This window comes from Trachypithecus francoisi, unplaced genomic scaffold, assembly GCF_009764315.1.
Source record: "Trachypithecus francoisi isolate TF-2019V2 unplaced genomic scaffold, Tfra_2.0 Lachesis_group3, whole genome shotgun sequence".
NCBI lineage: Eukaryota > Metazoa > Chordata > Mammalia > Primates > Cercopithecidae > Trachypithecus > Trachypithecus francoisi.
Genome location: NW_022681468.1, coordinates 34,447,603 through 34,735,960, shown reverse-complemented (window position 1 = coordinate 34,735,960; position 288,358 = coordinate 34,447,603). Strand labels below are relative to the sequence as shown.

Below are 288,358 nucleotides of genomic sequence, written 5' to 3'. Positions count from 1 at the left end.
GCCTGTGCTTTTGGGCTTTGTTGCAAAGACTGCAAGTTCATGCCATCAGGGGAACTCTGTAGACAAGAGGTCAATGAGTGTGACCTCCCAGAATGGTGCAATGGAACATCCCATCAGTGCCCAGAAGATAGATATGTGCAGGATGGGTTCCCCTGTAGTGACAGTGCCTACTGCTATCAAAAGAGATGTAATAACCATGACCAGCATTGCAGGGAGATTTTTGGTAAAGATGCAAAAAGTGCATCTCAGAATTGCTATAAAGAAATCAACTCTCAGGGAAACCGTTTTGGTCACTGTGGTATAAATGGCACAACATACCTAAAATGTCATATCTCTGATGTCTTTTGTGGGAGAGTTCAATGTGAGAATGTGAGAGACATTCCTCTTCTCCAAGATCATTTTACTTTGCAGCACACTCGTATCAATGGCGTCACCTGCTGGGGTATTGACTATCATTTAAGGATGAACATACCTGACATTGGTGACGTGAAAGATGGTACTGTGTGTGGCCCAGGAAAGATCTGCATCCACAAGAAGTGTGTCAGTCTGTCTGTCTTGTCACACGTCTGCCTTCCTGAGACCTGCAACATGAAGGGGATCTGCAATAACCAACATCACTGCCACTGTGGCTATGGGTGGTCCCCTCCCTACTGCCTGCACAGAGGCTATGGGGGTAGTGTTGACAGTGGTCCAGCATCTGCAAAGAAAAGAGGTTTCTTGCCACTGATTGTGATTCCTTCTTTGTCTGTTTTGATTTTCCTGTTTACTGTTGGGCTTCTTACGTATCTACGACAATGTTCTGGTCCCAAAGAAACTAAGGCTCATTCATCAGGTTAAGAAAATGTCTCTAATTTAATATTCCATGCATTATTACACTTTAGTCTCTTGGCAGTGGAAATGGTAGTACATCCCTGAAACTGAGCATATTTCTGACCGTTTCCAGAAAGCTGCAAAGATCTTCCCTTACGTCAGAACCACAAGCATTGTCATTAATTGCAGGTTATTCTTAACTTGTTTCTATTGTTCATTGTTTTAAACAGCAAATAAAGCTACATCCCTCCCTCCCTTTAGTCCTTCTTGTGTTTCTCATGCTTAGAGATGACTTATGGGAAAGGCATGAGATGTGTCTGCATCAGAGTGTCCAGGGGTGAGGTTTACCTCTCTATTGACATTATCAGTGTGGGAAAATTACTTACCTTTTCTGACATTTTGCTTCAAAATCTAAAAGGGGGTAGGGGTGATAATAATATTTGTCCCCCCCAACTTCTTTTATTTGGTAACCAAAAGAGAGAAATAAGTGAATTTTTGTTAAGTATAAACAAATTGTTATCTGATGAAATTTCCTGATTTTGCTCCCTGTGTGCTTCCTAGATCTTTGTCTTAATTTGGCAGTTTGGATATCCTTTTGGAGGATTTGTTTTGCCTACCAAAATATAATCTCCATGAGGGTGGGGTAGTTTTTATCTGTTTTGCTCACCATTGTGTCCTCAATAGCTTGAACAGTGCGCAGTGCTTACTACACAGTAAATACTTAAATGAAGCAATGAATTTCAATGAAGTATTAAATACATGAATTAATTATGAAAAGTAAAAATAATATTTTGCTAACTTGAGGATATCATTCTGATCCTCTCTTTTAACTACTGGAACTCTTGCTCAAAAATAAACTTTGAATATTTAAAATGTGTTTATTTAAAATGCTGCTGTTTGAACGTGGCACACTTTGCTGGTCTTTTGTCCCCAGTGTATCTTCCCCTCAGTCTATTCTCCGTGTTTTTGAAAATCCTGTCTCTTGAAAACACAGAGTGAATCAGATACCCTTTGTATTGATCAGTTAACTTCTGAATGGCACTCTGTAAATTCAGTCAAACAACTTTTTGGATATTATTTTTCATTACACTTGCCAACTTTGTGTCTTCTACCTGTTTTATGTTTACAATATATTTGGCTGTGTCATTCTCTGCATATCTGTACATGAAATTCCCATTCCCAAAATGCTGTTTACCATGCTGCCCCTACTCTCTTGCCCTGGAAAACTCCTATTTTCTCTCAATAGAGGTTAAATGTTATATCTTCGTGGAAGCATTCCTTATGAAATGGTAAGTGTTCCACTTGTGTGCCCCATTACTTTGTAGTCACCCCTTTATGGTTTGATGACCTCCAGGAATAGAGATGGAGAGGGTCCAACAATGGGCTAGCAAAAAGAAGCAGAGGACAGCTACTGGAGCCACACAAGGAGGGAGGAGTGAACCAAGAATGCAATCTGGTTCAATCAGAGAAAGCTCCACATGTTCTAAGTGTACACATCCATAGAGAGACAAAAGATAGCTGCTCCAGTTTATTGATTCTTTTTTGAAATGGTTTATTCCCACAGAAATACAAACTACTATCAGAGAACACTAGAAACATCTTTATGCAAATAAACTAGAAAATATAGAAGAAATGGATAAATTCCTGGCCATACACAACCTCCCCATTCTAAACAAGGAAGAAGTCAAATCCTTGAATAGACCAACAACAAGTTCTGTAATTGAAGCAGTAATTAATAGCCTACCAACCAAAAAAAGTCCAGGACCAGATGGATTCACAGCCTAATTCTACCAGAGGTACAAGGAGGAGCAGGCACTATTCCTTCTGAAACTATTCCAAACAATAGAAAAAGGGATTCCTCCCTAACTCATTTTGTGCAGCCAGCATCATCCTGATACCAAAACCTGGCTGAGACACAACAAAAAAGAAAATTTCAGGCCAATATCCCTGATGAACATCGATGCAAAAATCCTCAATAAAATACTGGCAAATTGAATCCAGCAGCACATCAAAAAGCTTATCCACCACAATCAAGTCGGCTTCATCCCTGGGATGCAAGCCTGGTTCAACATATGCAAATCAATAAACATAATCCATCACATAAACAGAACCAATGACAAAAATCACATGATTATCTCAATAAATGCAGTAAAGGCCTTTGACAAAATTCAACACCCCTTCATGCTAAAAACTCTCAATAAATTTGGTATCGATGGAATGTATCTCAAATTAATAAGAAGTATTTATGGCAAACCCATAGCCAATATCATACTGAATGGGCAAAAGCTGGAAGCATTCTCTTTGAAAACTGGCACAAGAGAGGGATGCCCTCTCTCACCACTCCTATTCAACATAGTATAGGAAGTTCTGGCCAAGGCAATCAGGCAAGAGAAAAAAATAAAGGGTATTCAAATAGGAAGACAGTAAGTCAAATTGTCTCTGTTTGCAGATGACATGACTGTATATTAAGAAACCCCATCGTCTCAGCCAAAAATCTCCTTAAGCTGATAAGCAACTTCAGCAAAGTCTCAGGATACAAAATCAATGTGCAAAATCACAAGCATTCCTGCACACCAATAACAGACAGAGAGCCAAGTCATGAGTGAACTGCTATTCACAATTGCTACTAAGATAATAAAATACCTAGCAATACAACTTACAAGGGATGTGAAGGACCTCCTCAAAGGGAACTACAAACCACTGCTCAAGGAAATAAGAGAGGACACAAACAAATGGAAAAATATTCCATGCTCACGGATAGGAAGAATCAATATTGTGAAGATGGCCATACTGCCCAAAGTAATTTATAGATTCAATGCCATCCCCATCAAGCTACCATTGATTTTCTTCACAGAAGTAGAAAAAACTACTTTAACCTTCATATGGAACCAAAAAAGAGCCTGCATAGCCAAGACAATCCTGAGCAAAAAGAACAAAGCTGGAGGTATCACGTTACCTCACTTCAAAGAATACTACAAGGCTAAAGTAACCAAAACAGCATGGTACTGGTACCAAAACAGATACATAGACAAATGGAACAGAAGAGAGGCCTCAGAAATAACACCACATATCTACAACCATCTGATCTTCGACAAATCTGACAAAAACAAGCAATGGGGAAATGACTCCTCATTTAATAAATGGTGTTGGGAAAACTGGCCAGCCATCTGCAGAAAACTGACACTAGACCCCTTCCTTATACCTTATACAAAAATCAACTCAAGATGGATTAAAGACTTAAACGTAAGACCTAAAACCATAAACATTCTAGAAAAAAATCTAGGCCATATCATTTAGGACATAGGCAAGGGCAAACACTTCATGTCTAAAACAACAATAGCAATGGCAACAAAAGCCAAAATTGACAAACGGGATCTAGGTAAACTAAAGAGCTTCTGCACAGCAAAAGAAACTATCATCTGAGTGAACAGGCAACCTACAGAATGGGTGAAAATTTTTGCAATCTATCCATCTGACAAAGGGCTAATATCCAGAATCTACAAATAACTTAAACAAATTTACACAAAAAAACCATCAAAAAGTGGGCAAAGTGTATGAACAGACAGTTCTCAAAAGAAGACATTTATGCAGCCAACAAATGTGAAAAAATTCTCATCATCACTGGTCATTAGAGAAATGCCAATCAAAACCGCAATGAGATACCATCTCACACCAGTTAGAATGGTGATCATTAAAAAGTCAGGAAACAACAGATGCTGGAGAGGATGTGGAGAAATAGGAACGCTTTTACACTGTTGGTGGGAGTGTAAATTAGTTCAACCATTGTGGAAGACAGTGTGGCAATTCCTCAAGGATCTAGAGCTAGAAATACTATTTAACCCAGTGATCCCATTACTGGGTATATACCCAAAGGATTATAAATCATTCTACTGTAAAGGCACATGCATACATATATTTTTTGTGGCACTATGCACAAAAGCAAAGACTTGGAACCTATCCAAATGTCCACCAATGATAGACTGCATAAAGAAAATGTGGCACATATACACCATGGAATACTATGCAGCCATAAAAAAAGATGAGTGCATGTCCTTTGCAGGGAAATGGATGAAGCTGGAAACCATCATTCTCAGCAAACTAACACAGGAACAGAAAACAAAATACTGCATGTTCTCACTCATAAGTGGAAGCTGAACAATGAGAACACATGAACACAGGGAGGGGAACACCACATACTGGAGTCTGTCAGGTGGTGGAGGGCTAGGGGAAGGATTGCATTGTGAGAAATACCTAATGTAGGTGACGGGTTGATGGGTGCAGTAAACAACCATGGCACATGTGTACCGATGTAAGAAGACTGCACGTTCTGAACATGTACCCCAGAACTTAAAGTATAGATAAAATAAACCATTGAAGTTGGTTATAGTTATATTTATCAGCCTATTGTTCTTTTATATTTGCTGTGTTTTGTATTTCTGCTTGAGATTACATTGAAATAATCCACTTTTTCTGGGTTTATATTGGTTTCAGCTTTTATGCTTAATTCTGGAATTTATTTTTCTATAAGAAATGAGATAGGTATCTAATCGTATACTTTTCCAAATGGGTAGCCAGTTGTCTTGATACACTTTATAGAATAAATGCTTTATCAGTGCTTTGCTGGTAAATTGGAATCCTGTATTGTATTTTAAAGTTAATTTGTTAGAGTCACCTTATTTTATTTGTAAATTTTTACAAGAAGCAGTGCATTTTGCAATATTCTTATTTTAAGAAAAGATGTATAATTATTTTATATTCGTTGAGTTAATTACAGCTCTATCAGTCAATTATATCAGGATTGGTGGGTAGAATTAACCTGTTTATAACAAGCATAGAGTCTTACCTCCTGTTTTAATTTGGATTGCCCAAAAAGCAGACCCAGAGACAAGGATTTAGGTAGAGTTAGTTTTTAGGGGGAAGCACATAACAGGGTAGACTAATGAACAAGTTTTCTCTGTGTACAACTGGAGCCATCCCTGTGCGCTTTCTGAGAAGTCATGTGAAACACACCTTTGATTAATACTCCATGGTTCAGGAGAAAGCTGTAAGGAAAAGAATATCTGAGATATAAGCATGTGAAGTGGTAAACTCTCAGAGCATGGAGATTGTCTACTGTGGCTGCAAGTGAACTCAAGTGGGACGAGAAGATGTAGGGTGGGCTTTTAGCATCTACTGTACCCAGGTTCCTTAGAAAACATATGCTGAGGCAAGGATTAAATCTAAATGTTTTACCTGGAAAATACAGTCCTAGGGAAATGAGAGTAAAAGTAAACATATTTGGGGCTGGAAAGTCTGGTACAGCAGATGCTGGTGGTACCTGCCTGTATCCTCTTAGGCTGAACCTTGAGGTTGTCTGTAGCATTGATGACAAGTCCTATACACACTAATGGCTTTCTACTTTACGGGGGTGTGCTCAGTGCACTCATGGAGCAAACTGGAAACAAGAAGGAGTTAAATCATCTGAAAGCAACTCTGGACCAATGAGAGATGTTGTGTGAATGAGCATGGTAGTTTCCCCAGTCCTCATGGGACTTCTACGTGGCGTTGGGGTCCAAGACAGGGTGTACATTGTTAGTATAACAGGAACTGGTTCTACCTTCCCTAAAAAAAAAAAAACAACAACAACAAAACAAAAACAAACAAACCCAAACAAACAAAAAAAAAAACCCAAAACCTTTTCTTTTCTTCACAAAGTCCTCTTTGTTCTTTGAGCACTTATTGAAAAAGCTGACTGCAGACTATCTCAGTCTATTCAGTTCTCCCTCTGATCCTCCACTATGGACTTTCTTTCAAACTGTGTCTTATTGTTATTAACCCTTACTGTTTTCTTAACAGTTTAGGCACAGAACTAACATTGCTTTGCACGAGTTTTCCAAACCCTGCCCACATGAACTAGCCATCTGATTGCTGGTATATCAGCATCTAGATTATACAAAATTATCTGAACTTATTTTCATTCCTGCTGATGCAAGTGCCTGGTGGGTCAAGTCCGGAGCACGGACGCATGACAAGGTATGGCTTCCATGAAAAGAAAACAACGTCACACTACCTCTCTTTTTGGTGAGTTGGACACCTGTGTAGAAGGTTGAAGAATGTTGTTTCTTTAGGTAAAGATATTAGAAGGGGATTTTTCCCTTTGTACTGAAAGCAGAGATGATGCAGGATCTTTCACAGGTAACTTTCTAAGGCAGTAGCACAATCAAATCCTGTGACTTGATGCTACAGATGGCACATAAGCCTCTCACGAAGGTCATAAATGGTCCTGACACTCTTATGGTACAAACACTTGCCACATCACCAGGTGTTATGGATGGCCCAGAAGTCAGCCCTGTGCAACTTGGATTTGCTCACTTGCTCTCCTCAGTAGACTGATAGGCACCAAAGATTACATGGTGATAGCATGGTGAGTATTCAAAAAATGTGGAATAACTTGGCCAGGTGACAAAATCAAGCCCTATAGCTGCCAAAACCAAACTAAAGATCTCCTATATCTGATATTGTGCAATCTGTTCTGCTCCTATGGACTGACAGGGACACATACAGATTCACCGATGCCAATATGACAGAAGACCAGGCACAACAAACCCCAATCTGTTGGGTCACAAATTTGACTCTGATATTATTTGTGAACCACACTGGTCTTTTTATCTTGCGTGGTGACAAGGTCTATGAAGGGTTCTCACCTACATGGTCAGAATGATGGGGACTTAGATACCTAATGCCTTTGTCACCAGGTACTCCTCCTTCAGTGCCAGCCAAATTATAAACTTGGGCTCCTTTGTTTATAAAGTAGTGTCACACAAGCATACTAAATGAGATGTTACAGAAAATCCCCTTATATGTCACAATTCTAAGTTCCTTTCCATGCTGAGATCCATTTTCCCAGGCTTTGGAACTTATGAGAGGGAAAGGGCAATTCTCAATGTTTCCATGGTAATAGAACAGGAGTCAGTATTACTATGCAAGCACTGAGAAGACTCTAATCAGAAGTTAACAGTTTAGCCTCTGTTGTACTTCAGAATCACCACGTCCTGGATAGAATGACAGCCCAAGAAGGAGGAGCTTGTGCAATCATTGGTGAGGAACACTCCTTATATGTAAACCACCAGGGACAAATAGAATCTAATCTGAACTTTTTGAAAGACAAGATAAACACTCTTCATCATATAAATGAAGCTAAACCATTCAATTGGCCTGACCCATTGTCAGGGATAGGAGACTGGTTGAATGGAGTATGGGTAAATGTGTTTAGATTGTGCTTTTCTGCTTATTAATTCTCCTTCTAATCTGTGTTCTTCTCTCCCATTGCAGATCCCTTGCCACTCAGCTGCTAACACAACTCTTCTCTCCACAAATACCAACTCAGCTTTTAATTTGAAACTGTTAGGAAAGTTTCAGACAGGGAAAATAAAGGAGTTAAAAGTGTGCCACTCTAAAATATGCCAAATTAGTGTGTTGATTACTTCAAGCTCAAAGCACTTTGGAAACTGTAGTTCCAGAAGTGACTATCTGACCTGCCTTTTCCTGCATATAGCAAGCCATAAAACTTCCATGGAGAAAGATGCCTTCCCTGTGCCAGGAGAAGAAAATAACCGTATCCCCAGGTTTGGAAATTTTTGCTGCAGTAGACGTGTACAAATAAACTATAGTAACTCTTATCTCCCACTAGCTTTATAACTCCTCCTTGACACTCCACCCAATAGATCTCCTAGTGACTTCCCTGGAATTCACTGTCTCTAGCTTAGATCTTTTTGTGTCATGGCCCCAGTCCCTGTTGGATGGGACAAAGGGGGACGAACGTGGGAATAAAGACAAACACAAAAGAGTATATTTGGATGATGGGGTCAAGGGGCTCCTTGCTTCTAGTGAACAAGGGCCCTGAGCTTCTAGCTTCCTTCATATTTATTGAGAAAAGGAGATAGGAAGAAAGAGGTGTTTGTCAGTAGGCTGCTTGACTCGGTGCAGGCCTGCACGACTGCATTCTCTGAACAGTAGTCTTCCGATGTTCCAGTAGATAACCTCAAGGAGAACGGTACCAGGGAGTGATTGCACTCAGCATACCTTCTGGCGACTGTGAGTTTGCCCACATCCTGCATTCATGATAAACAGTTTGTTGTTTGATCATATAGCCTCCAGTGGAATGCTGAGTAAGTTACAACCCACAGGTTTTTGGCTCTCTACACTTTTGTCATTTCTTCACAAATTTATTGTTCTTTTTCTAGTATAAAAACTTTCTGCTTTGACCATTATTTTGGGTCTTTTCACTCTTGAAAAGATATCCATGTATATGAATTCTCCAGGGGCACACAAACAGGTAGCCATAGTGGCAGAGATAGAGGTACATTGGGCTCAATAGCATGGACTCCCACTTGCCAAGGGAGTTAATCAAGACACTTCTGTCATGAATGTCCAACTTGCCAGTGACACAGATCAAGGCTGAGTTTCTGGGAAGGTGCTATTCTTCAAGGAAACCAAACAGTGAATTAGTGAGACATTGACTACTTTGTGCCCCTTTTATCCTGGGAGGGCCAGTGATTAGTTCACACAAGAAAATATACACATTCTAGTTATGATATTGTCTATAGAGCTTGAGCCAGCACCACTACTGTGGGCATATGGACTGTAAGATCTTTAAGCATGGAGTCTCATACAACTTGGCATACGAATAGAGGATTCATTCACTCTTTAGTGTATGAGGTGCTGGAATGGTACATAGCAATGAATTATATTGTTTGTATCATATATTCAATATTTAGTAGCATCTATTCTCCTAAAGTGCTTAGAATGGCCTGCAGAAGGCAGAGCCAGAGAGCCAGCTCAGAAACAATATTCTGAAAGAATTGAGTGCCAGCCTTCACAATGCATTGTGTATATTAAGTCAGAGATTCCTAGATGGTGTTGTATATGCAATAGAAAGAATATATGGGGCCCAGAGCCAAGGAAGAGAAGCCGGGTGGCCTCACTTATCATCACACTTGATGATCCACTGATCTGCTTCCCTCCCTGCAACTACCTGTTCTCTAGGCAGGTCTTGGTCCACAAAGAGAATGCATCTTTGCCAGAGGACCCAGCATAAGTTCCATAGACCTGCAAGCTGCCCTCAGGGCATCTGGGACATCTTCTGTTCAAGGACCCGCAGGTAAAAAGAAGAGTCATTCTGGCAGGAGTAACTGACCCTGAAGAGCAGGGGAAGGTAAGGCTGCTGAGCCCCAGTAGAGGCATGGAGGGTTATATGGAGAAACTAGGGGATTCACTTGGGAGCCACTTGGAACCACCCAATGCAATGGTAACTGCGAATGGATATGTGCAGCAGTGTTGACCTCCTGGGATGAAGGTGCAAAAGATTTAAAACAAACACTATAGCAAGTGCTCTGGGTCCTCCCTGACTCCTACTTTGTCCTTTTTATTTTTCCTTCTTCTCTTTATTTTTTTAAAGTTAAAACAAAATTAATGTTATAAAGATGGGGTCTTGCTATGTTGCCCAAGCTGGTCTCAAAGTCCTGGGCTCAAGTATTCCTCCCACCTTGGCCTCCCAAAGTGCAAGGATTATAGGCATGAACAACCATGCCCAGCGCCCTCCCTCAACCCCTTTTTAAAAAAACGATATACCTCTCACAGCCCATGGCTATCCAAAAACCCATAAGGTTTGTAAAGACGGTTCTCAGAATTATTTTTCTGTTGGTTATTAGACTCCAAAGAAGGTACAAGTAAATACGAATAGTCTCCATCTATGGGTTTTGGTTAAGGTGAACACTGATGCTAAAACTGAAAGGACAAGGACAGCTACTCAGAACGTTCCCATCTTGTAAAAACCTTGGCCCTGCTTCACTTGTGACATCACCTGGTTTTCAGGTACTCCCTCATGTAGTTCAACTGAATAAAGCCTTTAACCTCTATGTGAGTCACTTTAAAAAACTTACATAATATATATATTTAATAATTTTGTGTTGTTACTTGGAATAGTTTTGTACAAAACGCCAACACTGCCCAGTTTTGTGCCAAAGACAGCATTATCAAAGAACCCTAATTTCCCTGGGTGGAGAGGTAAGCCCTGCTGTTGGTATCTGATTCTTTTTTTCCCTCATTTTTATTTTTGTTCTTGATTTCCAACTTTTATTTTAAGGTCAGCGGTAGAGGTGCAGGATAGGCTATGCAGGTTCGTTACATAGGTAAACACTGCCAGGGCAGTTTGCTGCACAGATCGTCCCATCACCTGACTTTCTTTCATAGCATGGTGGTTGCATGCTTTGACTTTTTTCTAGGTACCCTTTTGTCAGACTGAAGTCAGCATTTTCCTCCCATCTTTCAGAGTTCTTTAGATGTGCAGAGAGTTTAGGTAACTTCCCTAAGGTGGGGCAAGACTCTTCTATTATCTCAAATTTCTTCTACTACAGAAACTCCTATTCAACCCAAACACCTGGTCAGATCTGTGTAGACATACGGTCTGGTGCAATGTCAATCAATCTGTTAAATTCTTAAGTGGCGTGATTTCATCAGGTATAAATTTGAACTGAAGTGCCTTTGGTTACTTGGGGCATGTCAAGCTTGTGCATTTTTGTGTCACCTTAGAAGAAAAGGGTAGCAGAATAGCTGACACTCCACAAATAACTTACTTTATTTGGTATGAAGAAACCAAGAAAAGAAATATTTTGAACAATCTCTAGTCTTGAGTCCTGTTTTCAACAACTTCAATGATCTTCCTTTCCCAAAGGCCTCCTCCCTTCTGTCTACCTCTATTTATGCCTCTGATTCTCACCTCCCTTCTATCCTGATCCCTATCTTCTTGAAGTCCCACGTGCTTCTTTTCTTCCACATCTCCACCTCCCTTGTACTATTTGACCTGGAACATCACCTCTTGTTGGATATGACAAGCCTTAAAAACAAAAGTTTTAAAAACACACACACACAGACACACAGACACATGCACACATACAGTGTCACTCTGTTACACAGGCTGGTGTGCAGTGGTACAGTCATGACTCACTGTAACCTCCAGCTCCTGGTCTCAAGTGATCCTCCTGCCTCAGCCTCCCAAGTAGCTGGGTCTATAGGGACACACTATTCCACCGGGCTGATTTTTAAACTCTTTTAGAGACGAGGTCTTGCTATCCTGCTCAGGTTGGCCTTGAATTCCTGGCTTCAAGTGATCTTCCTGCCTCAGCCTCCTGGTAGCTAGGACTACAAGCATGTGCCACCATGCCTCGCTAATTTCTTTATATTTTGTGTTGATAGATTCTCACTATGTTGCCCAGGCTGGTCTCAAACTGATACTCCCTCCTCATACTCTGGAATAGCTACGACTACAGGTGTGTGCCACCATGCCTGGATAATTTTTTTTTGTTTTTTAATATTTTATAGAGACACAGTCTCACAATGTTGCCCAGGTTGGTCTCAAACTCCTGGCCTCGAGGAATCCTCCCACCTCAGGCCCCCAAATCTCTGGGATTATAGGCGTGAGTTACTGTACCCCAACTTAGTGCACTATTTCTGGAGCGATTCTTCCGGTTTCCCTTTAGGTAAGATTTTGTGTCTGTACATTTATCAGACTGTCAGTTCCATCCTGTAATTTATAGATAGGCTGGGCTCAGGCAATTCCTGGAGATTTAAAATATGATATCCCATACCTTTAATTTCCAGATAAATTGAGAAGTGATATATCAGTGAATAATGACCCTTTCTGTAATAGTTTAACAGTAAAGACATAAAGTCAGAGACATTACATATGGGATTCCCCAGGCTTAGCATAACGCAAAAATACTGAGAATAATGAAAATGATAGCAGATAGCATGTACCAATTGCCCAGCACTTTGGGAGGCCGAGGTGGGTGAATCACTTGAGGCCAGGAGTTTGAGACCAGCCTAGCCAAGATGGTGAAACCCAGTCTCTACTAAAAATACAAAAATTAATCTGGTGTGGTAGCACGTGCCTGTAATCCCAGCTACTCAGGAAGTTGAGGTGGGACAATTGCTTGAACCCCGGGATGCAGTGGTTACAGTGAGCTGAGATTGCGCCACTGCACTCCAACCTGGCAGGCTACGCACCAGAGTGAGACCCTGCCTCAAAAAAAAAAAAAAAAATTAAGAGTGTGAGCAAATGTGTATTAGTGTACATGGGATTTGCCACAGGGGTATCTAGAAAACATTAGCCCCAAATCTTAAATGAGTACAGGTCCTCTTGTTAGTCAATCTAGGAGTTTCTGCCATCATCTATAGAAGTATTGAGAATATGACCAGACAGGAAATGTTAAGTAAATTTAAACACACAGACTCTTTTTAAATTGCCAAGTGATTTTATTTCAAGATGACATCATATTGCTAAGAGGTGATGTAACCATCAGAATGACTATTGATTACAACTCCCAGTAAGTGTTAATGTGATTTTCTCCATTGTGTGGGCTCCCATTAGTATTTACTCCTGAGGTTCAGTAGTTTTCAATACTTTCTCTTCCATAAATTCTATTGCTTGTGAAAAGCAATCAAAGAGAAGCGAAACCAGAAAAAGGATGTAAAGAGTAAATATTAAAAGTAGTGCTCGGTTTGTATTCACAAGTACACTGCTTGCAATACGATATTGTTTGTCAGGTGGAGGGCCTCTACCTATACTACCTCCTGTTCCTCTCAGTTCACATGTTGGTGGTTGCCACCCAAACACACAGTGACAATGTTTTTTGTTGTTACATACTCCTTTGTAATTGCATGTTTTAAGATCACATTCAAAATGCAGGTCTTGATAAAAAGTACAATTGTGTTCAAGACAGTAGCTCCCTGGGCCACAGGTTGCACCATCCACTACCAGCCCCATTTCTGGCAAGTCTGTCCCGTGGTGTGCTTCATAGCCAAAGCATTTTTCTTCTTTTATGTCGTGTACTAATATACTACGAAACGTAGTGTGCTCACCTCCACCAGGAATCTCGCTGACACCACTACAGTGCAACATTCCACAGAAAACATCACCTTCTTCACATGGAAAAGGTTTACTTCCCCCTCACCGTAGAATAACCCCACAATTTGCAAATCCGTCACCAATCCTATTCAATTGTTGATAGCATGCTGGGGAGCCATCTTTCACTTGGTAGCCAAAAAGGCTTGACACTGCATATCACGGTCACTGCAGTTTCCTCTTACACAAACAGATACTGCTGAACATGGGGTTCCATCCTGGACATAGACGTCATTTGGACACTCTTCCTTTTTCCCATCACAGTATTCCGGTAGATCACATATGCCACCCAAGTCTCTGCAAACCACTCCAGGGGCAGCATATTTACACTCATGGCAGCAAAGTCCTGTATTGCAAACACTGCCAAGTGAAAAGGTACAAGAGGTCTCACAACATCTATCATTGGCACAATCTTTAAGGGAGCCACAGTCACATTCTTCCCTCTGATTTTTGATCTTGTCTCCACAACGATCAGCTACATAAGGAAAATTAGTGTATGGAATATTTGGATCACTCAAACAAGGATCCCATTTATTCAACCTGTGTTGGATCTTCTCATAAGAACAATTGCTCATCATATCATTAAGATCAGGAACAGAAGCCATGAGACAATTGGTTCGTCGAAAACAATAACAACCAGCAGAATCATGTGTCAAGCCCAAGTTATGACCTAGTGCATGTGCTGTTAAACATGCCCCCCTAAATAAGTGATACCTCATTAAATACACAAACATTGCTCCCCAGTTGGGGTTGCATATTCCATCAAAGGTGGTATAACAGTCCCGGTTTTCAAGTCAATATGCTGTAAAAACAACTGAGGTATCATGTGGAATTTCTGAAAACCATTCATAATATTTCCACAAACCAAACTCTCCTACAGCAATTTCGGCAGGCATCTTATAAAACATTACTATATCATTAGCATTCCATATGCACAAAACACGTACATAGACATTTAAATAAACTGGTTTGAAAATGGTATGTATGATGCTGTTAATAATCACTACATTCTCTATTATGTGTGACACATTAGGGTTCCGCTTGAATAATGCATTAGTAACCGTGTAGTGAATTTTCAAGTTTTTTCTATGATGCCTCCACAAATAAACGTGGCCTGCTCTGGGAGTTTCAGACAGTGTTACCTTTTCAGATTCTTGATCTCTCTCTTCCCCTTCAGTCTTACATCTACTAGCCTCTCCCAGTCATTCTTCTGACACACACAGAGATACTACATGCTCAAATTTGGAAGAAGCCTCCAGGGGTTTGATTTCATAAGTCAAGTCATCCACCTGCAGCATGCCACGCAGCCCTCCATGGCAGGTGTCCAATGTGGCCACAGACCCAGGAACCCCTTCCAGGTAGCAGTCATAGTAACAGTCTCGTGGGACAAAAGGGTAGTTCTCCTGCGTGGCCCCCTGGTCATTATCAGTAAAAACAGGTAAATGTCTGGGCATCATGTTCTTCTTGAGATTCATGTGAATCACGTGTCTTCGGCCCTGGAAACGCATGCTGTAAGAGAGTTGGTCTGGCATCTCAACTCCACGCCTCCTGTGGGGCACTTTCCTGGGGATCACAATTTCTGAGGAAGTAAAGCGCCATCCTGGTGGGTCATGAAAACAATAGACCTGGGACAAGAGTGCCCAGAGGACAGGCAGCCAGAGAGCACCTGTCAAGGGGTCCTGGACCCAGGCAGGTCCCATGAATAAGGGAACCTTTGACCAAAGAAAATGCAATCAAATGAGAGGCACAAAGGGGATTCTTCAGTCTTCAACCTTCTCCTCAGGGGAGTTATAAGGAAAGCAGAGTGAGTCTGCAGGCTTGGCACCCCCTGATAAGTGAGTGGGAAGGGTTAGGCTATTACATAACAATGGTGTGCTCATCAGGGGAGGCTGTTTTCAATGAGCTGGAGAGGTAGGCCAGGGGGTCAAAGGAAGAGGAAAAAAATGGCAGGAATTGAGAATAGCAGTGTATAACTGAGCTGAAATGTCCCTTGTCCTCTGAGGAAGTCATAAGTGGGGTTTGATGAGTAAGTGGGTTTGATGCAAGTTTAGGACACTTAAGGACACTTTTCTCAAGCCTAAATGAGGGAAGGACTCAACATGTAATTAAAAGAGGGAAGCGTATCCAATGATAAGGAAAGTGGAAACTTCTCCTTAAAGGAATTTTGAGTGCTGCAATAAACATACGTGTATATGTGCCTCTACAGTATAATGATTTATAATCCTTTGGGTATATACCCAGTAATGGGATTGCTGGGTCGAATGGTATTTCTGGTTCTAGATCCTTGAGGAATTGCCACACTGTCTTCCACAATGGTTGAACTAACTTACACTCCCACCAACAATGTAAAAGAGTATCAATTTCTCTGCATCCTTTCCAGCATCTGTTGTTTCCAGACTTTTTAATGATCGCCATTCTAACCGGCGTGAGATGGCATCACATTGTGGTTTTGATTGGCATTTCTCTAATGACTAGTGATGATGAGCATTTTTTTCATGTTTGTTGTCCATATAAATGTCTTCTTTTGAGAATTGTCTGTTCATATCCTTTGCCCTATTTTTGATGGGGTTGTTTTTTCCTTGTAAATTTGTTTAAGTTCCTTGTAGATTCTGGATATTAGACCTTTGTCAGATAGATAGATTGCAAAAATTTTCTCTCACTCTGTAGGTTGCCTGTTTACTCTAATGATAGTTTCTTTTGCTGAGCAGAAGCTCTGTAGTTTAATTAGATCCCATTTGTCAATTTTGGCTTTTGTTGCCATTGCTTTTGTGATGAACAACTTCAGCAAAGTCTCAGGGTACAAAATCAATGTGCAAAAATCACAAGCATTCCAATACACCAATAATAGACAAGCATAGAGCCAAATCATGAGTGAATTCTCATTCACAATGGCTACAAAGAAAATAAAATACCTAGGAATACAACTTACAAGGGACCTGAAGTCCTCTTCGAGGAGAACTACAAACCACTGCTCAAGGAAAGAAGAGAGGACACAAACAAATGAAAAAAAACTTCCATGCTCATGGATAGGAAGAATCAATATTGTGAAAATGGCCATACTGCCCAAAGCAATTTAGACATTCAATGCTATTCCTATCAAACTACCATTGACTTTCTCCACTGAACTAGAGAAAGTTACTTTAAATTTCATATGGAACCAAAAAACCCATATAGTCACGACAATCCTAATCAAAAAGAACAAAGCAGCAGACATCACTCTACCTGCCTTCAAACTACAGTACAAGGCTACAGTGACGAAAGCAGCATGATACTGGCACCAAAACAGATATATAGACCAATGGAACAGAACAGAGGCCTCAGAAATAACACCACACATCTACAACCATCTGATCTTTGACAAACCTGACAAAAACAAGCAATGGGGAAAGGATTCCTTATTTAATAAATGGTGCTGGGAAAACTGGTTAGCCATGACAGTAGATTTCTCATCAGAAAACATGGAAGTGAGAAGGAAGTGGCACAACATTTTTCAAGTAATGAAAGGAAAGAGCTATCAACCATGAATTTTATATCATGTGAAACTGTCCTTCAGGAATGAACAGGAAATAAAGACATTCTGAAAGGAAGGAGAACTACAAGAGTTTGCAGCTAGCGGATCTACTGTTAAAGATTAGCCAAAGGACACTGTGGAAAGTAGTTTGGAGATTTCTCAAAGAATTAGAAAGAGAACTTCCATTCAACTGAGTAATCCCATTACTGGGTATATACCAAAGAAAAATAAATTGTTCCATCAAAAGACACATGTACCTGTATGTTCATTGCAACACTATTCACAATAGCAAAGACATAGAACCAATCTAGGTGCCCAACAATGGTGGATTAGATAAAGAAAATGTGGTACATTCACACCATGGAATACTATAGAGCCATACAAAGAATGAAATCATGCCTTTGCAGTAACATAGATGCAGCTTGACACGATTCATATCTGTGTCCCCACCCAAATCTCATGTTGAATTGTAATCCCCAGAGTTGGAGGTGGGTCATGGTGCGAGATGATTGAATCATGGGGATAGTCCTTCATGAATGGTTTAGCATCATCTTCTCAGGTAATGGTGAGTGAGTTCTCATGAGATCTGTTTGTTTAAAAGTGCATAGCACCTCCCCCTTCACTCTCTTTGTCCGTCCTTCTCCAGCCATATGAAGTGATGGCTTCCCCTTCACCTTCTGCCATGATTGTAAGTTTCCTGAGATCTCACCTGAAGCCAAGCAGATGCCAGCATCATGCTTCCTGTATTGCCTGCAGAACTGGGTCAATACCTTCTTTTCTTTATAAATTACCCAGTCTCAGGTATTTCTTTGTAGCAGTGTGCGAATGAACAAATACACAGCTAGAGGTAACAGAAAACCAAAAGCCAAATACAAATAAGAAATAGCTATAACAAATAGAAATAAATAATGAAATGGAAGACTTAAGCATTAACAATAATTACCTTAAATGTAAATGATCTTAATACACCAATCTAAAGACAGAGAGAAGCAGAGCGGATAAATAAACATGACACAACACTATGCTGTGTATAAAAAATTCACTTCAAATCTAATCAAATAGGCTGAATGTAAAAGAATTGAAAAAGATTTACCATGCAAACATTGATTTTAAAAAAGCAGGAGTGGCTACATACTTTCACACACAAATGAGTACAGATATAACTGAGGCAATCTGAGTAAGCCCAGTAAATTGTATTGATGTCAACAACCTAGTTATGTTACTGTACTATAGTTTAATAACTATATTTTTCTTCCATTGGGAGAAACTAGGTAAAAGCTATATGAGATCTCTCTATTATTTTTATAACTATGTATAATTATCTCAATGAAATTTTCAATTGAAAATTTGAATGAGTAGTTTAAAATCTTCCTAAAAGGAAAACAAGCTTTGGTGGTTTTATAAGCTAAACCTAACGGTCAAGAAATAAATAACTCCAATGTTGTATCATTGAACATTCTTCAATTCATTTTAAGAGATGGTATAATCATGATACTCAAATCTAAGAGGGCACAAGAAAGAAAATTATAGCTTGCTCTCAATCATGACCATGGATTTAAAAATCCTACACAAAATAATACAAAAAATTAGCCGGGCACGGTGGTGGGCGCCTGTAGTCCCAGCCTCTCGGCAGGCTGAGGCAGGAGAATGGCATGAACCTGGGAGGTGGAGCTTGCAGTGAGCCAACATTGTACCACTGCACTCCAGCCTGGGTGACAGAGTGAGACTCCATCTTAGAAAAGAAAATCCTGCACAAAATATTAAGTCAGATTTAGCAATGTATAAAAAAGATAGTATATTACAACCAAGTTGAATTTATTTTAGTAATACAACATTGTTTCAACATTTGAAAATCAGTCAATATAATTCAGTACACTAAAGGTTAAGGAAGAAAGACTATATAATCAGATCCAATAATGCAATTACTTGGCTAAAATCCAACATCTATTCATGACTAAAATAAAAAACAACCATTAGCAAACTAAAATGAACCTACAACAAACATCATACTTATCTGTGCAACAATGTAGCATTCTCTTTAAGATTTATTACAAGGCACAGATTATGTATTACCACTTTCATTAATCATTGTTCTGGAGTTCCAAGCCAGCACAGTAGGCAAGGAAAGAAATAAATATATAAGGATTGAAAAAGAAAGTAAAACTGTCATAATTTACAAAGGTTGTGATTTTTCTTTGTAGAAAATCCAAAATAATCCACATATAAATTACTTGATTAAGAGCAATTAGCATGTCTAGTACATAAAATACAGTTACATGAAATAATTATGTTTTATTATGACCACAAGAAACTAAAAATAATATTTACAGGATCCTCAATATGTAAGTACCTAGAAAAGCTAGCAAAAGGTACACAAGACCTTTACTAAGGAAATTATAACTCTTTCACAAATTAGTTACCAAAAGAAAAGATATACCATATTCATGGATTAGAAGACAGTATTAGAAAGATGTCAGTTCTGTCTCAAATTGATGTATTTATTTAATGCAATTCCAGTGAAAACTTTAAAAAGTATTTTGCTGATATTGAAATGGGAAAGTTCCCTTATGCCCCTGGAGGGCATGCGACGGGGGTGTGGCTTGCTTATTAGGTGCCTGGATGCTCAAACCTCTAGCAGGAGCATGCAGATGAGTAGGTTGTGGGGCTCTGAACCCAAGGCAGCGTCTAGGGGCGAATGTTTACAGCTGAAGCCCCAGTGGGCATGTGTTACAGTATGCTCTTTCAGTTTAGCTGTCCATAGGTGGCCTGTGTTAGCTCAATTAGACCCCTTCCCCTATCTGTCCCTTAAGGACAGAGGGCTTTCTGTATCCCAGGGTTTCCTGCCTTTGTGTACAGGAAGAATCGGATTACATATGGGCTTGAAGAATGAGTGCAAAGTTTTATTGAGTGGAAGTAGCTCCCAGCGGATGGGGGAGCCAGAAGGGAGATGGAATGGGAAGGTGGTTTTCCCCTAGTTAGGTGCTCAGCAGCCGGGCTCTCCTCCGACCGCCCCAGCCAAACTCCACATTGTTCTGCCAGTCGCCTGCTGGCATCTGTTGGTGTGCTCTTATGCCCATGCATTCCTCTTGATGTTCAGCTGCTTGTGTCTAGGTTCGCTGGTGTGTTCCTTTCACCATCCAACTGCTTGTGTCTCTGCCCACTAGGGTTTTGGGGTTTTTATGGGCACAGGATGGGGGTGTGGCAGGCCAGGTGGTCTTGGGAAATGCAACATTTGAATATGAAAACAGAAATGTCTGTCCTCACCTAGGTCTGGGGTGGAGCCCTACCCAGGGACCATGCCCTTCCCTTCCCAGCATTTCCCTGCCCCCCCATATCAATATTACGGGAAGAATATTGTGGAAGAATAAAGTGCCAAAAATAGCCAAAACACTCTTAAGAAAAAACTTCAAGATGGGAGGAATACCTATCAGATATGGAGAGTCTTTATATAACTCTAGTAATTAGGGAGCGTGTACTGTTAGTGGAGATGTAGACAAGTATTTCAGAAGAAAAGAATGGAAGCCGTTCCAAGATGCCGCCCAAAGGAAAAAGTGGTTCTGGAAAAGCGGGGAAAGGGGGAGCAGCCTCTGGGAGTGACAGTGCTGGCAAGAAGGCTCAAGGTCCCAAAGGTGGTGGCAATGCAGTAAAGGTCAGACACATTCTATGTGAAAAACATGGCAAAATCATGGAAGCCATGGAAAAGTTAAAGTCTGGGATGAGATTCAATGAAGTGGCCTCACAGTATAGTGAAGATAAAGCCAGGCAAGGGGGCGACTTGGGTTGGATGACCAGAGGGTCCATGGTGGGACCATTTCAAGAAGCAGCATTTGCCTTGCCTGTAAGTGGGATGGATAAGCCTGTGTTTACAGACCCACCGGTTAAGACAAAATTTGGATATCATATTATTATGGTTGAAGGAAGAAAATAAAATCATATGAAAGACTGAAAAAAAAAAAAAAAAAAAAAAGATGGAAGCCTTGGAAAAACTCATCCAAATATTGAAACTTGGTATATAATAGGGTTGACAGCAGATAAACAGAAAAAGGATATTTCTTCCATAAATGATGCTGTAATAATGGAAAAAATAACTCATATTATACACAAAAATTAACATCTATCAGATGGCTCAAGAATCTAAATGTCAAAGGCAACTATAAAAGTTCTCCAGGGCCATTATACACGCTGGTCCTTGTGTTCAGAATGTTCTATTATGCCCTCTGACTGTTTAACTGCAACTCACCCTTCAGATTTCAGCTTATATATGACTTCCTCAAACAAGGCTCCTTGGTTGTCCTGGTTTAATTAGATTCTTTTGTTATAAGTGCTCAGAGATCCTCTCCTTTTGTTTTTTCCAAACTCTTTCTTTGAGATATACTTTATATAAAATAAAGTGAACAAATCTTAAGTGTTTAGCTTGATGGAATTTTTTACATAGGTAAATACCTGTGTAACCACCACCCAGGTCAAGACACACAAGATGCTTAAGTTTAGGCACTTGATTTCTTTCTATTGTCAAATAAAAGAGGAGGCAGCGAGGATTAGATGTAAGTTTTGCTAACTGGTCCTGAGGGAAAAAAAAAAGCCTATTTACACTACTCAAAGCAACTTCTAATTTAAAAATTATGTCACCTTCACGCTCTCCATTCTCTCTGTGGGTCTATTTTTATAAGAATTCCATTCTTATTTCAATATTATAAACTTACTATATCCTCATATATGATTCTGAAGGTACCCTTTCTATGTATTTATTCAGTATTGTCATTTTTCTTTTGAGAAATTTTTCCTTTTTTTATAAATGTTTTTTCTTCCAGATGACTTTCAGAAATCACTTTATCAAGCAGCCATAAAATCATGAAACATTCTAGGAACATGTTGTACCTTTAGTTTGCTTAAGTTTTTTCATTCATGTCCTTAGTGGCAGAAACTGCTATGTGAATTCTGGTCACTAGAACGTGGATTAAAGTGATATATGGGATGTCCAGCCTTGCCCCTAAAATCAATGTCCTTTCACCTCAAAGTCCTTCCCCTCAAAATTCTCTATACTCAATTCCCCCTTTGACATGGCTGGTATAAATATGGCAACGACCTCACAGTAATTTTGGAAGCCATGTATTGAAGATAGGGGAGCCACAGTGTAGAGACAGGAGGCGGCCAAGGGTCCCCTGCAAAACCCGCCTTCAAGCCTAAAACAGCCTGAAGGCCGAAAAATGGGATTACTGACCTGGAGAATCTCCCATTGGCCTACACGCTGGGAGGAAGCGGTGGGGCTTCGGGAAGTTCCCGCTGTTTGCATGGGGAGGAGCCCGTCCCTCCCGTTCCTGTGTGGTAACCGGTAAGTCAGTCTGTGACATGGGGGCCTGTTAACAGGAGTCCCTCTCACTCAGGAGCTCCTCTCACTTTGCTGAAAGTCTTTTTCCTTTTCACCCAATACATTCCGTAACTTCTCACCCTTAAGTGTCTGCGTGCCTAATCTTTCCTGGTCGTGTCGCAAGAACCGAGTTTTTCCTACAACAAGAAGGAAGTAACCTGGGTCCCTGAATTTCATCTGACGAACAGCTGCCCTCTGATCTGAAATACTCGTTTTGTCTTTATGTGAGGAAGATACAAACTTTCATTGGGGTAAGCTGCCGAAATTTTGAGGCTGTGTATTATAACAGCTAGCCAGTTATGACTAATGAATTTTTTAGGAGGTTCTCTAGAACTTTTCATCATTGAAACTTTGTTTATATTTTATTTTAATGATATATTAGTTATAATTATGTATTATATTACTTTTAAAAACATATAATAATGTAGGAAAAATGAGAAATTAGGAAAAGTAAGTTAAAATCACGGTAACGTTGACATTCAGTAACAGTTTTTAACATATGATTTCTATCTTTTCAGTAGTTCATTAGATGGTCACTCAATTTCTGTGCTTTCCCATGTCGTAATTTAAAAATAAGTTTCCGTTTCTTAAGTTCCTACCTGCCTGTAGTTTCCAGATTTAGAAAATAAAAATATAGGATCCCTAGTTCAGTTTGAATTTCAACTAAATAATGAATTTTTTTAGTATAAGTATGTCCCATGCAATATTAAAATTTACATTTTTAATATTACATTAAAATTTGTTTACATTACTTACATTAAAAATTTGTTTGTTGTTTATCTCAAACACAAACTTAACTGGGTATCCTGAATTTTACTTGTTAACCCTAAAATGCAAGGAATTAACATGAAAATGTGCCCCCAGTTGTTTTTTTCTAAGTTTCATGTGTTAAGAAATAGTCCGGCATGGTCTTTCCCTGTTGTCATTTTTGCTGCCCTACTGCTGTCATCCTTGCTAATGGTTCTCATAAAAAAGCCTAGCTAAAGCTCTCTGTCTAGCTTGTTAGAGATTTATAAACAACAATAAAATAAGACTACAAGCTTGAGCTCATCTCAGAGTCTCTTATTGGGCACCACTCTTCCAAGTTCTTTACCTACCTTCAGTACAGTGAAGGTAGAGTAAAATCATTTGCATAATTGGGAAAACTCTGAGTATCTCTGTGCTCCTAAATTCAGATTCAACTTCCCTGACACCCTCATGAAAACTTTTGCATCCTAGGCATCATCCTAAGTAGTTTATGTGCATTGTGTTATTTAATTGACTGAAATGGCCAACCATCCTGTTTTGCCCAAGGTTGTCCCAGTTTTAGTATCACAAGTCTTGGTCCCATGAAAGACTTCCTTGGTCTCCCTAGGAAGAAAAGCCCTAGTTTTCAGTAATGGATGTGGAAAGCTTGGGGTGGAAGTACAAAATTCATACAGTGGTTCAAAGAACAAAGGCTAAAAACAACATTGCTTTTGTTATCAAATGATGCAACATAAATTATCTGTTTTTCATAGCCACTGTCTCTGATTTCCCCTTGCCCACTGATGCTGGCAATTGTAATTTGCATTTACAATAATTAATCATGCATTATTGCATCCTCGAGTAATGCAGGTTAAGTGTGCAGCCTTAGAACTTAAAAAAAAAAAGCACTGGAAAAAGCTAAGTTAAACAAGACTTCTCAATGTTTTTTTTTACCACCTTGTAACTTACTTGGACTCCAATTTCAATTTCACAAGTGCAAGTTACCTATATGCCTCAAAACCATTTTCTGTGAGAAAGAAAAGTTCAGCTTAGGATGGCATCCAAAGTGTTTTAGACTTTGTGTGTGTGTGTGAGCATTTAAACTGTGGATAGCCTATATGATGAATTTATAGATGCTTGATTGACAAAGAACTAATCTGTCAAAACGAGCCTGTAGAAACAAAGTGGATAGGCATTTTTTGAGAGATGGAAACTAATTCCTACAAGTCCAAAATTTCTGCTGTTGGCAGGAAGTAAAATCCTAAGCATTCCATGTTCACATGATTTTGTGAAAAAATATTTAGCTTTATGTCATCACATTGGACTGATATCCAGATTCAGCACAATATGGGCTTGCTAAGAGCAGAGTTGCAAATCAAAGTGAATTTTATGTTTCACTGCTCAGTACCAATATTACACAAAAGAAAAGAAGCATGTTCGAAATGCTACAAGCAGTTCAGGCAAGGATTATGGTAAAGGAAGCAGAAAGTAAAAATATAGGACAGAAAGAAATGTCATTGTTTTTTATTCAATATAGGCAATATCTGTTAATTAGTCCTATTGATTTACATGAGCACTTTAAAAAACCTTACATTTATATATCTTAGAATATACATCTATGGTCAACTTATAGTTGACAAGTGTGCCAAGACCATTCAATGAGAAAAGAATTGTCTTTTCAATAAATGGTGTTGGGACAGCTGGATAGCTGCATGCAAAAAATGAAGCTGGACCCTCATATGGTTTGAATATATGCCCCTGCCCAAATGTCATGTTGAATTGTAATCCCCAGTGTTGGAGGTGGGGCTAGTGGGAGACATTTGAATCATGGGGATGTATCCCTCATAAATGGCTGAGCCTGGGTATGGCACCTTGCCTTCACCCTCTCTCTTGCCCTGTTCTCACCATGAAATGTGACTGCTCCCCTTTTGCCTTACAGCATCATTAGAAGTTCCCTGAGGCCTTCTTAGATGCAGATGCCACTATTCTTCCTGTACAGCCTGCAGAACTGTGAGCCAATTAAATCTCTTTTCTTATAAATTACCCAGTCTCAGGTATTTCTTTATAGCAATGCAAAAAACAGCCTAATGCAGACCACTACCTCATGCCTTTTTTTATTTTATTTTTTTATTTTTATTTTTATTTTTTAATTAATTAATTAATTAATTTTTTATTATACTTTAAGTTCTAGGGTACATGTGCATAACGTGCAGGTTTGTTACATATGTGTACTTGTGCCATGTTGGTGTGCTGCACCCATCAACTCGTCAGCACCCATCAATTCATCATTTTTATCATGTATAACTCCCCAATGCAATCCCTCCCCCCTCCCCCCTCCCCATGATAGGCCCCAGTGTGTGATGTTCCCCTTCCCGAGTCCAAGTGATCTCATTGTTCAGTTCCCACCTATGAGTGAGAACATGCGGTGTTTGGTTTCTCTTCTTGTGATAGTTTGCTAAGAATGATGGTTTCCAGCTGCATCCATGTCCCTACAAAGGATGCAAACTCATCCTTTTTTGGCTGCATAATATTCCATGGTGTATATGTGCCACATTTTCTTAATCCAGTCTGTCACAGATGGGCATTTGGGTTGATTCCAAGTCTTTGCTATTGTGAATAGTGCCGCAATAAACATACGTGTGCATGTGTCTTTATAGCAGCATGATTTATAATTCTTTCAGTATATACCCAGTAGTGGGATGGCTGGGTCATATGGTACATCTAGTTCTAGATCCTTGAGGAATCGCCATACTGTTTTCCATAATGGTTGAACTAGTTTACAATCCCACCAACAGTGTAAAAGTGTTCCTATTTCTCCACATCCTCTCCAACACCTGTTGTTTCCTGACTTTTTAATGATTGCCGTTCTAACTGGTGTGAGATGGTATCTCATTGTGGTTTGATTTGCATTTCTCTCTGATGGCGAGTGATGATGAGCATTTTTTCATGTGTCTGTTGGCTGTATGGATGTCTTCTTTTGAGAAATGTCTGTTCATATCCTTTCCCACTTTTTGATGGGTTGTTTGTTTTTTTCTTGTATATTTGTTTGAGTTCTTTGTAGATTCTGGATATTAGCCCTTTGTCGGATGAGTAGATTGCAAAAATTTTCTCCCATTCTGTAGGTTGCCTGTTCACTCTGATGGTAGTTTCCTTTGCTGTGCAGAAGCTCTTTAGTCTAATCAGATCCCATTTGTCAATTTTGGCTTTTGCTGCCGTTGCTTTTGGTGTTTTAGACATGAAGTCCTTGCCCATGCCTATGTCCTGAATGGTACTACCTAGGTTTTCTTCTAGGGTTTTTATGGTATTAGGTCTAACATTTAAGTCTCTAATCCATCTTGAATTAATCTTCGTATAAGGAGTAAGGAAAGGATCCAGTTTCAGCTTTCTACTTATGGCTAGCCAATTTTCCCAGCACCATTTATTAATAGGGAATCCTTTCCCCATTTCTTGTTTTTGTCAGGTTTGTCAAAGATCAGATGGCTGTAGATGTGTGGTATTATTTCTGAGGACTCTGTTCTGTTCCATTGGTCTATATCTCTGTTTTGGTACCAGTACCATGCTGTTTTGTTACTGTAGCCTTGTAGTATAGTTTGAAGTCAGACAGTGTGATGCCTCCAGCTTTGTTCTTTTGGCTTAGGATTGTGTTGGCAATGCGGGCTCTTTTTTGGTTCCATATGAACTTTAAAACAGTTTTTTCCAATTCTGTGCAGAAACTCATTGGTAGCTTGATGGGGATGGCATTGAATCTATAAATGGTCAGTATGGCCATTTTCCCGATATTGATTCTTCCTATCCATGAGCATGGAATGTTCTTCCATTTGTTTGTGTCCTCTTTTATTTCACTGAGCAGTGGTTTGTAATTCTCCTTGAAGAGGTCCTTCACATCCCTTGTAAGTTGGATTCCTAGGTATTTTATTCTCTTTGAAGCAATTGTGAATGGAAGTTCATTCATGATTTGGCTCTCTGTTTGTCTGTTATGGTGTATAGGAAGCTTATGATTTTTGCACATTAATTTTGTATCCTGAGACTTTGCTGAAGTTGCTTATCAGCTTAAGGAGATTTTGGGCTGAGACAATGGGGTTTTTTAATATACAATCATGTCATCTGCAAACAGGGACAATTGACTTCTTCTTTTCCTAACTGAATACCCTTGATTTCTTTCTCTTGCCTGATTGCCCTAGCCAAACTTCCAACACTGTTGAATAGGAGTGGTGAGAGAGGGCATCCCTGTCTTGTGCCAGTTTTCAAAGGGAATTTTTCCAGTTTTTGCCCATTCAGTATGATATTAGCTGTGGGTTTATCATAAATAGCTCTTATTATTTTGAGGTACGTTCCATCAATACCGAATCTATTGAGCGTTTTTTGCATGAAGGCTGTTGAATTTTGTCAAAAGCCTTTTCTGCATCTATTGAGATAATCATGTGGTTCTTGTCTTTGGTTCTGTTTCTATGCTGGATTACGTTTATTGATTTGCGAATGTTGAACCAGCCTTGCATCCCAGGGATGAAGCCCACTTGATCATGGTGGATAAGCTTTTTGATGTGCTGCTGAATCCGGTTTGCCAGTATTTTATGAGGATTTTTGCGTCGATGTTCATCGGGGATATTGGTCTAAAATTCTCTTTTTTTGTTGTGTCTCTGCCAGGCTTTGGTATCAGGATGATGTTGGCCTCATAAAATGAGTTGGGGAGGATTCCTCTTTTCTATTGATTGGAATAGTTTCAGAAGGAATGGTACCAGCTCCTCCTTGTACCTCTGGTAGAATTCAGCTGTGAATCCATCTGGTCCTGGACTTTTTTGGTGGGTAGGCTATTAATTATTGCCTCAATTTCAGAGCCTGCTATTGATCTATTCAGGATTCAACTTCTTCCTGGTTTAGTCTTGGAAGAGTGTAAGTGTCCAGGAAATTATCCATTTCTTCTAGATTTTCTAGTTGATTTGTGTAGAGGTGTTTATAGTATTCTCTGATGGTCGTTTGTATTTCTGTGGGGTCGGTGGTGATATCCTCTTTATCATTTTTTATTGCATCTATTTGATTCCTCTCTCTTTTCTTCTTTATTAGTCTTGCTAGCAGTCTGTCAATTTTGTTGATCTTTTCAAAAAACCAACTCCTGGATTCATTGATTTTTTTTTTTGGAGGTTTTTTTTGTCTCTATCTCCTTCAGTTCTGCTCTGATCTTAGTTATTTCTTGCCTTCTGCTAGCTTTTGAATGTGTTTGCTCTTGCTTCTCTAGTTCTTTTAATTGTGATGTTAGAGTGTCAATTTTAGATCTTTCCTGCTTTCTCTTGTGGGCATTTAGTGCTATAAATTCCCTCTACACACTGCTTTAAATGTGTCCCAGAGATTCTGGTATGTTGTATCTTTGTTCTCATTGGTTTCAAAGAACATCTTTATTTCTGCTTTCATTTCGTTATGTACCCAGTAGTCATTCAGGAGCAGGTTGTTCGTTTCCATGTAGTTGAGCGGTTTTGATTGAGTTTCTTAGTCCTGAGTTCTAGTCTGATTGCACTGTGGTCTGAGAGACAGTTTGTTATAATTTCTGTTCTTTTACATTTGCTGAGGAGTGCTTTACTTCCAATTATGTGGTCAATTTTGGAATAAGTGGGATGTGGTGCTGAGAAGAATGTATATTCTGTTGATTTGGGGTGGAGAGTTCTATAGATGTCTATTCGGTCCGCTTTGTGCAGAGATGAGTTCAATTCCTGGATATCCTTGTTAACTTTCTGTCTCGTTGATCTATCTAATGTTGACAGTGGAGTGTTGAAGTCTCCCATTTTTATTGTATGGGAGTCTAAGTCTCTTTGTAAGTCTCTAAGGACTTGCTTTATGAATCTGGGTGCTCCTGTATTGGGTGCATATATATTTAGGAGAGTTAGCTCTTCCTGTTGAATTGATCCCTTTACCATTATGTAATGGCCTTCTTTGTCTCTTTTGATCTTTGATGGTTTAAAGTCTGTTTTATCAGAGACTAGGATTGCAACCCCTGCTTTTTTTTTGTTCTCCATTTGCTTGGTAGATCTTCCTCCATCCCTTTATTTTGAGCCTATGTATGTCTCTGCATGTGAGATGGGTCTCCTGAATACAGCAGACTGATGGGTCTTGACTCTTGATCCAGTTTGCCAGTCTGTGTCTTTTAATTGGAGCATTTAGTCCATTTACATTTAAGGCTAATATTGTTATGTGTGAACTTGATCCTGCCATTATGATATTAACTGGTTATTTTGCTCGTTAGTTGATGCAGTTTCTTCCTAGCATCGATGGTCTTTACATTTTGGCATGTTTTTGCAATGGCTGGTACCGGTTGTTCCTTTCCATGTTTAGGGCTTCCTTCAGGGTCTCTTGTAAGGCAGGCCTGGTGGTGACAAAATCTCTAAGCATTTGCTTATCTGTAAAGGATTTTATTTCTCCTTCACTGATGAAACTTAGTTTGGCTGGATATGAAATTCTGGGTTGAAAATTCTTTTCTTTAAGAATGTTGAATATTGGCCCCCACTCTCTTCTGGCTTGTAGAGTTTCTGCCGAGAGATCTGCTGTTAGTCTGATGGGCTTCCCTTTATGGGTAACCTGACCTTTCTCTCTGGCTGCCCTTAAGATTTTTTCCTTCATTCAACTTTGGTGAATCTGGCAATTATGTGTCTTGGAGTTGCTCTTCTGGAGGAGTATCTTTGTGGCATTCTCTGTATTTCCTGAATTTGAATGTTGGCCTGCCCTACTAGGTTGGGGAAGTTCTCCTGGATGATATCCTGAAGAGTGTTTTCAACTTGGTTCCATTTTCCCCCTCACTTTCAGGCACCCCAACCAGACGTAGATTTGGTCTTTTTACATAATCCCATACTTCTTGCAGGCTTTGTTCATTTCTTTTTCTTCTTTTTTCTTTTGGTTTCTCTTCTCGCTTCATTTCATTCATTTGATCCTCAATCGCTGATACTCTTTCTTCCAGTTGATCGAGTCGGTTACTGAAGCTTGTGCATTTGTCACGTATTTCTCGTGTCATGGTTTTCATCTCTGTCATTTCGTTTATGATCTTCTCTGCATTAATTAGTCTAGCTGTCAATTCTTCCACTCTTTTTTCAAGATTTTTAGTTTATTTGCGTTGGGTACGTAATTCCTCCTTTAGCTCTGAGAAGTTTGATGGACTGAAGCCTTCTTCTCTCATTTCGTCAAAGTCATTCTCTGACCAGCTTTGATCCGTTGCTGGCGACGGGCTGCTCTCCTTTGCAGGGGGAGATGCGCTCTTATTTTTTGAATTTCCAGCTTTTCTGCCCTGCTTCTTCCCCATCTTTGTGGTTTTATCTGTCTCTGGTCCTTGATGATGGTGACGTACTGATGGGGTTTTGGTATAGGTGTCCTTCCTGTTTGATAGTTTTCCTTCTGACAGTCAGAAGGACTGTCTGTTGGTCTGTTGGAGATTGCTTGAGGTCCACTCCAGACCCTGTTTGCCTGGGTATCAGCAGCAGAGGTTACAGAAGATAGAACAGCGAGTGTACCTGTCTGATTCTTACTTTGGAAGCTTCCTCTCAGGGGTGTACTCCACCCTGTGAGGTGTGGGGTGTCAGACTGCCCCTAGTGGGGGATGTCTCCCAGTTAGGCTACTCAGGGGTCAGGGACCCACTTGAGCAGGCAGTCTGTCCGTTCTCAGATCTCAACCTCCGTGTTGGGAGATCCACTGCTCTCTGCAAAGCTGTCAGACAGAGTCCTATGCATCTGCAGAGGTTCTGCTGCTTTTTTTTTGTTGTTATTTATCTGTGCCCTGTCCCCAGAGGTGGAGTCTACAGAGACAGGCAGATTTCCTTGAGCTGCTGTGAGCTCCACCCAGTTCGAGCTTCCCAGCGGGTTTGTTTACCTACTTAAGCCTCAGCAATGGCGGGCGCCCCTCCCCCAGCCTCGCTGCTGACTTGCGATTAGATCGCAGACTGCTGTGTTAGCAATGAGGGAGGCTCCGTGGGCGTGGGACCCTCCTGGCCAGGTGTGGGATATATTCTCCTGGTGTGCCTGTTTGCTTAAAGCGCAGTATTGGGATGGGAGTTAACCGATTTTCCAGATGTTGTGTGTCTCAGTTCCCCTGGCTAGGAAAAGGGATTCCCTTCCCCCTTGCGCTTCCCAGGTGAGGCGATGCCTCGCCCTGCTTCAGCTCTCGCTGGTCGGGCTGCAGCAGCTGACCAGCACCAATTGTCCGGCACTCCCCAGTGAGATGACCCCAGTACCTTAGTTGAAAATGCAGAAATCACCGGTCTTCTATGTCGCTCGCGCTGGGAGTTGGAGACTGGAGCTGTTCCTATTCGGCCATCTTGCTCCGCCCCTCCACCTTTTTTTTTTTAAACAGAGTCTCGCTCTGTCACCCAGGCCATAATGCAGTGGTGCCATGTCGGCTCACTGCAACCTCCACCTCCTGGGTTCAAGCAATTCTCCTGTCTCAGCCTCTCGAGTAGCTGGGATTACAGATATGCACCACCACGCCCAGCTAATTTTGTATTTATAGAGACTGGGTTTCACCATGTTGGCACACTGGTCTCGAACTCCTGACTTCAAGCGATATGCCCACCTCGGCCTCTCAAACTGCTGGGATTACATGCATGAGGTAACACACCTGGCCAGATTTGGCAAATAATTCTTAGATATAGACACCATAAGCATGAGAAAAAATAAATTAGAAACAAAAGAAAAAAATAAATTAGACTTTATCAAAATTAAGAACTTTTGTGCTTCAAAGTACATCATGAAGAAGGTGAAAAAGGCAATCCATGGAATGGCAGAAAATATTTGAACATTATATATCTGATAAGGGATTGTGTCTAGAATGTATAAAGAAGTTTTAAATTCAATAATAAAAAGACAACTAACTCAATTTAAAAATAGACAAAGGATCTTTCCAAAGAAGACATATAAATGGCCAGTAAAGCACATAAAGAGATACCCAAGGCCAGGCACAGTGGCTCATACCTGTAATCCCAGCCATTTATTATTTGTCACCTGACACAGGAGGATTGTTTGTTGCCAGAAGTTTGAGACCAGTCTGGGTAACATATCGAGACCATCTCTCCTATATATATATGCTGGGCTACATATATATATATACACACTATATATAATATATATGAATATATATTATATTAACATATATAAACATATATAATATATTATATATAGCCCAGCTTGGTGGGGTGTACCTTATTATATATACGAATATTACATAATATATTATATATACTATATTATGAATATATAATATATATTTATACATAATATATTTTATACATATATATATAGCCCAGCATGGTGGGGAGCACCTTAGTCTCACCTACTCAGGAGGCTGAGGTGGGAGGCTTAATTGAGCCCAGGAGTTCAATGCTGCAGTGAGCTATAATCACATTACTGCACTCCAGCTTGCGTGACAGAGGAGACCCTGTCTCTTAAAAAATAAATAAATAAAGATGCTTGACATTATTAGCTGCTGGTCATCATTCATCATCATGGAAATGCAAAGCAAAGCCACAGTAAGATACTGCTTCACACCCATAAGATGCCGAGAATAAAAAAGTCAGATAACAACAAGCATTGGCAATATGTGGAGAAACTGGAACACTCATATGCTGCTTGTGGGAACAAGCTTCAAATGGTCGAGCTTCTTTGGAAAAGTCTCACAGTACAACAATAGATTAAACATAAAGTTACTATAAGACCCAGCAATTCTACTCCTAGGCGTATATTCAAAAGAAATGAAAACACATGTCCACATAGAAACTCATACATGAATGTTTATATCAGCATTATTTATAATTGCCCAAAGTGGAAATAACCCAAATGTTAACAGACAAATGGATGAACAAAATATGGTGTATCCATATAGTGAAATAACGTTCATTCCATAAAATGGAGTGAAGTAGTGATACATGCTACTGTATGAGTGAAATTTTAAAGCATGCTAAGTGAAATAAGCCACACACAAAAGGACAAATATTGGATGATTCCACTTACATGAAATATCTAGAATTGACAAATTCATAGAGACACAAAGTAGATTAGCGGCTGCTTAGAGCTGTCATGGGAGGGGAGAGGGATGACAGCTAAAGAATATGGAATTTATTCCTAAGGTGGTGAAAATATTCTAAGATTGACTTTGAAAAAGGCTGTACATCTCCAAATATGCTAAAAATAATTGAACTGTAGACTTTAAGTGAGTAAACTGTGTAGTATGTGAATTATGTATCAATAAAACTGTTTTAAAAAGAATACACAATACTATAGTCTACTAAATTTAGATATCCAGTACAATGTTTTCAAAGGAGTTCAAATAGATTGCCTATATCAGAATGCAGAAAGCAACATTGTAAAAATATTGTTTTATTTTTCTTACATATGATTTATTTAATTAGTCCTATTATTACTGATTCTACCAATTAGTCCTATTGTTTTGTTTAAATAATAGCATTTATGTAATAAAAAAGTAATACACAATGATGCATAATTTCAGATACCATTGATTTTCATATTTTTGTTAAAGTAATACAACATAATTGTGCTAATTCTAATTATGTATAGTGTATATGTATAATAATACATTATTGTATAAAACATATATGTATTAATTTATTTTGTTCTGGTATGGCTGTGTCCCAGGTTGGCATTGTAAATAGTTGGCTACTCATTTAATGCCCACATAAATTCCATGATGTAGATAATACGATTATCCACTCCAAACTCCTCACACAAATTTATAGATGAAGGAACAGAGGCTCAGAGATATTAAGTAACTTGCTTTAAACAACAAGAAAATAAATGGAATTTTTTCTCCCTCCCATATAAGGTTTATCTACTCAATTATTTCCTCTTTTTAGGATGATTGAACATAAAACTGTCCATTCTTTAATATAGTTTTCAAAAACTAGTAGTCCATGGTAGTGTGAGTTTAAGTGTGTGCCTGCATACACCTGAGTGCCTGTTTGTGTGTGTTATTGGTCAGCAGCACATTTTAAAACTGGGAATTTTCATATATAAATCCAGATTTTGTTTTTCTCTTGAAAACTCAAATGGTATGGCAACACTGGGTCCACATTTCTCCACAGCAGCAGTTGCTAGCCTGTAGCTGTCTCTTTAGTCAGGACATTCATCTTCAGTTTGCCCAGTTTCCCATCTCCTGCAGCTTTGCTCAAGGACATTACACTTCCTTTAAAGAGGTAGCCTACCATAATGGCTAAAGACAGGGCTCTAGAGCCAGATGGATTCAGATCTAAGCTCTGCCACTTATTGGTTCTATAACAATAAACAAATTACTTAACCTTTCTGTGTATAGATTTCTTCATTTTTACAACTAAACTACAAATAATATATTCTTCGTGGGGTTTTTAAAGGATCTATTGTAATAATTCAAGTAAAACCCTTAGAACACTCCTTGCCATTTATACATGTTTCCTATTATTATAATTCCTACCTGTCACAGTGTAGTCACTTCACTTTGGATCCCTTGCTGTAAAGGAAACTCCGTCCCTCCACCCTCAAAGGGATCGCCTCAGCCAGACAATTAGATCAGATCATAAGAGTCCAGCAACTGTGCCTTTGGGGGTGTTCTGTCCTAAGTCATTCCACACATGGGCATCAGTCATCCAGCCCATGTTGAGCTGAACCATGGCCAGTGCAATTACTTTTTATAGTTTCTATTCATCAGGGAAGATCCTGCTTCATGTCCCTTCTGCAGTTTTTAGTTTCTCAGATTTAGTTACCCTGCATATAATTTTTTTTTTTTTTTCTTTTTTTCTTTTTTATTATACTTTAAGTTCTAGGGTACATGTGCATAACGTTTATATCATGTATAACTCCCCAATGCAATCCCTCCCTCCTCCCCCCTCCCCATGATAGGCCCCAGTGTGTGATGTTCCCCTTCCCGAGTCCAGTGATCTCATTGTTCAGTTCCCACCTATGAGTGAGAACATGCGGTGTTTGGTTTCTCTTCTTGTGATAGTTTGCTAAGATGATGGTTTCCAGCTGCATCCATGTCCCTACAAAGGACGCAAACTCATCCTTTTTGATGGCTGCATAGTATTCCATGGTGTATATGTGCCACATTTTCTTAATCCAGTCTGTCACAGATGGACATTTGGGTTGATTCCAAGTCTTTGCTATTGTGAATAGTGCCGCAATAAACATACGTGTGCATGTGTCTTTGTAGTAGAGTAATTTATAATCCTTTGGGTATATACCCAGTAGTGGGATGGCTGGGTCATATGGTACATCTAGTTCTAGATCCTTGAGGAATCGCCATACTGTTTTCCATAATGGTTGAACTAGTTTACAATCCCACCAACAGTGTAAAAGTGTTCCTATTTCTCCACATCCTCTCCAACACCTGTTGTTTCCTGACTTCTTAATGATTGCCATTCTAACTGGTGTGAGATGGTATCTCATTGTGGTTTTGATTTGCATTTCTCTGATGGCGAGTGATGATGAGCATTTTTCATGTGTCTGTTGGCTGTATGGATGTCTTCTTTTGAGAAATGTCTGTTCATATCCTTTGCCCACTTTTTGATGGGGTTGTTTTTTTTTCTTGTATATTTGTTTGAGTTCTTGTAGATTCTGGATATTAGCCCTTTGTCAGATGAGTAGGTTGCAAAAATTTTCTCCCATTCTGTAGGTTGCCTGTTCACTCTGATGGTAGTTTCTTTTGCTGTGCAAAAGCTCTTTAGTTAATGAGATCCCATTTGTCAATTTTGGCTTTTGCTGCCGTTGCTTTTGGTGTTTTAGACATGAAGTCCTTGCCCATGCCTATGTCCTGAATGGTACTACCTAGATTTTCTTCTAGGGTTTTTATGGTATTAGGTCTAACATTTAAGTCTCTAATCCATCTTGAATTAATTTTCGTATAAGGGGTAAGGAAAGGATCCAGTTTCAGCTTTCTACTTATGGCTAGCCAATTTTCCCAGCACCATTTATTAAATAGGGAATCCTTTCCCCATTTCTTGTTTTTGTCAGGTTTGTCAAAGATCAGATGGCTGTAGATGTGTGGTATTATTTCTGAGGACTCTGTTCTGTTCCATTGGTCTATTTCTCTGTTTTGGTACCAGTACCATGCTGTTTTGGTTACTGTAGCCTTGTAGTATAGTTTGAAGTCAGGTAGCGTGACGCCTCCAGCTTTGTCCTTTGACTTAGGATTGTCTTGGCAATGCAGGCTCTTTTTTGGTTCCATATGAACTTTAAAGCAGTTTTTTCCAATTCTGTGAAGAAACTCATTGGTAGCTTGATGGGGATGGCATTGAATCTATAAATAACCTTGGGCAGTATGGCCATTTTCACGATATTGATTCTTCCTATCCATGAGCATGGTATGTTCTTCCATTTGTTTGTGTCCTCTTTGATTTCACTGAGCAGTGGTTTGTAGTTCTCCTTGAAGAGGTCCTTTACATCCCTTGTAAGCTGGATTCCTAGGTATTTTATTCTCTTTGAAGCAATTGTGAATGGAAGTTCATTCCTGATTTGGCTCTCTGCTTGTCTGTTACTGGTGTATAAGAATGCTTGTGATTTTTGCACATTATTTTGTATCCTGAGACTTTGCTGAAGTTGCTTATCAGCTTAAGGAGATTTTGGGCTGAGACGATGGGTTTTCTAAATATACAATCATGTCATCTGCAAACAGGGACAATTTGACTTCTTCTTTTCCTAACTGGATACCCTTGATTTCTTTCTCTTGCCTGATTGCCCTAGCCAGAACTTCCAACACTATGTTGAATAGGAGTGGTGAGAGAGGGCATCCCTGTCTTGTGCCAGTTTTCAAAGGGAATTTTTCCAGTTTTTGCCCATTCAGTATGATATTAGCTGTGGGTTTGTCATAAATAGCTCTTATTATTTTGAGGTACGTTCCATCAATACCGAATTTATTGAGCGTTTTTAGCATAAGGGCTGTTGAATTTTGTCAAAAGCCTTTTCTGCATCTATTGAGATAATCATGTGGTTCTGTCTTTGGTTCTGTTTATATGCTGGATTACGTTTATTGATTTGCGAATGTTGAACCAGCCTTGCATCCCAGGGATGAAGCCCACTTGATCATGGTGGATAAGCTTTTTGATGTGCTGCTGAATCCGTTTGCCAGTATTTTATTGAGAATTTTTGCATCGATGTTCATCAGGGATATTGGTCTAAAATTCTCTTTTTTTGTTGTGTCTCTGCCAGGCTTTGGTATCAGGATGATGTTGGCCTCATAAAATGAGTTAGGGAGGATTCCCTCTTTTTCTATTGATTGGAATAGTTTCAGAAGGAATGGTACCAGCTCCTCCTTGTACCTCTGGTAGAATTCAGCTGTGAATCCATCTGGTCCTGGACTTTTTTTGTGGGTAGGCTATTAATTGTTGCCTCAATTTCAGAGCCTGCTATTGGTCTATTCAGGGATTCAACTTCTTCCTGGTTCAGTCTTGGGAGAGTGTAAGTGTCCAGGAAATTATCCATTTCTTCTAGATTTTCTAGTTGATTTGCGTAGAGGCATTTATAGTATTCTCTGATGGTTGTTTGTATTTCTGTGGGGTGGTGGTGATATCCCCTTTATCATTTTTTATTGCGTCTATTTGATTCCTCTCTCTTTTCTTCTTTATTAGTCTTGCTAGCGGTCTGTCAATTTTGTTGATCTTTTCAAAAAACAACTCCTGGATTCATTGATTTTTTGGAGGGTTTTTTGTGACTCTATCTCCTTCAGTTCTGCTCTGATCTTAGTTATTTCTTGCCTTCTGCTAGCTTTTGAATGTGTTTGCTCTTGCCTCTCTAGTTCTTTTAATTGTGATGTTAGAGTGTCAATTTTAGATCTTTCCTGCTTTCTCTTGTGGGCATTTAGTGCTATAATTTCCCTCTACACACTGCTTTAAATGTGTCCCAGAGATTCTGGTATGTTGTATCTTTGTTCTCATTGGTTTCAAAGAACATCTTTATTTCTGCTTTCATTTCGTTATGTACCCAGTAGTCATTCAGGAGCAGGTTGTTCAGTTTCCATGTAGTTGAGCGGTTTTGATTGAGTTTCTTAGTCCTGAGTTCTAGTTTGATTGCACTGTGGTCTGAGAGACAGTTTGTTATAATTTCTGTTCTTGTACATTTGCTGAGGAGTGCTTTACTTCCAATTATGTGGTCAATTTTGGAATAAGTGCGATGTGGTGCTGAGAAGAATGTATATTCTGTTGATTTGGGGTGGAGAGTTCTATAGATGTCTATTAGGTCCGCTTGGTGCAGAGATGAGTTCAATTCCTGGATATCCTTGTTAACTTTCTGTCTCGTTGATCTGTCTAATGTTGACAGTGGAGTGTTGAAATCTCCCATTATTATTGTATGGGAGTCTAAGTCTCTTTGTAGGTCTCTAAGGACTTGCTTTATGAATCTGGGTGCTCCTGTATTGGGTGCATATATATTTAGGAGAGTTAGCTCTTCCTGTTGAATTGATCCCTTTACCATTATGTAATGGCCTTCTTTGTCTCTTTTGATCTTTGATGGTTTAAAGTCTGTTTTATCAGAGACTAGGATTGCAACCCCTGCTTTTTTTTGTTCTCCATTTGCTTGGTAGATCTTCCTCCATCCCTTTATTTTGAGCCTATGTATGTCTCTGCATGTGAGATGGGTCTCCTGAATACAGCAGACTGATGGGTCTTGACTCTTTATCCAGTTTGCCAGTCTGTGTCTTTTAATTGGAGCATTTAGTCCATTGACATTTAAGGTTAATATTGTTATGTGTGAACTTGATCCTGTCATTATGATATTAACTGGTTATTTTGCTCGTTAGTTGATGCAGTTTCTTCCTAGCCTCGATGGTCTTTACATTTTGGCATGTTTTTGCAATGGCTGGTACCGGTTGTTCCTTTCCATGTTTAGGGCTTCCTTCAGGGTCTCTTGTAAGGCAGGCCTGGTGGTGACAAAATCTCTAAGCATTTGCTTATCTGTAAAGGATTTTATTTCTCCTTCACTGATGAAACTTAGTTTGGCTGGATATGAAATTCTGGGTTGAGAATTCTTTTCTTTAAGAACGTTGAATATTGGCCCCCACTCTCTCTGGCTTGTAGAGTTTCTGCCGAGAGATCTGCTGTTAGTCTGATGGGCTTCCCTTTGTGGGTAACCTGACCTTTCTCTCTGGCTGCCCTTAAGATTTTTTCCTTCATTTCAACTTTGGTGAATCTGGCAATTATGTGTCTTGGAGTTGCTCTTCTGGAGGAGTATCTTTGTGGCGTTCTCTGTATTTCCTGAATTTGAATGTTGGCCTGCCCTACTAGGTTGGGGAAGTTCTCCTGGATGATATCCTGAAGAGTGTTTTCCAACTTGGTTCCATTTTCCCCCTCACTTTCAGGCACCCCAATCAGACGTAGATTTGGTCTTTTTACATAATCCCATACTTCTTGCAGGCTTTGTTCATTTCTTTTTCTTCTTTTCTTTTGGTTTCTCTTCTCGCTTCATTTCATTCATTTGATCCTCAATCGCTGATACTCTTTCTTCCAGTTGATCGAGTCGGTTACTGAAGCTTGTGCATTTGTCACGTATTTCTCGTGTCATGGTTTTCATCTCTGTCATTTCGTTTATGATCTTCTCTGCATTAATTAGTCTAGCTGTCAATTCTTCCACTTTTTTTTCAAGATTTTTAGTTTCTTTGCGCTGGGTACGTAATTCCTCCTTTAGCTCTGAGAAGTTTGATGGACTGAAGCCTTCTTCTCTCATCTCGTCAAAGTCATTCTCTGACCAGCTTTGATCCGTTGCTGGCGATGGGCTGCGCTCCTTTGCAGGGGGAGATGCGCTCTTATGTTTTGAATTTCCAGCTTTTCTGCCCTGCTTTTTCCCCATCTTTGTGGTTTTATCTGTCTCTGGTCTTTGATGATGGTGACGTACTGATGGGGTTTTGGTATAGTGTCCTTCCTGTTTGATAGTTTTCCGTCTGACAGTCAGAAGGACTGTCTGTTGGTCTGTTGGAGATTGCTTGAGGTCCACTCCAGACCCTGTTTGCCTGGGTATCAGCAGCAGAGGTTGCCAAGATAGAATATTGCTGAACAGCGAGTGTACCTGTCTGATTCTTCCTTTGGAAGTTTCCTCTCAGGGATGACTCCACCCTGTGAGGTGTGGGGTGTCAGACTGCCCCTAGTGGGGGATGTCTCCCAGCTAGGCTACTCAGGGGTCAGGGACCCACCTGAGCAGGCAGTCTGTCCGTTCTCGGATCTCAACCTCCGCGTTGGGAGATCCACGCTCTCCCCAAAGCTGTCAGACAGAGTCGTTCGCCTCTGCACCGCCCCCGCTGCTTTCCCTATTGGACCTCAGCTGTGGGCTGTCCCCAGAGGTGGAGTCTACAGAGACAGGCAGGTTCCTTGAGCTGCTGTGAGCTCCACCCAGTTCGAGCTTCCCAGCGGCTTTGTTTACCTACTTAAGCCTCAGCAATGGCGGGCGCCCCTCCCCCAGCCTCGCTGCTGCCTTGCGGATAGATCGCCGCAGACGGCTGTGTTAGCAGTGAGGGAGGCTCCGTGGGCGTGGGACCCTCCCGGCCAGGTGTGGGATATATTCTCCTGGTGTGCCTGTTTCCTTAAAGCGCAGTATTGGGGTGGGAGTTACCCGATTTTCCAGGTGTTGTGTGTCTCAGTTCCCCTGGCTAGGAAAACGGATTTCCTTCCCCCTTGCGCTTCCAGGTGAGGCGATGCCTCGCCCTGCTTCAGCTCACGCTGGTCAGGCTGCAGCAGCTGACCAGCACCGATTGTCCGGCACTCCCTAGAGAGATGACCCCAGTACCTCTTTGAAAATGCAGAAATCACCGGTCTTCTGTGTTGCTGCGCTGGGAGTTGGAGACTGGAGCTGTTCCTATTCGCCATCTTCTCCCCACCCTGCATATAATTAATCAAAAAGGAACATCAATAGCTTCACCACAACAAGCAACATAAGGCAAGGCAGTCTCTAAATCTACATCTCTAAATCCACACAGGCAAACAACATTCTTTCCATCCTTATCTTGAACTCCACACCAAAGAAGTTACAGAGTCTCAGAGGCAGCTCTGATTCCAACACTTGAGAAGACCCATTACCAAACAGAATATTGACCATTCCATCTAAATCATTTGAATGAGGTTAAGGGTGTCCCATCCGTTCCCTTCACCCCATTTCCTCACCCTGCCTCCAGATGATAAAATACACTCTCTACCTCCTTTAGGGCTGAAAAAAAAAGCTGACAATTTTTTAAAGATTCCACAAGAATCTTAAAGCCGGCTTTAAATATTACCCTATATATATATCTATATAAAATATTCTTATATATAATATATAGATAATATAAATAGATTCTGTTATATTATATAGATATATAATATATATTTATATATCTAATATATATAGTACTCTAATATATTATATATAGATATATATTAGTTAAAGGCCTGGCTTTAATAATTACACCTATATATTAATATAATACGTGCAATTGTACGAATGGATTCTACTCTTCATGATAGCTTAAAATCTGCTCTTTTCACTACATCACTAATATATCTTAATGTCAATGCATTTACTTCTGCAGTGTTTTTTCAGTGTTTTTTTGTTATTCAGCGGTATGAATGTGATCAATTCCCTGTACCTGGACTTTGAATTGTTTCCTGATTCACTCACTAAGAGAACAATGATGTGATAAACATCCTTGTAAATTACATTTATTTACCCTGGACATTTTTCCTAGATGTTATTCTCCTAAGTTCTTCTCACTTTTGAAAATAGCTTATTTGTGGGAAAAAATTGTTTTTAATTTTATTTTAAGTTCTGGGGTACATCTGCAGGATGTGCAGGTTTGTTACATAGGTAAACATATGCCGTGGTGGTTTGCTGCGCCGATAAACTCATTGCCTACATATTAAGCCTGGCATGCATTAGCTATTTTTCCTGATGCTCTCCCCTACACTGCCCTCCCCCAACAGGCCCCAGTATTTGTTGTTCCCCTCCCTGTGTCCACGTGTTCTCATTGTTCAGCTCCCATCTATAAGTGAGAACATGCACTGTTTGGTTTTCTGTTCCTGCATTAGTTTGCTGAGGATAATGGCTTCCAACTTCATCTATGTCTCTGCAAAGGACATGATCTCATTCTTTTTTATGGGTGCATAGTATTCCATGGTGTATATATACCACATTATCTTTATCCAGTCTATTGCTGATGGGCCTTTGGGTTGATTCCATATCTTTGCTATTATGAATAGTGCTGCAGTGAACATACACATGCATATGTCTTTATAATAGAATGATTTATATTCCTTTGAGTATATACCCAGTAATGGGATTGCTAGGTCAAATGGAGAAAAAAATCTTAAAATATCCTAATTAAAATATTTCATCTATTTCTGTTAGACCCTAATTGACACAGAAGCTACTACTTATCAGTATCTACTACATGTCCTGTACTTTATATTTTTTACTTAAATCACCCAACAGCATTTTTGTGATTAGTATTTTTATTTTCATTTAAGAAATGAAGGTGAAAAAAGCAAAATAATATGCCCAAGGCTACATATAGTTAGTAGCAGGACTAAAATTTGAATTCTTACTGGCTTCACTTCAAACTTCAGGCACTTTCCTTAAACACCATATTCCTGAAGAGATTTTATGATTCAGTTTTTGTATACATCCAATAATGTTTTAGATGCTGTGAGAAAAATGACCATTTAAAACTGTCAGTGAATGAATTTACAAAATGAATAACCACTCACCAACAAAAAATTTATGGAAATCAAAATGTTTGGTTATCAGGTAACTGAAATCAAGAGGCATTTCTAATTTATACCATCTGCTTTGAGATGGATACATGCTCAAGCTAAACTCCATGCTCTTCCTCAGTGCCTGTTCAAAGCTCTTTGAGAGGTCTCTCTATTCATTAATCTAACTCTTTTCTGTTAGTTATTATAAAAAACGTAAGTACTAATTTCAGCCTGTTTTAGACTTAACAACACAGAACACATTTAAGAGTCTCTCAGGGCCAGGCGCGGTGGCTCACACCTGTAATCCCAGCACTTTGGGAGGTCAAGGCGGGCGGATCACAACGTCAGGAGTTCAAGACCAGCCTGGCCAACATAGTGAAACACTGTCTCTACTAAAATACAAAAAATTAGCCTGATGTGGCGGCATGCGCCTATAGTCCAAGCTACTGGGGAGGCTGAGGCAGGAGAATTGCTTGAACCCAGGAGGCAGAGGTTGCAGTGAGCCGAGATCACACCACTGCACTTCAGCCTGGGCAACACAGCAAGACTCTGTCTCAAAAAAAAAAAAAAACAAAAGTCTGTCATGTCACCTCTACTCAAGGCATTATGGAATATAGATTCTGGTTGGTTCTGCTTTGCCCACTCTCTAATGTAAATCTGTCCACAGATTTGTGGAAGATGGATTTGTGCTTCTTCTGGAAAGGTCAGTTTCCTCCAGTAGAAGCACAAATCCATCTTGTTAGCCCAACTGATCAACTCTTGAAATTGAATTTGTTTGTATTTGTAGTTTGCAGGTACTATAATATTGAGGCTGCCCCTCAGAAAAGTTGGGCTTTTCCTTCATTGACCACCAATGGCATGTGTCCACTAAGACAGGTTTACCTGCAAGAAAGAGTGTCTTAAGCCTTAAGAAATTCTCTCTCTTTTTTTTTTTCCTTAAGAAAGATTCCTGAAGTAGGCAGTTCCAGAGCTGAACGGCAACTCACAAATGTGATCAGGAGTCCAGACACTTTCCACCCTTCAACTCCAGCATTATTAGCAGGCTGACTTCTCATCCTCATGCTCATCATCTCATTCACGAGCAGGCCGCCACAGCTCTAAGCATCAGGGCTTCACGCTAACTACATTCAAAGATGAGAAAAAGGGAGCAAAGGAAAAATACCTTTTCTGTTCATCAGGAAGGAAAAACTTCCCAGATTTTCTCCTGTCCCCGTGGTGGGAACTGAATCACATGGCCATCTCTAACTGTAAGGCAGGGCAAAATGTGAATATCTGGCAAAGAGGCTTCAGAGTCCCATGACTGGCTTAGACCAATTATAATTTGTATTTATTCAGCCCTTTAATTCCTACCTTTTGGGTGCCTTTTTTGATCTTCACTGTTACTGCAGTCAAGGCAAAAGAAAGGGGAAATGGCTGTCAGGCAGCTAAGAGTCTCTGCTACTCATGTGATGTGGTATCTCATACCATCTTCTGAGCTCTGATAAGCAAGAATGGGCAATAAAGTTACCTACCTATATGCTGTAATTAGGGCTGGTCAAGAAGTGGATTATGCCTCTGTGTGGTTCCTGCATTATCCTTGGCCACAGAATGAAAAAAATAACAAAGACACCAAAAAAAGGTAAAAATGTGAAGACCAAAATCTTCTATAGGCTGACTCATTCTAAAGACCAATAAGAGTCTCAGCTGGGCCAAAAATATGGAGGCAACTGAAGTTGTGGTTATAAGTCAAGCGGAGAACACTAAATTTCTGATCGTATTTTAGTTGAAGACAGCTCCCCTTATCTTTTAAGACTAAGAATCAGCCAAGTCCCCTGATTAGAAAGACCAGCTTATTAGGGTAAAGATTAGGATGTGTGTGCCATCACGGGCACTTTTAAATGCTTTGAATGCCACGTGTGTGTGTGTATGTGTGTGTGCGTGTGTGTGTTCATCAGCATGTGTTATGCACTGAAACAAGTCTGACTGACAGCTACACACCAAGTATAATAATTTGCTCTAAAAACCAGTCTCCAAGTCTGAGTCTCCCTTATCTACTTTGGATGAGGTCTTACAAATTGAGAAGGGGAGCCAGGAACCTGCCAAGGTTGTAACATGATGACATTTACCCCAGAAAATGACCACATGGAGCATAATTCTGGGTTTTGCCAATCCCAGCCTCTCCCTGCACTATTTTCTTTGGTGCCTCTAAAGCCTAGCTAGAGGCCAGTCTGTGAAATTAAAAGGCAGTGTCAATGGGAAAGTGGTTACTATATAACGCAAAATTTAAAATTAGAGTACCAAATCGTAGCTACCAAATGACCTCAGATATATCCACATATATGTGTGTAATTATATAAAATTAGAAACCTTAATAATAGTTATCTCCAGGTGGTGGTATTTGGATGATTTTTCTTTATACTTTTCTGCATGTCTAATTTCCCAACAATAAATATGCACTGCTTTCATAATCAGGTAAAATCATTAGCTTTTTTTTTTTCCTTTTTTTAATGAGTGTCATGGAAGATGCTGTCACAACAGCTGGTCTATGCACCATCTTGGGAAGGAGCATACCTTTCAAAAGCTGTTTTCTTTTCATCAAGTAGTGCATTTCTCACTGGTAAAAGGGAGATTAATAAACAGATCAACACCAGAAGGTCTGTGATGATTTCCTAGGGGAAGGACTGCCCAGGGTGCTTGAGGCCCGGCTTGTTTGGCCTGCCGCGGCTCCTAGCCCTCCAGGGAATTTAATAGATTAATCATTGTGCTTCATTAGAGACTGCTATTTTTGGCTCTTTTGACTTCTAAACTGTGGGCAAACATGCAACAGGCTGAGTACCTTGCAGGTAGGTAACCAAGGCCCCATGAAGGGTAGCAGCCTTAAAAAGAAGACTACTTAAATCAAGAATGATGTCATATCTTAGGTAGAAAGTATTTAGAGAAGATGAAATCAAGCTACAGACCTCTGGGATTATAGGCTATCCAGCTTTACCAGCAGCCAGAGGTGCAGGTCTTTCCTCATCATCTCTCACCACTCTTTCTATCATTTACTAGGTTCTATTCAAGACAGCTTCTTCTTGCTCCTCAGAAACAATGGCTGCTCATCTGGCCCCAAAATCTGCACATGGTTCATTCTTTCATTTCATTTAAGTCATGGCTCAAATGTTACCTCCTTATAGAGACGTTCTGCCTTAGTCACTTTGGGCTGCTATAACAAAACTACTAGAGGCTGGGTGGCTTAGATAACAGATATTTCTTCCTCACAATTCTGAAGGCTGGGAAGTCTAAGATCAAGGTGCTGGCCTATTCAGGTTCTGGTGAGGGCCGCCTCCCTGGTTTTCTGTGGAATGCCTTCTTGCTGTATCCTCAAATGGAGAGAAGAGAGAGAAATTTCTCAGCCTCTTCATCCCCTTACAAGGGCACTAATGCCATCATGGAGGCTCTGCCTGCATGTTCTCCTTTAAATCTAATCACCCTCCAAAGGCCATACCTCCAAATACCATCACATTGCAAATTAAGGCTTCAACATATGAATTTGGGGGCCACACATTCAGTACATAGTCGCTTCTCTAAAATTCAATCTAAATTGCCACCAAAACATATCCCACCACAGTCACTCTCTAATACCCAGCTTGGGTTTTCTTCATATCACTTACTTTTATCTGAAGTTTTATAAAACATATACCCTACTTTACTTGTTTATTATCCCTCTCCTTCTCCATTATACTAGAAGCATGATACAGTGGGAATTTTCTCTTATTTATTTATTTATCTGAGCACCTAGAACACTGCCATAGACAGACATACTTTGTTTTATCACATTTCATTTTATTACACATTGTAGGTTTATGTTTTTTACAAATTAAAGGTTTCTGGTAACCATGCATTAAGCAAGTCTATTGGCATCATTGTTTTTTGACACTGGGTCTCGCTCTGTCACCCAGTTCTGGAGCACAGTGACACTATCACAGCTCACTGCAGCCTCAGCCTCCTGGGCTTAAGTGATCCTCCCACCCTAGCCTCCTAGCTGGGACTACAGGCGTGCACCACCACACCTGGCTAACTTTTTTATTTTTATTTTTTGTAGAGACAAGGTCTCACTGTGTTGCCTAAGCTAGTCTTGAGCTTCTGAGCTCAAGCAGTCCCCCTGACTCAGCCTCCCAAAATGCTGGGATTACAGGCGTGAGCCACTGTGCATGGCCCTTGCATCATTTTTTCAGTATCCTGTGCTCATGTTTGTGTCTTTGTGTCACATTTTGGTAATGCTTGCAATATTCCAAACTTTTTCATTATTATTTTATCTGTTATAGTGATTTGTGATCAGTGATCTTTGATATTACTATTGTAATTATTTTGGGGTGCCCCAAATTGCATCTATGTAAGGTGGCAAACCCAATTGATAAATTTTGTATGTGTTCTGACTGCTCCACTGAGCAGCCATTTTCCCATCTCTTTCCCTCTCTTTGGGCATCCCTATTTCCTGACACACAACAGTATTGAAATTAGGCCATATAGTAACTCTACAATGGCCTAAGTGTTCAAGTGAAATGATGAGCTGCACATCCCTCACTTTAAGTTAAAAGCTAGAAATGATTAAACTGAGTGAGGAAGGCATGTTAAAACCTGAGATAGGCCAAAAGCTAGGCCTCTTGTTTCAAAGAGTTAGCAAGTTGGAAATGCAAAGGAAAAGTTCTTAAAGGAAATTAAAAGTGCCACTCCAGTGAACACAATAAAACATCATGATGGCTGATATGGAAAAGGTTTTAGTGGTCCAGATAGAAGATCAAATCAACCACAAAATTTATTTAAGCCAAAGCTTGTTACAGAGCAAAGCCCTAATTCTCTTTAATTCTGGGAAGGCTGAGAGAGATGAGGAAGCTGCAGAAGAAAAGTTGAAAGCTAGCAGAGGTAGGTTCATGAGGCTTACGGGAAGAAACCATCTTCCTAACAAAAAAGTATAAGGTGAAGCAGCAAGTGCTGATGTAGAAGCTGCAGCAAGTTACCCCGAAGATCTAGCTAAAATTATTGGTGAAGGTAGCTACACTACACAACAGATTTTCAGTGTAGATGAAATAGCCTTGCCACCTAGGACTTTCATAGTAGAGAGGAGAAGTCAATGCCTGGCTTCAAAGCTTCAAAAGATAGGCTGACTCTCTTGTTAGGGGCTAATGCAGCTGGTGACTTGAGTTGAAGCCAATGCTCATTTACCAATCAAAAAATCTTAGTGCCCTTAAGAATTATGCTAAATCTACTCTGCCAGTGAAAGCCTGGATGACAGCACATCTGTTTATATTGTAGTTTACTGAAGATTATTATTATTTTTTTAGATGGAGTTTTGCTCTTGTTGCCCAGGCTGGAGGGCAGTAGTATGATCTGGGCTCACCACAGCTCCACCTCGTGGGTTCAAGTGATTCTCCTGCCTCAGCCTCTGGAGTAGCTGGGATTACAGGCTTGTGCCATCACACGTGGCTAATTTTGTATTTTTAGTAGAGACAGGGTTTCTCCATGTTGATCACGCTGGTCTTGAATTCCCAACCTCAGGTGATCCACCTGCCTCGGCATCCCAAAGTGCTGGGATTACAGGTGTAAGCCACCACACCTGGCCAGTTTACTGAAGATTTTAAGCCCACTATTGAGACCTACTGCTCAGGAAAAAAGATTTCTTTCAAAATATTACTACTCATTAACAATGCACCTGATCATCCAAGAGCTCCGATGGTGATGTGCAGGGAGATTAGTGCTGTTTTCATGCTTGTGAATGCAACTTCCATTTTCAGCCCATAAATCAAGGAGGAATTTCAAATTTCAAGTTTTATTCTTTGAGAAATAAATTGCATAAAGGTATAGTTGCCACAGATAGTGATTCCTCTGACAGATCTAGGCAACATCAATTGAAAGCCTTCCGGAAAAGATTCGCCATTCTAGGTGCCATTAAGAACATTCATGATTTATGGGAAGAGGTCAAAATATCAATATTAACAGGAGTTTGGAAGAAGTTGAGTCCAACCCTCATGGATGATTTTGAGGAGTTCAAGACTTCAGTGGAGAAAGTCACTGCACATATGGTGGAAATAGCAGGAGAACTAGAATTAGAAATGAAGCCTGAAGATGTGACTGAATTGTTGTAACCTCATGATCAAACTTGAATGGATGAAGAGTTGCTTTTTATGGAGGAACAAAGAAAATGGTTTCTTGAGATGGAATCAACTCCTAGTATAGATGCTATCAACACTGTTGAGATGACAACAATGGATGTAGAATAGTACATTAACTTAGTTGGTAAAGCAGTGGCACAGTTTGAGAGGACTGACTTCAATTTTGTAAAAAGTTTCCCTGTTGTTAAAATATCTCACTTTCTGTCTTCTCTCGGTATTTATAATGTTATATACACACACACACACATATATGTCCAACCCTCATACACGTATACATATATGTATGTACACACACATATATATACACATCTATAATATATACAATGCACACATATATATATACATATATAATACATATAATATAATTCAATACAGTTTTTTTTTTTTTTTTTTTTTTTTTTTTTTTTTTTTTTTGAGACGGAGTCTCGCTCTGTTGCCCGGCCTGGAGTGCAGTGGCCGGATCTCAGCTCACTGCAAGCTCCGCCTCCCGGGTTTACCGCCATTCTCCTGCTCAGCCTCCCGAGTAGCTGGGACTACAGGCGCCCGCCACCTCGCCCGGCTATTTTTTTCTATTTTTTTTTTAGTAGAGACGGGGTTTCACCGTGTTAGCCAGGATGGTCTCGATCTCCTGACCTCGTGATCCGCCCGTCTCGGCCTCCCAAAGTGCTGGGATTACAGGCTTGAGCCACCGCGCCCGGCCTCAATACAGTTTTGTTTTACAAAGCAAATGCTATCAAACAGCATTGCATACTACAGAGAAATCTTTCATGAGGAAAGTCAATTGATGTGGCAAACTTTATTGTTGTCTTATTTTCAGAAATTGCCACTGCTACCCCAGCCTTCAGCAGCCACCCCTGTGATCAGTCAGCAGCCGTAAACATTGAGTCAAGACCCTCCACCAGCAAAAAAGATTACACATTGCTGAAGGCTCAGGTGATTGTTAGCATTTTTTAGCAATGAAGTATTTTAAATTAAGATATGTACATTTTAAAAGACGTAATGGTACTGTGCACTTAATAGACTACAGTATAGTGTACACATACCTTTTACATGCACTGGGAAACAAAAAAAATTGGTGCAACTCTCTTTGTTCTGATCATTGTTGTGATCTTGAATTAAACCTATAATGTCTCAGGTTGCCTGCATAATTGGCTTTCGAAAAGAAAATTCTGTAATCAATGAACGAATGAACAAATCATCCTCCACCCCACCTCACTTATGAAGGGGATTTTGTAGCAGCTTTACCACCTCTCACCAAGGTAGGAGCTCTAAGTCTGGTGTTAGAGATACACTTACCTTTCATCTCCCTCTCTCATCACCATGATGTGTCATCACTACTGAACAACATGTCCCTGTCCTTAACCTCTCTTTCTTTTGTTTTTCTCTAGTTCATTTCTTTTATCCTCTCCTCTGGGGAATCCCTTTAGAGTCCCAGCCTTTTTCTGAGTGTTTCCTTTGTGTTCTTTATCATGACACAAGCCTATTCCTTCTGATCAGGACTTAGCCTCTGAACCTCAGAGACAATTACTAGTGTCCAAGGGCAGTGATGGGAGAAGACCTCAATGGCATCCTTGTGGCTGCAGGAACTTCTGTGGAGTTTTATGCATCCTGGGCACTTAACATGGCATTGTGACAATATTTTCTCCTCTTAAAAAATGGAACAGGCAGTTCTGCATTGAAACCTCTTACCAAGGGGAATGCTTTTTTTTTTTTTTTTTTTTTTTTGGAGCAAATAAAGACTATCAAAGACTGCAAGACTCCTCTGCAGAACGGAGTGTACAATGGAAGAAACAATCCTGAGCTGGAAGTCAGAGCCAGGGGTTCTAGTCCCAACACTCCACTAACCATGTGCTCTTAAGTAAATTGCTTAATAGTTTATGAGCCTTTGTTTCCTTATCTGTCGAATGAAAGAATATCTACCTTTGAGGGTTATTATTAGTTTCTAAGAAGATGATATCTGTGAATATAATTTAAAATTATAAAATGCTATATAAATGCCAAATAATTATTACATATTTTCTAAGTCAAATCATACAAGATCAGGAAGCAGTTTACCTCCATTTTAGACCAGTGAAGAGATTTGTCATTCTATTCTTGGTGATTACGTTTCCTATTTATCCAGGTTTCTGTCTCAGTTTGGCTATCATACCCTCTCCCCGCCCTCTCAGTGCACCATGACCCTGAGGACATTCAAAGGGATAGAAGATCTTTGTTCATCTTCTGTGGAAGAGAGCAGTTCTCTTGAAGAGGAGCCCCTGAATTTTATGCCTTTGAAGCCCCTCTTTCTGCTGTGTTCTTCTAACCCAAATGGGCCTCCCTAAATGAAATGTCTATGGGATACTTCAGAAAGGTGGAAAGGGCTGCCCCTGTAGCCTGTTTTTGCCAACAGTGGATAGACAAAAGATTGTCATGGAATAAGAAGAATGCCATGCCTGCAGTATTATGGCATCCTCTTTGTCTTCTCTCCCTAGATTCTGACATACATATTCTTTTCTAGTCATAGGTTAAACTTGACATTTAGTGACCTTCTTAAAAACATGTAAGCATCCTCATCTTTTTTTATGTATTCTTTTCTAGTCATAGGTTAAACTTGACATTTAGTGACCTTCTTAAAAACATGTAAGCATCCTCATCTTTTTTTATGTTAGCTCGTTTTATTTATTTATTATACTTTAAGTTCTGGGGTACATGTGCACAATGTGCAGGTTTGTTACATATGTATACGTGTGCCATGTTGGTGTGCTGCACCCATTAAGTCATCATTTACATTAGGTATATCTCCTACTGCTATCCCTCCCCCCTCCCCCAACCCCACGACAGGCCCCAGTGTGTAGTGTTCCCCACCCTGTGTCCAAGGGTTTTCATTGTTCAATTCCCACCCATGAGTGAGAACATGCAGTGTTTGGTTTTCTGTCCCTGCGATAGTTTACTCAGAATGATGGTTTCCAGCTTCTTCCATGTCCCTACAAAGGACATGAAATCATCCTTTTTTATGGCTGCATAGTATTCCATGGTGTATATGTGCCACATTTTCTTAATCCAGTCTATCACTGATGGACATTTGGGTTGGTTCCAAGTCTTTGCTATTGTGAATAGTGCCACAATAAACATACGTGTGCATGTGTCTTTATAGCAGCATGATTTATAATCCTTTGGGTATATATCCAGTAATGGGATGACTGAGTCAAATGTTATTTCTAGTTCTAGATCCTTGAGGAATCACCACACTGTCTTCCGCCATGGTTGAACTAGTTTACAGTCCCACCAACAGTGTAAAAATGTTCCTATTTCTCCACATCCTCTCCAACAGCTATTGTTTCCTGACTTTTTTTTTTTTCTTTTTTTTTGAGATGGAGTCTCGCTCTGTCGCCCATGCTGGAGTGCAGTGGCACGATCTTGGCTCACTGCAAGCTCCGCCTCCTGGGTTCATGCCATGATTCCTGAATTTTTAATGATCACCATTCTAACTGGTGTGAGATGGTATCTCATTGTGGTTTTGATTTGCATTTCTCTGATGGCCAGTGATGATGAACATTTTTTCATGTGTCTGTTGGCTGCATAAATGTCTTCTTTTGAGAAGTGTCTGTTCATATCCTTTGCCCAGTTTTTGATGGGGTTTGATTTTTTTCTTGTAAATTTGTTTAAGTTCTTTATAGATTCTGGATATTAGTCCTTTGTCAGAAGTGTAGATTGCAAAAATTTTCTCCCGTTCTGTAGGTTCCCTGTTCACTTGGATGGTAGTTTCTTTTGCTGTGCAGAAGCTCTTTAGTTTAATTAGATCCCATTTCTGAATTTTGGCTTTTGTTGCCATTGCTTTTGGTGTTTTAGACATGAAGTCCTTGCCCATGCCTATGTCCTGAATGGTAGTGCCTAGGATTTCCTCTAGTGTTTTTATGGTTTTAGGTCTGACATTTAAGTGTTTAATCCATCTTGAATTAATTTTTATATAAGGTGTAAGGAAGGGATCCAGTTTCAGCTTTCTACATATGGCTAACCAGTTTTCCCAGCAGGATTTATTAAATAGGGAATCCTTTCCCCATTTCTTGTTTTTGTGAGGTTTGTCAAAGATCAGATGGTTGTAGATGTGTGGTATTATTTCTGAGGGCTCTGTTCTGTTCCATTGGTCTATATCTCTGTTTTGGTACCAGTACCATGCTGTTTTGGTTACTGTAGCCTTGTAGTATGGTTTGAAGTCAGATAGCATAATGCCTTCAGCTTTGTTCTTTTGGCTTAGGATTGTCTTGGCAATGCAGGCTCTTTTTTGATTCCATATGAACTTTAAAATAGTTTTTTCCAATTCTGTGAAGAAAGTCATTGGTAGCTTGATGGGGATGGCATTGAATCTTTAAATTATCTTGGGCAGTATGGCCATTTTCATGATACTGATTCTTCATATCCATGAGCATGGAATGTTCTTCCATTTGTTTGTGTCCTCTTTTACTTCATTGAGCAGTGGCTTGTAATTCTCCTTGAAGAGGTCCTTCACATACCTTGTAAGTTGGATTCCTAGGTATTTTATTTTCTTTGAAGCTATTGTGAATGGGAGTTCACTCATGATTTGGCTCTCTGTTTGTCTGTTATTGGTGTATAGGAATGCTTGTGATTTTTGCACATTGATTTTTGTATCCTGAGACTTTGCTGAAGTTGCTTATCAGTTTAAGGAGCTTTTGGGCTGAGATGATGGGGTTTTCTAAATATACAATCATGTCATCTGCAATCAGGAACAATTTGATTTCCTCTTTTCCTAATTGAATACCCTTTATTTCTTTCTCCTGCCTGATTGCCCTGGCCAGAACTTCCAACACTACGTTGAATAGGAGTGGTGAGAGAGGGCATCCCTGTCTTATGCCAGTTTTCAAAGAGAATGCTTCCAGTTTTTGCCCATTCAATATGATATTGGCTGTGGATTTGTCATAAATAACTCTGATTATTTTGAGATACATTCCATCAATACCTAATTTATTGAGTTTTTAGCATGAAGGGCTGTTGAATTTTGTTGAAGGCCTTTTCTGCATTTATTGAGATAATCATGTGGCTTTTGTCTTTGGTTCTGTTTATATGATGGATTATGTTTTTTGATTTGCATATGTTGAACCAGCCTTACATTCCAGGGATGAAGCCCACTTGATCATGGTGGATAAGCTTTTTGAGGTGCTGCTGGATTCGGTTTGCCAGTATTTTATTGAGGATTTTTGCATTGATGTTCATCGGGGATATTGGTCTAAAATTCTCTTTTTTTTGTTGTATCTCTGCTAGGCTTTGGTATCAGGTTGATGCTGGCCTCATAAAATGAGTTAGGGAGGATTCCCTCTTTTTTTATTGATCGGAATAGTTTCAGAAGAAATCATACCAGCTCCTCTTTGTACCTCTGGTAGAATTCAGCTGTGAATCCGTCTTGTCTTGGACTTTTTTCGGTTGGTAGGCTGTTAATTATTGCTTCAATTTCAGAGCCTGTTATTGGTCTATTCAGGGATTCAGCTTCTTCCTGGATTAGTCTTCGGAGAGTGTATGTGCCCAGGAATTTATCCATTTCTTCTAGATTTTCTAGTTTATTTGTGTAGAGGTGTTTATAGTATTCTCTGATGGTAGTTTGTATCTCTGTGGGATCAGCGGTGATATCTCTTTATCATTTTTTATTGCATCTATTTGATTCTTCTCTCTTTTCTTCTTTATTAGTTTTGCTAGTGGTCTATCAATTTTGTTGATCTTTTCAAAAATCCAGTTCCTGGATTCATTGATTTTTTGAAGGGTTTTTTTTTTTTTTTTTTTTTTGTCTCTGTCTCCTCAGTTCTGCTCTGATCTTAGTTATTTCTTGCCTTCTGCTAGCTTTGGAATGTGTTTGCTCTTGCTTCTCTAGTTCTTTTAATTGTGTTGTTAGGGTGTCGATTTTAGATCTTTCCTGCTTTCTCTTGTGGGCATTAAGTGCTATAAATTTCCTTCTATACACTGCTTTAAATGTGTCCCAGAGATGCAGTTATGTTGTGTCTTTCTTCTCATTGGTTTCAAAGAACATCTTTATTTCTGCCTTCATTTTGTTGTGTACCCAGTAGTCATTCAGGAGCAGGTTGTTCAGTTTCCATGTAGTTGTGTGGTTTTCAATGAGTTTCTTAATCCTGAGTTCTAATTTGATTGCACTGTGATCTGAGAGACAGTTTGTTATAATTTCTGTTCTTTTACATTTGCTGAGGAGTGCTTTACTTCCAACTATGTGGTCAATTTTGGAAGAAGTGCTATATGGTGCTGAGAAGAATGTATATTCTGTTGATTTGGGGTGGAGAGTTCTGTAGATGTCTATTAAGTCTGCTTGGTGCAGAACTGAGTTCAATTCCTGATATCTTTGTTAACTTTCTGTCTCGTTGATCTGTCTAATGTTGACGGTGGGGTGTTAAAGTCTCCCATTATTGTGTGGGAGTCTAAGTCTCTTTTTAGGTCTCTCAGGACTTGCTTTATGAATCTGGGTGCTCCTGTATTGGGTGCATATATATTTAGGATAGTTAGCTCTTCTTGTTGAATTGATCCCTTTACCATTATGTAATGGCCTTCTTTGTCTCTTCTGATCTTTGTTGGTTTAAAGTCTGTTTTATCAGAGACTAGGATTGCAACCTCTGCTTTTTTTCTTGTTTTCCATTTGCTTGGTAGATCTTCCTCTATCCCTTTATTTTGAGCCTATGTGTGTCATTGCACATGAGATGGGTCTCCTGAATACAGCACACTGATGTGTCTTGACTCTTTATCCAGTTTGCCAGTCTGTGTCTTTTAATTGGGGCATTTAGCCCATATACATTTAAGGTTAATATTGTTATGTGTGAATTTGATCCTGTCATTATGATGTTAGCTGGTTATTTTGCTCATTAGTTGATGCAGTTTCTTCCTAGCATCAATGGTCTTTACAATTTGGCATGTTTTTGCAGTGACTGGTACCAGTTGTTCCTTCCCATGTTTAGTGCTTCCTTCAGGAGCTCTTGTAAGGCAGGCCTGGTGGTAACAAAATCTCTCAGCATTTGCTTGTCTGTATTTTATTTCTCCTTCACTTATGAAGCTTAGTTTGGCTGGATATGAAATACCGGGTTGAAAATTCTTTTCTCTAAGAATGTTGAATATTGGTCCCCACTCTCTTCTGGCTTGTAGAGTTTCTGCTGAGAGATCCACTGTTAATCTGATGGACTTCCCTTTGTGGGTAACCCGACCTTTCTCTCTGGCTGTCCTTAACATTTTTTCCTTCATTTCAACCTTGGTGAATCTGACAATTATGTGTCTTGGGGTTGCTCTTCTCAAGGAGTATCTTTGTGGCATTCTCTGTAATTCCTGAATTTGAATGTTAGCCTGTCTTGGTAGGCTGGGGAAGTTCTCCTGCATAACATCCTGAAGAGTGTTTTCCAACTTGGTTCCATTCTCCCTGTCACTTTCAGGTACACCAATCAGATATAGATTTGGTCTTTTCACATAGTACCATATTTCTTGGAGGCTTTGTTCATTTCTTTTTACTCTTTTTTTCTCTAAACTTCTCTTCTCGCTTCATTTCATTCACTTGATCTTCAATCACTGATACCTTTTCTTCCACTGATTGAATCGGCTACTGAAGCTTGTGTATGTGTCACATAGTTCTCGTGCCATGGTTTCAGCTCCATCAGGTCATTTAAGGTCTTCTCTACGCTGTTTTTTCTAGTTATCCATTCGTCAATCTTTTTTCAAGGTTTTTAGCTTCTTTGTGATGGGTTCAAACATCCTCCTTTAGCTCAGAGAAGTTTGTTATTACCTATCTTCTGAAGCCTTCTCTTCTCAACATGTCAAAGTCATCCTCTGTCCAGCTTTGTTCCATTGCTGATGAGGAGCTGCATTCCTTTGGAGGAGAAGAGGCACTCTGATTTTTAGAATTTTCAGCTTTTCTGCTCTGGTTTCTCCCCATCTTCGTGGTTTTATCTACCTTTGGTCTTTAACGATGGTGACAGATGGGGTTTTGGTGTGGATGTCCTTTCTGTTTGTTAGTTTTCCTTCTAACACTCAGGACCCTCAGCTGCAGGTCTGTTGGAGTTTGCTGGACATCCCCTCCAGACCCTGGTTGCCTGGGTATCACCAGTGGAGGCTGCAGAACTGCAAATATTGCAGAACCGCAAATGTTGCTGCCTGATCATTCCTCTGGAAGCTTCGTCTCAGAGGAGCACCCAGCCGTATGAGGGGTCAGTCAGCCCCTACAAGGAGGTGCCTCCCAGTTAGACTACTTGGGGGTCAGGGACCCACTTGAGGAGGCAGTCTGTCCGTTCTCAGATCTCAAACTCCATGCTGGGAGAACCACTACTCTCTTCAAAGCTCTCAGACAGGGACGTCTAAGTCTGCAGAAGTTTCTGCTGCCTTTTGTTCAGCTATGCCCTGTTCCCAGAGGTGAAGTCTACAGAGGCAGGCAGGCCTCCTTGAGCTGCGGTGGGTTCCACCCAGTTCGAGCTTCCTGGCTGCTTTGTTTACCTACTCAAGCCTCAGCAATGGCTGGTGCCTCTCCCCCAGCCTCGCTGCCACCTTGCAGTTTGATCTCAGACTGCTGTGCTAGCAGTGAGAAAGGCTCCGTAGGTGTGGGACCCTCTGAGCCAGGCACGGGATAGAATCTCCTGGTGTGCCATTTGCTAAAACCGTTAGAAAAGCACAGTATTAGGGTGGGAGTGATCCGATTTTCCAGGTGCCATCTGTCAGGGCTTCCCTTGGCTAGGAAAGGGAATTCCCTGGCCCTTTATGCTTCCCAGGTGAAGCAATGCCTTGCCCTGCTTCAGCTCACGGTCCGTGGGCTGCACCCACTGTCCAACAAACCCCAGTGAGATGAACCCAGTACCTCAGCTGGAAATGCAGAAATCACCCGTCTTCTGCATCGCTCACGCTGGGAGCTGTAGACTGGAGCTGTTCCTGTTCGGCCATCTTGGAACCTGCCCCTAGGCATCCTCATCTAACATCCAGCAACACATACTTTTACCTCTTATGTAATTCTGACACATGTTCAGAAAGATTTTGTTGCTAGACTGTGAGTCACTCCAGAGAAAGTATTTCCATGGTAGAGCAGATAGGCCTTGTATACTGATTGGATAAAGGATGAGGGAGAAGGAAGAATCCAGCATGACATCCAGGTGTCTGGCTTGAGAAACTAGAAAGGTGGCAGCACTGACTTGGGAAATATGAGAGGAAACATGTTTGGAGGGCATGGAGCCCTGATGAACTTGGGGAGCTGGCATAATATTCGAAGGAGAAATCTCAGAGGCAGCTGGAGATATGCATGGGAAGCTCAAGAGGGAAGACTGACTGGAGACACAGATTTGAGACCTATCAGCATCTAGGTGGTTGTTGAGGCCATGGGAACAGGCAAGAACACCCAGGGAGTGTGTAAAGTGAGGAGAAAAGAAGGCCAAGGGCAGGACTCTGGAGAAAATAGGTATTAAAAATATGGACAGAAAGAGGGGAGCCCACAAAGATATCTAAAAGAATTGGATAGAGAAGAAAAGTGGAGCTAAGAGTGTAGGTTATTGAAGGCAAAGACAGAGTCCTTTCCATGAAGAGCGTCATGACCAAGTCAGATGAGGAATAAGAAGTAGCTATAACCATGTAGCTGTAAAGTAGCTTAGTCCCTTTGATGAACTCAATTGGTTGAAGCAGGTGCCGAACTTCCAGTTAAGGGTTCAGGGGAAATCGAGACATGGATTCATGAAGAACAGCTCCTTTGAGAAAGTTGGTTTTGACAAAGCAGAGAGGAAGATGACAATGAAGCTACATACCAAATACAATAATCTGCTCCAAAAACCAGTCCTTAGGTCTCTGAGTACTGTCTACCCTCTTTGAAAGAGGTCTTTTGAATAATTGGGAGGGGTGGCCAAAAAACTAAGTTGCTGCATTATAGTATTTACTCCAGAAACCGATCACATGGGTCTGTTGCCTTCCTGATAACCATTTGCACCCCACTCTCTTCTTTGTTAACAGAGCCCTGCTTTTGTTCAGGACATGAATCCGCCCTGCCTCAGTAAACAGATCTGACAGACATAAACTAAAAATGACAATCCCATTCCCCTTTGCCAGATACAGGCCTATAATCCCTTATCTGAAACCCCTGGGGTCAGATATGTTTCAGAATAAACTTTTGGACATTTAGAGGAGTAATAAAGTGATACAGTGCCTATATAGTGTATGGCTTTTTTCTTTTTTTTTTTTTTTGGATGGGGCCCCACTTTGTTGCCCAGGCTGGAGTGCAGTGGTGCAATTATAGTTCACTGCAGTCTGGAACTCCTGGGCTCAAGCAATCCTCCTCAACTTCTGAGTAGCTGAGACTCCTGAGTAGCTGAGACTACAGGCATGTGTCACCACATCTGGCTAATTTTTTTTTATTTTTTTATTTTTTATATTGATGGGGTCTCATCTCACCGTGTTGCCCAGGTTTGTCTCAAACTCCTGTCATTAAGCAATCCTCCTGCTTTGGCCTCCCAAAGTGCTAGGGTTGCAGGCATGAGCCACCATGCCTGGCCCTGTACTATATGTCATTTAACACCACAGTAAGTGTTCGACAGCATCCTGTTTCAAACATATTAATAATTCGGTATTAAAACAGATTGTCACATTAATTATGATGAATAAGGACTGTAAATAGTGTCATCTCTGTTTGAGTCAGATTTGCCACTGTATTAGTCCATTTTCATGCTGCTGATAAAGACACACATAGGCTGATAAAGACATACCCGAGACTGGGCAATTTACAAAAGGAAGAGGTTTATTGTACTTATAGTTTCACGTGGCTGGGAAGGCCTCACAATCATGACAGAAGGCAAGGAGTATCAAGTCACATTTTACGTGGATGGCAGTAGGCAAAATGAAAGCTTGTGTAGGGAAACTCCCATTTTTAAAACCATCAGATCTCATGAGACTCACTCACTATCATGAGAACAGCACAGAAAACACCCACCCCCATGATTTGATCATCTCCCACTGGGTCCCTCCCACAACACGTGGGAATTATAGGAGCTAAAGATGAGATTTGGGTGGGGACACACAGTCAAACTATATCAACCACCAAATGCATTTTGGCACCAAACTTATAAAGGACTTTTCAGTTTTCAGACTTTTTTGGTTTCAGAATTGCCAATAAGAAATTATGAGTCTGTATTCATTTTTTCCAGCCTCTTCTGCAGGTAGAAGGGTCTTTGTGGGCCGGGCGCGGTGGCTCAAGCCTGTAATCCCAGCACTTTGGGTGGCCGAGACGGGTGGATCACGAGGTCAGGAGATCGAGACCATCCTGGCTAACACGGTGAAACCCCGTCTCTACTAAAAAAATACAAAAAATTAGCCGGGCGAGATGGCGGGCGCCTGTAGTCCCAGCTACTCGGGAGGCTGAGGCGAGAGAATGGCGTGAACCCGGGAGGCGGAGCTTGCAGTGAGCTGAGATCCGGCCACTGCACTCCAGCCTGGGCGACAGAGCGAGACTCCGTCTCAAAAAAAAAAAAAAAAAAAAAAAAAAAAAAAAAAAAAAAAAAAAGAAGGGTCTTTGTGACCCTGAGGTAGACAATGAGTTTTTTTTAAGTCTGCTGAGGGGGCTTATTACAAATAAGGTTTATTTATTGATAAAAGGGTATAGAACTTCCTTCCCGTTTCTTTTTGCCTCAAACTTGGAGATGATATCTGGAACTCTGGCTGCCATCTCATGATCCTGCAGTTACAAGCATAAGGGGACATCAACAAGCTAAGGAGGGTTGAGCAGGAAGTACAGAAAGATCCTGCGTCCTTGATGACAATACTGAGCTCAACTACCCTGAGACCACATTCCTCTGGACTTATTAGGATTTAAGTTGCTGTTGGTTGGGCACTTTATTACTTCAGAAGGAAGAAGAACTAAAAGAGTTGTGGGGTTGAGCAAGAACTTCTTTGAGGATAGAAGATACTTGCACAAATTTTAATGTATAAATCCTTTTGTTTTTTCTTTTGTTTCCTAGTTACTGTTAATGTTATTATTATTATTTGCAAATAGACTCTTTATCAAACTATCAGTGTACATTTGGGTTTATCTGTAATTTCTCTTTATGACAGAGTTGTAGTGAATTCTTGTACTTTTATGTTGCTCCAAGTCCATTTTGAATAGAAGTTGTACTATCTCATACTAGGAGCAGGGCTCAGTCTCCCTTTACACAGTTTCTAGTTCTACTGCTCCTCCCAGTTCCTCAAGGTGGTCAATCCATTTATCTACCTCAAACAACTGCCTACTGGTGGCGACTACCCTGAGGAACAACTAGAGACAGCCTACTTGCCTGTCCCCACTAACTCACCCTGAATGGACTGTGCAGATATGCAGCACTGACCACCTCTCAGTTACAAAGCGAGCCCATGGAACTTGTACCTGTTTGTTCTAAGCCCACCAACTAGAACTCTCCTGAAGAAACCTGCTTGGATAATGCCCTGACCCCAATAAGGGCTTTAGTGCCACAGATTCTCCCTCTCTCACCTTCTACCTGCTGGCTGGGCACCCTGCCACCTCCAGACTTGCTGCTGGCTCTCATGGGTACCCTTCTTCTATGGATCTGTGAGTAACAGAAGGCGTCTGTGATTTCCTGTGTTTTGCTCTGCAGCCTCTTCTGCATGTCACCTGGCACACACACCTGAGCCTAACTCTTCTCCTGGGTCTAGGCTCTCCTGAAGAGTGGCTATCGGGGTGTCCTTATGGTCAGTCTCAAGAGAAAGACCTCAAGGTTAATTTAGAGAGACATTGCAATTTTATTAAAATCAGAAACACGTCAAATATGTCTACTATTTCTTCTATTATTCAACATTGTCTTGTAAGTATTGGACAATCCCACAGAAAAACACAATGAAACAATCAGTATAAATATTAACATAGAGCAAATTTTTTATTTTCGGATTAGATGATTGTTTTCTTAGAAAAATTAAGAAATTCTACTTTAGACCTTAGTTTCCTCGTCCATAGAACTGATAGAATAGTATCTGCCTTATAGAGACACTATGAGGATTAAACGAGCTAATATACATAAAACACTTAAAACAGTGCCTGGCCCATTGTAAGTTCTCCATAAATGTTAAAAATTATTATTAAAAGAATTGAATAGAGAAACTGAATACAAAATAAAAATACAAAAATTAGTAGGTTTACTTTTAGTAAACAAACTTAAATGTCACAGGGAGGAAATCCCATTTTTAATAAAAACCAAAACTATAAAATACCTAGAAATAAAATTCACAGGAAAGGCAAAAGACCTAAATAAGTAAAACTATACAATCTTACTAAAATATGAAAAGAAGATATCTAAATGGAATGGCAACTTTCTAAGACAGAATGATATATCATAAAAATGTGTATATTTATATATTTTACATTACTGTTCGAGAAAAGCAACCCCAAGACACATAATTGTCAGATTCTCCAAGGTTGAAACAAAGGAAAACATGTTAAGGGCAGCCAGAGAGAAAAGTCAGGTTACCTACAAAGGAAAGCCCATCAGATTAACAGTGGATCTCTCTGCAGAAACCCTACAAGCCAGAAGAGAGTAGGGGGCAATATTCAACATTCTTAAAGAAAAGAATTTTCAACCCAGTATTTCATATCCAGCCAAACTAAGCTTCATAAGCGAAGGAGAAATAAAATCCTTTACAGACAAGCAAATACTGAAGGATTTTGTCACCTCCAGGCCTGCCTTATAAGAGCTCCTGAAGGAAGCACTAAATATAGAAAGGAAAACCCGGTACCAGCCACTGCAAAAACACACCAAAAATATAAAGACCAATGATGCTGTGAAGAAACTGCATCAACTAAAGTGCAAAGTAACCAGATGGCATCATGATGACAGGATCAAATTCATACATAGCACTATTAACCTTAAATGTAAATGGGCTAAATGCCCCAATTAAAAGACACAGACTGGCAAATTGGATAAAGAGTCAAGACCTATTGGTGTGCTGTATTCAGGAGACCCATCTCACGTGCAATGACACACATAGGCTCAAAATGAAAGATGGAGGAATATTTACCAAGCAAATGGAAAGAAAGTCTCGGATAAAACAGACTTTAAACCAACAAAGATAAAAAAAAAAAAAAAAGAGACAAAGAAGGGCATTACATAATGGTAAAAGGATCAACAAGAAGAGCTAACTATCCTAAATATATATATACCCAATATAGGAGCACCCAGATTCATAAAACAAGTTCTTAGAGACCTACAAAGTGACTTAGACTCCCACACAATAATAGTGGGAGATTTTAACACCCCACTGTCAATATTAGACAGATAAACGAGACAGAAAATTAACAAGGATATTCAGGACGTGAACTCAGCTCTGAACCAAGCAGACCTAATAGATGCCTACAGAACTCTCCACCCCAAATCAACCAGAATATACATTCTTCTCAGCACCACATGGCACTTATTCTAAAATCGACCACATAATTGGAAGTAAAACACTCCTCAGCAAATGCAAAAGAAGAGAAATCATAACAGTCTGTCATACCACAGTGCAATCAAATTAGAACTCTGCATTAAGACACTCATTCAAAACTACATAACTACATGGAAATTGAAGAACCTGCTCCTGAATGACTACTGAAATAAAGAAGTTCTTTGAAACCAACCAGAACAAAGACACAACGTACCAGAATCTCTGGATGGAACACAGCTAAAGCAATGTTAAAAGGGAAATTTATAGCATGAAATGCCAATATCAGCTGGAAAGATACAAAATCGACACCCTAACATCACAATTAGAATAATTAGAGAAGCAAAAGCAAACAAATTCAAAAGTAGCAGAAGAAAAGAAATAACTAAGATCAGAGCAGAACTGAAGGAGATACAAACACAAAAAAACCCTTCAAAAAATCAATGAATCCCGGAGCTGGTTTTTTGGAAAGATTAACAAAATAGATAGACTGCTAGCTAAACTAATAAAGAAGAAAAGAGAGAAGAATCAAATAGACACATTAAGAAATGATAAAAGGGATATCACCACTGATCCCACAGAAATACAAACTACCATCAGAGAATACCATAAACACCTCTATGCGAATAAACTAGAAAATCTAGAAGAAATGGATAAATTCCTGGACACATACACCATCCCAAGACTAAACCAGGAAGAAGTCAAATCCCTGAATAGACCAATAACAAGTTCTGAAGTTGAGGCAGTAACTAATACTCTACCAACCAAAAAAAAAGCCAGGACCAGATGGATTCACAGCCAAATTCTACCAGAGGTAGAAAGAGGAGCTGGTGCCATTCCTTGTGAAACTATTCCAAACAATAGAAAAAGAGGGACTCCTCCCTAACTCATTTTATGAGGCCAGCATCATCTTGATACCAAAACCTGGCAGAGACACAACAAAAAAAGAAAATTTCAGGCCAATATCCCTGATGAACATCAGTGCAAAAATCCTTAATAAAATTCTGGCAAACTGAATCCAGTAGCACATCAAACAGTGTATCCACCACAAGCAAGTCAGCTTCATCCCTGAGATGCAAGGCTGGTTCAACATATGCAAATCAATAAACATAATTCATCACATAAACAGAACCAATGACAAAAAACACATGATTAACTCAATAGATGCAGAAAAGTCCTTTGATAAAATTCAACATCCCTTCATGCTAAAAACTCTCAATGAACCAGGTGTTAATGGAACATATCTGAAAAGAAGAGCTATTTATGACAAACCCATAGCTAATATCATATCGAATGGGCAAAAGCTAGAAGCATTCCCTTTGAAAACTGGCACAAGACAAGGATGCCTTCTCTCACCACTCCTATTCCACACAGTATTGGAATTTCTGGCCAAGGCAATCAGGCAGGAGAAAGAAATAAAGAGTATTCAAGTAGGAAGAGAGGAAGTCAAATTGTCTGTTTGCAGATGACATGGTTGTATATTAAGAAACCCCATCATCTCAGTCTGAAAACTCCTTAAGCTGATAAGCAACTTTAGCAAAGTCTCAGGATACAAAATCGATGTGTGAAAATCACAAGCATTCCTATACACCAACAATAGACAAGCAGAGAGCCAAATCATGAGTGAACTCCCAATCAAAATTGCTACAAAGAGAATAAAATACCTAGGAATATTACTTACAAGGGACATGAAGGACCTCTTCAGGGAGAACTACAAGTCACTGCTCAAGGAAGGAAGAGAGGACACAAACAAATGAAAAAAAATTCCATGCTATGGATAGGAAGAATCAATATCATGAAAATGGCCATACTGCCCAAAGTAAGGTACAGTTTGAATGCTATTCCCGTTAAGCTACCATTGACTTTCTTCACAGAATTAGAAAAAACTACTTTAAATTTTATACGGAACCGAAAAAGAGCCCATATAGCCAAGATAATTGTAAGCAAAAAGAACAAAGCTAGAGGCATCACACTACCTAACTTCAAGCTATACTATAAGCTTACAGTAACCAAAACAGCATGGTACTGATACCAAAACAGTTATATAAACCAATGGAACAGAACAGAGGCCTCAGAAATAGCACCACACATCTATAGCCATCTGATCTTCGACAAACCTGACAAAAACAAGCAATGGGGAAAGGATTCCCTATGTAATAAACGGTGCTGGGAAAACTGGCTAGCCGTCTGCAGAAAACTGAAACTGGACCCCTTCCTTACACCTTACACAAAAATTAACTCAAGATCGATTAAAGACTTAAATGTCCAAACCAAAACCATAATAACCCTAGAAGAAAACCTAGTCAATACCATTCAGGACATAGGCATGGGCAAAGACTTCATGACTAAAATGCCAAAAGCAATGGCAACAAAAGCCAAAATTGACAAATGGGATCTAATCAAACGAAAGAACTTCTGCACAGCAGAAGAAACTATCATTACAGTGAACAGGCAACCTACAGAATGGGAGAAAATTTTTGCAATCTATCCATCTGACAAAGGGCTAATATCCAGAATCTACAGGGAACTTAAACAAATTTACAAGAAAAAAGCAAACAACCCTATGAAAAGTGGGTGAAGGGTATGAACAGATACGTCTCAAAAGAAGATGTTTATGCAGCCAAAAAACATGAAAAAAAGCTCATCATCACTAGTCATTAGAGAAATGCAAATCGGCCGGGCGCGGTGGCTCAAGCCTGTAATCCCAGCACTTTGGGAGGCCGAGGCGGGCGGATCACAAGGTCAGGAGATCGAGACCATCCTGGCTAACACGGTGAAACCTCGTCTCTACTAAAAATACAAAAACTAGCCGGGCGAGGTGGCGGGCGCCTGTAGTCCCAGCTACTCGGGAGGCTGAGGCAGGAGAATGGCGTAAATCCGGGAGGCGGAGCTTGCAGTGAGCTGAGATCTGGCCACTGCACTCCAGCCGGGCGACAGAGCAAGACTCCGCCTCAAAAAAAAAAAAAAAAAAAGAAAAAAAAAGAGAAATGCAAATCAAAATCAAAATGAGATACCATCTCACACCAGTTAGGATGGTGATCATTAAAAAGCCTGGAAACATCAGATGCTTGCAAGGATACGGAGAAATAGGTATGCTTTTACATTGTTGGTGGGAGTGTAAATTAGTTCAAGCATTGTGGAAGACAGTGTGGCAATTCCTCAAAGATCTAGAATGAAATACCATTTGACCCAGCAATCCCACTAGTGGGTATATACCCGAAGGATTATAAATTACTCTACTATAAAGACACATGCACACATATGTTTATTGCAGCACTGTTCCCAATAGCAAAGACTTGGAACCAACCCAAATGCCCATCAATGATAAACTGGATAAAGAAAAATGTGGCACATGTATGCCATGGAATACTATGCAGCCATAAAAAAGAATGAGTTCATGTACTTTGCAGGGACATGGATGAAGCTGGATGATTGCTTATTCTCAGCAAACTAACACAGGAACAGAAAACCAAACACTGCATATTCTCACTTGTAAGTGGGAGTTGAACAATGAGAACACGTGGACACAGGGAGGGGGACATCACACACGGGGGCCTGTCGGTGGGTAGGGCCCAGGGGAGGGAGAGCATTTAGGACAAATACCTAATGTGTGCGGGGCTTAAAACCTAGATGATGCATTGATGGGTGCAACAAACCACCAGGGCACATGTATATCTATGTAACAAACCTGTACGTTCTACACACGTATCCCAGAACTTACAGTAAAATTTTTTTGAAATGCAAATTAAAGCCACAAATTAAAGTTAAATTTACACCCACCAGAATGACTAACTTTAAGTAGTCTGACAATACTAAGTGCTGAGAAGAATGTGATCAAACAGTCTTGGAGAGGGGGGGTATAGGCAAATGTTCACAGCAGCATTATTCAAAAAATAAAACACTGGAAACAATTTAGATATCAAGAGCAGAGTACAAAGTTGAGTTGCATATTCATTCAAAGGAAACTATACAACAATGATAAATCACAGATTGCTGCTACACACAACAATATGGATGAACATGACCAAAATTATGTTGGACAAAGAACCCCCAAAAATAGTACTTTCCATCTGCTTCTATTTACATAGAGTTCAAAGTCACATAAGATTAATGTGTGGTTTTAGAAGTCAGGAGAGCCGTTCCCTCTGGAGAAGAGGAAGAAGCATAACTGGGAGAGGCATGAGGGGAGCTGCTGGAGTACTAGTAATATTTATTATTCTGGATGATGATTAAATAAAATATATTCACATTGTGAAAATTCTTTGAGCTATAGTTATGACTTGTGCACATTTCTGTATGTATATCCTACTGCAATAAACTTTATAAAAGGAAAAAAGAAATGATATTGAAGTGACAAATTTTTGAAATACAAGATATGACGAGATTAAAAATAATATAACTCATAGGAAAGAATTATGTCTCACTAAATACCCTATTATCAGACAGGGCTTACTAAACTTCCATCTTCCCCACAGAGTTGTTCCAGAACTTACCTTTAGCTTCAACTTGACTGCTCTTGATTGTATACTCCAAGTGCTGCGGAATGCTGGCACCTAGGTTGCTTGTGAGAAGAGACACTATGGCTTGTGTGGGATGCAGTGCCACTGGTGGCCAGGACTGGCAGGTCTGCTGCTTGTGAAGTGCCTGAGGCCCCACTTTTAGGGAAGCACTAACTTGTGGAGTTCTGCAGCATAATGATAAATACTGGGGCCTCACCAAGAAGCCACATGGTCCCTTCCCACTATTCATCCCATCTGCCCTATTACTTGCTGCTCAGCCTCTGGAGAAAGGGTATTCTCTGACAAGGACTCACAGAATTAGGGCTACTATGACAAAATACCAAAGACTGAGTGGCTTAAATAACAGAAATTATTTTCTCACAGTTCTGGAGGCTAGAACTCCCACATCAAGGTGTCAGCACATTTGATTTCTCTCTCCTTGGCTTGCAGATGGCGGCCTTCTCGCTGTGTCCTCACAAGGTTGTCCTTCTGTCTGTCTGTGTCCTAATCTCCTCTTCTTATAAGGATAGCAATCATAGTGGATTAGGGCCCACCCTGATGGCACTGTTTTAATTTTATTACCTCTATAAAGACCCTATCTCAAAACCCAGGCACATTCTGGGTACTAAGGGTTAGGGCTTCAACATCAAGTTTTGGGAGACACAATTCAGTCTGCTTTTAAAAGAGTCTGTCTAGTTCTTACCAAGCTCTGTGACTGGGCTGATTCCTGTAGCTTCTTGGGTCCTAAGTTTCCTCCAGACTTGCAAAGGAGGTTTGTGGCTCTTTACTCCCGATGCTGATGATAAATAGCTTGCTTTCCAGCTTTCCCGTGAACATCTCCTTGGGTTCCAGTACAACCAGATATAAATAACAATGGCAGAAGTGGAAGTATGGTGTCATTACATTTAATGTTTTCCAACCCTGTATGCATCTAGTGGGGAGAAAAAAAAACAAGTGAGAATGTCCAGAATTAAAAGCAGTCTGAGACTTCATAGGCCACATGAAAGTTGGCTATAGAACTTAAGATGAGAGAGAAGCGGGGTTGGGGGAGAAAAAAGTAGGGGAGAAGGAGAATTGATATATATTTGGGGATTGGTCTGTACTCACTGAATTTTCACAACAACCTCATGAGGTGGGCATTATTATTATTAATTAATTATTATGATTCCCATTTTACTGGTGAGGACACTGAGGCCCAGAATGCAGAGTTGGGTTTGCTATTTCAGTCTACCTAGAACTCAGAGGAACCCATGCAAATCAGCTCTGCCGACAGCATTGGTTGAACATGCTTTGGCACCTCTTGCCTTCCTCCCCCCAGCATTGCCCTATGACAGGTGACAAGAGGAAGACAAGGCTCCTGTCTGTTCTGTTTGGTAGTTATAAAAAAATGACATGACCAATTCTGTTGTTGTTGCTGGTTCAGTTTTAGTGAATAGGTAATGTTCACTGAAAAGATACCAATAGATATTAACAAGCAAACAAATAAAATTCTGACACAAGTAAAACTAATCCATAGTGACAGAAAGCAGATCAATAGTTGCCTGTGGGAAGAGCAGATGAGTATAAAGGGGCCTGAAAGAACTTTTGGGGGAGATGAAAATGTTCTATATCTTGATTGAGGTTGTTGCTCTACATGTATGTACTTGTATAAAAACTCATCAAACTATATACTTAAAACAGGTGAGTTTTTAGTAGTAGCAGTGATGTTTGGATACCTGTAACTTTATCTCCATTAGAAATGTTAGATATTTTAATATCATCAGTTAGTTTTTGCAGGTATCTTGAAATATTATTCATGTTCCTCACTACTGAGTTTTGCAGATTCATGTTCCTCACTACTGAGACAGTCATTTAGCCTGTGTGCTAGACCTTGCTTTTGATGCCTTCATAAAGCATATATCACAAAAAAGGTGAGTTGTTGTATGTAAATTATGCCTCAATAAAGTTGATTGATCTAAAGAGAAAAAACATCACCAGAAATCCCACCACCAAGAGATAACCAGTACCATTTTGGTGTTTTTATGCTGCCAGGGCATTCATCCCCACTCTGCTGCCCCTGCACATGCTGTGTTCTGGGTTTTTTTTTCCTCTCTGTCCATGATATATTATAAAAACCTTTCCATGCCAGTACACAGAATGCTGCATTGGTATTTTTACAGTGGTAGAATACAGCATTATGTCAACAAAACATGTTTACTTCACCAACTTGCTGTGTTGGAAAATTAAGATGTTTCCAATTTAGGCTGGGCGCGGTGGCTCACACCTGTAATCCCAGCACTTTGGGAGGCCGAGGCGGGCAGATCTCTTGAGGTCAGGAGTTCAAGACCAGCCTGGCCAACATGGTGAAACCCCATCTCTACCAAAAATACAAAAATTAGCTGGGTATGGTGGCACGTGCCTGTAATCCTAGCTACTCAGGAGGCTGAAGCAGGAGAATTGCTTGAATCCAAGAGGCAGAGGTTGCGGTGATCTGAGATCCCACCATTGCGTTCCAGCCTGGGCAACAGAGCAAGACTCCATCTCAACAACAACAACAACAACAACAAAAAGATGTTTCCAGTTTCCGATTTTTCACTCTTATAAACACTACCATGAATATCCTTGTAACTAAATATTTGAGCATATCCTTAATGATTGCCATAGAATAATTTTCTTCCAGTAAAATTACTGGGTCACAGGCATTCACATTTTTAAGGAATTTGATGTATCTTTCAAAATTGCCCTCCCTAAAAACTGTATCAATTTATATGCCCACTAGCCATCTCTTTGTCTCTACTGTAGACTCTCATTGTGTAGACTCAGCATTGTGACTCTCCATGGGAGCAGACACAAGGTAAGTCCCAGTAATTGACATATCCCGAGATCCCATAACTTGAGAAGCTATTGAAACCTTTCAAAGTCAGTCCCAGCCCTAACTTTAAATGAAATTCAAGACCCATAAAGGTTCAGGGGTCTGAAAGCACTCCTACTGAGCACATCCAGGACTAGGACTCGGGACTCAGGCCAGAAACCACCACACAGCTTGCTAAAGGAACATTGAGTCAAAGGACCAGCAAAAACCTCCTGCCATCTCAGGCTTAGAGATTCCCTAGTCTCTATACCCCACTTAATCTCTTTGAACCAAGCCTTGCTCCAGAGCAGCTGGGCAGCGGAGCCAGGGATCTCAGGAGTCACACACACTGTTGAGATGTCAGCACAACTCCAGTTGGTTGCATTTTATTTCAACCCTTGGTTCTGCTGCACATGGCCTTGGGATGGTTATTTAACCTAAGGCTCAATTTCCTCAACAGAAAAATGAAGTTGGTAATTGTCCCTAGCTCACAGAGTCTTAGCAGGATGGCGTGAGATAATACAATCAAATTCACTAGCACCACTCCTGGCCCTTAAAAGATGCTGATATTTGGTAAGTATTATGATCATTTGTCGGTCCCTCACACTTAGCTTCAGGCAGCAGAGAAGCCTGAGAGAACAACTTCCTGCCCTTACATTCTGACTTTTCTGCACTGGCGTCGCTACAAAGGGCCAGCCACCAGGCTCATTTTAGATTTGCCTAATGCCACCGATAAGCTAAGGGCTTGAAACCCCATTCTTAGGAGTGGCTTGCCCACCCCGCATGCCTCTAGGACCAAGCCTGACAAATATAGCAGAAATTACAGGCGTCTGATTTAAGGCTACGTGTGTACACTTCGCCTGAGCCAAGCCCCAAGCCCTAGTCCCGCTGCTGCATCAAAGGACCAGCTCTCTTCCAGCCTCTGGGCCCAGAGTAAGCAGCAATTTGGGAGGCAGCCCCCTCTTATTTTTAGCTTTAGAAACCCGAAAAGCCAACATACCAGAGCTCACCCAAGCGTCTCTCACAAGCTGTTGTTTGACTTGGGTTGAGAAAATGACAGGCTGGGTTGTGCACCAAGACGAGAAGAAAAAAGAGGGGGAAAAAGGAGTTTTCTTTTCCCTCTACTGCCAACCTCCATCCCCCTCAACTCCTCCCCTAGGCCTGGGTGGACCCTGCCTGGGTAATAGTTCCCTGCTATATTTAAAAACCACAGATGTGTTTGGTGGAGACTTAATTTCGGAATTGCAGGCAGCGTCTCCTGAGGACAAGGGGAAAGCCGGTGCCGCGCGCCCGCCTGCTGCCTGGAGCTCCCAACTCGGCGGAATCCAGGTCAGGACGCGCCGCCGTTTTGATGTGCTGCCGGCCGGGAGGCGTGGGCACCAGGCTCCAGCGACTGGGGTGGCTGGACGCGGGGCAGGGGTTCGATCTGAATTCGGCCCTCGGGGGCTCTGGATACGGGTTGCGGGATGCGGGCTCGACTTCCTCGTTGCCGGTAGAGGAGCGTTCTGAGAGTCTCCCCTCGGCGCGTGAGGATAAATATGCACGGCTTGTCATTCGGTGCGGCGCTCTCTCCCAGCTGATAGGGTGACGTTCCGTTTGGAGGCTTGGAGATTGGCTTTTTGATTTGGCTTCTCGCGGCAGCTTAATGGGCAAAGCTCTCCGCTCGCCCAGAAACCAGCCTCTCCGCGCGTCCCCTCTGCGCGCGGCGAGGCCGAGACGTCTCCCGCGGTGACAGCGTGCAAGGCGGAGAGCCGGCGCGCTCCCAGCCCCGGGAAAGCCCAGGCGACGCGACCGCAAGCCCGAGCCCGGGTCCCTCGGAGCCGCCAGGGCGCGCCGGGCTGCTCCCCTTCCTGCCCCTCCCGGCAGGAATCCCCAGCCGCCCGCGGCCGGGACTCCGGGCCTCTCCCGGGCGTAGATTCCAGCCCCGGCTCTGGGTAGGGGTTTCCCTCTTTCTGAAATCCGCGCGGAAAGACCCCTCCCGGGGCCCCTCGCCCTGGCCCCAGACACCCGCCCGCCTAGACCCCGCGCTCCAGATGCGCTGCCCGGCAGCTCCTTGACAGCTGCGAGCCCACAAACCCCGGCGGGCGGGCGGCGGCGGACTGACATGCCCCGGACGCGGCTGCGGCCGGCGGGCAGCCCGCGGGGGCGATGAGCCGCTGCGGCCGGTGAGGCGCCCGGTGGCGGGGGCATCGCGTACCTTCCTCACCCCCCTCACTTGCCCACTCCGCTCGGGAGGCCGAGAGGAAACGGTGAGTAATGGGGTGAGCCTCCTGCCCTTCCCCCTTAGCGGGCAGCCGAACCATGGGAGGTAGAGGTTGGGGGGTTTGGGATGCCCCTAAGAGGATCCCTGATTGTGAATAACGGGGTTAAGTTATTTCTCAAGATCATTCATATGAACCACCTTCCTGTGGATTTAGTGCCAAGAGAAGTGGGGGGAGGGTGCCCCGGAAAGTGTACATTGTGTATGCGGTGTTGGGGAGGCAGATCTGGCAGAGTGGGTGTCCACGGGAGGGTGCCGCCGGGTGGGGAGGGGCAGAGAGAGATAGATGCCTGGGCAGATGAGTACAGTCGGATCGTGAGCATGTTGGGTTGGTAGCGGGTGCTGTTTGGGGAGACTGCTGTGTTGTGTGCTGGATGCATGTGGGCATACGTGTGCTGCCTGGGCCAGGGCGTGTTGTGCTTCTGGTGCTGTGAGTGTCCGTCGGGTTTGGGGGCTAGCAGGGAAGCTGGTTATCCACTCCGCGCGCGCCCGCGTGCACATACGCACGCACGCGCTCACCCCAATCTCGGGACTCCACCGCCGCGGGTCGGGAGCTGCAGCCCCAGCGCACCGACCGCTGGGGCCAAGGGGGCGGGGAAGAAGGAGGGTTTCTCAAGTCCTGCACTCTTCAGCCCCTGGTGGTCTGCGTGGTCTGGGGCTCGGTGGAAAGAATCGAAATATATAACTAACCCTCCCCTGATCCCCCAACACACGCGCGCGCACACACACACACACACACACGCGCGCTCTCTCTGTCTCTCTCACACACACACACACACACACACACACACAGCCAAAGCCCTCATTCAGACGCTAGCGCTGCTGCTCCTGCAGGCCCTGGCTGACCTGCCCAGAGGACCCGAGCCACTGGGAGAGATGATGAAAGCAATTTGCCCCGGGGGAAAAAGCAGTTTTTCGTCTTAATTCATTGTGTTTTATGTTTAACCGTGTGGTAGTGGTGGTGGTGGCGGGGTGGGGTTAAATAGAAGAAATGCCTTTAATGCAGTACCATAAATTTACCTGCTCATCGCAGCTTGTTTCTCTCTCTCTCCTCGCCCCACACCCCCACCCTTCTCTTCTCTTCTCTCCTCCTTTCCCCTTTCTCTCTCTTCTCTCTCTCCTTTCCTGGCGATTAATAAACAAACCTCTGAACGCATTCGGCGGTTAGGTCTCCCGGGCAGAAGAATTGAAATTGGTTTCAATTTATCAGAAACGCAGACTGCAGCAGGCGCCGCCAAGCTCCTGGGTGGTCAAGAAACACCCGAAGGGGGTGGGGGGAGGAGAGAGTTGAGGAGGGTGGAATGCGGGTACGTGATAGGAACACATCCGGCCTTCTGGTGGGGCACCAAAAGGGAAGCCTCCTCGGCCCCTGGCGACCCGGTGACTTGCAGCGGCGTGTGATTAATCTTCCACAGCTGTCGTGCCCCATCCACTTGAGCTGAGCTCTTGTTTACCTCGATTTTCAAATATAGCTGCTGCGCCATGCTCTTCCTGAAATAGGGGGATCAGTTCACCCTTTTTGGGCTCTTGGCCTTCTGCCAGGGCTTCTTTTTGCTGGCCTCACTGGCTGGATTCAAGTTTGAGAGGAACCTGCCCCTTCATGCATTGCAGGTCTCCAAAGGAGGATGGCTGATGGTCAGAGCTTAGGGTAACTAGATGTTGACTGATCACCCAGCCCCTCATTGCAATCTACAATGCCCAGCAGCAGTCCCCTCATACAAGTCCACTTTGTAGCCTCCTTTTTCTTTAAATAAAATGTAGATACTGGGTTGAGAAAAAGCAGATAAGGCCTATAGAACTGAACTTGGTTGAAGTGGTTCTTTCTTTAACTTGATGGAGAAGGGAAGGCCATTCATGCAGTTTCCTCCACTTGGAATCCTTTATTTTTCTCCCAACATACTCCTAAAGTACTCCTACTCAAGCTTCGCTCTCAGCTCACTAGTTACTTCCTCAAGGAAGCCTTTCATATCCTCCCTGACTAGGCCAGATCCCTGCTTATTATACATCTGTATTAGTCCGTTCTCACACTGGTAATAAAGACATACCCAAGTACTTTACAAAGGAAAGAGGTCTAATGGACTCACAGTTCCACAGGGCTGGGGAGGCCTCAGGAAATTTACAATCATGGTGGAAGGGGAAGAAAACACGTCCTTCTTCACACGGCAGCAGCAAAGAGAAGTGCCAAAGAAAGGGGGAAAAGCCCCTTGTTAAGCCATCAGATCTTGTGAGAACTCACTATCATAAGAACAGCAGCATGGGGGTAACTGCCTCCATGATTCAGTTACCTCCCTGGCTTCCTCCCAAGATACGTAGGGATTATAGGAACTACAATTCAAGATGAGATTTGGATGGGGACACAGTCAAGCCATATGTGGCCGTGGAGTCCATTGGATTCCAAAAGAAAAGTATTTGTTTATTCATTCAGTTAGCCATTTATTCAATAAGTGTTCAACAGCCACCTACTCTGTCAGGCATGTGCTAAGTCCAGAGGCAAATGAAATAGAATGGACCCTTTCCTCATAAACACTCATAATCTGAAGTTATATTTTTGAAGTATATTAAAGATGCACATTAAATTTATGTATGTGATTAAGTAATGCCAGGCACACCTCTAGACAACAGACTCCACAAAGGGAGGAAACTGTGTCCCCAAGGCCTAGCACTGTGCCTGGCATAGGATAGGTACCCAGTAAATGTTGGTTGAGTGAGTGGAATTAGAGGAGCAACTACATTCTTTCCTTCTCTGTTCCTGCTCTTCTGAGCTCTCCTTTACACTGCCACCTACAGCTTCCTGGTGGGAGAAGGGAGAATATGGTTACTGAACTGACCCTGTTAAAACTATTCCCATGCCCTGTGCTCCTCCAAGGGATGGGACCCTAAAGCTGATAGGTTGTCCTCTTCCCCCAGCCCTGTCCTGTGCCTGTGCAGGGTGGTTCCTTTTGCATTCTCTGGGCACAGTTGTTGGTATTGTTTATGGGCACTGATAGTGGGCATGTTCCCCAGCCTTCATGCTTTAGTCATTGCCCATGATCAGGATTTGGGAAATGTATCACACATCTGGACTTCTTTTCAAACTATTGAGATTAGATAAAAAGAAAGGAATAGGCCGGGCGTGGTGGCTCACGCCTGTAATCCCAGCACTTTGGGAGGCCGAGGCAGGTGGATCACTAGTTCAGGAGTTCAAGACCAGCCTGGCCAACATGGTGAAACCCCGTCTCTACTAAAAATACAAAAATTACCTGGGCATGGTGGCAGGCACCTGTAATCCCAGTTACTCGGGAGGCTGAAGCAGGAGAATTGCTTAAACCCAGGAGGCGGAGGTTGCGGTGAGCCGAGATCATGCCACTACACTCTAGCCTGAGTGACAGAGCGAGACTCTATCTCAAAAAAAAATTAAAAAAAAGGAATAACCCCCTTCACTTAAGCTTGGTTGCTTTGCCTAAGAGATTCAAATATGTGATGAGGCTCAGAAAAACACTGGACTCCAAAAGAAAAAGCATTCGTTTATTCACTCAGCTAGCCATTTATTCAATAAATATTCAACAGCCACCTACTCTGCCAGGCATGTGCTAAGTAGAGAGGCAAATAAAATAGAATGGCCTCTTTCCTCATAAACACACATTCCAGCAAGGATGACCAGTTAGTGAATGGACAATTACTGTATAAAGTGATTTCTGCCGGTAGAGGGTAAACCCCATGATAATGGAAGCATATAGGAGGAGCACCTCTTCCTAGGGGCTTAATGAGGACTTGTAGGGACAGCTAAGCCCAGAAAGGGAGGATGGGTAGGAGTTAGCTTTGGTGAAAGAAAAGAGGAGAGGAAGAAAAGAGGAGAGGAAAGTGGAGGGAGAAAGTGTTATGAGTGAAGGGATTAGTATGTAAAGACCTAACATAGATAAGAGCTCTTCCAAATGACTGAAGACAGAGATTAAAATGCAGGGGAGTTAAGTCTGGAGAAGGCATAGGGGTCAAACCTTGAAGGGCTTGTACTCCATGCTAAGAATTTCCACTGAGTTTCCAATGCAGGGTCAGGAAAATGTTGACTACTGATTTGAAAGGTCAGGCTTGCGTTTGAGATAGTGTACTGAACCTGGAACGTAGGAGAGAGAGGGAGGTAAAGGGGAACTGTATAGAAACCCAGGTGTATGGTCCTGGCAGCCTATGAAGGTGAGGGCAGAGGTTTCCTCTTTCTGTTTCAATGTACAGACTGTCACCGGTAGCAACTACTTGGGGCAGTGTCGCATGGGAGGTAAAAAGAATTTACCAAGACAGTTGTAGGTTAAAAAATAAAAGTCAGATTTATTAGAGAAAGTATGTAGGTTAAAAAATAAAAGTCAGATTTATTAGAGAAAGTATGAAGATAGTATGAAGGAAGCAACAGGCAGGTCAGCAAGAAACGAAAGAGCTGACTGCAAGGAGACAAAGGCTTGCTGGGGACTTACAGGATGGGGCTTGTGCTGGAGAGAGCTATGTGCAGTACTGATAATGCCAAGCTTGCAGTGAGTTAACTTGCACTTTTCTATCAGCCGATGGTCTGGTGATAGCTGGGTACAGGAAGATTGTGAGTTATTTGCACAGGAGGCCTATGTGTCCTGGACCATGAAAAAAGGCAGACTTACAGCTTATCTGCTTTCTCTTTTTGCTTTCCCCTGGTCCTGCCAGCCTGACCTCTTTTCCCTAATTAGGACTCCACACAAACCAGAGATACCCTTCTAGGAAAGCGTTTCACTAATTTTCTCTAATGAGATTGGTTTATGTTTGGTTGTTCATTAGTGTTTTGAATGGGCCCTCTAAACTCAACACTGGGCAGATGCCTTAGGGGAAAAGAGAAAGGGCTCCACAGAGTGTAAGACATATTTCCTGGCCAACTGAACTGCAGAGCAAAGCAAACTCTCAAAGATTTGAGATGGAGAGATCCGTGAAGGCTGAGACAGGCCTGAAGAAGGAGTCTGGAAGGGTAAGAATTTAGGTCCATGGAGACTATAGAGCAAGACATCTAGATAGGAGACTCACATGTGTATGTACATGGGTATTTAAAAATAATATGGTGAGTGAATAAAAGCTAATTCTAGAATCCAGGGTACTTGGATATGGCATACAGAATCGCATCTAGTAAGAAGAAAACAGCTCTGTTTCATCTATATATAATTTGGAACAGACCAAATAGCATTTACTGCCTCGATATTTGGAATGACAAATAGGGCTTTCCTAGTTGTGTTCAGGAATGCTGGGTCATGTCGGGACTAGATCTGGAAGTGGGACCAGAAGCTGTGCTCCTGCCATGGCTTCCATGTGATAATTTCCAAATCACTCAACAGGAGAGGACCTCAAAGTCCAAAAGAATGAAACCAAACAGTGTGAGCTTGGTCAGCATTCTTCCTTTGCACCCTGATTTATCCACTGGGTTCCTCATCCTTCCCTGTCACTAATCTTAGAGTAAAAAACAAACAAACAAAAACAAAATGCTTCATTTCCTACAGTGCCCAGGAGCTCACCCTTGCCCTAGTTTGGTAAACTGCCCCAGTTCCACCTCTTATCTGAAGTGTCTTTCTCCTTCAACACAGAATCCTCTCCTTCCACAAACCCTGTCTTAAAAAGAGTATCACTTCTCTAATTCCTTTTCCCCATTATACTCTTTCCCCATCATGCCTTCAACAAACTCTTGACATTTTGATCATTTGTCCCTATTTTCTCATCATTCATCCACTCACTTCCCACTTTTCTCCACCTTCTCCCCAACTCTCATCCACCAAGGACTTCTCATTCCCCAAAATGTAATGACTTATTACAAATAGCTGCCTGCTGTCCTCCCTCTTTCTTTCTCTGTCTCTCTCCCTCCCTGCATCAGATAATATTGACAATTAGCTCCTTAAGTCTTTCCTCTTTTGACTTCTTTCACACAGAGCTCTGTAAGTCTCACTACCTCTACATGGCCCCTCTTCCACTTCCACTCCAAGATTCTCTCCTCTCTCCCAATGTTTCCTTTCTCCATTATCCCTTGGCAGTCTCCCTGAATGGTTTGTGCTGTTACTGCAGTGTGGATAGTTCCCAGAGTCTGTGACTCTAGCTCTCCAAGCCGGATGTCTTATTTCTTGTCTTGATTTCCACATGGCTGGAAATATCTCCAACAAGATGTCCTGTTAACTCCTCCTGAATTTTTACTAACCTGACATCATCTTTGTCCTTAGCAGCTTCTCCTCCTGACTTCCCACTTTCTCTTGATGGCACCAACAAACTTCTAGTCACCCTGACTTGAAATCTCCAAGTTTATCTTTGAACTCATCTCCCTGGTTCCCCAAGTATTGCTTGATGTATTTTATAAGCCTGTGCCCCTCTTCTTCATCTCAAACACTACTCAAGTGCAGATTTTATCACCTCTTGTATAAAAATAATAATAATATGTGTGTGTTTACCATCTGTCAGCTACTCTGTTGCAAAGTGCTTTACCTTGATTTTCCCATTTAGTCCTTACTATGGCTGTGCGAAGTAGTTACTATTATTATACTGTAAAAAACAGCTTTCTGCCATCTTCCCAACTTCAACCTTTCCCTCTTTCAATTCATTTTAATCAGTTACAAGATTCACCTCCTAAAATGCCCTTGTAAACTTACCATTTTTCTGTGTAAAAAACTTTGAAGGGCATTCCATTTTTTGCAGTTCCTTGTATTCAAGGCCCTGTATGGGCAGGTGTCCCACTCCATATCTAGCCTCACTTTTTACAGTTCCCTTGCCCTTTCTGCCTTTGTGCATTTGTTCACAGTTTACCTTCCCCTAAGACTTCTGCTTGTTCTTCAGTGTTCAATTCAAATGCCTCTTCCTGATGGGAAGGCTTTATGGAGAAACTATCCCTTCCTCCTGTGAATTTTAATAACGTGACATCTGTTTTTCATTAGCCCTTTACACTTTCTGAAATGCATTTTTTTTTTTTTTGCATGTGGCTTACCATCCCTCCCAGAGCAAGTGCTTTTTCTGTCTCCCACTCTATGTCACATGATGCCTGAAAGACAGTAGGTGTTCAATGAAAAACTGGAGTGAATATACTCCCTCACCCATGAAGCAGGTGAAACAAGGTCAAGAAAGGGGATCTATACTATTTCCAAAAATAAGACAATGGTAGAGTCAAAATTCAAACCAGGGACAGGAAAATGGTGTAACAGAGGAGGCAACGAATTGGTGATAAAAGGTTATGTTCTAATTCTTATCACTTCTGACAACCACAGGTGAGACTCACCTCTGCTCTCTGGGCCTTGGATTCCTTATCCATCAAAAGAATTTGTGTTGGATGTGTTGACTTTTATGTTCCTCCCTGACCTGACCATTCTGTATTCTGTGAGTCTTGTTTCATAGCATACAGATTGTCTACTGCTGAGAATACTTTCAGTGCTGACAGTATCTTTCATTTCAGAAACTTCCAACTGTAACTTGAAGCCTCTAGTGTATCTGTTACCACATTGAGTCTCTAGAGATCAACTTGGCCAGTCAACTCAGCTGTCCAGCCTGTAAGCTGCCCTAAATTGGTTAGAGTGCCCCAAGGGCCCCAGGTTGGCACTCCTCAATGTGCAGTCATCAGTCAGCTCCCACTGCAGTATTCTAGGGCATTCTCAGAATGACTAGTAGTGCTCTAGGCTCCCAAATGTTCCAGACATCCTATCTCAACTCCTGCACTTCTGCCTTTCATAGAGCCCCCAGAAAAGATGTGTTTAGAGCCATGTAGATTCTGCTGAGAGTCTAGTAAAACCACTCTGCTCAGCAGCTTTCCAGATGCTCCACCTACCACAAACATACCATTGTACTCCCTCCCCAGTGAGACAGGAAGAATCCTCTTGAGCCAGTGCCTTTTCGCCCCTGAAAAGAAACTAATAGAGGAATCAACCTCAAGGGGAAATCATTAGGGGAGAGCACATCTGTGAAGACAGTAGCTAGATCTGCTGGGAGTCTGAGGAATCTGCTCCTAGCACCCCCTTGTAATAGGAGGGCCCAGAGCATCCCTAGGGTTGATTATACAAGAGAACTACCCAGACTTGTCTCAGAGAGATGACTTTGACTGCTTGCCAGGTTTTATTTGTTCTTCAATCAGGCAATGATATGATTTAATTCCATATTTCAACATTTAAAAAATTAAAATAAATTAAATGGCATTAAAATACATCTGGCTTCTGGAGAATAGTATGAGAACTATGTACATAAAGGAGGCTGATCACCAGCATCCCTTGATGGCTTTGCAACAGGGCAGAAGATGTCAGCCTCCCCCATGGGTAACCTCAAAAGATAGAGCCCAAGTGGTTCTCTCTTGGCAACAGGGAAGGGCAGGAACAATGTCTACCTGAGGCTGCCCTGGGTTTCCTGCTCCTCTAACTCCAGCCCTGACTTCCTTTCAGTTGCAGGGGATGCTTTCTCTTGGCCCTTCCCGACATGACACACTCCTTCAGCCTGCTGAAAGGAGACATCTGGCGTTCAGAGCACCAAAGTTTGGTTCTGGCTCCATTATTTATTGGCATAGAAACACTCAGCAATAAACTGAGCCCCAATTTCTTCTTCTGTGTGATCATCCTCACAAGAAGGATTAAATAAGATCCTGTGAGTGAGAAGATCTTTGTAAACCCCTAGCAAATAGCATTGCTTAATATTTATTGAATGAATGATGCAGTATAAATGCCGATTATCATTATGCCATACTCTGAAGGAAAAGTGAGGTGCCAATGAGAGGACTAGGATTGGGAGAGGAGGTTGTGTTTAGAATTAGACTCGTGACTTTTGTCCAAACATTATGTGGTCCCATTGGTTCTTGAGAATGAACAAAACTATCTGCACTCTGAGGTCATTGGCTTTAACCATAAGGCTTGCCAGGAAGTTTGAAGTCTCTTCCTAGATGCATCTTTCCAGAATCACTTAATGAAAACTCCTGTAGAGTCATTTTGCATCCATTCAACAAATACTTACTGAGTACTCCCTCTGCCAGCACTAGCCAAGGCACTGGGAATACTGTGGTGAACAAAAGGGACGAGATTCCTGCTACTATGGAGTATATATTCGATGATAAACTAGTAAACAAGCAAACAAAAACAAGGATGATTTCATCAAGTGCATATGGGGTATAAAGAAAATGAAAAGTGATGTTACAAGAGAGTACTAGAGGGAAAGATTGCCCTTAGATAAGACAGGTGGGGGAAAGTCTCTCAGAGAGGGATATCTACGGCCTGAATGAAACTTAAAAGTGACCTCTGTGGATATTTAGGGTAAGGTTGTTCCAAGTAGAGAGAACAGTAGATGCAAAAGTCCTAAGACACATGCTTGCCTGTTCTAGAAACTTCCAAGTATTTCATCTAGATTGGAGTGGAGTATGGATGGAGCAAAACAAAATGGTAGGAGATTTGAAAGGTCAGCGAGTTAGAAGCTAGACGAGAAGTCAGTAGGAGGTGGGGTGCCACAGAAAGAGAGAGGGTACAAAGAATGGCATGATCTATCTGATTTACATTTTAAAGAGACTTTCTGGCTGGGCGCGGTGGCTCAAGCCTGTAATCCCAGCACTTTGGGAGGCCGAGACGGGTGGATCACGAGGTCAGGAGATCGAGACCATCCTGGCTAACAGGGTGAAACCCCGTCTCTACTAAAAAAATACAAAAAACTAGCCGGGCGAGGTGGCGGGCGCCTGTAGTCCCAGCCACTCGGGAGGCTGAGGTAGGAGAATGGGTAAACCCGGGAGGCGGAGCTTGCAGTGAGCTGAGATCCGGCCACTGCACTCCAGCCCAAAAAAGAGAGACTTTCTAGCTATTTTGTGGAACGTAGATTATAAGGGGTGGAACAAGGTTGGCAGCTGTTGCAGTAGTCCAGGTGAGAGATGTAGTATTAAATATTAAATCTCCAGCAACTAGAATGGAACGTGACATGTATTTGGCACTCAATAAATTTGAGAATGCATCCAGGCAGAAATGATCTTCAAAGAACCTACAACTGTGATGGGCACATCACAGTGCTCGACAAATACTTTTGTTCATGAATCAATGAACAGCATCAGGCTTTCTTGTAGCTACTCTAGATTAACTTGAAGTTAATCTCAATATTTTGGATCTTTTACAAGTAATTCTTATCTTTCTAGCTAGCACTATTTCTTAGGAGCAATATGTTCCATGGGTTCATTTTTTCCTGTGTGAAACTGTGCGGTCATTTGAAACAGATCTGAGATGTCTAACTCCACAATCTTTAGGCAGTGTTCATAAATCCCCAAACCCTTTGCTCACATTTAGATACTGATCTCATATACCTTTCTGTGTGTCACTCCAGAGGGGTGACCAGACCTGCTTCATCAGTGCATCTCCAGAACTTATCACAGTCTGATCTACTGAATCCACAAATGGTTATTCCCTTGACTAGACTGAGGAACACTCTAAGGCCTTGGTTGGGTTCCATTCGTCCCACAGTTACAGGAAGTCCTAAAGCTAAGAAGATATCTAAGTTGGATGGTTTCGTGTTGATTCCTTCAGCTTCCATTCCTTGGGGCCTGGAGATCTCAGGATCAGGGTGAACTTTGCAGGGTCAGTGGAGGAAGGGGCCTGATGTGGTGTGGTCCTTGTTAGGCCTCTTCATTCCTCTTCACCATCATCTTCTGTTTCCATTGGTCTCCAACTTACATGGATTCTCCTTTCAGTGCCTCTGAAATCCAAGCCTTCCCCAGCAGCCCTTCTCCCACTGCCTTGGTTCAGGTCTCCATTGCCTCTCACCCCAGTCCTGGGAGAGTCTGGACTGGTCTTCATGCCTCCAGTCTTGCTCTGCTTTCATTCACCTATCCTGTTCCCACACTGTCATCACTCTAGGCTGCCTATCCAAAAGAAAAACATTGATCTTGTCCCTCCTATGACTAAAAACCTTCAGTGTTTCCTTATGCCTCCAAGAGAATGCCCACATTCCTTGGCCAGGCACACAAGGCCTCTTACCAGCGATTCCTCACTTATCTCCACAGCTTCTCTCAAGTCTTTCAGCCATACTGCTCATCCTTCTGGAAACAGACACTGCTTGTTCAGGCTTCCATGCCCTTTAGCATGGGCTTCCTATGGCCTTTGTTTGAGATGTATTGGCTTCCACCCAGTTAACTCCTGTTCATTCATTAAATCCTAGATCTAATGTTAGCTGGTTCATGCAGCCGGCCCCAGTGATCCCAAGCAGTGCTATACCTTCCTTTCTTGTGATCTCTTGGCACGTTGCACATGCTTCTAAATCTGGTACTTGTTTCGTTGTAATTATTTGGTTTTCTGTCACTGTTCTCCAGTGAAGTGTGTGCTTCTCTAGAGGGATTATATTTTATTCATATTACTCAAATTCAGAAAACCATGCTCACAGCATCCCTGACAGATGGTTCTCCAGCCTCCAATTTGAACACTGCCAAAGATGGGCGAAATCACTGGATATTATCCCTTCTATTTTTGCACATTCATTCGATGTACTCATTCATTCAATAAATATATACTGAGCATCTACGATATGCCAGGCACTGATTTAGGCACTGGGGATACAGAAATATCAGATAAAAATTTCTACCCTCTTGGAACTTATATTCTAACTTTTTTGAGTGTGTGGAAAAAAATGAGTTTAGAACAAATTAACCTTCTCAGCATAATTCAGTGAAAGTCAGCCTGTGACACATAAGCTGGGTTTCATACAAATGCATGCATGCCTGCATGAATGAATAAATGAGTAAGCGAGTGAATGAACAAAGAGGCCATGAGGAAGTGTGAAGTAGACCTAAGCTATTATCACTGAAAGGAAAAATAATTAGAAATACAACTTGCTGAAAATGGATGAATAGCATCATTTTCCTACAAAGACAAGGGAATTATGGATCTTTTATATTTCATCAGTCAAGTATAAACCAAGTAGACAGCAAGTTTAGGGAAAGACAAAGGGAAAATCTGCTTATGTGGGTAGAGAATTGATGCTGACTATTCTTGGCAAGGTATGAAAGGAAGTGAGATTTCAAGAAGGTGAGATGTTTGTCCAGAGCATAGAAATGTCTTGTGGTACCCATTTGTGAGTCAGTACATGATCTGCTATAAGTCCTTCTCCCAGTCCAAAGAAAGTCTCTAGTGCCTGGAATTTCTGGGATGCAAATGTCATAGTCAGGTGAGGTTCCTTCTCTTCTCTCCCAGGATTTTCAACCTTGTCTGTGTCTTAAAATCAACTAAGGAACTTTTCAAAAACATAAATATTTAGGCTTCTCTCCCAGAGATTTCAAAACTTAGGTCTGGAGTAGGATCCAGATGTCTGTATTTTTTAGAACTCCATGATTATTCAGATGTACAGCCATCTCTAGAATGTGATCCTGGTTCCATCACTGTCTCCAACTGGAGGATTACTTAAATGCAGATGTAGATCCAGCCATGGGAAAAACAAAACTTAAATTAAGCTGAGCTAAGCCCTCTCTCTTCATGGCTTTCTGGCCCACTCTTCAGTGTTTGTAACTCCCCAGATCTGTCAAGGATTTGCAGAGGGCAAAGTCCTCTAGTTTACACAAGTCTAGCACATTTCAGTCATCTTTGAATCATAGAATTTTAGAGGCAGAGAGGGTATCAGAGATCAAGTTCAACCTCTTCCTCCTATCAATAGAGTTTCACAGAGTGTGACGATTCATTGTTACAAACAAAAAAGCTTCCCCTTTGGGAGGCTGAGGTGGGCGGATCACTTGAGGTCAGGAGTTCGAGACCAGCTTGGCCAACGTGGTAAAACCATGCCTCTACTAAAAAATACAAAAAATTAGCCGGGTGTGGTGGTGCACACCTGTCATCCCAACTACTTGGGAGGCTGAGGCAGGAGAATCACTTGATCCTGGGAGGCAGAGGTTGCAGTGAGCCGAGATTGTGCCACTACACTCCAGCCTGGCCGACACAGTGAGACTCCTCAAAAAAAAAGCTTCCCTATATTGAGTTGAAATTTTTCATAGGGCTTCCAGAAGAGTGTGGAAGATGGATAGGTAAACAGATATGCCCAGTACAGTGTGATAAGTGCTTCATGGGTGACCAAAGTGTTAGAAGAACCCAAGAGAATAAATGACTCACTTTATAATTAGAGGAAGACACATTTTCAGGGAAGGCTTCCCAGAAGACACAGAACTTTCTGGAGCCTGAAGTTCTTGACCTAAGGGATCTTGATTCCTAGCCTACTCTTCCACCATCCCTTTCATCCCCTGGAGCTTAAAAGCAGACTTTAGCATTTGACATACCAAGTTTCATAGCCCCTCTTTGCTACCTGGTCAGCTAATGGACCTTGGGTAAATTATGAATCTTTGAGGCCCCTGTCTCCTCTTTTCTAAAACAGATACCAAGACATGTCTCATGGTGGGGTTGTGAGGTATTAAATAACAGATATAAAAGTGCCTACAGCAGTGTGGCTATAGAGTAGCCGCCTGATAAATATATATGATCATTGCTGTCATCACTTTTTAAAAGTCCTTTGTCCATATAAAGCATGAGGAGGTGGAGGCCTGCTGATGCCCTGGTCTGTCTAGGAAGCTTTCTTTTCTCTTCTTGTGTAGTAGTACTTGGGAGAATGTCAGCAGGGTTACATGAAACTGTCAGATGGTTCGGAAGTCATTAAAGGTCTGAGAGACTTCAGAGAAGGCAAAATATGACAATTGCATGAGATCAGAGAAGCAAGAACAGTATAATATTATCTCACATATGACTGCAACATTCTCTACATTAAAAGCCCTGCTGCACTGCAGCCACTGCCCACACAGGTTGAGGCAGCTGTAGAGCCACCAACCTGAGCGCTTAGAGCAGCAGAAGAAAATCATATTACTTTTCAAGACATAGTCGTAATCAATTATTAGAATAATTGCTTGTTTATCTCCACCCCTCATCAGAAAATAAACTCTCAGAGGTTGGAGAGGTGGTTCATGGCTGTACCTGCAATTGTTAGCACAGCGTTTGGCCTTAATGGGAAAAAAAATGGATTTGGTCCAAGGAGCTTTTGGTAAATCCAGAATGTAGGCTCTCCTTGACTTTTCCCTGGTGCCCGCTTCCTACCACCCCCTCCTAGCTTATTCTCTTATCCTCTGAGGTCTCTCTGGGAGTCTAATTTCTACACCTGGTTTTCACGTGGCTCTGGGCCCACCTAAAATAAATGTGTCCCTTCACTTCTTTCCTTTCCTATCATCAAAGCATGTTTGACTGGAAGGAGCTATAGTGATCATCTAACCCAGAAGGAACTATAGCGATCATCTAACCAAACCTGCATTTTATGGATGAGGAAGCTGCTGCCCGGACAGTCACTGACTTCCCAAGGTCTCACACCTCATTGAGCAAGGCTGGAAAGGAAGTTCTTGTCCATTTTCAAATCCAGGGCTTTACCATGGATCCACTCTGCCTGTATGTAGAGCTTCCAACCTTGTTGGGGGCCTCTACATCTAGAAAGACTCAGCCTGCCCTCCTTGAGCCTTTGCTCAAAGGGGCCCTCAAACCTAGGGTATGTGCCAAGCACAGTGGTAACACCATGTGTCCTGGAGGTAGACTGCCAGAACTCAAATGCTTACCTTTCTGTTTACTAACTGGGGTCTTGGGCAAATTCCCTAACCTCTATGAGTTGCAATTTGCCATCTCTAAAACAGGTGTAGTGATAATATCACCTCTTTCATTGTGAAGATTCAAAACATTAATAATGCAAGAAAAACATTTAATATCATTATATTTTCCTCCTTGGATACAAGTTCCAGTTGTGGCAATCAAGCTACCTAAGCAGTGGAGGTCACATCTTTCCTACTCTTGAGAGAGTCAGAAACTTCGTTCCTGTGGCTCTCGAGGAGTATTGCTGAGGACAGGACTGCACTGACTTCCGCCCACTGGAGGCAGAGGAAGTGCAGGAGAATAGGCAGTGTGCTTGGACTCAGTTGACACATCAGAGCCAGTGCAGCCTGGCTGGACCTAAAACTTTAATGTAAATTGGCTATGACGCCTGTGCAGGGGCCCAGATTTAGAAGCAGAGAGGTACAACTCTACCCAGGCTGGTGACATGCCCGGAGCAGTGTTCCCATTGGAGAAAGTGGAGGGCATAGCAGGAGGGATAATTTGCTCAGTCTGTCCTGGTGGCACTGTTTTATTAATGATCTGGAAGAGCAGAGGAACAGTGACTTTAATTAAATTTGCCAGTGATATTAAAAGATGTCAGGAGCCACTGCTGAGGACACAGACACCTTGTAGATGGCCTCAGGGGCGTTAGGAAGATGATCTGGGAAAGAGGTGAGAGGCTGGGGGCTGAGCCAGGGCATCAGTTTGGCTGAGAGAGGGGAATGTGACATGAGGACAGACGGTCTTCATGAGCAGAATCTCCCCAGGCCCACCGTGCTTGTCTGTATCTGTTCAGTTTGCAGTAGAGTTCTGTCTGACCTTCCTGCTCCTGTCTTGCCCCTTTACTGCTGTCCTAAACCCTTAGGTGAAATTGGTATTTCTGAAAGACAAATCATACCATGTCATTCTTTGGTTTACAACACTATCATTGGCTTCTCATTGCCCTTAGAATAAAACCTCGTCTTCTCTGCCTGGCATCTAAAGCTTGCCATGAGTGAAGTTTTCCCTACTGTCTAGCCACATCTACTGGGCCTCCTGCCTCACGCTGCGTGTCTTGTAATCCCATGCCCACAGCAGCCTTTTCCATCATGTTTCCATGTCTTTGCCTTTGCCTGGGCTGTTCTTTTTGACTCGAATGCCCTTCCCAGTTTCCTTTTTTTTTTTGACTAAAGCTCACTCATGCTTGAAGTCTCATTTCAGGGATCACCTCCTTCAGAACGCCTCCCCTGAATCCCCAGGCTGGCTCAGTGCCCTCTTCACATTCCCATAGTATTCTGCCCTACCTCCTCTTTTTACAATAAAAGTGTCTATTTGTACATCTGTATACCTCTGCTAGATTGTACCTTTGAGGCCAAACGTGGTGTCTCTCTCTCTCTTTTTTTTTTTTTTCATTTAATCCACCAGCGTCTAATACCCGGTCTAGCAGATCACAGACTTTTGTCAATGTTTGTCAAACTGAACTGATGGGAAGGAGAATATTTGTTGGGAGGCTGCAGCAGGCAGCCAGAACAACCACAGTAAGCCTGGGAACTAGGCATTGAAATGGCAAGTTTCTCCTCTGAACAGGTGTGGTACAGTCATCTTACTTCTAAGTCCACATCAGACTGGAAACTGATTGGAAGCCATGGATGTCCTACAACAAAGTGGTACAGCTTAGTAGAATGAGATGGTTAAAGCCATACTTTATGTCATCTGTCTGTGAGTTCTAGTTCTATTTCTTTTGTACTTCAAATAAATGACTTTGCTAAGACTCAGTTTCCCAAAATATAAAATAGGTATAAAAATATTACTAACCTCATAGGGTTGCTATGAAAATTAAATGAGAAAGCACTCAGCATTATGCACACAATAAACACTTGTAGATGCTAATTACTGTTATTAATGTCTTTATGATTTGGGGTGGTCCTGGAGGGGGAAGGGTCTCAAGTTGAGTCATATCCCTGAGTATGCCTTGGGGTTAATAGCCTTCTGGAACCACAGAAGATCATCTGGGTCTCTAAAGGGTTGAGCTGGACCCCCAGGATGTTGGAATCTATCTCAATTGGTGTCTGGGCCAGGGGCAATTGCATAAAAAATGACCACTGGCTTGGTCATTAGAGATTTTCCTGCTTTCTCTAACATCTCAGCCAGAAACCATTTCCTAGCAGGGCTGCAGAGAGGAACTGGGCATTCACAGGGAATTTTCCACCTTCAATTTCAAAAACTTGTTGCATGCATTTACTAGCCATCTCACCTCCTTGCCTTCTTTTCTTTTTCTTTTTTGTTTTTGAGACGGAGTTTCACTGTTGTTACCTGAGCTGGAGTGCAATGGTGTGATCTTGGCTCACTGCAACCTCCGCTTCCCAAGTTCAAGCCATTCTCTTGCCTCAGCCTCCCAAGTAGCTGGGATTACAGGCGTGCACCACCATGCCCAGCTAATTTTGTATTTTTAGTAGAGACGGGGTTTCACCATGTTGGTCAGGCTGACCTCGAACTCCTGACCTCAAGTGATCCACCTGCCTCAACCTCCCAAAGTGCTGAGATTACAGGTGTGAGCCATGGCACCTAGCCTTGCCTTGTTTTCCTTAATCTTTTCCTTCAGTTCATTTATTTTCTCATGGAATAGTCTTTTTAAACTGGCCTCTGATTCTGATCATATGATAGCACTTTCCCCAGAAAAACCTGTTGCCACAGAGTGTCTACAGGGCCAAAGGAGAACAAAGACTGTCATCCTCCTTAATTCTCCTGGTCCATAAGATAAATAGGACTCCAAGTCCACTGTTCAACAAGATGATTCTACCATCCCAATGTTCCATGTCCTTTTACTCTGGAAGACCAGCTCTCTTCCCTCCCCTATGGATACTCATCCTCTTGGGATTGGTTGGCTCTCACAGCAGCCGCCCCCTGTGATTGGGTTGGCACTTAATGAAAGAGCTGCTCAGCTGTGCCTACCATCTGTCGTCGCTGCATGGGGCTCATTGGAATCCACAAAGTGTCAGGGTTTTCAGAGGTCAAAGTAAGGAGCCAAGATCCTTTTCTCTCCACATTTCTCTGGGGTGGGTGAGTGTCAAACCTCTGAATGAAAGCCTCTGTGCACATCATTGATGACAAGAGCTTTCTTAAGCTTTGAAGATGGATGCTGAACACCTTCAACCACTCTATTCCTCCACAGTCATCCTCATAACCTCTTTTCCTCTGAGTGAGGACAAAGGCAGAGGCCCCCAGCACCTGTTGAGATGCCCCCAGCACCTAGTGGAGAATGTGGGCTTCAGCACTTGGCTGCCACTCTAGGGATTAAACCAAGTTAACACTCAGCCCTTTGGGAGGGAGGTCTTCATGGGGACAATATACACCCTGATGTTTTGTGTCCTGAAGAGAATTTCTCTTTGAGAACAGTCTTTGGGAATTTAAAGAGGTCCCACATAGCCTCTAAAATCCAGTCAGGATTTGTCTATGAAATGTATATGTATTTGCAAAGAAAATGGCTATAATTCAGATAAAAAATAAAGAAGGCTGATGTCTGAGGAAGCTTCCTTGGTGACTATATTTATTCATTCCGAAAACATACAGTTACTGAGAACCTACTAACCACTCAGGATACCATGATAAACAGAAGAGACAGTCTTTGCTCTTATGTCATTCACTGTTTAATGGATGAGATCTAAAGCATTATTAAGGGTGGGGAGTGCAAAGAAGAAACCCTCATTTCAAAGATGAATGAGAATAATGGCATGTACAAAGGTCCTGGGGTGGACAGTCACTTGGTATAATCCAGGAGTGAAATGAAGGCCATTGTTGTTGAAATGTAATAAGGGAGAGAGTGATGGGATGAAGGGGGATGAGTGGGAAGGAATGAGTTCATGCAAGGCTTTGAAGGTCATGAGTAAGAACCTGATCTTTATATCAAGAGCAAGAAAAGACTACTAAAGCGCTTCAAATAGGGGAGTGATTTGCTTAAGTCTGTTTGTTTGTTTGTTTGTTTTTTAAAAAAGATTACAGTGGCTATATGAGGAAAGTGGAATCGAGAACTAGCAAGTGTTGGAGTGGTGAGCTCCATTAGGAGGCTACTGAAGTAGATTCATGAGGTAAGGAGTGATGGTGGCCTGGGCTGGGATGATGGTGGTAGAAATGCAGGAAGAGTTGAGAGGATTTAGTGATTAGATAAGGGAGAGAAGAGAGATGAAGCCTTGCAGACTAACACCTGCTTTCTGGCATGAGTAACTGGGTGGCTGAAAATGCTATTTTCTGAGCTGGGAAACAGGAGAAAAAGGAGCATATATGGGGGATGAAGACTTTGAGTCTTTAAGGTGCTGTACAAATCCAAAGCGGCTTTCCTTTATTACCAAGGGTACCCTGCACAGTTGTAGCAGAGGGAGAAAGATCCCCCCTCCTTTTTTAGCTATTGCATGGTTATTTTCATTCTCATTCCACCCAAATGAGGCAGTGAGTGGTAAGATGAGTATGTAATAGTTTCAGTTGCATTTCTTCCCATTCTTCTGAGCTCAAGCTCACCTTTTAGTGGTTTGAGGCCAGTAGATGAGGCTGTATATCACCCCCAAAATCTTGTCTCCAGTTTAACAAAACTTATCTGAGAGACATTTGCATGTTTTATTAATAATGATTTTTACCACTTGTTCCTTTTCATGTTTGGGTTTGAAATTTGAGTGGCTGGCAGATGATCATCTTCCTGTTACTGCCTGCTTAAACTGCTCATAAGCAGGTTTTACTGGAGGGCTCAGAGCTGCTGTGAACTTGGTCTTGAGCACATCTTACAGGGCCTCTGTTTGGCTATGGGTGGGTGGCATTCACTATGAATCAACTCTTTTGATTTCCCAAGCTATCTCAGAATTATGGCTTGCCTCCAGAAGTCTTGCATTTGGGGAGGAAGTTTCTTTCCAAGGGAGTTCAATTATATGCAGAGCAAGGTTTTCAATTTTTCGGGGACTAGTCCATGAAAATTCAATTCAATATACTCTTGCAAACCTATGTTATCCAAGATTCTTGAGTAGAATGACAACAGGGTAAGGAAGTCCGAACACCCCAGAAACAGTATAGATGGGGATGAAGATTCAGGTTATACATTGCCTATTTTAAATTGCTTCTTGATAACTCTCACAGGTAATAGAGGTTTGGGAGACAGGACTTGAAGGATATTGCTGCATTTCCATCCCCAGTATTCCCAGCTATTTCAAGCCATTTTTCAACGGAGTCTCCACCAGATGGTTTGGAGGACAGAGCAGTTATTTGTGCCTCCCATTGACATCTATTTTTCCAAGTGAGAGACTGCCCCATATGTTAGTGCAATATGTCACTGGAGGTGAAGCATCAGTTGTATTGGTGGGAAACTGCCGTTTGCTGTCCCTTTTTTCCTCATGCCTTTTCCTGCCTCTCTGATCTTTTCTAGGTCTCTGGCCTATCAGGAGGACGATTGGTGCTGCAATAGAAGCCAGTGGCTAAGTCTCGTGTATGGCGTGGTTAAGGTTGCAGCCTCTCACCTCTGCCTTCCTCCATTTTGGCCTGGTTACCTTTGTACTCTTCCTGAATGGTCTTCGAGCAGAGGCTGGTGGCTCAGGGGATGTGCCAAGCACAGGGCAGAACAATGAGTCCTGTTCAGGGTCATCGGACTGCAAGGAGGGTGTCATCCTGCCAATCTGGTACCCGGAGAACCCTTCCCTTGGGGACAAGATTGCCAGGGTCATTGTCTATTTTGTGGCCCTGATATACATGTTCCTGGGGGTGTCCATCATTGCTGACCGCTTCATGGCATCTATTGAAGTCATCACCTCTCAAGAGAGAGAGGTGACAATTAAAAAACCCAATGGAGAAACCAGCACAACCACTATTCGGGTCTGGAATGAAACTGTCTCCAACCTGACCCTTATGGCCCTGGGTTCCTCTGCTCCTGAGATACTCCTCTCTTTAATTGAGGTGTGTGGTCATGGGTTCATTGCTGGTGATCTGGGACCTTCTACCATTGTAGGGAGTGCAGCCTTCAACATGTTCATCATCATTGGCATCTGTGTCTACGTGATCCCAGATGGAGAGACTCGCAAGATCAAGCACCTACGAGTCTTCTTCATCACTGCTGCTTGGAGTATCTTTGCTTACATCTGGCTCTATATGATTCTGGCAGTCTTCTCCCCTGGTGTGGTCCAGGTTTGGGAGGGCCTCCTCACTCTCTTCTTCTTTCCAGTGTGTGTCCTTCTGGCCTGGGTGGCAGATAAACGACTGCTCTTCTACAAATACATGCACAAAAAGTACCGCACAGATAAACACCGAGGAATTATCATAGAGACAGAGGGTGACCACCCTAAGGGCATTGAGATGGATGGGAAAATGATGAATTCCCATTTTCTAGATGGGAACCTGGTGCCCCTGGAAGGGAAGGAAGTGGATGAGTCCCGGAGAGAGATGATCCGGATTCTCAAGGATCTGAAGCAAAAACACCCAGAGAAGGACTTAGATCAGCTGGTGGAGATGGCCAATTACTATGCTCTTTCCCACCAACAGAAGAGCCGCGCCTTCTACCGGATCCAAGCCACCCGTATGATGACTGGTGCAGGCAATATCCTGAAGAAACATGCAGCAGAACAAGCCAAGAAGGCCTCCAGCATGAGCGAGGTGCATACTGATGAGCCTGAGGACTTTATTTCCAAGGTCTTCTTTGACCCGTGTTCTTACCAGTGCCTGGAGAACTGTGGGGCTGTACTCCTGACAGTGGTGAGGAAAGGGGGAGACATGTCAAAGACCATGTATGTGGACTACAAAACAGAGGATGGTTCTGCCAATGCAGGGGCTGACTATGAGTTCACAGAGGGCACGGTGGTTCTGAAGCCAGGAGAGACCCAGAAGGAGTTCTCCGTAGGCATTATTGATGATGACATTTTTGAGGAGGATGAACACTTCTTTGTAAGGTTGAGCAATATCCGCATAGAGGAGGAGCAGCCAGAGGAGGGGATGCCTCCAGCAATATTCAACAGTCTTCCCTTGCCTCGGGCTGTCCTAGCCTCCCCTTGTGTGGCCACAGTTACCATCTTGGATGATGACCATGCAGGCATCTTCACTTTTGAATGTGATACTATTCATGTCAGTGAGAGTATTGGTGTTATGGAAGTCAAGGTTCTGCGGACATCAGGTGCGCGGGGTACAGTCATCGTCCCCTTTAGGACAGTAGAAGGGACAGCCAAGGGTGGCGGTGAGGACTTTGAAGACACATATGGGGAGTTGGAATTCAAGAATGATGAAACTGTGTAAGTAACATTCCTGTATTCTGCCCCTCCCCGACCCCATCTTTTGCCATCTCTTTCTGTCCTTCTGTACTGCACTTTACAACGTTTCCTTGTGTTTATGTTAATGTCAAACTTTGGTTCCATCACAGGTATGCAGGAGCAGCAGACACCACTGGACAGGTTCTGCTTCCAAACTCTTCTTCAGTTTTCTCACTCTAAATTATTTCTGGGCAAGGAATCCTGTGGCAAGAGCTAAGGACACAGAACATTTTGTTCTTTGAAACACAAAATGATGGCTGGTGGAGCTGTGGGATGACAGAAGTTTCATGATATCAGATTTTGGAGAATTCTTGTGACTAAGAAGGACTAGAGAACTGCTTGGGCCTCTTCTTCCTCCCTCCCTCATATGAAGGGTGTCTATGAGCTTTGAAACCAATTCTTTCCATTCTGGGCAGCAATAGCCCAATCAGAACATTCTCAAGAAAACAACTGGCATTGGCTGTGTTCCCTGGTACTATACTGCCAGTCTCACTGTATAACCAGATTCCAGGCACATCTTTAATTTTGAAATTGCAAAATTGATAGAAATTTGGCAATCTTTTTAAATGCCCATAGACTATTTTATGGTGCGAGGCTTGCCCAGGCTAGTTGAATTGAGTCAGTATGGCTTGGATACTGGAAAGTATCTTGGAGAAGCAGAGGTCCCAGGGCAGTGGCCACTTGTCTTTAGTCACAGGTCTAAGCTCCAAAATCTGGTGAAGCAGTGAAGGAGAAACATCCTAGGAATTGTGGGAGAAAATATATCTTCTGTGTGGTCATCTCTTTTCACAGTCTAGGACTCTCCTGAAATACCTCTTCTTGGGTTACTGCCCTATTCTGCCCTTCAGAAACTGGGTGTTACACTTCTGTCACCTCTATTACCCTAAGGCCTCTGCCCATGGAACCCTCTTGCAAACTGGATATTCTGTCCTTTTTCCAGTTGGATAACTTTAAAAGGGAAAGCAGAATGACTTTTCTCAGGATTTATAGCTTATGAGAAAGTAGACTTTCCAGGGTGGCCTAGAAAGGTGGAGATGAGAAACAGAACTGCCTCTGAATGACTGCACATATCCACAAGTAATAAGCAGTGGCAGGAGATGGTGTGAAGAGTAAAAGAAGCATATAGGAAGTTGTGGTGGGGGGTGTCCAATGTTTCAAGAACCTACTCATTATACTTTCAGTGGGAAATGAAGCTATATAACCTCCAGAAGAGAAGGAGGAAGGAATTCATGGAAAAGTGGGAAGCCATAGAAGCTACGGAGAGGTGACCTAGGAGTGCTTCTGCCCAGGTCCAGCTATGAGACAGAGCTCAAAAAGAACTTGGCACTGCTGGCGACAGAGCTGAGTGACCCGGGGGACCCTGCCCCTGTTCTTACTCAATCTCTTCCTAATAATGTGACTTGGGGCAGGTCATTTAGTGGGTCTGGAACTAAACCTTCTCATATGCAAACTGGGAATAACAATACTTTCCTTGCCTGGAGGCAAGGTCAGTCCTTTTTGCAGTTCCTTCCAGCTCTAAGATTTTCTGAACCATAGACATAAGCACTCAGCGTAGGTCATATTTGCACTCACCAAGAATGTATCAGGGGATATTGTCTCCTGAAGGGAAATGGCCATTGACAAATTGATTTATTAGAGCTCTGTTTAGTCATTTTGCTGGGAAGGATAATCATTTGTTAACGTAAGTAGAAACCTGTGCCTTCCGGAGAATACTATCCATTTATATGTACTCTGGGGAGAGAGTTTATACATACAAGTGAAGGACAGGGCTTCACTGGGAAAACAAACTCCATGGAATTTCACACAATTTTGGCGATATCAGTGTGGAAGAAGATATGGTAAGGCATTAAATGACATTAAGACCACAAAATTTGCCATAATTGGACAGACTTGTGGTTCTTCTGATTCAGAACTCTTTCTACCCATGACACGGATGGGTTGTTTTTCAGAGGTCAGAGGCTTAATTCATTCTATTAATTTCCTTGTTCTATTAATAATCAATTATGCACCTAGGATCTCTGAATATGACTAAACCTTCCTCAAACTCATTTGCGTTTTCAGTTTGTATAATATCTTGGTGTAAATGAGCCTTGCAAATTATCACTTCTGGGTGATACTCGCTCTAAAGGTATGTCAACCTCCAAAAGTTTGAGATTCTGGTCTAGATATTCTAGGGTTTGGTGAACAAATCTATGTTCCCATCCATCCCTTTTCATTTATTTTTTAGGCTTCATTCATTGCAGAATAATGAGTCCAAAACCTGTTCATCTGTTCTCACATGGCACCCCATTCTTGATATTTTAAATTGCAGGTTTACAACTAGAGGTAGTATTATGGAGCAGAAAAATCGTGGGCTGTAAGTACTCTGGGTTAGGATTCTGGCTCCACTACTGATTTAACAATGTAGTTTGGGGAAATTTTATTAACTGATGAAATTATTTCCTCACTGGCAAAATGAGGATCATAATCTCTCTCTTGCAAGGCCATTAAGATGATTCAAGGTATTATATGCCATGTACCTGGTACATGGTATATGCTCAGGAAACAAGACTCTTCATAGTAATATTGATGAATTAACAATATTCTTCAGAAGACACTGTTGAGTTGTTTAGGTTACTTGGCTCTTTGTATGACCCTAAGTAATGAGCATGCCAGTTTGGGGTTACTATGAAGAGTACTTACCTAAACTCATAAAATATCAGACCTAGAAAGGACCTTAGGATAGCTTCTGCAGTCATGCTTCTTAAATTTCAATGTGTTGCTCCATCATCCAGGGATCTCACTGAAGGGCAGATTAGGTTCCAGGAGGTCTAGGGGAGGGATTGAGATGCCGCATTTCTAACAAGCTCTGGATGCTGCTGGCCCTTTCACCCCAACTTGGAGGTGAAAGGTTCTAACGCTCTTAACCAAATCAGGAGACCCAGCAAAGAGGTGGTTTTTCAAACAACTTGCTTAATTGAATAATGATTGTTTGCTCTTTAATTCCAACTTTCAACCCCAACTTAGCAAGAACCCAGAGGCTGTGCTAATTGCCATACCAGTCTGGGAACTGAAATGGACACCTTCAGGGTACTTGGACAAAACTGTGTGATACTTGGAACATCTGCTTTCCAGTCTCTCCCTCTTGGTGTAACTTTATTTGCCTATCAAGCCTGGTAGTATTGAAAATCTGCCCTCACTATACTCCCCTAAATATAATCAAGTTGAGGCCAGGCCTGTGCTCTATCAATAATATAGGATCCACGAATTCATATGTCTGGTTGTATGCTTTACTTCTTCAAAGGTGCTTTTAGCAGCATGGAAGAATAGAAAAGCATGAGTTTTGGAATATGAAAGCAGATGTGAATCCATCACCTACCAGTAACTTTTAACAAGTTGCCTCACTTTTCTGAGTACCAGGTTTTTGCTGGACAACAGAAATAATGTCCTCTATCCTTCACGGGAATACTAAATATAAATATGAAAAAAATGCACAGTACCTTCTCATAGACAGTGCTCAGTCATTCAACAGACATTTGTTAAAGATTTGCTATGTACTAGGTACCTTACTAGGCACTGGGGTTAAATAAGTGAATAAGACAAGCTGACATTTCAGCTCTCAAGGATCCTACTGTCAAGTGGAGAGGATAAAAGAGTACAGGTAAATCAAGGAACACGGGAGAAGTGGTATGGCTGAGATGGATTGAATAAAGGAGCAGCGAGAGCTCCCTGCAATGTGTGTGGTACCACTGAAGTTTCTAAATTAACCTTCACTGAGGACGTAGTAGTGACAGAGGTGAAGTGGGGATAGGTACGTGATTAATTTACGTCCATATTACAATAAACCCTTAACATTTGAGAGGGACATTATTGATGTCTTCATGATCCAGAAGAATCCTCACCTTTGCAACCATCACTATAGTTACATCTTAAGAATTACGGCCTTTAAGACTGTAGCGTACAATGACAAAACCTCACAGAGGTATGGGTTCTGCCTGCACACTAATTTCACTCATTAAACAAGTGAATAGCTCCTATATCCCAGGCTCTCAGCACGCCTTTGCAAAATAACAGATTATTGCAGCTCTTGGACCTTTGAGGTCTCTGGGAATAGTCAAAGCCACAGATGTCAAATATGTAAATGCCAAGATCTATTATAATTAAATAGCACAGGCCTCCTTCACAGAAAAAGAGAATATTGGCTATGCTGCACATTCTCCAACCAAATCAGAATGTTAAAGCTTGAAGATATCTGACCTCCCATTTTTTAAATTATGAAGATGAAATTCAGAAAGGGAAAGTAACTTATCCAAGATCACATGGCTAGCTATGATAGAAAGTTAGAGCTGGAAAGGACATTAGAAAGAGAGGGTTGGAAAGGACTTTAGAAGCTGCCAATTGAATGTTCTCTCCACCCTTTCCCATCTTAGCCTTCTCCATTTTATTTTTATCCATAAATAAAATGCTAACTTCTAAAATAATATGGCAATTCTCTGGAAGTGTGAGTCCGGGAGTATTATGTGACTAATGTCTTAACTAAGAATAATAATATATTATGGATTATTTTTAATCTCTTGCTTCACCTTGAACTGTTCAGGAAGGAAAATATTGAGCCCACGGAAATTTTTTTAAAAGTCTTTCTCTATCTGAATTGAGAAAAGGTGACAGGCATAGTTGGAACATCTTTTAGGTAGTGCTGGTGAACTTCAGGCTAGGCCTTGTTCCATGAACTAATAAAAATTTTCAAAATAATGCAGACCATTCTCTTCCAGGGATGCTTTCTCTGTAATGTCTTAACCCCAAGAAATCTTTCTGTAAAAATCTTAAAAAATCTGGAGTGTTCCAGGATACAATTTGCACATTCTCCAATTTAACTAAAACACAGTTGATTTTTTGTTTTCTTTTTCTTTGGCTTAGCAAGGTTTTAAGATAGTCTCTTTCTGCCCACAGAGGGAAATGATTTGCCTCTAGAATACCCTTTCTGTACTTCAGAGAGTCACAGGCTGCAAGCTCATGGAGGATGAGAGTCAAGTAGAGGTGGTGACATCTCTCCCTTAGCCAACATCCTTCTCTTTCTTTTTCCTTATGCCTTCAGTGCCAGTAGCAAAAGCCCTCCTTCTCTTTAGGTAGACAGTCAGTCACTAGAACTGTGGCTTCCTAAAACCCTCAGAGTGGAGCTATGTACTTGGCACAGATTTGTCCTGAAGAAGGGACATCATTTCTGAGCCAGTTGTTGAATGGGGATACTTAGCAGTACAGTGAGGCACTTCCAGTAGGATTGTTCAACCACAATTGCCCACTTTCCAGGCCCAAAGGAATAATTGAAGGCTATGTAGACTTTTTAGCAGAAGCTTTGGTTATTGTGTCCCAAAGGGCCCCAGGTCCTGACGAAATGTCTTTTTTTTTTTTTTCTTTTTTGGTCTCTTTTCTTCTTAATTACTGAGACTGTCAAAGAATGTGTCAAAGCATGACATATTCCAACTCCAGGATCCAGAGAGCACCCCATGTTTGCAAAACTCTCCAGGAAGTCCAGAGCCTTCTGGTTAGTTTGTTTTAGGGACTAGGCATGCGGTATCCCCTGGCAACACTGGATCAGCAATTCTCCTTCTACCGAAGTCAGCCCCATGCCATGTTCAGCAGAGTATCCAGTGCCCCTGCCCTGGTCTGCTCATGTTGGTTTTCTCTCCAGAATAATAATTCCTCAATATCCACAAGAGATTGATTCCAGAACTACTCTGAGGATACCAAAATCCTCAGATGCTCAAGTACCTGGTATAAAATGGCATAGTATTTGGCATATGACCTAGGCATATTCTCTCCCATATACTTTATTTATTTATTTATTTTGAGACGGAATTTCGTTCTGTCGCCCAGGCTGTCCCTCGCCCATTACAACCTCTGCCTCCTGGGTTCAAGCAGTTCTCCTGCCTCAGCCTCCCAAGTAGCTGGGACTACAGGTGTGTGCCACCATGCCTGGCTACTTTTTGTATTTTTAGTAGAGACAGGGTTTCACCATGTCTCAAACACCTGACCTCAAGTGATCCACCCACCTCAGCCTCCCAAAAAGCTGGGATTACAGGCGTGAGTTACCACGTCCGGCCCCCCATATACTTTAAATCATCTCTAGATTACTTATAATATCTAATACAATGTAAATTTGATACAAATAGTTGTTTTAATGTATTGCTTTTTAAATTTGTATTGTTTTTTATTGTTGCATTATCCTTTTTTATATTTTATTTTTTCAAATATTTTCTACCTGTGGCACCCACAGTTGGCTGGTGGAACCTGTGGTTGGTGGAGCCCATGGATGCGAAGGGCTGATAACGTGAGAAAACTCAGAGGTGCAGAGTTGGAGATCCCATTGGGGAGAATGTCAGTGTGGGTTAAAAAAGACACACTGTGGTTGGAGATGATCACATGAATGGCCACTTCAAAAATGAATGGGTCTCATCCTCAAAGCAGGCTCTCCTGGGCACTGCTTGGGAAGGTGCTAATTGGGGCTTCGGGCAACAATAATAAGGGGATGCAGGTGGGGATCCTGCCATTGGCATAGCTTACTTTCTCTGGACTCTTCTGGGTCTTAAGGCCAGTTTCCTCGTCCACTCAAAAGAACAACAGCAAGGTGAGCAAAGCAAGGCAGGTAAATGAGGAGGACTCTTCCCTGGTTGTCCAACTTTTCATCAACTTCCCAAAGGTATTTGGATGGGACATAAGCACTCATTCCTTCTCCACCCTTTAGCTAGGCCCTGTCAACTCCACGAGAAAGGTAGAAGAGGTCAGAGCTGTGGTCTTTTGCTTATTCAAGATGTTTCCTTAGCGTTTTGTGTTTGGGTTTTGGGTTTTTTTGTTTTGTTTTGAGACAGAGTCTTGCTCTGTTGCCCAGGCTGGAGTGAAGTGGCATGATCTGGGCTCACTGCAACTTCTGCTCCCGGGTTCAAGTGATTCTAGTGCCTCAGCTTCCTGCATAGCTGGGACTACAGGCACATGCTACCACACCTGGCTAATTTTTGTGTTTTTAGTAGAGACGGGGTTTTGCCATGTTGGCCAGGTTGATCTCAAACTCCTGACCTCAGGTGATCCAGTCACCTTGGCCTCCAAAAGTGATGGGATTACGGGCATGAACCACTGCACCTGGCCCCTTATTGTTGGTTTTTAAAAGAGAAACTAAGCTGTGCTTGCAGAACCCAGTTTGAAAGTTCGAAGAACTGGCATAGAGCCAGTGACATATAATTGTTAGTTGAAGAAAGAGAGCTCCTTGATCTGCAAATAGAGCACGGCCCCATATTTAAATTCTGCACATTCTAGAAGCATTTTGCAAGAATCAAATGCTTTGAGGAGTTTGCTAAATAACCGTGGAAGAAAGCACTAGACAAATATTTTCAGATGACATGCTAGTTATCATTCACAGGAATTATATTTCCACTCCTATGACTTACTGGGGACCCAAGTAAGAAATTACCTGGATAAGCAAAGGAGAATTTAAAGTTGAATGTGGTGGAACTCACTTATTATAGAAAAATGTGTTTTTCTGAAAACTAGATATGTGTATATATTTAAGTTCAGCTGTCATTTTGGAACCACCCTTACTCTTCCTAGCTAAGGATTAGCATGCATAGGTGCAACTTGACTAACCCTACCTGGACCCAATTCAGTTACCTTTTGGTGGGTAGGGTTCATGAAGAAGCAGTTATTTGCAGAGTGTATAGAAAACACTCTTTTGTAGGTTCTTTAGTTGGTACTTTCAAAATAAGTGACATCCAGATAGTAACTTAATATTCCAAATATGGCTGCAAAACAAATTGTAGATTATGGGTGACTACTACTGCCATCTCTCCATACCAATCCATCTTTTGCCAGGTTGTTTGGTCTTGATTTGTCAACCTTTTAGATTTCTCTCCGTGTATTCCACATGACCTTCACCGACCCCTCTTCCATCTCCAGATGTCTTCCTGAGTTGTGGGGATGCAGATGTATTCTGTCACCATCACAAGGGCTAACCGTGCCCTGGCTGCAGATCTTCATTTATGTTCACATTATTTCTGTTCTTACACCCTACTTCATGTTTGTACACTGTTTTCTTACATTTGCTGTCTCTTCTAAACATTCTTTGCTGCATCTGTTTTTTCTCTAGCTGTCTGTGCTCTATGTGCTGCAGAGGCTACTGCTGGGTTTCCTTTCATTCCTCCTTGCACTCAGAGCCTCCCTTCTCAATTCCTTTTGCCATGTCTCCTCTTTAAATCTTAACCTACTCCGAATAGTCTTGTCCTTCACTCTGTTGGCATCTGTACTTGGGTTGCTTTCAGTCTATTCTCTGATCTCTTATTTCTTTGCATGATCAAGAAGGTGCCGTGAAAGGATCCTTTAAGAAAGGCTGTCATTTGGCCAGAACGAACTAGCTTCATGATAGCACCAGGAAGACTGATATCTCCCAGGAAACAAACCACTCATGGTGGTGCTCTTTTTGCCTTCACTGTGAAGTGTTTGTCTGCCTGTACGTGAAGATGAGAGGGTTTAATTGTAAGGATGCAGCACAGACTGGGACTGGTATCATAAAGCCATCAGGGACTGAGGTCGCTCAAGGGATCGCTTTCTCTCTCCGATGCTCTCCCTCCTGGGTGACATGCTTTCTGTCTCCTGGCACCTCTGCTTCTCCCTGTGGGCTTCTTTATTATTTGCAGCTTGCAGTGGTACCCCGAAGTCCTAGCTCATGGCTCCTCTCTGCATATATGCTTTCTGTTCCTACCCACAAGGCTCTTTCTATTCTTCTAGTTTAAATTTTCAAGAGAAGACGTCTAATTTTTTTAACCTGGTCATGTCAAAGACCATTGACCACATATGCGTTGGTTGCCCTGTGTCAAGCACCCTTTTCCCCTCCCCTATCTAGTCTGTCATAAATGAATGATGGAGTGGGAAATTGAAGTTGCCATGGGAATTCCATGATAAGTTATCTAAACAGTTTTATCTATAAGTGGTAGACAGTGTCGCTTAGAAGGGAGTCCCAGGTGAGACAGGCACCTGTCAACTCCAAACGGGCACACATTCTAAGGTCTGCAACACCCTGGAGAGAGCACTGATTTTATAGTGGCCTGTACTGGGGCAGTAGGCTGGCAAATGGGAGAAATAGCCACTTCAGAAGCCCCCAGCCCAAATGCGTCAAGCTGACTATAGACTCCGCAGCCAAGATTCAGCTGGCTTCTGCTCACATCAACAGAAAACATTCTTAGTGAATGATGCTCAGTGACACATATCTCAAGGCTACCAGGGTCATCTCTCCCCATTTACTTTTTTCTGGCCTGTCCTCTCCAGGACACCAGCGTCAGAAGATAATCTTCCGTCATTTTCAGGTACACTATTTGGGTACTGAGTCACTTTCAAAGCTTCCTCCTGGGTTTGGATTTCCAGACCAGCCTGTGCTGTAAAGCAAGACAGAAAGCTTCCCTGCCACTCATGTCTGCCAGGGATAGAATGACAACACTCCCGAGGCTCTGCCTCCCCACCCCTCCCCTGCTGGCAGCTGATCTGCTGGACTCAGCTGGAGCCGGCAGGCACCCCGTCTTTATCCCGGGAGCTGCAAACTTGATGCCTTTCCAGGAAATCCCCAGAAGCTGGAGTATCCTCATCTACAGGTGGCACAGTGTATGGCTCTGTTGGGTGTCCATGTTCCAGTGCATAGGACTGGGGTGGAAAATAGGGACTCTCCTTTTGTGTCAGTTCCAGTCAATGAGTAGTGGCCATCCAGGAGTCCATCTTGGAAAGGACTTGTGAGGCTGTATCTGGGCTCAGCTGTAGATGTGAGAAGAAAAGGCCAAATATCTGCCAATCCTAGTCCTGGGATTTGAGATAGAAAGAACTGCATGGAGTGAAGAAACTAGGAGTCTCCATTTCACTGAGATGCATAAGAATGAAATTATTGTCACTATTTCTTCAATACTGGGCCAATCCTAATGAGAAAACCCTTTTTGAGTCTCTCTTTTCTTTATCTTACATGTAACACAAAAGCTTTTTCTATTCCCTGGATGAACCCGCAGGGACAGAAATTCTTGTTGGACACATGAAGCAGATAATTTCTTTATCAGACTAGAATCTTCCAGAAGCGCTGCTAACCTAGTGAGTTTTATACTCTAGACAGGTGGTTCTCAAGCCAGCTCCCCACCACAGGCCGTTTTCATGGTCTACCCCTCCCTGTAGAACCCATGTTTTAGATTATTAGCTGATAATTGGATTTCTATTTTTTCTCATAAAATACAACAAAAGATAGCTAGTGATATTATGATGAGTTAATGTAATTATAACCAAAGCAGAGAGAAACAACATTTTAATTAACCTGTGTGGACTGTTGGAGGAATATAGACTTTCTATTTTGGGGGTTGAGTAGAGAGAAGAATGAATACAGTCAAGGGCCGACTGTCAGACGACACTTAACGGATGTAAAATACTTTGAAAATATTGGGCACTCATTGTTTAATGTTGTTTTTGATGATGGTAACTCTGTAGGGAGATCAGAACATTCTGGAAAGAATGGGCACAGCCTTGGTTACCTGGGCCTTACCACTGTTATTCAGGCCTCTGAGAAAGCTTACTATTATTGTTGCTATGTTTCTTACATAATAAAACTTCTAATATTTGTATGAAAACAGAATTCCATCTTTAAAGATATAAGGATTTTGTCATACCATTAGGGTCACTATGATCACTTGATTCCAAGTCTAAAATATTAAGTAATTTACCTGAGAATACAGAGTTTTAAGGGTAAGTATCAAAACCTTGATCTTCTAATACCACATATTCTCACTTATATGTGGGAGCTAAAAATACTGAGCTCAAAAAGGTAGAGAGTAGAATTGTAGTTATTAGAGGATGGGAAGGAGGATATGGAGAGGTTGGCTAATGGACACAATGTGAAGTTATGTAAGAGGAATAAGTTCTAGTGTTTTGTAGCATCATAGGGTGAATATCGTTAACAGTAATTTAGTATATATTCAAAAAAAACTAGAAGACAGGATTCTGAATATTCACAAAGAAATGATAAATATTCTGCTGGGCATGATCGCTCAGGCCTGTAATCCCAGCACTTTGGGAGGCCGAGGTGGATAGATCACCTGAGGTCAGGAGTTTGAGATCAGCCTCGCCAACATGGTGAAACCCTGTCTCTACTAAAAACACAAAAAATTAGCGGGGCATGGTGGCGCACACCTGTAGTCCTAGCTACCTAAGGGGCTGAGGCAGGAGAATCGCTTGAACCCAGGAAACAGGGGTTGCAGTGAGCCAAGATTGCACCACTGCACTCCAGCCTGGGCAACAGAGTGATACTCCGTCTCAAAAAAAAAGAAAAAAGAAATGATAAATATTTAAGGTGATAGATATGCTAATTACCCGGATTTGATCATTATACTTTGTATACATATGTCAAAATATCACTCTGTATCCATACATATGTATAATTATTATGTGTCAACTACAAATAAAAGGAAAAAATCATTTCAGTGTATTTACAAAACATAAATTATTATATAAAACTATTATTAATAATGGTTTAAATTATATCTAAGGGTGTGATAAAATTACAGTATAAGATTATGCTTGAAAAAGTACAATAAGAAGTAATATGTACAGTTGAGAAAAAGTGCAAAGACCTGAGTCCTAAGCAGATTATAACTTTCCTACTGCATGGTACTTCTCTGGCCTTTTGCTTTGAAAGATTTTGCACCCAGCATGGCAAGTGGTTAGGAGAGGCAGCCATTCTCACATGTGCGATGGCTTCGGGAGCCATATATATTGTTCAGCTGGGTGTGGACTGGAAAGGCTGCATGTTGTATTAATGCATTGTTAAGAACCTCTAAGAGTGATTTCTTTTGGGATGTGGGACTGATGGTCCAGATGGTGGAAAGACAACTTTTAATCTTTTATACATTGTGTTTTTTTAAATTTTTAATGTGAGCATGCATTTCTTTAATAATAAAAATACAAAAAAAAATTAACCCTACATCTTCTGATTTTAAACTGCATATTCTTTCTATTGTGTTACATATTTTAGCATGAGAAGAAGGTTATGAAGCTGAAAGTAGCAGGCTTCCTTTCCCTCATATGGGGGAAGCTAACAATGCATTCTACATTTCTTCCTTAAGGAGTTGGCTTCTTTCCTTTTAACACAGGGGCAACTGGGCCCAGGGAGTTTAGCAAGGGCCACATAAAGTCCTTAATGCCCAGCTCAGAAATCTGGATTTACCATCCTTGACTGCTGGCTCCGACCCACCCTCACCTGAGCTGGTCTGCAGAGGATTCTTGTTTCTGTCACTTCATCACCAGAAACTACTGACAGATGATGCTTTGGCCTGCTGCCTGGGTAACAGGGCAAGGCTGGCTCAGGACCATGTTTTCAGATCGGGGGGCCTCCTTTGACGCCATGTCCGTGATGTCCGAGGGCAGCCAGGATCAAGGGCTGGACGGGGCAATGATGAGATGAGAGCAGGAGGGGCTCAGCTACAGCCCCAGGAGAGCCTATGCCAGCCCTCCTGACCAAGGAGGCCAGAAACCACAGGAGAGCGGAGGCAGAGGGGTGAGTGTCCATTGCTCAATGTACAATCAGCAGACATTTGGGGAACTCATACTGTGGGCTAAGCGCTGGGAAGAAAGGCACAGTCCCTGTCCTCAGGGAGGTCACAGTTGATAGGGAAGACAAGCACATGTGCTAGCTGCTATAGAAGGGGGAACCACTGAGGGCTGTGGCCACACAGAGGCAACACCCCCTTCTTGTTTTTTGTCAGGGATTCAGTTTGGTGTCATTAGAAGTGACTTGTACACCCCCCCTCCTGCACTCAATTCAGAAGGACTTGGTAAGCAGGATGATGAATTAGTTTCAACTTGTGGGGCACACACAGGCAGAAGTGGAAGGTGGCCTTAGGAGTAAGTATATCCCCATGCAAGCTGTGTCCTTAGACCAGAGCAGCACCTGGTTCTTCCCCATTTCCAGTGAAGGTGCCTCACACACCACAAGGACACAATTTATGCCTGCAGAATGAATGAATGAATGAATGAATGAATGAACGAATGAGTGAATTCCTGGAACCTCTTCTGCATGTGTGCCACACCAGGTTGCAGCAAGCCCGGGGACACCTGGGACTGGAATGTGGCTCTCAGGCATAAGGACAAGGGAGCACCCACCATTCTGCATTCTTCAGCCTTTCCTCCTCTCCTGTCCCAGCTTCAGCAAGATCCACAGAGCCCTCTGAGCCCTGGCAACCCTGAGCCTCTCCACAGCCTGACCCTTGCCCGGGCACCAGCTCTTCAGAGGGTGTCTCTGTGCTGCTCAGCTACCTCTGAGCCTGGGCTGCCTTTGATGCTCAGGAGACACCTTGTAATTCAATTAAGCCTTCTCTCCAGGGAGCATGTAATTATGTCCTATCTGGGCCTTGTAATGACAGCCCCCTGCCACTGCACAGGGAGTTGCCCTGCTCAGCTGCCCGGAACCTTTCCCTGGGAGGGAACTAATCTGCTTAGCCCAGACCGGATGCAGTTCTGCACAGCACTTTCCCGAATGCCTCCAAAAGGAGTCCTCGCTGGCAGAACAGGCCCACTTTAGGGGAACTGAGGGCTCTCTTGGTCCTACACTGCTCTTTGCTATACAGATCTGTCTGCCCAGGATTGCTCTTGGATGTGTGGGAGGCTGAGAGGGCTCCCTTTTCTTCTCATGGCTAAATCCCTTGGTCTTCCCAGACCTCCTGGGGGTTAGAAGGGAGAGGGAAAAAAAAGACTGAACTTTTTCTTGTTTTGTTTTGTTTTTTGTTGTTGTTGTTTGCCGGTTTTCTATGTTGTCTTGTGGGGAGAGGGTATAAGATTGATTGACAGAGCAAGCACACTTCCCCCACAAATTCATCATTTGAATTTCTCAAGTAAGATGTTCACATTTCTCTGGTAAGATACTCCGATTTCTCTGGTAAGATGCTCATGAACTGGTGGAGGTGTGGGGGGTGTGGGAAGTGTGCCTGCTCTGTCTGAGCTTTGGGGAAAGTTGCCTTAATTCTCTGCATGAGTTTCTTTGCTCCTTTGGGCTTCCTTTCTGTGCAATGTAGTCTGACATGGACACTGCTCAGGGAGGTTGCTTCCCACTCCCCACACCACTGGAAACCAGTAGCCCAGGTTTACTTGAGCCCTCCTTTTGAGGAACCCAAATTCTTTCCTTTCCTTGATGTGAGATCTGCCCAAAATGCCATTGGCAAGCTGTACTGGGTTGAATAGTGTCCTTCCTCCTCCCAAATGTATGTCTACTCCAAACCACAGGAAACGACCTTGTTTGGGAATAGGGCTTTTGCAGGTGTAACTATTAATAGTTATGATGAGGTTATACTAGATTAGATTGGGCGCTAGATCCTATGACTGGTATCCTTACAAGAAGGCCATGTTATGACAAAGACAAAGAATGGAATGAGGCATCCAAGAAACTTCAAGGATTGCTAGGAAACACCAGAAGCTTGGAGAAAGGCATGAAACAGATTCTCCTCTCAGACCTCTAGAAGGAATCGGTCCTGCTGATACCTGGATTTTGGACTTCTAGCCTCCAGACCTGTCGGGGAGAATACACTTCTGTTATTTTAAGCTACCACATTTGTGGCAATTTGTCACAGCAGCCACAGGAAACTAATACATACGACCTGCACAATGCCTACTCCAACCTTCCATAGCAAGTCAAGGGCCTCGCAACTATGTCCAAAGGACTGATAGAAGAGCGACCTCTGTGCTGCTTGTCCCTCCGGATGCTGACCCACAGCTCTCAAGGCAGGAGTAGGCCAGAGCTCATTCAACAGCTTTGTTATATAGGGGCTCCAGTTGTAAAGCTTTGGAATTCCTGTTTGCAAGTAGATGAGGGTTGAAAAATAAATGGCCATGTTCTCGAAGCCATGTACCAATCTGTGTTTTCACTTTATGATAGCTTTTATAATGGCCTCCTCTTCTATCTTCCAATCTCCTTAGCCTTGGTTCCTTGATAGTTCTTTTTTTTTTTTTTTTTTTTCTGAGGCGGAGTCTCGCACTGTTGCCTGGGCTAGAGTGCAGTGGCAGGATCTCGGCTCACTGCCACCTCTGCCTCCCAGGTTCAAGCGAGTCTCCTGCCTCAGCCACGTGTGTGGCTGGGATTACAGGTGCCTGCCACCATGCCTGGCCAATTTTTTTGTATTTTTAGTAGAGACGGGGTTTCACCATGTTGGCCAGGCTAGTCTCGAACTCCTGACCTTGTGATCCACCCACCTCAGCCTCTCAAGGTGCGGGGATTACAGGCGTGAGCTATCGCACCCGGCCAGATAGTTCTTAAACAACTGCCCAGAGGTTCCAGCCTAGGCAGGAGCAGCCATGAACTGCATTGCTCATTTCTGCTTTTTGACCCTTTTGATGGCTGAACTCTAGGCCATGGAAAACAAGGCCCCACTGTGTAGTTAAGAGTCATTTTGTGACTAGGGAGACAAAAAAGGGCCTATTCCCCAAATCCCCTTGCCCTCTGGAGTTCCTTGGTGCCTTAAAGCTTGTCCTGAGTTGCAGGTTATCCCGAAATGCAGGCGTGTTACCTGCTATCCTCTGCAAAGAGAGGCAGGCCTGGCTGGGGCACAGCTGAAGATATCACGGCCAACCTAAGGGCAGCCAAGGCCATGGCTGGCTGTGACAAGAGGAGAGTAGCAGTGATAGGCAGGTAGGAGGCATTGAGTTAATGTCAGAGAACTGGAAGACAGAAGTTTGCCTCATCATTGCCACAATAAAATCACCAATAACAGAAGTGTGAAAGCACTTATAACCAATAACAGAAGTGTGATGTGAGTGGAAGCCCATATACACACAGAGGGTAATAGAGCAGCATGATTAAATATGTGGCCTTGTTATCAGACAGGCTGATTTGGAGTGCCAGCTACTTGTTGGAGACCTGAACTAGAGAAAGTTATCTAACCTTTCACTTTACTCATTTACATAACATGGCTAATAATAGCACCTACCTTACAGGGTTATTGTGAGGATTGAATACAATTATGCAATATAAAACATTTAGCATAGTGCCTAGTCTAAATTCCTCACCAGGGGTATGATGTACTAGTTTTCAGTTAAGTAATTGGTATCCTGGACATGTCACAGCCATTTGAGTTATCTGGGCCAGCGTTTTGCACAGGCTCCCCCATCAGTAATTGTATTCCCTCCCCAGTACCAGGATTAGCTTTTAGGAAGAAACAGTTGATCTAAAGATAGAAAGTCAGAGTACTGTCTGGAGGAAGGTAGAGGGAGATGTCATTATCTGGGTTTTCTTTGACGATGTCAGGGAACGTGACAGGCTGCTCCCAAAGAGAGAGCAGCCCCAGGACAGGGCAGAAGGTGACCTTGAGGTTGACTCCTCTGCATCCTGACGTGGACTTTATTGGACTTGTTTTGGAGATGAAGGGAAAGAAAGACGGAATGTAGAAAGTGAAGGAGAATAAAAGAAGCGGGAGGAAGAAGGGCTGGAAGGAGGATGGGCAAAGTCTTTGGTCTCAAGGATAATTACATGTGAAATCACTTGCCAGTGGGACTCTGGGGCTGGAGCAGCTACAATAATTACAGTACATGCAGAGGGCTCTTGGGCATGTCTTAGAGCAGTCTGTAGGCAGTACTGAGGCCTCTCTCACTAGACCCGTCTCCCAGACCCCATAGTATACACACCATCCACCCTGGGGCCTGTTGATGATCAAGACGCTTAAACAGAACAATTACAGTTTCAGAGTGGAACCATATCTCTGGGCTCCTGTGATGAAAACCACAAGCCTTTCAGGCCAGAACTGCTTCACGTGGAGGGCCTTGCTCTTAATGGCCAAGTGATCTGGAGCAAGACCTGTGACTCTCCCATAGTGCTGTGGGTGGTGCTGCCTCTCCCCACACATCCCCAGAAGAGGAAGTTCAGTAACTAAAGAATTAACTATTTTCCAGCCTGATTCTGCTTTTTCCAGTAAGGGCTTTATACCTTTCTTTTTTATCCCTATATTTGGAGATGAGTCACCCTTGCCTTCATTTTACCGAAGCAAGGCAGTTTCCTGTCACCCAATGAAGTGCCAAACAATACTGTGATTTATTTAGTACTTACTGTGTGCCAGGAACTCCAGCAGGTGTCGGACATTTATGATGTATGATCCTTACACTAAGCCTGCAATGGTGCAACCCCAGCCCTGACCACTCTACGCTTCCCTTTCCACAACACAGCTTGTCACTAAATCCAAGTCAGGAGTTCCAGGTTAGGCTTGAGTTGTGCAGAGTCCTTAAGTGAAATTTGCCACGGTTCAGGCATGATTGCAATTACTGACATAGCTCCTCCTGGCTCTACACACCTACTTGTCATACTCACGCCCTGATCACAGTCTCACTCACATTTCTTCCCACTTTAGAAGTTCTTTCCTGTAGAACACTTTGCTGCTGCCCTGCTCTGGTCACTGACCAGCCCTGGTCTAACCACTGGCTAAGCTTTGTGCTTGCACATAGCAGATGGAATCATATGTTTTGCTGTTTGTGTACATCAAAAATATAATAATCATATTGGCAATTTTATGTGTTTCATTCAACATGAGGGACCCAGCATTCCACCTTGTCCCTTTGTGAACCCTGCTGCTCTCAAATCTCTGCTAGCTATTTCCTGAGCAGAAGGAGGTAAAAGACTGGCTCATACCCCCATGTTTTTACTGGTCACAGTTACTGCCACCATCCAAGGCTGAAGATACTTTCTTTGTGTTAGGGCTAAAACCTTAGTCATTGGATCTGAATGTCTTCTGTATTCCTTTTCTCAAAAGAAAAAAGTACCCTCTTCTGCCAACCCTCTCCCATGCCAACTAAACAAGCAAGCAAGCAAACAACAAAGAAAAGGTGATATTACAGATGCTGCTCAGCCTGTGATGGGGTTACATCCTGATAAACCCATCACAAGGGATGTAACTCCATTGTAAGTTACGAATGCCATAAGTCAAAAATGTATTTATTTCACCTAACCCACAGAACGTGATAGCTTAGCTTAGCCTACTTGATCATGCTCAGAACACTTATCTCTCTCTAAATGAGATAGAATAGGCTGGAAAAGTCTTGCAGATAGTAGACACAAGTGTATAACAATTTCCCTCCTACTGTTCCTTTTGTTGTTCACCTATCCTGCAGTCTCTGTCATTTCAAATACCATAGAAAGCCTTTCCAAGTAGCCCAAATCATGCCCCCAAATAGTCACGTCTCATTATTCGTAGTAGTTCTGTTCCACAAAGTTATCACAAACACCGAATGAGTGAATCCTAAAGCGTTGCTCCTGGAGGAAATACAGGCTGCTGGTCACAATATTTTCATCAACTGATCAATATATACCTTGTCTTATGTGTGTTTCTGCCTAAAGACACTTTATTTCATATATACTGTTGACTCATTAACTCTGAACTCTCTGGGCAACAGCACTATAACTCATGCCTTCACAAAGCTTATCTAACACACACATTTCCTCCTCAGGCACATCCCAGCCTTCTTGCACTTAGGATTCAGCACTATGCTTAAGGGCCATTTTCAACAGCAAACCCATCAACGCAAACACCAGCATGTGAAAAATGTAGCACTAAAGAGACTGCAAAAAGGACACTGGCTTACAGCATGAAAGCTGGAAGGAGAAGACAGAGAATCACCTTGTTCCACTTCAGCTGTGAATGTGCAGTCAGGTCACCCAGTCACTCAAATTGTATAAATATACTCTAATATATATATATATATATAAAAGACAGGGTTATTTTTTTCCTCAAGTCATTTTTCTAATTTCTTTAAATGAGTAGATAGAAGAGCTGAAGTAAGGGTCAGGAGCAAGAGCCCTGCCTCCTTTTCCCTTGCTGGGCTTCGTTGGAGAGCCATCATCTCCTCAATGTGTCTCACAACTCTTCTAGGCATGGGATGAGTTTGCTGCAGATACGAAACCCAATTTTGCCAGTCACTTCATACTAACAGGTGAAATGTGCTGGTGGAGCCTTTTGAAGACAGGGACTCAGCCCCATTAACCTCATTGCAGACCTAGATTCCTGCCAAAAGTAATTTGGCTGAAACTTCCCAGCCATGGCATTGTCGACATTACACGTCTTCCGCTTTTATGTCAATTACCATTTTATTCAGCTGAATGCTGGAGGGTTAATGTTCAAGCGGTTAGAGCTGGCTATGGGTGGGCTGAACAAGATGCCTTTTCCTCCATTTCCTCTGCCTGTGGTGAAGGATTGTAACCAACCCTGGCTGGCAGCGCTTTGAAGCTCACCCAGAGTGCTCCTGGGGACACCTTCTACAGAGCCTCTCATTTGGACATGCTGTCTTCTGGACCTGTCTTCCTTCCCTTCCTTCCTTCCTTCCTTCTCTCCCTCCCTCCCTCCCTCCTTCCATCTTTCCTTCCTTCCTTCCTTCCTTCCTTCTTTCCTTCCTTCCTTCCTTCTTTCCTTCCTCCCTTCTTTCTTTCCTTCCATTTGCTTTAAAACTAACTGCCTTGAGTGCCTGTCTTGGCACCCCTCATTAGTGCCATTGCAATCGTCCCTCCTGCCTACCCTGCTAACCGTAGCTTGTTAATCCACAACAGCAACAGCTGTGTGCTGAGGCACAGCAGCTGGAGGGCCAAAGATGGGGCTAGGGGACAGGGTCTTGGGATGGTTTTCTGGGGCAGTTGAGTTTATACATTTCTTTCATGTCCCCTTCCTCCCACGTAGACTTTTACTGCCCCAAAGGAAAACAGAAAACAACGATCTGTTTGACAGTGCTTCTATCCTTGGCCATCAAACCTGCCATCTACGGGGAATCCTACTGTATAATCAGTCAGCAAAACGGAGCAGGACCCTGTGTTTTGTAGCTGATACAACAGGGAAGCATCTCCAGTGAGGGTGCCAGGGCTTCTATTTCCTTCATTAAAAAATGAAACAGCAGACCTGATTCCATATTTAGAGATTACACTTAGATGCCACTGTGGGTGTGCAGGCACCAACCAAACCCAGTGGGCACCGTTGTGTTTTCTCTGCAGTGAAGCATTGAATTTAATAATGGAGGTATATGAAATTCAGAGTGATTGGAACTGAAGGTTTAGGGGCCTTGTGTAAAATTGACATGTAAGGGATTTGGAAGTAGGTAAGGGATTCTTCCCCAATACTTATTCAATTTTGGAGCCAAATAACCAAGCACTTACAAATAGCCAAAAAAGAAATTGAAAGAGGGTTTAATCCAATAATTTCCATGCCTCATATGAACCACATCTTATAATAAGAATTATGCTTTTTCATTTCATACTCAGTTAACAAATATGATTTGTGAGTACCTGGTAAGTTCAGGGCACTAGGCTGAAAGGGGTTACCAAATGTCTTCATCTAACAAAGTCCAGCTGAGCTCCTACCGGTGCCAGCACTGTGCCTGGGCTGTCATATGAAGATTAATGTAAGAGCGTGTCAGGCCTTCAAGAGCTTACAGTGTGTCAGGAGACATCAAACAAGTGAGCCAACAAAATGATACTGCCATGTTAGAAATAGTCTGAAATTCATGGAGTTCACAGTCTTGTTAGGAAAGTGAAACATAAACCTATAGGCATTAAAAAATAACTGTTGAAGACAGTAACGGAGGCATGCAATTGGCAACTGAATGATATAGATTGTGATGACTGTAAAATATCATGAAAAGAGACCATGAGGAGCTGAGGCACTCCAAGAGACTTCTTTTTGGATATATGTTTGGAGCCAAATCTTGAAGGTTTAATTGCTTTTTTTTTTTAGATGGAGTCTCACTCTGTTGCCCAGGCAGGAAGTGCAGTGGCATGATCTCTGCTCATTGCAACCTCTGCCCCTGGGTTCAAGCAATTCTCCTGCCTCAGCCTCCTGAGTAGCTGGGCTTACAGGCGTGTGCCACCATACCCAGCTGATTTTTGTATTTCTAGTAGAGATGGGGTTTTGCCCTGTTGGCCAGGCTGATCTCAAACTCCTGACCTCAAGCTACTCGCCTTGGCCTTCCAAAGTGCTGGGATTACAGGCATGAGCCACTGTGCCTGGCCTTTAAAAAAAAAAAAACAAAACCAGGAAGTTTTCATTTGTTTGTCTGTTTGTTTTACTTCCTATAAAAAATCTTTGTGTCACGTGGAGGTAAATGGAAAGAGAGGCTGTGGCAACAGACGGAAAAAGACTTTTCTGATATCAGAACCCAGTCCCCTAGACCTGAATGTATCCTTTCAATCCACATTGTCTGGGTCCATCCTACTGAGTGATCTGCCCCCACAGCGGGGTATGGAGAAGAGTCAGACACAGCCCCAGTTCCCGTGTAGCTCACAATCCAGTGGAGGAGACGGACTTAGAAACAGATAGAGATGAAGCCATGAGATCAGTACTGTCTGAGGCCATGGCCACGGTGCCGTGGGAACCCATGAGAGGGAATGACTAACTATGGGGAAGGAGAAGGAGAGGACCAGAGTGCAGGGGAAGTGTTCACAGAGAAGTAAGCAGTGAGGTGCTGTGAAATGAGTACACACCTAACAGCTGTGTGACAGCTCAGAACCTGGGTAGAGGGGAATAGAGCCGCTGGTTCTCTGGGGGGAAGAGTGGGGTATGGGATTCTGGAACAGGAGCACCAAACCAGCAGGTTATTGGAGCTGTTAGTGCTCAGATCAGCAATGGATGCACAACCAAACCATTCTGTTAGGGATGAGTTCTTTCCTGTGGATGAATGCTTCTCAGCCCAGCTTCTCCCGAGAACTACCTGGGTAGCTTGAAAAGCTTGATGCCTGGAACCTACCTCCAGAGAGTTGGATTTCATTGTGTTGACGTGGGGCTGGGATATTAGTATATTTTTAAAGCACTCCAGGTGATTTTGATACGTAGCTGTGATTGAGAACCCTTCCCCTAAGCTATCCATCTGCACTCAGGGGTGCTCCCAGGCCCATCCCTTTGTAAGTGGACAGGTGTCTCGAGGTAACAAATGTGCCAAGGCTCTGGAGCCAAGCACGCCTGGCTCCTTAGTGCCTACTTAGCGACCTTTGGCAAGTTACTAAATGGCCTAAACTTTACAAATCCTTAACTTGTAAAATGTGGGCAATGATAGTACCTCCTCACAGGATTATTATGAGGTGTACATGGGATAATCTCAGCTCATAATAAGCACTTGCACAGGCCTCATGGGCTAGTCCCTCAAAACTTAATGCAACTACAGGCAACAGCCATATCTAAGGAATTTTATGTCATCAAGTCAAAAATCTGTGAGCACTGCTAGGAAGCAAAAGCCTGTCTCCAACAGCGCTCATTTAAGGGGTGGGCGAGCTACAGAGAGAAGACTGAGCCCCACGGGGTAAGCTAGGGGTAGCTGGGGACAGAATGAGGCTCAGGAAAACACTTGAATATTGATCTCATTTATATTCATTTGTGCTCAACAATAAAATAATGAAATGAGAACAGCCCTAGAACTAAACATTGTTGGTGAGGCAAAGGCAATGAGTTAATTTTGCATCCATTGAGGAAAAACTCTAAAACGGTGACTTCTTTTTTAAGGGAGCAGAAGAATCTAGATCATATTTAGTCTAAGTCAATACATAGGACAAAACCTTGCCCTCTAGACTTGATGAGAAAAAAGTAAAATAAGAGAAAGAATAAAAGACCCTTCCACCAAAATACTAACATTCAGATGACTTTTTAGTTAGGTCTCCTGGAGAGGAGGTTCCCTCAGAAATGAATAGATTTCTCTTCCAGTGCAGTCATCAAAAGGTAATGCGTGGACTTAAGTGTAATCCCCAAGAGAAAATCAATGACCTTTCTGTGTTTGCCTTTGAGAAAATCAGCTGGTCTATGGTTAAATTATACATATTTTTTCTCCTCGGTCAAGATTAGTGGGGCCAAGAATGCAGTCTTACACTCCTTCTAGCAAAGAATTACCTGATGCCTTATTGCACACAAATTTGCAAAGTTGTATGGACTTTGTATCTTATTTCAAGGAGAACTGGTGATCAAATGATGACTATTTCAGATAAACTAGTGATTCATTTACACCACCACCCTCACCCCCACATCCTGCTTTCACCTGAATCTGAACGATCATAGTCAGTCTGAGTTTCTGAAGGGTTGAAATTCCTTTTCTGAGCTCTGCAAGAACAGTGTCTCCCAAGAGAGCTCAGGGCAGACTGTCTGGGAGAGATTGGAAACTTGTCTGTTGCAGTAACATGAATTGGTTGAATGGTCACCCTCCATATCAGACCTGTTTCTCCCATTTGGTTTCTGATCAGCCCAACTTGGGTCTCACCCCTCTGATTTCTCTCTCCTGGCTCACATAGGGGCTGCATTGGCCATTAGTTACTGGGCTTGACTCTGTGGAACCCATTGGTCAGTGGTGCTGGGCTCTGTGGAGTCCTAAGGCAGGGCTCTGGTCACTGGTGAGAGGGAGGTCATTGGAATCAATGAGGTGGATCTACAGACCCCAGGGATAACAGCTAGGTGGGCATCCTCTTCAGAGAAACAGGTTACAAAGTGAAAGAAAGTTACACTGTGAGGTCAGCCAGGGAGGAAGAGAGAGAGCTGACCTAAGACAGGTACTGATTCCCTGGGGATGTGAAAGGATGATAATATTCCTAAAATGCCTAAAATGATAGCATGTAGCTTCTAGTATCACAATGGGACAGGTGTTTTTTTCTCCACTCATTGTCTCTGAAAGTCTTTTGTTGAGTTGCCCTCCCTCTTTGGAACATATGGTTTTAGCTCATACCTTAATGACATCAGAATCTGCAATTTCCTGGAAATTTTTGTGGTTAAAATTATTCTGCCCATCCATTTTAAAGCACTAATACCAAAGGTATTAGATTAGTGCAAAAATAATTGCAATTTTTGCCATTAAAATTCATGGCAAAACCGCAATTACTTTGGCACCAGCCGAATATTTTGAAACTCCCTACTCTGATGTTAACCAGGTTCATGATTCAACGAACTTGCAGAGGGGTAGGGGAATTTCAAGGGAAAGGGGGAGATGTTGGGGTTGTCACACACTCTGTCTTTCATCCTCTATTGACATGTTGATTATTTGGAGATGGTATTCAGTGCCACTATAGCCCCTCAGTCACCGTAGACCCTCTCAAAGAGGGCAATTGTACTTCCCTTAGGTCGGGTCCATTCCTCTAACCCCTCTCCTGGGGGCATCACCTTGTTTGTTCCAGCAGCTGTCTGACCAAACTCACACCTCCTCCTCACCCTCTAGCCTTTATGATCTGCTTTGGGGAGCCATGGGAACCTCTAGTTTCCTGTCTCATACCCACTGGGATCCACAAGTAACTAAGGTCAAGGTGGGGCTTCATTCCCTCTCTGCAGACACCTGACACTACTGTTCCTCCTTGCCTGGCTGGCTCCACAGTCCAGCAGACCTTCTGCTGGGCAAGAAGCTGCAGGCCTGAATCCCTGTGTTCTCATATGCCCCCAACTCTTGGGATTACACCAGCTCTTTTAAGAACTCAATGCTCTGCTCTGCTCATTTTGATGCCACCAAAGAGGGCTTGCAAGTTACCAGCTGGGAGTGAACACCAGTGTCCCCTTCTTAGAGGTACCCCTAATCTTTCTGAACAATTTTGCTGGCACCCCTTCACTTGGCTTTGCCAGGACAAGAGGGGGCACTTCTCTCCTTTCCTTCATGAAAGGAGGGGGAGAAGCCAAAAATCTCCCTACTAGTCAACAACTCAGGCACCCCTCCCCCTTCTCTCCTTTGTTTTATAGACTGGGAAGGGAGTAATGGTTGTTGGAGGTGGCAGAGCCAGTTCAGCTGCCTTTTGCTAAGTCCTGAAGGAGGTGTCTGTCCTCAACTGCTGGTTTCTTTCTTTAAGCCTGAGGAGAATTAAGGCCTCTTTGCCTCAGTTCGGCACTCCAATTGTCAACATTGGGACAGCAGGAAAAGTTCCATCCAACATCCCATTAAATATGTAGTGTGTATTAGCACAGTGCCTGGCACTAGGCAGGCGTTTTCTAAGTGATAGCCAATGGGAAGCCTACTTTATTATTTTCCTCTTTGCTTAACCTACAAGGTGACTAAGACCATTTGTTTGTCCTCACATAGCAAGATAAACAGAGCACTGAGACTGTGGTCCTTTCTGCCCTGTGTCCTTATCCCACCTGGGAATCTGGAAAGCCAAGCCTAGACACACTCATTCCACAAATGTTTACTGAAGCTTGTTCTATTCAAAGCACTGTACAGCTACGGAGACCATCTTTTCTGAACTCCAAATCAGGGCACATGGTTGGAATAACTTCAAGTATGGAGACCAAGAGAAAAGGTGGTTGTTGTAAGCAAAGCTCTAAGTCCACACCTTCCAGAAGCTTATAGTTGATGCAATGGTGGGAGAAGTCTGCACCTGGATTCAATCTGCTTGATTCCGATGAATGCTGCAGTAGGCAGAGCCATGAGCTCAGAGCCGGGAGAAACCACTGGTTCAAAGAAGCGTCTGTCACATCAAAGCTGCTGTATAGTCTGTTGGGAAGCATGCATAATCATTTATTCTTTCTTTCTTTCCTTCAGTCAACAAAGATGTCTTGAGTCCCTACTATGTGTCAGGTACTCTTCTAGGTACTGAAGACACAGCAGTGAGCAAAGCAGATACAATCCCTGTCCGGCGGAGCTTACATTCTAGTGATCAAAAGTCCGTTTCTGAGTGGTTGCTGTCTTTTATTTGAGAAACCATGGGCTGTTCTCCTCCCATCCTAGGGCTAATGGCTCCACAGAGGCACACAGGCCATCAGGATGCTCTGCCAGCCACCCCCACCCCCAGTCAAGACCAGGGGCTGCAGCTACTGGCAGTGTGAGCAGGGCTGCTCCCTTCTCTGCTGCCTCCTTTCTCCTGAAAACAAGATCTCAGAGAACATCTGCCATCCATTTTCCCTCCCTGGGGAGTGACAGAAAAGGTGTATGGAGGGGATTGAGCGGAGTGATGGATCGAGGCACTGTGAAAGTGAATCATTGCCTGACACGGGAATGAGGAGACTTGCTTAAAGGACAAGCCATGCTAAGTCATCCATCGTTCTCCCCTAAGGAGGTGAATCGAAGTTCTCGTTTTTCCCAGGGAGCCAAATTAACAAGGTGTTGGGAGATTTCCAAATTAGAAAAAAAAAAAAAGTCACCACCAGCTCTCAAAACAGACAGGCAGTTGAGTTGTTTTTTGGAGCAGATCATTGTATTTGGCATCTAACCTTGAAATAGAGAAGAAAACATGGAATTTCTGCTGAAGGCTCATCCGCCTCTGAGCAGGTGGAACAAATAAGCACATCGTTGTGTTCTCAGAGGCAGGAACCGCATTTGCACCTTGATACCAACTACCTCAATAACCACAATGCTGAAGGTTCACAAATTGCGAATCAGGAAATTGTTGCTCATTTTACAATTTGGTTTCCCTCAGGATTCCTTTTAAGTAGCCAGCTACCCCAGTACTTTTGAAATATGACTTGCTTATAAAAATTTGATAGGCTGGGCACGGTGGCTCACACCTGTAATCCCAGCACTTTGGGAGGCTGAGGCGGGTGGATCACGAGGTCAGGAGCTCAAGACCAACATGGTGAAACCCCGTCCCTACTAAAAATACAAAAATTAGCCAGGCATGGTGGCACGTGCCTGTAATCCCAGTTGCTCGGGAGGCAAGGCAGGAGAATCACTTGAACCCAGGAGGTGAAGGTTACAGTGAGCCAAGATCATGCCACTGCACTCCAGCCTGGGTGACAGAGCAAGTCTCCATCTCAAAAAAAAAATTGATATATAAACAAGTTTTTACAATATTCTCAATATGAACTAGTAGAAAAAAAGCATGTGATTTTAGGTCTTAGAGGCCTGGTTCCCAGTTGTATTTCTGACTCTAAAGAGGTATATATAGCATTACCGACATTGATTAGCCCTTCTGTACTTCATAGGAGATGCTCCAAGACCACTAGCTTTCTTCATTCAATAGAGATATAACAGGATGGGCCTTAAAAGTAGCATGCATTTCTTCTTTCATTCACTCATTCAAAACATTTTCATGAAGAACCTTCTATGTGCCAAGCACTGCGTGAAATGCCAAAGATGTTTGGTGAACCAACTCTTCCCCGTCCCTGACCGTGAGCTTGGCTTAGAACAATTCCATTTTAATGGCCCATGCCCTTAGGCAGCTTGTATTCTAGTAGAAGAGCAAGTTAAGAAAACAGCTGTAAAAGTTAAACAGTTGTAGGTTGAGATGGGTGTTGTGAGGAAAATAAGCAGGATGCTTTGAACTTATGCAGGTAGGATGGTCTGGAAAGGCCTCTCTGAAATGGTGATGTTTAAAGCAAAACCAAAAAGACCAAGAACACGTGGAACACATGAAGGGCTGGAAGAACAGTGTTTTATGGAGAAGGACTAGCACACACAAAGGCTGCAAAGGCGAGTGGGCTCATTATGTTCTAGAACGTGCCGAAAAGTGGGTGCTGCTGGGGAGGGAGTAAGATGGCATGAAAAGATGAGTGAGGTGGACGGGAGCCTCATCACGCAGGCTTACGCAGGCTCTCAGAAGCCCTGCGTGTTAGTTTCTTGGGACTACCATAACAAAGCTCCACATACTGGGTGGCATAAAACAACAAAAATGTATTGCCTCACAGTTCTGGAGGCCAGAATTAACAAAATCGGGTGCTGGCAGGGCTGTGCTCCCTCTGAAACCTGTAGAGGAGAATCCTTCCTTGCCTGTCCCTAGCTTCCGGTGGGTTGCTGGCAATCCTTGGCTGGGTAACTCCAGCTCTGCCTCGGTTGTCACAGGGCGTTTTCTCTGTATGTCTCTGACTTCACATAGCCCTCTTCTTCTTCTTTTTGTGTGTCTGTGTGTGTCCCCTCTGAGGCACAGAAGTTTTTATTTATTTATTTCATTGATACACATAATAGTTCTACATATTTTGGGGGTACATGTGATATTGGATACATGTGTACCGTGTGTGATAATCAAATCAGGGTGATTGGAATATCCATCACCTCAAACATTTCTCATTTCTTTGATTGGGGACATTATAATTCTTCTACCTATTTTGAAATATACAATAGATTATTGTTTACTATAATTTCCCTGCTAGAACTTATTCCTTCTGTTGAGGGTGTACTTTTGCACCCATTAACCAACTTCTCTTTATGTCCTCCTCACCACTTCCCTTCCCAGCCTCTGGTAGCCACCAATCTACTCTCTACCACCATGAAATCAATCTTTTTTTTTTTCTTAAGCTCTCATATATGAGTGAGACTACGCAGTGTTTGTCTTCTGTGTCTGGCTTATTTCACTCGACATAATGACCTCCAGTTCCGCTCATGCTGCTGCAAATGACAGGATTTTATTATTTTTTATGGCTAAATAATATTCCATTGTGTATGTATATCATATCTTCTTTATCCATGCATCCAGTGATGCATAGTTTGGTTGATTCCATATCTTGGCTATTGTGAATAATGCTCCAATAACCGTGGAAGTGAAAATATCTCTTCAACATACTGATTTCCTTTCTTTTGGATATATACCCAGTGGTAGGATTGCTACATCATATGGCAGTTCTAACTTTAGATTTTAAAGGAACCTCCATACTTTTTCCATAGTGGCTGTACTACTTTACATTTCCACCAACAGTGTATGGGCATCTGCTTTCTCCACATCCTTGCCAGAATTTGTTATATTTTGTCTTTTTGATAATAGCCATTCTGACTAGGGTGAGATGATATGTAGTTTTGATTTGCATTTCCCTTATAATTAATGATATTGAGCATTTTTTATATACCTGTTGGCCATTTATATGTCTTCTTTTGAGAAATGTCTATTCAGGCCTTTTGCCCATTTTTAAGTGGATTTTTTTTTTTTTTGCTACTGAGTTCTTTGAGTTTCTTATATATTCTGATACACAGCCATTTTCTTATGAGGACTCTAATTATATATGATTAGAGAGGTCCACCCTATTTCAGTATGAAAAATTATAGCTTAACTAATTACATCTGTAGTAACTCTATTTCCAAGTAAGGTCACATTCTGAGGTATTAGGGTTTAGGACTTCAACATATGAATTCTAGTGGGACACAGCTCAACACATGACACCATGGTAGGGAGTTTGAACTTTATTCTACTTGCAAGTTCTGAGTGTCTTACACAGGTAGATGGCCTGGTGTGATGTATGCTTTAAAGACTGCTGTGTGAAGATGGCCTTAGGGTGATGAGGATGGAAGTTGGAGAGTCGTAAAGGACTAAGAAACTGCTAAGAAAGTCCATGTGAGACGTGATGATGGCAGGACTAAGGTGATAGCAGAAGAGAGAAAAGAAGTGGATGGAGATTAGACATCTTTTGCAGAACGAATGACAAAATATGCCTATGGATTGGACATGGGGTAAGGAAAAGAAAGGACTCGAGGGTGGTGGCTAGGCTTTTTACTTTAATCGTGAAGGAAAGCTGGTGCCATTTACCTTGTTGGGACACACCTGGAGAGGATCAGGTTAAGGGCTGTGAGTGGTATGGATGGCAAAGGAATGGGAAGAATGCAGGGATGAAAAATTAGAAATCCCCCTCCCCAGTCAATACTCTCTTACTTTTATCTGAAAAATACTAAGTAAAAAAGCATCCTTTTGTTGGAAAGTTCAATCCTTGTTAAAATGCAGACATCTCTGGGAGAGGAAACACACTGAGCACGTTTCCCAAAAGCAGCCACTGATTTGGAGATGAGACAGAGTGGCACACAGGACATCAGAGAGAACATGCTCAGGACAGAAGGAGCAATGCAGGACGAAGCAGTGTCTTGGCATCACAGTCTTTCCTTAAACTGGCTGTGAGCAAGTGCTCAATTTAATTCCATCTCAGTGCTGGGTCAGGACCAGTGCCCAAAAGCAAACTGCCAAAAGTACCAGCATGATGGAATTAGAAGGTAGCAAGTTCCCTCCACAGAGACCAGCTGGAAAGGAAGATAGAGGGGAAGTTGACCCCTGGGGATGGGGAATATGGTGAGAGGAGCACATAAAACTGAGAAAAGGGTTTCGAGTGAAATCTAGGCTAAAAGCTAAGGTTTCTTTAGAAACCCACCATTGACCCAACATGACCAGGGCTTTCTCTTGACTTGATTGTTTTTGATACCCTATCTTCTTCTGTGTTCCTGGAACTAGCTCTCCCAAGCCCGGAATTGTGCTTCTATCAGAGCTGGGTTTTCATCAGAGCCTCCCCTTTATCCTGTATCTCTGTTGCCCTATTTTGTTTGAATTCCTGCCAAGTCAACTGAATTTGGGCATTTGGGGTGAAAAACCATCAAGGGTGGCATTCTGGCTTTGGCAGCTGGCACAGGGTGACCCCACTGGTCTCTCCCTCACATTTGCTGTGGTCCATGCACGGACCTTATCAAAAGACATCCTCAGTATCAGCTTTCCTACAGCCTCAATGCACCTTGTTCTGAATAGGATATTACTCCCTAAGAGTATATTAGGGCATTCCCCTATGCCAGAAAGGGTCCTTAGGCCTCTTGCAGTTTTTTTCTGGGTGACAGTAAAGAAGGAGGTGCCTACAGAGCTTACTGCCTGTGGACTGACCATCCCAGGGCCTGGTGTCAGGACCATTTGTCCAGCCTGTTGAGTGAACGTCATTCTGCCTAAACTGCGAGCACAAGAGAGTGTTTAGCATCATTTGCATCCTATTGTATTGTCTTTCTTCTCTTTTCTGTCAAGGCCTCATGTTTTTGGCTTGAACAAATGGTAAAGGCCATTCTGTTACAGGTACCAAGCCAAACTTGCCTTAGTTTTATGGCCATCCTGCTGGGGAAGGAAGTACTCCTTTACTTCAAATAACTTTAAAAACATCTGTTTGGTCTTGGGGGCTGCAGCTGGAAAGATTTCCTAATTAATACTTGTTTTGAGGGGGCATTTTGGGGGGCTTTTATTGAGTGTCAAACCTGGCAGTAAATTAGAATCAGAAGACAACAGTTAGTGGTAAGCAGAGAAGCCAATGGTGTTACCACAGGCAGGCAGCAGAGGGAGGGGAATTGGTGGCTGGCCCCCAAAAAACAGATTTGACGATCTCCTTCTGTCATGTAGTGAATCCCCAGGTGCCTAGGGTGGGCTGTGATTACTTAAGCTCCTGCCTCCACTGTCTCAGCTCACTTGCCTTGGGGTGGACACACAGCACACATTTGCTCACAGTATCAGGTATTCCGGAGCAAAGAGCTGAATTTATCCAGTTAATTTAGATACCTACCCCTCTTTTAACACCAGATTGCCAGGATCATGACCTCAAAAGACTACCCTGAAGTGCAATTGACAAATAGAACAAAAGATTTCCTGTTTCATCCACATTTGCCTACTGAGCTACTTAGAGTAGCAGGTCACCGTAGCCAGAGCCCACCTGCTTGCCCACCATGCCTGCACTCAGACAATGCTGCTTCTGTGGCTGCAGGTCGGAACACCTCAGCACTGTCTCAGTTTGGCTCCAGATTCTCTGTGTGCTTGGTAAACAGGTTTCCTCATCTGTAAAATGAATTGGCTGTTCCGCAACTTTTTTAAAAGCACTGACATATTAGGACTCTCACTAAATACTCAAATGCTAAACTCAAATACTAAAGGAGTGCAAAGGGATGGGCTCCCAAATAATACAGAGAAGGCTGCAGTATTTTCTGACCTTGCTGCTTTTTCTGGTGAGTGGCTTTTATTTCTTAGTTTGGTTTCTTCTCTCTCATTCTAATCAAGCAAGAAGTGACCACCAAAAGGGGCACTCACCAAACCAGGGCAAGCTAATTCTTTCATTTTTTATTCATTGCAACCAAACAGACACCAGAGAAAGAGCCAAGGGCCCCAGGCTCTAGCTCCAGCCCTGCCATTAACTACATGTGTAAGTCAGCCATACTGGTCTGCAGGTTCTTGCTTTGCATGATCAAGGGACAACTTGGAAGATCTCCAATCACTCTATTCCCCCAGATGGAAATGTATTCATTTATTTCCTGGAGTTGTCTCTCCTCCCAGTTAAAGACAGACCTTGAGCCACCTCCGCTTCCTTCTCTGTGGCCCTGCCCTATCTGTCCTCTTGTTCTTGCTTCTTCAATTGTTCTCCAACTGTGCTTGTCACTTCTGAGCTATCACTGTGATCCCCGATTGTCTTTTTAATGTCCCCGAACTTCAACCTGATTTTCACGCATATACAATGTCTTCCTAAACACTTATAGACTCTGACACATTCTGTAACTGACACATTTCCCTTTATCAAATGCAATGGAAGAAGCCCACAGTTTCTCTCAGTTTCAACAAGAAAAATCAGCAGCACTTGAATTATGCAACTTGACATTATTGGGGCTGATGTCTGATTTTGTCCTGTCTGTCCCTGTCATTTCTGTACTACCTGTCTTTTACACAACCTCTCCTATGACCTATGTCCTCCTCCAGCTCCATCTGAGAACACCTACTGTATACCCTGTGGGCTAGCTTTTATTATGTTCACCTCAATGATGAAGAAACAGGCTTGGAGGTTAAATTATCTACCCCAGGCCCACAGCCTGGAACCTAGGAGTCTAACCAAACCCTGTCTAATTCTAAAGCATAGCAGAGGCTCCATGCTCAGCCTCCGTCTTCTATATCATTTCAGCTTCTTCACTCTCCCACCTCCAATTCTCACCCAAACTGAATGTCTCACAGTCTCTGCGCCCCCACTTAGCTTCATCCCTTGGCCCTCTGCAGTCCGAGCTCCATTCTGAGGTCACCCAAGGCTTCTCTTCTGTGTTGATCCCTGGCCTTCTTGAAGTCTCCTTCTCCCATGTTCTCCAGAACAGATCATTCTCCTGACTGTTTTCATTCTGCATCTCACTCTTTCACCAGTATCTTTTTCTCCATCATGCCGCATAAATTTGGGTGCTCCTGAGGGTCCTATCCTTGTCCCCTGCTTTCTTGTTGTACAACCTCTTTGATCTACTTTATCTACTCAAGTTTGGTCCACAATTTCTGTATTGTCAAGACTCAAATTTGCATCTCTAGCCATATATCCATTTGCCTTCTAGGCATTCCTACCTGAATATTTTACAGGCATGCCAGTGGCTCTTACTCTAAGTCCAGACTACAGCAGAAAGCAATACTCTTTTTATTAAGGCATAGTGCCGCTTTCAAAATAATTCACAGCACACAAGCAGGCCTGCTGTGCAGCATTACAATTTGTCATTAAAACTCCATTCCTCTTGCCAGAGTAAATGAGCCATTTACAGCCAGGCCGCCAAGATGGACTGTTGTTATTTTTTCTGTCTTTGTATTATGAGTGTTCATGGCTCTCCTCAGACAAGCTCCTGGGGATTCCCAGTGGAGTTGCCTTGACATGCAGGTCAGCTAGCCAGGCTCAAGGGTAGTTTCCTGGATATGGGTATCCCCCTTGCAGAGGACTGCAGGAAAGCTGAACAGGGTTCCCCCAATGTGGGTGGTGATCCTGAGAAGTATCATTTGTATCTGCATGTGCTGTCTCACAAACACTAGCTCACATGTGCACACACATGTGAATGCACAGGACATAAACAAACACAGGGCAACCTAGCATCTACCTACCCAGCCATCAGCATTGTTATACCTTTATAGGGGGCAGGAACTTGTTGGTCAGCAGGTGAATTTCAGGTGAGTTGAGAAAAGTCATTAAATCTTAAATCCTTAAGGAAAGTTACTAAATCTCTTCCAAAATGCATGCATAGGTGGGCTCAGTAACTAACATGCAAATGTTTAGGGTCTGAAGCTCCTTCCGATCATCTTTCAGATCTCAGAATTTCAGCCCCTGGTGCTGTTCTGGGTTGTCTGACCCAGATGAAGCAAAGGACAGTAGAATAAACAACTCAGTAAATAATTCATTGAGGGAAAGAGAGTGAGGAGAGTCACTGGACAGTTAGAGGAGGAAATACTGCTGGTGACTATGGAAGAAGTTTGCCCTAAGGCCTGCAGGCAATAGCTTGGTCTTATTTATCCTGGTGTCCCACCCTCTCCTCCAACACATACTGCCCTGGCAGGTACATAGAAGATGTGTGAAAATATCTTTTGAATTGAGCTATGCAAAAAATACTGGATTTTTCCCTCCAAGAGTTTACTGTTTAGTTTCACAGAAAGCACATGCCCTCCTGTCTCTGCCTCTTGAAGACTGACCTATCTTTCAAGGCCACTGGCCCAATTCTGTTTTCTAAGTAAGACCACTGAGCCAGTGGTGACCTCTCCTTCTCCCTAACAAAGTCTGATTTACTTGGATATACAACTGTCTCCCCGCTGGCCTGTGAATTTCTTGTGTTAGGGAACATATCTGATTTATCCTTATCTCTTCCACAGTACCTGGTGTAAAACGCCCAATAAATGCATTGAAATATTCATGAAGCTTACTAAATGTTCTGCCTTATGAGCCATGAAACATAAAGTGTCTTAAACTTTGTTTTTCTCTTATGTAAAATAAGGATAATAATAATAACACCCCTATAGGGTTGCTGCAAGGATTAAGTGTGATAATATATATAAAGCTCTTAGCACGAACACCTGACTCACAGGAATAGTAGCTACTACTGTAATGGTAACCTCAAGGGCAAGTTTTCTCAGCGTTATTTAGCCCTCCTTCACCCTATGTCCAGGAGAGCAGATCAGAATGGTCAGATTCCAGGACACCATGTTTTCTGTGGGAGCTTCCCTAGGAAAAAAAATACGGAATTTAAATCGGGTTCAGCTCATACTGTTACACTCTTCCTCCACTCAGGCATTGGGTGTGGCTTTTCCAAGCTTGAGAAGGGTGTGATCTGAGATGGGCTTGGACATAGAGGGAAATTATATTTTGGTCTACCCTGTGTAGGAAAAAGTGCCTTCCCAAAGTCTCCCTGGCCTAAAGTATAGGAGCTATGTGTTGGGATTTAGACCCAGAGCCCAAGCCAATAATGGGACCCCCTTCTCACACATGGCCACCTCCTACTATCACCATAACAACTATCATGCCCATAACTACAGCAGAGGCCAATTAACCTGGTGATAATTGACAAATGTCAAGACATCCTATGTTCAGGCATCCTGTGTGTTTTGCGTGAGCTTTCAAATTGGTAAGGAAGGAAAACTTTTATACCTACACCTATCATGGAAAGCAGAAGGTGAGAGCTAAAATAAAAGTATACCAAGAACAAAGGCAGGAAAGAAGGGTTTTAATAGCCTGAGGCCTGATCCATTGATTAGTGAAGAGGAAACATGTTCAAAAACCACCCTATAACCACCTTCTCCAAGTTTTTTTAATAATTTTGCGTCTTCGAACATCTTCTCATCATAGTCTTACATGCCATCAAATTAACTGAAAAATGCTAAAAATGCAACCACTCTAAGAGAATGGGTGGGATGGGAGATGGCTTTATTAAAGAAGTGAGTCTTGAAGCAAAAGTAGGGCTTTGTTATGGTAGTATGGAAGGAAGGACATTTTTGGTCAAGAGAAGAAAGTGCAGGGCCTATTGAGGAAGGAATGAGTAGTATAATATGGCTAGAACAGGGTGCAGAGGGAAAGAACTTCAGAGAATGACCGAATAAACAGGCTGAAAGGTATAGACATTCTAGGCAATAAAGCAACCACAGAGGTTTCTAAGCCACAGGGTGACATGATAGATCTGTATTCTAGAAAAGTTAGTTTGACAGCAGTTGTGTCCATTGCAAGGGACAGGATAAGGGAGATAGATAAGAAGACATACTATGATGATAAATAGATTCGGAGACCAAGTGGTGCGGTGGAAAGGAAATGAGAGAACAGGGTCAAAGACAAATGACGGCCCGATTTCAATCCATAATAACAGAATGTATAGGATTGCCCTTAAGTAAGATGGGGACTCCAAAAATGAGGAAGAAGTTTGTAAGGTTTCTGGGGGCCAATGATGAATTCCATTTGGGGCATGTTGCTTCGGAGATACCAATGGGACATTCATATGAAAATGATCTTGGCAATCCTATCCTGGAGTTCAGAATGGAGGTGATATAGAAGATATCGGCATAGATAAGCTTGCCAAAGGGGAGAGTTTAGAATGAAAAGACCAAAGGCTAAGCCTGTGCTCTTCTTTCTCCTCACAATACCCTTCAGACCTGGGCACAAACCATAAGTGAGTGTCATGATAACACTACATGGGCAAGTCCCCTCTCTACAAGGGCCTGGTTTCCTCCTCTATAAAATAGAGAGTTGAACAGGGTGGTCCATATTCTATTAACTGTGTTTGGAGAGCATACAACAAACAAGCTACTATCTGAAGGGGACATCCTGAGGCAGAACTAAGCAAAGGAAATCCAGCACGGGGAAAACACTTTCCGGTGCCGGTCCCAGTTAGGCAGTGTTCAGTTTAACACATCACCATCACCATCAGTAGCTTTCAGCTGCTACTGACCACACTCACAGGAAGAAAAGCAATTAGAGTGGAGAGCTAACTCTTTGGAAATGGTCAAAAACACTGGTCTACAAGACTGTCAATAAAGTGCTAAGTAAGATGCCTGGGCAGGGTCAAAAAGTCTACCTGCTCAGCACATGGGGCCCAGACATCTGACCTTTACCAGCTCCACAATAACCACTTCATCTACAGATCCTGTCTTGGTATCACCCAGTCTCTGTTTTCAAGTAACAGAACATTTGGCTCTCAATGGTAGGTGACTGGAATACAACTTACTTTCTCCCACCCCTACCCCCAATCCTTTCTGCCCCCTTATAGTTTAATTTGCTTGTAAATTATTTGGGAGCCATTATAGGGAAATAGAAGGCAGATATGACGAACAGAGTGCAAGACGTTTTTTGTTACTTCACATTGTGCTCAACAATTAGGAGGAATTCTAGAAGCCCCTCCCAGTGGCCAGGAATTGATCATAACATGAATAAATTCAATATAGGTTGATTATCCCTTCCCTGAAACGCTTGATACCAGAAGTGCTTTTGGATTTTGGATTTTTTTTTTATTTTGGAATATTTGCATTATATACTTATCAGTTCAGCATCCCTAATCCAAAACTCTGAAACCCAAACTGCTCCAATGAACATTTCCTTTGAGTGTCATATTGGCACTCAAAAAAGTTACAGTTTTGGAGCATTTTCAATTTTGGGTTTTGGGATTAGGGATACTCAACCAGTGGTAGATTTGGGATATCAGCGTGCTAAGGTCAAAGAGACCTAGCTGGGAAGGGTGGGAGGAACATGGAATTTTCATTTTCTGGGCACCCCTTGAACTCTCTTACTATTAGGGCCCCAAATTTGTTCTAAGAGAGAGAGAGAGAGTGTGTGTGTGTGTGTGTGTGTGTGTGTGTGTGTGAGAGAGAGAGAGACAGAGAGAGAGAGAGAATATTCTTTCTTCCTTTATATTCTAAGTTCCTCAGGACAAAATGTTTTGTTTCTTTGTATTCTCCCTGCAGCTCCTCATATAGTTCTAAGCAAATAAAGGAATTCATTAGGTCCTTGATTTCCGAAGGCTCCCAGTTCTCTATGTAGGAGGAGTCTTAGAGACAACAATCTGGTGGAATCTGATGGCAAGATAAGTTTAGGGACTTTTCTTCAAGCACATTTCACAAATAAGAGAAAATGTCAATTGTGTATATCTAAGAATGGGTGGGGCTCAATGATCCCCCTCCCCACAAGTTACTCCTATCTATCATTGATTGATCGATTGATTGATTGATTGAAACAACGTTTTGATTGATTGAAGAAGCAACATTTTCAATGGCTAGAGCAGACTGGAGCAAAAGAACAAAACAAAAGAACATACATTAGGTTTTCCATTTCTTCTAATTCTGGGGCATCTGACGAAGGTCTTTGGATCCCCCAATGTAAGAGCTGGACTCTGCTGGCAGAAACTCTTTAGGAAAAACAAAAGAATATTGTCAGAATCTGAATGCACCTTAGAAATGATGCAGCAGAACTACTTTATTTTATAAAAGGTGAAATGGAGACCCAGAGAAGCAAAGTGATTTGTTCATGATCATACAGCTATTCAGTAAAGCCAGGACTTCTGTGATCCACTCTCCTTTCCTTAAACTTGGGAGCTTTAAAAAACTGCTAGTATTGGATCCATTTCAGACAAATTAAATCAGAACCCATGGGGATGAGGCCCAGATACGAGTGGGTTTTTTTTCTTTTTTTTTTTTAAAAAAAAGCTCCCTAGGAGATTTGTCAAAGAACTGGAAATAGAACTACCATATGATCCAGCAATCCCACTTTTGGGTATCTACCCAAAGGAAGAGAAATTATTACATAAAAAAGATACCTGCACTCGAATGTTTATTGCAACACTATTCACAGTAGCAAAGATATGGAATCAGCCTAACTGTCCATCCATGGATGACTGGATAAAGAAAATGTGTATACATACACACACAATGGAATACTATTCATCCATAAAAAAGAATGAAGTCTGTCTTTTGCAGCAATATGGATGAAACTGGAAGCCATTCTCTTAATTGAAGCAACTCAGAAACAGAAAGGCAAATTCCACGTGTTCTCACTTATAATTGGGAGCTAAATCATGTGTATGCATGGACACAGAGTGTGGAATGATAGACATTGAGACTTGGAAGGGTCGGGGGCAATGGGAGAGCGTCAGTGATGAAAAATTACTTAATGAGTACAATGTACGTTATTTGGGTGATGAATACACTAAAAGTCCACACTTTACCACTATGCAATATGGCCATGTAGCAAAATTGCCCTCACATCCCTTAAATTTATACAAATAAAAAAAAAATAAAATCTCCTTAGGTCTGAGAACTACTGCTCCTATCCTATGGGCCCCTTGCTTTATTTTAACTCAAAATGAGTTTAGAAAAATTTATGAACCCATTTAAAAATATTTATTGAGTATCTCCTATGTGCAAGACACTGTGTTATGTTAAGTGACTGTAGGGAAATTAGACTGGGGAAAAGGACAAGGTCATGGCCTAGATTTCAAACTATTATAAAAGACATAAGGAATAAGGAAGGATGCCACCTTCTTCCAACCCTCATCCCTCTTCCTTTTGACAATGGCAGATATTGCTAATTGATTTTGGCACCCTTTTTCTCTGACCCAAATATGGTCTTATAAACCTTTTCAACCCAGGGCTCTAGGCAAGTATCACCTTTTGCTCTCTTGGCACCAGAACTCTTGAACACTATTTGATGGTTTTGGAAAGATTATACATATATGTCTGGAGTTGAATGACTGAATAGAGCAATAATAAGAGCTAAAGCAAGAAAGACAGGCCTACAGGAGGTCATGGAGGGTCTTGCCTGTCAGGCATTGATTTTCAACTCCATTGCATAGGCAATCAAGAGCTATTGAAGTTTTCGCACAAAAGACTGCAGATGAGATTAACCTAGTTACCGTTAAGGATGAAGTGATTGCAGGTAGAATGAGGCCAACTTCACAGCTGAATCATCAGGATATGAGAAGCAAGGGCTTGAACATGAGGGGCCACAGTGGGAACAGAGGGAAAGGGACAATGTGAGAAACAGTGAAGGAGAAGAGCTGATTGAGTAAAGCAGTGGAGAAGACGGTGAAAGATGTCAGATGACTACCATGTTTGGGGACTGAATGAGGGAAGAGGTGGTGATGCTATTACTGAAAAGAGAGAGGCAGATATTGCTAATTGGTTTTATCAACTTGTGGTGTCCAGACATTTCACCCTGGGAGAAACCTGTTCTGGAGTGGCTTCAGCATCCCTGGGGTTAGATTCCTAGTTCCACTATTTTTCTACTGACTGAAATGGAAATGGAGTAGGCAAGGCTTTTGATTTGCCTCAGTTTTCTCTTCTGTAAAATGGGGATGTTGATATCCATACTCATATCACAGGGTTATTTGGGAGATTAAGGAAGACAAGTGTGGCAGGGCTTTGTAAATTGTAATACACCATGTACAATTGGACAATTATGGATTCGTCTGACTCATCCACATGGATGTCTGCTGGCCCTGGGGGACCAGAGCCTGGGAGGGAGGCCAGACTTGGAAATGGAAACTTGAAAATGTTCTCTGTAGAAAAGATAATTAACGTTTGAGGATGGTTAAGTCCTCTTAAATAGATGTCAGAAAAAATGGAGGTCATGTAGACAGAAGGTTGGATAACACTACTTTGTAAAATATTTTATCTTATTTCCTTTATAAAAGAACAAAAGCCAGGTCGAGCACGGTGGCTCACGCCTGTAATCCCAGCACTTTGGGAGACTGAGGCGGGTTCAAGACCAGCCTGGCCAATGTGGTGAAACACTGTCTCTACTGAAAATACAAAAATTAACTGGGTGTGGTGGCAGGCGCCTGTAATCTCAGCTACTCAGGAGGCTGAGGCTGGAGAATTGCTTGAACTCGGGAGGTGGAGGTTGCAATGAGCCAAGATCACACCATTGCACTCCAGCCTGGGTGACAAGCGCGAAACTCCGAAATTCCGTCTCAAAAAAAAAAAAAAAAAGCCACCTCACATAGTCTACTACCACCCAAACACATTATTAACATTGTATTTCTTTATTCCATGCTCTTTGTTTTTAACATAAACAATTACTTTTTAGGGAAAATGAGAAAAGGAGAGAGTAATAAGACATTATTTTAAAAGGTGGAATAATTCTAACCGAAGAGGATATTTATAATATTTTTTTCTTTCTTTTGAGACAGAGTCTCGCTCTGTCACCCCAGGTGGAGTGCAGTGGCACGATCTCGGCTCACTGCAACCTCCACTTCCCAGGTTCAAGCTATTCTCCTGCCTCAACTTCCTGAGTAGCTGGGATTACAGGCACCCACCATCATGCCCCGCTAATTTTTGCATTTTTAGTAGAGACAGGGTTTCGTTATGTTGGCCAGGCTGGTCTTGAACTTCTGGCCTCAAGCAATTCTCCTGCCTCCGCTGCCCAAAGTGCTGGAATTATAGGTGTGAGCCACCATGCCAGGCCCATAAAATATTTTTTATAGAGAAGTGAGAACAGAAATCACAGGTTCCTATGAGCAGGAAAATTGTAAAGGTCATCTACTCTGGACTTTTTTTGTTTGTTTGTTTTGCTTAGTTTACATTTATTAAATACCCGCTATGGTCCAGGTCCCTGGCTAAGTGCCATCCATGCAATATATCACAGGATATGCCCAACAATCCTAGGAGGTAGGGGTTATTACTACCCATCACAGAGGAGGAAACTGAGTCATAGAGTTTTAGTGTCCTGATACTGGTCACAGAGCCAGGAAGTGGCAGAGCAGGCCAGGCTAAGTCTGTCTGACATCAAAGCTCATCAGAGCCCTCCCCATTGTCCTTGAACCAGTAAAGATGGAGTTCTTCTACAGGGGTGGTTGGGGGACGAGGACCCCATGGGTGTGTCTGAGTCAGAAACATCTGCAAGTGGGCTGAGAAACGAGTCCTCTGTAAAAAAGAGCAAAAGAAAACAAATGGGACAGGAGCCAATAATCATTGTCCATTTTTGTGTGAATGTATGGTGTGGGAGTGGGAGCAATAAAGGATTCCAAGGTCACACGGAAAAGACGCAACCCTCTCCAATCACATACCGCCCCCATTCCCCCAGTTTTCTCTGAAATAGCTCTTCTTTTGGCTCTCCTCTGGCTTCTTCACACAGGGATGTCCAGTCATCTCATCCTGGTGGGACAGGGATAGGGCTGTGGCAGTGGAGACGAGGAAGCTCTCCTCCTAAGTGAGTCTGAATTCTTAAATATGGAGCCACTCCATATACATTTGGAGTGAATATTGGGCCATGGCCCTTTTTCTTGCCAGCTGAGCTATGAAAAAAAGATGTCCTAAGACCAGAGGCTGTGGGACCATTCCCAGCCCCTGCAGGAATCAGAGGAGCTGACAGAATTTTTTTTTCACAAATTGTAAAAAAAGTATAAATTTTTTGAAAAGAAAGCTTCATTGAAAAGAAAGCCCTCTCCCCAGCTGGGCTTCCAGGCGGCCTCCTGCAGAGCATCCTTAGCATTGCAGAGTTGTTCCCATGGCAACCGAGTAAGGGGCTTTTTGTTTTCCTTAGAAGATTGAATCCTTTCAACCAGAAGGTAACCACTGGTTCTTCCCCACAATCCACCCTCCAAACCCCCTACTCTTATTGACTACATGATTAGTTTTGCAGTTACGGATTTTTTAAGCCTAAACTGAAAAAAGGCTCCATGTACAGAAACTGAGGCTGAAGTGGTTTAAGGAGGCAACTGACCCAGTGGTTTCTCAGCAACCACACGTCAAAGCTGTGGACATGAGACTTGATGACAGCAAGACATATCAGAATCTGTAGCAGGAGCATCTAGAGTCTTCCAGTTCAATAGTGTCCACAAAAGAAATCCAGAGGTTTTTGAAGCAAGGAATTTGGGTGACACTGCTGTGGGAAGCAATCACCTGGCTCCTCCATGGGGCATACAGTGGAGGTGCTTTTTTAAATGCCCCTTCCTTCCCAAGGCCATGACTCAGGATGACTGGCGTAGGGAGCCTGGACCTGATCTCTTCAGGGAAGGGGCCTCAGAGGAGCTATTTAATCTCACTTGTAAAATGAGGTGTTATGAGATCATAGGCTCATTTGTGGGGGGAGGGGTCTAAAGTGCAGTATTTTTTGAACTGTTATAGGGAAAAAAAGATATTTCTGAATTGTTGTCATGTTGCAGATTCTGGGCTGTTCCAGCATGAGCACCTTTCTTAGAGTACTTGACTTTGTGAGGTAGTCCTTATCCCCTCCTTCCTCTATTTTACATCAAGTTAAAATAGAGAAAGATGCCAAGAAGTGGCTGTATAGACAGAGAACACTGCACTAAGACTCCCTCCGTCATGCCTGACTCCTTTCTAGACTATGAGCATCTTGGGGCCAGAGATCATATCTTAAAGATCGTTGTGCCTCCAGTACCCAGCACAGTGCTTAATAAATGTTTGTTGAATGAATGAACTAGTAAAATTTTCAAATCATTAGAGCTGAAGTATCCTTTAAGATTCTTTAGTCCCTCATTTTACAGATAAGGAAGCTAAGGCTCAAGACATTGTATAGCTTGGCCAAAGGCACATAGCCAGCTAAAGGCAGAGGGAGGACAGGAACCGGCTGTCCCAACCCACTGGCTGCTACACTTCCTGCAGTATTTCTAATTCTTTTGCCATTCTTGTGAGGGATTTTACAGGCGTGTACTGCCAAGGCTGAAATAATTAGAAGCCTCTTACTACTCATCAGAAAAGCTATGTGAGCCCCTAGGGAGGACAGAGCTAGCCTAGACTCTGCCTCTTTGCCCTCTGCTGCTTATTACCAGGAGAATGTAAGTGGTTGTGTATGATGATTAGTGTAAGTAGGATGGGCAAATGCACACCTTTCCCACCTTCAAACTCAGTTGTAACCAAGAGTCACACTGACTAAACACTCCAATTTCCCTTTTTGTTTTCTTAACATATGTCCTGTTTTACCAATAATAGCCACGGTATATTAGTCACGGTATTTCATGCTAGCTGCAGAAATAACTTCCAAATCTCATTGGTTTACTCAGTGAAAGTTTATTTCTTACTCATACAAAGTTGAATGTCCTGGTCAGGCAGTTATCTAAGCCACAACTCGGGGATGGGGATGCAGGCAGCTTCCATTGTATGGCTCCACCATTCAGGGATGACAGAGTTGCTCTGGCATAATCCAACCAATAGAGGGGGTAGGTTTGGAACTTGTCACTTAACCACCTAGCCCAGCATTGACACACACCACTTCTACATACACTCCTCTAGTCATCATTCAGTCATGTGGCTCAACCTAGATGCAAAGGCATCTGGGAAATGTAGCCCCTGTCTGGTCAGCAACAACTTTGCACTTGGAAGGGGAGCCTGAATAGTTATTGATCTCCAACACACGTAGCTAGCAATTATACAGAACATTATTTGTCAGGCAATGTGCCAAGAATTATTTCATTTAATCTTCACCACAATCCTATGAGGTTATCATCATCTTTAACATACAGATGAAAAAGTTGATGGTAGAGATGTAACTTAACTTAACTTAAGCCTGTGTAGTCTCCAGCAATTACTTTCCTCCCTCTGGATCCTGGTTTCATTCTCTGTAAAGTGAGGATGTTTAACTGGATAAAATCTGATGTCACCTGCCTGCTGGGACATTATATGAGTCTCAGGGTAGGCACATCAGGTGGGTGGGGTCCCCAGTGATACTTGACCATAACAAAGCCCTTCCAAAGATTTATTAACATACCACAGAAATGGAAGCCTCACAGTGTCCACGTAGGGGAAAGCAAGGCAAAGTATTTCCATTTATCCAACAAATAAATCAACATATAGTAAAAAGGGAGTGTTTTCCCACTAAGGCCTCAGACTGACTAACAGCAGCCTTGGAAATAAGACTTTATTTTGTATAGTACTTTTGCCACCAGGGTGGGGGGGAAAACAGTACGTCTTTGCCCCAAATGCTGATTTCATAAAACCTAAAGATGTCACATGGAAACATACCATTCCACCACCACTCCCCCCAAAAAAATACTTACACTTAAATAAAAGAGTAAAGCTGTAGGACTTTACTGAGCAGTGTCCTGTGGGATCCTTGCACTGCCATGCTCTTGAAGGGCTCGAGGTGTATGAATTCCCCAGCATTACTTCTCCTTAGAGGTTTCGGATGAGCAGTATGAGCTCCAGACTCATGCTAGGACAAAATATTTAATGAAAGGACAATCCTTGAATAACTTTATACAGCAAAGCTATATTTCACTGTGTCCTAGAAAACCAATTGTGTGCGTGTATGTGTGTGTGTGTGTGTGTGTGTGTGTGTACAGCTGCTTGTGTTCTTTCTACCTATGTCCCCCTGATGCCTCCACACAGAGCATCCCAAACTCCATTTCAGGTTCCTCTTGAGATTCCCAAACTCGGAAGCAAGAATGCTTCAAAGGCCTCTTGGAATGTCTTTTGAGGCTTTATATTGTGATATGTTGGACAGATGGTTAAGAAACAGAAGAAAAGCATGACCGAAAGGATTTCTCATTTAATATGGAGATGTATTAATATTTGTCACTAGCAAAGGCACTTCATCTTGGGAATGAATTATGCTTCTAGAATCAGGTTGACCCCACAGAAACAAGGGAGAATAAATAGAGACTTGAGCTTAGACCTTACCACATGGCCAGAGCTGAAAAGGCTGAGCTCTAGGCAGAGAAGATTCAAGAGTAGCTTCAGAAGATCCGAGAGCTTATTTGGGTAGGTTCCTCTGGTGTAAAGGGTTCTTGTTCATGCTTTCTTCCAGAATAAGAAAAGAACACAAGGAGTCAGAGGGTGGATGGAAACAGGGTATAAAGCAGGAGCATTTGGAATCTGCCCTTTGTAGCCTGGCCCAGAGAGCATCAGGCAGCTTGCTGGGGAATAAGTAACACCGGCGTCTTTCCCACGGTTCTGTCATCTTAAAGAGCAGAATATATAAAGGGATTCAGATACATTGTTGGTTTGGAGAAGCTTCTTTTTAATATCTTGTTTTAATTTTTACCTGGAATTTGTTTTAATCAGATGTGGTAAGATGCACAGACATGGAGATGACTGCCAGAAGGAAGAAGTATTTATACTCACAAATCCCTGTAAATAGGAAGCATGGGCCCCATGCAGGCCACGTGGGGAAGCACCAGGGTCAGTCGCGAGGCAGAAGGAGCAAGAGGAAAACACAGATGAGAGGCTCTACTGTGGATTCAGTGGCAAAGAATGGGAGGGGCAGAGTAAGCAGGTTTAGGATTATCGGGTTTGAATAACTTGATTGAGCTGTGGGGTGTAGAGACTGTCTCTACTGTCTGGCACTGGGGGTGATTAGGGCAGCTGGATAGTGGTCTGGAGTGTGAGAGCTCCTTAAAAGAGGTGGTTGAAGGTGTAGGCTTTGGATTGGTTGATCTGTATACAAAAGGCGCATATGCAAGTTGAGTCCTCTACTATCACTAGAAATTGGCTGGTCCAAGGAGGAGCAGTCTCTCTAGAGACAGCAATGCCCCGGATGTCAAAGCATCAGAAAATACAGAAAAAAAAATTAAAAGCATGGTTAATTCATACTCACAGGTCTAGTTTTTGTGTAGTTAAGAACAACCTAAAGAAGTTGATAATTGGTGTTGCAGGTCAGGTGTCCCAGAAATCACATTCTCAGATGAAGATTTGCATGAAGGAGGTTTAATGCTCAAACTAAGCCCTAAGGCTCCATACCTATGGAGGAAGTAAAAGAAGTCCAACTGGGCACAGAAAGTGGAACACAATGCCAGTAACACAAAGACCTCAGTGGATCCTGGGCCATGAGGAGCTCTAAGCACAGAGGGCCCCTCAGAAATGTCCTCAGCTGGGGAAAGGAATCATGCCAGTCATTGGATGTGGACTTCCCACTCCACCCCATGGGGGCATGACCTTAGTGAGAGCTCTTTGGACACAGGGCATCCTAAGAGGGGCACTCAGCCACATTGGGCACCAAGACTCTCCGCAACTAGAAGAAGAGGGTATAGTCCCAAAGGGGAATCTGGGCTGCACACTTTAGCATCCACTAGAACTGGAAGTAAGCTGAATCCCAGGCAGGGATTCCCTGGAGAACACAGGTAATTTTTTAAAAAATCAAGCTATGTGTCTGAGGCTATGTGGTAAGACATCTCAATTTTCTGCTAGGAAAAGCCACCGAACCAGATTGGCTTACTCATGTTGAAAAGTCTGAGAATCACACTCAGATGCTGTTGATGATTCTGCTTGGATAAAGTTTATCTATTGGTATGCTTGTGATATAGCAGTACTATTGCTAAAAATTCCATGGGGAGAATCGAATCTGCATCATTTTCTTTCTCAATGATTTGTTTTTAAAGTCAGAGGTTAGTGCCCTTTCTAAACCTTCTGTGCGAGCACCAACTTCCTCTCAAATGGAGAAACAGCAGCCCTGTCAGAAAGGGTGGCTGGAGCTCCCCTTTTGTGAGAGGAGAAAAACTTATTGAGAATTACTTGTTCGAGAGCCACACATAAAGGCATACCACTGCTTCCTCCGACCTTTCAGCCAGTATATTACAGACTTACTGGTGTACCTGAGAACCAATGATGAAGTGGGTGATGTGTCTGGCACCTGTAAGGGCCTGGGCCTGCTTTGACGGGGAGATGATACACAACATGGCTGTTAGCCAGCTCTCACTGCACGTGGAAGCGCCGTGTTCCTTAGAGCCAAAGTTCTCAACCTGTGCTTTCTGCTGGGCTCCACAGATCCTTCCTGTTCCACCCTGCACATAAACACACACACACACGCACACACACACAGTGTTCTCAGTGCTTGCCATTTAGTTAGTATGCACCAAATAGGTGAGGCATCTGGTTCCACTCCTGGCCTCTCAGACAATTATTAATATTTTGGGGAGATGGGAGGAGAGTCAGGAAGACCCAAGAGCCATATTTATTATTTCCCCAGCTACCCCGACCCAGGCTACTTCCAAGTTCAAAGTCTATGCCCCCTCTCTGAGCTTTCAGCACTACCTCTATTTGTGGGGGAGGGGGGTGCCAAATCTTTTTCTTCTCATCATCCCCCGTTGCAAAATAAACATAAGCCTATGTATTCCTTTGAGAAACTTGGGTCTGGCATCTGACAAAGGCTTTGTTAAATGAGTGGAGGGAGGGACGGTCTGGGAGATGCTTTTTCAGGTGGCATAGGACCTCTGCTTCTTCCCTTCTCACAATGGGAAGGAAGACTTTTCTAGAAATCTACAGGTGTTCGAGCTGGAATGTGCCTCAGACGTCTCTGGTTGGACCCTTTCATTTTGCAGATCTGAGGCCTAGAAAGATTTGGTAACTTGCCCCAGGTCACAGTTCACAGAATTGCTAAGTGAAAAGTCCAGCATAAATATCCCAGCCCATGTGGCCACTGGCTGTGTGCTCAGCTAGTGAGGCACACTTACCTCTTTATTTCCACCATCCACGTTTCAGGCTCCCTTAGGGCAGCCTCCACCTGCTCCTGCTGCTCTTCCCATCACCCCTCTCCTCATGCACAGGCCGAGGAGTAAGAAGAGCACCTGGTATGTATCAGACCTTACTGTGTGCCAGGAATTGTGCTGAGTACTTGCCATGAATTTGTCCATTTATTCTTTATAATAACTTTGTAAAGTTAGAGCCATTATTACAGAAGGGAAAACCGGGGCAATGGGAGTCAAACCAAAGAATCTGGACTTTTAACCATTACACTATGTTGCGCAAGTAGCCAGTAATGAAAAGGCTGCTATCCGGGGTCATCTTTGCAAAGGGTAATTTCTTTAGTACTTTATCAGAAGAAGGGGGCTCCTTCCTCAAATTTTGAGGGGAGAGGAGTGGGGAAGAAAGATGACTGAATCCAAAGCTCGGGCAAGGAAAGCACATCGAGAGCCGAGTGCGCTGCGCTGGAGTCTAGTCCTGACTCTGCCGCCATCTTCCCAAGTGCTTCCTGGAAGTCCCTCCTTTCGTGGGGCCTCAGCTCCTTCATCTGAGGAAACAAGGGTAAAAATCTACAGACAAAATGATTTTTACCCTTGAGCACTAGCATTTTTATCCTTAGAGCACTAGCATTTTCAGAATCTAGGATTCTATATCCTTCCAATTATTTCTGTGTAGGGAATTCTAGGTCATGTCTCCTGATGAGGGAGCCAGACACTCGTCTATCAGCCCCACCTGGCACTGCAAAGTCCCCTGTGTATCTGCCCTGCCTGGTCATGGGAGAGGAAGAGACAAGGAAACTCCACTGCTCCGACTCTGTGGAGCACGCCCTCTCTCCCACTCACACACCAGCTCAGGAGGGGAGGAACCTGCACATCTGAGTCTCCTCAGAGCCCGTGCAGACTCCCAGCAGGGGTCTGGCTTTCCTCTCAGGTAGTACAATCATGCTGTAAACTCATTTGGGTCTTGCTTGGTATGATAATGCGTTCAGTTGAAGGGTTATATAATTGCAGAGTCGATGATGATCTCTAGGCCAATTTAAAATCAGAGTTATTTTTAATGGAATTGCCAGAGGATGGTAGGGATGGGGGCAGGGAGGAGAGATGGTTAGAGAGTGCTTTTGAAACCGACCTCCAACAATTTCAGCCATTGCATTTCTGAACCTGAATTTTCAGGGCAGAAATTGGACAATGCCAATTAAATCGGAGCAGGTGTATGTGAGAGCTGGGTTCACCTTCTTGCAGCTACAGTTTTATTTTGAATGCTGTTGCAGGTACTGAAAGTATGACTGGGCTGAGTAAGAGATCTCAGTCGATTCCCAGCTCAGCCAAAAGCCCTTATTGTGTCCTTGAGCAAGTTACTTCCCCTGTCAATTTCCTTACCTGTAAATGAGAAGCTTAAACTAAATGATCCTAATGTCCCTTCCAACTCTAAAATCCTAGATGATCCTCAGATGTCAACAGTGCTGAAGCCCAGCACGGTAAGATGTCAGGTGGTCCGCAGGCGGTGAGGCTCTTCCTGCTCAAATTATTTCTTCCACCCAAGACTCCTCAGTTACCTCTGTACACAACTTTGCAGGCCCATCTAAGTATCTAAGAACCTGGGGCTTTAGTTTGCAAACTTTCTTGGGGAAGAAGGTAAAAGGGATCTAGCTTTCTGGGTTATGAATGCCATGTAGGGAGGGCATGGTTTGAGTTAGTCCTGGTGCTGGCAGTTCATGAGACTTATTCTCAAATCTTCAGAGAAGAAAATTCCATGAACACCTGGGAACATCAGGAAAAAAAATGTCCCCTATGCTACAGTCAGGTTAGGCTGCTGATTCTAATTTGACCTTGAACTTGCTATAATTGAACAAGATAGGCATGTGACCTAATGAAATACTTTAAAACTAGTAGCTTCCTTCAGCACAAATGTGGCTCTCTGAACCAATTTTAAGCAATCCTGGCTCTATCTGTGCATGTTGATTTAGCCTGTGGTTATAGTGTTAACGATTTAGTGATTCACCTCATTTTTAATCTCTCTTTCCTTTTAGCAGGATCATTTTCTCTGTGTTAAGGGATCAACAATGAGGTAAGAATGGCTAAATAACAGTCTTTTCTGGAATACAAATGACTTTATAAATAAAAGAAGATAAAAGGAAGAAGTAGGATGATTTCTCAGCTCTAATACACTTGGCAAATGCCATATGCTTTCTCCTACGTGTACTGGTCAGGCCAGTTCTAGATACAATCGTGCTGCATAATGATGTTTTGGTCAACAGTGGACTGCATATGTGACTGTAGTCCCTTAAGATTATAATACCATATTTTTGCTGTGCCTTTTCTATGTCTCGATATGTTTAGATACACACATACTTATCATTGTGTTCCAATTGCCTACAATTTCCAGTACAGTAACGTGTTGTACAGGTTTGTAACCTAGGAGCAATAGGCTATACCATACAGCCTAGGTGTGCAGTAGGCTATACCACTTAGGTCTGGGTAAGTACACTCTATGATGTTTGCACAGTGATGAAACTGCCTAATGACAAATTTTTCAGAGTGTATCCCAGTTGTTAAGTGAGGCATGACAGTGCTATATCTCAAGACCATCCCCAAACTGAAGTCTCCATTGGACACAAAGACCAATGTATTTAGTTGAATTTTGGACCCCAAAAGTTCAAGTCCACCCAGAACCTCAGAATACAATCTTATTTAGAAATAGGGTTTTTGCAAATGTAAGTTAAGATGAGGTCATACCAGAGTAAAGTGGGCCTGAAATCCAGTATGACTAGCGTCCTTGTAAGAAAAGGAAAAGGGACACAGACAGAGGAGAAGGCCATGTGAGGACAGAGACAAAGACTGGAGTGAGGCATCTACAAGACAGGCAACACCAAGAATTGCCAGGAGCCACCAGAAGCTAGGAAGAGGCAAGGAAGCATCCTCCTCTGGGGCTTCCAGAGACAGGATGGCCCTGCTGACACCATTGTTTCAAACGTCTAGCCTTCATAACTGTGAGACAATAAATGCGTATTGTTTCAAACCACCCAGTTGGTGGTACTTTGTTATAGGAAACTAATACATTCAGGATGGAGAGGAGTCTGGGAAGCCCATTGGAACAAATGGAAAGAACCAGAAGCCCTCAGACTTGGCTTGTCTACAGCCCATTTTCTTCATTCCCGCATCCAGGCTTGGAGATGACAGGAAGCTGTGAAACCCATGAATTGTCTCCACCACAAATCCTGCTCCCTGGTCCCACCTAGACTGTCAGGGCTGTGTGGCAAGCCTTTCATGCCTCTCGTTGATGGCCTAGTCCGTCCCCTCAGTGACTGGTCCACACCTTTCTCACCTTTCTCATGCACAGCCCCGGATCCACCCTAGTGCCTCGTTCTCAAGAGGTGATTTATTCCGAGACACTGATGAGAGCACTGCCCTTCCTGTGTCTGAGGGAAGGCATGTAACTCTTGCTTATCTTCACCTGTGCTCTAGATCTCGACCTTCTCTGGCAACCTCAGGGACCCTGCACCATCCATTCTTCTCACCTAATGGCTGGACTCAGTCTCTCCCTCTCCCCTTCCACTCTCCCTCGCCATTCTTAGTGCCCTTCTGCAAGCAGGTCTTCCAAAGTACCGCTTGAGGTCTGAGTTGGAGGGAACGTGCCTCTATCCTACTAAAAAGAAAAATTCCTCTGCAGCAGAAGACTCAAGCTGGCTGACAAATCCCTTACTGTAACTGCAGCTCTAGCTCCCACCATTCTCCTGTACTTATGCTCCTGCTCAAGTTCCCTGGCATTGCTGATGTTTTTCAGCCTTTATGTCTTCTCCCCGTTCCTCCTCTAGCACCACCTGTCAAAATCAAGAACTTACTTCAAAAGTTATCCCAAATTATCATTGCCATCATCACCACTGTCACCTTATCATATGTTTGAATAGCGTTTCCATTTCCAAAATGTTTTCACATTCACTTTCTCAATTGAGCCTTACGAATCCTGAAACTGAGAAGGGTAAGAATTTATGAGTCCTTTGACAAATGTGGAAACTGACATCACAAAAAGTAAGTTGCCAGCCCATATGTCACTGTCTTCAAACTCTTCTTTGTTTTTATTATTTCCCTTTATATTCTGCCTCTTGTAATGATTATTTCTACATTGGTCATATCTTTCCTTCTGTATTGATCTTCACTTATGATAACAAATAACAATAATAGTTTACCTTTGCATCACACTTGATGGTTTACAAAATGCTTCAAATTAAACATGGCCCTTGATCCTTAAGATATTTATCATTTAAGAATCATTATCACCATTTTAAAATACAAATTTATTACTTGGGCTAAATTTTCTTATTGTAATTGGAATAGGACTTCATCCATAGGGTGAATGCAGTATTTGTGGACTGTCATGGCAGCTTAAACATTTAGTGCTTGACATGTACACCATGGAATACTATGCAGCCATAAAAAAGGATGAGTTTGTGTCCTTTGTAGGGACATGGATGCAGCTGGAAACCATCATTCTCAGCAAACTATCGCAAGAACAGAAAACCAAACGCCGCATGTTCTCACTCATAGGTGGGAACTGAACAATGAGATCACTTGGACTCGGGGAGGGGAACATCACACATCGGGCCTATCATGGGGAGGGGGGAAGGGGGAGGGATTGCATAGGGAATTATACCTGATGTAAATGACGAGTTGATGGGTGCTGACGAGTTGATGGGTGCAGCACACCAACATGGCACAAGTATACATATGTAACAAACCTGCATGTTATGCACATGTACCCTAGAACTTAAAGTATAATAATAATAATAATAAAGAAAACACAGTAGAGATAAAATAAAATAAAGATTAAAAAAAGAATCATTCAGTAGTCAGGGTACTGTAGTTTTCATGAGTAAAGTGGTTGTACTGATATATAAGAAGACATACAAAAATATTATGGAGTGCAAAAGAGTTACATAGAGTATTATAGTGTAATCTTATTGTGATAAAAAACACAAATGCATGTAGATACAAGTATTATGTATATCATGTGGCAGATTATCCCAATAGGTTTACAGTAAATATCTCTGATAAAAAAAAAATTTAGTGCTCGAAAATCTGATGCATTGATCATCAGAGAAATGCAAATCAAAACTACAATGAGATATTATTTCACCCCAGTTAAAATGGCTTTTATCCAAAAGACAGGCAATAGTGAACGCTGGCGAGGGTGTGAAAAAAAGGGAAGCCTCATACACTATTGGTGAGAATGTAAATTAGTACAACTACTATGGAAAACAGTTTGGAGGTTTCTCAAAAAACTAAAAATTGAGCTACCGTGTGATCCAGCAGTCCCACTGCTGGGTATGTACCCAAAAGAAAGGAAATCACTATATGAAAGAGATATCTGTACTCCCATGTTTGCAGCAGCACAGTTCATAATAGCTAAGATTTGGAAGCAACCTAAGTGCCCATCAACAGATGAATGGATAAAGAAAATGTGGTACATTTATACAATGGAGTACTATTCAGCCATAGAAAAAGAATGAGATCCAGTCATTAGCAACGACATGGATGGAACTAGAGATCATTGTGCTAAGTGAAATAAGCCAGGGACAGAAAGACAAACATCTTATGTTCTTACTTATTTGTGGGATCTAAACAGCAAAACAGTTGAACCTGTGTACGTAGAGAGTAGAAGGATGGTTACCAGAGGCTGGGAGGAGTAGTGGCAGGCTTAGGGAGAGGGTGGGATGGTTAACTGGAACAAAAAAACAGAAAGAATGAATAAGACCTACTATTTGATAGCACACCAGTGTGACTATAGTAAATAATAACTTAGGTGTACATTTTTTAAAAACTTGAGTATAACTAAATTGCTTGCAACTCAATGGACAAATGCTTGAGGGGATGAATATGCCATTATTCATGATGTGCTTATTTCACATTGCAGGCCTCTGTCAAAACATGATATGTACCCAATGAATATATACAACTACTACATACCCACAAAAATTAAAAGTAAAAACAAGTATATAAGAAAATAAAAGAACGAAAGTAGATGTATTCTACATGTCTCCATATTGTAAAACTGGAACCAGACAGTTAACTTTAGAGGAAGGGGATTGTGGACTTGATGTAAAGACAACTTTATAACATGCAGAGCAGCCTAATCCTACAACTGTCAAAAAATGTAGTGGATTCTTTATTTATTTGTCCATGATACTATAGAGGTCATTTCTGCTTTAACAAGTAGGAGGGAGATGGCCAGGTAGGATATATTCTGTTCTTATTTTTTATTTAAAAATATTGGGCTGTGGTCAGACACGGTGGCTCACGCCTGTAATCCCAGCACTTTGGAAGGCTGAGGCGGGCGGATCACCTGAGGTTAGGACTTTTCGAGACCGGCTTGGTCAATATGGTGAAACCTCATCGTTACCAAAAATACAAAGATTAGCTGATCATGGTGGCATGCACTGTAGTCTCAGCTCCTTGGGAGGCTGAGGCAGGAGAATTGTTTGAACCTAGGAGGTGGAGGTTGCAGTGAGCTGAGATTACGCCACTGCACTCCAGCCTGGGAAACAGAGTGAGACTCTGTTTAATATATATACACATACACACACACGTATAGGTACGTATATATACATACATATATATGTATATATGTGTATATATATAGGTTAAGAACCTTCAGCACATGTATACTCTGTAACAAACCTGCATGTTCAGCACATGTATCCCAGAACTTAAAGTGGAAGAAAAAAAAAAGAACCTTCTGTGTGCCAGTAACTGTGTTAAGTGATTAGGATGCAATGGTAATAAAAACAAAGTCCCTCTCCTTGAAGAATTTTCAATTTAGAAGGGAAAACTTGTAAATAAAAAATAAATATAAAATTACAATTTGTGAGAAGTGCTACACATAAAATAAAAGAGTGCTGAGACAGACATCAATGGATAAACTTTAGATTGAGAAGGCCTCTTGACAAAGCAACATTTAAGGTGCAACCTGAGAGAATAGAAGTTAAACAGGCAGATATTGGTGAAAGAGCAGTCTAGGCAGAGGGAGCATCATTTGCAAAGGCCAAGGGTAAAGAAGAGCCTGGTAAGGAAGTGACAGTGGAAGAAGGTTAGTGTGGCAGGACTGTGGCTAGGGTGGAGAGGCAGGGAAGTAGTTTAGAATTTCAATGCAATGGGAAATATGGAAGATTGAAGGCAGTTTTGCATTATAAAATAATATGATTGCTATTTTAAAGCTAATTTATCTAAGAATGGAAGATTCTTAAATAAACTTGTGTACACTTGGACCACACCACCATGAGCAGCAGCTGCTCTAATTCAGAGCAGTCCTCCTGCCAAACGCTGTGTGAGACAAAGCTCTGATTCATAAAGGGGTATTTTTCTCTGGGAGGAACCTAGTGATCCATCTGGAGAAGTACATGAGTCTAACGGGAGATGAAGCAGCAAAAGAAGTTGGCTTGTGAGGACAGGGACATTGTAAGAATGAAAAGAGGCAGGGAGGTACTGAGCCTTTTTCTTTTATCTTTTCTTTCTTTTTTTTTTTTGAAATGGAGTCTCGCCCTGTAGCCCAGGCTGCAGTGCAGTGGCGTGATCTCAGCTCACTGTAACCTCTGGCTCCCGGGTTCAAGCGATTCTCCTGCCTCAGCCTCCCGAGTAGCTGGGACTACAGGCCCTTTTTCTTAATCCACAGCCTCCAGTTGGATATTGCAAATGAGTCTGTCTTCACAGTTTCCATTCAGTGGCTGGAGACAACTTGGAAGAGAATCTCAGAAATAACTCTGGCTGCTCACCCAGTTGTTTGGTAAATTTTTACTGAGACTCTACTGTGTGTCAGGCTGAATCAGGCACTGAGATATGACAGTGAACGAGATAGGCAACATATTTGCCATTGGAGAGCCTACACTGAAGTGGACATGAGGGAGTTGAAAGCAACTCTCATAGGAAATCATGGTAAAGACATCCAAGAGAAGAAAGACGAAGGGCAAACACATGCACAGATGCCAAACATCTATCAGAGAGAAAGGAATTTTCAGACCTGACCTGAATGATGAAAGTAGGTTTTTGGAAAGGAAAATAGAGGGGAAGGACAAGGGAAATTATCTGGGCGGCAACGTTTATCTGCTGTGGTGCCTCACTCTCTCTCTAATCCTTTTCCACCCCAGCTCCAAATTTGAAAGGATTGCAGGGAGCTCCTGCTGGAGTCATTTCTGGTATTAAAATGTACAGAAAGGAAATCTTTGGTTCTGAGTTTGCAGGCTTCCCTGTCTTTCATCCCTATTGTAGAAAGCAGCTTATGTGAAAAGATGTGCTGTGTGGCCCTTTGAGCTGCTGTGATTGTGTTAGGACCCCACTGGATGGTATTCGCATGAATTAATCTACAGTAGCGTCTCTACAAATCAAGAGGCTGGCTTCTATTTGAAATGTCTCAAGGCTTTGTGCACAGGGCAAGCCAAATGTCTCCCTACAGTGAGACTGAAAATGTCTTGGGTGCCCTTGTCGATAGGATCTGATGTATAGATGCATGTCTACAATTGCACAGTGGCTGCTGGCAACATTTATTACAACCTGAATGTGAAGTGGTTATTCTATTCAAGGATTCTGATAAAAAGTATCAGCCACAGTAGATGTATAAGGAGCCTGGTTTCACTGTAACTGACTACAGTTATCGGATTTTTTTTTCTAGTTCACTTTTAGTCTGTGGAGTAAACAGAGTTGCTCCCCAAATGCTGTCCTTTCTCAGTCACCAGAGTGTGGTTATTTGGTTTTATGTAGAGGAGATAGAAACCAATCCATCTAAATCATATTCTGTTGAAATCAGAGCCAAAGGATCCACAATCTGGCTCCAAACTAACTTTCCAGCCTCAACTCCTACCTGTTCTTTGTTACTCTTACTCCGTAAACCATTTGTGGGATCCTGAACTTGGGACCTGTGCTCAGACTGGTACTTTTGCACTTCTCTGACGGGAAACATTTCTCTCATCTTTTATGATCCAGCTGAAATTTCAATGCTTCTGAAAAATTTTCCTGCTCCTGCTGGAGAGTTTGTTTCTACTAGATTCCCATAGGTCAGTTCCTGTGTTTGTCATTGGGATACAAAGCCAAGTAACACAGCATCCATGTCCTCAAATCCTCACAATTCGGTAGGAAGGCAGACAAGTAAATACAGCCTGTGCATCTTTTTGTAACAGAGGTATAAAAGAGTATGAAATAAAGAATTTAATCAAATCAAATTGAACATGGGCTTCAACTCTGAGATCTTCCTCTATGATGAGGTTCCCAATTCACTCTAGTGAGGTCATGATTCCATACTGGCACTCTTCCAGGCACATAAGGCTCTATCCTATTACTAAATAAAGGTTATTACCATTCTCACTACAAGCAGCAGCAACCTGACAGCATCATCATCGCAAAATAACTAAAACAGAGTTTATTATATATGAACTTTCTAAACCAGCATTGTATGAGTTAATTACTCATATTATAAAAATGATTCTTCACTTTCCAAAGGTGCCTCTAAATACTAAGATTTCTGTTACAATAAAACTTAGATCCAATTCGTAGATATTAAATATAGCCCATTTTCCAAGAATATTCTCTTTTCTCATAAAATAAAAAAAAATGTGAGAATATTAGCACAAAGGGGTTGCAAAATACATTTTATTTATCCAGATGTGAGATAAGAGGCACATGTATATTTTTTCTTGTTTTATTGCACTGGTTAGAACCTCTAGTGTGTTGAATAGAAGTGGCGAGAATGGACATTCTTGCTTTGTTTCCAGTTTGCTTTAATATGTTTTCTGTCAGTTTTTCATAGATGCTTTTTATCAGATTGAATAATTCAGTCTGTTGTTATTTCAGGATGTTATTACTCAGTCTATTATTTCCTAATAATTTTTTAAACCATGAATGAGTTTGAATTTTGTTGGTTCTTTATGTATCTGTCGAGATGATCATATCATTTTGCTTGTTAAAGCTTCTAATATGGTTTAATTACATTTATTGATTTTCAAATGTGAAGCAAATTTAAATTCGTGGCATAAATCCTACTTGATCATCGATATATTATCCTTTTTATATGCTTCTGGGTTCAATCTGATACTATTTTGTTAAGTACTTTGGGTGTCTTTTTTCATGAGAGATGTTGGTCTGCAATTTTTTTTTCTTGTAAGATTTTTGTACGGGTTTAAGAAAGCAAGATCAGGCAATCTTCACAAAGTAAGTCGAGAAGTATTTTCACCTTTATCTTCTGAAAGAATTTATGCAACGTTGAAATTATTTGTTTCAGAGATGATCAATAGATTATACCAGAGAAACTATTTGGACTTAGAGCTTCCTTGGGGAAAGGTTTTTGATAAATAATGCAATTTCTTTAATACACAGTACTTATATTTTCTGTGTTACCTTGTGACAATTCTGATGAATTGTGTTTTTCAAGAAGTTTGCCCATGTCATCTGAGTTGTTAAACTTATTAGAACAAAGTCTTTGATAATGTTCCTATATTAGCCTTTGAATGTCTGTAAGATCTGCCCTGATGTTCCCTCTCTCGCTTTTTTACAGAAGTCTTGCTAGAGGTTTACCAATTTTATTACTTTTCAAGAGACTACATTTTGGCTTTGCTAATTTTTCCTATTGTTTATCTACATTATACTGATTCCAATTCTTATCTTTATTCTTTTCTTCCTTCTCCTCACTTTGGGTTTAATTTGTTCATTTTTTTTCTGGCTTTTTGAGATAGAAGCTGAGATCATTGATTTTGAACCTTTACACATTTCCCTTTAAGCACTGCCTTAGCTGTATCTCACAAATTTTGATATTGTCTTTTCATTGTCTTTTATTCAATGTATTCTAATTTTTCTTGTGAGTTCTTCTTTGGCCCATAGGCTATTTAGAAATATGTAGTTAGTTTCCAAATATTTGAAGACTTTCACAGATATCTTACTATTATTGATTTCTAATTTAATTCTGCTACAGTCCAAATATATACATTATAAAGTTTCAGCCTTTTCAAATGTATTAAGAATATTACCAGAGATAAGAAGATAAGAATATTACCAGAGATAGAGACATTTCATAAATAATAAAAAAAATTGATTCATCAGGAAGATACAAAAATCATAAATGTATGTGTGTCTAATAACAGAGTCTAAATTACAGGAAACAAAACTGACAGAACTAAAGAGAGAAATGGCCAATTCCATAATCTTTATCAGGTGATTTATCTTGGTGAACATTCCTTATGCTCTTGAAAAGAAAGTGTATTCTGTAGTTGTTGGGTGTGAAATTCTATATATGACAATGAGGTGATTGATAAAGTTATTTAGATTGTCTATATCCTCACTAAGTTTTGTAGAATTATTTCATGAATTACTATGACAAGGATGTTAAAAACCTACAGCTATGATTGTGGGATTGGCCATTTCTCTTTTTAGTTCTGTCAGTTTTGTTCCATGTAATTTGAAACTCTGTTATTAGACACTTATACATTTATGATTGTTGTATATTCCTGATGAATCAATTCTGTTATTATTTATGAAATGTCCCTATTTGTCTCTAGTAATATTCTTTATCTTGAAGTCTTTTTAGCTGATATTAATGTAGCCACTTCATCCTTTTTATGCTTACCGTTTGCATAGTTTATATTTTTCCATTATCTTAGGTTCACACTATTTATCCCTTTATACTTAAGTCCATGTCTACAGACAGTGTGCAGTTAATTGTGTCTTGATTATTTTTACTTTCTGACAATTTCTGCCTTTTCATATAATATGCTTTTCAATACAGTTGAAGTCTGCTGTCTTGTTATTTGTCACATTTCCCATCTTTTGTTGTTGTTCCTCATTTCCTTGTTTATTACCTTCTCAGTTAATTTTGTTTGTATTCCATTTTAATTCCTCAATTGGCTTTATAGCTATATATCTTTGTATTATTTTTTATTGTTTGCTCTAGGGATAACAATATCTATACTTACCATAGACAATTTAGAAATCATATTGTACCACTTCACGTAAAATAGAAGAAGCTTGCAGCAGTCTATGACCCTTTACACTCCCATTCTTTGTGCTATTATATGTATTACATTACATACATTGTAAAATCCACAATAGAGTGTTATAACCTTTTTCCAAATCCTCTTGTGAATTAAAGATTTTATGAGTTGAAAAATACATATAACATTTTATTCTTACCTACATACTTACCATTTCTGCTTTCTTTTCATTTTTATCTGTTTTAGTCTTACCTATAAACGTGTTTTCATTTGGTGTCATTTTCATTAGCATTTCACTGCAGAACTTCTAGCAACATATTCTCTATTTCCATGTATCTTAATATATCTTTATTTTGCCTTTGTTTTTGAAATATATTTTAATTGGACATAGAAATCTAGGTTGGCAGTTTTCTCCTATACTCTTGGATTTCATTGTCTTCTGATTTCTGTTGTTTTTGAGGAAAAGTCACTCATTATTTGCTCTTTCTCTATATATAATGTGTTATTTTTCTTTGGCTGCTTTCCAGATATTTTTCTCTTTATCTGTGGTTATCAACACTTTGTTTATGATGGCCTAAGTGGTATTATTGTTGCTTGTATTTATTCCACTTGGCGTTCTTTGAGTTTCTAACCTCTGTGAGCTATTTTATTTTTCAGCAAATTTGGAAAATTTTAAGCCAATTATTTTATATTTTTTCTTCTCTATTCTTTCTACTCTCTTCAGAACTCCAATTGTACATATGTTAGATTGTATGACGTTGTCCCATAGATCACTAAGACTCTGTTCATTTTTCAATTTTTTTCTCTGTGTTCTTCAGATTTGACAATTTATCTTGATCTCTATTAATGTTCACTTATCCTTTATTATGCCACCTTCAATCTGATATTAAGGGCATTCAGATCTAGAATTTCTACTTGGTTATTATTTATAGTATTAATTTCTCTACTAAGATTTTTGGTCTGTTCATTCATTGTGATCACAATATTAAGCTCTTAAACATATTTTAATAGCTGCTTTCGAGTCCTTGTCAGTTAATTCCATCTGAGTCATCTTGGGGCTATTTTCTATTGAGTGATCTTTACCTTATCTCTTGGTCACATTTTTTTCTGTTTCTTCACATGTCTAGTAATCATTTATTGTTTGCTGTACATTGAAATGAAATATTGTAAACAGTATCAATTACATTATCTTCCTTTTAAGGGTATTGAGTTTTGTTCTGGAAGTAGCTAAATTACTAGTAGAAACTTTCGTTCCTGTCAAACTTGATCTTATTCTATGTTAGAGTGAGCCTATTTCAGTTTTAAAGTTAGTCCTAGGGTATGGCTGTTGCTCTATTTTATGCTCCTTACTTCTATCACATTTATTTCTATTGTCTGAGATAGTCAATGAGTTCTCACCTGAGCAGGAACTGCAACATTTCTTGGCATGGTCTTACCTATGTATTCATCATTCATCTCTCAGGCCTGTAAGAAGAGATCTCTGTTGGGTCCTGTGAGATCTTGCTTGCACTTGGACAGCTCAGCCTTCAGCCAAAGACTTGCAGGAAACCCCCATGCAAACATCTGGGCCCTCTCAATATTTGATGTTTAGGAAGCTAAATGTCAAGTATAGCCTCATTTTCTCAGGGACCCTATCCTGCAAATTTCACTCATCTTAACAACTCAGAACTCTTATCTTCTGCCTCCTCCAGGGAGCTAAACTGCCACTCTCTGGGGGCTCCATCTTCCTGCTCCACAACAGGAAAGTATCTGCAGAGAAAAGGCTGGGCAATTGTGTAGTAATTGCTTCACGCATTTCCCTTGTCTCAAATGTCATAATTTTGCACTATTTTCTGTTCAATACCTGAAAATGATTTCTACAAATATTTTTTCCAGTTTTATGATTGTTTTCAATGGGAGATCATTTCTAGTACCAGTTCCTCCATCATGGCCAGAGATACGAGTTCAACTTGGATCATTTTATTTTACTTATTTATTTATTTTTTTGATCTTTTTTTCTTTTTTTTTATTATATGTTATGTTCTAGGGTACATGTGCACAACGTGCAGGTTTGTTACATATGTATACATGTGCCAAGTTGGTGTACTGCACCCATTAACTCATCATTTACATTAGGTATATCTCCTAATGTGATCCCTTCCCCCTCCCCCCACCCCACAACAGACCCCGGTGTGTGATGTTCCCCTTCCTGTGTCCAAAGGATCATTTTAAAAATACAAACTGGGACATGTCACTTCTTGCCCCAAACCCCTTGGTAGCTTTTCATTGCTCTTAGAATAACTTTGTGACCTACAACATCTTCTTCAAGGCCACACATGATACAAATTCTGGCTATTTCTCTCGTTTCTTATTGCACCACCTTCTCCCTCATACACCTTTTTTTTAGTCTTCTCTCTTTCTTCGAGAGAGAGGTTTTTTCTACCACTAGGTTTTTTCACAAGTTATTCTTTCCCCATTAATGATGATCCACCATTCTCTTTCTTTGTCCACTGTTACTCATCCTCATAACTGAAACACCATTTCCTAAGGATGGCCATTCCTGGCTCAGTCAGTCTCGATTTCATCCCCCATCACATACTCTTGTTTTATGCTATATTTTTCCTTCAAAACGCTTATTTAAGTTGTAATTATGTGTGTTTTGTTTTATGTCTGTCTGCCTTCCCAGAATGCACAGTCGAGGAGAACAGAGATCCTGTCTCTTTTATTTATACCACATCCACAGTATTATTAGTGCCTGCATCTAGTAGGTATGCAGTATGTACCTATTGAATAAATGAACTGACTTCTGTCTTTTAGATCATCTATTCATTTTATCATTGATGATAAATGTAATACCTTACATTCATATAGTCTTTTATACTTCTCAAAGAGGATTTTCTGCATAGCTCCTCTGAGCCTCACAAAACCCTATAAGGAAGATTGTGAATATTATCAGATAAAGATTTTGAGACACAGAAAAGGCATAGCTCATAGTACCAGAGGCAGAAATACAGCTAGAACAATCTCCTGGCCTCTAATCAGGAGTTCTTTCCAGAATACTGCTTGGTCTTACATTCTTCTGGGTTCTTTCTATCCTTACTTTATAGGGCAAAATGTGTGCAAAGTATAATCTCCCTTTTGCAATATGTTTTAAGTTTTTCAGATTGGAATCATGTTGGCTTTTTATGCCCTTAATAAATATCAGTGAGCACAAAGGAAGTCCTGTGAGGGCTTATAATAATTTTGCTCCCATTAATTCCCACACTGAGCAGTTTCCCCATTTCCATTCCTGGCCTTGTGAGGCTCTTTGCCATCCCTGTTAAAAGCTAAAGTTGCTTGAACCTTCTTATTGCAAAAATGCATCTTAAACGTTCTAATATCTTTTTTAAAAAGCTAGTAAAGACTACGCCAAAAAATCAGCCATCAATCGAGAAGCCCTGCAGTCATTTGTGTGCTGTTGTCCCTAAGTAGAAGTGAATGTGCTGAGCTCTGCATTCCCCCACTAGCTCCTCTGTGATCAATGTGGACATTCCCAGCACAACTGGGCCGAGGCTGGAAACACCATCTGAATGTTTGACCTCACAAAGTTGAGTGGCTGATCCAGGTTTAACCTTGACCTCATCAGCACCACCTTCTCAGCACCACTTTGGCTCAGAAGCCCAGTTATTTATTCCAAGGGATGATTTAATGCAGTGCTAGTGTCTCTTCAGGACTTTTGAACTCATTTATTTATCCAGTCATTTATAAAAGATAAAGAGGAGAACAAGGTAGGCCAGAGTGGCTTTGTACTATTAGAGACTGTTTGATTTCTAAGTACATGTTCTTTGCCACCTTTCTGCCATTCCACATTCTAGAGGCCATGGGTAAGCCAGCACAGGGATCTTAACATGATAACATTGGTTTTAGGTGGTCTCGTGCATAATGGACCAGACTTAGAGCACAATGCTGTAAGGTAGTGATTTAGGTGAGCAGCAGATTCTGGCTTTAGGATTTTATTATCAGATGCTTTTTAAACAACTTGTGGCCCAGGATCCCTGCACCCATGGGATGCATTGTATAGCCTTAGAACTCTGGGAATTCTGAATAAAATCCCTGAATCAATCATAAGGATGCATCATCTGGTGCTTAGTGCAAACCAAGGGGCAGAATATTTGCAGGCAGCGTATCCTTGAAAAAAAAAGTCTAGGTCATTTTCCTGCCACGTTTCAAGCTTACTTTTCCATCCTTCCCAATGGTAGTGCTAACTACATTTGTAGACCATTTATGTGGCCAACACTGTGCTAAGCTGTTAGCTTCATTCTGTATGAGACAGGCACTCTTAGCCCAACTTTACAATTGGGAAAACTGAGACTCAATGAGATTAAGTAAATTCTTTACAGTCATTCTGCTAGTCCATGAAGTAGCTGAGATTTGCAACTAAATCTATCTGATTCCACAGTCTTTGCTTTTAACCGGAGGTTAGCAAACTACTTCTGTAAAGGGAAGAGAGTAGGTATCTTAATCTTTGTGGGCAACATATGGTCTCTGTAACGTATTCTTCTTTCTGTCACAATCCTCTAGGATGTAAAAAACATTTTAAATTTACAAACCTTACAAGAACAACTCATGGGTTAAATTGGACCTGGATTTGGTCTGTGAACCATTTGCTGACCCCCGCTTTTTAACTGGTATGCACCCTGCTTCTCAGGATGTGAAAAATTAGTGCAATTGCAATGGAAAATAGCAAGAAAATGGTAAGGGCCTGGAAGAGGCAGCAGGATTACATCAGGTGATATCCCTGCTCTGGTAAGATGAAACTGGGGATCATTGGACCACCTGGCATTTGTTAAAGATTTCTGCTTTCCCTCTGAGATTCTTTCAGGAACCTCACCTCCAGCAGCCCAGAGAACCATGGCCTGCAAGGAAATGCCTCCTGAAGGGAGTAGAAAACCTGCAGGATAGAAATCATCACATCTGTCTGGCTTTTCTCAACCTTTCTTTTCTGCACTTTCTTGGTTCTAATCAAAGCACTGTCAGGAACTCCAGAGTCGGCACCTTTTCATTTTTATGTTTTCATTTAATTACTTTTCAGCTGCTAAGTGTTTGACTGTTCAAGGGACTCTAGTGGTAAATATTTGTCTCTAGCCTGGCAGAAGCTGTGGTTTCCTTTGATGAGCTCACACGATGTGGCTTTTAACATGCTGCTGACCAGGACAGCTGACTGTCTTCAGTGGGTGCAGTCCCCAGCTGTGGGCTGAACCCCTTCCAGAAAGCGCTGCTGGGCCAAGAGGCTTCCTCCAACTTCCCGCTGCTCCCATCTAACCAACACCTCAGTCTCCTCTCCACATGCTTCCCTGCCCTCTTCCTTTCCCTCGCAGACACTTTCTTCTGCCTGGCAAAAGGAATCTTGTTTCCATGGAAGCCTCATTAAATCTGCGTCTTGCTCAGTTTGGGTTTGATCACCGCTGCCAGAAGTATTTTTAGCCCATGCAGTTGCGTAATGAGATAGGGATTGGGGGTAGGGACAGGGGACTGTACGGGCAGAGGGGTTATTTTTTTTTTTAAGTGAGAGTGGAGGAAAACCTCTAAAGAAAAGGGTCTTATGGAATTGGAGGAAGGATGGAGCACCTCTTTTGGGTGTATGGGGCTGGTGTTCCCTGGTTAGCTCTTCCCACTGGAAGCCCATGTGCACTTGCCATAACACCTGTCCTGGTCACATGTCAGGGGAACCTCTGATCTCCTTTTTCATGAGCTCAGTTGGCCCAGCCAGGGTGTCACTTATGCTATGGAGTGTGATTGATGTTGCTGCTCACAGATTTCCCCTCCCACAGACCTGATGGGGCAGCCAGGATAGTAGCAGAGAAGAAGACAGAGCAATAGCAGGAAAGAGAGGACAATGCTAACACATTGGAAGTTTATGTTCAAAAACGGGATCTGGGGGGTCAGAGATGGCACACCTACCATGTGATTGGTGCTGGAATCTGATGCCAAGTGCACCCTTGGCCGCTGAGGTTCTGAGAACTCTTGCTTGTGCTTTTCAGCCAGACTGTGCCCTCACCTGCCCCTGTACTTTAAAGAGCTCTTTAGGCTGGAGTGGTTGTTTGCATTGGATTGTTGGAGTGTGTGTGTGCATGTTTGTGTGTTCTTGTATTACAAGACAAAGAGATTTAAAAAAAAAAAATAGGCAGATGTCACAGCTAATGTTTATTGAACCTTTACTGTGCCACATGGTGTTTTAGGCATTCTATATGTGTTAACTCATTTTCCCTAATTCTATGGACTAGACACTTAAACAGTCTCCATTGTACAAATAAGGAAACTGAGGCACAGAGAAGTTGGGAAACTCATTTGAGGTCCTCCAGCTAATTGGTGGTGGAGCCAGGTTTTGTACCCAGACAACCAGATTTGAGAATCTGCAGTCCTAGATTGGTAACTTGTTGTTGGCCTGTCATACATTTTAAATGACGTTCTGTACACAGAACCATTTATAGTAACTTTGTATTGTTGAGCTGAAAGTAGTCTGCAGATGTGCTGCTGGGATTTCATTCATCTTCAAAGAGGTGGCTTTTTTTTTTTTTTTTATTTAAGAAAAAAGCTTTTCTGAGGGTGGTATCTAAATTCATAAAAATCTTTACGATCAAGATTTTCACAAGTTTCATTCTGACTCTCTTGCATTGCCATTCTACCCATATTCCCAGTTAGTTTGTATTGATTGCCATGTCTCCCTTGGCCCATGGTCCCCGCAACATTTCTTGCAGAACTGTGTCCTGCCTCACACTGCCAGGCAGCAGGAGCCTTTCCAGCCACCAGCCCACAGTCCGGCAGCTCTTTCCTCAGAACATTTAATTCCCCACATTTCTATGCAGTTACCTCACAGAAGGATGGCTACGAGGGCCTCACTTGGCTTGGCAGGTCGGTCCCCTTCTTTACTCACAAGACTCTTTGTTTATCTTTGATTATCTGCTTGTTGACCTGCCCCTCTTCAAGGCCTCGGTTTTCTCTGAAGTTTCCAGCTTCCCTCCTCATCCCACAAAAGACCAAAGTGGAAAAGATGAAACCAGAATCCACTGGAAGCCCCACCTGCCACAGCCTCTCCTCTAAATGCATTCTCTGTTCTGTTGAGGACATGAGAATGAAGAGGGGCATGAATTGAGGATTTGTTTATTATTCTTTACAATATCCATGTGAGCTGAGTACTGTAAATACCCCCATTTGATACATGAGTAAACTGAGGTGTGGAGTGATAGAGAAATTTGCTCAAGGTCACATAACTAGTAAGTGGGTAGAGCTGTGATGTGAAACTGGGCAGTCTGATTCTCGGACCTGTGCTCTTAATTACCAATCTATATTGCCTCTGACTTGAAAACATCCAGGGAAAAGGTTGAGATAGATCAGGTGAAATCTTCTTGCACAGTAAAGCAGTGGTCACCTGTCCTAGAGTTACATTCATCTTGTTCATTGTCAACGATTTGTGTTCAGTGACACCCTTTTGAGTCCAAGGACTTACCTGGGTGCTGTGACAATTGGACATGACTAGGAACAACCAGTGACCATGTAACCCATCCACAGGCAGGGTAGGAAGTGCATGCTTTTCACTCTGTTTTGGTTATAAGAAGCAGGAACCCAGTAAAGGCACCTTTTATATATCTATAAAGTTGAATGTATAAGATATATGGGGGTCAGGCATGGTGGCTCACACCTGTAATCCCAACATTTTGGGAGCCCAAAGCAGGTAGATCACCTGAGGTCACAAGTTCAAGACCAGCCTGACCAACATGGTGAAACCCGTCTCTATTAAAAATACAAAAATTAGCTGGGCGTGGTGGCACACACCTGTAGTCCCAGCTACTTGGGAGGCTGAGGCAGGAGAACTGCTTGAACCCGGGAAGTGGAAGTTGCAGTAAGCAGAGATCACGCCACTGCACTCTAGCCTGGGTGACAGAGTGAGATTCCACATCAAAGAAAAAAAAAAGAAGATATATGAGTATTTGTAGAACTCACAGAAGGGCAAACAGGCCTTAAAAGGTGCTGAAAACAAGAACTGGGAAGTTGCCGGTAACTTCCTGTCTTTTTCCCTGGAACCAAACGGTTTCTTACTTGCTTCTTTCTGCACCTCTGTCTCATTTCCCTCTCTCTTCAGACGATTTTTTATCGCTGCATCATACACATAGAAAAATCAGGATCCACCCTCCCAAGTTTACATATTGTTGTTTCAGGCAACCATAGTATCCTTAAAACTCCACATTCCAGGGAGAAAGCTTGGGTCAAGGATTCAGCCAAAGGGCAGGGAAATGGAGTAAAGATGCCACTGCCAGGCCTATGGGCAGCAAGGAGGCCGGGAAGGAAGTTGCTGTCATGGTCCAAGTGACAATTCAAAAGCTCAAAGCATAAGTAAGTTGTGTGCTTTTCACAGATGGAAAAACTGAGGCACAGAAGGAACCTGGCTGGGGTCCAAATCTCTGGCCTTTGTGTCAATGCTAGGTCACTGGATGTGACGTCTGATTTCTACAGGAAATGTGGTTTCTCTACTTTGTCCCAGAGCCCACTCAGAGCACTGGCTGGCCGGGGGATCCTGGGGCCCTCTTAGAATAGTCTCAGGTCAACAGCCCCAGGACAGAAGCAACCAAAGTGAAGTTATGGAAGAAAACTCTTTGCTAATCTGTCAATGGGTACAGCCAACACTTAGAACACCTGGATTCGAATACTCATCTCCAAAACCTGTGTTCTTTCTACCATGTGACAAGCCCTCATAAACCTCACAACGTCTCTATGAGGTGAGCACTTGCCGATCCATACTTCAGATAAGCAAATGGAGGCTCAGAGGATAAGCAACTAATTCAAGGTTATGCACCTGAGTCAGGATATGGACACAGCTCTGTGTCTGATTCCTAAGTGCCTGTGCTTTAGCCACTTGCAATACTGCTGCTCTCTGCTTCATTTCCTCATCTGTCAGATGGGAACGATGATACCCATTTCACATGGATACTGTATGGGGAAAAACAGATAAAAGACGAGAAAGTGCTTTGAAAACATAAGCAGCCCCAGCAGATGGAATTATTTTTGCTGCTGACACACATCCTCAGCCCCGAGGGCTCTGCTGAGCTGTACCCAGCCCAGAGCTCTGGAGGCACCTCCTCCCCACCAACAGCAGCGGGGACATTCTGTCTTCATCCTGAGCAGGCTGACAAACTGAACCCCACTCTTCCCTCAATGTCCCCAGGCTGGGAAGGAGTATAGCTCATGCTGTGTTCTCTCTTGTTGCTGAGAGAATGCAGAACCCAGGATTTGGGTCTCAGCAGGTTGGGGAGATAAGGAAATGTATTTCTTCCTCCAAGATTTCTTTTTGAAATATTTTCATTTGTGGAATCAGATTGTGCATGCAAGTTTCTTCCAGAAATGTAAGACGTTGTAATGATGGGAACTGTTGGTTTTATAGTTGAAGGATGGGAAAGGAAGCTGATATTTATGGAGCACCTGTTATATACCAGGCAGCTACCCAACCATCAGCCATTGTTGCAGTGCTATGCAAGCTTTATTATCCACATTTCACAGGCCAAGAGTCTGACTCAGCAATGTTGTGTTCTATGTGCTAGTTCCCACAGGTAGGTGGCTGTAGCACTGGGATTTTAATCCTTCTCCAAAGCCTCCATCTTTCTACCACTGCCTCCCATTGGAGGGGAGGCCATGGACTGGGTGTCAGAGATGTCAGAGATGTCCTTTCCAGTCTAGCAGACTAGGAAGCTGCTGGAAGCTACTTATGCAAAGGTCAGCAAGGAAGGAAACAGAGTCAGAACTAGATGGGGCTCCCCTGGCCACTTTCCCATGCTGGCCCACACCGTCCGGCTAGCAGTCAACATTGGGTCTTATGCAGAGTTACTTGTGTTCAACGGAAACATCCTGGACACTGCACAAACTAGTGGGAGCCTGTGAGGGAACAGCCTGTCGGGTTTCATTGAGGTTCAACCCAACTCATGAGCTGGGGCAGGTACCAGAGGGTGTGTTCTACCCAAATGGGGCAGGTAGGCAGGGGACTCAGGCTCCATTTTCATAACCAAAGGCTGAGCAGAGAGGCTTTCTGAGCAGTGGCAGAATGGGAAGTGTCCAGAAGCTTTGTTTGACAATTGAGTTAAGAGGACAGAAAAGACAGAAAGCAGATGTCAGAGTTGGGAAGGCTCACCCCAGCTCCTTGACAAAGGTGCATTAGGCCAGTTCTTGAAGCAGTGACCCCTTCTTGGGCCATGTGTTTATCAAAGCCGGCCCATCAGCCCTGCGGTGCCCTCTGTGTTTAGAAAAGGGCCAGACATGACTCTCCGAGAAAGGATTTGAAAACAACAAAGCATTGCCGTATGTGTTATCTCATCCCCTCAATAGTCCTGTGAGGTATGTGAGACAGGTGTTACTCTCTCCACTTGGCAAATGGGGGAAAAAAGGGCCCAGAGAAGTGAAGCTGCCTTCCCAGGACCACCCAGCTGGTGAACAGTGTCCATCGCAGCTGTTCTGTCTCCCATACCCAATACCCTGTGCACCACGCACACAGAAAGACAACTGGGCAACCAAGTCATCTAACGAGTATGCATGCTATGCTCTCCCTCATTTTGTCTTTCAGGGCTACACCCTAGGAGAGCTAATCATTCTCTGTTAGATAAGAAACAGCCAATACTTCTGCAGCATGGTAGGCCAAATACCAACAGAATAAACTCAGACCCAAAGAGATGCTCAGAATGTGTGGAGTTAGTACTTCACTATACAGCTCTAAGGTGTAAGCCTTGTACATCTGTCACAGTATGACATGTGCTTACTCCCACCTCAATTCCTGATTTCACATTACAACAAATACAATTTCAGGCTTTGAACTAACAATGCCAATGTTTCTGAAGCCCATATTAAATGCCAAAACCTGAGTCAGCTACTGAAAGTAGAGACATGAATAAGATGGTCCATATTATTTCAGAGGATTCTTTGGTTGCAAAGGGCAGAAACCCAGCTTGAATTCACTTTGGAGAAATTGGGATTTTTTTGGCTTGCATAAGCAAAGCATGAGAAAGAAAGTCCCAGGAATGATGAAAACCAGGAATTTAAATGTCTCCAGAATTCTTTATTTTTTCTTTTAGGCCATCTTTTTTCTCTCAAACTGGTTCCCTCCACTGGGCTGGAGACATAACTACAGGCAGCCCTCAGGCCCACATCTTCAGTTTAAATGTTGGAAATGGATTGTCAAAGAACATTTAGGCCACTCATTCTGTGGGAGAGATAGTCTATGTAAAAAGATAGCCACTCCCATGTGAGCAACATGGTTAGGGTTAGAGGCATGAATGTACCCCAAACCAGGGGTGTGGGAAGGAGGTTGACACTCTAGGTGATAATACTCAGACCTTAAGGAGCTTTTGGTCTAGAGGGAGGTGTGGACATAGACAAGTAATCAACGCTACAAAGCAGAGCTGCCAGCTCTGCAATGCAAGAGCCCTGAGGGGCATGACGGGGCAGGGCGGGGACCCATGTGGGTCTGGATTGAAGTGAGGAGGGGCATCAGGAAAGCATTCCAGGAGAGCTGAGGGAAACTTGAGTACACCCTCAAAGAATGACTGGGAGTCATGAGGTGTACAAGGGAGGAAGTGCACCCCAGACAGAAACAATCACATAAGCAAAAATGCAGAAGAATATGAGCACCTGGGAAGGGCAAGTAGCTCAGTAGTGTTGGAGGCCAAGGGACATGAATGAAGGTGATAAAGTCCTGATGTTAAGGACAGAAAAATCAAAGTCCTTTGAAAATCATGTGGAGTTAGGATCTCATGAACCCTACAAGGATTTCTTTAGAATAGAATCAAAGAAAAACAAAGTATACAGTCTGTGAGGGTTGGATAGGAAGTAACATGGTGAGAAATGTTGGCTTGAGAACTGTATATCCACAGCACAATGGTGTTTTAGAGGATTTGGGGAAAGGGAGAGAAAAATCTCAAATTGTCTCAGTAACTAATGAGCTTTCATGTACATTTAAAATTGTAATAAATGCAATTGTGAGGATGATGGTGAGATCAGCAAAATAGTCCAGTTTGTAATTTGTGGTTATCAGGCTGGCATATCCTGCAGGTCACACTTCTAAACATGACTTCGAAAAATCAAAGATCAGCTAAGTTTGAAGTAAGTATTGAAGGAGGGAGATTACGTTGCCTCAAGTTAAAATAGAACATAAGAGATGGTGATTCAAATGATCAAAAGCACCAAGCTTCCCTGTTAGGATTCAAGGGAAGGGTGCGTGGCTCTGAAACCAGATATCTGCAAAGCAATGTGAAATGAGATCAATAGTAGACATCGAAATATTGAAACTGATATAAGATATTCAAGTACCAGCTTCAAGAAAATGAAATGAGACCTAATAAAAGAGAGTAGGAGTCAAGGGAGTATAAGATATTAAAGAAAGTGAAGAGCCAGGGTTTGTAGGAAGGAAGGGAGAAGAGGCAAAGTGAGCAGCTCTTTTACCTCAGGAGCTTCCTCCTCCCCCATCCTCCCTCCTGCTAAAAACCGAGTTTGTTTTAGCTGAAATGATTGTAAGACAAATTTTTGTTATAAAAAAAGGAGCTATTTTGTGTTGACTTCCATTATAAAATCAGAGCTCTGCTGCCATAAAATTAAATCGCATAATAGAATGAGTGGAATACATGATGTCCTGCAGAAAGGAAGATGGCAGCCCACTCAATGCCATGCTGGGCTTGACTATACACAAGCCGCGCATCTCCTGCTGTGAGTTGTAGCTGCTGCCCAGCAGTGCACATTTTCATTGCAGCTGTTTTCTTCACATTCTGAGGTTTATGAAATTCCTCATCCATCAACAATTGATCTTTAGCTCTTAGTCCAGGGGTTGTCAACTGGCATTCCATGGACCTTTAGAGGATTGATGGCTAGGTTTTCAAAGATCTTTGAACTCCCTGAAATTATATACAAAACATTGTGTGTGAGTATGTGCATTTTTCTGGTAAGAAGCACCTGAATCATCGAAGCAGTTTGTGATCCCCCAAAAGGCTAAGAACTACTTCCTAGAGCAAAGGGAGGTTTTGCTACACTTAGAGATTTACACATTTGACCAGGGCTGCTCACACAAGTGAGATGCAGTTTCACATTTCATGGCAGGTCTGCTTCCAGCTACACAAATTCATCAAGGAAATATTGTAATACTTCTATAAGAGTCAGGAATTCCATATATTTAATTTAGTTGGAATAAGAACCACTATATACAAGTTTTTCCAAAAGACCAAAAGTTCTTCCTGTGGCAGGAAGGAATATGATTAGATTCATGAAGCTTTGTGTTTATATTTCAACTCTGAAAGATAATTGTGACTTTACTAAATCAAACCTGTATATCACGATTAGGAAAATGTGGACTGATTTGGGATCCTAGGGGTAAAATGTGACCCCTGTGAGGTACCAATGCGCCATTCTTTTATCTGTTAAAGGGCACTGAGTTTCTGAAATTAATTAGTAGGCAGGAGGACATGCACATATGATGTGATAGTTTAAGTACTAATAATTATTCACTTGGAAGGGAAGAGAAGAAAATTCACAATACAGTATTCCTTAATGGGAAATCAACTTAGAGGAGGTAGGAGGGAGAGCAAGCAAGAATATTTCTGGTAAAACATGTATAAATCTATGGTCAGCCAATGTGTTGATCAAAGAAATTATCTTTCGGGGAACATAATAGAAGGCAATTGAAAAACAAGCATCAGGCTGCATAAAAACAGCAAACAAAAGTCACAATGGCTTGATTGTGTGATGAGGAAATTAACAGCTGCAGTTAGGAAAGTATGTTCAAAAAAGAGACAGAAAGGGTAGTTGTAAGAGAAAAACATCCCTGCAGATCTTCAAAATCAGAAACAATGAAAATAATTATTTCAAAAATTAAGAAAAACTCTCTCGTTTATACCTGAATTGCCTGTATAATTGGTAAAATTTCCTGCGTATACAAATCTTGGTCCTCTGATCCTCTCTCTATAAATAAATAGAAATGTATAAATCAATAGTCAGCCAATGTGTTGATCAAAGAAATTATCTTTTGGGGGAAAATCAGTAGAAGCCAATTAATAAACAAGCATCATATTGTATGAAAACAGCAAATGGAAGTCACAATGGCTCAATGATGTGATGAAGCCACACAATATGTATTAAACACATCATCTACACAGATGGATAAAAATATATCTTCTTTGTGTCTAAGTCTCAAATCTGTGTTTCCTGGCTCTGTTCCCTCATATCTACTCATTCTCCAAGTCAGCATGCCCAACTTGAAAGTGTCATTTTCAAACCCTGCATCTTCTCTTCTGGAAGTTCCTCCTCTGCCCGTTGCTCCACAATCCCCACCTCTTTCACCAGTAGCAAACCTTAAATTTATCTTTTACTTCGTCTTACTTCCCCTTCCTATATTCAAAGTGTTTCTCGCTTGCATCTCTTTTCATTCATTTCATAAGCATTTATGAGCTCCTGTTATGGTTTAGAAACTGTTCTTCATGCTGGAGGTGGTCTTATAAACAAGTAATTTCAATTGAGTATTTAGTATATTAAGTGCCATCCCAAAGGCAAACACCAGCTGTGGAAGGCTCCCCAAATCAGCCTAAGGAGGTTGGGAAAAGCATCTCAGAGAAGATGGTGTCTGAGATCCGGAGATGTGTGGAACTGGGCAAGGAAGAGAACAAGTAACAGCATTCTAGAAAAAGGCCTCTTTCAGCATGCTAAGAAGGGTGGAGGACAGAGGAGTGCCATTCAAAATTTGGAGGGAAGGAAGAGCATAGTGAGGTTTGCCACTTGAACAGATGACTTCAGCTGTATTGGGTGAATGAAGTTGAGTGGGTACAAATCAGGTCAGGAATATGAGTTAGGAGACTGTTACTAGAATCCAGGCCAGAGGTGATGGTGGCCAATATATGAGAGTTTTAGCAGGGAATGAAAAAAAGAAAATGTATGCATGAGGTAGAAGTAGGTAAAAACAACAGGATCTGGTGCCTGATTGGAAATGGGGGTACTCTGGAGAGGAAGCCAGAATGCAGTCAAGAATGGATAGTGGTACCATCCACTGACATGGGGGTTAAAGGAGGAGAAGAAACTTTGGTAAAGAAAATAAGAAGTTCAGCTATGGAATGTTTGAATTTGATTTCTCTGATGAGGAGTAGTTCTAGGTGATGATAATGCTCAGGGTATAGACTTGAGAGTGGATGGGTAAAGTAAAGGTTGAGGCTATTAAAAGGGAAAAGGTGAAGGGACTGAGGGCCAAGGATTTCTAATAAGTTATCTTGGGCCACTAAAGTCAGCCAGGATGCTGGCAGGAAGCCTATGAGCCAGGTACCAAAGTCTTCAATGCTGAGCCCAGTGACTCAGGTGTCAGAAGCAGCAGGAGAAAGGTTGATAGCCTAATAGGAAAGGAGCCATTACCTGAGAGCAGCAGAGAGTTATCCTAGCTGACACAGCTCTCAGGGATTTGCTTCTAAAGCAATCCTTAAGAAAGAAAACACAGTATCCACAGGAGACTGGTGGGCACTGGCTTCCCCAGAAAACCTACCTAGATGAATTGTATTCTCAAGGGACTCTATTTAGAAAAGGGGCTTTGGTAGTTATCAGAGCATCACCAAACAGATGTATATCTCATTACTTGCTCCCACAACCCTTCTGCTCTGGCCACATGGGCCTACCCATTGTCTGCTAAATGCACTTCATATTTTCTTGTTTCAGTGCCTCAGTGTTCATAATCTTCTTTTCCCAATCTCTGCACCTCACTTACCTGAATCTTATGTATTCTCAATGACCTGCTCCATCCAATGACCAGCCCTTTCAAGAACCCTTTAATACCTACCAAGCGAACATTCCCTCCCTTTATTACACACTTCCTGTAGCACCTGTTCTATAACTATGAAATATTACCTATTATGCACATATATTACAGTCTCTTGGTGGACAGAGAATCCGATTTATACCTTGTCAATTTGTAGCACATTTTCTTGCATATGTAGATGCACCATGAATATTTAGAGAACTTGTTAATTTCCTATTTAACATGGGCTGCAAAGTTCTGGTCCATGCACGTCTTTTATAAAGTAGAAATGATGGATGATACGTGGAGCTCAAATTCCATGAAGCAGAAACATATGAGAGATGGAGCTGAATTTGTTTGCCTGTATAGCTCTTACAGCAATTGCTTCCAATTTGTTTGATTTACCTAAGAGCTAAAATTGTGAATGACAGCTCAAATGATTTTTCTGTACATTCAGAAGATGAATTTGAATATTTGATGGAGAGTAACTGCTTAAGACAGGAAAAAGGGGAGACTATCGCTTTTAACTTTTTTTATGGCAGAACATTAAGAAAAAAAAAAGTGCAGATAAATGAGATCAAATGGCAAGTGTTTGAACCTGCTGGACACAAGTCCTGGTAGCCATCGATAGATAGTGTTTATATGGCTTCTGGGCCATCAATAAATAGATAAGGTATGCCAGCGGCCAATGTTCCAGGAAGTTTGAGGAGATAAACGGAAGTTGCCCAGCAGCCTAAGCTCTTCCTTAGGAGGGCAGTGCTCCTTCAGAGCGCCATCTGCCTGTGTCTGCCTGTTCTTATTCTTCACATTAAACGCTTTTTATTTTCTTGGTTTTATGATGGTTATCCTAAAGATACGCTAGCCTGGACTTTGACAAGGACATCTGGAGATAAGAATGATTCTGAATTATTTTTCCCTTTGGGCAATTGTAGCAATTTTAAAACTATGTTAGATGGCTAGAGATTCCTGAGAATATTTGTTTTCTTGGATAATCATAAGGCTTTGGATAGTGGTACCTATGAAAGCTGACATCAGCAGCAGCCTGCCTCCAGTCGATCAGGACCTTTGGAACTTCATAGGACTCCTCTGCTGAAAGCCCCATCGGTTTCCCTCCAGCACACCTAACTCAGCATTGACTCTGGGTAGTAGAGGGTGGTTTATGGAATCTGATTCATCTCAGCAAGAGGTGGATGCAAACACATTCCTAGAGCAGAGGGCTTGGCATGTCTGGTCTTAGGCAGAGGGAACTAGGGATACTTATCCTATTATTCTTGAGATTCCAGCAAAAATAGCCCATGACAGAGGAAGAAGATATTCAGGTCAAATGGGGGCTTTGGTGCTATAACATTGTCTTAGGAAAAAAGAAAGAAATTGGCCAGGTGCAGTGGCTCATGCCTATAATCCCAGCACTTTGGGAGAGGTCAGTTCAAGACCAGCCTGGCCAACATGGCGAAACCCCGTCTCTACCAAAAAATACAAAAAATTAGCCGAGTGTGGTGGCGGGCTCCTGTAATCCCAGCTACTCGGGAGGCTGAGGCCGGAGAACTGCTTGAACCTGGGAGGTGGAGGTTGCAGTGAGGCAAGATCATGCCAATGCAGTCCAGCCTGGGCAACAGAGTGAGACTCCATCTCAGAAAGAAAGAAAAAAAGAAGGAAGGAAGGAAGGAAGGAAGGAAGGAAGGAGAAAGAAAGGAAGGAAGGAGGGAAGGAAGGAAGGAAGGGAGAAAGAAAGAAGAAAAAAAGAAAAAAAAGAAAAAAAGAAAGAAATTGAAGAAAATAATGTTTTTTAAATAAGGGAAGGCTTTGGGCTTGGAGTCCAACTAAGCTGGACTGGAATCCTGGTTTCATCTCGCTCCTCTGTGCAACTTTGGATTTTACTGAATCTCTCTTATTCTCAGTCCCTCCTCTGTAAAATGAAGATAATGCTAGTACCTGCCTCATCAAGTTGAATGAGACCTAAATGAGATGTGTTGAAAGCACTTAGCATAGTATCTGGCACATAAGGAACACTTAATAAATGCTGGCTATAAAGAAGCCAGAGAGAGACTCAGAGGTGACGAGAGAAGCCACAATCCCCTCCATTTCATTGAAAAGCAATTTTTATTATCTCATTTGAAAGGCAGTATAGTATAGTGGCTAAGGACGTGGACTGTGGAGCTAGCCCTCCTCAGTTCACATTCTGTCTCTGTCATTTATTAGCTGTCACTTAACCTCCTTGTGCCTCAGTTTTTATCATTTTTGAGAGAGGAGTAATAATGGTTCCTACTCTGGTGTGTTGTGGAGATTTGTTGAGTTAATACATATAAACCACACATAGTAGTGCCTGGAGCATATTAAATGACATGTAAGTATTAGCTGTTATTTTATTAAACAATGTGTGGCATAGGACATATTGGAACACTGAAGTCTTTGCGGCTCTTCCCAGTTTCATAAATCAGAGACTACAGTATAAATATCTGCTTACATGTCTGCTTTCCCCATTGGACTGTGAAATCTTGAAACTGTTTTATTCATTTCTACATAGCGTTGGCGTCTTATTATGATACCTGACATTTACTAGGTGCCAAACGGGACTGGGCATGTTGTAGGGATTCAGTCAATGTGGGTCATTGCAGGTGGGGAGGTGGGTCAGGTTAAAGGTAAGAGAAGGGCCTTGGGGCATCACATTAAGTAGTTACCAGATTGAACTGCAAACATTGCTATCCAGGAGAAATCAGGTCAATATTTCACCTTCATGGCAATACCAGTACAGTCCAAGGAGAATGCATAGAAGGAAAGAAATCATAATCTGATTGTATGTGCTTTATCAGTAGTAAATAATAATTATTATTACTATCGCTATACAGTTTTGTGTGTTGGTGTGTTTTGTTTTGTTGTGCATGAAAAATGGGGTGCTAATCTATTCCCCTTCCCAACACCAGTGCTCAGAAGAAATTTCCACAGATAGAGAATCTGTAGGTTATGAATTTGGCCTTGACAGATTCTGGGTCACTCTTTCTCAATATTTGTCCATCTCATGTGAAGCTCTTAAGATAAAGAACAATGTCTTACTCATCTTTTTAACTTCTTTACCCCCTAATGCCTATCACATACTTTGCCCCTGGAAACTCAATGGCCATTTGTAAATGGAATTTAATTTCTGAGGTCCAGAAAAACCTTTTTCCATCCCTCCCCTACTACACAGTTTGTCTAACCATGTCTTCCCTCCCATCACCCACCTTAAAAACATTATTCCTCAAGCATCTTCTTCTTTCATCACATTCTTGACACCTCCACTGCTCCATGGTCCAAAATACCATTTGGGAAACAGAATTCTAGGAATCTGGAGACCTAGAGCTCTTCAGATCCTGAAATCCAGTTTTCTGAGCTGAGACAGTTTCTTAATTTCTCACCCCAACTCCATTTCTCCTCTTTCTCAATGGATATTTTCCAAGTCCCCATTAGGCGTGTAACAATTCCAGAAAACATTCAATTTTCCCCTCTCTTAATGCCATGCTCCAAAACACCACATTCCCTCTAGACATTGAGCATTGGAGAGAGATGGAAAAGTACTCTGAAAATGTATGCGTGTGAGAAAAATGCTAAGTGTTCTGTCTGATTGCTTCAATGACACGTTTGCTTCTTTAGAAACTTGACTAGACAGAGTGTGAGGAAAAAAATGAAAAGAAAGAAATGTGTTCAGCTTGGCTGAATAATGACCAGCAGGGTGAAAAGATAAGATAACCACCCACTCACAGGATTTATGTCCTCAAGCCCTAGAAGGTTGACAACAACAGACATTGAAACTACTCTTAATGGAGGGTGTGCTTAAGAAGCAACATTATACGGCTTTTAGGAAAGCAAATAGGAAAGTTGGTGAAATAGAGAAGATGTCTAAGCATGTGAGATACCACCTCCATCTTGGAAAATAACCAAGGTGATATAATGTTATGCAGGACCCCTTCATTAAAACAGACTTAGTGATTAATGTCAGGAGCATTGTCAAGAATCACAACAGCAATGAGTTTATATTGAGCAATTTCTGCTAAGTAATTTGCAGGAGAGCATCTCACTTAATTATCCTGTCATCCTTTTACACATGAGAATTTAGAGGCTTAAAAAGGTGCTTTTCCCAATGTTATTCAGCTATAAGTGGTCAGTCATGGCTCAAACATAGGTTAACCTGACTACAAGATCTTCACTCTTAACTTCTCTCATGTGTTGTAATACCCTTGATCCATGGAAATGGACCATCTTCAGATACTGCTTCTGTTGCCTCCAGAATGTCCAGGTATGAATTGGGTAATGCTCAAAGACAGAGAGGAATAGAGTATTAAAAAGATCCCTGACCTCATTTTCTGAAGACATGAGCCTAAGCTGAGCTGTACCATTTACCATCTATGTGAACTTGGGCAGATTTTTGGATACCACTAGGTCTCAATTCCTGTAACTCCCAAGTGGAAGGGAGCATAACTGCATAGACCTCACTGGGCTGTTAAGAGAATAAAATGAAATAACTGTAAACAGAAGTGCCTAGTGCACATGCAAAGGATTATTGGGATTCTCTACCCTTCAGGGATTAGAAGTTGGTAGTAGGCAACAAGTTATAGGAAATACGGTCAATTGTCTGCTGACCAGTGCTAGAGTTAATTTTGTCTCCAGAAAAAAGGACTCTCCTCTCTTTCTCTTCTTCTTCCAAAACTTAAGACATTTGCAGCCGAATCCTCAACAGGATTTTGTTTTCCTTTGGGAGAGAGGAAATAGGCCAATATATCCCCAAAACTAACCCCATAATTTCATTTCAGCAATAAAGTGAGATCCTTAATAACTGCCCTGCCCAGCCTACAGGGTGGTTGGGAAACCCTTGAGTGGTCATGCATGGGGAAGCATTTTGTCCACTGTAAAGAGCTCTCCAGAGATGATAAATCTCATCAGAAGGCTTCATGCTTGAGGCATGGATTCTTGGAAAAACAATGACTCTACGTATGTTGTCAGAATCTAAAGGAGATGCTGGGGAGAGGAGCTAGGTCAGTCTCCAAAATGGAACAGTAGAAACTAATCATGTGGAACCTAAACTTATGAAGGGTTTTAAAACCAGAATTGGTCACCTTCCTTTGGACCATGAGCTTGGATTGTGAGATGTGACTAGGTCATGTCTACTTCCTGCCCCTGTTTACCTCCTGTCCCTACCTGTCCTTCCTTGACCCCAGGACAAATTGCCAGGATATGAAAGTTAATTATGACCTAAGGGAATTGGTACAGATGGGGAAGAAAGAAATTCATTCAAGAGCATTTCCATCAATACTGAAATTACACAGAAGGCTGGTGAATTTGGGCTACCCATTCTCACCTCCCTCTGTGCCCATAATTCCTTGGCCTCCTTCAATTTCATTTTCCCTTTGGTTCAGTGGAATTCTTGATAGCTTAAGCTAGCCTCACTTGGCCAAGCATTGGAGAAACAGAGAGGTGTCTGACACGGCTACACCCCCATGGGGCTCACAGGGCAAGGTGAGAGAAGACAGAAGTTGTGTGTGCTGGGTGCCATGTGGTAGCTACAGACTAGAAATGAGACCAGGTTCAGAAGAGGGAGAGGGCTTGTGGGCCTGAGTCATGAGGAAAGTTTCTTCAGGAGATGGAATCTCAGCTCTGCCTCGTATGCAGGGCTTACATAATAAATATATTGCCTTGTTGTTGTTGTTATTGTTGATTTAACAAGATTTTGCTTTAAGAAGACTTTGTAAAAACAACTGAACAAATGCAATCTCCTGCCAGAGCAGGAAGCAGCAAAGGAGATTGGGAATATAACTCCCTTGCAGATGTTCCTTTACCTACCTGGTGCTGCATTACCTAAAAGCTTCACCTAGTAGGGTCACCCCCAACAAATTATTTGAAAAAATTGAAATAATCTGATATTTTAAGAAAAATCTTATCATGGATATTTAATTGGCCTATTTACATCTATTTAGGGTCAGTAGGTTTTGGACAAGTATGCAGGGGTCTTGGAATCAGACCACTGGAATCAAATCCTCGTTCTATCACTTCCTAGCTGGATGACCTTGGACAAAGTTACCTGACTTCTAATAGGTTCAGATTCCTCATGGGCAAAATAGAAATGCTACTAGTACTTAATAGTGCTCTGAGAAGGATTCAACGAGAAGGATTAAATGCATGTCACACACAGTGTTTGCCCACAGGGAGCTGTTATTTATAAGTGAGGGGAGCATCCTAAGGTCCTCAGAATTTGGGGGAACTAAAAATCTTACACTGACTTCTCCCTTCAGAATCTCCTTCATTTTCCATACTGTTCTTTCAACCCTTTAATGAATGAGAAATCAAGTATTCATTTCCCTGCAGATTTTCCCAAACTTTCTGCTTTGGCCAATAAATATATTTTTAGTCGCAATCTTGCATGCTCCTTTGGGACTTTTCATCTGATAAACATCCCCTCCTGTGCTCTTGAATATGATACCCTTCTTCCCTGCCCTTCACCCAGAGTCTCCTCGCATCTGCTGTTAGGCACAGTGATTACCCCACCAAGGTCAAACAATGGCTGTGGCCTCACCTGGACCCTGATGACCCACATAGACTAGAGCCCAGGGATCAGCCACTGATGGAGGCCCAGAGGGCAGTTGGAAAACTTCACAAGAAAATCCAGCCTGATTATTTTGGCATGCCTGACCTCAGGCTGCTAAAAATGAGCTTGAGGAATCAGATAGGAAAAAGAGATAGGTGATGCAATTTTGTTCCATCTCCCAATTTTCTGAGTCAAGAGTTGTTTGTTTAACTCCAGTTAAATTAGTATTTATCCAGATTTCCTGGATGCTTGTCCAAAGAAAAGTACCCCAGATCTACAAATCAGAATCTGGGACTGGGACTTAGTAATTGGCACTTTTACAGTTATACCAGATGTTTCTAATATGGGTGCTTCAACGGACCACCCTTACAGAGTGCTGCCTAGGACCCTCTTTTCTGGCAGGTGAAGTGGAAGGAGGTTTTGTCGAAGGGAGATTCTCCGCTTCAACTTCAGCATCTCTGCTTATATCCGCTTTGTTTGGTTCTATTTCACCAAAGGCTTTCATCTTCACATAAATTTTCTTCAGCTTTAAATAATTGGTTTTGGTAGCCATTGGTATACTGGAAAGAACATTAGAGTTGGAGTCCAGGTGGCTTGAGTTCAATTCTTTGCTCTGCCATTTACCAGCTATGTGACATTGGGCAAGTTGCCAACCTATGTCATTTTCTCATGTAAAGATAATCCCACTTCACCAGGCCATTTTTGAGGACCCAGTGAAATGATGTGTAACCATTTTAGGAACACTGGATCATTCTACAGTGCAAGTTTCTACATCAGCTTGGAGCCTACCATGCTTACATTCAAATCCAGTGAGTGGAGCTCTGTGCACAAATAAAATGCAATAGAGCTCTGTGCACAAATACAAGGACTTCTCCTCTTTTCTGCCCTTGTACAACTTTGGTTTCCTTAATGAACAGAATCCATGACAATCCTGGGCCATGGTATAAAGATGGGACTTTCTTCCTGTGAAGGAGTCTGGTCTGAACATCTTCCAAACTCCAACATAACTGATGTCATTTCTCCACTCAACCCCATTTGCTGTCTCCTGACTCAATTGCTAGAGAAGCCACTTAAGGAAGGTTCCTGGAGTTAAGGCTGTGTCTGGGCCAGTGGAGTGAGCAGTTTTCAACAGTCAGTCCTCTTTATCTTCTCTTTTCCTAAGAGCCTTTACTAAGCAGTGCCTCCTCCTGTCTCCTTGCTGCATCTCCTGATGGAAAGCACAGGTAAATCTCCTTGGAGAGTACCAGCCAGGAACAGTCCACAGCCAGGGCCACCAATCTTCACCACTGAGCTCCATCTTTCCTTTCAAGCTGTCCTTCCCCTCCCCTCTCCACCATCACCATAGCAACACAGTGGTATAAAAAAATGAAAGCACTAAGGCATCTAAATATAGTCTGAGTCTCAACTCTTCCAGCATGGAGCCTAAAATCTAGGGGATGACAGCTAGAGGCATCCAGATGATAACTGGCAGCCAGGAGGGAGGATGAGTCAAAGGAAGGGGTCAAGGAAAGAAGGGAAGGAAAGGGAACCGTCATTTATTGAGCCTGCTGCCTGTGCTTTCTCATGTCACCCGCACGACCACCCAATGTGAATGTTATCATCTCCAGGTAACTGCTGAAGAAACAAAAGCTCAAAGAGGTAAGAGATTTGGCCAAGGTCACACAGCTATAAGCAATAGAACTAAGATTTTAACTCAAGTTTCTGTGGCCCCAGAGTTTATGTGTTTTTCTCACCATACCACAGCGACAGGTGCAAGTGAGAGATTTTGCTGGAAGCACTGGGCTTTTTGAGCAGGCCATATAAACATTCTGAGCCCAGAGCTCAACTAAATTATTGGAAGAGACTGGGCCGAATATAAGGCTTCTATCTAAGCAGCGCCTATGTGTCTCAAGAACTGAGGAAAATGAGGGGAAAGTGTTGGCAAGGCTGCGTTTCCCAGGGTGCATGATGATATGGCATGGGGGTGGGGGCCATTATGATGCCCAGACATGGAACTTACACCAGTGCAGAAAGGATGTGATTAGAAGCCCTAAGCCAGAGAATGTTCAATGTGATAAATGCCATTATTCGTTCCCTCATTCATTCAATAGATTTTTTTTTTTAGATGGAGTCTCACTCTGTTGCCCAGACTGGAGTGCAGTGGCACCATCTCAGCTCATGGTAACCTCTGCTTCCCTGGTTCAAGCAATTCTCACGTCCCAGCTTCCTGAGTAGCTGGGATTACAGACATGTGCCACCACGCCTGGCTGATTTTTTTTTTTTTTTTTTGAGATGGAGTCTCGCTCTGTCGCCCAGGCTGGAGTGCAGTGGCTCGGTCTTGGCTCACTGCACGCTCTGCCTTCTGGGTTTACGCCATTCTCCTGCCTCAGCCTCCCGAGTAGCTGGGACTACAGGCGCCTGCCACCACGCCCGGCTAATTTTTTTATTTTTTAGTAGAGACAGGGTTTCACCATGTTGGCGAGGGTGGTCTCGATCTCCTGAACTCAAGTGATCCACCTGCCTTCACCTTCCAAAGTGCTGGGATTACAGGTGTGAGCCACTGTGCCCAGCTTCATTCAACAGATACTTTTATTAAGCATCTGATGTGTGCTTAACTCTGGAGATATAGGGGTGATTAAAACAAATGCAGCTCCTGCCCTTGGAGAGCTTATTAGGATAGTGGAGAAGACAAATAAGAAAACAATTACAAGATTGATTCTTTACAACTGTAACATGTACTATAAGTATATAACAGAAGAATGTCACTTGCCTGATGACTTCAGTGGAAGGGAAATACAGAAGTTCTTACAAATCAAAGCAATCCCCTGGGCCAATTGTAAAGGTGATGCCCACTTTCAAGGTGGACAGAGACTGTTCTTGAAGCTTAGCCTCAACCATGGGTTTATATGATCGGTGGACCCCGCAGATCCATTCCCAATGCTGTATCTTCATAATAACCATGAAGTCCATCTGATAGCCATACAAGTGAGGTTTTAAAACCCAACAAACTAGACTCAAATGAAATCTGATGAGGGAATTTATGACTTGTTCTTCCTACCACCTTTGGTATCACTGACATAAAACTGAATGCGTGTGCTGAGGGTGCTTGTGTCATGGTGATAGACAAGGTAGGTGGTCCAGCCCATGGTATTGGTGGTTTACGGTCAGCCAGATCAGCACTGGGAAGTGCCTGTGAATTATGCAGCAATGGGAGGGGAGGGAGTAGGCAGTAAAGTTGTGCATTTCTGTGGATCCAAAGTTTTCCAAACCACCTGCAAGGCAGCAAATATGGGGGATGTTGTATGAATAAGTGAGAATTAGATAATACAATGTGTATGGAGCTCTTTAGTCCTTCAGAGAAAATGCTGTCTAAACAGATAGTGCTGGTATCAAAGATAATGATACAGTACCCTAATTTTAATACTCTGCTACCTACCTGCCAGCTGTTTCCCAGGGATGTGGTAAAGATGAATGGGCAAGATCTGGGAAAGTGCTTTGAAATCCTTGATTAAAGGCCCTCCAGGTAGATGTAGAATTTTAAATGTATTATATTACTGCCACTATTGTTATGCTTTCTTTTATCACCCCAGAGTTTCACCACCTCCTGTTTCAGGTGAACGAGTCTGCCTGACTCTTTCGTGACCTGAATGGCATTGGAAAGGTAGCAGCCCTGAGATGTGCCATATAAACAAACATGTTTTTAACTGAGGGGTCCAGAGGCTTTCCTGGCTGGCTCCTGTCGACTGGTGATGACCTCTCTATAAGTCTAGGCTTTTCCAAGCTTATTTTATTTCCTTCAATAGGACAGGACTACATAAATGTCCACCTGAAATGAGTATTGGCTACAAGCCATCTGTCCCTGAACAGAGGTGAAAAGCGGAAATCGGAGGAAGGGCAGACGTCTTCTGCAGGGGAAACACTCTGCCACTGCAGTCCGCCCAGGCAAAAGAGTAAAGGAGCCGGACTCAGGAGAATTCGCTGAAGCGAGGGCAGGGTGCAAAAGGAACTTGAGAAATTGGTACTGGGACCCAAAGATCAGATTCTGGCATTTCTGGGAAAAGAAATGGGCATGGGTGGGGGGGTTTATCTGTCAATAAAAGCAGGGCTAGAAAGAAGTAAATTCAGTTGCCACCTCTGGACATCCATGGAGAACTTCTCCTTATCCAAGGTTGAGGAGCCCTCCAGAGTACATATTGATACCACTGGTTCTCCCACACATACCTCCATGGAGATAAAAACAGGACCCTGGAAGGCCTGTCTGTGTTTAACTAACGGGTTTGAAACATGGAGATGAACTGCCCCACAATCCACCCTGTGAGAGACCAAAGAGCAGTGTTTGATAACAGAGAATGTTACCCTGAAAAGGCATTTGGCTTCCTTTGCACCTACAGTGCAAAGATGATCCCACTTCCAAACAGAAATCCTAAGACAGGATATGCAGTGATAAAAAAAATAAGGAAATGTTGTGGAAACTCAAGACCTCTTAAAGCGTACTCCTTCATCTGTAGTTCTTCCGCAGACTAGACCACAGAATTCAGAAAACACTTTACCTGGTCCCAAACCAACACCTACCAAACTTCTCACCCTCTTCTGACCCTGTCCTGGGAATTAAGAAAAAAAAATCATTTTATTGGTTGCTCCAGTTATAACTTAAACAGACAGACCATCATCAAATTAAGTGACATATATGACTGCTTATTGTATGCCAGTTACTGTGCTGTGTGGTTTTGCTTCCATAATCTCATTTAATCCTCTCAAAAACCCTGTGAGGTAGGTTTTATTATTGCACTCATCTTAAATTAAGGAAACTGAGGCTCATAGAGATTCGCTAATTTGTCAAAAGTTCTAAAACATAATGACTGCATCCAGACATCTCTGATTCTAAGGCCCAGGCTCTTAATCAGTAAATGATCAAATGAATAATGATTTTCATGGCATCTATCATCGGAAAGAACAATGGAGAATATGCTTAACCAAAGTCATAACCAAATAAATGAACTTGACAGCAGAGCCATGATTCCAGCCAAGGTGACTATTTTCATCCATGTTTTGAAGGCCAGGAAAAGGAGGTTAGACTTGTTTGGGAAGGGAAACAGGAGCTATCGAGGTGAACTTTTCCTAAGAGTAGCCCGATAATAGTGCTCCGGAGGGAGTAGTATATGCAAGAATAGAGTCAGGGAGACCAGTAAAGTGTGTCTCAGCATCCCTAGCACAAATCACACACTAAGCATTAAGATTGGCTCTGCAGTTAGAAAGGCCTGGGCTCAAATTCTGGCTCCACCACTTACTGGTATTCACTAATCATTCATTCATTCATTCAACAAATATATATTGGGTATTGTCTATGTGCCAGAGACTGTGCTGGGTGCTGGCAAAGAACACAGACAAGGTTTCTGCTCTCACGGAGCTTTTGTTCTGATGAAGGAAACACACCATTTATTGATAAACAAATAAATAAACAAGATAAAGGGAAACAGAATGATTTGATGGAGAGTAGCTGGAGGGCCAAGCAGACCGGGCAGACAAGGTGGTGGTGACATGTAAGCTGAGACATTTAAAAAGAACCTGGTCGTGAGACCATCTGGAGAAGGAAAGCTCCAGGCAGAGGAAGCAGGTAGTGCAGAGGCCCTGAGGCAGGAATGAGGACGAGACATTTGAGAAAACAAAACAAAGGCAGGCATGGCCAGGCAAAGAGGGTGGTGGAAAAGTAGTAGAAGGTGAGTAGGGGAGTGGGGACAGCAAGGTCAGGCTTTGCAGGTTTGATCAGCGGTTCTCACTGTGGTTCTGGAGCCAGCAGCATCAGTGTTACCTGGGAACTTGTTAGGAATGCAAATTCTCAAGCCCTACCCAGGCCTGCTGAGTCACAAACTCTGGGATGGGGCCCTGCATTGTGTTTTATCGAGCCCTCCAGATGATTCCGAGTATGCTCAAGTTTCAGAATTCCTCAGTTGGATTGTGCAGTTTCAATTTTAATTTTAAATGCAATGGGAACCTATGGAAGGTTTAAGTAGGGGAACAGTGAAAGAGATCAAATGAAGAGACTAAGAGGCAGAAATGAAGTCCACAGGCAAACAGCCCGGGCGGCGCCCTGAGCCTAGTTAAAGATCGACCCCGGACCTAACCGATTAAGGTTATCTATAGACTCCAGACATTGTAAGGACAAACGTTGTGAAAGTCTCTGTCCTGCTCTAATTACCAGTGTCTGCCACATATCTTAGTCCTGGGCCCAGTACACACAATCCTCTATTTTGTCCCAACGTCCTGAGCCCCATATGCCTGCCCGACACAAACACATTAAGAAAAACAACACCTGGGGAAGCTCCAATAAGGTTACAACCGTTTGTAAAAGCGCAGGAACCGATAAGAAGGCTGCTAAAAGCATAACTTCACATTAACATGTAAACCAATTGTAATGCTGTAGCCTAGAGAAATGCCTTGTTCCTCTGTAACCTGACAAGTCCTGTTTACCTCGAGCTATAAAAAGCAAGCGCACGCATTGTTCCAGGCCCTCTTGTATGTTGTGGAACGGAGGGACCAAGTTCGAACTTGCATTAAAGATCCTTGCCACTTGGCTTTGACTCTGGACTCTGGTGGTCTTCTTCGGGGAACAAACGGTCTGGGCATAACAACAGCATGTTACAATTTTCTTTAAAAACATTGTTTTTAAGCATTCCAGCTGAGGGGAGAATGGACCATAACAGGCTAAAAGAAATGGAAGCAGGGAGATAAATTACGTAGTTACTGCAAGAGGCCAGGTAAGAAGAGAAAGTGGTTTGAATAGGGTCATGTGGCAGAGAAGAGGGTTCCAAGCCAAGGGGGACCATGCTGACAAATAAGCGCATGCCATTCATGCAAGCTTGACAAGGCAGAAGGCAAGAGTGAGGGCCAGAGAAAACTGGGCAACACCTGTCCAGAGTATAGTTCAAAGGCAATGTCCTCAAAGAAGACACTCCACCCTCCTCCCATTTCCTCCCTATTGTCTAAAGATAAGAAACATATGTGGCCTATGGCAAACCTCGGGCAGGCACATGAGAGCTGAGCTCTTGCAAAGGGCAGGTACTTCCTTTGGTGAGAGAGAAGACAAGGAAGGGCCAGTGAGGAGTGAAAGAAGAGACGAACAGAGAGCCTGAAAGGCTGAGAGTGTTGTCTGGTTTCCTGAAAGGCTTAAGGGGTTAGCTCTGGAGGGTGAACTAAAAGCCCTAGTTATATTAGACACACACACGCACACACCACACACACACACACACACATACACACACATACACACAGTTGAAGGAGACCTGCAGTTTCCAAAAACAAGAGTTGTATTTTTTTGTTCACGTCATGACCCATAACAATCTCAAAAGAGAAACAGGCTCTTGTCTTCCTTGTTTAGGCTTAGGAGAACCTATAGTAAGTAAGTAGCAGCAGCAGAACTCAGACTCTGCTCTTTACCTGGTGTCATTCTGTCTATTACACCACAAGGCATCAGAGGACCACTAGAGTTGCCTCCCTAGGGTTAGGGTTATGCTGAGGTAAATGAAGTGAGTCAGCAAGAGCAGGATAGGAACCTGTCTTTATTTAACATTTTGATATTTTGTTTCTCATGAATTTGTTGCATTAATTCCAACTTTTAAAAATCGTTGCATTAACATATTATTGATCTTGATTACTGAGTTTTTAGGTATACGCTTAAATGTTGCACCTCTGACTTACTAGTCTCACCCTGGTCCCTGTCCTGGATCTATGCTTGTCTGTTCTATATCAGCCTCTTGCTTTGACCATAAGGATAACATCAGACCTTTAAGCATAAAGGAAATAGGATTTCTGTCTCCCTTCCACACCTTTGTGAAAATCTCAGCTTCTGCTTTTAAAGTCTATCTCCCAAGAAGTTTGCCTACTACATTCCTTCCAAGGTCACCAGGTTCTGTGAAACTAGCAGCAGGCTAGATTGTCACATTAGCACAAAGGATCCACTATTCCTGCAGCCGAGCTGGGACAAGCACTTAGGCCCACTGCCTCCATCCCTTCAGTAGCCTGGGTCCTACATTGTCTCCAAGTGGTATAAAACAAGAATTTCCCCTTTGACTGGGAGAAGAAGGGAAGAACTCTGAACTGGAAAACAAGTCATTTAGAATTCTCACAGGTGGAAATTTCTGACAATTCACACCCCAAATGGTGACAGTAGCTAACATGCAACTTGCAGGCTGTTCTGTCATCCAGTGCTGCTGCGCTGCACAACACCAGGGGGCAGCATTCTCATTGGCTTCTGTGTGCCTGAAGCCCAGTGCGGTTGTGCAATGCTGCAGCTCTGTTTTAGTGACATCCCTGATTGGTTCAGTCAAGAAAATGTCTATAGAATCAGCTAATCTCCCATGCAGTTAAATCTCTAATTGAAATATTTTCTCTGCTCAACCCAAGGACAGCAATCTTTCCTGGATTTGCTATTTACAAGGATCTCTAGAAATTATCCACCAGAAATATGGGCTTTCTCAGAGCTTGAGTGGACAGAGAATTAGGGTGGAAAGCAGGGCGTTTTGACTGCATTTGACGCAAGTCCTGAAAAGCCAGCTCCTCTCTCTTCCTAATCATTAGAAGGTTTTGCGTGGACCCAACATTTCATGTGTATAGAATACAAACTTCTCTCTTTTCTGCTTGGATCAAATTTGTTATCTCAAAATGAGGTTCCCAGCAGTGAGAGAAGACAAGACAGAGAGATCCAACATCTCTAAAGCCATGAGTCAGATAACCAGCCACTTGTTCTCTTCAGTGCTGGGAAAAGACACACTGTTAAATAAAATGATTTTATAGGTTCTTCTCACTGTCTTTCCAAGAAGGGGATTTGTCAACTTCAGGGCACAGCAATCATTTATTCCCAGACCATTGGCATGCATATACACACACACACACACACACACACACATATATACACACACATATATTTACTTCTCTTGACTTAGAAAAAAGAGAGAGTTGGAGTTGTGAATATTCCTGTCTCCCCCACCCCAGCCGCCTTGAAGTGAGTCAGGACAAACTTGGGGCCCAAATGGAACTGTAAGTAACTGAGTCACATGCAGAGATGAAACCTTCACAGGCCCACTGATATGAAGGTTGAAGATTAAATTCCCTTTTGAGAATAACTGGGTAATACTCATATAGAGGCTACTTGCAAGAAGGCCAGATCCTCCCTCTAATGTATAGAGCAATGTTCCTAACCCTCAGCCCACTCCATCATACCCCCACTCACGTGAATACACGCATAAGCAGTAATATAAAGCACTTCCCACCATAGGGCAGCAAAGAAGGAGGGAAATCTTTATTACGGAAGGGAGGAAGGAAGGAAGGAAAGAAGGAAGGAAGGAAGGAAGGAAGGAAGGAACGAAGGAAGGACTGATTCTTGGGGTGAGCAGAGGAATGACATGTTTAGGGCATAATGAAGAGAATTGAAGTGCAGAGTTTGTGTGGAAAGTTTTGAAAAAATCAGGTGGCAGGCCAGGCGTGGTGGCTCATGCCTGTAATCCCAGCACTTTGGGAGGCAGGGCAGAGTAAATGTCTGCATTTCTGGACAGTAAGATTCCAGCCTGAGCGGGGCACAGTGGGTCACCTCTGTAATCCCAACACTTTGGGAGGCCAAGGCGGGTGGATCACCTGAGGTCAGGAGTTTGAGACTAGCCGGGCCACCATGGCAAAACCCCGTCTCGACTAAAAATACAAAAATTAGCTGGGTGTGATGGCGCATGCCTGTAATCCCAGCTACTTGGGAGGCTGAGGCAAGAGATTCATCTGAGCCTGGGAGGCAGAGGTTGCAGTGAGTCAAGATCAGGCTACTGCACTTCAGCCTGGGTGACAGAGCTTTCTTTCTTTTTTTTCTCTCACAAAAGAAAGAAAAGAAAAGAAAGGAAAAGAAAAGAAAAGAAAGGAAAAGATCAGGTTGCAGAGATGGATGGATGGATGGACAGATGGATGGACATTACAGAGAGTTTCCAGTTCTTAGGATGAAGGATTAAGTCTTTATTCTCTAAGAAAGGAAGGGGAGAATAAAATTTTGTGATTTTAAAATCTTTTCTACCCTGTAGAGCTACCAGACAAGGCATGACAATCTTCAAAAAGAAAAAGGCATCTACTTGAAAAGACTAATGTCCAAAAAATTAGAAATTCCCTCATTTTGCCCTGGTCTTTGGGAAACAGAGCGAATGATCCCTTTGAGGTTTTTGGCACTGCCTTGCCTCTGATCATACCTGAATCCTAGGTCCATAATCATCCAGTTACCTCAGATGTTTCTTTCCCTCTTGCCACAGGTAACACGCTCTCCAGGCACTGGGAAAGTGGGTAATTAGGAGAGCAGAGGGGTACCCATGGGTTGTGATGCCCAGTTATAAACCCAGACATTTCAGAATTAACAGAATGAGCATTAAGTCCTCAAATATGTGGGTCTACATCCATAAACATGTCCAGCAGTCAGGTCTTTACGGTCAGTAGAGACAAAATATTCCTACACTTTCCCTAGGGGAAGCCACGTCCTCAGTAGGTTATCTCTGATGAGTCCAGCTAGTCACAGGTATGTAGAAGCTGCATGCAGTAGAAGGCTCAAAGGAGGGTCCAGAATAGATACCAAAGCAAAAGGGGAGTCTGTGCACGCCCTCACACACACCCTGAAACACTTTTCCTGTTCACAGAATAGATGGTGCAGGCTAGTCCCAAGAGATCATTTAGCTCAGGTTCCTGCCTCCATAAAATCAATAAGCCTTCCATATTAGTTGTCTGTTGCTGTGTAGCAAATTGTCAGAAACATAGAGGCTTAAAGCAATATCCATTTATTATCTCGCAGTTCTGTATCTCAGAAGTCCAGGCAGGCTTGACTGGATTCTCTGTCCAAGGTCTCGCAAGGCTGAAACCAAGGTGTCGGCCAGGCTGGGATCTTATCTGGAGGCTCTGAGGAAATATACGCTTCCAAGCTCATTCAGGCCAACAGCAGAATCCCGTCTCTTGTGGCTTGAAGTCAGAGGTCCCCATTTCCTTGCTGGCTGTCATCCAGGGGCCTCTCTTGGCACCTAGAGGCTGCCTATGTTCCTGTTCACAAGACACCCTTCATCTTCAAACCAAAGCAGCATGTTGAATCTTCCTTGTGGCTCGCATCTTTCTGGCTTTCCCTTCTTCTTTAGCCAGAGAAAGTTCTTTGCTTTTAAGGGCTCATGCAATTCAATCAGGCCCGCCTGGATGATGTCCCTATTTTAAAGGTAACTGTGATACCATATAACATTTCAGGAGTGATACCTCAGCATATTCACACATTCCAGGGATTAGGGCAGAACATCTTTAGGGGACCATTTTAGAAACTCTGCCTCCCCACTCACCCATAATCCTTTTAAAAGCCAAATCTTGAAGCCTTTTTTTCCCCAAAGACTTTTTTGAATAAGCACATTTTTGCCTCGCTTCATCAGACACTTAGCCACTTTGAGCAAACACTAGCATGTGGTAAAATAAGTTGTAAATCAATCAGAACTATTCTTTCCCACCACAATCTTTCTCAAACACATTGGGAGAATCTGACAGTGTCGGTGGTGTACCAGAGCAGACTCCTACCAGCTCGCAAGAGCTGACTTAAATGTTTAGTAATTGCACACATTGGTTGTTAAACTATTAGTAGCTGCTAGACGCAAAATCTTTAGAGCCGCACTGTGTGAATTCAAATCCCAGCTCTGTCACTTATTTAGTTATAACCTTAAGCAAATCTCTTAACTTTTCTGGTCCTCTGGTTCTTCATGTGTGGGAATGGGGATAAAAATAGCACCTACCTCATAGGTCATTATGAATATTAAATGAGATAATATGTGCAGAGAAAATAGTACCTGGCCTGGCCTTTACCTATGTCACAGGTTAGTTGTGAGGATTAAATTACTTAATATAAGCAAAATGCTTAGAGCTCTGCCTAGCACAAAATAAGCACTACATAAATATTAGTAAGTTAATTTTAAAGGTGGTTTCTAGATCTCTCATCACCCTAGTCACCCTACTCTGGATGTACTCCAAAGTCCCTCTCAAGATGTAGTGTCTGAATTGACCTAATTAGTCAATTAGGTCAATTCAGCGTTTGGCTGAAATGCTAGACTTTGACTCCAGCCCCTCATCCTTGACTGGCACTAGCATTCAAGCTGCTGCTCCTCTTTCCCCAGGTCTTTAACAGAGACAGAAAGACTTCTCCAAGGGATCTTTTGGTCATGGGCCAGCAGCATCCGCACAGGCTGGGGCCTTGTTAGAAAGGCAGGCTGTCAGGCCCCACCCCAGATCAGAATCCGCACATTAACAAGATGCCCGGGTGATTCATGTGCACATGAAAGTTTGAGAAGCACAGCTTTCAGGGCCAGATGACACACTTATTTTAAAGAGAACACCGATTAGAGACCTTAAGCCTTCTCATGGAACAGGGGCCTTACCCTCAGACCTTGGGAGAGGGGTCAGGGAAATGTCAGTGTTGGGTTGTTGGTGGCAGGCAGCGGTGGGGGGTTCAGTCCACGTTCAAAGAGCCAGAAACCTGGCAGGAGAATAGATGGGGCAGGGACACCCAATGGGGAAGATAAAGAAAACTACAAGAAGAACTCAGCACAGAGATGTGAGGCTTCTGAAAGCTCCCATAGAAAGGCTCACAGCTCCTCACCTGCTCGGTCCGGCTGCCCCAGGTCAAGGCAGCTCTGTGAGCGTTAGCTGGCTTGGAGCAGCAAGGATACATTTAGAAGTGATGAAAGGGAACCCTTCTTGACAGGGTAAAGACTCATTCAGTAGAAATCAGGCAGGAAGAGGTCACAGAGTCAGAAGCCCAGCCTGTACTCAGAGATTATTTCTGGCATGGGAGGGCCGAAGGGTTAGCAGGCCACCTACTCAAGATACATTACAGAGGCAGATCCACTTATTACCTGCCTGTGCTGCTGGGATTTCAGTGCAGAAATCTGTGCCTCCTCACTGTGGCTGCAGCTTGGGAATGATATCCAGAGCTTACCCACCCACATAAGAAATAAGCTGTAGGTGTAATAGGAGGACATGGGCTAAAATCCCAGCTCAGCTACTTAATAGCTGTGCGAATGAGCAAGTTACTTAACCTCTTTGAGCATCTGTTTTCTCTTCTTTAAAATGGAAGTAATAATAATTGGCCAGGCCCAGTGGCTCACACCTATAATCCTAGCACTTTGGAAGGCCGAGGCCAGTGGATTGCTCGAGCCCAAGAGTTTGAGACCATCCTGGGAAACATGGTAATACCCCATCTCTAGAAAAAATCCAAAACTTTGCCAGGCGTGGTGGCAGGTACCTGTAGTCCTAGCTACTCAGGAGGCTGAGGTGGGAAGATCATCTGAGCCCAGGAGGTTGAGGCTGTGGTGAGCCAGATTATGCCACTGCAGTATAGCCTGGGAGACAGAGTGAGACTATGTCTCAAATATAAATAAATAAAATAAAATGTAAGTAATAATAATATCTATGTTAATACAGTAGAAGTGAGAATGAAATAAGAGGCCGGGCATGGTGACTTACATCTGTAATCCCAGCACTTTGGGAAGTCAAAGTGAGAGGATCACTTGAGCCTAGGAGTTCAAGACCAGCCTGGGCAACGTAGTGAGGTCCCATCTCTACCAATAATAATTTTTTAAAAATTAGCTGGGCTGGTGGCATGCACCTGTGGCCCCACATACTCAAGCAGGAGGACACCCTAAGCACAGAAGGTTGAGGCTGCAGTGAGTCATGATCACACCATTGCACTCCAGCCTGGGTGACAGAGTGAGACCCTGTCTAAATAAATAAATAGATAAATAAATAAATAAATAAGAAGAATGAAATAAGAAAGTTCTTCTCATGGTTCTCTTGATGGTGAACACAATGTAAACATATGTATTATCTTAGAATTCTTCCTTCCTGTATAAAGAAGGCCTCCTCCAATGTATTAATCATCCATTCAACTAATAAATGCTGTCTACTCCCATTTTCACTCTAAAAGAACTCAATGGCTAAGGAGAACCCTTCCTCTTTGCAGTACCCTGAGGATCAGAGGACTGATTTGAATGTCCTCAATGCAAAGGACTATTTTAAAAGGCCAGCCAGGCAGCCCAGACATGCATTTCCTAATCGTCTGCAGGTTGTTTGATAGAAGGTCTCCTGGGAGCAGCTTTCCCCAGCAGCTCAGCCAGGTCTGTTCTGGGAACACTGTGTGCTTTGGCACCTCCCTCAGCAGAAAGCTTGGAGGAGAGGCAGGTGCAGGTCCTGGAGCCTCTGACAGCATTACTGGCTCTAGGAGTAGCTGCTCAGGATAATCTGTCCCCAAGACCATTAAGTAACTGCCACTATGCTGAAAGAAGAACTGGAAATAGGGAGCCCCCAAAAAAATGGAAAACCCTCACTTGAACCAGTAAGTTATATCCTGGGTTGCTGTTGGAGAGATCTTCCTTGGAGTAGACAAATGTGGTATGTTAAGTAAACTGGGGGTCTAGGTTTTATGATACTGGGTCTGCAGCTTCTTTGTCACACTGAGAATCCTCAGGCATTCCATGAAAGTAGCCTTCAAAATATTTTTGTGTCTATTGACATATTTTTACTGCAAAAAGATGAGTAGATTCATTTTATGAAGTCTCAGGTGTGTTAGAAATTCACTGTGAGTCACTCAGCAAGTCATGATTGAGGGCGTTCTGTATGCCAGGCACTGTGCTGGGCATTAGGACTACTATAGCAAGTCAGATAGACAAGAACTCGCTTGATCTTGGACGTAAGCAGAGTGGGGTCTGGTTAGTCCCTGAAGGGGAGACTGCCTGGAGATACTGGATGCTGCAGGCTTTTAAAAAAAAGACAAGTTCTCTGCACTTGCAAAGCTTACGTCCTAACTTAGTAACTAACTAACTTCAGGTTGTGTTGAAGGCCCGAAAGTGGTAGAGCTGGGAGTCCTCTAGATAAGGTAGCCATGGAAGGTCTCTCCGAAGAGGTGATGTTTACTCAGAGACCCAAAGGATCAGGATAAGCGCAGACCCTGGTGAAGAGTGTCCCAGGCAGAGGGAATAACAAGGGGATTACCCTTAGTTGGGAAAGGGCTTGATTTGAGGACTGGGAAGACCAGTGCGTCTGGGGCACACAAGCAAGAGGAGGACGTTATGAATGAGGTCTGAGAGGTCAGCAGTGACTGGATCATACAAGCTTCCATAGGCCATGGTCAGGGTTCTGTATGTGCTACAATTACAGGATGCATGATAGGACCTGGGTTGCATTTTTAATAGTTAACCCTGGCTATAATGTGGGGAAGGGATTGAATACAGAGGGCAAAGGCAAGAACAGGAAAATCTCTTAGGAGGCTATTGCAAAGTCCAAGGGAGAGGCGATGGTGTTTTTTTTTTTTTTTTTTAGTGTTTGTTTTGTTTTGTTTTGTTTTGTTTTGAGAAGGAGTCTCACTCTGTCGCTTAGGCTGGAGTGCAGTGGCACAGTCTCAGCTCACTCAACCTCTGCCTCCTGGGTTCAAGCAATTCTCCTGCCTCAGCCTCCCAAGTAGCTGGGATTACAGGCATGCGTCACCATGCCTGGCTAATTTTTGTATTTTTAGTAGAGACAGAGTTTCGCCATGTTGATCAGGCTGGTCTTGAGCTCCTGACCTCAGGCGATCTACCTGCCTTAGCCTCCCAAAACACTGGGATTACAGGCGGGAGGCACTGTGCCTGGCCAGGAGATGGTGTTTTGATCTAGGTCTTAAAGGCAGAAGGAAGGGTGGTAGTAAATTAACTGTGCTGGGGAAGAGAGGGAGGCATGAGGGCAAGGAAAGAATGAGGGGTGATTCCAGGTTTAGGGACTTGGCAATTTGTTAGATGATGGTGCCATTGACAGAAATGGGAAAGAACAAGTTTGGAAAGAAAACTCAAGATCTGGCTGGTGACTCGTATTAAACTTAAAGCCTCATTTGTGACTTGAGCAGAAGTGAGAACTTTCTCCAGTGTTCAAGAGCTGGAAGGGATTTTCCTAGCCTCCAGGCAAGGTAATACCATAAGTCCCAACAGTGATGCCCTTCCTGGGAATGATCTCAATGGGAGAATCCTATACCCTGCCTCCTCCATTCATTCCTTGCTCCAATGATGGTTCCAGCTGGCTAACCTGACTTACTCTTGCCACTAGTTAACACCTGTCCTCATTTCTCTTGTCCCCACATGAGATGTCAATGGCATCTCTTGTCCCCACCTAAGATGTCAATCCAAATAGCACAAGTCATGCTATGTCACATGACATGTTGCCTGTCCAGCCCAGAGCTCGTTGCTGATAGGGGCATGGGCTAGATTTTGAGAGAATATGGGGGTTGCTCTCTGTTACCACGCTTAACATTCCAAACCCCTGTAATAGTCCATTTAGGATTTATCATACTGTTTTATCCAAACCTTTCATGACCTGATTTCTATTTCCAGCTTGACACCTCTTGGTTCACCAACTGTACTTATTGAGCTCCCCTAGTTTTCTGACTTAATGGCTGAATATGATAAGCTTTCCTTACATATTACTCTCAAACCACCAAACTGGGATTGTTGTTACTCTTAGTGATAATGGTTGCTATTTGTGAAACTTTTGATAGGGAACACAAAACCTGCCCAGCAATTCATGTAAATTATTTCATTTAAGAACACCACAAAGTAGGTGCTATTATTCGACCTTACACATGAGACTTGAAGAACTTTAGAGCATTGCCCAAGGTCACCCAGCTAGTGAGGGGTGGAGGTGGGATTTGAATCTGGGTCATCTGTCTCCATTACCTGGAAGAAGGAAGGCCAAAGCATCATGGCCTTTCATAAGTCGAAGAGCCACACTTTCTATGGTGGCGAGCCACGTTTGTCCATGACTGGGGTGGGTGTGGCAAGTGTTGAGGGTTTGGAGTCCGTGTGGTGGGGTGGTGGGGGCCAGGTGTCTTGGTAACTGCTGTTGCATTCACTTCAGGATCAAAGGACCAGATCTGATTCTGCAGGATCAACAGTGTGTACACTAGAGGCTCCGTAGACATCCAAAGGTCTAATGGTGACTTAGGGAAGCTCAGGAGGGCAAGGAGGTTGTCCCCGTTTAGAATGTAAAGATTCCTATTTTATGAAAAAAGAATAAAAGGAGTTGCTGAAGGCCTCAGTCTCCTCCAACAAGGCCAGGTCACGGGGTAGCAGAGTCTGAAAGGGTGTGCAGACCCATAGCCACTGCCCAGGGCTCCTGCTCAGGCCTCCTCACTCCCACAACTGAGGGGAGACCCAGCTCCACACCCACACACCTAGCAGTGTCTCACACCCACCGGGAGAGGTCTAAACATCTTCCCTGGGAACTGGTCCCAAAATGTCCCTGCAGTAAGCAACCATCTGGAGAGGCCCAGGGCTACATCTGTTTTTAAAGCTCCAATAAATAAATAAACAAAGGAAGAAAGAAGGAAGAAGAAATGCAGAACAGGGTGATTAAAATGGGCATATATTTTCAAATGTTTATATTAACAAAATAATGCCTTTTAACATGAAAAGCAATATAATTGTACTAGGCACAGGATCATTGTAGGACTGAGAAAGGAATCGTAATTCTGAGAGCCCTAGAGTTAATGTGATCCAGCCGGCGCATCCCTGTGACTGCAGAAGCCTGTTTGGAGACAGTGTCAGCAGCTTTCGAGGCCCGCTGTGAATTGCCAGAATGTGCGACATGAGCCAAATCCACCACCCCCCCGCCCCACCAACCCTCCTGCCAGCTCCCCTGGGATAGTCACTGCCATACAGAAAAAGAGAAGTTCTACTATTTCTGGGCAAGATTTCCACAAACCAGTTTGTCCCTTTCTGCTGTTATGAAATAAACCATTTGGATCAATGTCAGCTGATTGCAAAAGTCAAAAAAATTTCCCTTGTCCCAAAAGCAAGGCGGATAAGGAAGCAAACATAAGAGGACCTTCATGGCCGAGCCTTTATGTGTATGTTATTTCATTACTCTCACAACTGCCCTGGGATGCTGTAAGCGTGATTCATCCTGTTTGTTTATCAGTTAAATTATTTGTTCAAGATGACGCAGCATATCCAGGATTAGAACTCAGAGCCCTGGCCTGTGAAGCTTGAGCTCTTTCTTTTCAGTCTTCAAATATGATCACACCATGAAGCAGCACAAAGCACGGGAGGAGCCCAGTGAGGCTGGAGGGGTCCACAGGCAGCCACTCTCCTCCGTGCCCCTATGGTGTTGGGGCAAACTTGGACCTTTCTGAATCTTTTAACTGTTTCCTTCTCTTCCTGTTTTTGTCTCCTGACTGACTTGTCCCACACTCTACTCCTTGCTTATGATACTTATTTTTCCATCCACAGCAAAACAATTCACATCAAGGTAATTGATGATGAGGCGTATGAGAAAAACAAGAATTACTTCATTGAGATGATGGGCCCCCGCATGGTGGATATGAGTTTTCAGAAAGGTGTAGTACCCTGTCCTCCACACTAACGCTAACATTCTTCTCTCCTCTTCTGTTTCTTCCTCTCCAAACCATTTGACTCCTCCTCCTCTTGTCTTCCACTTCTCTGGTTCCTTTTCCTTTGTCTCCTCTCTTGCTCTCTCTTCTGCTCTCTTTTCACTCTCCCTCTCCTCTGTCCTCTCTCTGCCCCCAGCTCTGTCCTAACACCTGCCAGCCTGACACATGGCATCCATACAAGGAATGCTCAAGACCAGTGGTAATTTTTCTGGGATGAGGAAATGAGTATGGGGAAAGAAAGAGTCAAAATGCTGGGAGTGTCATGTGCAACTCTTGGCTTCTGAATGGCTGGGTGTCTGGGGGGAAAGGGGACCAGATAGCCCAGCACCAGGCAGAAGAGCAGCACTGAGAAACAGGCTCTCAACACAGATTTCCACGGGGCAGTTATTCTCAGGGCTAAGCTTACAATCCCAGGAAGTTGAGAATCAATGGATTTGGATTATAGTTCATTCCCCTCCCAAAAGCAGGCTTTAGGAGCCACCTTATCTGCTGTGTTGCTACTATTAAGACTTATTTCTCCTCCTGACCTTGAGTAAGCTGAAAGTACAAGTTTGAGTTCCAGATCTAGGTCAAATACCCATTTATCTTCCTCTGTGTTTCCTATTAAGAACACCCAGGTGTGGGGGCGGAGAGTTACAATAGTGGTGGAGATCATCCTGACCCAAATGGAAGCTTCCCCAAAAGTCCAGGGGGCTTCTCAGAGCGGATGGAACCTTTGCCTTCTACTTCAATGACCCCATACATCCCATGGCCTCCAATAGGCAAGTCAGGAAGTCCTTTCCTGAATAGATCATACTGTGGAGCAGGGAGCTGCCAGTACTGAGGGCAATGTTCCTTCCCCTTCCAAGCCATCCCTCATGCCCTCCAGTCTATGCCTGTGGTCACAGACCACCCCAATCCCATCCCACAGCAGAGTTCCTGCAGCAGAAAAACAGGCTCACACCTTGTAGACAGCCCTGGGGTCCCATATCTAGGGCCAACAGAAATATTCCCCAAAAATGCCTCTTGACAATCCATGAGCTTTGTCTTTTGTCCGCTGAGCAAGGTATAAAAAGATGTCGAAAGAAGTACCCAAAAAGGTAATAAAAATGTACAGTCGTGCATCACTTAACAATAAGGATACATTCTGAGGACCATGTCCTTAAGCAATTTTGTCGTTGTGAGCACGTTATAGAGTGTACTTTCACTAACCTAGATGGTATAGCCTACGACACACCTGCACTCTGTGGGCCTATTGCTCCTAGGCTACAAATCTGTACAGCATGTACCTGTACTAAATATTGCAGGCAACTGGAGCACAATGGTATTTGTGAATCTAAACATATCTAGACATAGAAAACGTATAGTAAAAATATGGTAGTATATAGCCTTATGGAACCACTATTGTGGATGTGGTCTCTCATTGAGTGAAACGTTTTTATGTGGCATGTGATTGTACTTGTAAAGTACACACTCCACAAACGCACAGCAAGTCCTGTGCCTTACAAACTCCCTTGGGTCAGTCTACTACATTATAAATGGCAAAGCCAAGCACATCCACAGAAGGTAGCAGGAACATCAGAGGATCTGAAGAGACATTTAGGTAAATGCCCTTTACCCTTTAGAGCATTTAGTTCTTAGGCCTCCCCTCCCCCAGTCTCCCCCCTGCCCCAAAAAAGAAGAAAAAGAAAAACAAAGCAGAAAATTACAATTCTGGCTCACTAGTAGGACCTGCTGGCCACCATTGTGATTCCATGAAGGACCAGAAGAAACCACATAGGAAGAACCAGGCCCAAAAGGCAACTTCTCCAATGACAAAGAGCCAGTCTTTGGAGGGGAGTGAATTTCAAGGAACCTTTTCTTCCCTGGGTGATTTGTTTTTAAAAGATGCTATGTTTTGTTGAGATACCCAGAGATTAACAGAAACTTCCATCACCTTGTGCCCCAGATCCATGATAATTCACATTGAGGAAGCTAGTTTGGGGACACATCACCCCTAAGTGATAGAAGCCCAAAGGTGATTTAGAATTTGATGATTTACATCGTTTTCTTCACATTTTCCCAGAAGTGCATCAGCTGTAAATAGTAAAGGATTCCTATGTCATATTGGGGTTAATATATATTTATTTTAGTTCCCACCACTGAAGCCCTATGAGATAAAGAATGAGAAGATCACACAATTCTACCTCCCTTTCTTCTCTCTCTCTCTCTCTCTCTCTATCTCTCTGTTTCCCTCCTCTCTTCCTCTCTCTGGTTTCCCTTCCTCATAAATACTTTTCTTTTAAAATTTTCTTTCTGAAACTCACAATGGAAGTGAGTATAGACACAAAGAAGGGACACAAACCCTGGGTTCTGCTGACATATTTCCTGTTGTGGGAAGACCCTGGGTCATTCCCAGTGGGTCAGTAGTTTACCTGTTGCCCAGAGAAATGCCACTGTTACCATGTGACACCCGGTGGAATGTGCTGCCCGACTCACTTCCTACTAACTGTTGGCAAGGTCTAAAATGACTGCACACCATTACCCGCCTTCTGCCTTCTCATCCCCTCCTGTCCTTCTGGCTCCCTTCCTTTGCCCACCTTTCCTTGCCTCCTGGCTCCCTGCCCCTCTCACCCATAAGAACAACTATGACCAAGGAGACAAGAAAAGCTAAGACCATTTATTACCTGAGAACAACACAATCCACCATGGTCCTGTCGAAAGCCACCTTGGTGGGACTGGACTGCATGTGCCAGGAATGATGGGGAATGATTTTAAAGGCTGTGCTCCAGGTGACCAACCAATCTACCGACCCAGTCGACACACTCTCTCTCTTGTTGTCCCTACAGGAAAACCATAAGGGTTAAAATAGTAGATGAGGAGGAATACGAAAGGCAAGAGAATTTCTTCATTGCCCTTGGTGAACCGAAATGGATGGAACGTGGAATATCAGGTGTGAGATTCTTTAAAAACAAAACAACAACAAAAAAATAAAAATTAAAAATTAAAACAAACTGAAAAACAACAAGAAGAAAGAAAAAGCAACTATATTTTTGTCTCCCTCCTTTTCTTCCCTTCTCCTCCTTTCTCTTTTTGACCAATGGATTTTTTTATTCTTTTCCCTCCTGTATTCTCGCTCTCACCCTGTTTCGGTATCATCTCTGCCTTCTTAGCCTTAGCTTATTCCAAATTCCTCCTTTCCCGCCTTCTGGGCAGCACTGCAGCCTCAATGCCTCATTACCCTAATGAGTTATTCCCCTGTTTTGCTACAATTTTACAATTATTCAATTGCCATGGGCCCCTGCACTCACCACCACTCCACCCCTACACTGTAATCTGTAAATGTGAAAATTCCTTGGTGGGTGGGGAGGAGAAGAAAAAGAAAGGAATGTGATGCGGTGCATGCCTGTCCCCCTCCCTGCCTTCCTCCCCTGTCCCCCCTCCCCCACTCTTTAGCCTGGATTGAATGTGGGAGGGTCTGGGATGGGGGTTGGGGCCTGGGTTGCAATGATGCTTTGACAGGTTTCTGCTGCATTCCCCAACTTCCTTTGAATGCTTGGCAGGTTATTCACTTGTGGAGTGGCCCATAGGCCCCTCTGCCCTTCGAGGAGGTAAGTGTATTGTCTGACTGTTTCACAGTTGGGCAGACCGTGGCATGGGAAAGTGTACCAATTGTCAGAGGCCACGGCTTCTGAGAGCTCTCGGAGAGAGAGTTGACTTCTGAAGTAATCATGCAATCTGGAATCCTGAGCTATTCTTCCTCCTCGGGGCATCCCACCCCATCCCATTCTCTGTTTGTTTCTAGCCCAAGGTTAAGTACCTTATTCAGGCTACTTTGGGACAATGCAACCTCTAAAGCAGAAAATTGAGAGTTCCCGAAGGGAAGGAAGTAGTTCCAGGTATGAAAATTCCCGTAGCCAGGGGCTCCAGAAAAAGACTGACATTGGGTAGGCCTGGAGTGTTGACTTGTGGCTTTTCCAACAGAAGATACTATAAATGATGCAGTTGGTGCTGATCCCTGAAAGACAGGTATTGGAAAGTTCACAGATGTCTGCCTTTGTTTGGCATCTGCAAGTGAGCATATCGCCCAGATCCCAAGATAGCCCTCACCCCACACTAGAGAAGTGGCTTCATCTCCTGCTTTCCTTAGGACATACTTCTGAGAATACCTGCCAGGGGCTCTTCCCTCAGGGGCTGATTATGTTGCAACCAGGGTAGATATAAGGAAGGATTTCTTCCCTTGAAGAAAATGATTAGAAGCCACTGCTTTGAATGTGTTGGAGACATAGATGTGGGAATAGGTTAGGGTGCTCCTGGGAAATAGCAAGAGGACATTCATACTCCCATTCAGGAGAGATATGCTGCTGGGAGCCTCCTAGCAAATGGAGCAGTGAAATCCACCTGTTTGTCAAAAAGGGGTGATCATACTGCAACTAGTTCATATTCATGTGACGAAGAGCAGCATAAAACTTTCCACACGAGGACGGATCTAAGAGATTCAGCAACAACATTCCCAAAGGATCCTCTACAGGCCTTTTCAGTGTGATCGGTCAGTTCTCACTGTCTGCTGGGGACTCTCCTGCAGAGCTGACCACTTCTGTGCCTGCACTGGTTTGGACATACCTGATGCTCTAGGGGCAGAACTCTTCTCCATCTTCCATTGCTGGTTCTCTTCTCAGCTGCTCAATAAAATGTTGCCCTCAGCCTGACTACCAAAGAGTGCTGGAAGAAAGAAATTATCTCTGGTTCCATTGTTTTCCACATTGTATTCTTGCCTGACTTCCAGTTCCTGCCACCAATAATATTCTCAGAGGTTGATTCAGTACTTGTCCTACCTCATTGCCACCTCCCTTAAGCATTTATTCCACATATTCATAATTGGTCGGAAGCAGCAGATACCCAAGGCCAACTGTAAGTCACTTTCATCACTTTCCACAGTCCAAACTACTTAGATGCAAATGAAAGCAGCACAAAGGATTGTACAGCGTACAGGAAGGAAGGCAGTGGCTCCAGACAAGAGGAAGAGTTGGAAGTCCATATATTCCTTTATTCCACCAGTAAAGAGGGTCTTCTTTTATGCCTCCCTTAAAAACCTCTACCAACAGTAAGACAGAGAGTGACCCAAGGTAAGTCTTCAGGAGACCTAAATAAATGCAAATGTCTATGGTTAATCCCCATTTGAGGACATCTTCCTGTTTTGCACTGGATTCTTTGTCCAAGGAAATGTTGGCAACACCCTGGTGGAGGGAGTAGGTGAGAAGACAAGGATTTCAGCAAGCTGTCTGTGTAATGTGCCTCTAGATCTCCCCAGTGACCGAGATGCCAAGATGAACAGTGCCAACAAGAACTGTGTCAATTTCCCAGCTGCCTATTTTATTGTCTACATTTTCTAGGGGGTTAATTTCCAGTTTCTTCAGTCCTTCCCGTATTTTGACATTAGACCATAAGGTGAAAGGTCATAAAACCTGATTGTCTAGACTCAGAAGCAAATGGAAACCCATCCAAATTTCCAGAATTCCCCGCTGTTCTCAGAGTGAGAGACAGAACAGTGGAAATTGCTTTTCATTATCACTACTGCATGGGAGAGTCTGAAACATTCAGAATGGCATAGTCTCTGCATGGTCAAAATGACAATTGCATTAAAAAATGAAAGACTGGTTTTGAAATAGGAGGACTCTATTTTTGGCAAACAAAACAGACTTCGGAGTTGAGATCAAAAGCTCTGGATGAGCTGGGGGTTGGAAAAAAGGGAAGGAAAAAAGGGAGACTGAATAGGAAACACAGTTGCTCTGGAGTCTAGAAGTGGACTTCTGAGAGCAACACTGAGCAACATAATCAAAACTGTTGGGCCTGGGCCTGGACATTGGAAGCCTTGGGGTGGAAAGAAAAGCTCTCTCTCTCTCTCTCTCGAGAATGGGACCTGTTTGGTCCTCCTTTTTCCACATCCATGGGCTCATCTTGACAAGCTGCCCAGATGCTTCCTAATTACTCACCATGCTACGCTCTTTCCAGCTTGTCCCTGGAGTGTCTGAGCAGGAATAAATGACTCTCACCTGACCTGGGAGATCAATACAGGGGAAAGTTCAGCTCCAGCTTCTCTCATGAGCAGCAGCAGGAAAAACACCCTCGAGGTATTGTGTCAGTCAAAGCTGGCCTACCCAGATCTCACTGACCCATCTATAACTGCTAAGCAGATAGTCTTGGATTCATGGAGACAATGACCAGAGAATGATGGAATTCCAGCGGACTGCAGGCCTTCTCACTACTCTAGGAATGGGCCAGATGTTCGGTGGCATGTATGAGTGAAAACCAGGGCATCAGGGACCTTTCTGGAAGAGCTGCCTTTGACCCACCTGTGTTCATTTGTGTGCTGGGATCTCTGATCTCCCCTGGAACTTGGGGGCCAGGAGGAGCTCTTCCATGAAAACTCCTGGAAGGAGCAGAATAAACAAGCTCTTGCTTATCTATCTATCGATCTGTCTGTCTATCTATCTATCTGTCTATCTATCTATCTATCTATCTATTCATCCATCTGCCTATCTGTATTTATCTATCTCAATGTAGTGAGGAAAATCATTGATCCATTAACCTTTGGAATTCTACATGAGAGATACCTAAAAAAGTGAACTGCCTTGTTTATGTATCATGCAGACTCTGGATCCACATATGTCTTAGTGGCTATGAATATAGGGTGATTGATCACAGGCCTGAGTTGCATTCCTGCAGATTCTTAGAAAAAAAAGAAAAATTCACAGACATGTCCCCCCTGGTTCCCCCACAACACACACTCCTTCCTCAGCAATCTCTATTAGTCACCAACTACACCACGAATATGTGGCAAGCTCTTCCCAGACCTTTATCTGAGAGCCAAGGAGTGAGGCGCTGTACTAAGATACCATAGAAATGAAAATGTGGTGTGTCACAAGAGTTTCCTTAATTCTTAGATCTTAAACTCTAAGAGGGTTCAGCATAAGTACAAATTCAAGGCTAGAGACAACCTGTATTGGATGTGTCTTTAACTCAGTTTCCCAGTCCACGTAGGAACCTTGCATTTGTCATCTCCCATCTGTGTATAGCTGTTGGTATGACTGTTTCTCTGTTCCAGAATACCTGGACTCTGATTTAGCCTGTCCTTTCTGAAACAGAAAGATCACCCAACCAGAGATGCAGCACCATGAGATCTATGGAAAAGACAGTTGCCAAAATAGACAGCAAACAGCCAAACTTAATTGAACACTACCACATGCAGGGACTTTGCTTAGCAGAGGTGATACAAAATGGCAGGAGCCCATAGCCCTAACCTCCAGGATAGATCTATAGTAAAGACAAACCATTCAAGGAAAACATTCTGCAGGACTTACATTTTTTGCTAAGTCATCCTTTTAGGGGAAGTCAAAGTTCTAGTCAACATGGTAGCTAGGAAGGCATTTGTGGTCATGGAAACCTTATGGGTACTGAGAAGCTGAGCATGAGTTCAACTAAGTTGTTAGGGATGGAAGACATAGACCTGGGCACTGTTCTACTCTTGCACAATACTACCTATTTTCTTGAGCTCCCATTCAAGCCCCATGGTCATTTTTGCCACTGATAAGTTAGCCACTCTGGCAGGGTTGCAACTTACACAGTTTTCATGATAACTGGATTCTCACTCCTTTTTTTACAGAATGGATGTGATAACCTGATAACCTACACAGTCATGAGTGACCAACCCACCCACTTGGTTCCCCATCCTCATTCCTCCATTCCTAGCCCTTAAGGTAGCCAGGAAAGCATGGGAGCAAATGCCCTCACCAGGGACCTGGTGCTCAGCAGCCTCTCTGGTGGCTCACACCTCTTGCTGCTGCTCTGTGCATGCTCCAAAGCTGCTTTTTGCATGTGGCTGCTGAGCTCTCACCTACTAAGCTCACTGCTTTCCTTATGCTGCCAGCAACCACAAAACCTGGGAATACTTTCAAGATGGGACTTTAATGTTCTTTCCTTTTCTTTCTTCCACTTGTCTGGTATCCATTTGCAAACAGCGCTCCTGTTATCTCCAGGTAAGAGGTGTCTTGCCCCCCTCTTTTCTTTCCACTTCTTGCCGGTGCCATTATTTGGTTTAAGACCAATGTCCTTTGATTTATTGAATAAGAACTGCAGGCTCAAGTTAACCTGACAATTTCTCCCAAGGACTGGGAGATTTATTTTCCCACATGAAGCAATTATGAGAAAGCAATTGTGAGGAAGGCAATTCCTTGAGCATCACTTCTGTCTGTGAATGTGGGTAAAAGCATAGCTGATCCTCTCTGGGACCAGGAAGAGAAATTAAGCTTACCAAGGAGATGGTGGGTCATAGACTTCTCCTGAGTCTTAATTCATCTGCCATCTCATGTTGTGGGGGAAGAGACAGTGAGATTCAGAGCTGGAATCTCCTAACGTAATTGTGATAGGATTTGAAAAAAAAAATGCTTTAATCCCAAGGGCTCCAGGGAAAATCACCAAACCTGCTGTGAGAATAGGAAAAGCAATTTTTAAATAATCTGGAATTTTACCAGTCCTGGAGCTCTTCCATCTCATCACAGCAGAGGCTTAAATTGCTAGAATTTTGGTTCATTTGTCATTGACCCTTAAAGTCCTATGTACCATGAACAAGATGAATTAGGATAGGGGGTTGGGGCAGTGTTCTGGCTGGAAATATAAATTTTAGAGAATTTAGTTTGGAGAGATTCTCGTGCAGAATCTAGATGCTGTAGAGGACATGCACCTACTTTGAGAGTATGCTTGCGTGAGTGGAAACCAATCATAAACAACATTCAACTTCCTGAGCAGATATGAAAGCATTTTCAGCATGTCTAGCAATACTATAACTCTTTGTGCAAGCAGAGAGGCCTACACAAGACAGTTTCAGTATATTTTAAAAGAACATCTTACATTTCATCAGTTCTTTGAACACAGAAAAAAAATGTTAAGGTCACTTAAGAGGCAAAACATCTTACAGAGTTCATTGGTATTCAAAGTCACCTACAGGCTACATCCTGGGTTCAGGAAGGGGTGGTGTACATAGTAAGGACATTTGCCTTCTGGGAGCCTTAAACAAAAAAAAAAATGTAGGTAACTCCTACATTTTTATTTTGTGGAGAAAACACAATCACTCCAGCTTCCTTGGCTTTTTGCTTCTTTTTTATACCAACAAGATAAGGGCTATCCCCAACCCTCTGTTCTTCACTCTTCTCCCAGGGTATTGATTTCCTAGCACTGGGTTTTTCTTCTCTACTTCACTCATCCTCTTGCCTGTGAAGGTATGTAAGCCTTCTTTGTTCCAACTGTTTCCTCCACCCTACCCCACATATATGCATAACAAAGATTGTGATTTAATTTAAGTTTCTTTCTACTTTTAACATATTTGCAAACATCAATAGAAGCTAAAATGGGAAAAAGGAAATGTTTCTTTTCCTAGCTCTTTCAATCTGCAAATCTTTAATTTAGGAGCACTTGATTAGCCTTTCAACTCGTTGGAAACCTCAAATCCTGGTTTTAATTTTCCTAGGTGGACAGGCAAACGTGATTAATGTGCCTGGTGGTGAAAGACAGAGAGTGAATATGTTCATTCTGAGCCACCCTCCCAAGCTCAGGCACCTTGCAGGAAGAGCACTAGCTGCATCACTCTGCAGAGTGTTCACAACGTCCTATTCTTGCCTGGCCTGGCAAGCTCTTTGTCCTTTCAATATTTGTTCAATCTTCCATCCTATTCATGTTCTATCTCTCTCTCCCCTTCCAGCCTCTCTTCCTGTTCCTAGAACTGAGAGTTTATTTACTCAGTCTGAATATCTAGATCACCTGCCATTTATTCTTTTTACTTGAAATTCTGAGGAGTCACATAAACAAGTGATCAGAATCACTATGGTCCTCTGAATTGGAGACTTATAATTCTCTCAAGAAATAAACAAAATTTGAATTTAAAGGAATGATCATGACAAAAATAGAAAAAGGCAGGAATTATTGCCAAACCAAGAAACTAGAAACTAGAATTAACTTAAAGGCGTGTGACTCAATCAATTAACAAATATATACCGAGAGCCTCTGTGGGACTGTGGGAGATCCAAAGATAAAGGACTGGTTATTTGCCAGTGGGATTTTTTGCAGAAAGCTAGATGGAAAAACTGACTGTCACCACAGGGGTGGACAGGTCAGTAAGTAGATCAATATCCTGCCAGATGGATATGGTGCTAGATTGATAGGTGGACAAGGGGTTAGACAGGTACCTTTATATGTCACTGGAGAGCTCATTATATTGGTATAAAGTTATTGTGTCACATGTAAAGTATGACATGGGGGAATTGAGGAGGAAGGAGTGGAATAAAACTGTCACTGCTAAGATAGGCATTGTGATATGGTGCTTAAACCTGCAAGTAAAGGAAAAGTAATGGAATCTGTGTGTGTTTTTCTAAGAGCTTTTTCCCAGAGTAGCTTGCAGTCTGGCTTCTAGGGTTGCTGACCTCATAGCCAGAACCCTAGATTCACCCAGATTTACCTTCATAATTAACTAATCAGAGACTCAAATTCAATAGCCTAAATGAAGTCAGGCTGCTAGAGGATGTCTGCTGACTTGGAAATATGCAGAAAGACATGGATCCTTGAGAAAAACATTGTTTCCAAAAGTGGCCACCAGCATGAGAGGAAGGACAGCACCACGGACAGCTCCCAGACATTTTAGGACTGCCTTCTGTGTTTGGTGCCGGAAACACTGAGCAAAACAGCGAGCTCAGGAAGTCTCCTCACACTCTCATACCATCTTCCGGCAGGCCAACTAAGAAAATTCTTACATAAAATATAAGGCTCTCTGTTTGGTAACTTAAACCCTTGGCTTATAGACTTTTCAGTGAATTTCTTTCCTTGCAAACTCGAGAGCTGGAGTCTCATGACTCCCCTTGCTTCACCAATTACCCAGCTAGAGAGAAAAGACCTTCTTGGCCTCTGACCCATTTTGTCCTTGAGATTATCCAAGGACTACAGGATTCCCCTGGGAGGTTTACTGTGTGGAATGAAAACAATTAAGGAGCTGAATAAAAGAATTAATTGCTTGTGAGAATGTGGACTTGGATGGGAAGATGTTTAAATGAGCTCTGAAAGAAACAAGCTGCCAAGAGCAATTTTCAAATCAAAGGGGAATAAAAAGATTCAATCTCTATATCACTCTAATCCAGAAAACATGTCTTCATGGAGAAGTGGTCTTAAAATGGACTCACCAGCCAAAATGGAAAAAAAAAAAAAAAAAAAAAAAAACTGTTCAACATGAGAAGGGACTATTGGTAAATGAGTCAAGATGCTGTGAAACCAGTAGACATTTCCGTGGAATAAATGTGCTTCTGCACCTTCAAGAACTCTTACAGGAAGTGGTTGAACAAACAGGCCCAACAGTTCAAAATAGTTCAGAGTCAAAACACTTGCCCTTTCTTCCCAGTTCCCCAACATCTCACTGAATGTCTTGAGAACTTCACTTGATGCTATTTCTCAGGAGACCTTTGGATCAGGTTGTCCACCCACATATAAAAGAGAAAGAGGAATGCTTATCCCAGCCTGCAAGGCACATTCTCATGGTCTGATTATAAAGTGTTTAGTACTTCATAAAAAGAGGCACTAAAAATATATATAAATTCCCCATTCCCAAGAGTTACTTGCTTTGTACCCACTGCCCATGTCTAATACTCTGAGCTGTATCCTTTCAGGGAATGGAAAAGGTGTTAAAGTGAGTCCAATTTTGTTTTGTTGCAGAGTTGACAGACAGGAAGCTGACTATGGAGGAAGAAGAGGCCAAGAGGATAGCAGAGATGGGAAAGCCAGTATTGGGTGAACACCCCAAACTAGAAGTCATCATCGAAGAGTCCTATGAGTTCAAGGTCAGGCAAACAGTGAGGTCTAATTGAATAATAAATAAATTAAAGTGGGAGGCAGAAGACCTGGGGTGTTTTTTTCCACTTACACTAGTGAATATGTGAAGTTGAAACTGAACAAATCACTTACTCACCCCAGGTCTCAGTTTCTCCATTTGTAACATGAAACAAATAGTGCTGGCCATTTGTATGCGAGGAATATTGTGAGGAAACATAGCATAGAATGTGAAATAAGTGGTCTAGAAAGTCCTGAGATGTATTATCACTACTGTTTAACTGTATTTTTAAAGCAAAAATATTAAAACTCACTACTACAGGGCAAAATATATTAACATCATTATTATTATTCTTTATTGTATTACTCTAAATAGCCAATTTCAAAAGTCACAACCAGGCCAGGGAGTGAGGGAATCACACCTGTAATCTCAGCACTTTGGGAGGCCGAGGTGGGAGGATCCCTTGTGCCTAGGAGTTTGAGACCAGCCTGGGCAACATAGGGAGACCCTATCTCTACAAAAAATAAAACAAAATGAAGATCAGCTTGGCATGGTTGTACATGCCTGTGGTCCCAGCTACTCAGGAGGCTGAAGTGGGAGGATGGCTTAGGTCCAGGAGGTTGAGGCTGCAATGAGCCATGATTGCACCACTGCACTCCAGCCTGGGTGATAGAGTGAGACCCTGTCTCAAACAACACAAAACAAAAAGATTACAACCAAAAACAAAGGGAAATAGAAGGATTGACTCAAAAGAGATCGCCCAAGGCCATTCCATGCATAACTGTCAGAACACCCTGGAGACAGGGCATCTTTCATTCCTTTGAAGAACCAGACTCCTCATTGGTTCTGAGCATTCTAACCTCATGGTTCCAAGTTTTTCTCTTCCTAACAGACTACGGTGGACAAACTGATCAAGAAGACAAACCTGGCCTTGGTTGTGGGGACCCATTCCTGGAGGGACCAGTTCATGGAGGCCATCACCGTCAGTGCAGGTGAGAAGCGTCTCAGGCTGGCCTTGCTGGGAGAAGCAGGCAACCTCTAAGAAGGAAGCGTAAAGCCACGTTAACAGTCGGCCAGTCCCTGGGCAGGCCTATGTGTTCAGTCTTCCCAGCTCTAGTCCTAGGTGCCTACTGCCTCACTGGATCACTTTGGAAAAGAACCGTGGCGTAACTGAAAAACATGACTATCTCTGGTTTCAAATCCTTGCTCTGCTGTGTGAAGTGGAACAATGTGCCCTCTCTGACCTCAATGTCCTCATCCCAAAGGGGAACTACTGCTACCTTTCTCAGAAAGGTAGAAAAGTACAGAGTCTTGTATAAAATCCAAACTCAATATATTCTGATTTCTGTCTTTCTTCCTTTTCTTTTGTTTGGTCCCCCTCTTCTGTAAAATGTGGGACAATTCTGATTTAGAGATGTGGGAGTTAGGAGTTTATAAAATGTGTTGCATCAACTGTCCAACAAAACACCCTGGATGATTCCAAACCCCTCCCTCGGCATTTACTGACAGGCTCCCTCAGTAACGACCCACAGCACAGCCAGGAGTCCCAGCAGCCTGTGGGGACTGCTGGTTGGAACAAGGACGGAAAGGGTCTCCCAACCACCGTCACTATCACCTCAGCACCACTGAGGCCTCCTTGCACTGCCGAGCACTACTGGCCTTGTATTTTATTGAGAGGCTTTGTTGTCATAGCAACCCACAGGGTCATATCCCCAAGGCCCCAGAGCCAGAGCAAAAGGACAGCCAGGAAGAGAGGTTTGCTGCTGCTGCTGCCCCACTTTTCTCATTGCCTGCTTTAGATCTTTCTAGCTCCCCCTCTGATGACCTGACTGTGCCCCTTTGAGACAATACACGGAATATAGGCCACATCATCTACCCCGCTCCTTTTACAAAGGAGGGGCCTGGGGTTCAGAAATAAGAGATTATTTACCCCAGCTTACAGATTTTCTTCATGGCAAAGCTGGAATGAGAACCCAAGTGTTCTGACTCCTGTTCTTTCAAAACCCGGCTTCTACCGGTTATGCCAAAACATGACAGAGGTTGCCATTGGCAAGGCACAGGCATGCCTCAGCACACCCTCCCCTCCAAGGCTGCTGAGTGGACAACTCTGCCCACATTCCTGGCAAGGACAATCAAGGCCCATCCTGCTCTTTCCCATGAGATATTTGGAGGATGGCACTGGCTCTGCAATATATTCTCATGACCTGGAATGACAGCCATTCCTCAGGGGACAGATAATAACCAGAACCACAATGGTTATTGCAGCAGTCAAGTCAGAAAATTTGAGAGGAGCCCTGCTGGTGTCCAGTGAAGAGTGGCCATGCTGAACTGATTTCACTTTTCTTTGCCTAGACGACAAAATGCAGCCTGTACGTTCTCCTTTCTTTCTTTTTTTAAAATTATATTTTAAGTTCTGGGGTACATGTGCAGAACATGCAGTTTTGTTACGTAGGTATACACGTGCCATGGTGGTTTGCTGTACCCATCAACCCGTCATCTACATTACATATTTCTCCTAATGCTATACCTCCCCTAGTCCCCACTCCCTGACAGGCCCTGGTGTGTGATGTTCCCCTCCCTGTGTCCATGTGTTCTCATTGTTCAGCTCCCATTTATGAGTGAGAATATGTGGTGTTTGGTTTTCTGTTCTTGAGTAAGTTTGCTGAGAATGATGGTTTGCATCCTCCTTTCTTTCTGCTCCACTGTCTTGTCCGTCTTAATCTCCTTCTTTGTTTTCTTCCTTATTCCCTGGCCCTCTCTCTCCCACTCTGCCTTGGTGCCCTGCATTCAAACTGACCGATGAGGCATACCAAATTGTTTCCCAACTATTTTCTGGCATCCTGGCCCTGGCCCCCGTCAGCTGCCCGGAAGACAGCTGGAGTCCCCTTCTAGCGGATGATGCCTGTGGTGCAGGTTGGGCTTGACTTCCTTGTGAATGATTATCTGACCTCACTACCCTTTCTCTTGCCTGTTTATCTTGCCTCCAGCAGGGGATGAGGATGAGGATGAATCCGGGGAGGAGAGGCTGCCCTCCTGCTTTGACTACGTCATGCACTTCCTGACAGTCTTCTGGAAGGTGCTGTTTGCCTGTGTGCCCCCCACAGAGTATTGCCACGGCTGGGCCTGCTTCGCCGTCTCCATCCTCATCATCGGCATGCTCACCGCCATCATTGGGGACCTGGCCTCGCACTTCGGCTGCACCATTGGTCTCAAGGATTCAGTCACAGCTGTTGTTTTCGTGGCATTTGGCACCTCTGTCCCAGGTGAGAGTGAGAGGTGCTTGAATTTGCAAAGAGGATTTTACCTGGTTCAAAGGACCACTGGACTCCATCTGATTATCTTCCATACCATCTCAGATCTGAACTTAACAGAGCCTCTGCCCTTAAAGTGCACAAAAGTCAATCAGAGATAACTAATGACATTAGTAATGACAGCTAATATTTCTTGAGCACTTTCAATGTGACAGACACTATGTGTGTTCAGCAATTTACACGTTTACATTTTCTCCCTGTAATGTTTCCCAAAGCCCTATTAAATATACTAAGTTATTATCCCTACTTCACAGACAAAGAAACTGAGGCCCACAGAGGTTAAGCTACATGCCCAAGTAAGTGGTCCAATTTCTTAACCTCCACATTATGTGAATAGGTGCAAACAGTGAAATTAAAAGAATGTAGATATTGTTCTCCTTCTATTTACCTCTGGTGATCTCTGAGAGGTTAAAGATTAGCCAACTCAAAGATATCAAAGGAGAAATGCCCGCATACATTCTTGGCCTCCTCTACTTGGAAGGACACTGTGAGTACAAAGCATCTCCTAGCAGAACAGGCAAAGGAAGCTCCACAGCTTTTATCTTTTTATAGGATGAATTACATACTTTTTCTTTTTCTTAGGAACACTCAGAGACAAACAAAAAGGAGCAGACATTCCTTTATTCGTTGAATAAATATTTACTAAGCACGTACTATGCCTGTTACAGTATTGTGCTAGTTTTTGGGACTATAGCGAAAGGCAAGATACACATGCTTCCTTCTCCACGTGGAGTTTATAATCTAGTGAAGGAGATAACACTCAACTACTATAATTTAAGTTATCTTGTTAAATCTTAAGAAGAAAAAGAAAAGGTACTGCATAAGGACGGAAGCTGGGCCTGAATGTAAGAGTTAGCAGGTAGAGAGGGGCTGCACTAGCCCAGGTTCTTTACTAAATTTAGTTAGGGGCTTTGGGGCCTCTGAACTCTGAACTTCTGCCAGGGAGCTGGCATCCCAATTGCCCCAGAAAGAAACAGAGCGCATCCTCCTGCAGGAGGTTAGGCTAAATCTCACCAGACAGGACTCTTCTGGCTGGACCAAGAGAAATCTTTCCTGTACCAAGCAAATATATCCTTCAAGACAGTAGCTGAATTCACATCAAATTCTAGGAAAACCTCTTTCCAAAACCCCAGTGCAGGCCAGTGGGATTATTTGTCCATTAGTGATGCAAGAGATTTAGCTATCGTGGAAATGCATCAGGAGGTTGGAAATTAGATGGATGATCCCGGGAAGGCCTGTGGATGAGATGCCCTGTGATCTCTGTTCTCCAAGCCTTGGGGAACCTGAACTGTCAGAGGGGAGGGAGGAAATATGGGGGAAAGCATAGAGGTGGGAAGAAATATCAGAGGATCAGAAGCAAACGACGACGACAACAACAACAACAAAAACAAACAAAAAAACAAGGCCATAGGCAAGACAGGGTAAGAGATTTTCTCTGGGAGATCTAAAAAAAATGGCAATAATGAAGCAAACCAGGCAGCTATCTTTGGGCAGCTCCAAGTCCTTGCAATTGGCCAAGACAACAGCTAACAGCATTTGAGGCTTTAAGAAGGTTATCCTGTGATCCACTCATCTGATTTAGTGGCTTTGGCTGAAGTTCTTTGGATATAGTTGATGGTATGGAAAAGGTCCTTAACTGAGGGCTTTAGGGTCAAGTCTCTTGCTAACATCCTATGTGACCTTGGGTAAATTATTTGACCCTTATTTTTACCTGTAAAATAAAAGGATTGGGCTAGATGTCTCTGACAGTCCTCCCTATAGCTACAATCTGTACCAAGATCTAAAGTCAAACACCCTGCAAGGCCCTGTGATACACATAAAAACCACAAAGACAGAGCCCCGTCTTCCTTGAATCCACAGTTCACCCTGCATGTCACCACCATGCTTCCCCAGTGTGTCCTCTGTCCCCAAAATCCAGTACCTCGCCCAGTGCTGAGTCAGTAGGCATTGCTCAATAACTGTTGGTGGTTTGTGAATAAATGCCCCATATGACAGTTAAAATCAGGCATCTACTCCAAGCAGCTTCCCACGGTGTCAAGGTTCCCTGGGGAGATATTATGGGATGGCAAACTTCCCTTACCGAAAAAGTAGTCAAAGGAGAACAATAAGCCCACTCAGTAAATATCAGAACTGGAAAGCCCTTCAGAACCTTTTAGATCACTGCAGATGAGGGATGGGAATCCCAGACTAGGGATGTGACCTACCCAGAGCCGCACGGCTTGCTTGTGGCAGAGCTAGGAGGTAGGAGTGGCCCCCTAGCCCTTGTCTCTCATTCCTAGGCTCAGCCCACCAGCTCAAGCTGCTTTTTGGGCATACTGGAAGACAGACCTTGCACACCTTAGCCTCCTGCCAGCTCCCATGTGTCTCTGTCCTTTTCCAGATACGTTTGCCAGCAAAGCTGCTGCCCTCCAGGATGTATATGCAGACGCCTCCATTGGCAACGTGACGGGCAGCAACGCCGTCAACGTCTTCCTGGGCATTGGCCTGGCCTGGTCCGTGGCTGCCATCTACTGGGCTCTGCAGGGACAGGAGTTCCACGTATCAGCTGGCACGCTGGCCTTCTCCGTCACCCTCTTCACCATCTTTGCATTTGTCTGCATCAGCGTGCTCTTGTACCGACGGCGGCCACACCTGGGAGGGGAGCTTGGTGGCCCCCGTGGCTGCAAGCTCGCCACGACATGGCTCTTTGTAAGCCTGTGGCTCCTCTACATACTCTTTGCCACACTAGAGGCCTATTGCTACATTAAGGGGTTCTGAGCCGCAGAACAGAGCCTCCGACAGGGCAGGCCTAGGACTTCTCCTAAGAGAAGGGCACTTCCCCACCAGTGACCTCTCCAGGCTGCGTTGTCCTAGAGAGGCAGCATCAGGACCCAAGCCCCAGGAACTTCACCCAACTTAGGCCCTGGCAATGAACTGAAAGGGCAAAGTCTTAATCAATCAAACAATGGAGGAATCACCGACTTTACACAGTGTTTAATTAAATACAAACAAACAACAGCAACAAATCCACCTCCACCCCATCTCCTCCTCGTATCCCTGACCCAAAGCAAAGGTCAGAGCCTTTCACCTCCTTCTGATTATTCCACCTTCTGATTATTCCTTTGCCTCTCATTTCTTTGGAGGCAGGGTTTCTCCTCTCTGCCCAATTTCATATGTCCCTATTATCTCACTCAGCTGATAAGACGTGAAAATGAGTCACACTCATGTGGCTAGGGTGGGGTTCTTTTTTCATTGTAGTCATTATTGTGGTTGCTTTCATTTTGCCATTAGGTTTTGCTTATTATTTTGTTTTGTCTTTTTTTTTTTTTTTTTTTTTTCTGAAGTGAGTGAAAAAGGTGCCACGAAGGAATTACAGGTCTGAGCCAACAGAGAGAAACATGAATTTTCAGACACATGCTCTCCCACCACCCCTTGGCTCCATCAAGATCCAGTTCCCCATCTCACTGTTTTCTCTGAGTTCTTGGGAGGAGTGATGGCGTTGGGGTAGAAATAAGCTCACTCACCCATGCAGGGTACTAAAGATCTTACAGGAGCTTCAACTGGAGCAGGAGGAGCTTTTTATACTTATGTTGAATCAAGTCAAATACAAAAAGCAATTGTCCCTCTTTGCCCAAGTCTTTCCAGTTCTGTGTGTCTTATTGTGTCCATGTCCACTTGTGTATCCTTCTGCAGGAAGACCCACCAAGTAGGAGAGATGGGACAAAAATAGGAATGGTGTGTGATGACAAAGGGCTACTGGAAGAACAAAAGGGATTCAGCCCTTCTTAGTATCTTTGACTTTGTACCTGAGGCAGGAGAAAAGAGCTATCCAACCAGTGAGAGATTTAAGTGAAAAGTTTGTATTTTAAATGTCAGTGTGCCTGAGAAATGTCACCTTCACCACTCTCTTGCTTCCTAATGCTCTATACAAAGAGGGCTGACTATATTTCTTGAAGTAGTGTAAAAACTTAGAGATTTTATAAGAGAACAAGGGGCTCCCTTCACCTCTCCTGGTCCCTCAGTTCACATAGGAAAGCATTTTTACAAGACAGGAACTGGAATTCCTCATTTCTCCCACGTTCCTGCTTGTTTTTAAACTTCATGAAGCTCTTTTTCCAGCCTATGGGGTAGTTCTTGATCCAGTAAGAGGAATCTTAGTTGTCATCATCCTGTGGAGCCTGAGTTTTTAGAGAAAGAGATCTCTGTGCCCTACAGACCTTTTCCCAACAAATGTGGGAAGGACCTGGCTTTAACACACACACACATACACGCAAATAAACAGACATAAGATGTCATCACGAAACTGCCCACGGATCTTTAGGCTTTCTGCATTGACATAAATACATTTTCTAAGGGGGGGAGAAATTGAAAAACACCTGTTAATTTTAAACACATTTTTTAAGAAAAAAATAACTAAAAAAGAAACAGTGCTCATGTCATAAGCTATGTTGACAGTTGCCAGTGGAAATGTTGGGTTGGTTCAAAAAAAAATAAAAGCTATACTTATATCTCTCTACATACAGCTTGCTTCTCCCTGTGTTTCTTCAGTGGAAGGTCCAGGGGGCCACAGTGGGCTTCTTCTGAGGAGACGTGACTCGGGTCAAGGTGTCACCACCCCTCACACTCAGGTGCCAATGTGTCAAACCTTGTCTATTTTAAGCAAAAGTACTTCAGGAAAAAGCCACTTGTCAAAACCTGAACTTTGCGAAGTTGGAAGATGTAAGTAGTAGTAAGAGCTGTGGTAGTTATGGAGGAAGGAGGTTTCTGTATCAGAAAGGCATTAGCCGTGCCAGACTCCAGCTAGGAAAACAATGCCCTGAACCTATTACCAACAGACATGTCTTCACTCATTCATTTATTCATCATTCATTCAACAAACAATTTAGGAGCATGTCGAATATATTGAATGACACTCTGGTGATACAAAGAAGAGCAAGACATAGTTCCTGACCTCAAGAAACTCACACTTTAGGCTGGGCATGGTGGCTCATGCCTGTAATCCCAGCACTTTGGGAGGCAGAGGCAGGTGGATTGCTTGAGGTCAGGAGTTCAAGACAAGCCTGGCTAACAGGTCTACTAAAAATTTTAAAAGTTAGCCAGGCATGGTGGCACATGCCTGTAATCCCAGTCACTCAGAAGGCTGAGGCACAATAATTGCTTGAACCCAGGAGACAGAAGTTGTAGTGAGCTGAGATTGTGCCACGGCACTCCAGCCTAGGCGACAGAGCAAGACTGTCTAAAACAAAACAAAACAAACAAAAATCTCACAGTCTACATGAGGGAAGTGATCCAGAAGCCCACTAAACCTGTTCAAAGAACGGGGCAATGCTGCGAAGGCCTGGTGGGGGGATCTTGTGGAACCCAAGGCAGGAGGCACAGCCGCCAGGCCGTAGGAGCCTGAAAGCCATCAGGAACTGAGCCCACTCTCCCCACCTTCCCCAGGCCACCTGGTCTCTCTCACCCTTGCTTCCTTCTGCCCATTGGGCCCATCTTCTTCTTTTATCTCCCAAGGTGCTTCCTCTGATTTATTTTCTTACACACAGCCCAGCACAGTCACCAGCCCTGACATTATATCATGATCTCACAGCTTTGGTCACCACAATGAACTGGAACTTCCCTCTTTTCCTCTGAGTGCAAATTCTCAATCGAGAGAATATGGCCAACTCTCCATCTCCAGAGGGCCATTCTGAGAAGGCAGAATCCTTTGTAGAAGGCAGTCACAGTGTTGGGGTGCCTGTGGATTGGGTGCTTTGTGTCAAATGTTCACTCTTGGTACAAACAACCCAGGTGAGGAGACGAGGGTGATGATCACATTGTAGGTACTATTGCCCCTTCGGAAAGCCAAGTGATGGGAAGGGGTTTATGATGCATGTGGACACCAAAGTGCAAATGCTAATGGCAGTCCTATGCCCTGAGCACTCTAAAAGTGACCTAAACAGAGTGCCATGGGAACACAATGGAAGGAAACATTAACTCAGCCTGGAAGAATTGGGAAAGACTTCACAGAGAATGTAACAGGTAAGTAGGATCTCGAAGGAAGATGAAATCATGATTTACTTTGGTGAGGGGCTTCATATTGAAGGATGGACAAAAAGTGAACAGCACATTCAAAGGCGCATGCGTAAAGCATGACATGGCACAGTCATGGAATGGCAGCAGTCAGCATGGCTAGGATAGAAGTCAAGAGGAAGGCTAAGGGTAGGTGGATCCTAACTGTGGCCCCACTGTGCCCTCTGCTGAGGTTTAGAAGTTGTCTGCAATAGGGTCCTGGGCTTAAACTTATGGCCAAAAATGGGGCTGAGAAAGCAGCATCAGGAACACAATTCCTACCATGGAAGCTGAGAACGAGATGTCAATGGGATTTGTGAGTGTAACAGATTAGCACAAAAAGCAGGCAGGGAAAGAGGTTGGACTAAAAGCCTCATTCAGTTTTTTTGCCAGTCACTAAGTTAAAAATGAAAAAAAAAAGTCTTTTAGCAGATTAAATGGTAGATACAAAATCACAAAATCCATTTGTGCCCATCATCACTACCATTTTCTGAGTCCTTTCTGGGTTATCCAGGTGTTAGGCTTTGTCAAAACAGGAGATGGAATGAACAATAGGAGGAGAGTTGAGGAACGCATCCCAGGAATCTGAAGCCCTGGGTACTAGTTTAGATGCCCCCACTAACAATCTCTCTTCTCTTTGGATCCATCTTCTCTCTGGATCACAATTTCCTGAACTATAAGTGAGGTTTTCATAAAAGACCTCTGAAGCCAATTACTTCTAGCTTTAATATTGTGGTCCTAGAATATACACAAAAGCAGTGTGTGTGTGCGTGTGCACACATGCATGCACACGTGCATGCACACACTCAAACTGCCCAGCTACCTTAATTGACATATCATTGCAGATGCCCCTTTGCAACTCCTTGGCCCTATGGCCTGTGTATTAGTCAATATGAAGAAGACGTTGTTAGCCATTGTGCATGTGTTCATTTTCAGCACTTCTTACTGATAGCCACAACATGCCCACCTCTTTGGCTCATTTATCATTAAGGCAATGGTAGCTGCTGTAATAAACAAACCCCAATATTTCAATGCCTTAGCAGGATAAAATTTTATTTCTCACTCCTGTAATAATCCAATAAAGATGTTCTTGGTCAGCAGGTGGCTTTCATCCATGTGATGATTCAGGGACTCAGTTTCCTTCTATTTTGTAACTCTGTCAGCCTCTGGGGCCCTGGAGTGTTCTTCGTCTAGCAGTAGATGGAACAAAAATTAGAAAAAGCTCACACACACTTCTGACTACCTTGGTTTTGAAGTAGTACTCATTACTTTCACTCATATTCTTTTATTAGTAAAAGCTGGTCACTTCAACCTACTCACATGCAACGGAGACTAGGAGATATTATCCTTGTCAGGGCAGCCACTTCCCACTGACCATTCTATACTGCAAAAGGATGAAATGTGTTTGAATGTTTGCCTCTGCCACACTCCCCTTTGTGATTAAAGATAGATATTTTTACTATCGATGGCCAAGAGCAATCTGACCTATGTCTATGTGGATTTTTGTGGTTTACAAAAAGCCTTTCATATACATGTGTTTGAGTCTGATAAGAACCACAAGTGGTAGATACCCTTATTTTATCAACGAAGTTCTGAGAGGTTAGATGATTTCCCAGGAGAATGCAGATAGTAAGAGGCAGACACAAACACAGGTTTTCTGATTCCAAATTCAAGCTCTTCCCAGAATATTATGAACCCTTGCGACAAACACCAGAACAAAGAATGAGACTTAGAGGAAGCTGGATCTAGCCAGCGACAGAATGTTCCCTAGAGAGGCAGCCAGGGTCCGGGGAGGGAAGGCGAGAGAAGTCAGTCAGCAACCGGTTCTCTCACCCTCCCACAGTTCCCTCCACCTCTCCTTTGTCTCCATTCTAACTAAGCTAGGCGCTTCCTCTGGGGGCACCTGAATGGTCGATGTGCCAGTAAAAGCCAAGGGCAGACTGATGGAAATTTCCAAAAGAGAAATGTAACTGTGATAAGGTGATTTGGATTAAGGAGCCTGATTACAATTTTTGATGGAGTGTCATCTGGCCCCAGGGAGGGGGGTGATTCAAAAGACATCTTCTCGGCAAAGGGAATTCAAAAAAGACTCCTGGAACATGGCCCTGGTAGGTGTGTCATATGGCATTTATTTTCAGGAAGGAACAAAGGAGAGGGGAAGTCAAACTGACTTTGTGAAAACTAAGATCAGCCTTTACTAGTAAACTTGAAGGTAATTCATTATTCTCTCTTTTCTTTTTTCTTACACTTTTACTGAAATGTAACCAACAAATAAAAATTATATATATTTGAGGTCTACAATACGATGTTTTGATATTTGTTTACTTTGTGGAATGGTCACCACAATCAAACTGGTTAGCATATCTGTCACCTCATATAGTTGCCCTTTTTTTGTGATGAGACTACTTAGGATCTATTCTCTTAGCAAATTTCAAGTACTCAACACATTGTCATTAACTATAGTCACCATGCTGGACATTAGGTCTCCAGAACTTGTTCCTCTTATAACCGCAGGTGTGTACTCTTTGAGCAACAGCTTCCTCTCTCCCCGACCCATCCCCTGATAGCCACCCTTCTACACTCTGTGTCTATGGGTTCCAACTTTTGTAGATTCCACGTATAAGTGAAATCATGCTGTAGTTGTGTTTTCTGTGTCTGGCGTATTTCACGTAGCATAATGTCTTACAGCTTCATCCATGTTGTCACAAGTGGCAGAATTTCTTTCTTTTCTAAGGCCAATTAATACTCCATTATATGCATATTGTGTGTGTGTGCATATATACATACGTACACATACACACACACACTACAACTTCTCTACTCATTCATCCATCGACAGACAATTGGGTTATTTCCAAATCTTAGCTATTCTGAAGAATGCCGCATTGAACATGCATATACAGATATCTCTTCGAGATGGTGATTTCATTTGCTTTGAATATATTCCCAGAAATGGGATTGCATCATTCTTCCTTAAAAATCTGGAAAGGAGGTGTAGCCCAAGGTAAACTATTCTGGTACCTCAAATCTTTAGATTCTGATTTCTAATCTTAGTCCTTTCTGCTGTTTCTCAAGCTCTTTCTAGCTTCTACCTCAGCAAAAACACAATGGGAGTGGTTGTCATTCTGTCATCTTTACAAACTGCAAATTACATCGGTGGGATTGCTTCTACAGTGCATGATAACTGTTGTTTTTTGTTTGTTTGTTTTTGTTTTTGTTTTTTGCTATGATCATCACCTCTGACTGAGTCCTTACTCAATCAATTTCTCCTTCCATGACTATGGGGCAGGCGTTAAAACCTGGTGGCCAGCAGACTTGATGTGCTTGATTCCTACAGTGCTTTTTCAAAACTGGAATAGTTGTCAATGTTTTAAAACAGAAACATGTTGTATAAAAATCTGGATTCTCTGGCCACACTGGGTGGGCATTCCTATGAGGCCACAAATCCAGTGGAGCTGCTAAGTGGCCACCCTATCTATGTACACAGTGTTTACTCTCTCAGTTTGCTAAAGTTCTTACCCAACCCATGTCTCTTATTCATGTGACGAGTCCGGTCCTGAGGCCGTTTGTACACATGACACCTGCTATGGATCAAGGCTTGAAGTATTGCATTTTGGCCTTTGCATGTTGATGCTTGTCTCCAGCGTTCTGTGGGGTTTGAAGCCCAGATCTACTATTTTGACCTCTTGTGGAATTTTAAACAATTGACTGCCTCCCTGAGCTTCAGTTTCCCTAATCCAAAAATACAGTTTTGCAACAATTAAACAAGCCATTCTCAAGTCAATTGCCACAGTGTTTAGCACCTTCCATACACCCTAGAAATGTTAAACTTGAGTATTAAGATTTAGAGAGATGGTCAAGGGACACCAGAACCTCCAAGTCAGGTGAGCCTCTAGATACAGTGGAGAAGAGAGGCAGACATGTTTGGTGTCAAAGAAAGGGTGACATGGAAGAGGCAGCAGGCCAAAGGAGTTCATTAATGCTAATAAGTAAGTTAGGTAACGGTGGGCCTGAAGAAGAGAGTGAAGCTTTGTGAGAAGTTATGTCATCTGTCCAAGGTCATTCCACAAGTAAGTGGCAGAGCTGGGCTTAATATCTAGATTGACCATTATCTTCATATGCACCTGCTGGGTAGGTAAGACAGTTATTACTTACTGTCAGGGTAGTGAAGGAGAAAGCACAGATCATAAGTAGGATAACTTGTCTGGCTTGCCTGGGACTTTCCTGGTTTTACCACTGAAAGACCTGTGTCCTAGGAAATCCCTCAGTCCTGGAAAACTGGGACAGTTGGTCACCCTAAAATATTGTGTCTTACAGAGTTAGTAAGAGATGGACTGTCTACATGCACCTTCTACTCCGTCGTGCTGCCATATTTTCCAGCCATTCTATTCCTTTTCCTCTTAGCCAGCATCTCAGTTAGATGAGGTTCTTTCCTTGGTCAGATAACCCAAACTTTCATTCCTACAAGATTTGAATTCTTGGCATGTTGCTCAGTTTTCAGTTGACCAGTACTTTTGGGCAATGGAGTATGAAAAGGTACATCAGATGAATTCCCACATTGCAAACCCAGTACTTCATATTCTCATTATGCAACAGCAACCCGATTTCCCCCAGGTAATTAGGACATTCACCTCACCAGTTCAGTGAACCCAAAATCACTAGGAGGCAGTATTTACTTCTAATTCATCAGAACCAGAAGTCTTCCTTGGTGCAAGCATTTCTCCAATGGTCATTGGGACTTCCAAACCTGCTGAGACCAAAGCTATAGAAACAGAAAGTAAGATTCTTCAAGTGGGTTATTAGGCATAATAACGAGAGGCATCACCCATCTCTACCCCTTAGTGTCCAGAACTATGATCCCTTCTATGGGTAGATAGCACTAGATATTGGCCCCCAATTACAGCATATACTGCATTCAGTATGATAGCATCTTAATATCACAAGGTATTATCTTCTAGCTGATGCTGTAATTGAGCCTGAATCAGGTCATTCCACCTTTGGGTAATGGGAAAAGTGGTAAGACCAGTGACCCAGGTCAGACAATGTTGTGAAAGATATCATTGCAATGGATAAAACATTCAAAGTCCATAAACAGACACCCTAGTGAAAACACTATGGGCAAGAAAGGCAAATTCATACCCAGAATATGAATCTATCCTCTGTGAAGACCGACTGCTACATTTTCTATAATGGCGATTGTCCAAGGAAATCAATCTGATACCATATAACCCGCTGGCCTTCCTGAGAGATATTGCCACATCAATGGCTTATCAGTTGCTTCTGCTGTGAGCAGGTCATACACTCATCAGTGGCAGTAGCCAAATGGGCCTTGGTGAGAGGACAGCCATGCTGTTGAGTCCAAGTACGGCCTCCATCCCTGCTGACAGGCCATTTTGTTCATGGATCCACTGAGCCAGCATCAGGGTGGCTAGAGAGAGGGGCCAACTAATATTAATGAAAGCATAAGTCATGACTCATGACAGCATGAGTCGTATGGAGAACGTCTACCACTATGGTTGCTCTCAGATAGGCATTTGTATGGGGCACTATATCTTCACACTACAGGGCCCATTCCACACATGGAATTCCTAAATTCCTAATTTTTCTTGCCACCAATTAGCTTCAAGTCCTCAGTGAGCCAGTCACCCATCGTCCACTGCATGAGTTGGTGTAGATCCATGATTCAGGCCCAAGTGGACAGTTCAATGAACTGCCTGAAGTTCTGTCCACTGGGAAAATTTCCATCCACCACAGTCTTTGATGGTCTCCTGTGAGTAAAGTTACAGACGACGCTGTCTGCTTCTGGCTGGTGCTGGCATACTGTGCAGAAATAGGTTCATGCTTTTTTCTCATTTATTCACTGGTCACAGGGAATTCCCCATGAAGTCAACATATGGTTGAGGGAAAGGCAGCAAAGCTGTTACCTGGAGTTACCACAGGAGTCAAAACCACCTGTTTGTGTGCGTTACTGGTGCTTTCTTGACATGAATGGGCTGTTTTCCCTATATACATACCATTTCCATTTTATAATGGAATATTTCTGAGCAAGTTCAATTATATAATTTATTGGGAAAGGTACCCAGTTCTACACGGGTAGGTTAAATCATATGTTATTTGGTGTTACTCCTTCCCTGCTCATGTCCTGAAGAGTCCTGATGGGGTCCGGCATTTAATTAGTGCTGCAACTTAGGTTTGGTCCATATCCCTATGGTCCCTGCAGCTGTAGGAGAGGAGGGACTCCTTTAAAGTTTCCTGGGAGGACTTCCAGTTCTCCCTGTGCGTAGTCATAGCTTTTAATTTGTCTTTTTCCCCGTGTATGTTCTCTAGGGTCATGCAAAGAGTCAGGTGATGCCATAATTTTTGAAAATACTGCAGTTACCCTAGTAACAAAGTATTAGAACTGCTTGATCTCCCAGCACCTTGCCCTCCACTTTATTCACTACCCCATTCAGTGATAATTTGAGTCTTCATGATGCCACCATTTACTGTGAACTACCTGGGTCCTATTTGCCCTCATCAAGGAAGTTATCCTTGAGCTGCTCATGACCAACCCAAACCCAGAGATCCACTTTACGAGTTTGCTTCCTCCTAGGCCCAAGTGGCAGGGGAGGAGAGGTTTCAGGAACTGAGAAGGAGAGAGAATCAGGTAGATAGGCCTCTTAGAAAGGAGTGATATATTTCAGTCAAAAAACACAGCCAGCTCAAGGCAACCTTACAAGGAATAACACCCTGTCTTCCCTCCCCTCCCACTCTCCCATCTCCCACTGGACTCCTGGTCATCCAGAGAGCACAAGAACTCCATTGATGCCATGCATAAAAGTTAGTCCCCCGGGCAGAGCAACAGCAGGTGAAGAATGGGGAAAGAATGGCTCCAGAGGGGCAGGCAGGAGATTTCTGCACACCCTATAGAGTTGTTGCAATGATTTCATGAAGTAGCAGGCTTAGCAAAATGTCTGACATACAGTGAGAACTCCAGGGCAAAAACACTGAGGAGACCCAGAGAGGTGAAGCCAATGGCTCAAGGACACACAGCTAGTTCATAGCAAAACCAGGCTGAAGACTCCTGTAGTAGGTGCTCTCTCCAGTGGCCCTGCCTTTCCTGCCAGACCGTGTGATTTTGCTGCTATTAATCCGTTCCTCCATTTCTAGCTTTCCTCTGGAAGTTACAGCTCCATCATGCAGCCCGCATCATAATGCTTTTTGCAATGGCATGTGCGTCCCATCAGGCTCTCTCTACCTCATTTCACTGCCTTATCAGGTATATTTCATTATACCTTTCCCTAAACAACTCACTTTTTAGAATCTGATACAGTGAGCTACTCAACATCTCAGTAGACACACTTTTTTCCATAATTTAATGGAATTTTCCATTTATATATGCTATATGCCTCTTTAAATGTGTAGCAAAATAATCGCTATTAAGAATGCTAGGCCGGGCGTGGTGGCTCACGCCTGTAATCCCAGCGATGAGCAAGACTGGGCGATGAGCAAGACTCCATCTCAAAAAAAAAAAAAAAAGAATGCTAAATAAAGAGTTGACAGAAGTGAATTCTAATTCTGGTTCCATCACAAGCTAAGTGTTTGACCTGGAGATGGCCACTTCACCTATCTATAGAGATTTTAGATTTTTCATGTATAACCATTAGAATAGGTGATTGTTCAGGCTCCTCCCAGTGCCAACACTCACCGATGATAAAAAGGAGGAGGAGGAGGAGGAGGATGACTGACAGATAGTGAGCTGCAGCTTTGTACCAGGCACCGTGCTGAGTACATTACCCTCATCTCACTGCTGTGTTGCAGCAGTGAGAAAAACACCTTTCTGATTTGAGCCAGAGAGGTTGGGAAAGGTGTATTTACTGTGGCTTATACTGGTCTCTCCTGACTGAGTCTTTTTTTTTTTTTTTTTTTTTGAGACGGAGTCTTGCTCTGCCGCCCAGGCTGGAGTGCAGTGGCCGGCTCTCAGCTCACTGCAAGCTCCGCCTCGGGTTCACGCCATTCTCCTGTCTCAGCCTCCCGAGTAGCTGGGACTACAGGCGCCCGCCTCGTCGCCGGCTAGTTTTTTGTATTTTTTAGTAGAGACGGGTTTCGCCGTATTAGCCAGGATGGTCTCGATCTCCTGACCTCGTGATCCGCCCGTCTCGGCCTCCCAAAGTGCTGGGATTACAGGCTTGAGCCACCGCGCCCGGCCCTGACTGAGTCTTAAAAGCAGTTGAGCAACGTGTCCATCATCGTGTGGAGAGACCACATCCAAGTATGCAGTGTATGTGACCATCAAGTGTGTGAATTCTCAGGGTTGCCCTGAACTTGTAGACAGGTCTGGTCTGAGGTGCCACATACAGGACCATCGACCAGTAGCTAGAGTTAGTGCTCTGGCTAGGAGGATACGGGCAAGACAGCCTTCACAGAGTGCATCCTGACAGAGGAAAAAGGGACAGTGCAGAGCGGGAGAGGGAGCAGCCATCTACAGGTGGCATAGAAGAATAGAAGGACTTGGCCAGAGTGCCCCACCAAGACTTGACAAAAAATGACAAGAGAGACTTGTGTCCCATAAGTAGCACAGACACTTGCAGGAGTAGGCAGGCATGGAACCAAGGTAATGGCCCTTTTCCTTATCAACTCATGAAAGGCACACAAAGTGGAATGTTGATCCAGATCCTAGGGTTGAGAGCTTGATTCGGCAGAGCTGCATGAAAAGATCAAGCTTCACCTATTTCCACCTGTGTAGTAGAAAAAGGCCTAACACCACAGACCAGAAGGTCAGGGTGCCTGGGAAGTCTTCAGCCTCCTCGGTGGGCACAACTGTGGCCTTGCAGGTCATTCAGGAACTTGGGAGTAAATGGCCAGATGAACAGCCTGGCGATCTAGGTATTTTTTTTGTTTGGTTTTTTAGTTTTTGGTTTTGTTGTTGTTGTTTTGCTTTTTTTATTTTTTGGTGTTTTGTTGTTGTTGTTAATCTACAAGGGGGTTGGTGCTACCAGCTTCCCGTCCCACTTGGATCCTTTTGGGGACCAGGAGTAAGGATGGGCCTGGGGCCCCTTCTTTGTTGGCATCACAGCACCCCTGAAAAGATGCCTGGCCCCAGCGGAAATTACTTCTCAGCATCCTGACTAAAAATGTCCCCAGTCTTCCCCACCCCACAGAGGCTGAGCATAGCTCACGAATCTCCAGGTGGAGGAAGAAACAGGATAGATCTATTTTGCACTTTTCCTTGACTCTTGGTCCTACTGTCCTTGTGAATGCAGGGGAAGGCAGAAGGGGCCTGCAGCTTGCCCTGCAGTCAAGTGTGAGCTCAGACCTGCCCCTTCCCATGCCAGGCTGGGGATCTCTGCTGGAGGCAAGGTCAGCCCCAAAGTTCCCAGTGAGGGATAAGTACCTCCCTGCAGGAACAAGTGCCTGCCTTATTTCTCTTCCCCAAATCCCCAAAGCCTGTACAGGCTTCAGCAAAGTGGTGGCTTTTAATAAGACCTTAACTGTTCTGGGGAAAAAATGCACTTACTGCTGGATGGAACTCCCACCAGGGCCCAAGCTGGACAGGAAGGAGACGGTTGCAGTTCTAACCCTTCAAGGAAGGTAGCCGAGGAGTAGGCAGAGCTCCAGGCCTGGAGTCAGAAAATCTAAGCATAATTCCCGCTCCACCTTTCCAGTTGGGTGACCCCAGCAAGTCACTGAACTCTTGAGTCTGGGTCCACACTTGAGAAATAGGAACAAGAGTCACTGGGTTGTGGTATTACACACGTATGACAGGGCCTGTATATGCAGCAGGCAATGTCTGGCACATGGTAAGCGTGCTGTGAACCACCTGTCCTCTTTTCTGAGCTGCAACAAAGGACCAGCCCTGGAAGAGGAGGGGCCTGTGTGACCACATTCAGGGCGTAGACTCTGTCCCAAGAAAGCTTAACTAGAGAAAAGGCTGGAGGAGAGTTTTACAAGGGGAATTATCTTCTGTTCACCTGCAAAGACAAGGGGGCAGAGTGTGGCACAAGGTATCTGGAGAAGGTTCTCAAGGGGGTGGTTGAGGAGGTCATTTCTAGGGACAACTGTGTGTCCAGAGATGGAAAAAGGCAAAGAGGCTGGTCATGCAGGAGAAAACCTAGAGCCTCCACCCCTGCTGCCAATCCTTGTTCGGGAGTTCTCCAGCTCTGCAAACCAGACCTGCAGCCTCAGCCAGAACAGATACCCCACAAAACTGGGGCACAGACTGAAAAACTCCACTGGGAGTCTGCTCGCCATCTATGGCTGCCTCTCAATCTGGGGTCTTGTCTTCTGAATGATGGCAATGCACTCACTTTCAACAGCCTGAAGCCACGGAATAGGCTCCTCCCCCAGCCCTGTCCCCAAAGTTCTGCCAGCAACATTCCCTACATTCCAGTGAGAAGAAGGGAATGGCAGTCAGAGAGGGGCATCCCATGTGGGTGGAGGTAAGAGGAACAATTACAGAGAGTGCACAAACACTGTCAGCAAGGGAGTCCCCTCTCTAAGTGCAGTACCACCCAGTGGCCACTTCCGGGTCCCCTACTAGGTTCATCATTGGCAGCACCTCACTCAGATGTCCTTGGATGGAAGTGGAGAGCACCCAGGCCAGGGAAATGAACTAAGCTTTCTAGGAAGTAAAGCCTTTTCATTAAAGGAAGCCACCCAAAGAAAGAGGCAACAGCCACCAAGGTTTATCCATTTTTATTTTTTATAAAACAAGCTACAAATAGTTTCCCTCTCTCCTTCACAAAGGAAAACCACACAACACTGCCTACACACATGATCCTGTGGGAGACAAGACGCCTGGGGAGATCTCGAAGATCCAAACATCTACAGGCAGGCGCCGTCTCCACGTGCACATGCTTCCTCCAGGCCTGAAAGCGGGGCCAGGGTCTCATGCAAGGCCCACTCAGCTCCAGCAGGTTGAGTTCTCTCACTGGGGCTAACGGGAGGACTTCCTTCCCACCTTTCCACGTTGGGACGGGGCCACCAGTCATTCCTGACACAACCTCTAGGACTGTCTCCAGGACAGCAGGGACCTCCATTAGCCCAAGACCCCATCAGATCCTGTCCCGAGAAAGTTCCTCCCACAGGGACAGTGCTTGTGGTGCCAATGCCTTCCAGACCTGGAACGGGATACACTGTCTGCCAAGGTGGAGGTACTTATAGGGATGTTGGGTTGAAATACAAGATGAGGCCAGATTTGCAAGGGTGATCTGAGGAGGGCACCAGTCCAGGGCTACCCAACCTTCCTCACTGCCACCACAGCTGCTTATGGGAAGGGGCACTAAGGGTCACTTGCTGCTCTGCCTGAAGGCCACACAAATAGGCACAGCACCTGGGCAGAGGGAGCTGCGCCTCGGACCAGAAGGCTGGGCAGCCCATCCTGGAATCCCGGGAAGACGCCTGCGATGCCTGTGGAAAGCTGGGCCAGGATTTCCCCGTAGCCGGGTTATCACCCCGGCCCTTCTAAGGGAGGCAGAATAGGACACCCAACATCAGTTTTACTTCTGGAATTAGCTTAAAGCCTGGAAGCCCGTAAGAAAACTTGAAGGAACAGGAAGAACCTCAGTACTGGGTTTTTAAAAAACCAACAAAACAACTTTAGTGTTACCAACAAGGTGACTGGCACCTCCCCCAACCCACCCACCCAGGCCTGTGACAGTCACTGGGACAACAGCTGGAGATGGAGGAGAGGAGAGGTCATACCCAATCTGCCCCTAGCACTGAGACAGCCGCGTCTCTGGGAGCCTCACTGGTAGGTCTGCAGGGAGGTGAAGAGTTTCCCTGTTGGTGCCACATCCCTCAGTGTAGGCATTCTGTCCTGTCCCCTCCCCTGCTTAGATATTAAACACTTACTTTTTAAGGCCCTGTTGTGTGTCTTTTTCTTCTTTGCCTCCCCTCTTATGCTTTATACAGAGTAGATGCTAAGCATGGATGAAAACGTTTTGAGTGGCGTAATGCCAATTCTTTGTGGATAATTTGCTCAGAGGGTCAGTAAGATACTGGTGTATCCACCAACGCTGGGCCCTCTGGGGATCTGGAGAGCAGGAACGTATGGACTCTGTGAGAGTCGGTACCTGTGTGGGCTATCCATGGGATCTGGACTCCCTTCCTCTCCAAGGGCAGTTTCCATCTCTCCTTAGCCCAGCCTCCCTGGACAAGGCCCAGAGACAAGTGACTTGTCAATTTTGACAACTAATGGCACGGGGCAATATAGTCCTCCCATCAGAAGAGAACTCGTGGAGTCCACAGTACGATTGCAGGACTCCCGTCTTTATACACAAAGGTCAGTCTCCAAACAGAAGTTTAGTAGGCCCAGGATAGATTCCTGGGTTTTAGAAAGCTGGACTATGTGTCCAGAGCGCCCACCACCCCCAGCAGGGAGAGGAAGAGAAATAAACAAACAGCAATGCCAATGCCTGTACAAAAGAACTGTACAATTTACATATATATTTATATACAGCATATAAATCTCTTTCTTCTCAGCCCCAACACCACCCTCCCCCACCCCCCAAAACCCCCTAAAAGTTGTCAGTAGCAGATCCAAAAACTTACAATAAGAGAGAGAATAAAGTCTTTCTTCCCTTTCCTTTTCCCACTGTGGTATTAGATATTGGTGTTTTAAAATGAAACCAAAAACACAACACGCAAATAAGAGTTATTAAAAGTGCAAACATGGTGGGCACCACTTATGTTACATGGGATGTGGCCAGGCCATGGGCAATGCTGAAGGTTAGGTGTCTGGTGGTCCATCCTGCCTCCCTGGACTCTCCACCTGCTCTTGGGCTTTCTGCTCCTTAGACGAGGCGTCCTACTGAGAGGAGGAAGGAGAATGTAAAAAACAAAAACATTGTGAGAAATCCAACTATGTCCATCAATTTCCCCACAAGTGCAGCTTCTCCACCTGCTGTCAGCTCTGAGGCTAGGTGGGGCACAGGTCACCTGGACTTGCAGATGAGCATCTTTTACCAGCCTGTCCTTTGCCACTTTGAGGTACCACCATGGCAACCGAAATAAGTCTGGCATTGGAGAGAACGAGGCTTTGTCTAGGAAGTGTGGGTTGCAGGGTGTGCACTCTGTTCAAATCACACTACTCTCACACGCCAGCCTTTCAGCCTGGGGCTGGGGTGGAAACGGCAGGGGTTGTTTACAGGTGGGGATGGCAGAATCCCCTGGGCACTGACCCAATATTTCTCCCGTGTCCTCAGCAAACAACTTGAAAATGGGAGCCTAAGTCACCTGGCCAATCCCTCCACCCCTGGCGAGCCCAGAAAGGGGCAACTTACTGAGCGGGTTCATGCCTGCTCGTTCTCCCTGGGGGAAACTGTACCAAGGCTACCATCTGCAACAAACCAGGAACATGTGACACTGAGTGGCCTTGACCCAGAGAACTGGCGCCTTCTCCCGTATCCTGGCTCCCTGTCCCCGCTGGCCCCCAGAATAAAGAGCAAACTTGGGAAAGAGCAAAGAGTTTGTTTGGCCCTGCTTTTTGCTCTGTGGGTGTCTATGGCCCAGGAAAACTTATTACTGGCCAACGCCTTCAGGCAATGTCCCTTTCCCATAAGGCCTGGCTCCTGCTGGGCACCTCTTTGCAATCCCTCAGCTATCCACTAAGAAGGGCTCTGGTGCTGATGCACCTGGGCAGAACCGTCCCAGGTCTTGGTTCCCCAAGTCACAGAATGTCGGAGGTAGAAGGAATCCAGCAGTGGCTCAGAGCAGATGAGTGACTTACACAAAGTCCCAGGCTCATTCTGCTGACACCCACCTCTCCCACGGGGGGCTGAGCCATTGTGGAAACTTCCATGCCTGCTCCAGCAGGACCTGGTTTCCTGTAGAGTAGCAGGGAGATGGGGGCAAGCACATCAAGAGCTGGGCCCGCCCTGAGATGCTTAGGGCCACGTGACTCTGTGTATGCCCCTAAACCTCTCTGGATTGGTCTAGAACTTGGGAGCTAGAACCACAGCTGCATGGCTTCTGCTCTGCCTCCCTCACAGAATTGCCTTGAGGATCCACTGAATTCATGGAGGAGGAGGAAGGACTTTGAGGAGTGTACAGTGCTGCAGAACCCAAGCCCACCCACTGGTCATGTGAGCCACAGCTCCACATCCCCTGGGTTACACCAATATTCCTTACAACTAGAGAAAGAGAGAGTGGACATGGGGTGGAGTGGGCGTGGGGTAGATACCGGGGTGGATAGCGGTTTACCCAATTTTACAGAGGAGGACACAAACTCTGAAAGAAGGTGACAGCCCCAAGGCAGGCAGGTTGGAAGTGGCAGAACCAGGCTGCTGACTTCAAATCCCACCTTTCCTCCGCTCCCTCCAGCAGCCGCTTCTCTCCTTGCTGAGTAGAAAAGTCAGCACATCTAAAAAGGAAGTGCACAGCACTCCTGCTCACCAGGCTGAGACGTGTGAAGCAAAATGGACAGCTAGCTGTAACCAGCTCTTTTTCATAGAGGCTTATGTGCTAATCCTGTTACTTAAGTCCTATCAGTTAATCCTCAGAACGACTTTATTTGAGAGTGATACAATTATCTCCATCTTAGGATGATGAAACTGAGGCTTGGAGATATGAAGCAGCCCACCCAGGATGGCACAGCTTCCACGCAGCAAGCGAATTCCAACCTAGCTAGCCACCTCCAGAATGATGCTCTGAGCCACCAGGGAGGATGAGGGAGAAGAAGCCTGAGCCCCAGGCAGGTGGCATCCTCAGACAAGGCAAAAGAAGAACTGATAGTTCTGAGAAAAGGAGGCACTAGACCCCACCCCACCTGCCTCACAGGGCGGTGACAATGATCCCAGTGAAGGTGCTTTATAAATTGGGAAAGTGAAGAAAGAGGCATGTTATCAGACAATTCAGCTCTCAGCGAGGAGTCTGGTTGGTAAAATATCTGTGTTCAAGCGGAATTTCCAAAAATTCAGTCCTTTGGACCCAAAACTCTAGTGGTCCTCAAACTCTGCATCCTTCCCCCAGCCAGCTTCTGCCCTCACCTAGCATGCAAGCCCCTCAGAGCCCACCAGAGGGCACCGCACAACACGGGATGGATGACCAAGGCCTAGGCTCTGCTCCTGAGCCGCTGCACACCATCGACCACATGGGCTTTTCTGCCACCCAACGGAGCAGAGGGATGGAGGGGGCAGTTCTGAAAGTCACGTCTTCACTCCCTGGACATGTTCCTCTATCGCTACCAATTTCTTTTGTGCCTTCACTATGTACCAGGTATCGTGCTAAGTTCTTCACACGCATTATCTGGTTACATCCTCACCAAATCGTTGTGGTAGGTACTATCATCTCCACTTTGCAAATGGGGAAACGGAGGCTTAGAGAGTTTAGGTAACTTGCCAAGGATTACAGATCCGGTAAGTGGCAGAGCTGGGATTAAAATCAAGCCAGGCCCATCTGACTTCAGGGCCTCTGCTCTTACTCCAGCCCCAACTTGTGCCGGTCATGGTATCCCACACGGCTCCTGGGCCTCTCAGTAGTGTCATCCCACAGGCACTGCCTGCCTGGAAACTGGGCTTCCCAGCTCAGGTTGTTGGTGGCACCCTCATCCCCTGCAACACCTCTACTCCTGCCCACACTGCCCCCAGGCTGGTCTGCTCCCCCACTTCCCCAGACTCCCCCACTGGCCACTCCCTTGGCTTCACCAGGCAATCAAGACTGGCCTGCTAACACAAGGTGACATCTTCAAACACACTGCGGTCCTTCTCCTGGAGGGGACAGCAGTCTGGCCCAGGAATCCTAAGGCTGGACTAAGCTCCAGCAGTGGTGGTACCTCACATGTACCCTTGAGCAAATCGCTACCCCTCTCTGGGCTAACCTTAACTCCTAGACTGAAAAATTGACTAGAGGACCCACAGAGCCTTCTAGCTCTGGGCTGCATGACTCCAGAGCAGTGTGCCCTGTGGTGTGTGTTGAAATGGAGAGTGGGGACACAGGAATCCTTTCTGCCTCTGCATAGGCTTTAAGTCTACTCAGCCTCCACTTCACCCCACCCCATTGATTAATCCTACATATCCTCTTCCTCTTATCTCAATGTTCTACTCTCCCTCACTCCATCACACACATACACACACATATGCAGACACATGCACATACACAGACATATACACAATGCATGCACACATATGTACAGACATACACACATAGCCATACTTAAAGACATAAGTGGAGACCTTGTACAAACAGACACAGACATGCACACTCAGGCCTACCCATGGAGACATGCACAAAGAGGCATGTGCATATACATGCAGAGACATGTCACAGACACGGGCTTTCTGGCCAGACTTTCAATCCGGCAGTGTGTTTAGGGGTGAGCAGTAATTCCAAAGCTCTCTGGTCTCCACAGTCCTACCTTTGCAGTGGGGGGTTCAAGAGGGTGTATTGGGCCAAGAAGAATGACAGTTGTACTCCAAAGCACCGTAGGGGCCTCTGTGGGCAAAGCTATGAGAATAACTGAAACTAACACTTGTCCGCAGCTGAGTCTGGGTTGAGGAGGAACATCCAGGTGATCAGGGATCCCTAAATCTATATTTTACTTCACAGTGTTCTCTGGATACTTCTGTCAGGTCCTGTATGTCAGCTGGAAAGGCTTCAGAGGAAGGCTAGGAGGGGTCCCTGAGCTCAGTGAACCTGAGCTCACCACACTCAGCCATTGCTTGGCTTCTGTGTGCTGTACAGACCAGAACTACCAGCCCAGGAAGGGGGCCGAAGGCAGGGTCAGTACAGAGCATCATCGCTCAGCCCAGGAGTGCCCCTGGTATATCTGGGGTCTACATTAACACTGGATGATCTTTTCCTAATATTGGCCATCTGCCTGTGCTCTGCAAAAGGACCACAAACTCCAAGTGTATCAGAGCATAATGTCACTGGAAGGGGTAACCCCCTCATCCATTCATTCCTTCACTTATTCATTCATTTAACAAGGACTTAATGAACTACCAGGTGCCATGTACTGTGCTAGAGGTTAGGAATTGAGAGAGAGAATCCTTTTGGCTTCAAGGGGTAATCGGAAGAGTAAACTGCAACACAGTGTGGTAAGTGCTACTGAGAGAGGCAATCATCTTATGAAGAAGAATAGTAATATTGAACTTCTATTGAGTTATACTTCAATTTCTCAGGCACTATAGGAAATGCTTTCACTCACTGTCCATTTTATCAGCACAACAGTCCTACGAGATAGACTCTAGCATTATTCCCATTAAGCAGGTAAAGAAACTGAAATGCAGAATCGTTCAGTAATTTGTACTGAACTGAAATCCAAAATGCTCCAAAATCCAAAACCTTTTAAGTGCTGACATGATGTTCAAAGGAAATGCTCACTGGAGCATATCGTATTTCAAATTTTGTGGATTTGGGATGCTCAACCAGTAAGTGCAATGCAAATTTTACAAAATCTCAAAAAGTTCCAAACACTTCTGGTCCCAAGCATTTCGGATAAGGGACACTCAAGCCGCATGTGGTGAAAGAGCAAGACCGGGGCAGAGACAGGGTTTGAACCATAACATTGCTGCGTCCTGGAGACTCAGAGTACTATGGGAACAGAGAAGCATCCGTATCAGACAGCCATGCCCAGAGTGATGAAGTCACACACCAGTAAGCCTCAGAACCAAGGCCAGAAACCGGCCATGGAGAAGGTGGATCCCAAGCCCTGGTTCCTATAGGAACCCATCCATTTCCCATGCTATTCTTTGGGTTTACTCTGACAACTGAGGAACAAGGAAAATGCCTTTTTGTCTTCTGCTAAACTCTTTCCCTAGGAAATCTCAGCTTTTCCAAAGCTTCCATTTCAGATAAGTCAGCATCACCTCAATCTGCATCTTCAAACCCTTCACGGGCATTACAGAGTCACTCATCCTTCACATGCATCCAACTCAACGTGTCCAAAGCATACTTGGGCTCCCTCTACATCCCTCTACACCTAACCTGCTCTTCCTTCCATGTTGCCCATCTCAGTGAGCAGCCCTGCCTGCAGCTGAACAAACCTATCTCTGCCCCATAAACCAGCTTGATCTCCAATCACCCACTTCTCTCCATCCCCCTTACCCTGCTGCATTTTCATAACTTGGCCCTCCATTGCACTAGCCTGGACTGTGCCACGCCTCCTATTGGGTGATCCTGTCTTGCTCATTTCCAATACATGTCCCACCCTGAAACCAGAATAATTTTTTAAGAAAAACCGATACTATCAATTATCTGATTGAACCCCTTCAACAGCTTTCCACTACCCTTATAAAGTCTAAACTCTTTCACCTGAATTTAAAAACTCTCCAACTTCACCTTGCTTCTTGTCACCATCCCTGCTCTTCCTATCACTGTTAAAATATTCATTTCGGTCACACAAGCATCCTTCAGCTCATTGAAAACTGTTTCCTTGCCTCCAGAGCTTCACTCCTCGTTTGCCTCGGCTTAGAACACTCTTCCCACTCCTGACTTCTCTGCTTGGCCATCTCCTACTCATGTTTCCAGTAATGGGTTAGACCATGGGTTGGCAAATTTATCTGCAAGAGACTAGATAGTAAATATTTTAGGCTTTGTGGGCCATGTACAGTCCCTGTTATATATTCTTCTTTCAAAAAAACGTATAGCTCTTTACAAATGCAAAAATAATTCTTAGTTCACAGGCTGTACAAAAACAGGCCACAGACTAGATTGAGCATTTAGGCCATTGTTTGCTGAGCCCTGGTTTAGGCATTGCTTCCTTCACAAATTTTTCCAAGGCTGTCTGTCCCTTAGTGTCTTGGGTGCTCCTATATATGTTGCTACAATGCTCTGCACTTGCCCTGCTGTGACAGAGCTTATTAGTGTTCACTAGAATTCACGCTGTCCTCTTCCTGGGTTCCCTTCCCTAGTGACTGAGTTCCGGCCAATGAATTATGAACAGGAATGTGTGTCATTTCCAGGGCTGGCCCATACAACTCCCTCACACGCACCGCTTCACATCTACTCCATCTGGTTGACTGAGGATGGAGATGATCCCCAGAGTAACCTCGGAAACCACATGATGAAGACGGCAGAGTCACTCTCAGCCTGGATGCCAGAGTGACTGCACAGAGCAATCCCTGCCCCACTCCTTCCCCTACACACACACACACACACACACACACACACACACACTACAACCTGCGACCATGCTGAACTATTACATGGGAAAGAAAAATTTTCCACTGTGTCGGACAATGATGTATGGATCTACTTGTGACTGTAGCCTGGCCCACCCTAGCACACTCTCACAGCACTTAATCACACAATCACAGCTCATGTGAGTGCTTATATAAGCTCTGTTTTCTGTGTAAGAATAGGGACCTTATCAGTCAATTCCACCACTGTCTCAAACATCTAGCATGAAGCATAGCACACTCCCAGCAAATAATTATTGAACAGATGAGTACCTGGGATCTCATTTATCAGAGAGCCCTTGGTCCCATGCCTGGGTGGGGGTAAGTATTGAAAGGCCAGGAGCACAGGGGAGAGCACTCACCTTCTTTGCTAACACCCAGGCAGCCCTTCAGCTCGGGCAGTGAAATGACCTTGTCTTTGTTCAGGTCACAGTAGTCGGTGAAACGCCGGGCACATTTCTTGGGCTTGGCTTTCTTCTTCACATAGCGCTTGAAGGGCTTCATCTCCCGCTTGTTAATGTCGTTGCTGCTATTGCTGTCCAGCTGGCTGAAATACCAGTGCACCACCCGCTCCTCCAGGGTGTGGCTGGGGTCGGGCTCTGAGAACCTGGGCCATGGACAAACACCCCCACCCCAGAGACCACCACTCAGGATCTTGCAGGAAGCATCAGCCCTGGTACGACTGCCCCCGAGAAAGTCAGGTAGAAATGGCTCCTCCAAGCCAAAGTCCACCCAGAGCGGCTCAGCCTGTGATGGTATCAAGCCATCCTCTCCGACTCAAATCCCAAGATTGGACCATTCTTTTCTCAGGGCTCCCCAAGTGGGTAATCCTTATTACACAAACATGCCTCACCTTCTACCAAAGCCAAAAATGTTCTTGTACACAATGGGTGCTCAAGACAAATTGGCTTGATCTAATTCGCTGAATAAACCAGAGCTGGAATCCAAACTGTCCTTCCCCTTGCCTAGCACTCACTGCAGACCAGCTGCTCATCACACGTAAACATGTGCCCTGGGGTGGATGTAACTATAGGGAAGGTGCTGTGAGCACCCACTGTACACCCAGTGCCAGTCCAGGGCCTGGAGGGTGCACCCCTGGCCTCAGGTGGCTCACTGTCTCTAGTAGACAGAGCCAAAAAGGTGAAAACAGTCATGACGACTAAATGTGGGGTGTGAGGTTCATGGGAACCTCATGGTCCATCACTGCTGGACACCCTGTGTAGTGGGAACTGAGAGAAGAAAGCAACTGGGACAGACACAAACAAAAGTTCTAAAACTGGAAAAGCCTGGACCTACTGGGGATGAGTCTCTCTAGCCACAGGTTTTAGTCAGGGGGTCTGGGGTGGACCCAGGAAACCACATATTCACCAGCATCACCAGGTGATTCTGCTGAGAAACGCTGGACTGGAGTCACCAAGAACACTTCCTGGTGTCCAGATGCAGAGTCACAAGCACGTCTAACACAGCCCCTCATCAGGTTACAAGACCAACATCTACATCTACATGTGTAACTGCATGCAATGGCCTACCCATCTATGTTATTTACTTAACTGTGTCCTATTTTCTTCCAAAAAGGAGTCAGGGTGATAACTACTATTTACATTTTTTAACAATTGTAAGGAGCCAACAATGGGTCTATGATAGAGGGGCTTCCTGGGATCACTAACCAGGAGAATGGAACCCCATGAGCCCCATGGCTCCTGTTCCCAGGGTTTGACATTGAGTGTATGTGATCTAGTGTATGTGATCAGGTGCAGCTTCCCTGGGGAAGGAGAATAAGGTTGAGGTTGGGAGTCCCACACATTCACATCCTCAGTGTGCAGGGCACTGGGACAGAGTGCATGACTACCAGAGGTCAAAAGACGGGCAGAGGGCTCACTGTTCCACACAGATCCTAGACCAGGGTCCAAGGCCTGTCTGCACATTCTGAAGCTGTTCCTGGTGGGAAAGCTATTCAAGGCACTTGTCATGCCACCCTCTCTTCTCTGGGCTTTGCTGAGTTTTCCAGAAGGGAGATAATCTCTGACCCCTCCCCTGTGAACAAGCCAGCAAACTCCCTCCTCTTCCATCCCCCCAAGTAACCTCCAAGTTCAGCGAAAAAGAAGTTCCATTATTGCGGGGGGGAAGCCAGTCATCCATCCATGTTAGATGCCTTTTCCTAATTAGGTGAATTTCAGTCTTGGGCAGGTACTCCGGGCATCCTGGACTGATTCCAGGAGGACGCAATTAGTGGATCTGCCAAGGGGACCTCATCCTGACAGATTTAACACAGAGAGTACCTGGCGGAAGGTGTGAGGGAGCCATGGAGAGCTGCCAGCTGCCTCTAACTCTTAGGAAATCTGCTTAGTCTGTCCTGGAAACCAGGCTCAGGAGGTCTTTGAAACAGGCATGAAGTTATTCACTGCAAAACTCAGATTTTGTCTCCACCAGCACACACAGTATTCTGGGGTTTTCCATCTTTCCCTATTTTACCTGCAATAGTCACTCTTAAGATGGCCCCTGCAGTGTATACCAGTTGCAAAGGCAGAAAATTCTGTTGGAATGCTGTTGGTGCAGGTAGGGGAGTGACCTGCCTGTCTCTGCCTTTCCCCAAATAGCAGGGAAGACACAGGCTGCGGGGGAGAGACAGAAGGTCCCTAAGGAAGGAACTCAGTTCTCTCAGGCAATGGGGGAGGCAGTCAGGGACCTTCCCGCTCAGCTCCTCGCCAGGAGCCATGAGAGTTCCAAGGCAAAGGCAGCTCTTCCTCTAACCTTTAGGCTCAGTATAGCGTAATGTCTACCTAGAGGCTGGAATAATAAAGCCTCAGTCACTGAGACGGGAAGGGATGAGGTCATCCCACCCAGAGGCCCTGCCAGGGGAGGCGCGCTCCCTCCAACACGTGTTTCTGGGGCTCCCGCCTGTCCAGCTTTCAGCAACTCCACTGATAGAGCTCTGCCACCCTCCTTTGCGCTGTTTTGCAGCAAGAAGCAGTTCTTCTTCTGACTTTACAACCTCCAAGAGTTTCCTTACATGCTTGAGAGTGACCATCATCTGGCTCCTGCCCCTTTCCCTGCCTTTCTTCTGATTTTCCCTTCTTGACATCTCCTTGACAGAAGAACAACATTTTGACTCTCTTCACTCCCACCAAGACCTCCCAGTGCAGGGCAGCCACAACTTCTGATTGCTGCCCCCCACCCCGCCTGGCTCCCAGCCAGGGTGGAGATGTGCAGCGTTCACTTCCTCAGGAGAGATCCTCTGAGCCCCTCCAAGGAGTGCCTCTGGGCTCCATCTAACACTGCCGTGACCCACAGCCTGCCCTGTGAGGCCCAAGAGTCCTGCTGCCTTCCTCCCTTCTTCCCAGCTAGCATGATACTCTCTGCTTCTGAACTCCTTTGGCTGCCAAAACAACCCCCAAACTCCCAAGTAAAGAGAGCCCTACCTCTACCTGTGAGCTGGGTAGCCCTAGGGTCATCTTTGGAATTCAACACTTTGGCCAGGCCAAACTCCAAGTACATTAATAGCAGAAATTTTCAGCTTTGAGTCCATGAGGGATTGTGAACCGTCTGAGAGCCTACATGAAGATATGAGCTCTCTCTCTAGAGAAATGGACATACACAGAGAAGTCTGCAGATTTTAGATTAATGGACTCCCTAAATCCCATTCAAAGTCCATGGATTCAGGTTAAAAAAAAAAAAAAAAAAAAAAAAAAGACAACAAACAAACAAAACCCTTGATCTAGAGGAATGGAGGCTCTAGCCATGGCCCAAGAAGAAGATGCTTAAAGAAGATGGAGTGAGACAAAAGACAGCAGCTGGAGGGGTTTGGGGATAGTTTCCCTACTTCCAACAAAACTATTGAAGGCAATGGATTTAAAAACTCTGTAAATCAAGTTTCTGACCTGGCAACAGCCTTCAGTCACAGATGAGGTTGACAGCAGGTACCCCCTATGCTTTGTACAAGCTCTTGGCTAAGACTGAGATCCAGCAGGAGTCCTAACATAGCAGTAAGTGTGTGCAAAAGAAGATCCAAGAGGCCTCTGTTAACTGAACAGAATCTGAGATTTTTCCTGGGGGAGTGCTGGATAGACGTGGAGCAGGGAGGCCTCCCCCAGAGCTTCAGGAATCTCTCAAGCAGTCTTTGCTGGAGATTTTCCATCACAGTTAGACCCCCTCAACCACAAAGCCATAGCCCAAGAAAGCCCAAAGCCTTGCCCCTTCCCCTCCCAGCTCCAGGCTTACACTGGCCTCAGGCTCCCAACCCGTCTCACATGAGCACACATATATTCCTGGAGGTTAGGACTGCTGGATTCAAAGCTGCTCATCAGGCAAAGGCTGGGGACCTAAGTGAGAAGGAGCAAGGGCTCCGCAGGATCAGCGTAACAGCATTCACTTGTCCACACTGTAGACTTCTCCACGGGTAAAGTTCTACTTCTACTAAAAGGGCTCACTGGGTAGGTGAAATATCCAAGTTTCCTTGGATATGGTATGAAAAGACACACCCAAATGATACCAAATTCCAGATTTTAGAAGAATATGGTTCAGACAACATGAGCCAGACAATGCTAGTGTCTGCCCTACCTCTGGGCTGTTTTTGTGGCTGTCCTGTTGACTTCTGCCTCCAGGATGAGGAAACCCACTAGAGCCAAGTTCCTCCCCAAACTGGCCCCACGGAGCCTTCTCCCAGTTTCAGAGGTGATATAGGCCACCCTTCTCCCACAGCACTTTCAGTTTTGCTTCTGCAGCCTCAGCCTCGCCAGGCCTTGGCTGCAACGCACAGCTGGAGAGCCAGCTCTGCTTACCACAAGGAAACCTGCTTTGGCCAAGATCTCGGGCCCAGTTCTGCTGTCCTAAGCAGTTTTAGAGAAGGTAAGGCGGGACTGCCTGGAGGCACTAGCCAAGCCAAGCAGACCAACTGAGCCCCGTCTGGAGTTGGGTCCAGGCCCCGCCAGCTGTGCGGGTGCGGCTGGGAAATGCCAAGTCAGCCACATTCCAGCCTCTTCCTTGCAAAGCCATCAACGGGCAACCACACTGGGCAGGAAGGAGGAAGCCACAGTACGGTCTCCCCTCGGAGGACCACGTGAAGGGCCAAGAGGCTCACACAGCCCTTTCCACCTCCCCTCAAAGTTGACTTTCCCTAGGGGAGGGTGGAGCCAGGAGAGGGTTCCCCTGCTCTAGAAGACTCTGCCGGCTGAGATCTCAGAAATCTTCCTTTGGGACTGATAAATGCTAATGGGTGCCGTGGGAAGGCTGATCTAACGGGAGCACTGCCTCCTGGAGCCCTGGCCAGAGGGGCCAAAGGGATAACTCACTCACCCAGAAAACATTCACCTTGAGGGACTATCATCCAATGATATTTGCAAGGCACCCCCTCCCATGCACCTGCCGTAGAATTTTCACAGACACCCCATTCTACTCTGCCTATTTTTAGATATTTGTGGCACTGCTTTTTGCTACTAAATCAGGCCAGAAAAGGGAGTAGATGCTTCCCACTCTTCCACTCCCCACATCTAGCAAGTCTTGAAATCCTATTGATTTCTTTATAAAAGCTTCAGCAAATAATCCTTTTCCCACGGTCCATGCCCTCTTCACCTTTCACGTTGGCACTTGCTATCATCTTCCTGCCTACCTTGCTCCCCTCCAATCCCGCTTCCATAGTGCCATCAGGATGACTCCGCAAAAATGTCCACCTAACCCTGCAGCTCCCTTCTGCCCTGCATCTTGAATCCCAGGGCCTGGCACCAGCTGGGCTCTGCCCAGCTCTGCAGCCTCATCTCCCCAACCCAACTTCCAAACGTAAACCATACTACGTCTTACAATTCCCTCCACACTCCCTACCCTGTTCAATGTTCACACCTCACTACCCACATGGTCCCCTCTGCTGGAAAGCCCTTACCTCTGGTCCATCTAGGTCAGGCATTTTCCCATTCATAAGTGAAGATGGGGCTCCACGGTCGCTCCCATGGAAAGCCTTTCCTCGCACGCCCTGGCTTCCCAGGGTCCCTACAACACTTTCTCAGCCTCTGTTATCCCACTGACTTTGTACCGCAGTCACGTGATTGTTCTGTATCTCCCCTCCAGGCCAGAAACTATCCCCTTTTCTTCAGATGCCCCAGAACCTAGCATGGAGCTCATACCAGGGGCAGGTTGAAACGTGAGAGTTGATGCAAAGCCAACATCTCCATGCCTGACAGGAAGTAGACTGGAAGGAAGACACCTTTTTTCTGTACTGTCCAAACATCTTCTATCCCTTTTTCCCACTGTCCCCAAGTGGGACTATTTCCCTGGCCTCAGCTGATGTCCAGCTTTAACTACTAGAGTCTGAGAGGATAAAGGAGGGATCAGATGTGGCTTCCTTAACCTCATGCCTGCAGCCCCAACTCTGCCTGAACTCCACAGTCAAAGCCAAAACCCAGGATGCCTGGATTTCCTCATTGTCTTCGTCAGTCCTGTTCCAGACATGCTACCTGACCTCTAGCTGCCCCATGCCTCTGCTCCTCCATCAAACAAGAGGGACAACTGGCCAAGGTCTGTCTGCATGGCGCTCCAAGTCCCTGGGTCCTGGCCAGGGTGCCCTCAGGCCCTGGTGACCAAATAGCACCACAGTAAACTTGACAGCTGGTTCCAGCCTTATACTTGGTCTTGTGGTGGTTGGTAGACCCTCTGATGTGTGCCAGAAAGAGGTCTTATCAAAACAGGGATCCATCCATCTATCCCTGTCCCTCTAGCTATTTATTCATTTAACATATTTTATTGGGCACCTACTATGTTCCAGGCACTAGTCTAAGCTCTGGGAATACAGGAGGGAAGAAGACAGAAAATATTCCTTCTCTCATAGAACTTAAATTCTCACTGGGTTTGGGGAGACAGATAATAGATCAACAAGCCAGCAAAATATCAGACCGTTATATACGCTAGGCTGAGAGTTAAAAAGGGGTGCTGAGGTATAGGGTAAACAGGCAGTTCTTGCAGATTGAGTGGTCCTGGAGAAGGTGACATTTAAATAGATAAGCAGGGGCCAGTCATTGGAAGATGGGGAACTGAATTCTAGGAGCAACTGACATAGAGGTCCTGGAACAGGCAAGAGCTTGACTTGTTCGAGGAACCAGAACTGAGGAGAACCAGGAGAACCAGTGCCTGGAACACAATGGTGGGAAGGAAAGGAATATGTGAGGAGAGGTGGGGCCAGCTAGGTTATCCTGAAGGGGCAGCCCAGGTCAGAGTTAGGGCTTATGCTGAATACAGTGGGAAGATCTGGGACGGCCTTAAACTCTGTTACTACGCTGGTAACCCTGGCAGCTACCTTCCTGGATAGCAGTTTCTCTCTTTCTTCTCCCTTTCCCCACCCACTTCCTTGATTTCTAAACTATTTCTTGGAGCATCTTGTCTGTCTTTTGACTAAAGTCCAGCCTCTAGGTAACATAACTACCAAAGGCAGTTCAAATCTTTCATTCCCATCAAAACCAAGTATGGTCAAGCTAATATGAGCTTAAAATGAAAAACATGTTTTGAAAACAATTATTTTTTTGAAAAATCTCTTCCAACTCTAAATTACACCTAAAATAGAATGGAAAAAATATCCTCTTCCCTAAGGACACACTGATATTAAAATATCATAAATTTCTTAGCTTTCATTGCCTGTAAAAATCCCTTCTGTCTGTCATTTGAGGATAAGGCACAAACCTACCTTCCCCTGGCAGCAGGGCCCATCTGCGTCCCCCACCTGCAGCGGAGACCACGCAGTGCTCTTGGGAAAGCAGCCAGGGGGAGCTTGAAGTCCTGCCTCCTTAGGACTCAGGCAGAACTGCAGGTGGGACCCCTGAGCTGGGGGGCAGTGCCAGGAGCCTGCAGGAAAGTGTAAGTGGGAAGCCCCCAGACCAGAAATTTTTAAGCCCATGGACCTCCTTTTTTTTCTTTTTCCCTCTCTTCTAAACATAATTATAAACATAAAACATAAATCTTTCATGCCTGTTTTTGCATGAAACAACAGGTATTTTTTTTCATATTCTAAACACAAATAACATAAAGGCCAACAATACTGAACGTGCCTTTTCAAAATTCACCTCTTCCCTCTTCTTGGAGATCTGGATGCCATCCTCTCTATCTCGGAGACTGAGCAGCGGAGTGCCACGGGCCGCCTCCGGCAGCTCCCGTCTGTGTGTCTGTTGAACCCTGTCTTCATCTTTCTCAGGCATAGTGCTGTGCTCCTCTTGGAGGAAGCCGGGCCCACACCCACAGGTTGGCAGAAACAGAGCCATAGCCAGAAACCAGCCTCAGAGCTCAGAGGACCATGGGGGTGCTCAGGGCAAGCTCCCCAACAAGTAGTTTCCAAGATGGGCAACCACTGCATTCACTTTTTTTCTCCTTTCATTTTGTTGTTGTTGTTGTTGATGATTTTATGTGGTAAGAACACTAGACAGGAGATCTAGCCTGTTAACAAACATCTAAGTGTATAGCACCGTACTGTTAACTATAAGGACAATGTTGGATAGCACATCCCTGGGAATCATTCATCTTGCTTTGCTGAAACTTAACACCCATTGGTTAGCAGCTCCCCACACCCCTGGCAACTGCCATTCTACTCTCTGCTTCTATGCATCTGACTGTTTCAGACACCTCATGTACGGGGAATCATGCAGCTTTTGTGCTTGTGACTGGCTCATTTCACTTAGCATCATGTCCCCAGTAAAACAGGATTTCTCTCTCTTTTAAGACTGAATATTACCCCACTGTATACATATACCACATGTTCTTTATTCATCCATTGATGAGCACTGAGGTTGTTTCCATATCTCGGCTATTGTGTGCACTCACTTTGATTTGATATAAAATTGGATTTTCAAAATGGCTGCCTTTGTCTGCCTCAGGATGCAGAACTGTCAACAGCTCAGCTTGGGGCCCTAAATTCCTACCCTAAACACATACCACACAGTCCTGCCAATCATCACTGAGGGAGCCATGCTGGGGTCCTTCCGAGGCCTAGGCTTTTTCTCTTGGTTGCATTTCCTGCCTTATGGATAACAGCTCTGCTTCTGGGCAGATGCTGGGGAACTAGTGCTCCCTCCTCAGTGAGCCATGTAAGTTCAGAGGCAGGCTTCCCATCTCTGCCAGGCCTAGGGTACCTCCCTTGCTGCTGTAAGGAGCCTAAACACTCCCCCGCTTGTCTCCGCCAGCCCCTGCTGTGCTTCCCCAGCTGGCTTCATAAGCAGAAGTCTTACTCAGCATGTCTCACAGGCCTTTTGGGATCTGAGTCCTGCCCATCTCTTCCATCTCACGATTACCACTCTTACCTCCTCCGCTTCCTCCTCCTCTGCCTATCCATCCCAGCCCAACCTAACGGAACCACAGACGTGCACTTTCTTGGATCCACAATATCCTTTCATTCTCTCTGGAATGGCTTTCTCTTTCCTTTGACCGGCTAAGTCCTACCTATCCTTCAAAACTCAGCTCAGATACCACCTCCTCCAGGAAGCCTTTTCTGACTCCTTCAGACTGAGTTAGACAACCATTCTCCATTCTTCCACCTCTGTCCTAGCACTCACCTCAGATTTTGTAAGTATCTATCTATGGTGTAGTATCCCCACTAAGCTGCATCCTTTGAAGGTGGGACATGCCTCTATCCCCAGATGCCTTGTCCTTAGCCCCGTGTTTGCTGTGTCTTCCATGTTCAAAAGGTGGTAAGCAGATGGATGAATGCACACATGCATCTTCAACTGACCGGCCTAAGGGGCCAAACTCACGAGTGCCAGCAATGCTGGTTACTGGGGAGCATGTTCATTTCAGTCTCATGTCAGGACTGCCTCAGCTACCACCTCAATTCCTGACCTAAGCTGGATTTGGCTATATGAGTGTCCAATTCCATTGCCAAGAGCTCCTTGGAATTCTCAGGATGCCAAAAAGGCATTTGGTTCCTGCCCTCTAGGAGAGAAGAAAATCACAAAGTGCTTTGTGCTTCCTCTCTGTCCTCCCTGTCCCCATGATATGCCCATCACCGTTCTTGCCATTCAGAACTCTCACTCCAACCCATCCCCTTCTGAGATTAAACAGCTGGAAGTCCCAGACAGCCCTGGACTTTCCTATAAAGCAGGTAACTAAAAGCTAGGGACAAGCAGCTCCCAAAGAATAGGGAAGGTAGAGGGGCAGGAAGATTTTTGGCAGAAGGCAGGTCAAAGCTATGGGGACATGGTTTCAGGAAAAAGATCACCTTCTAGCCCTTGCCCTCCGCAAACCCTGCCCACCCTCCCACCCTCCCTCAGCATCTGAAAAGTCAGGGGCCCCACATTTTTCTCCTGGGCCTGATTCCTGCTCACATTCTCACCTCCCACCTCCAGTGGGCGCTGCTGAGTTAATGGCCTGAACCATGTCAGTGGTGAGAGCATCCAGTAGGCTGGTGATAAACTCCATTTTCTTCCCTTCTGGACAGCCTAAAAGATAAAATGAGATTTGAAGGTAGATGCCAGGTTATAATCAAGTCAACAGCTTTCTCAACTACCACCCTTTCCTGAACTTCTCAAAGCCCTTCTTGTCCAGTCAAATCCACTTTAGGGATTTGTTTACTGATCAAATGAGTCTCATAAACTTCCATAGTTCCTTTACCCATACCCCACAAAGGACCACCAGACCAAATAATGCTTTCAATTTTCTTCCATTCCACACATTTTTGCTAGACATCAACTCAGGCACCGTGTTAAATGCTAGAGATACAGCAGTGAACAATACAGAAGGTCCTTATCCTCGTAAAGTTCACATCTACAGGGGAACCCAAGCTAATAGCCAAGCAGTCATCCTAAAGCGAGAAAAATACTGTGTTATGGGTAAGAACTAGGGGCTGTGGGAGCACAAGACAGGGAGATAACCCCCAGTGGTCAAAGTTGACTTAAGTACACCTTACCACCGGATCCACCCAAGAGTGTCCTCCTTTTTTCACTTCCCTCCTCATCCATCTTAGATTATAACTACAGCATCTCTCTTGCCAGTACTCTCAAGTCCTTTGTTCCTTTTTTCTCCTTGTACTATTCCAGCAAAACACAGTAAAGCACAGATGAACCTTCTATACATACGCCTTTTCCGTGTCTACACCACGTAGCTGGGGAAAACACCACACAATTGGATAGATGGGTGTTCTATAAAGCCACGATCACCAGCACCAGATGGGCCCTCTACACTACTCCCAATGCTCCTCTCCACAGTAACTCCACACAGAAATGAGCAACTAGCTCATTCTCTTCTGTCCCCAAATCCTCCAGGTTTCAGGTTCAACACTTGCTTCTCAGAGAAGCTGTGGAATCTAAAGCAAGTTCTCCCTGCCATTCTCACAGCACATTCTGCTTTTCCTTCAGAGTACCCACCATGACTATCTATAAATGCCCATATTCATTTATTTGTATCCTATCTGTCTCCTTCGTTCTGTCTCATGTCAACTTTGACCACTAGATTATACCCAGTGCCTGGCACATAGTAGAATCTCAATTCACATTTGTTGAGGGGTTGGCTAAAAGGGATACCCTGGCCACCATGACTCCATTCTTGTGATGGGGTGATTTCTGCAAACCTCGTGGAAACTCCCTGACTTTTGGAACTTTCTGCTTTCAGTTCTCACTTGGAGTCCTGCTATGTCATGGAAAGGTGGCCCATTTCCCACCAGCACTAATCTGACTTCGTGCTGTGTAAGGAACTAATCTGACTTTGTGCTGTGTAAAGAAAACAAGATTCCAAGACACTAACATTTCGTAATTTTACTGTAACCTGCAGGCAGAGATCACTATAAATAAGGGGAAACCCACAAAGCATCCGTCTGGAGGTCCCAGGGCCCTGCCTATGTGTCTTGTGTCACACTCCATGATGGTCCTGTGTCACCAGAGATCATCTGCCTCTTCAAAGCAGGCAACAGACACTGTCTGCATCGCTCAGGACAGCCCCTCCCTGTAAGCTATCTTATCCTCACAGCCCTGGAAAAAATAACTCACAGTGCTCAACACATTGTCCTCATGGACCTCAGATGGACAACGCATTGTGGAATTGCAGACACAGGATTTTAACCCGATGACTACATTATAAAGACGAAGAGGCACAAGGAAGAGAAGCAACGTGCACAAGAGCACAGAGCTAATTAGGGATAAATCCCCGACCGGGATGCAGATCCCACGGCTCCTGGCTCCATCTTACATATGGGGAAACAGACAAAGAGGAAGCAGCTTCTTCTGCATGATGAGAGGGTAGAGGAACAGAAGGAGGTGACGGTGCCAGCAGGGCCAGCATCATCTCCCACCTGGTAGCTCCCTGTCCTTGAAGGGGTCATCCACCTCTGTACTCTTGGCCCTGGCGTCGCTCTCACAACTGGGCATCACGTAGCTGGGAAAAGAGAGATATGGGGGGGTTGGGAGGGGCTGGCAACCGAGCCTTCTTCAGTCACTACTGCCCAGCAACGATCTATGTTGTCACCAAGCCTAAACCACTGAAGGTGGGCAGCACGATATCCCTTGCGCTGTCTGGCAGCTGCAAGGCAATCTTAGCATCAATGTTCCCATTGCGACATGTTCAGGCATGTCATTTCAACTACTCAAGCATAATAACAATGATACTTGAGCTGCACGCAGTATCTTTTTTGATCCATGGAACCTAGTGGCTTAGAAAGGGCCATCATCTCATCAGGAAACTGACGTTCAGAGAGGTTAAGTACTATTCCAAGGTCTTAAGTTAGAAAGAGACAGGCCTGTGACCAGAATCCAGGTCCCAGAGTCTTTCTACCTGAAAGTCTTCTACTCGTTGAAAACATTGCTCTCCCAGGCACTCCCACCAAACCAGGGCAGGAACGCTGGGAGATGCCAGCGTGCCTAACAGCCAGCAGGTCCCTTTTCCCAGGACCCCGCCTGGGGGGCTTACCGTGTGGAGGTCCCAGGCAGCGGGCGCCCTGTGTCCACCAGCACACACCAGCAGTAGCCAGTGGACTGGTGGCACTGCACGGGCTTATAGAGTCCCCCAGGGGCACACTCAGGGATGACAATACCCTCACGGGGATTTTGCCGGGCCTCTTCCAGGGCACTCTGCCTCTCCTGGTCACACGAGTAGACCTTCTCTGCAAGAGAACACACAGCCTGTGGTGACTATCACTCCTGTGATTTAACATTCCTGGCTTCTGTGTCCAGCACCCAAAGTAAGTAGCAAGGACCAGGCCTGGACCCAAGGAACTGATGAGCTGCCCCATTGATGAATTACCACGGAGAACTGTCTCCCATGTCAGCACACGCTGAGGGGGCTGGAGGTTCAGAACCTCCCTGTGGCCATCTCTGCTGCCAGCATTCATTAGCATTCCCACCAAATAGGTTCAACTGCAGCAACAAGCCAGCCAGGGACTCCAGGGATGCCCCTTCTCAGAGTGGCAGCTTGTCCGGAAGGTGGAATATCTTACTGTTTTCAGAATGGCTCCTACGGATGCTGTCTATGGGCTGCAGGAGAGGTGGGTGCAGGAGCCTGGCTACCCTGCAAGCTGATACAGGAATGCCTGTGCACGTAGACCCTTCCAAGCCCAAGACACAGCAGGATGGAGCCATCAGCATCAGCCTCATGTGGAGTGATGCTCGGCACCCAGAAGGAGCAGAAACAAGGTCCAGCCTTGGCTCCTCCCTACCCTCCAATGCTGCTGGGCAAAGCAGGCCAAGTGAATTTCAGTGAATTACACAAAGCTGCTTCCATCCAATAGGAGAGAAAACAGGCCCAGCCAGATGGTGTCTGTACTCAGCAGCCTCAGGAACACATGAGCATGTCTGAACAGTCAAACCTGGTTTCCCCTGAGCCAGTCCCCGGCTGAGACAGTGCATGGTACCCTGTGTCCAGCATGGCCAGCTCTAGGGCGTCTCACATCTGCACAGCCGCTTACCTGAAAATTCTTCCCAATCAACCACTTAGCCTGCCTGGCTTCCCTTTTTTGTTTTTTTCTGGTTTTGTTTTTGTTTTAATTATTAAAAATAAATAGGGTTGAGTTATTATAAAGAAGTTTAAAAAAAGAAACTTTGGAAAAACCTATAATCTTGCCAAAGTTAAACACTGTACCTTCCCTAGATTTTATGTACATACACACATGGAAATACAGGTGCACACATCTTCTTTTTTGATAACAAAAGAATCACATCATAAACCTGTACTATTACTTTATTTTTCATTTAGTTGTTTATTTACCCACTGTATTTTTTTTCATACCACTATTCTACAACTCTTCTCCTGAAGAAGTTGACAGGAATGTAGTCTTGGGCATCCCACTGAATATTTACAGATTGTTACAAAAATACCCTTCTTAAGAGCAAGGAACTTGGTATCAGCAACCTGGAGAACCATGCTGTGCACTGAACAACAGCACAAGCAATCAAAAACAGACACTCAACTCCCCTTGAAAGAAGCCAAGTTCCTTGAAATAATGGCTCTGTTAATGACACACATATAGGTAAAGCGTGCATGTTTAAACAAACTATGGGAGTACACAGAGACACAAAGTAGCTCAATGCAGTTTTACAGATAAGTCAGATGATAGAAAAACAATGCTATGTCTCACTGCTAGGAAAATGCTCAAAAATAATAGCCTGGTGATTCTCATTGCAGGGTAAAAATATTTCCTTAGGGGCATAAAAATATCTAAGGGCCAGGAGGCAGGCACATATAGCATATTCACTATTAAAATAGAAAATGTAATTTTGAATTTGGGAAGTGAAAAAAAAAACTACTGTTTTCATAATGCAAATATAGAAAAGCTAAACAGAATCTCCTTGGCTAGAGGAAGAGGAGTTTAAAACAGCTGACAGACATCAGACTTGGGATTCTGCCTCCAACTATGACTACCACCAGAACAGCATCTAGAAGCAGGAAAGAGACAGAAACTGAGCAGGGAGAGGGGCCTTGGGAAACCTGGCTTAAAGATCCAGCATGTTGACTTCAGCCCCTGGCTGGGAAGGTGCCATGGCAACTTCAAGAGGATTATGCAAGAATTTTTCAATAGCTCCCCCAACCCCAATTTGGTAGCCTTATTTTCCTACGTCGTATTTCATGCCATGAAAGAGGCAACAGAGGAGCAAAACCAAAGGAAAACAGCTTTTTACTGGCACCACGTTCATGTAACAACCTCTGACAGAGGCTTTAAATTAAGACTCTCCAGGCCAACCTTCTAAAGCCATAAATCAGACTGAAAGCAAGAGGCAAAGAGAGAAGGGGGGATCTTCCCCAGGGGCAGAGCAAATAATGAACCTGACTTCACACCACTGGGGGTCCCAAGACCCTAGGAAATGTGGACAGGAGCCATCTAAGAATAGGCACAGATCCGTGATTATAGGGCCCTGTTGATGGATTTCTGGAAGTCCTTGAAGGCTGTTCTGAGCTGTTTATAGTCAGTGTCTATGAAGTTCCATGGAGAATAAAATCATTAAAATGCCAGGCTCAGTGGCTCATACTTATAATCCCAGTATTTGGGAAGGCTGAGGCAGGCAGACTGCTTACCCCAGGAGTTTGAGACCAGCCTGGGTAACATAGCAAGATTCTGTCTCTACAAAAAAAAAAAAATACAAAAAGTAGCCAGTGTGGTGGCGCATGCCTGTAGTCCCAGCTACCCAGGAGGCTGAGGTGGGAGGGTCACCTGAGTCCAGGAGGTTGAGGCTGCAGTGAGCCATGATCATGCCACTGCACTACAGCCTGGGCCACAGAGTAAAACCCTGTCTCAATAAAATAAAATAATAAAAATGATAAAGCTCACTAATTTGGAAAAATGGGGTATGGCAAAGAATTTTTTAAAAAGCCTGAATGCAGGCTTTATTTTATTATTTTTATTATTGATTTATTACTTCATTACAGTATCTACAAGTCCAGGTGCCTCTAAGAAAGAGACAGGAGTGATTTATCACAATAGCACTAACCCTCTGTGCAGAGTACACAGAGAGTTTGTCCCACAGCAAAGAGAAAATCTCCCTTAAAATCATCTTTACAATAATAACAATAAAAACAAACATTCATTGAGTGATATGTGCCAGGCAATAGACTAAGGGCTTTACCTGATTAATCCTTTGCCCATATGAGGTAGGCACTATTATTATGCCCATTTTGTAGACAAGGAAACTGAACGTTGGAGAGATTAATGGATTTTCCCAAGTTCACTCAGCCAGGAAAGAGAAGGGCCCGGGGATCCTGACAGTCAGGCTTGACTTGCTAACCTCTAGACAGTGTTGCCTCTAACCATTTGCTCTAGGAAACAAATTTATTTTTACAGTGAGCTCTTCTATGTCAGTGTCTTTGCAGACTATCCAAATCCGCTGCATTCAAAACCAAATGTGCTGGACACAGCACAGCTTCTTCTGACCAATGATGTCTTCTCGACCTATGCACACTACAGATCTTGTACCTGGATATTTTTCTCTCTTTGCCTCAGAAGCAGAAAACTTAATACCAAATTTAACTCACCCACCATTGCAGAACTATAAAATGAGTAACAATAGCTAACATCTGTTTGAGTATTTACCATGGGCCAGACTTGGTATTAGGTGCATTATTTGTATTAACTCACTTCAAATTCATTACAAACCTTTAAAGGCAGTGTTGTTATTCTCATTGAACAGAAAAGGATGCAGAAACACAGACTGGCTGAGAAACTGGATCAAGATCATAGAACTAGGAAGTGGTAGAGCTGACATTTCAACACTGGCTAGGTGCTTCACCTCTCTGCAAGATCATCTTGACACAGGATAATCTGATTTTTATTCTAACCTATATTTTTCTTTTACTCAGTATAGTTCATCTCATTACAAAACAGTCCCCACTGAACTGTGCCTCCCTGTGATCATGCCCTTATGTGGACCCCTCACGTGGACTCTGGTTTGCTTTGGCCAATAGAATGTTGGAGGCAATGCTGACGCTGTGTGTCAGGCCGAGGCCTCAAGAAGACTTGCAGCTCTGGCTTTCACTTTTGTGGAAGCTGCCCTGAGATCACCACGAGGAAGCTGGTCTCGCCTACTGGAGAACAAGAGGCCACAGAGAGGAAAGGGAAGCAACTCAGCGAGTAGATGTGAGAGGGAGGTCACCTTATACATTCCAGCCCAGCTGATCCTCCCCTACCTGGATGAGTCTGGGAGTAAATTCAGATAAAACAAGCACCCGGCCAACCCACAGACACATTAGAAAGAATAAATTATTTTTATGGTAAGCCAGTACATTTTGGAGCAGTCTGTTACACAACAACAGATAACTGAAACATCTAGACCTCCTCAACTATTCATCAACTTATCTTATACATATTTTTGTAGCCCTGTAAGTCCTTCAATCAACCAATCAATTATTCTTGAAGGGCTTCTCTAGAGGTTATGGGTCATGCAGACGCTAATCAGTAAGTACCACAGGTCATAAGCTTATTCCATATCTGAGGACCCAAATTTGTAACTCACCCACCTTTGCAGAACTCTAAAATGAATAACAATAGCTAACATTTATTTGAGTATTTGCCATGTGCCAGACTTGGTACTGGGCAGTTTGCTTGTATTAACTCACTTCAAACTCAAACAAGCCTCTAAAATAGTGTTCTTCTTATCCTCACTGAATAGAGGAAGATGCAGAAACACAGACTGGCAGAGTCACTGGATCAAGATCACAGAACTAGGAAGTGGCAGACCCAAAAAGCCAGCCCACCCATGGGGCCACTGCCATCCTCTGTCCTTCTCGTTACCTGGATCCCAAATGCATCTTAAAATTCACATCTATCAGTTTTCTTAGGTACCAAGAAGTCCCCTTCCAGAATGCAAGACAGGGGACCAATTTCATGGGTCTCTTTGTGATCCTGAATTCAGAGAGGGAGCTCCCCAGAAGTAGACACACACTGTTCTAAAATAATCTCTGCTCAGGAACATTCAGGGAGAGATGATAAGATTAGGAGATCTGGCCAGGTATCTATGAGAATGGGCCAGGACCATCTGTAAACATCTGGAAGCCATAAACAGCAGGGGAAAGGGAACAATCAGGGCTGTCCAGGGGGGCATGGAAACACACAACCACACATGCACACTCACACGCCTGCCCCTATAATCCTGTCCCTCAGATGGTGCAGAGAAGTGAGAGTCAGGTCATTCCGCACTTGGCAAATGAGTGGTTAAAACGTCAGTGACAAACCTCTGACTGCCTAGGAGAAGAAACACAAGAGAAAAAATATCCAAGCAAACCGCCCAGTACCAAGTCTGGCACATGGTAAATACTCAAATAGAAGTGAAACCATGTCCACTCCTTGTCACCAGAAAGCACACAACCCTGTCCACCACTAATTGCACACAGCGAAGAAGGACCAAAGTCCAGCAGGAGTGGGCAGGGCAGGAGACAGGAGAGGAAAAAAGAGGTTGGACCAGATAAACATGAATCCTGTCTCCAGGCTCAGGACATGGGTTCTTTCACATCCCACCAAGATGGGATAAGCCTAGAGCACAGCTCTATCGGCCCTATCAGCTAGGACCAGCCCAGGCCTCTGTGCCTCTCAATTACTCGTGGTGATTGGAACAAAGGAAAGCATGGATAACCTAAATCCCCAATCTTGATTTTAGCCCAGAGTTTAGTCTTTTATCCCGGAAACCTTTTCTTCTTCATCATCTTTTTCCTTTCTCTTCTTTTTTTGTTTAAACCAAAAATGGCCAAAAAACATAAACATTACAAGATTTGAGTTTCAGCTCTTTGGGCTGGCCTTTCTTTGTAGACACTGCCTTCCAGAGGAAGAACTGCTGAAGAAAGCAGCAGACAGAAAAGCTGAGATCCAACACCAAAGCACCTTCTGCACATGTAGTCAGCAGTTATTGGCTGGCCAGTTATGCTATAAACATTTTGGAGAAAGAACATGGGAACCTCATGGTGATGGAGGAAGGTGGGGGTAAAGGGGGAGATGGGTGGAGAGAGAAGATGGTAGACAGAGAAAGTCTGTGTCACTCAGGGTTCTGAAGAGAAAGAGAACCAATGGAAAATAGAGACAGGTGTGTGTGTGCATATCTATGTATCTATTTGTTTTGGAAGGGCTAGCACAGGGACAAGCGCTTGATATCTATAGATTATAGATACACACACATATACATAAAGAGAGAGAAAGTGATATTTTAAGGAATTGGCTATGTAATTATAGGGGCTGGCAAGTCTAAAATGTGTTGGGCAGGCCAGTAGGCTAGAAATTCAGGTAAGAGTGATGGGGCAGTCTTGAGTCCAAAATCAATAGGTCAGGTTAGCAGACTGGAAACTCAAGCAGGATTTCCATGTTACAGTCTGGAGGCAGAATTCCTTCTTTTTGGGGAAACCTCAGTCTTTGCTCTTAAGCCCTTCCACTGATTGGATGGGACCCACCCACATTATGAAGGGGAATCTGTTTTATTTAAAGTCAATTGACTGTAAATGTTGACCACATCCACAAAATACCTTCACACCAATATCTAGGTAAGTGTTTGACCAAACAACCGGGCAGGATGGCCTAGCCAAATTGACCTATGACATGAAGCATTGTAAAGTCCATCTGAAAAATGAGTGCAAGAAAAAAGGCTAATCTTACAGAGAACCATATGCAGAAGAACTGAAAAAGAGTCACAAGCCACAAAAACGTGGACTGGGAAGATGCTTGTTGAATGATGCGGTCCTCCCAGAAAAAGAACCAGAGGCTCTCCCAGTGGAGGCTGATTGATAACCAAGGTATCTACTCTGGCCATCCGGACAGGGAGTTCCTTAGACTACAGAAAGAGTAAACAGGCATCGTCCTGAGAGAGGAGGACCTAAAGCAGGATCCTGAGTAGCAAATAAGATTAGGGCCCAGGAAGAGGACACAAAAAAGGACTGGGACCTTGTAGACCCAGGTTATCACCCAGGATGTTACTGGTTGTATATGTACTGGGTGCTGGCAACATGTCAGGTGCTGGAGAGGCCAGAAAAATGCTCTAAGACATAGCAAGCAGAAAGAATAAACCATGAGATCTTAGCCTACCCTCATTCAAGGCCATCCTCCGTCCCTGAAGCTTTCCCTGAGGCCCCGCCCAGAACAAGGCTAGAAGCAGTGTGGCCTTTGTGCAGGATCTGCCCTCATGGGCCCCTTGTCCTCGGTGCCCTGATTTCACTGGATGCAAGTTCCTGGAAACTAGGACTCTGCACATCCTTCCTGAGCCTTCACCACACCCACCTCTGGTAGCTATAGGAGAGCCATGGAACCTCTGGTGTACAAAATTCATAAAGGGTACTTGGTCCAAGAACCCTTCTATTGCTTGAGTCCCCATTATGTCACCCCTCCCACAGAATTCTAGTCTGACACTTCAGAGACAGGGCTGCCCACTGTTGAATAAACCATGGGGATGAGCCTCTGTGGAGAGGCTGCAAAAAGAATATCTATCCCTTTGACACATCCTGGGAAATGCAACACACAACCCTCAGACCATCAAGCACTGGATTTTCTTAGGGGAAAAATCAATTAAAATGTTACCCAGACTGAAAAATGAGAGGCACTTACTCAGGTTTCATTGCAAAAGGAGTTGTCCCACTGAGCCAAGAATATTAAAGAAAAAATTAGCATTGTGTCACCTACAGTGACCCTGAAACCCCTTCAAATACTTCACACCCACCTATTCTCTTATCAAAAATGAATGAAATGCTGAAAGATAACCCAAAATATCAAACTGTGGGTTGAAAACAACCTTTCTAAATTACAATATGAAATTCCAGAGGCATACGAAACCGCATGGCTCCAGCCTCAGGATTCTCTAGGTCAGCATGTGAGCATGTGAGAGTGTGGTGTCGGGAGCATTCCAGAACTGTCGGGTGGCTGAGAATTTGGCAGAGGAAGGCACTGCAGGAGTAAAAGAGCGAAAGATAGGACCAGGTTGTAAGGAACTGACTTTGCTGTTTCAGAAGGGCTAGCACAGGGACAAGATGCTGTGCCCCGGGGAAGGGCTGCTGGACTCAGTGATTTATGGGACATCACTGAGCAGTCCCTTGCTGTTCATTTAGCCACATGGGGTTTTAGCACCTATGGTTTCAAGCCAACTATGTGAACAGGTTATTTTTCTTATTTGTGGACTTTGCACTTTTTCACAGGATGGGCTAAGTGGCCCCCAGAGGATCATTTTTCCAAGTACCATTTGCTGGGCCGACTCTGCCCTGCTACCTTGGCTTTCCATCACGCACACCACTCTGTGGCACTTGATCATTGCCAATTCCCAATTTCTCAACATTTATGTGACTTAGAGTTATGCAGGGGCTCTGGGAGCCCCTGAAGAAGGGGGGAGCCCACAGAACCATTGCTCAGAGCTCCTTTCCAAACACAGGGCAGACAACTGACCCAGAAAAGGAAAGGCCCTACCAGGGCAAGAAAAAAGCAAATGTCACTGGCAAACAGAACAGTCAGCCTCTGAAATTGTGCTCAGGTTTGTATCAGGTAGAGGGTGGGTATGGAGAGAACAGAAACAGAATTTGCACAAATTAAAGTCACACTTCTGTTGACATGAGTTTTTCCATCTCCTTTAAGCTAAAAAGTCCTTTCCCCCACAGAATAGGCAGCAAAAGAAAGCAAACAACATAACATCATCCCTCAATTGTAACCTACAAAGGGACCTGGGAGAACCCCCTGGAGGGAGCACCCTTCTGATTAACTCACTGGCCAAGAGAACTGTCTGCAGCTCCAGCCCAAATGGAGATGTGAGAATGGTCTAAAAGCTCAATTGGAGGACTGCTCCCACATGCCAGAGAGACTTCAGGGCAGTCAGAGGGAACTAGAGATAGGACGTGAGGGAACACTTGGGCTTCCTTGGCAAGGCTGAAAGCAGTAGTAAGTGCCTATCACTCCTCCTGCACACTCCTATCCAAGGGTCTGGCATGTCAGAAGGTTCTGAAGTCAGCAACAGTTGGAATAGAGGCAAAATAGGCAGTCAAGAGCATGGGCTTTGTGGTCAATGATTCAGGCTCTACCCCTTGTTCGCTCTGTGACCTTAGCCAGTTAAAGTTCTCAAAATTCCAGGTTCCTTACATGTAAAATAAGGTAACTCTTGCACATGTCTCATATGGTCATTGTGAAGATTAAATGCAATCATATGTGAAAAACATTAAACCTGGTGGCATAGTAAGTTGCTAAATGGTAGCTACTATTCCTATTAGCTGGTCTAAGGTAGCAGTGTGGGGTAAACATGGTCTTCCTGCCGTATCCCTATGAATGACCAGTCTCCTTAACAGGACTCCAGTAGCTGACCAACGGCAAAGGTAATGGAGCAGTATGCTCCAGGGGCAGGCAATAAAGGGGTATTAGGTCTGCAGGTAAATTTAAAAAAAAAAAAAAAAAGCACATATAGCTAACAGTTTATCTGCTTTTTATAATCACTATGCCAGCAATTCGAAACAATGTCAGTGATAAAATACTCCTCCCCACTGGGGTGGACCTCACCATCACCCCCCATCCCTTTGGTGCACCACTGCCCAATGGTCAGCTCCTGCCTTAAATGTTCCTTGTATTTCATCCTTTGACCCCTCAGAGTCAAACAGAGGCCTCAGCACATGATAGTTCTTGATGGATCTATGACCTTGAACAAAGCCCTTAGCAAGTCTGGGCTCCTGTTTTCTCATTTAAAATTAAGTGGCAATGCTAGATGACTCTCAGGCCCTTCTCACTCTAATGGCCCACAGTCTTACAATTAGACAAAATCATGTGCACTTCCCCATGACTCAGGGGCCAGATCCAAACTTAGCTTCCCAAGTCCCAGTGGAACTCTGAGCACCAGGAAGGGGCTGGATTAAAGGGAAGGCCGTTCGGTGCTCTCAGGTTCTCCCTTGTACCTCATACCTCTTTCCACAACCCTGCTATGTAGCCTGTGAGCCACACCTAACCTGCTGTGTTCTTGGAGATCCCATCTTCAGCACAAAAGTAACACCATCCACCCCATATCCCCAACATTGGCCGAGGGCACCTCGTCACAGGGATGTTTACAGTTGGCACTGTAAGTAGGGCGTGCTGCTGGGATGAAGTGTCATGGGTGAGGAGGTGTAAGGGAAAATTACAAACCAACCAGCCTGTCTAAATAGTTTCTCTCTGTGTAACCCAAAATGGTCATGCATGTCTCACCATGGTCTGAAGTGGTGACCGCTTCCTTCCCACACAGAGACTGAGTTCCTACGGGGCAGGGAAGAACAAGATCGAAATTCTACAGAGGATATTTCATCCAGGATGGATTGTCCCAATATAGCATGCAGGCATTTTTCTTTTTAACTTTTCCCCCAAGGCATCACTGACTCGCATCCGCTCAAATTTTAGAAAAGTTCCCATCTCTATTGACTCATAGCATTGAGTGAGCAGACATGACCCTTCCACCAAAAAGAATATGAAATACCTCACAGTATTTTTGCAACGACAAGTACTGAGAGATAGCAAGCTGCCTTTTTTCCAGTTTTTCTCAGTAACTCCATTGGCCTTAACCTGACAGTCTCTGTACTTTCATTGGCCTTAACCTGACAGTCTCTGTACTTTCAAGAGCAAGTTCTAGCAAATAAAAATTTAGACAGAAAGGGAGGAGAAGGCACAGACAAAGATGGAAGATGAAAGAGCTATTTAAGTTTATCAAAATAAAGTATCACAACTTCACTCTCTGCAAAACATGAGTGTTGCATGTGTGAGTGTGTTTATGAGATGTAGACCCCATCTACTTCCAAAGCCCCTTTACAAATAAACACAGAACAAGGACCCTCAGATCTAAGCAGAGACTGAGGTTGACTTCCAGAAAATTGGAATGAGCCAATGACAATACCTGGGCAAGATCTTTAATTTCAGTGTCTTAGCAGCAGAGGCCAAAAGAAAATACCAGGGCACGTAGTTTTGCTATCAAACATTAAAAAGCAGACACACTCACCTCCAGAAACAGAAACAGAACCCTTGCTGGTGCAGCACATCGTCCCAGTGCTGGGTCCTGCAGCACATCCCTTCACCCTCCCACACCTTTGTGTTCCAAGCAGACAACGTGGGGCGAAGGAGCAAGGCAACCAGGAAAGCTAATTTTAAAACAAGGTAAAAATTGACTGTGCGGCTAGGCTCCCTGGGGCCTCCAAGTGTGTTTATTGCTTCTCTCTGCAAAGGGAAATTTTAAGAAAGAACAAGGCCTTTGTTGCCATGGAGAAAGCCATAGGGATGACCACCCATCCCCCATCCCCAGCTCAATTCTACTGGCCATGATTGACCAAGGCACCTGCATCAGAGAGATGGGCAGACATCCAGAAGGCCAGTTATGGAAATAAATATCCAGTGTGTGTTTTTATATAGATATTTTAAATGCACACAAGCCCAGACCCATCCTCGGCTGCTAACGTTAGTGGATTACTCATTCTTCCTTCCAATCACGTCATGTGCGAGATTCCAGGTGGCCGTGGGGTATTTGCTTACAATGGCTACCGCTGGTTTCCCTGTGAGCTGTTTATTTTTCCAGGCCTCAAGTCATTACATCAGTCAGCGGTTTCTAGGCGGGCCAAGAGTGCTGGCTTGGGGGGTGGAGGAATCCAGCCAGGGGGTGCAGATGCCTCAGTGACCCCAAGTCCCAGTCATAGCAGCTATCCCAGCAGGAACTTCCTGGGTGAGGAAGGAGCAATCCAAGACATGGTCAAGGGGCCTGAAGCAGGCCTAGAAGAGCAGCACTCTGACACTGTGAACAGCTTACCTGTGACAGGTGACTTGAGCAAACACAGTCACAGTCACGCACGAGGAGGCCAGGGTGTCACTTTCATGGTAAAACTTAAAAGAAATGCATTTCCACCTTGTGTCTGTGCTGATGGCTGTGTCTCCAGGGAGCAGAGTCACCATGAGCTGCTCCCTTCAATGATGTAGAAAAGGAAGCGCTGTGGGTCTAAGAGGCAGGGGAGGAAAGGCATGGCCCTTTTGGATTTAACTCACAGGGCCAGGGTCTAGGGCCTCCTTGAAGTCCTTGATCAGATCATGGAAGAAGTTAACTGGAAAAAAACAGGGACAAAGGAAAGAAAGAGACGACAAAACAAAGAGGGAAGTCACACCACTCCACTCCACTTGAGGCCACAGAGTCAAGCCCCCAGGGCAGAAGGAAATGAGTGGTGGGCCTTGGGAACATAACTATGCTGCACAGAGAAGAGCTGCATGACCATATTTCCTGAGAGATTATACTTGCCCAGAGGAGAAAGGGTGGAAGTTTTTCATATAGAAACAAAGATGTAAATCAGAGACATAGGAAAGTGCCTGCACATAGTCAAATTAGAAACATGAGAAGATGAGATGAAGAATTAGATGAAACCTAATTCTTGTCACTTATTTCATATCTTTATCATCTGTAATACGTAGATGGTAAAAAAATATTTTAAACACCAGGTATATTAAGAAATGCCTTGGTAACCAACCCCTGATTTAAAAAAAAAAAAACTTAGCCAGAGTTCATATTTCCTTATAAAAGGAGAATAGAGGCTCCATCCAACATTCATTTATGGGAAGATAAGGCTCTCGAGTTCTAGGTTATTAGCTGGCCAGGTACATTGTCTTCCTGAATGCGAAAGGAATTCCTGGTGCGCTGGAGATGCAATGGAGGAGAGGTTCAATGGAGGTGAGAACTGAAGAGAAGAGCAAAGAAGCAAATCTGTCAATGCTGAATCTGCCAAGTACTCAAAAGGTGACACTGACCATAGTGAACACATGACAAAGCCTTAAAAACAAGAGCCAACACTTCCAGGAGCAGAGAAGGAGACTAGGAGAGTCTGCAGGCATATGTGTCATGTTATTGCAAAACTTCAGCTGCCCAGTGGAACCTTTCCAATGTCAACAGTCCCCAGGCCAGAAAACAAACCTGGCGTCACAGGGTCTGAATGTGAAAAAAGGATGTGTGGGGTGTAAAAGAAACTGGGATAGCCTTTTTGCCTCTGAGAGACAGCTGAGAAGAAGAGCTCTCAACCCAATGGGCTTTACGGAGTCCCATGGCAACCTCCCCGGGGGAATGCAGGCTGAAGCACACCTGAACCCAGGATAGTCCATCAAACTCAATGAAAAACTTTCTCAGGTGTTTGGCCAAGAGGTTCAGTCCCTACTAGAGCCAAATATCCAGATATAAGTTATCATTAAGGTATATTTGACTTCTCATTAAACCAAATATGATAACATGTGACAAGTGGCTAGCAGAAGCCATAAAGATATTCCACCAAGAGTCACCAGTGTTTTGTCGGGTTTAAAAAATCATTTATGGTGTACCTACTATGTGTCAGGCATTATACAGATGCTCTTGAGTCCTCACAAAAAAATCCTGCAAGGCACTAAAACTTTGTTTTACATATAAGGAAATCAAGACTCAGGGAAGTTAATTAACTTTCCCAAGCTCACTAAGCCTCTCAGTGGGAAGCTAGCAGTGGAAACCAGGTTATAGGTTTGTCTGACACCAAAGTCCATGATTTTGCCATTACATGGTTTATCTCCACTACATGCAAAACTTTAGCTGCCCAGTGGAACCAGTTGTGTAGTGGAGATAAACCATGCCTAAGAAAGCCAAACCTCAAGATGCTTTTTTGGCAACCCGTTCGTGGCAGCATACACCAGACCTGGACATTAAAGCTTGGAAAAGGTTTGTGTGAGATGGTGAAGAGCCTTGTGAGCTGCCTCAGAGCTCCTGTGCTGATGCAGGCTTACCTGGGCATGTCAGGAAGCATCCTCCTGCCTGGTCTATGAGAGGGGCCAGAAAACTTAAGTAAGACATCCCCAGACATCCCCATACACACACTCCCATCCAAATGCTTCTATTTCAATCATATATGCCAGAAGCCAGAAAGCTTTTCTATAAAGGTTCAGATGATAAATATTTTAGGCTTTGCAGGCCATACAGGGCCTGTCACAACTATTCCACTCTACTATTTAGATGAAAATGTTCACAGACACTACACAAATATATGGCTGTGGCTGTGATCCAACCCAACTTTATTTTCAAAAACAGGCAAGTGACCATTTGACAACCCCTGTTACAGGTCTTTGTGGCACCATATATTTAATATATAATTATATCAAAGAGATTGATAGGCATTCAGTTAATATTACCAGTTGATCATGATGGAAAAAGTCCCAGTTTAGTAGGAGATTCCTAAGTCATCAATCTCTAACAGTTATCCCTGATCTCAGTTTCTCCCAGGGAACTGTTAGGTCTCTCCCAACTATCCTATCATATACACTAACCTTACAGATATAACTGGGGTCAGCCAGAGAAAAATAAAGGTGGCCAGGCCACCCCAGGAAAAGGAAGGTGGATGGACCTGCCCAGAATCCTTTTCTCAACATGACCCTATTCTCATCCAAATGGAGAGTAGGAATGAAAGCAGAAGAACTTCAGCAGAAGCAAAGATTATCAACTGACTTCGACCTCACCACTTTACTACATGCATAGAATACAACCAAAGAAGACAGACATTCTATTTCCAAGGATAACTAGTTTTCTCCAGCCCAACCACTCCCTAGCTGTGACTCAGGACAAGTTACTTCCTCTGTCTCAGCCTCTGACTCTTCATCTGCAAGATGAAGACAAGAATAATAGCTATCTCAAAGGGTTATGGTGAAGCTCAAGTGAGATGACAAATGTAAAGTTCCACAGGATCTGACACAAAGTAGTTATTATGGCAGTGCTATTCTAATTTTACTGATAATGATGATGATCTTTTCTCCTCCATCATTCCCCAAAGCAATCAAATGCATGGGTAAGTGAAAAAGAAATTCAAAGAAGCAACTATTAAATGCCAAATGAGTGTTTCAGGTAAAAAAGTGCTGTATATTACAACTCAGAGAGCTCACCTTGATATCTTCCATTTGGTCACAGAATGAGAATTAACTCATGGGGGCCTTGCAGACCTTTCAGGGCCTCAGGGACTACGAGACCAGTTGCAAATGTTACTTCCACCATCAGGCACTACAGGCACCAAAGTCACTTCTATTTGATTTATATTTGCCTAACAGGGAAAGGGGAATGGAGGGGGTCCTAAGAAGAAGCCTAATAGATGCCTTTGCTTCAGGTGACAATCATAAATTCTTTCTGATTGAAGAATTTTCAAAATAAGCACCATCATTACTATTCCCATTATTCATACCAATAACAATGATAATAATAAATACATGTACTTACAATTTATCAGTTAACCAGGCATCAATTGAGTGCCATATAGACACTAACTTAGTCAACTTTTAACCATAGTCCTTTGAGGGAGAGATTGTGATCCCATTTTACAAATGAGAATTGAGGCTCAAAGAAATTATATAACTTGACTGGGGTCACTAAATGTTGGAGCTAGAATATGAACCCAGGTTTCACTAATTTCAAAGCCTGTGCTTTAACCACTGCACTCTTCTGTCAAAGACTGACTCAAGGGAGTTCACAGTCTCCTTTCACTCCACCATCCCATATCTCCAACTTTTATCAGTGAACAGACACATGAAAAGGCACTGACAAGCCCAAGTCACAGAGGAACTCAACTGATGGCATTTGAATTCACCTCCTGGTCTATATCATTCCTTGCATTCTAATGCCACATTGCCACCATTAGGACAGAGCTGGTGAACAGGTCAACTTAAAGGGGACCAATGACAGGACACTCATTAATTGATGATCATGTAAAATTCTGCCTGCTGGTTCAAAGTCATATATCTTTTATCCATAGTCTTGCCACCTACAAGGAAAAGATGATATGGCTAAATTCAACAACCAGGCATAAATTACATAGAATGGTATTTCTCATAATGAAGTCTTTGGTTGAAAAGATGATCCTCCTTGATAGAGATACAGATTTGGCTTGTGAACACATTTTCCTGTTGATGAACATTTAGTCTTTATTGATAGTAAATGGACTTTACTGACTCTGGTCTTTACTGATATTAAATAGAGTCTACAAAATAATCCTACAAATATGATCACCCTTCAAAAATTATCACCTTTCTACAAGGGGTTTGGCCAGTGCTCAAACTTGACCACTCACAAGACCCCCTAAAAGATCAGACCAGAGAAGATCAGACCAGAGAAGACATGACTGTAAGCAGCTATTTAGAGCCTAAAACACACAGAATCGACTCCCTCCAGGCTTGAAGTCCAACTTCTTTATGTCCAGTCATTCTTCTTTCAAATTCCTCTGCATGGCATATGGAAAGTTAATCAAAATATTACAATATATAGTCAAAAAAATTGTTAAGAGGATCGACGACCTAAGAAAGATGATCCCTGAGATGATAACTGAGTAAAATTAAAGTTGGAAGGGATTAACACATCCAATCTCTTTATTTTATAGCTATAGAAATTGACAACCAGGCAGATTAAATGACTTTCCCAAATCCACACAATAAGAAGTCACAGAACCATGGGGCAAAGAAGGATGGATTGGGTACGTATATAATCCAAGGAAGGTTATTTACCTGAATTTCTTATGTTGGTGTTGTTCAGTTTGGAGTCCTTGATCACCAAGTGTTTAATCCATAGAGTTGGAGCTGTGATTTCTAGGGGTGGGGAAGAAGAGAGAGAAAAAGTCTGGGCAAAGAGACCATGTGAGTGGAAGTGTAACCTCAGACTTCTTAATAGCCATTTTTCAAAGTCTGAGGCATTGAGGCTTCAGCTCTCTCCCACATCCACTCCTCCCAGTTCCCCTTCCTTCCTCACAACGGAAGCTCCTCTCCCCAACAGCTCATAAGAGCTGATCAGGGCATCCTCTGCTGGGAAGCAGAGTGGTCAGAATGCAGAGGTGCTGAGCACTCCATCCAGGAATAAAAATATTATCCCAGGAGGTAAGGAACATGGGCCAAGCCAAGTCCCTCTCAGCTGCTTCCCTGGGAGAAGATTTAAAGGGGATAAATCAACAAACGAACGCCAAACAAACCACAGAGACCATTCTAGAGGAAACGGCTGAGCCGAGACTGCTCCAGATGGGGAAGAAAGGAGTGCATCTCATGTATGCTTCAATCCCCTTTCTAATGGCTTCTCATGTGCAGAGGCTGGATTCCTCCATCCAGAGAGTGCCAGGGTGCCTCCAGGCTCTCCAGGACTTGGTCACTCAGTGGACAGCTGGGAATCTTAAGTGACCCTGAGTATACTGTGGAGTGACCTTCAATGAGGGTACTGGGGAGGTCTCCCAAGATGAGACAGTCTCTATCCCTCACCTGAACCCCCAGGGTCCCAGACTTGTCAATGATCCAGGACCTTTGTGGATCACAGAGACATCTACATCTAAACTTTTAGACATGAGCATACAAACCTTCCCATAAGTGAGCTGATTGTAAAGGATGTTGTACATTTCAATCCTCCTCAGAGCTGAGCTTGTGCTAGGGACATTCATAGCCACAGTGTGAACCCGTGGCATGATTTCTTTTTATTCTTCTGTCTCTCTGTCCAGTCTCATGATCCTGGACTGGATACGCTTAGATAGGAGCTGCTCAAGGTTTGCTACATATTGCACTAAAATCCCAATCTTATTGTCATATTTTAGAGACTTTACTCTGCCAAACTTCCAGTTCCTCATCAGGTGAATATGGAGTACTCAGTACAGTACACTGAAGAGTACAGGCCCTGAGCACCTCCAACTTAAACTTTCTGCACCCCACACTCCTATCCTCTCTCTATGCCTCCAGAGACTTCCAGCCTCTCTTTTGCCACCAGCCACAATTTCTCTTGACCTAGAATTTCTCTTCCCCAAAATGTCCTGCCTCAACTCTCAACGTCCCTACAACCTACACAAATCAGTCCCACTGGCCAATCTCCTTCCTGCGACTTTCCTCACTGTATCCCATCCCTACCTCATTCCCCTCTTGTCCATGCCAGCCCCTTGCTTGGAACACCCAGACTCCTCCCCTCCACTTTCAAGATCCAGCTCAAGTCCTGGCTCTTCACGAAAGCTTTTCCCAGACCATGGTGATCTCTTTCTTCTGTAAATGTCTATGACGATAAGAACGGAGACCACGTAATTTAACACATAAAGCACTCTAAGAGTTGCAGCTGTCTTGAGAGCAAAGGTTTACATCTCCAAACCTCCTTTTCATCCCCCAGAGGGGCTCACACAGTGCCAGACACAGAGTGGACACTTGTAAGTGCCAATTAATTTACTGAAGGGACACTGCCGGCCTATCTTTCTCAGCTGTGATTCCTGGGTCTTGGCAGCTCCAAGGGTCTGTCCAGGCTGTATTATTGTTGGACACCAGGAGACAGGCAGGAAGCCTGAGAGAACAGAGGGCCCTTCCAGAAGTGGAGAGTGTACCAGCTCCTGGGAGGATTTGCATTTTTTAAAAAGGTTAAAACAACCCAGCTTACACTGGGAAAAATTGAAATTAAAAAAGAAAATAATAATAATAAAACTTAAACAAACATCCAGCGTTAAGACCTTTCCCAAACCTGAAAATGAGCGGGAGAATGAACATCCAAAGTAATGCAAGAGCTTACCATCTCCATCGAACACCGGCTGGGTCTCCATCGTGGGTGTCGGCTTAGATCCGTCATCTGAATTGAGGGTTAAAAAGAATCGAAAGGAGACTACCATTATTGAGGTAAATACTATCTACTCTCCAGCACTGTTGAATGGTTGGGGTTTGTACAAGGCCCGGCCAAGTCCCAGTGAAGAGACCAAAGATAAAGAAACAAAAGAAGAAAAGGGCAAGAAGGAAAAGAGAACCACAGAGAGACAAAAGAGCAAAACAAATCCAGGTTTGTGTTCACCACCCCAAGGCATGGACGAGAGGCGCTAAAGCTTCATGGCTTTGGGGAACCATTTCTCACAAATCTGAGGATACCAGTATGACTCTGCTGGCCCTTGTTCCCACAGGAAAACTGGGAGGCAGTATCTCTCCCTCAGCCCTGAGTTATGGCCAAGCATGTTAGGATAAGGTTGGCAATCCTTATGGCATCAAATTCTGGTGTCCCCAGCTCCTTTCCTGCCCTAAAGCTACCAGCTCAGTGGCCCTGATTAAAGAGTTCAAGGAAAACAAGAGACCTGTGTGCTATTCCCTTCCAATCTCCTCGCTGTTTCTCCACTCTCACCTAAAAAAGATAAGAAGGCAGGAAGAACCACTATCTCTCCAGCACACTGAATTGAAGAGAATCAGGAATCATTAGAATACTTCTAACTGTGAAAGAGCAAACACCCCAATTCCCAATAAGAGGAAGGGCAAGCAAAATGGGAGAGGACATGGGACTTTGCAGAAATCACCCTACACTTGCTTTGAAATTTCTAACATAGATGATTGGAGCAGGGAGCTCCCAGTAACAAAGTCCTAATGCTTATCATTCTAATAGTGTTGGCAGTCCTCTCTGCACAGCAAGAACCTCTGCAGGTCAGGAGTGAGTGCAGACTTTGTTTATTTACCTTCCAGGACTCTGAGTTCTTTCATCAGGCCCCCGAAAACCTTAACTTAGAGCCATGTTTCTCAACCTTTTTTCCATTATTACTCATCTAAGGAGCATTTTAAGGTAATTTTTTCCGAATCATCTCCCTAATGAAATTTTAGTAATGCAAATAAACTGTATATGTATTTTTACTTCATATGTAAAATGAGTAAGTGTTTTTCATCCCCTAAGAAATAATTTTACCCTCTTAGAGAAGGCTGGGAGAGGGTATCTTTGTCCCTCTTAAGGATACATAGTTTAAGAGATTTCTCTCCATGTGGGGAGGGAAGGAGAGCACTGTTGTCTCAGGTGGTTTGATGGTTACACCATCCCTCTCTTCTCAAGGCCCCTTAGAGGTCTTTTAGGATGGAACACTATATTCTCTGAGCATTAACTATTTATGCAGAATGCACATTCTCAGATAGTCTCTGTGATGCCAGTCAGATCATCAATAATAACAACCCTCTACCATTTGGAGCTCTCAGTACCTTTGGCTGACTTTCCTGCATCTTATTGGAGGAAGGAGAGAGAATACAGAATCCTGATCTCTTTTTTTCCATCAACATCTCACCCTTGGGAGCTTAAGATTCAAGAGCTATGGAGACTCTAACCCTTGCTAGAGGCTGAGGCCAGCAGCTGAGCTGAGAGTCGTGTGACACTTAACCCTGCTATTATTCTCATATACTGACACCAAGACCCAACTCTTGCAGGGGCCAAAGTGATCCTGAATTATCTGACAATCATCCCAAGAAATGAGATGTAGCAGGAAGAGAAGAGTATCTATGCTGGATATGTTATTTGCCTCAAACTGGAGTCCAAAACAGGCATCTTTTGATGCCAAACTGTGTGAGTTTGATCTGGAAGTCATTGAGGGAGAATAAACACAGAAGAGAGCCACACAATGTCATTTTTTTAATAGCATCACTTCCCCTGACTCTATTAACACCTCTTTCCATTGAATTCAATGAGCCACTGAATTGAGTCTTTTGGCAGCTGCAGTGCACATTTGGTTGTGCCTGCCGGATACAGAGTTCATAGTCTAAATAGTCCAGCACAGTGTGCTCAGCCCTTCCACACAGGGTGGCTTCATTTTAGGAGTCTTACAGGCTAACAAAGGGAAAGTGAAAAATCAAACATTCCAAGAGGGATGATAGTGAGAACTCAAGTGCATATGGCTTATGTAATATTTTAATACTCAATGTAGGTATTAAAATCCTCCCATATCACAAGAACTGTATCTCTTCTCTGGAGCAAGATAACTGAAAACATTCTGTTTATTTCTCCCATCATCCAGATGAAAATCTTGGACTGCCCATCTGGCCCAGCCATCAGCAAAGAAGGTCTGCACTCAAGGAGGGCAAAGAAAGTTTTCTGGGGAAGCTTTGCCCTTTTGCAGGTCAAGGAGTTCCACAGATTTCCCAGATGCAGTCAGAGAAGCCCATGAGGTGTAAAGCCACGTGCAGGGAAGGAATCTTCCTGCAGGGTAGGGTCACTGAGGGTGAAGAGATACAGCTGGTCTGCCACAGGGAGGTCCTAAATGGAAATCTTTATGAAGTGAGAAAAGACAAGGTGTCCTGCTGCCAGGAACCACCTGTGAAATCCAGCATTCTCAAAGGCTGGGAAGCCAAGCCAAAGCGAACAGCACCCTCTAACCATCATCTCCGGGCACTGGGCTCCTGGCTTCTGACCCAGCAAATAAGAGCACCTCTCCCACCAAACACAAGTCCAAGGCCTAGATCCAAGGTCTACATCAGTTCTGCTTCCAGGCAAGCCCTGGAGCAACACCAGGCCTCACACTGGGTCCTGGGGAGAGAGCAAAGTTTCTATGTGTGCTCCTGCCTCCCAGTCTCAAGGGGAGTCACACTCCAATTCCCCCTTTATATTTAACAGTTTACATTGAATACATCTAACACTCTGGATAAGTTGAGCCCCTCCTTCTACTTCTCTGGATAGCAATATCCTCTTCTGAAACTGAAGGATACTTGCCCACAAAAGGGACACTTTTTTGTGTAGGTATAAAACACTTTAAAGGCCTACTAAAGGGTATCTATAATTCCATGAGTGCAAACCATCTTATTCAACTGCTTACTTTTAAAATTGGGTTTACAAAATTAAAATCCTATCAAAGTTTTTAAATTGAAAATAAGGTAAACTTTACAACTCAATAACAAGCAACCTTATTTAAATATGGACAATATACTTTAACAGACATTTCACCAAAGAAGAGATACAGATGGCTAATAAATGCATGAGAAGATACCCAACATCATTAATCATTAAGAAGGCACAAATTAAAACCATAACAAGATACTTCCAAACAGCCACTAGAATGGCTAAAATAAAAAGATAGACAATACTAAGTGTTGGTAAGGATGTGGAGGAAATGGAACCCTTGTTCATTGCTGGTGAAAATGTACAACTGGGCATCCACTTTGGAAAGGAGTTTGACAGTCTCTTTAAAAAGCTAAACATAAACTTTTCAACCCCAAAATTTCATTCCTAAAACCCATCTGGGAGAATAAAAACATGTCCACACAAAGACATGTATAGAAATAGTCATTGCAGCATTATTCATTAAATCTTCAAAATGAAGGCCAGGTGCAGTGGTTCAAGCCTGTAATCCCAGCACTTTGGGAGGCCGAGACGGGCGGATCACGAGGTCAGGAGATCGAGACCATCCTGGCTAACATGGTGAAACCCCGTCTCTACTAAAAAATACAAAAAACTAGCCCGGTAAGGTGGCGGGCATCTGTAGTCCCAGCTACTTGGGAGGCTGAGGCAGAAGAATGGTGTGAACCTGGGAGGCGGAGCTTGCAGTGAGCTGAGATTCGGCCACTGCACTCCAGCCTGGGTGACAGAGTGAGACTCCGTCTCAAAAAACAAACAAAAAAAGCTTCAAAATGAAAACAATCCAAATGTCTGTTAACTGGTGAATAGATAAATTGTGATATATTCATATGGCATAATACTATTCAGCAATTAAAAAGGAATGAATAACTAATACATGTGACAATATACATGAAGAATCTCAAAGACATTATGCTAAGTGTAAAACTCCAGATGTAAATACCACATGATTCCATTTATATGAAATATCTAGTAAGGCTAAATCTATAGACACAGAAAACAGATCCGGGGGTGCCTAGGGCTACAGGTAGGAGTAGAAAATACCTGTGAATGGGTTCAAGGTTGCTTTTGGGGGTGATGGAGATGTTCTCTGGTGACAGTTGTGCAACACTATCAATTTATTAAACTCATTGGGTTGTACATTTACAATGAGTGAATTTTATGGTACGTAAACTATACTTCAATAAAGCTATTAAAACAAAAAGGGAGGGGGGCGGAGCAAGATGGCCGAATAGGAACAGCTCCAGTCTCCAACTCCCAGCGCGAGCGACACAGAAGACCGGTGATTTCTGCATTTTCAACTGAGGTACTGGGGTCATCTCACTAGGGAGTGCCGGACCATCGGTGCTGGTCAGCTGCTGCAGCCTGACCAGCGAGAGCTGAAGCAGGGCGAGGCATCGCCTCACCTGGGAAGCGCAAGGGGGAAGGGAATCCCTTTTCCTAGCCAGGGGAACTGAGACACACAACACCTGGAAAATCGGGTAACTCCCATCCCAATACTGCGCTTTAAGCAAACGGGCACACCAGGAGATTATACCCACACCTGGCCGGGAGGGTCCCACGGCCACGGAGCCTCCCTCATTGCTAGCACAGCAGTCTATGATCTAACTGCAAGGCAGCAGCGAGGCTGGGGGAGGGGCGCCCGCCATTGCTGAGGCTTAAGTAGGTAAACAAAGCCGCTGGGAAGCTCGAGCTGGGTGGAGCTCACAGCAGCTCAAGGAAACCTGCCTGTCTCTGTAGACTCCACCTCTGGGGACAGGGCACAGCTAAACAACAACAACAAAAAAAGCAGCAGAAACCTGTGCAGACAAAACGACTCTGTCTGACAGCTTTGAAGAGAGCAGTGGATCTCCCAACACGGAGGTTGAGATCTGAGAACGGACAGACTGCCTGCTCAAGTGGGTCCCTGACCCCTGAGTAGCCTAACTGGGAGACATCCCCCACTAGGGGCAGTCTGACACCCCACACCTCACAGGGTGGAGTACACCCCTGAGAGGAAGCTTCCAAAGTAAGAATCAGACAGGTACACTCTCTGTTCAGCAATATTCTATCTTCTGCAACCTCTGCTGCTGATACCCAGGCAAACAGGGTCTGGAGTGGACCTCAAGCAATCTCCAACAGACCTACAGCTGAGGGTCCTGACTGTTAGAAGGAAAACTATCAAACAGGAGGACACCTATACAAAAACCCCATCAGTACATCACCATCATCAAAGACCAGAGGCAGATAAAACCACAAAGATGGGGAAAAGCAGGGCAGAAAAGCTGGAAATTAAAAATAAGAGTGCATCTCCCCCTGCAAAGGAGCGCAGCCCATCGCCAGCAATGGATCAAAGCTGGTCAGAGAATGACTTTGACGAGATGAGAGAAGAAGCTTCAGTCCATCAAATTCTCAGAGCTAAAGGAGGAATTATACCCAGCCAAAGAAAGAAACGGAAAATCTTGAAAAGAGTGGAAGAATTGACAGCTAGACTAATTAATGCAGAGAAGGTCATAAACGAAATGACAGAGATGAAAACCATGACACGAGAAATACGTGACAAATGCACAAGCTTCAGTAACCGACTTGATCAACTGGAAGAAAGAGTATCAGCGATTGAGGATCAAATGAATGAAATGAAGTGAGAAGAGAAACCAAAAGAAAAAAGAAGAAAAAGAAATGAACAAAGTCTGCAAGAAGTATGGGATTATGTAAAAAGACCAAATCTACGTCTGGTTGGGGTGCCTGAAAGTGAGGGGGAAAATGGAACCAAGTTGGAAAACACTCTTCAGGATATCATCCAGGAGAACTTCCCCAACCTAGTAGGGCAGGCCAACATTCAAATTCAGGAAATACAGAGAACGCCACAAAGATACTCCTCCAGAAGAGCAACTCCAAGACACATAATTGCCAGATTTACCAAAGTTGAAATGAAGGAAAAAATCTTAAGGGCAGCCAGAGAGAAAGGTCGGGTTACCCACAAAGGGAAGCCCATCAGACTAACAGCAGATCTCTCGGCAGAAACTCTACAAGCCAGAAGAGAGTGGGGGCCAATATTCAACATTCTTAAAGAAAATAATTTTAAACCCAGAATTTCATATCCAGCCAAACTAAGTTCATAAATGAAGGAGAAATAAAATCCTTTACAGATAAGCAAATGCTTAGAGATTTTGTCACCACCAGGCCTGCCTTACAAGAGACCTGAAGGAAGCCCTAAACATGGAAAGGAACAACCGGTACCAGCCATTGCAAAAACATGCCAAAATGTAAAGACCATCGAGGCTAGGAAGAAACTGCATCAACTAACGAGCAAAATAACCAGTTAATATCATAATGGCAGGATCAAGTTCACACATAACAATATTAACCTTAAATGTTAATGGACTAAATGCTCCAATTAAAAGACACAGACTGGCAAACTGGATAAAGAGTCAAGACCCATCAGTCTGCTGTATTCAGGAGACCCATCTCACATGCAGAGACATACATAGGCTCAAAATAAAGGGATGGAGGAAGATCTACCAAGCAAATGGAAAACAAAAAAAAAGCAGGGGTTGCAATCCTAGTCTCTGATAAAATAGACTTTAAACTATCAAAGATCAAAAGAGACAAAGAAGGCCATTACATAATGGTAAAGGGATCAATTCAACAGGAAGAGCTAACTATCCTAAATATATATGCACCAATACAGGAGCACCCAAATTCATAAAGCAAGTCCTTAGAGACTTACAAAGAGACTTAGACTCCTATACAATAATAATGGGAGACTTCAACACTCCCCTGTCAACATTAGACAGATCAACGAGACAGAAAGTTAACAAGGATATCCAGGAATTGAACTCATCTCTGCACCAAGCGGACCTAATAGACATCTATAGAACTCTCCACCCCAAATCAACAGAATATACATTCTTCTCAGCACCACATCGCACTTATTCCAAAATTGACCACGTAATTGGAAGTAAAGCACTCCTTAGCAAATGTAAAAGAACAGAAATTATAACAAACTGTCTCTCAGACCACAGTGCAATCAAACTAGAACTCAGGACTAAGAAACTCAATCAAAACTGCTCAACTACATGGAAACTGAACAACCTGCTCCTGAATGACTACTGGGTACATAAGGAAATGAAGGCAGAAATAAAGATGTTCTTTGAAACCAATGAGAACAAAGATACAACATACCAGAATCTCTGGGACACATTTAAAGCAGTGTGTAGAGGGAAATTTATAGCACTAAATGCCCACAAGAGAAAGCTGGAAAGGTCTAAAATTGACACTCTAACATCACAATTAAAAGAACAGAGAAGCAAGAGCAAACACATTCAAAAGCTAGCAGAAGGCAAGAAATAACTAAGATCAGAGAAGAACTGAAGGAGATAGAGACACAAAAAACCCTCCAAAAAATCAATGAATCCAGGAGTTGGTTTTTTGAAAAAATCAACAAGATTGACAGACCGCTAGCAAGACTAATAAAGAAGAAAAGAGAGAAGAATCAAATAGACGCAATAAAAAATGATAAAGGGGATATCACCACGGACCCCACAGAAATACAAACGACCATCAGAGAATACTATAAACACCTCTACGCAAATCAACTAGAAAATCTAGAAGAAATGGATAATTTTCTGGACACTTACACTCTTCCAAGACTAAACCAGGAAGAAGTTGAATCCCTGAATAGACCAGTAGCAGGCTCTGAAATTGAGGCAATAATTAATAACCTACCAACCAAAAAAAGTCCAGGACCAGATGGATTCACAGCTGAATTCTAACAGAGGTACAAGGAGGAGCTGGTGCCATTCCTTCTGAAACTGTTCCAATCAATAGAAAAAGAGGGAATCCTCCCTAACTCTTTTTATGAGGCCAACATCATCCTGATACCAAAGCCTGGCAGAGACACAACAAAAAAAGAAAATTTTAGACCAATATCCCTGATGAACATCGATGCAAAAATCCTCAATAAAATACTGGCAAACCGGATTCAGCAGCACATCAAAAAGCTTATCCACCATGACCAAGTGGGCTTCATCCCTGGGATGCAAGGCTGGTTCAACATTCGCAAATCAATAAACGTAATCCAGCATATAAACAGAATCAAAGACAAGAACCACATGATTATCTCAATAGATGTAGAAAAGGCTTTTGACAAAATTCAACAGCCCTTCATGCTAAAAACTCTCAATAAATTTGGTATTGATGGAACGTACCTCAAATAATAAGATATTTATGACAAACCCACAGCTAAATATACTGAATGGGCAAAAACTGGAAAAATTCCCTTTGAAAACTGGCACAAGACAGGGATGCCCTCTCTCACCACTCCTATTCAACATAGTGTTGGAAGTTCTGGCTAGGGCAATCAGGCAAGAGAAAGAAATCAAGGGTATCCAGTTAGGAAAAGAAGAAGTCAAATTGTCCCTGTTTGCAGATGACATGATTATCTATTTAGAAAACCCCATTGTCTCAGCCAAAATCTCCTTAAGCTGATAAGCAACTTCAGCAAAGTCTCAGGATACAAATAATGTGCAAAAATCACAAGCATTCTTATACACCAGTAGCAGACAAACAGAGAGCCAAATCATGAATGAACTTCCATTCACAATTGCTTCAAAGAGAATAAAATAACTAGGAATCCAACTTACAAGGGATGTAAAGGACCTCTTCAAGGAGAACTACAAACCACTGCTCAGTGAAATCAAAGAGGACACAAACAAATGGAAGAACATACCATGCTCATGGATAGGAAGAATCAATATCGTGAAAATGGCCATACTGCCCAAGGTGATTTATAGATTCAATGCCATCCCCATCAAGCTACCAATGACTTTCTTCACAGAATTGGAAAAAACGGCTTTAAAGTTCATATGGAACCAAAAAAGAGCCCGCATTGCCAAGACAATCCTAAGTCAAAAGAACAAAGCTGGAGGCATCACGCTACCTGACTTCAAACTATACTACAAGGCTACAGTAACCAAAACAGCATGGTACTGGTACCAAAACAGAGATATAGACCAATGGAACAGAACAGAGTCCTCAGAAATAATACCACACATCTACAGCCATCTGATCTTTGACAAACCTGAGAGGAACAAGAAATGGGGAAAGGATTCCCTATTTAATAAACGGTGCTGGGAAAATTGGCTAGCCATAAGTAGAAAGCTGAAACTGGATCCTTTCCTTACTCCTTATACGAAAATAATTCAAGATGGATTAGAGACTTAAATGTTAGACCTAATACCATAAAAACCCTAGAAGAAACCTAGGTAGTACCATTCAGGACATAGGCATGGGCAAGGACTTCATGTCTAAAACACCAAAAGCAACGGCAGCAAAAGCCAAAATTGACAAATGGATCAAATTAAACTAAAGAGCTTCTGCACAGCAAAAGAAACTACCATCAGAGTGATCAGGCGACCTACAGAATGGGAGAAAATTTTTGCAATCTACTCATCTGACAAAGGGCTGATATCCAGAACCTACAAAGAACTCAAACAAATTTACAAGAAAAAAACAAACAATCCCATCAAAAAGTGGGCAAAGGATATGAACAGACATTTCTCAAAAGAAGACATTCATACAGCCAACAGACACATGAAAAAATGCTCATCATCACTGGCCATCAGAGAAATGCAAATCAAAACCACAATGAGATACCATCTCACACCAGTTAGAACGGCAATCATTAAAAAGTCAGGAAACAACAGGTGCTGGAGAGGATGTGGAGAAATAGGAATACTTGTACACTGTTGGTGGGATTGTAAACTAGTTCAACCATTATGGAAAACAGTATGGCGATTCCTCAAGGATCTAGAACTAGATGTACCATATGACCCAGCCATCCCACTACTGGGTATATACTGAAAGAATTATAAATCATACTGCTATAAAGACACATGCACACGTATGTTTATTGAAGCACTATTCACAATAGCAAAGACTTGGAATCAACCCAAATGTCCATCTGTGACAGACTGGATTAAGAAAATGTGGCACATATATACCATGGAATATTATGCAGCCATAAAAAAGGATGAGTTTGCATCCTTTGTAGGGACATGGATGCAGCTGGAAACCATCATTCTTAGCAAACTATCACAAGAACAGAAAACCAAACACCACATGTTCTCACTCATAGGTGGGAACTGAACAATGAGATCACTTGGACTCGGGAAGGGGAACATCACACATCGGGGCCTATCATGGGGAGGGGGGAGGGGGGAGGGATTGCATTGGGAGTTATACCTGATATAAATGACGAATTGATGGGTGCTGACGAGATGATGGGTGCAGCACACCAACATGGCACAAGTATACATATGTAACAAACCTGCACGTTATGCACATGTACCCTAGAACTTAAAGTATAATAATTAAAAAAAAAAAAAAAAGGGAGGTGTGCCCAAGTCATCACAAATAAATCATCAGGCAGCAGCAGCTAGATTGAGTGGTCCTTAATTTGGGGGAAGATTCTTCCATCTGTTTTAAAGAAAAATATATCTGAATCTGTATATCCATGTGATGATGTTTGGTGCATATTCTTCGCGATTCTTTTGGACCTCAGAGAGTATTTCTCTTTAATACTATAATAATCTTTCAGATTTAGAAGAAGAGGATAAACACTGAAAAAAAAAAAAAAAGCCAATTCAAAGATTATCCTTTTTCTTACAGGGAGGGAGAAAAAAGGCAAATTTGGAAACATGAAAACAAACAAATAAATAAGGCAAACTGAAAGAATTCTCATGGAGGATGTCAAGAGCAACAGTAATAATAGTATTATCACATTTTGCAACACTCAGTTCCTGGCAGGTAGCTTTCCTCATCTATTCTTACCACTAGCCAGGGCGGAGGGAGAAGCCAGGCAGATAAAATGAGAATTGAGTAACAATGCAAGTAAGTGATTTGATCAAGGTCCCAGAGGCAGCAAGCAGCTTTGGAAACTGTCTGGTCCCAGAGCCCTGGCATTTGGCCTCTGGAGACTCCCCAACCGCCAGTCACGCCTTGTCCTTGCAGGTGCAGCCCCAGAAAGTTGCAGCCCCCGCATGGGCTCTGTGAGCCTATACAGACAGTGGGTTTGTGTGACAGCACAATTCCTTGCCCTGGGAGAAGGCCTGGCCCACGCACAGACAGCTGGAAGTCACTTCGACCCCCGATGACACCGTTCAAAGCCTCCTCTGTTTGGCTTTTTGATTCCTGATTGACATTCGCTGGCGAGGAGAGATAAATGCGGGCTGAGGACAATGTTGATCCGCTCGGACTATTCTCAGGGAAAGACTTTTCAGAATAACAAACAAAATAAAACAAAAACCCAAAAACATTGGTGTGCTTAAGGGACTGAATAGAGCCCAAGAGGTCCAGGGACGCAGGGCCAGGCCTTTCAAGGGGCTGGCAAGTCCATTGAGGAGTTAATTGTTTGGGTGTACAATGAGTTTATTCTGGCCACATACAAAGAGCTTTCTCTTCCAGGTCCTTCAAAAGCAAATGTCTAAAAGGGGCCAGAGGAGGAATCTGTATTAATGGCATCTCTTGGGGTCTCTGAGACTGAGAAGCCTTGGAGAATGAGGAAAAAAGAAACCACTTCCCCCATCCTGAGATGTGGAAGGACTCTTTAACAATCCCAAGTCCCCTTCAATTCTTGGGCTCTCCCCAAACCATGTCCATCACTGGTGACCCTCCCTCATATTCTTTCAGACTGCCATTGTCCATCTTTGAAAAATACATGGCCGGGGGCGGTGGCTCAAGCCTGTAATCCCAGCACTTTGGGAGGCCGAGACGGGAGGATCACAAGGTCAGGAGATCGAGACCATCCCGGCTAACCTGGTGAAACCCCGTCTCTACTAAAAAATACAAAAAACTAGCTGGGCGACGTGGCGGGCGCCTGTAGTCCCAGCTACTCGGGAGGCTGAGGCAGGAGAATGGCGTAAACCCGGGAGACGGAGCTTGCAGTGAGCTGAAATCCGGCCACTGCACTCCAGCCTGGGCGACAGAGCGAGACTCCCTCTCAAAAAAAAAAAAAGAACAAAAAAAAAAAAAAAAAGAAAAATACATGGAGATAAACTTCAGCTTGGTAGAAGTGCTGGAAGGTTCTTGCTTTGAAGGGACCACATTTATGCCAGAGCCACCATCCCTCTCCACATGTGAGTCTGAGGCTCAGTGTGGAAGTGGAGACGACTCATTCTGGGCATCGTAAGGAGACAACCGTATCTGTTTGCAAAAGTCCCTCAAGAGCCTGCCCTGAATCAGACCCGGAGGAGGATGGAATGCTAGGCCACCTCAACATTTCCTGAGATGCATGCGCCATGACCAGCGAGGCTCAGAAATGGATGGTGAACTTTCCTGATTCTGATCTGTAAGAGCAGAAGTGGTCGGGCATGTCAGGTTCTTTCCAAAGCAGGAGGTCAGTGTTTTATATTCCATGTACCTACCTGCATGTTCCCTCCCAAAAGAAGTGAAAACAAGCTGAAAGCTGCCTTTTTGCAGGCAGTTCCCACATCCTTGAGCTCTATAGTCCCCTGAATAAGAGCAAAAACAGAAGGCTGGGGAAAAGGCAAACCAGGGATGGAAGAGGAAGAGGAAGCACCGGCAGCAGAGGAGTCTGATCAGGGCTGGGTTCACACAGAAGACTCGGCTAACGTTTTTTTAACTTTTTATTTTTAAATGATTATAGATTCACAAGAAGTTGCAAAGATAATACAGAGAGGTCCTGTGTACCCCTCGCCCAGTTTTCCCCAATGGTAATAGCTTTACAGTTAACATGATGATATGGGTAAGCCCTTTAATTATCTACGTGGCATAATTAGTACAAAATCAAAATCAGGACACTGATATTTGTATAATCCATGGGCCTCACTCAGATTCTACCAGTTTTAAATGTACTCATTTGTGTGTATTGTTCTCTGCAATTGTATCCATGTGTAGACTCGGGTAACCACCACCACCATCAGCCTAGAACTATTCCATCAGCACAAAGATCTCCTTTGTGCCACCTTTACTGTTACGCTTTCCCTCCTCCACCCCATTCCTCACACCTGGCAACCACTAATCTGCTCTCCATCTCTATAATGCTGCCATTTCTAGACTGTTATATAAATGGAATCATGCAATATATGACCTTTTGAAACGGGCTTTTTTCATGTGCATCATGCCCTTGAGATCCATTCAAGTTGTGGTTGCATATATCAACAATTCATTCCTTTTTATTGATGAGTATTTTTCCATGGTATAGATGGATAGGGGATCCCACCTTACTCACAGCAGTTACCTTGCAAGACCCCCAGTGGATGCCTTCAACTGTGGATAGTACCGAACCCTACACATTCTGTTTCTTCCCCTACATACTTATGATAAAGATTTATTTGTAAATTAGGCACAGTATAGATAAACAATAACATAATACAACAGAACAATTATAACAACATACTTTCATAAGTTACATGAATACTGTCTCTCACTCAGGATATCTGATTGTATTGTACTCATCCTTCTTCATTTTGCAATCTATCCACTTGGTAACAGAGCCAGCCCCAAGTGACAGGGATGGTACACAGCATGGGTATGTTGGACAAAGTCATGATTCATACCCCAGGTGGGAGGGAGCAGGACACTGCGAGATTGCATCACACTATTCAGAACAGCTCACAACTTAAAACTTACAAATTGTTGATTTCTGACATTTTCCATTGAATATTTTCAGCCCATGATTGGCCACGGGCAGGGCAGTACGACTGTGCCACAGTTTGTTTCACCCACTGAAGGACATTTGGGTTTTTTTTTTTTTTCTACTTTCTGCTATTACAGATAAAGTCGCTTCTTGTTCGTGTGTAGGTTTTCTTGTGTGGCCATACATTTTCATTTCTCTGGAATAAATGCTCAGGAGTGCAACTGCTGGATTATATGGTAAATGTATGTTTAGTTATTTTTCAGAAACTTCCAAAGTATTTTTGCAGTGTGGCTATACCATGTTACATTCTTGCCAGTGATGTATGAAAGGTCCAGTTTCTCGGCAGCCTCACTATCATTTGGTGTTGGCACTACTTTTTCTTTCAGCTGTCCTAATAGATATGTAGTGACATCCTGCCATGGACTTATTTTGCATTTCCTGTGGCTAATGATGCTGAGCCTCTTCTTGTGTGTGTATCTGCCCTCTGTTTGTCTGCCTTGGTGAAATGTCTATTTGTGCATTTGGCCAATTTTTACTTTTTCTTTTTGAGACAGGGTCTCACTCTGTCACCAAGGCTGAAGGGATGATCTCGCTCGCTGCAACCTCCACCTCCTGGGTTCCAGTGATTCTTCTGTCTCAGCCTGCTGAGTAGCTGGGATTACAGGCGCATTCCACCATGCCTGGCTAATTTTTTGTTTTGTTTGTTTGTTTGTTTGAGACGGAGTCTCACTCTGTTGTCCAGGCTGGAGTGCCGTGGCGCGATCTTGGCTCACTGCAACCTCCACCCCCTGGGTTCAAGCGATTCTCCTGCCTTGGCCTCCTGAGTAGCTGGGATTACAGGCACGTGCCACCATGCCTAGCTAATTTTTGTGTGTGTGTTTGTTTGTTTGTTTTTTTAGTAGAGATAGGGTTTCACCATGTTGAGTAGGCTGGTCTTAAACTCCTGGCCTCAAGTGACTCGTCCACCTTAGCCTCCCGAAGTGCTGGGATTACAGGTGTGAGCCACCATGCCAGGCCACCATTTTCTAATTAAACTGTTTTTTAACTGCTGAGCTTTAAGAGTTGTTTATATATTCTAGACATGAGTCCTATGTTAGATAAACGGTTTGTAAATATTTTTTCCCAGGCTGTAGTTTTTTTTTTGTTGGTGTTCTTGTTAATTATCTAACAGCACTTTTTGCAGAGCAAATTTTAAAGTTCAATTTATATACACTATTTTATCATGCTTCTGGTGGTGAAGATTTTCTCTTGTTTTTTCTAAAAGTTTTAATAGCTTCACATTTTACATTTAAATTGGTGATCCATTTTGAATTAATTTTCGTATCAGGCCTGAGGTTTAGGTTGAGGCTTTGGGGCTGATTTGTTGATTTCATTTGTTTGGTGGATGTCCAACTGCTACAGCACCGTTTGTTTGTGGGTCTGTTTCCGGGTCCTCTATTCTGTTTCCTTGATTTATGCCTCTGTTCCTCCACAAATACCACACTATCTTTAGAACTCTAGCTTTATTCATCTTAAAATCAGGTAAAATGATTCCTCCCACTTTATTTTTCTTTTTAAAAATTGTTTCAGCTATTCTAGTTCCATTGCCTTTCCAAAGAAACTTGAGAATAAACAGCCCTTGAAACTCACATGTTTCTGTAAGCACAGGATCACTGCAATGGAACCTGAGAGCGACAGACAGTCCCTCGGCCTTTACCACACGCACTCTGTGGCCCTCTGAGCTGGAGACCAGGGGTCAGAAGCAGGCCCAAGGCCTGTCCACCTGTGTGCCCATATCCCTGCCTCTCTGCAAGCTGCTGTGCCACACTGGAACTTAGGCAGGGAGCAGGGAGCAAACGAACATATTCTCATTGGCCTGACAAGCTCTGAGCCCTCTCACCTGGACTTCAGAGGCCCCACAAAGGCACTAGTCAGAGGGCTCAGGAACCTGGCAGAGGGCTTTGCTCAGCTCAGGCCACCCCCTCCAAGGGGCTTTCCTTAGAGGCTCTGGCTACAGGAGCTACCGCACAGGGCTGTTTGGAGGGGCCACCTGCCTTCCCTCCCCTGCAGAGGTGGCAACTTCCCCGAGCTTAGAGAAGCCTGGTGCTCCCCTGGGAGGATTTTCCTACACCTGAAGATGAATAACCTCCATCATAAAAGGCTAAGAACCATTAGAATGAGAGCTCCAGGAGGTGAGGCCTGGACTCGTACTGTTATACGCATCCCTGGGTCCTTAGTGACGATAACAAGCCTGACATTTAGTAAATTCTCCATAAATATTTGCTGAGTAAGAGCACCAAGCATAAAATATCAATGGTTACTAATACCACCAGGGATTCAAATGAATCTATGTCTAAGAGGCTTTTTCCAGATCCCTAAATCTTATTTTCTCTCAATCCTTGGAGATGAGGATATGGCAGGAAATCAAACTCTCAGTCTAGTGCTGTTCATGCATAAACTTTTCTTCAGAGACCCTGGAATATGGGCCAAAATTGGAGGGGGTTGAGTAGCTGGAGCCAAGCTGGCGGAGCAGTTAGTGGGAAGGAGGGAGACATGGTACATGTGTGAGCACGCAAGCACACCCCTTCTGAAACTGACCTCTGCGAAGCTGGTATATGAACATTCCAGGCTTGGTGGAGGCAGCTCAGAGAACCAGAAAGCAAAAGAGCTGCCTCTCTCTGGCTTGGAGCTGCTCAGGCGCAGTTCTGTTTCAGTAGGCAAAGAATCAGAGTGAATCCTTCTCCAGGAAAAGCCATGTGAGCAGAAGCCAACAGCATGGAGGTCGTCAGCTGCCCATCTCCATCCAAACCCAGCCCAGCCCAGCCCATCTAATGGCAATGCTAAGAGATCAGCTACAGATTCAGCCTCCCACACCCCCGTGGGTGCTAGGGGAAGAGAAAAAAGAGGTAGTAGGGAAGAGATTTAAGTCACGTGAGCAGGAGTGATGTTTCACATGTGGAATGTCCCTCGACAGCCAGCCCAACACAGCTCTGCCAGGCTCAGGGCAGTGAAGCTCCCCTCCTTCAGGTGTGCTAACACCTCATGAGGGCTGAGGCTGGGGGCCACCCAGTGCCCTGTGTCTGGGATGTTTGCCAGCCATTGTCCCTGTCCTAAGCCTGCCCCTCAGAGCTGCTCCATCCATTGCTTGAGTGACAAGTTCTCCAAGTTGGCAACAACCTGTAGACCCAGCTCCAAAAATAGAGACACAGACAGGGACCTTGGAGAAATAAATATGACTCACTTTTTACTTGGAGCATATACTATGGAACAGCCAGTGGGAGATTTTCTTTTTAAGCTCTGCAAATTAAAGGTGGGTTGGATTTTTGAAGTTCTGCCCCTCTCCAAGACTAGCTTGACAAATACAGAAGCCCATGCAGAAAAGTTTAGCAGAGTTTATTAGTATTTTTATTTTTCTCTTACTTTCCTTAAACAACTAACTCCCAGACTTCTTAGGCGAAAAATGCAAACTGCAGAAAATTCCTAGTGACCCTAAATTTTCACTTGCCATTTATCACAGCATCACCCTATGGCCTCTGATGTTTTGGGCACTCAGAAGTCAAAAGCTCGCAGAGAACTGCCAGAAATCATTTCACAAGTGCTTTTCCATATCCTTTCATTTAATCACTCTTCATCACTGCCCCCCTTCATCCCACCAGAGGCTAAGAACTTCCTTCCCTCCTTGCACTTCACAAGCAATGAAGAGCAGGGCCAGCCCCTGAACCTGTGTTCAGTTATCCTGGAAGCTCCTCAAATTACCTATGGTAATTAGCATTGAGACCCCAAAAAGAGTCCCATCAGAAAAATCCACAGGCCTTGGTACAGCCAGGTAAAGCTGCTGCAGGATAAGTTTTTGATCTCTGAAACCATTCTGCTTCCTATCTACTTTCCTTTGGATGACTCCAATGAAAACCAAAACTTTACCTCTGTCTCTACTTCTTCAGCCTTCAACTGTTTTAGCAGCGCATTTTCAGAACTAAAGGGGCTGTTTGGGGCCCTCTTCCTCTCTTCTGATATTCCTCTGTAGCATCCATAAAACACATGTGAATGCACGTGTGCACCGTCCCCCCCTCCCACACACACACACACATACGTCTCTCTCTAAGGGCCAGGACCAAAGGATAGAAGGGGAGGGGGCAGCCAGGATGGGATTGCCCCAGATCAATGGATATTTGAAACTGAAACACATGGTCCAGGACCTACACTGCACGTGTTAATTACCACACATGTGCCCATAAAGGAGTCCGTTAAACACAAGGGGCCCAAAGAACAGAGTGAGGAAAGGACATTCCAAGGGATTAAGTAAATAGTCTGAAGTTTTGACCCTCCTCCCCTCCTGGAGCACGTGCATCTGGGTAAGACAACAGTGCCTCCCCCTCCTTCTCCCACTTCTTCCCTGGGGCCCCACACCTGTGGATCCAGGAGCCACAGCCACCCAGGCCTCCTGTCTCGGACCAAATGGCTGTGACCTGTTACAGCCCAGCCTCTCTCCCTCCTCCCTTCCTTCTGCTATCTCTCTGGGCCTCCTCCCCCAGCCTCCTTCTGCTCTGCCTTTCTCCTCCTCTCCTTCAGAGAACTAATTCCTGGCTGGTGACCAGACTCTCCGTGGTCACACAATACATCTTTTCATTCCTTCCATTCTGGGAGGGACAGCCGATCCCTCCCAGCCCGGTCAGTGGAGGATATTTAAAAAGGCAAGAAGCTAGGGAAAGAGAAGGCTGGGTCCCGTCCTTGCCCTGCCGTCCCCTACCACTCACACCTCCAGACCTCTGCCCTACCTCTTTTCTGGCCATACCCCTCACCCTGCACAAGGGTGCAGACCCAGCACCTCTTTGCAGCAGGCCTCAGGGAAATAGATGCCTCCTAGGAGAACCCGTGTGTGGGCACAAGTTCAGACAAGGGGCCTTTGTGTCTTCCCACCTGCTGCCTTCCAGAGCACATTCCATTCTTAAGTGGCAGCTGAAAGAGGAACCTTGGCTGATCCACACAGGATATTACTAATGCCCTCTCGCACCCTGTCCCCATTCAAACCCCAGCTTCCTGGACAGGTGTGGCTTCAGGTGTGGCGTCCTACAGGTGGCCCGAACCTGCTCTTCACTGCACTGCCCACAGGAGACAAAGAGAAGAGGATCCAACACCTAATCGGATCTTTCAAAGTACAGGGAAAGAGAGGCCACTAAATAGAATTTAAGACTCCAGGGGAGAATGAGTCCTAGCATTCCCCACCAGGGCCTTGTCCTGACCTTTGCACCAAAGAGGAAGCCTCTGCAGAGCCACCTTGGAGAAAGGGACCCATCCAGGGCAAGGGAGTAAAGAGCTGGGAACTGAGAACAGCTTATCCCTCTGAGATAAAGGCTTCAGATTCTATCCCCCATTTCCTGCATCACCCCTGGAGGAATCAGGCTCCTCTACCCTCTTTTGGCTCTGGAAGCTGACCCTAGAGCTAAAAAGGAACAAAGGGTGCTCACTGCTCGACTGTAAAAGGGAACAAAGGGTGCTCACTGTTGACTGTAAACTGACATCCCCAGCCCCCACCCTCCCCGCCGCCTCTTCTAGCTGGACCAGTGAGAGCCTGAGATGACCATGGGTCTGTCTCTCATTGTTGTCCACAGGGTGCAAAGCCACATCCCCCTGGAAAGCACTTCTCTGTCCAGTTTGAGAACCAGAATCCCATGGCTGGAAGTTGTTTAGTGTGTGTGCACTTTATTCAGCATCATATACTCAGCTCCTTTAGGAGGAGGGGAATCTGGGTGGTCAGTTTGGCATGATTGCCAATTTTTCTTTCCTACCACCAGGACCTCATGCCCAGGAATAAAGGTGATGTTCCTGAAGATTCCCATTACAACAAGCAAAACTAAAAGCAATGCATGCCTGTAGTCCCAGCGACCTGGGAGGCTGAGGTGGGAGGATTGCTTGAGCCCAGGAGTTCGAGGCAAGCCTAGGCAACATAGTGAGATCTTGTCTTTAAAATACCAAAATTAAAAATGCTATGCTAGAAACACACACACACACACACACACACACACACACACACACATATGCAACAGAACACCTGAAGGCATCTTCCTTTTCCAATCCCAGTAAACACACACTACTCACAGCATTGGTGATTTCAGGTCTTTGTAGATTCTCTCCCCACTTCCCCACCTAGGAGGGAACCACCAACACTTATGGCAGTCTCCTCATGCCCTGGGAAGGACCTAAAGAAGCACTTCTCCCCTTTTCCAACCACTTTCTCATTTCTGCCCAGGGGCCCATTGGTCCCTGTTTTCTGGTGGGTGGTGGTATCACCTGTTCCACTTCCACATCTTCTTGGAGCACCTGCATTTGGGGGCAGCAGGTTCTCCAGATTCTTATCTCCTGCATTCAGAGTGGGTGACTTCTCCCCTTCTTCCTATCCCATGGCATAAGCACTGGAGGCAGGGCTCAGGGCTTTACCTTGGTCTCCCTGCAATTGTGTGTGCGCAGGACAAGCCTGTGAACTTCACAATGACCCTCAGCAAGGCCAAGGCTCCACATGGGCCCTGATGAGCATGTAGTTTCCAAGGCCTAGATGCAGGTGGGAAGGCTCAAACTCGGCCTGAGATGGGAGTCCTGGAAAGGCGGCACACAAGATGAAATGCACACCTGCTTTCCATTCAACTACCAGCTCTGCACGTATGCTGTCCTGGAGGTCAGTGGCAGTGACTCTTAAGCCTCCAACTGTCTTCCATCCTAAAAACTATGATCAGCATATTCCAGGGACCTATTGCTCATATTGGCTGGTCTAATAAACAGCCCTCAGACAGATACCAGCTATGTAACTTGTGGGGCCCAGTGTAAAGTAAAAATGCAGGGCCCCTCCTTCAAAAAGCAGGGAAAAGTGCCATTCAAGGCACTAAAATACAAAGCTTTGTCTTTTATTCCATAGTCTCTCTCTCTTACCTTGTCATGGTGTTATTTTAATTTGCTACTTAGTATTGTCCTAGATAAAGAAAAATTAAAATTTTAAGCATGCTGTGGAAGACACATAGTACACCTCACAAAAGCTTTGTGCTAATGGGGTGACAAGGTTCAGCAGACACTCATATGATGTGTCTCTCCTCCACTCACTTGCGTGTTCACTGTCCCATGGAACTCAAAGACAGAATTATTCAGAATTTCAGGATAACAACTGCACAGGTCGCACACCCGCAAAGCCAGCCTCACCCTAGTGAAGAGAATCTGGATGTGCTGGGACAATTATGAAGGAGGATTAGTGAAGGGGGAAAAATGCCCAAATGTGCTTACACAACAAGAGAGTCAAGGGCAGACTTGGGCACCCTACCTTCCTCATCCTCTCTGGTTTAACGCTGGCTACACTGGTAGTTGATTGACTGAGCTCCCCACGGAACCAAGACTCCCAGGGCTCACATTCTAAAGGTCCTTCTCAGCTTTGGGCTCTATACTCACTGACCTCCCTCGGGAATTCTGGGAGCTTGGTGTCCATCACTGTATGAGCCTTACTTACCTTAGGTGCTTCAGAGAGGAAACATGGAATAAGAATGGAGAAGATGTTCTGCAGGACACATTAGGCTTTCACCCCAGGCTCCTTCTATCTCATCTAAGAAATCCTGCTTGGACCATCTTTGGAAGCAAACATTTAGATAAAGCATAAAACTCCACTCACCTTTCCTTCCTGAGTTACCCTGGCTTAAGGGCTTGTCGGTG

The 288,358-nt window shown here is 43.4% G+C and overlaps 4 protein-coding genes, 1 long non-coding RNA gene and 1 pseudogene across 10 annotated transcripts in view; 4 read left to right on the top strand and 2 right to left on the bottom strand.

Moving 5' to 3' along the window:
• LOC117069386 (disintegrin and metalloproteinase domain-containing protein 21-like) overlaps positions 1-1,045 on the top strand; it is a 2,592-nt gene extending 1,547 nt beyond the window's left edge. Inside the window, 1 exon segment of the mRNA XM_033187582.1 lies at positions 1-1,045. This exon segment is cut by the window's left edge and continues 1,054 nt beyond it. Coding sequence (XP_033043473.1) covers positions 1-837 — 837 coding nt within the window. The 3' untranslated portion in view covers positions 838-1,045.
• Positions 1,046-6,860: 5,815 nt separating this feature from the next.
• On the top strand, positions 6,861-10,687 carry LOC117069388. Its single transcript, XR_004431527.1, has 4 exons — positions 6,861-7,887; positions 8,122-8,414; positions 9,835-10,003; positions 10,557-10,687. It is a non-coding gene; the product is annotated as an uncharacterized LOC117069388 (long non-coding RNA).
• Positions 10,688-13,105: 2,418 nt separating this feature from the next.
• Positions 13,106-15,545, bottom strand: LOC117069385 (annotated as a pseudogene).
• A 5,247-nt stretch (positions 15,546-20,792) lies between these two features.
• Positions 20,793-21,228, top strand: LOC117069387 (peptidyl-prolyl cis-trans isomerase NIMA-interacting 4-like). The gene has a single exon (XM_033187583.1). The coding sequence runs from the start codon at positions 20,794-20,796 to the stop codon at positions 21,187-21,189; it is 396 nt and encodes a 131-aa protein (XP_033043474.1). The 5' UTR covers position 20,793; the 3' UTR covers positions 21,190-21,228.
• A 50,886-nt stretch (positions 21,229-72,114) lies between these two features.
• On the top strand, positions 72,115-214,997 carry SLC8A3 (solute carrier family 8 member A3). Of its 6 annotated transcripts, none has more exons than XM_033187576.1 (7): positions 72,115-72,196; positions 93,063-94,908; positions 195,205-195,311; positions 207,072-207,196; positions 208,079-208,178; positions 210,174-210,449; positions 212,878-214,997. In XM_033187576.1, exons 2-7 carry the CDS (start codon positions 93,125-93,127, stop codon positions 213,252-213,254), a joined length of 2,769 nt encoding a protein of 922 aa, XP_033043467.1. In that variant the 5' UTR covers positions 72,115-72,196; positions 93,063-93,124; the 3' UTR covers positions 213,255-214,997. The 6 variants fall into 6 exon arrangements, with proteins under 6 accessions (XP_033043467.1, XP_033043469.1, XP_033043470.1 ...); XM_033187578.1 differs by lacking the exons at positions 72,115-72,196; positions 195,205-195,311 and adding exons at positions 72,433-73,116; positions 198,173-198,276; XM_033187579.1 differs by lacking the exon at positions 72,115-72,196 and adding an exon at positions 72,511-73,116 and having other exon boundaries at positions 210,177-210,449.
• Positions 214,998-227,182: 12,185 nt separating this feature from the next.
• Positions 227,183-288,358, bottom strand: part of SMOC1 (SPARC related modular calcium binding 1) — a 109,007-nt gene continuing 47,831 nt past the window's right edge. Inside the window, exons 14-22 of the mRNA XM_033190827.1 lie at positions 288,318-288,358; positions 266,989-267,045; positions 264,978-265,058; positions 248,480-248,672; positions 247,866-247,948; positions 245,916-246,021; positions 235,984-236,228; positions 229,787-229,842; positions 227,183-229,314 (exon numbers count right to left, since the gene is read on the bottom strand). The exon at positions 288,318-288,358 is cut by the window's right edge and continues 7 nt beyond it. Coding sequence (XP_033046718.1) covers positions 229,796-229,842; positions 235,984-236,228; positions 245,916-246,021; positions 247,866-247,948; positions 248,480-248,672; positions 264,978-265,058; positions 266,989-267,045; positions 288,318-288,358 — 853 coding nt within the window. The 3' untranslated portion in view covers positions 227,183-229,314; positions 229,787-229,795. The remainder of the gene's footprint in view (positions 229,315-229,786; positions 229,843-235,983; positions 236,229-245,915; positions 246,022-247,865; positions 247,949-248,479; positions 248,673-264,977; positions 265,059-266,988; positions 267,046-288,317) is intronic.

What these genes read in the sequence shown, in the direction of transcription:
- SLC8A3 (XM_033187576.1), top strand. Translation starts at nt 93,125, where the DNA reads ATGGCGTGGTTAAGGTTGCAGCCTCTCACCTCTGCCTTCCTCCATTTT. An exon ending in GGATATGAGTTTTCAGAAAG is followed by an intron (nt 195,312 to 207,071) that starts GTGTAGTACCCT and finishes GTTTTGTTGCAG; the next exon opens with AGTTGACAGACAGGAAGCTG. An exon ending in AAGAGTCCTATGAGTTCAAG is followed by an intron (nt 207,197 to 208,078) that starts GTCAGGCAAACA and finishes TCTTCCTAACAG; the next exon opens with ACTACGGTGGACAAACTGAT.
- LOC117069387 (XM_033187583.1), top strand. Translation starts at nt 20,794, where the DNA reads ATGCCGCCCAAAGGAAAAAGTGGTTCTGGAAAAGCGGGGAAAGGGGGA.